We start from the raw sequence: 288,358 nt of genomic DNA, 5'->3' as shown, positions 1-288,358 counted from the left end.
ACATGTAAATAACTATTAATTTACCTTCTGTACAATGTAATGTAAGCATTCTGGAACTTGTAACAATGGTGATTTTGTCCGAAATTTTAGAGGAAACATCATTTCGTTCTTGCATCCTACATGTTGCACTTATCTCGTAATAGCATGGGCTCGTTACGAAACAATGCTGTTGACGGTAAAATAGTTCAATTTCTGGAGTGCAAGATTGTAAAAAGGCAATTCATACGTGGAAAAACACAATGTTTTATGCTACCCCTAAAAGTGATGTCAAATAACCTTAGCCTTCATTATGTCACCTATATATCACTCATATATACCTCTAAAAATAGGCGAAACTGGTAGCCCAGTGGTTTTATTACCTTTGACGTTCCTCGTCTTTAGAAATTATTCAAATTTTAGTATATTGTTAAAGAGACATCCTTCTTTGGATTTTGGGTGTTTTTACAATTTTTCAGGCGTTTTTACGTAGAAAAAGTAAACAATTATATTAATGTAAGGCATAAAATATGCAAATCGTTGTCGGGAAGTCCACGTTTTATGACCTGTGACGCCCATGTCAGTAAGATGTTGTTAAAATTTCAGTATAATATTGAAATAGTGTCATTTCCCTGGACGTTTTGGTGATGTTTGTCACTTTTCAAGAGCTTTACACGTATTGAGCAATTATTATACCCCTTTATAACAGTCAAAGCCATTGCACAATATGTTAACTAAGTTTCTGTTACGATACCCGATAATTGTTAATGTGTTTTTAAAGAAAACACGGAAGCCACTTCTTAGAAAAAAAGATTAAAACAAGGGCTGCAACCGAATGACAGCCATATCTCCCGCCGATGCCATTTGAAAAAAGGGACATAACTCCAGAACGGGTTGAGCAAATCCAAGATTTGTTTCTTCTTCCACAACTAAGCATTAATAGTAGTAATCCCTGAGGAGTTGCGGTCACAAAAAAGTCCACTATATATATATTGAAAAAAAGTAACAAAGGGCCATAACACCCGAACATGTGAAGCAAATCCATTTTTTTTCTTTCTGCACAACTAAGCATCAGTATCCTGAAAGTTCAAATCAATTCCGTCCAAAAAGAATGAGGACTTCCGGTCAAAAAAATGTTGCACGACGCACGCACGGACAGGTACCATTACCATATTCTCCTCCGATGCCTATCGGTGGGGGATAATTATATTGTAAGTGTACCTTAGATTGGTTGGGGTTTGGGTTAGGGGTTCGTTATTCTATAGAGATCACAATTCTATGTGAGGGACATTTTTCTACGTGTGGGGGAGTCATAATATTATAACCGGGGAGTCACTATTCTATACAATATAATGGCCGGGGGCCATTATTCTACATAGCTTCAAATAAGTAGTCCAGTCATTGAACTTCGAGGGGTGAGGGCATGGGAGGGTTTCCCCCACCCCCCCCCCGCCAAACACACCCATTCTCTTAAGAGGGGTTAGGGGTTATATTTGCATTAATTCACACCATTGACAAGTTTAATAACCGGTCTGCTACTTTGATTGATTAATGCTTTTTAACGATTGTTATCGCTGCTCGCTACCGGTACCACTAGCTGGAAAGAATCTGTTTTAATCACGTGACTAAAATAAACCAAATAACATAACAATAGTGCTTCAGCACCGTCGGTGTAGATCAATCTATAGTCGGTTTAACTCTTCTTAACATTTTGTTTTCTGCTAGATATGTTTATTGAAGTTTTATTTTTATAATAACGCCGAAGCAGGGCCCACCCTGTCATTCGCCACCAGAGCCAATTCGTCGGTCGCAGAAATGAATTTTCTACATAATGTTTCTTCTAGGTCGAAACCTTTCCAGAAGTTTTGACAATATAAGCAGCGCTAGCATTGTGCTTGAGTTCGATGACCTGTTTGTCTGCCAGTTAACATTTGATTAGAAAACTTGTGTTTTTTATTACATGCTGGTAAAACCGAAAGCACATGTATAAATAAAAGTCAGCTATTTTTACCCTCATTTCATTCAGTGACAAATATGAGGAAACACAACAATCTGTAAAATCACTATTATTTAAAAGTGAAACAAAGCTTCATTCAAAATACTAAAAGTATACCTCTATGACCCCCAAAATTTTGAAATGACACCCAGATGTGAAGATATGAAGAAGCCAAGGGAAAACACTGTATTTGCCTACCTCGCTGTATTTACATGTCCGCATACAGCTGACAGTACAGTTCAGGGCTCACTCTGTCAGTCGCCATTATCGCCATTTTTTTTTTCATTTTGGCGACAGAAACTGGCAATTTTTTAATTAATAGCTGTATAAATAAGTTTGCCAAGTGAAACAGTAACCGGCGGTCAGCTAGTGTAGAAAAATCTAAAAAGCGAACTGACAGGGATTCCATAACTTGAAAATTCCTGTTTAAAACAGAAGTTCATTAAAGCAATTGAAAGCTTAGCTGAAGTCAATGCTGATGGTCAAAATCTGGTCTTTTAAAAACTTCTGGAGAAAATGAACCGGACAAGTTATCAAGGTATCAAAATGGGTTAATTTTGTAGAGCTAAATTGACCAAATTGTTAGTGATGACATAAAATGTTAAAAAAAAACCTCAATACTGAGCATTGTTGTATCATAGAAAGGGCTATCTGATGGAGTATAAAGATGAAAAGACATAAAAATATGTCACCAAATGTTTAACTCACAAGAGGTTAAATCATCCTAGAGATGACAACGATAAGTGAGTGTTGGTTAGTAACAGAGGTAAACAAACCATCAATGCAATTCAAAAGATGCATATCCTGTCTGGAAATGTGACAGTTTCTGTGAGTTAACCGGGATATTATTGTGATTCATACAAAAGTCAGATTGTACAAAAGGATGACACTTATCATACGAGGAGTGTTCGATATGAATTGCTTATTGTCCTTTAGCTCGATATCAACGTGGGGCACGATTAAAACCAATACCTACCTGTATAGGGTTATTCAATATCTACACAACGGTGTATAAATGTACATGTTAGACTAAGTGTAAGACATACAATTTGCCATTTGAATACACGCAATCATTAACCACTGTAGTAAAAATGGTGGGTAGAAGCGTCGACAGGAAAGATGAAATACGGGCTTACATCAAAGCTCGCTCAAAACTTGGTTGTTCTTTGAAGCAGCTGATGACTGAACTTTCTACTGCTGATGGACCGTCTTGTGTGTCTTATGACACAGTTCGGCGGTAGAAAAAGAAATTTGAGTCTGGTGTAGAGTCCATCAAAAATGCACCGAAATCAGGTAGGCCAAAATCTGCATCTCGTAGAAAAATCGTTTCCAAAATAAAGGAAATCATTGAAGGAGATGCCATATTTACAGTTCGTGATATTGCACGAAAAGTAGGCATATCACTATCAACGGTTCACCTTATTTTGAAGAAGCATTTGAAAGTCAGAAAGATTTCTGCTAGATGGGTGCCACATCTTTTGACTGATGAGCAAAAGAGGCAACGGGTTAAAGTGGCCAAAAAGCTGCTTCAAATGTTTCCAAAATATGACAAAAAGCAGTTTGCCAATGTCGTCACAGGTGATGAAACCTGGGTCCATTATTTTGAGCCCTTCAGAAAGGTTAGCAATAAGATCTGGGCCACTAAACACAGCAAACGCCCAATAATTGCCAAACGTTCTTTGAGTGCAAAGAAGGTTTTGTATGCAATCTTCTTCTCTGGTGAAGAAGTCGCAATAAAAGTGCAGATGAAAAAGGGCAAAAGCATCACCGGAAAGTACTACAAAGACGTAGTACTGAAGAAGAAACTGAAAAAGTATTATCAGAAACGACGCCCTGCCACTGGTTTTAAACATGTCCGTCTTCTACATGACAATGCCCACGCTCATACCTCCGCAATAGTTACGTCGATTTTGAAGAAAGAAAAAGTAACTGTTTTGCCTCACCCCTCGTATTCCCCAGACCTTGCCCCATGTGATTTCTCTCTGTTTCCGAAATTGAAATCATTCCTTGCTGGGCGGAAATACCAGTCCCGACAGGCACTTGGATCTGCCATTCATCAGTACCTTATGACTGTGCCCAAATCAGCGTACCGTGACGCCTTCAAGAAGTGGATACATCCGCTGAAACTTTGCATTTCTAGCCACGGGAAGTACTTCGAGGGCATGGAATGAGCCCTTTTGGGCTAACTTGAAATCTGAAGTCTCCAGATAGAAATAAGCAATTCATTTCGAACATCCCTCGTAAACAAACGTTTAAATGCTTAAGATTATTTGTGTTAAAACTAAAGTGATGCGTATGCTGGAAAATGTTACAAAATCAGGATGTATTACGGATGTATTTTATTAAAGGCAAACAGTTCTGATAAGTTTAAAATGACCACTGATGGGGTGTATAATATGTGATTTGTGGGTCATATTATGTAGATCAAAATATAGGTGTAAAATTCTGGGTCTTGCAAGGTGTCACTAAAACAGTTCAAATCACAATAATTTCTTAAGAACAATCACTTCAGGGATGGCGAACTCTAATTTTGACTTTCTTGTCCGTATTTTTTTTCAAATGCTAGTTTGTACTTGTCTGTATAATAGTTATATAGTAAATTCTGGTCAAATTTAGTCCAAATAATAGGATGTTTCGGGTCAGTGTGATAACTTTTGATTGTCGCTTTCTCAGACACGTCCAAACTTATCCGCATATTTCGGTTAGGAAATCCCAAGCAAAAATCCGTTGGGAACGTTTTCTGGTATATGTACAAAGTATTTCTAATGATTACATCTCTTATAATAAATTTATTATATATCCTACCACACAGTGGTGTGAGGGACATATTGATTTACTCCAGTCTGTGTGTCTGTCACAAATCTTCACTAAACTTTAACAAAAATTGGTCTAGTGGAACCCTTGTCAAATGTGTCTTACCACATGTCCTCGGCCAAGTTCGATAACTAGCCAGATCAGCCCAGCAAATTAACAAAAATTGGCATTTTTACTCTTGTCCGCATTCTAAGTCGAACATTTCCCATCCAGGCTTCACCAAACTAAAACAAAATGTATTTGACTATAAGTCCTTGACCAAGTTCGATAACTCGCTAAATCGGTCAAGGCACTCCAGAATTATGGCTCTTGCATTACCGAAAATCGGCCTTTTACTCTTATCCGCGATCTAAGTTAAACAATTCTCATTCGATATTCACCAAACTTTATCAAAATGTGTTTGACCATAAGTCCTCGGCCAAGCTCGATAAGCTGCCAAATCGGCTTAGGCACTTCGGAATTATGGCCCTTGAATTACCCAAAATCAGCCTTTTTTAACTTTTCAAATGTATATATGTAGTAAATCAACAGTGTATAAAGACTGACTTACTATTTAGATGAATAGGCAGTTGTTGGAGACTTGCGCTTTTTTCAAAAGCAGCTCTTGTGTTGACATTAAAGCGTAAAGTTGCCCTGCTGACATTTTATGAATGTATATTTTGTGTTTTGTTCTCTAATTTAGTGTCATACAGTACCGGCAGTCTTCTGTTATTGAAACCAGTGTCAGGGTAGATAACTCCTCAAACCTGACACATCATATTTTCGATGATTTAAGTCTCTTATTTAAAATTATGGATTAAATTCTACCCATATTAAGTTTCCACGTGAATATTAAAAGCTGAATTTATTAAATCAAGTAACCAGTATATTATGATTTTTTTTGGATTTTTTAATGTCTGTTTTCCTAACAATAAAAGGCAGATACAGGTAAGGCTAAGAGAGATGTCATACGATGTCAACTATAAACTACCAGATCATAAAATGAGTCATCCCGATAAGCCAAATGAGTCAGACTAGGTCAAATTTTACTCGTGTGTACAAGCTTTGGGACAACTAAGACGATATGGACAATCGAGTTTGCCACACTGAATGACTAAGCTCACAAAACAAGAAGAAGGTATGTCCAAATTGTCCGAGGCGTTACGAGATAATATTTTATCAATTTAGCTTTTCCACTGTTTTTTCTTTGTTTCTCAAAATTTGAAAACTTTAAATAATAAACTTAAGTATTAAAAAACCTGATTTGTGCTCATTATGAATTTGTTGACTCTTGTGTAGATCAGGTGCGTGTATTAACAGTATTATCGACAGTCTAAAGTATTTGAATTTTAAGTAAAATAACGTCATGCAAACTCTATAATACCACAATGTACCAGAAATATATTTTATATGTTCATTTCGTTGTTATTGAAAGTTGTGAGTCATATTTTTGACTGACCAGATACAATTTCGTCGTTCCACTGTTTGCTGGTGTTTCTAAAAATAGAAGCGCTTACGTCACTTAAGAGCACCGGTGTCCTTAATTTTTGAGTCGTCAACCTCGTTTCTTATTTAAATTGAGTAAAGGAAAATGGTTAATCTTTAGCAATTAAATGTTGATACAAACCATTTTATCTGTGATTTTAGTACGGGGGCCAATGAGGTGTACCATGCACCCCCCTAGACTTGTTTTCATAGGTTCCAAATTGTTCGGCAAAACCAACTCTTTCGAAATAAAAAAATGTTCCCATGGAAAAACTCTTTTGAACTATATAAGATTTCACTGTTTCCATGGCAACCATTTATTTTTGTAAAGGACAACCATATAGATGATAATCAGTCATATCTTGGTCAGTTTTAGCGATAAAACATTAAAAATGGTGTAAAAATTGAGCTAAGACATTGGAATTTAAAAAATACCATTATTATGTTAATTAACTAATTTGCATATTCATGAGTATTAATGAGAATGTTAAAAAATAACAAAATTTTGTTGAAAACGAACATTTTCTAAGTTTCAAATCAATTTAAATGTAGCTTTGCTTTGGTCTTAGAGTCTCTCAGTGTTTTCCAATATATTATTTTGTTACTTTTATGGCACTTTTGTTTACTCAAAACTGGATGTGCTCAACTAATCTGCATAAAATGAACCAGTGTCATGAACAACGAAAACAATTCTGAAACCCCTAAAACTGAATAAAATGAAATAATCAATTGTTATCAATAAAAAACTAATTTTTATGTGGTCTAAAATGTTTGCAGACACAAAATTAATACTTTATTAAAGGAAGAATAAAAATGTAACATATATTACATATGTTACGTTATCATTTCAACAACCTTGTTGTATTCAGAAAATATTCCATAAACATGATTAATATGATTTTTTTTGTACTATAATAATACAATATACCTTTTTACTTGTCAGAGAGTGTGATATTTTTTCCGCAACATACAATAGAATACGTTACCACGTTACCATTGCTTTTTAAAAAGATATTTAAAAAGAAGTTGAAACCCAAATTGTCGCATACTGGTTTATTTAAACTGTTTGCTGTTAGTTTTAAGAAGGTTTTCTTCTGTTATTTCAGAAATAGCCTAAAATATATTGCACCATACATGTAACTCTGATTTTAGATGGAAGTTCAATAAAGCATGCAATAATATCCATCTGTGCATCCATAATATTATGATCTTACAGCTGATATTTTCAGTCTTCATGTGAGTAACAGTCAGCTTTTATAAAAAGTACTTTTTGAATTTTAGGAAAAGTAGAATTAAAAGAACATATACAAAACCAACGCTAGCTTTATAGGAGGAATCATAGGGTCCTGAGTCAGATATCTGTATGAGGTCTTTGCTCTCCATGACGATTAAATAAAGACATCGTGTCTAAAGGCAGCTAAGTAGAAGTAGACTTACACCTGTATAATGTGGAAAACTTAGCACTTGCCTGTAGAGAACTAAATAGTTCCGGTACAGAATCCATGGACACTTGTTCGGTTAACTGCTCAACATTACATGACTGAATTTCTTTTGCAAAGTGGTGATAAACCAAAACTAATAAACAAACGAAAATAATGCTGGTATTTAAAGCAAAAACTTTAGATTTAAAACTAAAACCAGCTGGACAAAATTGTTTAAGTGATACCAAATCAAGATATAAGAAATATATAAAACGTTATACATACGAAATAAAGTATGCTACTGTTGTCATTTTGAAACATTTACAAGAATGACAGGATGTACAAAATATTGTTTTGGTATTCTAAATTGTACAGACACGTACTAAATTATATTATGTGGTGGAATATTCCTTGATATACCGTAACAATAAAAGAAACACTAATAAGAGTAACTATGCATCAATCATAGCAAAAAAAGTTTGATTATCAATTAAGTTACATACCAAAGGTTATGACAAAGGCATTACCTCTCTTTGTAAAAAGTTCAGACTGTAGCAAGAAACTCGAGAGTACGATACAAATTGCTTTAAAATCAAAGTGTAATAAAATTTCATTTATAAAAATAAATTGATTTTGAGAGTCTATGATCTTCTTTTGTCGTTTGCTTTCTAATTTATGAATAGATAGATAGATTTATTTCTGCATAAAATGTATACAAAACATGGTAAAATAGATATCAAACATATATGTAAAAGAACATAAATGAATTGAATATAATGCCATATTGCCATGCCAACTACATTATACACAAAGGATAACACAAAAAAGGGACAAAGATGTCTCTTATTTCCATTGTGGTCCTTATAATAATAATTACAGTTTGACAAAGGAAGACATTGTTATCACAGTTAACTTTATCATGAAAGACTTGTGGAAAAACAATTACAATATCGTATGTCATAAAAAGTATCACAATTAGGTAAATACACTTAATAAAACTATTGCCGATAATTATTGAACTTAAATGTAGTCTAAAATGAAATCACAATTGGATAAAAATACTAACATGAAATAATTGCAATAATGTTAAAACGAATATATCATTGTGCAAAAAGGTGCTTTTTGATATTGACTTTAAACTTATTATAGGACTGAATATCCCTTATATGCTCTGGTAAATTATTCCATAAGGAACAACCTTTGTACGCGAAAGATCGTATGCCAAAACTTTTAACCTTTGGAATAGAGTATCTGCTACTATCAGCAAAATTGAAATTAGTGTTTAATTGTTTTTCCTGTAGTTGTAACTCGGAATCTAGTATTGTAATTGTGAACAGAACTGGCCAAAACAAAATTTTCTTCCATATAGTAAGGAGCTGCATGGGAAGAAATTTTAAAAACATGGCAAAGTGTCTTAAAGTCAACTCTTTTGGCAACCGATAGCCATCCTAAAGAGGAAAAATGTCCTTTGTCAATATGAGACCTACAGTCTAAATCTAAAACAAATCGTATGATTTTATTTTGTGATATTTGCAACTTGTTTCTGAGCTCTTGGGTAATTGAATAAAACCATACTGAAGAGGCATAATCAAAATGACACTGAATAAGAGAATTTACTAATAGCTTTTTAGTGTGCAAGTACAGATAATCTTTTTTTCTGTACACACATTTTAGTCTAGAATTAACTTTCTGTATAATTGACATGACCATAGACTCAAAAGTTAAACTTTGATCAATGATATGCTATAAAGCAACATATTACTCATAACCAACAAGAGAGCAAATATATGCTATATTAGGTAACATTGAAGTGAAAACATCGTAAGTAACATCTTAATCAAGACGTACAGAATTTCATTCTTGTAACACTACTGCCTCGTAATTTGTTCATTCCATATTTTTCGGACATTTCATCTGATTATAAGTTAAAATTTTAAGTAATCCATAAAATTTCACTATCACAGACCACTGTTTAAGCTAGTGCTAGGAGTATGAGGGCATTTTTGCATTTCACTACATCTAACGAACAGATATAATCAAATCAAGTCAGCTATTGTACTGCTCAATTGTGTTGTTATGCTTTAAAAGAATGAGCTTAAAAACAATTTGCTATCCCTTAAATACTCTTTAAGTGCCATATAATGGTTGTAAAAAGTCTCCTTGTACTAACTTTCAGTGTTGTTTGATTTTCTGGTCCTTTCAGACTATACTTACTAAAACAGAATTCCTCTTAATCCAGTGCTAGGGGACGTCAGGTGCTTTTTACACTTCATTACTTCTCATAAACAGACAAGATCCAACTGAGTTTGCTATTTATTTGCTTGGTTGCGATCTTTGCTTCAAAAAGATTTTCTTAAAGTCTATTGCAAAATGTTTTCAGCAATTCTTGAAAGTCGTTCATACAGCACTCAGTATCTGAAATGGTAACGTAACATATGTTAAGTATGTTACAAAAAGATTCCTCCTTCAAATAAGTATTGACATTATATTTTCATGTGCTTCAGCTCAAATAACACAAGCTTATCACAGTTTTGTTCATCATGTTGTTCAGTATGTCTGTTTCAACATAGATTAATTTGCTAAATTTGCTAAAATACATAATGTAGAAAAAAGTATTTACCTTCAGAGTAATAAATACTACTCTAGAAAACACTGAGAGACATTAAGACCAGACAAAAGCTGTCTGATCTACATGTTCTAAATAATTGATGTAACAAAACAAGGTTATTGGAATGGTAACGTAGCATGTTTAAAGTATGTTACATACTGATTCTTCTTCAAAAAAGTGTTCAAATTTCATTTCCAAACAATATAGCTCACATAATTATTATTTTATTGATAACAGTTAATTATATCATTTTATTAACTTTTAGTGGTATCTTGTTTCCTGAGATGTTGGTTGTGGTTATGGTTAATATTATGCAAGTTAGCTAAACATACCTATTTTGGAGTAAAAAAGTTACAATCAGTGTTACAAAATACTATTTAAGAAAACACTGAGAGACGAGACTTTCAGAACAGATCAAATCTGTTTGGTACGTTTAAATTGATTTAAAACTTAAAAAAATATTATTTTCTAATAAAATTTTATCCTTTTGTAATATTCTCATTAATATTCCTGAATATGCAAAATAGTTAATTAAAATAAAAATACTGCTTTGTAAAGGTCAATGCATGTTGACACCATTTTTATTGTTTTATCACTAAAACTGACCAAGATATGACTGATTTTCCTGTATATGGTAGTATTTTCGAAAAATGAATGGTTGCCTCGGAAACAGTGATATCTTATATATACTCAGCGTCACTGAAAAGTTACCACCCTAATGGTCCTTATATTTCAAAAATCGCATTTGACTGTGTTAAATGCATAACACGACTGCATTTTTGACGCAGCTGAGACGTCACTGGTGTAAAGATTTGTCAAATTCGATTAACTCCATTTGAGGCACGTGCTGCACGTGCAAAATGACTTTTTCCAGCAATGTAGACATGTACGAATTTTCTATCGCAAATCATTCATCGCACTTGAAAGTTAGCCGACAGAATAAAAGGAATACGTTAAAAACCCCAGAATATTCTTGCTAAGAATGCCACGTTTAAGGTACGATCAACGCCATCAGGCCATTGCCATGGTTGACGCCGAACTTTCATGTCAGAAATTGCACGTCGTATGTGCTGTTCTCACCTGACAGTCATGAAATGGGTTACGAGACATGATCAGACAGAGTAATAGAGCGCACACAGGCCATGAAAAAGTGACGTCGATATTGTATAAAATAGTAAAAAGGTATATATTAGGTGGTAACTTTTCAGTGACGCTGAGTATAGTTCAAACGAGTTTTTTCATAGGAACATTTTTTTATTTCGAAAGGGTTGGTCAGGCCGGACAATTTGGTACCTACGTAAAAAAGTCTAGGGGGTGCATGGTAGACCCTATTGGCTCCCTACCTATTAGATGTTAAATTGTTCTTTCTTAGAAATGAAGGCTGCAATTTAAATATTGCGCCATGGCTTGGCTGAAGAAAGGGCAGCGAAACTCTATGGCGTGTCCCGCACAACTTTACTGGTAAACTGATAAACCGGGGACTTGAAATCCACGGAGACAAAATGCTTTTCTGTTTTGCAGACTTAATGGTGAAAATCCATATAAATGTAACAGTCTCAGGAAAAATGTCCAGACTTTACTGGAACTCGAACCTCGGACCTTTGGCTTACCGTGCCAATGCTCTACGAATTCAGCTACCGAGGACTGCCGATACGAGAACTTTTACACACCTTCCCTCTTATTGCGAGATATTGGCATTCCTGGCAAATGTCAGCCGCAGACTGCTATCCGAATTCAGATGCACAATCCAGCCAAACTGTTTCATCCCGCATGGGTTCCAAGGCTGCACATCTCGGTAGAACCTCCAAATGTAACAGTCTTAGGAAAAATGTGTAGCCTCGACAGGGACTACGCGGACTACGAACATCGTTTTGTTTGTTTTGTCGTAAAATGGGTGGTATTTTTGATAATCAGAGAAGACGTACTTATCATTCATTTCACCCATTTCTTAATATGCATCTCGTTTTCACACTTTTACCAATAATGAACCTGTGTCGGTGTACAACAGGGTGCAGCTTTTACCATTCTTCCTTTTCGGTTTGTTGTAATACCAATCATTCATAAGTTGTTTTGATAGGTCAAAGACACAAAAGCCAACGTAAATTGGAAGTTTCCACTTTTTAGCTCACCAGTCACAAAGTGACAAGGTGAGCTTTTGTGATCGTGTGGCGACCGTCGTCCGTCGTCAGTCGGTGCGTCCGTGCGTAAATTTTGCTTGTGACCACTCTAGAGGTCACTTTTTCTTAGGATCTTCATGAAAGTTGTTCAGACTGTTTATCTTAATAATATCTAGGTCAAGTCGGAAACTAGGTCACGTGCGGTCAAAATCTAGGTGAGTAGGTCTAAAAATAAAAATAACTTGTGACCTCCCTAGAGGCCACATTTTTCAATGGATCTTCATGAAAATCGATCAGAATGTTTATCTTGATAATATCTAGGCCAGGTTTGAAACTGGGTTATGTTCGGTCAAAAACTAGGTCATTAGATTTAAAAATAGAAAAACATTGTGACCTCTCTAGAGGCCATATTTTCCATGGGATCTGTATGAAAGTTCGTCTGAATATTTATCTTGATGATATCTAGGTCAAGTTGGAAACTGGGTTATGTGCGGTCAAAAACTAGGTCAGTTGGTCTAAACATAGAAAAACCTTTTGACCTCCCTAGAGGCCATATTTGTCAATGGATCTAAATGAAAATTTGTGAGAATGTTAACATTGATGATACTAGGTCAAGTTCGAAACTGGGTCATGTGTGGTCAAAAACTAGGTTATAAGGTCTAAAAATAGATAACCTTGTGACGTCTCCAGAGGCCATATTTTTCAGAAGATCTGCATGAATATTGGTGAGAATGTTTACCTTGATATTATCTACCTCAAGTTTATAACTGAGTCACGTGCGGTCAAACCCTAGGTCAGCAGGTCTAAAAATAGAAAAACCTTGGGACCTCTCTAGAGGTCATATTTTTCATGAGATCTTTATGAAAATTGGTGAGAATGTTTACCTTGGTAAGATCTAGGTCAAGTTCAAAACTGGGTCACGTGCATTTAAAAACTAGGTCATTAGGTAAAATGATAATAAAGCGACATCATACTCAAAACTGGGTCATGTGGGGACAGGTGAGCGATTCAGGACCATCATGGTCCTCTTGTCTCTATTTTGTTTAGTGTTAGTTTTGTTTTGTTAACATGTACTGCAGATAGGTCAAAGGAGAATTTCAAACGTCTGTTAAATTTAGGTCTGGCTATGATTGTTCTTATTTTCTCGGTTTCGCTTACATCTGTTCTGACTTACTTTATATCCACTCTTTGTGAGGATTTCCGTTGTTTTACCAAACATCGAGTTGTTGATAAGTTTATAAAAGTCTTTTTTTTCAAATACAGATTTAGCCTTTTTACAGTAGTCAGTGTTAAGTCGGATGGAAAGTTTAATCCAATGTTTCTTATTGAATTCCAAGATTCAGTGTACGTTCCTTATTTTCATGCCACGAGTTATGTGCAAATGTGGATTATTATAATGCACTACGTACTTTTCTTTGTTCATGAAATCGGGGACAAGTTTTCTGTGTTGATCATGCTTTTATTTTCTAGCAATTCTGTTTGATATTCTGATAGTCATTATTTTTTCAATGCTTACATTTTTGTAGCCAGTGGATAATCATAATGAGGTTTGGGTAATTCTTTGTGATATTTTAAATCAACTTCAACCTTTTCTTTTTTTCCAATTTTTTCAGTCTTCTATTTGAATACAGAGTATGGGAGTCTTACTTTTAGCCAAACTGTAGAGTTTGTTTGGTTTGCATCATAGTACATTATGTAATTTTCTCTTTTTTCAGGATTGTTATCTGCAACATGCGGATTGTTTGTTTTGACATGTCTTTTGACACTATACATTTGTCCCTAGGTATACCCTTTTCTATGAATAGGTGAATATCAATGTATCTTAGGAGTTATAAATCTATCTTTGCATATTTGAGGGTAGAATCATATGAAAAGTCAGGTGCAGTGCAAAAGTGTAGTAAATCACTCTTGTATGTTTTCTGAAAGTTTGAAATATGTCAGCATAAAAACAGACGTTTGTTTCCAGGTATAAATCATAATAATCACCAATAATAATGTAGTTGAATTACTTCCATACTTTTAGAGCATGCTCATAATCTTTCTGCTTGATAATTTCATCTGTATGTCTGTTGTAACATTTATCCATTGGTTGTTATTTCGTTTGATCAAACCTTTCTTTGCTGTTAATATATTGATATGGGAAAAACGCTTACCTAGTATTATATCTTCCCTATCACCAAACTCGGTTTTTGTTCTTTTTAAATCAGCCATGTGAATTGTATCCACCAGTTTCTCTAATGCCATAAACTGGAAATCTAAAAACTTAAGTTGCCAAATGCTGGATGATATATTCTTTTCTCGATTATTTTGGATACACGTAATACAAACATTAGTTTTGTGTCTTTTCTGCATAAGAAGATGGATTTTCATATCCTTTGAGGTTGTGGAATATCACAGGTTCGGTTGTTTCGTTTGGTTTTAGTATGAGTTTTAGATTGCAATCCGTGTGTGTAGCACCTCTGTATTCACCTGTACATTGGAAGTAGTCTCTTACTTGGTCTTTTTTAAAACTCCCATCGCATATCCAACAATGTGTGATTCTGTTCTTTTTTAACTAACCCCGTTTATGTCTTACAAATTCTGAGAATATAACATGCTATAAGAGTTACGTCAGCAAATTAGAATTTTTAAATTCTAAAGCAATATATTGTAAATAACAGTGTAGAAATGATTGAACAACCAAAACGGAAATAGCGATGTGATTTCAATCATTTGTTGAAATATGATAAACGTTGTCAAACTTTTTCGATTGATATTTGGATAATTGTCAAATAAAGGTATGTTTATTCCTTGACGTGTTTCTTTCCCAGTCAATATAACTCCAGAATGACTCATATGAGCGGTAGGTAAGGTGAAATCAACTGATTGCACGGTGAATGTTTAGATGATGCATACCAACATTGAATGAGTTTTATCAAAAATAAAGCGAATTTTCTGAATGCATGTCACATTATAAGAATTTAGTGTATTTTCTTTTTCAACGATAACGATTGCAACCTTAATTCATCCGTTATTTCGTTTTAAACACACATTTGCGGTGCTTTGTATTGTATTGTATTGTACGCCTTATTGAAATGATAGTTAACGACTTATTTCGATTTTACATACGAAATTGTACTACTAATTGCAAATATTTTGATACGATTTTGTCCATAATGAACGGTAGATTAATATTACAAATTACGATTAAATTCTTATTTCTGTCTGTTTTAGGTACAATAAAGCAATATTAGTGTTATTATTGCAATGAAACGACATCAGACTTTGAAAACATAATTAAACACAACTTTATTCAGAACTGACGAAAACATACAAATTAAAGTCGAAACACACAACATTGAAAATAAGAAAGTTTTATTCACAAAAGATTTAAAAAAAAAAAAAAAAAAAAAAAAAAAAAAAAAAAAAAAACATTAAGGAGAAGAATTCTGTAAGATTGTGTGTTTCATTCTTATCCTTTCCTAATTATCTTGTTCAAACTACGATGTATGTATTTAATCTGTACATGTATTACTGGGAATGAAATATGTGAAAAATGAGAGGCTTAGGCAAGGTTGTTTTTTTGGATTTAACGTCGCACCGACACATGATAGGTCATATGGCGACTTTCCAGCTTTAATAGTGGAGGAAGACCCCAGGTGCCCCTCCGTGCATTATTTCATCACGAGCGGGCGACTGGATAGAATCACCGACCTTCCATAAGCCAGTTGGATGGCTTCCTCACATGAAGAATCCAACGTCTCGAGTGAGGCTCGAACCCACATCGATGAGGGGCAAGTAATTTGAAGTCAGCGACCTTAACCACTCTGCCACGGAGGCCCCGCATAGGCAAGATATGCATTCTAAATTAACAACACTCGAACAAAAGCTGCTTAGTCAGAATAACATGAGAAAAGGAAAAAAGGTGAGGAAGTGTTTTAAAATTTCTTAGATTTTTAAAATGCTAAGAATGCCAATTATTTATAGCCCTCAACCTAAAACATGTGTTAAAAAGATTAACCCGGGAAGAAAAAGAAAGCCACTAAGCCCTCACCCCAAAACAAATAGTCTGATGACAAACACACAAAATACTGTCTCATAACAAAAATTATGGAAGGCAATGGACTTAATGCAGAAAAATGTATCCGCAGTTCAAATATTTCAAAACTCAGAAGGTAGTCAGTCGCCTGTTGATAGAATTGTTATTACCGGTAAGAATGTAATGAACAACAAAATAAAGTGAATTAGACGGCCGAAAAATCTAATTGAGATTTTGTTCTTACATATTTAGTAAACAATAACTATATGTAAACTATACCCAACATAATAATGAATAATTGTCACTCAAACCAAACAGCTGCCAAGTTTCAAACACATATTGCACAAATTAGTTATTGTATGTACATTTGTATTTGCTAAAACTGCATGATAAGTGTTTTAAGTTCTTTCAGGTCCAACACCACTGGTACTGTCTACAAAATCTCGCCAGTTTCAACAGTTAAATCAACAAGAATTACTATAATTACTCTCAGTTAATCGCTATAAATTTCCAATAAAATCGAAACAAATCGTTCACATCATTGTGGGCAGTTTTAAATAAAACGTTCAATATGTCATGACACATTGACTACAGAAATTGGTATATTTCTAAGCAAATGATAAATACCTTGTAACGCATGAGTTTAAGAACAATTTATTGACAATGCAGGACTTCTTTAATATGAATCTTATACACGTCCATTATCAACTAGAAGGGAAAACTTTGTTTATTCGTGTGACACTTTCTGAAGTTTCAACAGAAATCGGTGATTACTTTTGATTACGGTAACATAACGGCGGTACTTAACACACTTACTGATGAAATCTAAGACTAAATATCTGTTCAATGTATAATCTATTGACTACTTACAGATAAAGACGCCTAAACTCCACTATAGTGTAAAAATAAATGAAAATAGCAGCGGCGTGTAAACCCAGATACTGTGTATGTCGTATAATCACATCACTATTTCCGTTTGGGTTGTTCACTGTTTCTACACTGTGAACTTTTGCGAGTCACATTTGCTTTATTCTCACTCAAGCGAAAATGCAAGTGATATTATAATGACTACTATGGGCTTGAAAATTAATGAAACTGTTTCATTTCAACAGAAAGAAAATATTTTTCTTTTTTCCAGATATACCACTTAGTTTTTAAAAAAATAGTGATAAAGAATTTATACATAATTGGAGAATAATAGAGCCCAGTTAAAGCTGTTTCTTTTTCATTTCTTTGTATTTTCTTTTCAACGATTGACCGGCGATGTTGCTTATCACTGGTAATATTTTTACCCATATTAGTAGTATAGAAAATACCGCTATGGGCGCAGTTTAACCCCAACTTGACCTTAACCTTTGACCCAAAGTGACCAATTCTGACACAGTATCAAGGGTACTATGAAAACCTCAGGTTTGACCAATTCAAAAACATTTGCTTTTTGAATTAAGTACTGAAAAGGTATATATTTAACTTTCAGAATATCTTAAAACTTAATACTCGGACTGAAAAACAATTTACAGGATAGTTTTTAACCCTTCTTATTAAAATAACTTATAATTGTTTGTTAACTTTTAGTATGTTATACAATAAATCATAAATGTCTATTCCATCTTGTAATATTTTAATAAAAAATAAACAATAGTAACCACATAATACAGTTGTTTTATCTTGATATTGTATGTTATTGTATTTTACATCCGGAATGCAATTGATTACTTCTTTTGGAGGAGAAAGTTCAAAAGGATCAAAGTACAAGTACTATGAAGAAAACCCTTGGTTTGATCGAAGTATATTTTATTTACATAACATACCCAGTGTGTCCCAGACCCAAAAGTGTCATATAAATTTATAGTTCCACATTCATTCTTTAACCTTGTTTTTGGTGGATTATTTCTACTAAATACACCTCTAAAGTTTTTTATTTTCAATTGTTTTACCCATTGTTCAATTTCAAAGTTAGATATTGGTTTGTTTATAGATTTTTTTTCTTCTTTACAATATGAATATGTATGTAAGGTCTTCTTTCAGAATCATTTTGTATACCTTTTCCACTAAGAAGGGATGTAAACAAAGGTACCCCTAGACTAGCAGCTAACATGCCTAAGAAGCCACTGTTTTGTTTCTGTTTTTGAGTTATCTTTATTACAACAGTTCCCCTTAATTGTTGTCTTTGATTAGGTGTAAGATATGGTGATATTTTATTTCTCTTATCATTAGCTACCGAAATCGTACCATTTCGAAGTATTTTACTAACACCAGTACTGGCAAGTCCTGACAAAGCTCAAACGCCTAACGGTCCCAACATTTTTGGAGCTATTTGTGCAGCTACCGGAAGTACTGTTCGACCTAACAAACCAGCAAAAGCTCCCAAGAACCCGCTATTTTGACCTTAACTAGACATTTGTTTAGTTTTTTTTTGAAATTGTAATTTCTAATCTCTTCTTATTCCTAATAGACTTTTCAATTTTATAAAAGTAAAGGAAAGTTTCCACGTATTTTTTCATGTTTTAATCTAAAAGTAAGTGGGATCTTATCATTGTAAGCTTGTGCTAAATTTTTCTTTTGCCCATCTGTCAAATTTACTTTATATTCAATATCATTTGATGTCATTAGATATGTTTTATATATTTTATTTAAGCAATAACAAGTTAATTTCCACTTATTTTAACTGTTTCTTCATACAATATAATTGCATAAACACTGATATTAGCTATTGGTCGAACATTTAATTTTGCTGTTAATGTAATATGCTTAGGATCTTCTGTAATTCCTTCCTTTTTAAATTCTATGTTAGAATGAACAAATCCAAATAATTCTTTAAAGTTAAATAAATTTAACATACTTCCAGTGGTTTTATTATTTTGTTTATGAGAATAATTAAGATCATCATCGTAAATTCCTGATATACTTGTATATTCCGTTTCAGGATAAAAGCACCATTACCAACTTCAAGACGGCAATATTCCAGCCTACAATCATTATCTGCTGCATTAGCTTTAAATGCATCTAATAAACGTGAATTACGTTCTTGTGAATTACTTTTATCACGTCATTGTAAATCAACAAATAAATGTTCGTTTTTTTTTTTACACCGGCTGTTATTCTAAAAGTTATATTATTTTGCTGTGTATCTGTTGATTGTGTTATCATTTCACGAAGATATTTCCAACTTGTTGCTTTCATATATCTTTCAGAAATTAAATTAAGTCCATGTATATTAAAAATTAAACTTGGAACCCACAAAATTAATCTAGTTACAATTACCCTACCTGCATCAGCTGCATTAGCTCTGTAAATTAATTCATCATCATTTGTTAATTGTAATGTTATTTGAATTTGACTTAGGGGTAATAAGTTATGTTCCAAACCCTAAAGTAATGAAAAATTATGTAACGGAATTTTAGCATCTACCTCATTACCACCCTGGATTAATCCCCTTCTAAAAGCAAAGCCTTTATTATATCCTGTTTGTTTCCTACTCCCTGCAACAGCAGTAGTATCTAAATAAATAAATTCATTTTTTCCATAATCCTTAGATAGTTCAACTATTCTTTTTACATTTATTACCTTATATAAATTATTACAACCATAGGCAGTTATTCCATTTTTGTTTAATTATTAACTAATCAATTATTGAAGCTGCATTATTAATTAAAGCAATTCGATCATCACCACCATAATTATTACCATTAGCAAGTTTATTAACTTTAAAACTTACTTCTAAGTAACCATTAAACCAATCAAAATATGAACTTCTATCATTAATTGTAAAGTGATAACCACTTTTTGTTGCTAAACATTATTTCCCAAGACAGATATTAAAGCTGTACCTAATTGAATAGGAGTTAGTTCATATTTTTCACAATACTGTTTTCTTCTAAACGTGTTTATTATATATCATTTTATTTTTATAAATTAATCTGTTAATACGTTTACGCTGAGCTGAAGTCCCAGATCCTGACAATAATCTATTTAATTTTATATTAGTACTTTCCTCATTATTATTATTATTTTACTATTACTTTTTATTGTAGTTTATTGCAATTAATTCACCAACAGCTGGTGTTTCAACGTCCACAGTGTTTTCTTTTAAACTTTTGGTATTTTCTTTCTGTAATTTTATCAGCAGCTAAATTTCAGACTTCCGTTCAAATTTTTTTTGTTCTACTTTCAAGCGCGGATTTTCCTGCAGTTTCCAGAACTTTTTTTCCAGCAGTTCTAATTAATTTTTTTATTTTTTTTGTTGGGTTTAACGTCGCACCGACACAATTTTAGGTCATATGGCGACTTTCCAGCTTTAATGGTGGAGGAAGACCCCAGGTGCCCCTCCGTGCACTATTTCATCACGAGCGGGCACCTGGGTAGAACCACCGACCTTCCGTAAGCCAGCTGGATGGCTTCCTCACGTGAAGAATTCTACGCCCAAAATGAGGTTTCGAACTCACATCGATGAGGGGCAAATGGTTTGAAGTCAACGACTCTAACCACTCGGCCACGGAGGCCCCAGTTCTAATTAAAGATGCAACATAAGATGAAAGCAATTTTGTTAAATTGTCAAAATTACCTGAACTTTGTATAGTTTCTTCTCCAGTTTGAGCATCAACATAAATAAATATTCCTTTATTTTATCATAAACATTTTTGTACATTATATATTTATATTTCTTTTAAAATTAGTGTAAAAATGTTCCAACTCTGTTAAAATTAATCATTCTACCAAATACATCTGTAATATATATTCTAATTGAAATTCTAATATTTTTATTAATTTCAGAATATTCGACACTGTTTGGCTCTTTTATAAACGGATAAGCTCTTGTTAAATCTGCAGTACTTAAAGCATAGATAATATCACTAAGATTACCGTCAATGAGTGAATTATCAATACGATCACAATGAATGTAAATTGTATCCACAGAGTTAGTTATTTTGGTGTTGTAGTTCCCCATTCGGTATTTCTCAAAGCTTTTATCTCAAATCCAAGCACGGTATGAAAATTTGACAATCTTAAATCCAATATAAAATTATTATGAATTGAAAGTAAGATTTTAAAACTGCTTAAATCAAATTCCAAACTTATTGGAGTAATGGTTTGGAACTGGGCCTTGAAATAAGGTTTTTCTGAAAGATTATTCTTTTGCCCGAAAGACGGTCAATCATTGATAAGGAAATATTGTTTTGAAAAAAAAAGACGGACCTGGAAGCAATGCACATGTCAAACTGTTCTTACCTACCTTTCTCATGGCTCATTGTCACAGGTGCAATTTGTTTTTCAAAATCGCTTTTTGTCATTTTTTTTCCTAAGAAAATATTATATTTGTAATAAATTTAAGTGCATATGGCTCATGGACCCATACTGTATCCGAGGTACGTTACTGCAACCTGTGAACAAGGTCTGTTTAATAACAAACTTTCTTTTATTTTATGAATACCAAACAAATTGTTACTAAAAATTGTTGAAGTAACAAATGATGGTTTTGCTATATATTTTAATAAAAGAATTTCATCATGTGTTAACTTAATATTGATTCTTTTGCGTAAATTCTCCATCGTCTTACCGAATACGATGTTGTTCGTGAGTTTAAAAAAGTCTTTTTTCAAAAGAATTCTTTGCTTTAGATCTTTTTTGAGTATTAAAATCAATATACATCTTTAACCGAGGACTTTCGACAAAAGTTAATATTCTGTGTATTTTTGTTCTTTTAATCCTAATTTTGTTTAAAGTTCAAGATTTTTAAAATGGACAACATAGTTTTCTTTTTTCATTTAAATTTTTTACATTACTTTTACCTATTTCAAATTTGTCTTTAATATTTTTACAATAATTTGAAAGCCATTGATCTTGAATGTGTATATTTTCAGGAGCTAAATGATAATCATTGTGAAGACCATGTAATTCTTCTGGATATTCAAGAACACATTCAATTATAAAGTTAGTTTTACCTTTCGCAATTAATTTCTTATATTAAATTTCTAGATGGTAAAGGTCGACACATAGCCCAACCGAAAAGATTATTGGCGTCAAGGAACATAATGTATTTATATTCTAATTCAGGATCGTAATCTTTCATATATTTATTGTTTGCTTTACTGTAACGATTAGCTATATAACTTATTCCTCCTCTCAGTCCTTTTTTTTAATAAAAAATACATATCAATATTAGTTATTAAATCTAGATTTATTCCAGTCATTTTTAACATTGCATCCCAAGCTAATTCAGGACTACTAAAGTAATGACAAGGGTCGAGTTTATAATATTCCAAACACAACCTTCTAAAATTTTCAAAAACATCAGCTAATAGTAATACGTCAGTTTTTAAATATAGATCATGATATTTTCCTATTGTTTTTATTTAAAATTTCTTCCAAACAGTTTTAGCATGTTCATATTCAACGTCAGATATAATTATGTGTTTCATTTAAAATAGAATACAAGTCTTTTTAAGAGGTAATCTTGTTTCTTTGAATTTTTCAAATGAATCCATGTAATCATATGGATAAATACATTTTGTTTTTAATAATTCAACTTTATGTGAGCTTGCAGCTCACAGGGACTCACGTCCATCACTATCAAATTCTTGAGATGTGTACTTTAATTCTGGAATATGTTTTACTAAGTTATCCAATGATTGAGACATAACTTGAAAACTATCTATAAAAATCAAATCACTTACCATAAATGCCATATATCTTTCCATTTTGTTAGGAATTACATCAATTTATATTTTGAATTTTCCTATTTGATACATACTATAATGACCGTCATAACCTCTTAAATTACGAAAAATAACAGGAATTTTGTGTTAATCTAAAACTAATATTACAGTCTGAGTGAACACTTCCTCTAAATTGTCTTGTTATATGACAGTAATGTCTTACTCTAGTTTCATTTTCCTTATATTCTTTTCCACAAATATGACAAGAGGTTTGTATTTTAAATAAAGCTTCATCATTTTTCAGACATTCTCAAATCTTTGTTAAAGTTTTCCTAAAATAGTTCCTTACAGTATTCCTCTTACTCAAGCATTTCTTCATCTGTGTGTAGTTAGCATAAAAGAAGAATAGCAGAATTGCAGAATAACTCAGCAGAATAGCAGAATAGCAGAACAGCAAAATAACTCCAACAGAATAGCAGAACAGAAAAATAACTTCAGCAGAATAGCGGAATAGAAGAATGGCAGAATAACTCCAGCAGAATAGCAGAATAAAAGAACAGCAGAATAACTCCAGCAGAATAGCAGAATAACTCAAGCAGAATAGCAGAATGGCAGAATAACTCCAGCAGAATGGCAGAGTAGCAGAAAAACTCCAGCAGAATAGCAGACTAGCAGAATGGCAGAATAACTCCAACAAAATAGCAGAATGGCAGAACAGCAGAATAACTCCAGCAGAATAACAGAATAGCAGAATGGCAGAATAACTCAAGCAGAATAGCAGAATGGCAGAATAACTCAAGCAGAATTGCAAAATAGCAGAATGGCAGAATAAATCCAACAGAATGGCATAATAGCAGAAAAGAAGAATAACTCCAGCGGAATAGCAGAATAGCAGAATGGCAGACTAACTCCAGCAGAATAGCAGAATAAATCAAGCAGAATAGCAGAATAACTCAAGCAGAATAGCAGAATGACTCAAGCAGAATAGCAGAATAGCAGAACAACATTAAATAGACAAAAAATCTAAACGATTTTTGTGCCCCCCACCCCCCACGAATGGAGGGGGCATATAGATTTGCTCTTGTCCGTCCGTTCGTCCGTCCTTCCGAGAATGTTGTGTCGCGCATAGCTCCAAAAGTATTTGACGTAGAGTCACAAAACTTTACAGGAATGTTGGTCAGAAGGTACAGCTGTGCACCTGGGGTTTCGCGTCCGGATTTATTTAGTCGTGTAGGAGTTATGGTCCCTGACTTAGTAAAAAATTGGTCATTTCAATGTTGTGTCCCGCGTAGCTCCAAAAGTATTTGATTTAGAGTCACCAAAGTATACAGGAATGTTGGTCAGCATGTGCAATTGTGCATCTGGGGTTTCGCGTCTGGATTCAATCAGTCTTGTAGGAGTTATGGCCCCTGACTTAGTTAAAAATTTGTCATTTTAATGTTGTGTCGCTAGTAGCTCCAAAGGAATTTGACCTAGATTCACCAAAGTTTACAGGAATGTTGGTCAGCGTGCGTGTGCAGTTGTGCACCTAGGGTTTCGCGTCCGGATTTATTCAGTATTGTAAGAGTTATGACCTCCTGACCTAGGAAAACATTGTCATTTTAATGTTGTGTCGCGCGTAGCTCCGAAAATACAGTCATTATTTCACTACACACAACCAGACTTCTTGTCCAGACTTACTCAAAAAAAATGTTTGTGAAAAATGTATGTTAAAATGTACTTGACCTAGAATCATAAAACATTAGAAGATTGTTTTATAGCCTATGAAGTGTTTTCTTTAGGATTTTACTCAGCTAGGCCAGAGTTATGGCCAACTAAGTGAAAAAAACACATATGGTTCGTAAACGTTTGTGTTGCAAACATCTTAAAAATTGTTTAACCTGAGCCATTTTACCATGGTACAATGGCAGGAGTGGGGGCCCCTGTGTCCTATGAACACACATCTAGTTTTTAACTCCAGCAGAATAGCATATTTTTTTTTTCGTTTTAGCTCGCATCTGTATGACAATTAAAAATAGCCCAAGACTATTTTTGCAGTAATCATGTTACTATTATATTTTGTCAGAAATACGTTTTTGTCAGTGGGCCGGTGGTCTAGCTGGACTGTCAATCCAGAGGTCCGGGGTTCGAATCCCGGTCCAGGCACTGGAAATTTCTGAGTTGCTCTTGAGTGTCTCCCACCTAATTAGAGTCCTGTACTGGTTCTTCCCAGTGAAGACGGCTTTGCGTGTATCAGTGCTATACACCGGGCACGTTAAAGAACCAGACTGTCTATTCGAAAAGAGCTAGGCTAAGTTAGCCGGACACGTCTGTATCTGAAAAGTTCTCTCTGTCTGTTCTGGGGGCTTTATCTCACTCTGTTCCTCTGGTCAGATCGCTCTGTGTCTGTACTAGTAGAGGATGATTTCGTGCCCTGTGCTGTGTGGCTGTAGTATATGTAAAGCGCCTTTGAACGTGTTTATCATGCAAAAGGCACTATATAAATCTGATATAATAATAATAATAATAATAAAACTTTTCAATATTATACGTCTTATAATTAAGTTTTTCTATATGTTTTTTTTTTATATTTTGAAACTCTTTGAGGATCTTTTTCAGCAGGAAATTTGTAAGCCAAATGGCACCATCTAAAACATTCATTATCATCATTCTTTATATTTATCAATCCTTTTCCATGATGTTGTAATGGTTTTGGTAATTCTAAATAACTAGAAGTAGCTAATGGATTATATTTATAAATATTTATATAACGAGCATCAACTGACTCTATTCTCCAGCCACTTCCTTCTGAAATCCAATTACCAATCATATTTATTATTTCATCAAAAGCTTGGCGTAAAGCGTTTTTATTAATTTGTTTATAAGAATATTTAAAGCCTTTGATTGAAAATAAGCTGATTCTTTATTTATTTGCATTTAAGGCCACCGGCCCATACACAATAGTATAATACAAGCATAAATAATAAAATATGTGTATGTTGTCATGACAAAATGTTCAGGTAAAGGTATATGGTAATACAAAACTAAATAATTAAACAAAACGTAAGTGATGACAATATGTTACATCTAAACAAAATTACATGACATTATAAATATACACTGTGCTAGGTCACATTGCATACCTAATAATTTAAAGTTACGATATTATTTCAGAGCGTAATTTCATGGCATAATATATAAACTGTGAAAGGTTACGCAGTAACAAGCAATTCTTGCTAGACATTAAACATTAAATTTGTGTATAGTTGGATGGCGCCAAAACTTATCAGGTATATATCTTATGCGAATTATCTCATAAAGTGGACATTCCAGCAGGAAATGAAACTCGTTCTCAATAACATGATCACAATGAATGCAAAAACGGGTTTCTTTTGATAAGCCCATATATCTACCTTTTTCAATCATTAATTGATGAGATGATGTTCTAAAAGACACAATACTACGTCGGAATTTAACAATATCTATGTGTTCAAGGTAATCTTCAAAAACAAATCTTTGCTTAAACCCTTTATATAATACCAGTTTCTTATTGTTAACCATTTCAACGTTCCAAATTTGTAAATATTGATCTTTTAATCTAGTTGTATATTGTTTTAAGAATACATTTGGATTATCTATTGCTTGTTTCTCCCATATATATCCAAAGCCATTACTATACAAATTATTTCTCAATGTAGTAACCCAGTTTTTATAACCAAGATGGTCCCAGTGTTTAAGCATATTGTAACATTTCTTAACATATCTATCTTCAGGCATATTAACAATACGAATCCAAAATTTTATACATCTCTTTGAAGCCCATATATACATAGGAAATCTGGCACAATCACCTAAAACAGCAGCATTGCAAGCATACAATGGTGCATTCATATACCTTTTACAAGCATATACATGAACACGTTCTATACAATCCCTGACTTCTAAGCCCCAAAGTTCTGAACCGTATAGTAAAACCGGAGATATCTTAGCATCAAAAATCTTAAAGAAAGTTTTATAAGACATTGGTAACAAATTATACATACTCTTTAAAAGGGATACGAGCACTTTTTTTGCTTTAAGTGCCATATGTTCAGACATTTTATACAATGACAATCTGCAGGTAAAATTTAAACCAACATAACTAAAAGCATTTACAGTTTCTATGGTCTGGCCATCATACATCCAGTTTTCATTTTTTGATAAAGTACCACCATTTTTGAATACAACAATTTTAGTTTTGTCAACATTAACCTTTAATTTCCACTCTAAACAGTACTGATGTAAGACATTAAGTTGCCTCTGTAATCCATTAACAGTATCAGATACTAGGGCCACATCATCAGCAAACAGCAACAAGAAATTTCAACATCATTTGGTAAAAGTTGTATGCCATGAATTCCACTACTTCTGATTACATTATCTAACTCATTTATAAATAGACAAAATAAAATTGGACTAAGTTTACAACCTTGTCTTAAACCAAGGGGGCAATCGAATGTTGCAGTTGATGATGCATTACTTCTTACACATGCTTTTACAGAATGATAAATACTTACAATTGATTTCAACAGATTACCCTTTATACCATTTTGAATCAATGCTGTATATAATTTTGATCTATGAACAGAGTCAAATGCCTTTTTAAAGTCAACAAAGGCCACATACAACTTTTTACGCCTCATACTTAGGTATTTACTAATTATAGAATATAAAACAAAACCATTATCAATAGTAGAGTATCCAGAGCGAAAACCAGCCTGTGCTTCGGTGATTATTTTAAATGCATTACAGTAAAAAGTTACTCGTGTAGTCAATATACTTATATACACTTTACTAAAAATATCAACAAGAGCAATTCCTCTATAATTATCAGGATTATCAATGTTACCTTTTTTATGCAAAGGAATTATTATAGACTTAGTCCAAGTTGATGGGAAGTGACCAGATCTATATATTTTATTAAAAAGTTTCCTTATATATGGTAATAAGATTTCTATTCCATAAATAAAATGTTCTGCTATAAGATTGCCTGCCGAAGCTTTATTTGGATTAAGAGATTTAACTGCTTCAATAATTTCGTCGTCAGTTATATCGTTATTAAACAGTATATCTTCTACTTCATCCATAGTTATATTTTCAACAAATATCTCTGCATTTACATCATTTTCTTCTGGATCACAGCTTAACACTTGTTTGAAATGTTCAAACCACTGACTAGAAGTAATATTCGGAGTATGACTCCCACTGCCTACATTACTCCTGAGCTTATTCCAAAACAATTTAGAATTTTTGACAGAAGCTTCAAGTTCATATAGACACTGATTTTTATACATTTTTTTCTTTTCTTTACATAATGCTTTATATTGTTTTTTACAGCCCATGTATAAATTAAGGTCATTAATGCTTCTACTAGTGCGGAATTTTCTTAGAAGCTTATTCATTTTGAGTTTCAATTCACTGCAATCTTTGTCATACCAAGTATTTTTGAAAGACATTCTATTCGAAGATTTACCCTTTCTCCTTTTAAAAGGATCGCTACAAGCTAGTATAGCTTTTTCAAAATTCAAAACAATGTCATCTGTATCAGCATCTTCATCAATTTGCAAGTCTATTGCGTCAAACATACCGCTGATTGCATTTTCACGAAGAACATTTTTAAAATGCTCACTATTTTCTGTGTTTATACTTATTCTTATATCTACATTTGAACTTTCATGGCTTGTATTCACATCTTGAAAATCTGGGTATACATATTCATTCACTCTTAAAAATAAACAAATAGGTAAATGATCACTTTCAGACCGAGATGCTATTGAAAAATTACAAACGTTGTCAAAAATATTCCTTGAACAAATATAATAATCTACTACACTGCATCCAAGATGACCAACATAGGTAAAATCGCCTCTTTTTGCATCCTCTCCTAATCTACCATTTATTATAAAAAGTGCATAGGATTTACAAAACGAAATTAAATCTCGTCCAAACTTATTTACAACATTATCAGAATTTTTTCTTGGTATTTCTATATCATCGTCAAGAATTTCAAGATACTCCTGCATTTCTGGGATCTGTTTATCAATTGTCACATTATCTAAAAGACCCCCTGTTCGTGCATTAAAATCCCCACAAATTAACATTTCGCTATTTGCGAATAGGTACTCATTTTCAACAATTACACTTTCAAAAGATTGTATGCCATACTCAACAGTGTCATCAAAAAAAGACGAGTTTTCTGGTGGCACATACAGACATGCAAAAATAACATCAGTTTCTAGACCAAAATAGCTTTTATCAAAACGGAGAAAAATACCTAATTCGTAATAAAGCTGATTTATATTGTATTTGTTTGACTCATTTTCGCAAAAGTGATTTTTAAAACAACATTTAAATTCTTACCTTTTAAAGTTTTAAGTTTAGATTTAAGAATATTAAATGAATCGTTTATAGTTAAATATAACTGATTCTTTGGATCTTGCCTATATGTAATTTCAATTTCAAATTTCTTAATATATTGATTTTAAGACCTCTCAATTTCTCTAACATACATCTATATAGACTAACCACTAGACTGATAATAATTACATTTATATTTCTATATTTTTCGCTTTTTTGACAAATTCAATTCCATAGAGATAAAAGCCAGTCTATTTTAGAGATTTTCACACAGGGCTGATGTTGAAATTATCAGTCTAGTACAATCTGAAATGCTCTCAGAGAGATGATTGGCACCTATGGCTATTAGATTACCCATGTATAATTTGGTACATCATGCTAGTGGTCAAGTGATGTGCTGCTGATCATAAATCTGTTTACCTAACTGATTTTTAATGGTGATAGTTGAAGAACCATTCTCATCTAGAATAAACCATTTTGCTACTTTTGAAATCTTGATGGTCATCTTGCAAATATATTTATTAACAATAATATGTTTATTTTATTTAAAGGATTATTCTAATCATTAAAATTCTGAAACTGAAGGATTGATTTTAAAAGTTTATTACAGCATGTCTTTATCAAAGGCAAATTAAAAAAAATATGTCGAGTTCTTGTTTATTCAAACGATAAAGAAACTGCTTTGTATAATATGTCAGAAAAGAATATTATGATTGCTACCATATAAACTTTTCAACGGTGTTAATAAAACCAAGACTTGTTGTCCCACTGGAATTTAGCCAGTAGATATAGACAAAATTATGAGAAAGCTGTACCAAAAATAAAAGAAACACAAGTGTCAGCATAAATTATTTCTATTCAGTGACCAAGCACCGTACTGCAGTCAATGCAGCACCAAACAAAAAAAAGACGTTTTTTTTCTTAACAAAGATTGATAAATAACAAAACTATTGAAGGTCGATGCATATATGGAAGGCTGATGCACCATTCTTATTCCCAGATAGCTAATGCTAATCGATAAATACAATATTCTTACTCTCATAATAAATGCGAAAATTTCAAATATCTAATGTTTATAATGCTGAAAGATAATGCTAATTGTCCATTAATTTTATGAAATAAAGATCTGCATCATCTTTTATGAGTCTGATTTGAAGCATCTTCTACCATGTCATGCCAGCATCGGACAATGCATGTTAGCATTCAGCTTTGTATGGAGGGCAGGTGCGTCATGCTAATTGCCGAATGTCAATTTTAATGCTAAATGCCGATAACTTTATGCTAAATACATATTATTTAATGCTAAAGCCATTTTTTATTAAATTATTTGTCATTTAGCATTTTGCAATTAACATGGCTCACCGTCCTTCCACAGTATTGTTTTGCCATCGCATTTGACAATTACGACTCAATGTTTAAGATTTAGCATTGGCATTAAATATTTTGCATTTGGCATGTAGTATTTTTCAAATGAAAGGGCAGAGTTATAATGTTAACTCCTAATGTTAAATATTTTATGCGAAATATCAAATGCTTACTTGTATTTTGAGTATTAAACATTTTTAACGTTAAAATGAAGTATTTGGTAAATTGAACAAGCCTTCCATTAATAAAACTACTATTATAAACTAAATAGCAAACATTGTGGTCTAATAAGATGTCATAACCAGCGCTTATAATTTCAAATAATATTACTTTATAGTATACATAAGATTTTCAATCACCCCAGTCCTCTGTTCACTGGCGATTAATTGAACAAATGCACGTACCTTATAAGAGATATGTAACTTAATGTTAATATGTGGAGTTACCTTTTCAACACCAAAACACTTTGAAACCACATGTCTCTATTTGAAATTATATTTTTCACAAATCAATTAATTTTTATTTTAAAACATATGGCACTGCTAATCTTTACTAAAGATTATACAAGTATGGGGTTTTCTTGATTTGTATAGTAGTAGAGTTAACTGGAGTTAACTAAAGAATAAAGTATGCAACATGCGAAATTTGCACAAATACGAAACATACAAGAATTATAAGCTTAAATGTATTTCTAACTAGGAGACTTTTTCTATCTTCTGCAGATATACCAATTTTGATGTAAAAAAGTGTGCTTTCATGTATTTACATATATAGATTTTTAAAGCTAAAATTCTTCAGAAAAGCCATAAACCTTCTAACTAACACAATACAGGATAACAAGAAATGAAAGCATTCTGTCCGAATATTCTCAGAGCAAGATTGCAGATTTATGTGCCTGTACTTGTGATTCACTATCCTTCAAATACAACACTTCAATATGCATTATTCAGCCCCTGAACCTGGATATTCATTAATGCACCAAGAGGTGATACCACTATATTGTATGTGCATTCCGTCAATAAACGTTCAAGATTTTAACACAAATATTGCAAAAACTAACTTTTTCCGCTACCAGTTCAGGAAAAAGAACACATCTGTTCTACTCCTTTATTGTTCAATTTCAGTTTAATTCCTTATGTCCATTTTATGACGAGCCATAGGAATGTGTATCTTTCAGATTTTCCAATCAAGTTGCAAAACTTAGTACCAATACAAATGAAAAATCATTTCTGATAAAATTTCAACTCAACTGACCCCTGCAGTTGTAAATCCCAGCAGCCAGATGGTCTCAATAAATTGCATAAACAAGTGGCAGTAAACCACTGATCTCTATCAGGTAGGCTGTGGTCAGTTCTTGACATTGATTGATAACAAACCTAAAAAGAGGTTTGTGAATTATCGGATTGTACTAGACTATGATATTGGACATAGGATATAGACTGGCTCAGTTCACTACATTCAATCATTAAAATGTAAAAAGATATAGCATAGTCTAGAAGCTAGTCTAGCATCTATATATTATATTTAAAAAAAAAATCGCTAATGTAAAAAAAAATAAAGTTTAAGAAGGGATAAAATATTTAAATTTATATCTTTTTCCATTTGTTTTTGACATTCCACTTTTTACGTTATTCTTCCCTTCACAAAACATTCTTTTTAAGCCAGAATTAATATCAAGGTCTTTAAATGCTGTGTAAGTGCTTCTTTATATTTTTTCTTCATTAGTATCACGATCGGTTGCAATAACTTTTTAGTGTTGTTTCGATGATTATTTTGTCTTGGGCAATCACGTTATCTTACATTATTTTCCTCTTCTAACATTAAATAACCACAATTCCTTTAAATAAATCTATATTACTCCTAAGGAGATAAGGATCTATAACATTGTGTAATTTATCAATCACATGTTTTATATATTCATCGCTAACTATTTGATCAAGTTTTGATTTAATAACGTTACTTCTTTTTAGTACATTTTTATATGAATTTCTATAGGAGCTGGACGCTCCCAGGGGCCCCTGTCCCTCTGAATTCATTATTTATCCTAAAGTGCTAGATAATTTTGGCATAATCATTCTATCTACCTTTCTATTAACCATCTATATAATATACTTATAGAAAAAAATCTTTAAAAACGCACTTAAAGAAAATTATATTGTTTTGAGAATTTCTTTTGTTAATTTCTGTATCGGAAACATGTGACATTAAAAGGCAGCTTACACGGAAGAATTGTCGATAATATCTCTGATTCGTGAGAAATATCCAGGCATTTTTATTAATACACCTTTCTTTCAGATGTTCTAATATATCCTAATATAGTATCATATGCCCCTTACCTTCCGATTTCCTCCGGTACCCATACTTTATTCCATTCGCCTATATTTTCCGAGAACACCTGGGAAGTTTGAATGCATTCGCAGTTTTTGGGATAACAGTATCCACGGACGGACATAATTTTGTCCAGAAAATACAAATTACTGAAGTAAATGACAGTACAATCACATGAACAGTTAACCCAGTACCCTCTTCAACATATACATGTAACGAACTGGCAAAATACAAAGCAGCCTAAAAGAGAATGTCGAAATCTACGAAATGGCGCTGAACACGTACATAGTCTTCAAAGGCGCTGTGCATGTACAGGTACATCTATTCTATTTTATATTATAGAAATACTAAAGTTGCCGCGAGTTTTCTTTATATACACTCACTATATGATTGTTTTTCGTTGTTAATAATATCTTGACGTATCAGCTTTAATACGTCACCATCGTTTCACGTATCGATGCAAAATAATATTTTTTTCGGCGACGCCGTCTAAATTCGTTTTCGTTACCTATGCCACGTGACTTCAGTTTGCAAATCAAACTACTTGATAACGCATTATAGATAATTTATCAAAATGCAATGTTTATGCAACACTCTGCCTGATTGGACGAGAGTGTCAATTTCTTTCACTCTGTTGATTGTGCTACGCTGAGTGAAATGTAGACAAAGCGTTTATCCTAAACGACGCTGTTCACAGTTTTAAAGCTAACTTTGGCTCAGTATATTTAGCAAGAATATTGATATATCTCAAAATGATAAGTAAGTTTAATAAATATGATAAAAACCTGTTCAAATACCAACATATATCAAATTAAAGAAAGAGCTGAATACGGTCTGCGTATCACATGAATAAGGGTGTGATAAGAGTCTTTTATGTAGAGAAGTGATTTTTAAAAGATTTTCCTTGTTACAAGTGTCGTCTGTATATGAAAAGGTTTCTTGCTTTTGTGACTTATTCAGATTGCATATTAAAATGAGTACTTGCTTGCTTTGATATATTTGTTATAAATGATTTAACTGATTTATTATATATGGATATTTTTCTTTATTATGGTATGCAAATATTGAACTCAGTTGAAATCTGTTTCATTATATATGCTATATAATGACTGAATCTCACTACACTGAAATGAATTAAGGTACGCTGCATACAGTTTATCTATGTGATATGACTACTCTTAAACTTTGCTTACGAAACAGAAATATTGAAATAATTACAATTGTATGTTTTGCTTGACCTTCACTTTTTCATAGGTGTGACGTCATTGTCCAAAGATTCATGAATAGCGAATATGCATTTGTTAAAGCGGGATCAGTTGGCCTTTTTTAGAAATAAATAAAAATAATGAATAAAAAATCCTTTAATTGTTTTTTCTCATGTATTCTAATCAAACTTGATTTGTAGCATCTTTATTAGGCCCGCAGCCAACTTTGTTCAGCTGGGACATTTGACCCCTTTTAGGGGCTGCTAGAGCTAAAACTAGAAATGCCTTTATATAGCGTGTCATGAACAGCTTGGTGGATCTTTGTCATACTTGGTCTGGAGCATCATTATAAGGTCCTCTTCCAAATTTATTTATATAGGAACTTGGGCCCTATTAGGTACCACTATGATAGCTAAAAGTAGATATGCCTTTCTTCGCATTAACCACTAAAATGTAATGGATATTTATCAAACTCGATGTGTAACAATATCGTAAGGTCTCCTGCTATTTTGTTACAAATGGGGATAGGGACCAATTTAGCTAAAAATATAAACACGTTTAATGACCTCTTCCCATGAACCTCTTCATGAATCTTCATCAAACTACTGCTGTAATTATTCGTCTAAGGATAAACGAAACAAGATTGCAACCCTACGAAACCTTCGCGAAAAATTAAAAGAGAACCATTTAATTTGTTAAAGTGCGGTGTTTAGTTTTGCAATCTGAAAAATGTTAGATGAAAGATGAATGTTAGATGAAAAATTCATAAACTTCTTTCCTTATTACAATTCGCCGACCATCATTTTTAAAGATATTTCTTGTATTTATTTATTTTTTCTTTGGAAATTACAAAGACTCAGGCTATGTCTGTGGGTAGACTATACTGAGCACAAAATACTATTGTTATTATTATACTTATTATTATACCAGATTTATATCACCTCAGCGCAAGAAGTGGATAACTGCATTGACTTAAAGAAGGACTTATTCACTTTTTGCGCTAAGGTGACGATATAGCGGATATTTCAGGATAAACATGTTCGAAGGCGCTTTACATAATTATAGCAAACGCAGCCACAAAGGACGCGAAATTCATCCTCTACTAGTACAGAAACAGAGCGATCTGACCAGAGGGACATAGTGAGATAAAGCCCCCAGAACAGATAGAGAGAAATCATTTTAGATAAAGGCATGTCCGGCTAACTTAGCCTAGCTCTTTGCAAATAGACACTCTGGTGCTTTAACGTGCCCGGTGTATAGCACCGACACACGCGAAGCCGTCTTTCCTGGGAAGAAGCAGTACGGCCTCTTAAAAGTACGATTGTATTGTCTAAACAAAACATAGAATATTGATCATCGACTAGGTCTTGAAGTTGTGAATAAGGAAACCGACATTTTGTTAGATTTATTTTCTTTTGCATGGGCGTTTCTTGCCCGAAATAGATGTGTTTTTATTGGCACATAATCTAGGAGTTCGGTGACATGCTTCGCCGGAATATTGTTTCGTACGCCCTGTACTACATTCTGGGCATATCTGAGCACCTTTACAGCAACACATTATTGTCAATGTATTTTATACAGTTATTTTGCTTTTTTCAGCATTAGAAATTTTGATTAAATGCCGGTACTGACCTATTTCACCCACAGCTTCCCGTAGAACGACTTAGAGACACTAAGAAATAATATTGCAAAATAGGCAAAACTGACCACAAATTTATTTGTCCTGGCCATTTCGACAACTCGGTTATATTTGAAAACACATCTTGGGCTACACTTTTGAGAAACAAGAGTTGCCCTACCACACTTAAAGATACTGCATTATGTACAAACTCGTTCCAATAATTATTTTGACTTTTAGCTATTCAACTTTCATCATGGGGTTCAATTTTCTGTAGTTATACCTATTTACTAATCATAAATAATAACCGCTGTTATATGTTATTTGCTTTTAACAATTTTCGGTAACTGTGTCTGATATAGAGGGAAAAGGTCTAGCTATTCCGTTTCTGTTACATCTATAAATTAGCAAAGAGCAGGCTTTGGGTAAAAAAAGTCATTTTCTGCATTTCCGTGGAGCGAATGCTTTGATAAAGTGGTTTACATCAATGCAAACATCCTTGTGAATGTGTATCAGAGCTAGTAAAAACATTTTATCACTCGTCGTTGCTGAACGAAGGTAGTTTTTGAATGCGTTTCATTGCACCGAATGAACGTTTGCAAAATGCAGATCAGAAGCACAGGCAGAATAGTGTTTTCATACGGATACAATACTTTGCAGTGAGGTAAAACAGCGGTCTGAAGTCTTTGGTTTCTGACAATATTCCATTTTACTTCCTACTTACTTCGGTACCTCATTTTTAAATATCTGAAATGTGTCTTAAAGGAGGGGGTGGGGGGGGGGGGGGAGGCGTGCGAGGTGTTGCAATTTTTATTACCTCTCGTGAATAGACTCAGTCAAACCGAGTCTGTTATTATTCGTCTTGGTTGCATCCTTTGCTTTTGCTTCAAAATAATCGTTTTACAGATTTTATTGCCATTTCTAGACAAAATGATCGACAAATACATTGTATACCGTAAACTGCCAGTAATCCAAGACAGATTCTGCACTGTTGTCTCTATGCGTTTACCTTGGTTTAGATGTTTTAGTGCAAAAGTCTCTGATCATACGCGTTTCCATTTGCTGCAGGGTCATTACGCTAATTCGAGAGAACGTGTATCTTTTTCTCTGTAACAGCATTTAGTAAGTCCATAATCTTCCTTCTGCAAAAGGCTTGTCAGCGCTACGATGATACTCAACACATTTTCAGATACAAGATAAATGTTAAAGTAGAATCTAAGAACTGCAGTAACATACTGGCCTGCCTTCTCATCTCCATCTTCACGCAGTTTTTCCAGAGCATGTATTACCACTGGAAACGTGCTCTTGTACGTGCGGAGGACATCAAATCGACTTGACCACCGAGTCTCACCGAGTTTCACAAGAGTGTACTTTTTAGAAATGGACGAATGCCATGGTTTTAGGTCAGGATGCAACCTTACAGTTATATTGTAAGATGTGAAGTGGTAAATGTATTCATAGGACATGATAGCAGTAATTTTATATAACAACGTTAACATAATATGAATAAAACATTACAAATACCATTTGATGATAAACAGTTACAAAGAAAGTAATGCACAAGTAGCAATATGCTTACAGCCGCCGGCTGATGTACTGTTTCACATTTGGAAATTTAACTTACATTCAATTCATTTTGGTATAAAATGCGTTTTAAATGTATGTGTTATTCAGCCTTTAAATAACAATCTGAAAGGCCCACGCATTTACTTTTTCTTCTCTATGCAAAAGAAGTAATGACCCGATTTAAGCGGTCTTTAGAAGTCCATCTTTCTGTTTTCAGAAATGCTCTAGATTAGACGCAAGTAAATATGTAATGAAAATATATGAAAATGAACATGTAATCTAAAATAGATTTCAAGCTTCTGCTAAGTCTTTCCGGAAGCTAGGTGGTCTGAAGACCTCGTTCTTCACTTCTCGTCTATTGCTCTGGTTTTCTCTTTGCTTGAGATATCCGATTCTGACTCATCCTTGGGTAGAATACTAGCGTCAAAAAGGGAATAATTCCTACCAGGTGTTTATAAACTTCTAAATCAAAAATGGCCGAGGTACCAAACAAACACTCGCACCATAATGCAACACACCCTGGTACACATGCATTAATATTGCCTGTGCAGTACCATCCTTGAAAAGGTTCATCTAGATATTGTGAGAACAGTGTACACAAAGAATCTTCCATACTGTTTGATTGCCGTATTTTGAACTTTAGAACTTGTACATGAAGAGTAAATAATCTCCCTCTTCCATGTACTCCCTTGTTCGATAATGTGTTTGCATTAATTGGTATATACCTAGTATTATGTCCCTATGTAATTGCTTCCAGGTATTCATCCTTTGAATCTTTCAGAGAATATATTACTCTTTTGGTAAGCGTTCCCATTTACCGAAGCCGTTCAAACAGACAGATTTATTCTAGACCGAAAAATTTACATTTTTGTGCAATATCTACAGATCCTGGATGGTCATGACTGAAAGGTCGTCTATATTTGTTAATTAACGCACTAGTAATTTGTAGATGATATGTGATGAATGGAATTGTGTTGTTATTAATTACCTTGTTCAGAAGTTTGAATTGCTTAATTCTGCCATTTGCACTTTCCACTACAAAGCTCATCTTAGTCATGAGCCAATTTTGAATTTGCTTCTTGACAACTGTGCTTTTATTCGACTCTTCTTTAAAAAAGCTTGACAAGCACACTTGAATGCCTCTCTACTGCGGAAATTCTGTACTCTTCCTAATCCCCCTGTCAACGATACATGTGTCATTTTCTTTGACCCAATCTGAGATTTTTCCCTAGCTGTACGTTTTATCCATTACAAGCACTGCCTTGTCATTTACATTTGTGAACAGCTCCTTTGCAATGGGTGTAGTATAGGATTGACAAACTGTATATGTATAATGTGCTAAAAAGCAATGTTATTTTGATCAAAGGCCTCCATTAAAAGAAGAAGTAATTCAGCAAAGACCAGATCAAAACGTGTTTATTAAGCTTGTTCTCAGATCAACCGAAATGATACAAATGTAAGTTCTTCTTGTACGTACTTCTGTATCACGAAGTTTGTCAACAGTTTTTACTATATCCTCAAATTGGCCTTTTGAAATTTTCTTCCACGTGTTGACGCATCATCTAACATGTTATATGTGCAATCAAAGTTCAAAAAATTTGACTGCAACATAAATTGCCCTTCATTTTGTAAAAGATCTAGATTATCCGTCTTAGCTGAAGATAAACTTTTAAAAAAATCTTTTTTTTTAAGTAACTTCCTTCATACAAACTATACAAGTCTGTGCGAGTAGGCTAACACCGGTGATTACAATAAAACATTTTTCGTACTGTTAAGAGAATTTTTCCACATGTATATTCTCTGTACATTGCATAATTGCCCTTAATTTATTCTGAAATAAACACTAATATAGGCGCCACAAATATACCTTTTGTCTACAACTGAGTCAAACATTTACTGGTGTATTTTTTTCAATTTATCGTCCAGATTTCGCTTCCTGTTATTATGTTTACACCTTTTTGTTCACAGGAAACAATTGATTGATTTTGACATATCTGAAGGAATGAAATATCTTTTCTTTAATCAGATATGACTAACAATTGTCAGTACACGTCAATACCTTGAAACCAGTTATCATCTGCAATGATGCCAAAATTGAATAACATGCGTTTCTTTGAAACTCTTACCTGACATCAGGTTACAGTTTCTTCCATAAGAAATAACCGTTGAGTTATGCTTCTGAAAAGTAGGCCTCTATAAATCAGAATGGAGTAGCATAGACAATTAAATGGCGAAAATGACGAAAAACCATAAACTGGAGTGTTAATGTCAAAAGAACTATAATGTGAGACTCATTATTCGTTCCACACTGCCTCAATGACGAAAATGTTTCACCCAATTTAAAACAAATTCCTCTGTGCAAGGCAGTACTAGAACACAACAAGACTTGGCATACACTTCAACACCTTAGTATGGTCTTTATGTATGTGATAAGGAACTTTGTCATAAGGCAATATTTCAGAGGAACCTACTTGTGCAAAAAAAGAGAAAATATTGTTCAGTACCTGTTAAAGACTGACATCCGAGTGTGACGAACTTTTCAACAAGGACCATGTCTTTCCATTGGATACTCATTCTAAATGTGGTCATATTTTTTTTAGGTCCGTAAGACAAAATGAATTAAATGCAATGATCCCGAAGGAACAGAAAATATAAAAACACTGAGATGAAGTCGGGACGACTTTTTTACGGCCGCCACACAACACTTAACACCCGCTGTTGTGAAGTAAATACAATCTGGAAATTAGATCCCTCGGAGGCACAGAGAATACCTCGGAAGCGCCAAGAACAAAGCAAACAGTGAAAATTGCAGACCTGATTTGATTGAGTGTGTTCATGAGCAGACCCGATTTGATTGAGTGTGTTCATGAGCAGTTATGAAAAATGCAACACTGCCCACGCCCTCTAGCACCGGCTTTAGCAGAAATCAATCTTCAAATCTAATGAGTTGAAATCAATGATCCCAAAGGACCAGAAAATATAAAAACACTAAAATGAAGTCGGGGCGAGTTTTTACGGCCTCCACACAGCACTTAACATCCGCTGTTGTGAAGTAAATAAAATCTGGAATGTAGAAATCTCGGAAGCACCGAGAACAAGGCAAACAGTGAAAATTGCAGACCCGGTTTGATTGTGTTCATGAGCTGTAATGAAATATGCAACACTGGCCACGACCCCTAGCACAGGCTTAAGCAGAATTCAATCAACAAATCTAAATAAGATGAAACCAATGATCCAAAAGGACTAGGAAATATAACAACACTGAGTTGAAGTCGGTCCGTCTTTTTACGGCCGCTACACAACATTTACACCCGTTGTTGTGAAGTAAATAAAATCTGGAAAGTAGATCCCTCGGAAGCACCGAGAACGAGGCAAACAGTGAAAATTGAAGACCCGGTTTGATTGAGTCTTAAGGGGATTTTTATATATTAATACAGGAGAATTTTTTGTTTTACAAGCCATACCTTTTTGTTTCTATTACGTGTGTTAGAGATTCATCTGGCGGGGATTACTTTTATTTACACTGTCCCGTATCTTTTGAACATGATGGGGGTTAGAGTGATGTTGGATGCGCACCATAAACCGGTTTAAGCTCCCCAGGTTTTTTTTGCCACTTACCTTTCCAAAGCGGTGTCCCGCTGTCCTTTATTTGTTTGTTTTGTCCGCGTGTGTTTTCTTTGTATTCATGTGTGTGTGTGTGTTTGTGTATGTATGTGTGCGTGTGCGTGTGCGTGTGCGTGTGTGTGTGTGTGTGTGTGGTGCACGTCTTCGTGCTGTTTGTTTCGTTTTGCTGAGGCTTTGTTTTTTGAAATGGCACTCCCTGTTTGATATATGTCCTTGTTCTTTTTTTACAAACGTGCTTGACCAGGCATTTTACATTAGTACATTTATTTATTTTGTATGTTTTAGATGGAAGGCTGCTATATGTGAAAAGTCTTTCCCCAACACTGATGATAGTGCAGTTCTAACAGAAAAGCGAAGTCACGGCATTAACCAGACTAGTGCTTTAAAAAAGGATTTAGTAAAAACAACTGCTGGACAGAAAGTACACACAGGTTGCAGAAAGAAGTATACTGACAAAAGACATACATTGACAGACTAAGTTGCACATACTAATGGAACTAGGTTACTGATATCTGTTAATGACTAACTTCAAGCACAAATGTCTTTTTATTTTTATTTTGGCGGAAAAGATGCAAAAACCTCATCTAGAAAACGTGTAAATGATGTATCTCCAGTGCAAAGCTCTGACATTCAGTCAAGTATAAAAGAAATTTGTGATCTTTGATTATTATGTTGCAGTACTGAACATTGATTATGATGTAGCAGTACTGTATTTTATTATGATGTTACATTACTACAACTTGATTATGGTGTTGGATTACTTTACTTTGTTTATGATGTTGCAAAATAATACTTTGTCTATGGTGTTTCAGTTCAACACTTTATGTTGTTGCAGTACTATACATTGATTGTGATGTTGCAGTACACTGTACATGAACTCTATTTTAATTATGGTGTTGCAGTACTATACTTTGATTATGGTGCTGCAGTTCTTTCTTTACTTTAATGGTGGTACTATACTTTGATGTTGATGTTTGATTTTTGTGTTGCAGTACTTTCCTTTGATTTTTATAAAGCAACTGAACTTAAGTGTTCTTATCGTCATTTTTGTCTCATTCAATAAGAATTTCCTAAAATCTAAAACATACTGAAAGTAAAGTTGTTATATAATCTTAAATAGTGGCTTATCGTTTGTATGAATATGAGTATCATTTAATCTTTTTAAAGATGTTGTATGCTTAATGGCAAGGAAAACAGTGTAGTTTAAGAAACAATGTAATTTTCAATACGCAGCACCACACGGTATGTAATTTGTCAAACAAGTAAGATAGAATTGCATTTAAACTATATTGTCTTAAAGTAATGATTCAGTTGTACTAGAACTGAATATAAATGCGTATGTTAAACATATTTACCCACATAAAGAAAGAAATTCTTGTTTTTATAAACACTTTCGAATTAACTTGTTTTCTTAAAAAGCGGGTGGGGTAAATTTACCCCATATTTTTCACATTGTTTCCTTCAAAACTTGAAATAAATGGTTTATTAAAGATATAATGCCTGCTAAGTCTATTTTCACTGTTTGCCTTGTTTTCGGTGCTTCCGGGGGATCTACTTTTCAGATTTTATTTACTTCACAACAGCGGGTGTTAAGTGCTGTGTGGCGGACGTAAAAAGTCGCCCCGACTTCATCTCAGTGTTGTTATATTTTCTGGTCCTTCGGGAGCATTGATTTCAACTCATTTAGATTTGAAGATTGAATACTGCTTAAGCCGGTGCTAGGGGGCGTGGGCAGTGTTGCATTTTCCATTACTGCTCATGAACAGACTCAATCAAACCGAGTCTGCAATTTTCACTGTTTGCCTTGTTTTCGGTGCTTCCGAGGGATCTACTTTTCAGATTTTATTATTTAGAAGATATTTCCGATGTTTATATTGGTGTATCTACCGTTATGTTACCAATAAAATGTCATTCCCTAATCGTATTATTCTAGCATTGTCCAATGAAAATGCCGCGACAGTCGTCTAATAATGTCATCTTATATGATCAAAACTTAATTGAAAACTGAACAGTTTCAGTTTTTATCCAAACAGATTGTACAACTTGGTTTATGTTTTGTCTGCAAAAGGTATATAGACACTTGTTTTATAAGCAGTACCGGGTTTACTTTTAAGTTTCAAAAGTAACAGTATCAGCAATAAGTAATAAATGAAATTAAATAAATCTAGAGCTCAGAGACTCATCTTTTTTAGCAAGATAAAAAGCATCGTCTCAAATAAGGACAATAATGGACCTGATACTCTAGCGCATTTTGCAAAGTGCATGCTCTAGTACTTTTGTATGATATTTGCACTAACGATTTGCTTTGGCAATTACTATCCGATTTTCTGATTAGACGGGGGGAGAAAAGAAGTAGTCAATGTCAATTACCCTTTCACTTTGCTCCAATGAGTGTATGCAGATCGCTGGGTGGTGAGTTCGATCCTTTTATCTCCTCCATAGCGACTTTGATAGATTGGGTCCGAAAAAAATTGTCATCCACCTCCTGAAGTCACTTCCTGAGAGCAGGTAAACTTGTACTAGTACACAATCTAGGAACGCTGGCTAGTGCAACTGCCTGCCGATTCATAACATAAAAAACTGTTAAAACGACACTTTACATAAAACAAACAAATAAATGACAACGCTCCCTGCAAAGCACACATACGATGTTCAGATTCAGACGGTTATACTTCATCTCCTCAGATCGTTCAGTGCGACCATTATTTTTGTTACTGTACTGTTTAATTTTTCAGCTTAAACATTTCAGCATCGTAGTTGTGATTCCAATACTCCCGCTTTAACAGTTTCTGGTATTGTTAAATCTCCACTAAAATATGATATCTGCTTTTTAATTTTGCCTTGTGACAATTTCTGAGATATACAGGCGCAATAACCTCAGATTCCCTCTCTAAATTCCAGTTTGTTTACCTGTGTCCATTTTTCTGTCGTACAGGGCAACACCATTATTTTAACTGAGGATCATACCTCGCTTTTCATGGAATTGCATTATGTCTATAATTTAAGGTTTAATGTTGACCGCCGAATGAATACATATGCGGGTGTCTCTTGTAACATGTGTAATTGTTTAGTTCTGCTCAACCAGGGGCTAGAGGGCGTGAACGGTAACTTGCATTTCCACTACTATCCATGAACAGACTCAATTAAACCAAACATGTAACATTTTTATTTATGTCGTGTTGGGCGACATGTAGTTTCCCTATTTCACCTTAACCGACAGTGTCTAATAGCGGAAGCAAACTATAGTCTTACGCCGCGTGCGTGCATTGAAGCTTGAATCTACACTTTAAACAAATTATTTTACACCATTTCTTGTGTAGTAGGTAGCTTACAAACTTAATTTTGAAAATATCACAATTTTCTTTGTGTGTAAATATCTGAAAAGCGCGTTTTAGTTATTTATTCTGTATCAATATGGAACAGTTACCCGATGTCGTGCTTTCATGTGAACAGAAATATTGGATACATAATTATATATGTACGGATTGCTCAAGTTCCTTAAGCGTTTGATGAAGATGAGGGTTAACCCATTTACAAGGAAACTGTTCATCGCCTTCTGTTCTTTTTATGTATTCGTAATACTGTTTGTGTGTTATTCGGTATCAGGTTTTACTCAGTGAGGTTATAGCAAGACACACTTTACGCTAATTAACTCAAGATATGAAGGCAAAATGTGAAGTTATAAAAATGTATCGGATAGGACTAAACATATTTCAACTGTTCATATACAGGAAGAAGCTGGAAAAGAACTGAAGTATCCTGTCAAAATGCAACCGAATTTAGTTCGGCTTATAAACTGGACAAATCCTAAATATCCTATGAACGCAAAATTTGTATTAGAGAATAAAGAACTCTGTTTGTCGGTGAAAAATTTAACTGTGCTTGTAGTGGTGAATTCTGCAACCGACCACTTTGATCGAAGGCAAGCTGTTAGGAAAACATGGGCTAATGATACTTATTATGCTGACTTGGGCACCGCCAGAGTTTTATTCCTTCTTGGTAGACGTGTAAACCCATCTGTCTAAATACGTGTAGAAAAAGAGTTTAAAGAATATGGAGATATTTTACAGGGTGATTTTATTGATAGCTATTTAAATTTGACACATAAGGGTGTTATGGGTTATAAATGGCTTACAGAACGTTGTCGAAACGCAAACATGATTTTGAAAAGTGACGATGACTTTTTATTGAATATGTTCGTTTATTTTCTGAAAGTGAATGAGCTGATGCCGTCAACGAACGTTTACTGTGAGTATCAACGAAGTGAAATTTCTAGAAATAAACGAAACAAGTGGTATGTCAGTAAAAAACATTTCAGGGGTGAACAATTCTATGATCGATATTGCACAGGGAAATTTGTTAGTATGACAAATGACATAATTCCGTCTTTATGTGTTTCAGCAATTAAAACTCCGTTTTTCCCCTACGATGATGTGTTATTATTTGGATATGTTATACGCAATGTACAGGGACTCCAGTATGAAACGATAGGAAAAAAAGACTGTTACTTTAATAACATTATGGCCATGAAATGTTTGAAAAAAAAAAACAAAAAAAAAAACAGAAAAACAACTGTAGCAAGTTTGTTATAAGTGCAGTTTGTGCAAAAGAGATGGAAGTCACGTGGTTTACGATTCTGAAATACATTTGTTGAATAAGTAAAGGACCCCAACACTTTTGCAAATACCTTTAGAAATACTTAACGCTTAGCTCTGAGAATAAAAGCAAACAACAACAAAATTTAAGAAAGAAAGTTTTTTATTTCACATCCAAATTCAGCAGTATATAAAACATGCATATCACTCTACAACACAAACGTCAGTTTACTGAATTATACATTGAAGTCTGGAAAAGGACTGTTTCAGGGGACATTTGATCAATGCTTTTAAAAACTCGCCATTTTCAAAGCACTGTTACATATTTTTGTTTCAATGCATTTTCAATAATTTCCCAGTGTTGAAATGCCACATAAATAGGTTGAACATAATTCTCAGCAATTGTTTACTTTTATCTATTTACAAATAGCATTCCTTTTTTAAAAGGACACTTTTGAAAAATATTTTAAATATCCGTGGTTGGTTAATATGGCAGAACTTGTAATGGTCAGGTACTTTGTTTATCACATATTCTATGTCCTAAACATTAAATAACGCAATTTAGATTGTACACTTATTGTAAGTAACATGATACAGTTCTAACAAATTAAAAGTATCAGAACAAAACATTGACTTTTAATGCAAAAGGCATATAGGCAAATGTAATTCGAACGTGTTAGAATGGAAATATATTCTAGTGTTGCGTGTTTTGTTGGCAAATAAAACTTTTTTATTGTTCAAAACCGTGATTAATTTTCCAACAAAGCACACACAACTAAAATCTATTTCCCAAATACACGTAATTATATATCCGTAGCATTTAAATCATTAAATAAAGTAGAGGCAGAGTTTCTTGTATAAAGTCCGGCTTTGCTTGTCCAAGGGATTATTTGGATTTTTTGCACATATAATTAACACCGTGAGTGTTCAGGTCATAAAGTTAACAAATGTTCGTGGTGTGAATTTCAGGCATTGATTACATTCTGTGGTTAGCTCAGGTCATCTCGGGACATTAATGCAGTCTAGATTTTACAACAATGTTGTGAGAAGGAAAGAATAAAGGATCCATATCTCAGCACTGTATTATTAACATAACATATTACAAAATGTTTAATGGTACAATTCCTATAAACATCAATTTCATTCAATTTCTTCATACATTTAGATATATGAACTTCGATCACATAAAAAATTGAAATACAATGCTAAAATATAAAGATTAATATATATCTTATATAACAAAACGTCAGCATTACTAAATTGTGGTGTTCATTCAGTTAGCTGCCTTAAAACAGTTTTAAATTTATTTCACAATAATATTCATAAAGTCTTTGGTAAGGACTAATACTATATGTTTATATGGTTAGTAGTCTGTTAGTTTATAGTACTGACTTGTCCGATTGGCTTATTTATTTTTGTAGAATTAGTCAGTTATTATTCAAATTTCAAATCACTTTCATCGCATTATTATTAAATCTACTACCTTACCAGAACAAGGAAACAAGAGATTGTAAGAGAGCGTAGAATGTTGTGTACTGAAAACGTGAAGTAATGCCTGAATGTATGTTTTCATTCACGCAAATATTGTATCAAAACCCTGATGGACAGCCATACAAGAATATGGGCCATAAATTGGAGTAGTTTGTCTGTTTATCTCTGTGTCTGTGTTTGGATTATGTGTGTCTGTCAATCTTTTTGTATGTCTGTCAACAATAATAGCAACAAATGGTCAAATCTGATAACGATATATATGTGCCTCACAGTAGGGAATTTTCACTGCTTGGAAAATGTCTTTTTTAGCTTATATGTCCTCAGTATTTCTGAAAAGCATTATATCGCCTAAATGCAATGAGTATACAAAAGTATTATTTTAATTGAGTTTTTATTCTAGTATTCCATAAAGATTTCGAAACATAACACTTTTACCTTGAATTTATTGTTGAAATTAAAGTGTTTATAAAGAAACACTAAGAAAACAAGTGAAAAAATATATATCAAACATTCAAAGGAATCTATTAGATTTATTTGAGACTAAGACATTTCACACCTTACTGGAGATAATCCTTGTGAGTAGTGGAGGATGGCACTCTAGTCCCCGTTTTCCCTGTTTTGTCTATATAAAGCTGCCATCTTCGATTGGGTGAAGTAAATTTTCGGGTAGGGACTCATTTGACCGAAATGACGTACGATTGACCTCCGTTTTAGATACTGGAAATAATGAGAAATAAACAGTACGGCACTGTTTATCTTTTTGTTTTGTGTAAATAACATTTCAAAATACGTTATTATATCTATATAATCTATATACATGTATAGTCAAGCCTGATCACGGTATCGGCATATTTAGAAGACTCTGTCACCGTTACGACTTGGTTTGATGGACAAATTATCATGTCCTTAATAGTTTAAAAATTGACTGACATTTGATTTTTAAAATCTGAGTGATACTTTTTATATTACAGTGAGTTTGCTTCCGCATCTCATCATGATTTTGTAATTGATATACATAACATCGTCAACTAGCCACAAAGATCTCATGTTAATTCCTTTTTAATTCGTCTGTAAGATCACCTATATAATCGTGTAAATACAAAAGAATCGGTATCCGTGTACAACGCGCGGGGTCCTAGCTTTTCTAAGTAAGAACATAATTTGAGCTGTTTTATAAGCAGCAATGACCACGTTGGTTTTTTCCAGTGGATTCTACAACTTTATCCCTGATTCCAAGCCTCCTCTCTCATTCTCCTCCGTACCTTCCTCCTCTCTCCTTATATCATAATCTCCTTCCCCACCCACCTCCCACCTCCTCAACCTCCCTCCTCCTTCCTCTATTTCCTTTCTCCTCCACCTCCCTCCTCCTCAAAATCCTTCTCCTTCTACTCCCTCAACTATATCTCTGCTACGCCTCTCTCCCCCTTTTCTATCTCCCTCTTCCCTCCCCCTCCCTTCTCCTCCTCCCCTCTACTCCATCTGCCCCCCCCCCCCGTCATCTTCCTCCCTCCTCCACCTATTTCCTACTCCACCTTTACATCCTCCCTCCTACTTCCTGATCCTCCTCATTCACCTCCCCCCTCCTGGGCAGTTACCGGCTTTCATTACAAATATCGGAGATTTCAAAAGAGATAGCGTTTCAATGTAGGAAACCTTACCCCCGGGGACATATTCTTTTGAAGACATGACGTCAAAAGTTATCACTTCGTCCTCATTGGTGAAACAATTCCACATCGTTTGGAAAAATTACATGTTTTAAAATGTCTAGAATTCTGATGTCAGAAAGATATTGTCTGATGAAAGCGTTCTTATAATATAATATTATACTTTACAGTGAGTATATTAGTAACGCCTGTCACTCCTATTGCTTTTGATAGGAAACTAAATATAATAATACTGGCGTTTTCCAGTTCGAACATGTTTATTTATACAGACACAAGTTAATTACATTTTTTTGAGAAACGCGCATGTCTCTCACTACTGACTTATTATCTGAATATTTGTATCGCACTTGGTCGAAGACTTATTGGCAAAACGTTTAATAGCAACAAAGCAGTAAACATTTATAGAATGCAACTGTCTCGTATACCGTACGAAATGGATGTTCCCAAGAATGCCTTAGTACTGGCTTTTAACGATATGTTTTCACTAATATATCTCAAGATGTATACAATTTTCATCAAATGTATTTGATTTTTCTTGGTATATAAATTAGGATTGCGTATATCGCAACCTTAGTAAGTACCAGTTGATTTCTTTGAAGCAGATAATACATAGCATAATGTGAGCTAATGCTTAGTCCCGTTCATACAAACTATACCGAGTAATGTTTCGTGTCTATGAGACAAAACCACGAGGATATAAAATGACAAAATGTTTCTATCTTTAAATGAGTGTGGTCAAATTTCTGAATCAATACAAGCTAAGAGATATAATAATAATAATAAATGTCCATTTGATTTGCATAACGATCAACTTTAAAGAGATATGAATTCATAGAATTGCGTTGTCATCAACTAACAATTAAATGAAAGATTACTATCATCATTATGGTGCAGATAATTGAGAACTGGCGTGTGCTCCTACAAAATGAAATATCGTGTTAAGGTTAATGAATTCATTTTCTATAATGATTTGACTTGTGCATGATTTCTTTTCTTGATTCGACATTGTTAGAAACAAAAATTATCGTTCATGATATTTTTAAGAAAGATAGTGCCTCTATACGTCCTTTTAGTGCGATCAATTCGTAACAGAAAATGCCAAAATACTTCAGAAAATGGGAAAAGCACCAAAATTGGCACAGCTATTTATTAAAGCATTAACAACATTTTTTTCATGGGACCCATTTGATATCTGTCAAGATGGCCGATATGGTGGCCATTTTCCAAAATGGCCGCCAAAACTCAATATTTACCTTAGAAGATTCTAATGAAAGGTCTTTGTATTTACATTCACCCCCAAAATGCACTAAATATAAATGTATATAATAAAATAAATCCTAAATTTGCATCAAATGCAAAAATAACAATTCAAATGATGTTAGTTTCTTTCTGTTTCCATGGTAACGGCAAAACTCTAACCTTTAAAACTTAGTTTAATATTATCATTGTGTAGTTTTCATATTTTAAAGAATATTTTATTTTAATATATGTAATTTATATTATTTTACTTGAATTCCCTCCACAGCAGCATATTGAAACATTGTTGTTATTCCCTTACCAGTATTTAGCCAGATTGGGCTTATGGGTTGACCCTGTATGCATGTCAATACGTCAGCCATGCAGAGTGGGATACTGCAATAACTTTGAAACTACAGCAGAATTGTTCATGATATGTGGTACATGGATAGATGGCAATGCAGAAAATGCCAATGTCATTTAAATTTGTTCCTATGGCAACAAATGTTGTTGCTATGGCAACAAATAGTGCACGAATATGACACAAAGTGTCATCCTGCATTTCTTCAAAACAAGGAGAGATTGTTTCTTGAGAAATTTTACATAGACAGAGGGACAAATTGAGAACATGCTTGTTATCTTATTTTCTCCTCTTGTACATCATTTTGTCCGTCTGTATGTCGGTCCATCATTTGCAAATGGCAGATTATTCAATAACTTCAAAATTGCAAATTCTAAAGACTTCTTTATGAAACCTTGTTTATAGATGGTAAGTAATATGGAGAATGTGAAGGTCAATTAACTTAGTTGCTATATAAAATTGTAGTTTCTTTGACACCAAGTACGACAACTACCCCTTTCAGTTTGGGACTTCGAAATGCAAGAATAGATTATAGCGACGGGCTAGTAGGATCAAATGAAACAATGTTCCTTATTATGCACCCGCAGTCACAATGTCTGCGTAATAAATTGTTAACTGTGTAACAAAGAAGAGTAAGGCTGAAAATATAAAAGTTGCTTTCATGGACAACACTTAGTAACTATTCTGTGAAATATATTACTCTGAACAGTGAGCTGAAATCTGAAATAAGGTACATGTCAGATACTCTTGTCAGTACACACAAGCACGAGATTGTCGACAACTTTAGTTAACTTGCATAAGGTAGTGCAGAGCATTTCAGCACGTTTGACAAATTACGTCTTCCTCGGCAGACTTTATCGAGGTTGCAAATGCACTTGAGGAGCTATTGGTACGAGACTCGGGTACTTGAGACAAAAGCTATTGGAAAGGTTCCAATATATCAAAGATCTTTCTGGTCAGCCTTATTTATCTTGACTTGGAATTTTAGGAAAGTGGTAGAACACCCGACACCCATATGTGCCCGACCTAATAGGCAACCTTTTTTAGTATGTTCAAGAGGTGTAGCAGACGATGCAGGAATGCACATCATAGCCCTAATCTATATGTGAACAGATGGTTGATCAAGCTACTTGACATGTTTTGCTGTAAAGAAGAGTATCGAAAGCCTCCATTTATACCCCAGAAATATAATACGAACAGTTTGTTTGTAGGAAGATGTAGAAAATGCATTTAAAAGCTTGATTCACCGGTAAGCGCGAGCTGTACTGGTTAGTTTTCTTTGACAAGACAGTGTTATTCTTACATTGGACTGCTTAACTGGAAGTACAAAAGGTAAATAGATAATATTTGTCGTCTTAAAACTATTAATTTAAATTGGTATCAAAATTGTGTTTCGAATGTACCTGTGCTCATTAGAAAAATCCTCAAGTACTCACATTTAATTTAATTTTAATTTCAGTAAAATGTCCAGAAATAGATAGAAGAGCACATTTTTCTTGTAGAAATTATAGATTCTGCTCTTAATTTATACCCCCGTTACACTCAGCCACGTTCCCACTACGTCGTAAAAACTAGCAGGACGCAGTAAGAACTTGAACAATGTAGAAGAAATACAGTAGATTCCGATAAGAACATGATAATTAATAATTATGGTCTTCATGAGTGTAGAGAACGCGGTCGAATTTTGGACATGTTCAAAACAAATGTAGTGAGAACGCGGTCTAATCAGGAAGCAGGAAGGACGTAGTAATGATGTAACTAAAACCTAGTAGGACATAGTACAAGCGTGGTGCGGACGGGAAAGGCTGCATGGCGTGCTCACTGCGCTGTCATTGGGTTATCATTGCGTTCTTGCTACGTCAATGAAGTTCTAACTACAACTTATCTACGCTTATGTGCTATTGTAGTATACCGCATAAGGTTATTAATACGTTCTTTCGGTTCTTAACACATCTCTGTCACGTTTGTAGCAGGTTCTTATCATGATTGGTTCAGATTCTGAAAATTAAGTATGAATACTGGATCCAATTCCCAATCACTTCGTTTTCAATCAGTAAAGGGTATCGAACATCATCAGGAATTGCCACAATATCATGGACTCAGCAGCACTGGCAGCTTGTAGTGGACGTTTGGACCTCCGTATATCCTTCACATTGCTTTTGCTTATTCCACCGCAGTCTCTCTATAAGACTTTTTTCTTCATTGGGGCGTTGGGGTGGGGGGGGGGGGGGGGGGGTCGTCGTTTATTGTAATTTATGGTTGTTGAGTGTAGATGCGGACACAATTATGTCAATATAACTTGCAGAAGGATTGAAAAAAATGAGGCACATGGCGTAGTATTTATAAGTAGCCGACGAATGCACTGAAAAGGTGATAAGCATATGGTTAAAGCATGGTAAGCGAGAGGTGCAATCTGACTGATCGTACTAAGAATGTAGTAAGAACACACTGGACGTGAAGAAGCGCGTGGTAAGAAAATTAGTGTGAACGTGTTAGACACCGTAAGAACCTGGCAAGGATGTTAAAAGCGCGCAGTATGAACTTTAGAACTGCACATTTTTCGAGTTTGATCCCCGTCCCCACCGCGTCAAAATTTTCAGGAAGCAGTATGATCTTCATGGTTTTTGCCTGAGAGTGATCAGGGCATTAGTGACTGTACATTATATGCTTATGACATTAAACTATAAAACCATTGTTATGGCACAATGTGCTACAATTTTGACAAAAACAGAATATTACAGGGACATGCAAATGTAAATTTGATTACGCTGATCAACCGGCAATGACTTTTTCCCAAAGAAGTCATGATGATCTGATACGCCAGGGATGTTCACATGGTCTATCACACTAACATAATTAATGAATTATATAGTTTTATTAAGTGTCATTACTTCTCTTAGTGTAAATAAATTGAAATGAATACAGCAACACTTACAAATTCTGAGTCACGAAAACTAATGACAAAGTGAAACACATGTCATTTATTCACTAATACACATTACAGACTAAAACTTCGTTTGCTCAAACTCTGATAATTCGAACACCATTCTTCAATTAATCTATCGTCAGGTTCCAAACAAATTCCTTTATAATATATTTTTCGATTACTCATACTACCGATAATTCGAATAAATTTAGTCGGACCTGATGAGTTCCAGTTACCGAAGTTCGAATGTATTTATAATTAATTAATTTACAGTTGTTGTAAAGTTCTGCACAGGACTGTTGCCATTTTAAACATTCTTGATATGCCAGTTACCATTATATACTTAATTTTGATTCATATAAATGTATTATGACTTTTCTTCTGCTTTATAGCACATTTTATCCAAGGGAGACAACTTGTTTCATTTTTGTTCGAAGAGCGGTATTTTTGTTAATATAATATGTTTGGATTTATTAAGGCAGGTGGTTTTAGCTTATTATACTGATGACTGTAAGTGTCAATAGAAATTATATATATAATATTATGTATTTTTGAAAATATATACATATATGGCGGCCATCTTGGATTTTTCGGCCATATTGGATTTTTCGGAGTGGGTCTCATGCTCATTTTTAGTATTTTGCCCTAAAGTAGTTATGTACCAAGTTTCATGCTTTTCCCATTTTTTGAAGCATTTTTACACCATTTTACTGTACTATTTATTTCTTGGCGGGCAAGAAGGTGAGCAAATTATAAAATTAAACGTTATTACTATGGGTTTTTTTGTTTGTTTTATGTCTTAACAAGGTGCACACTATCCGATATCTTCGTCTTTACAACAGATAATTATCCCTCTGTAATAAAAGCGAAAAGCGGGGGAAAATAATGTAGTTACAATTTATTGTACCTGTTTGATGCAATAAATGAACCCTCTTTACTTCTTTCACAATGCATTTGCAGTGAGAATATTCCCTTCTAAATGTTTATGTAAAAGTTATTTAAGACTTGCAAAACAGTGCAAAACAAGATCAAATTGAAGAATACAAATTAAGCATGAGTGTGACCATTTTGGATTGGAGTGCGATCGATTTATTAATTTAAAAGTAGCCCATGTTTGTCTAAAGTAATTTTATTTAAAAAGTACACTTTGAGAAAGTTCAGTTAATACATAAGTTGAAACGATGGCATTGAATATTTTGTTTATCCCGGATATACAAATTCTACAATCATATTTATACAGGTTACAGTGTAGTATAATAAATTGTCAAATATATGCGCAATGAGATATCATAGCATGTATATAAAGTCCCGTTTTTCTTCAGCATGTAGGTTATGTAACGTCGGACAGTTAGCCTAATCAGTGGTTGGTACAAAGCTGTTTTACGCAAGTGTAACTATGGTTTATTAATATATAACAACGGGAAGTAACGTGGAAATGTCAGGAAAATAATTGTATATATTATATGGCACACGCGCTAGTTTTATGCTCACGTACATAGAAAATTAACCATAGAATCAGACAGACAACCAATGTTGACAAATGTAATATGTTATGCATAATGGAGGTTAATTACAATTAACTGATATTCATAGTCCAATAGGTAGTCCGTAACGTGAAATAGGACTATGAAAATTGAATGGAACATGGGAACTATATACATTGTAGAAAGTCAAAGTGCGATGTCTTTGAACAAATACGGAATCTATATGTGGTTCACAAAGTATATACTATATGCATGGATAGAGAGTTGGGTGAGTGTTAGTTGTGTTGAAAAATAAGCTGATATTTTCGGGACGAAATACTATCGATACATTTAGCAGACGGTTATTTTCTTAAGAAAATTTCACTGTTACCGTCGTATGTCAAAATTCCCAAGGTTATGACCTTATCTCTTACCCCATTTTGTACACAAATACTATCGTTTCGACAGTGATACCTAATGGTGGAAAAGTCATGGCCTTGATAGTTCCAGATTGTAAAATCAAAATGATTGATTTCGTTTACTTTTTGCCAATGGCTCTTTCAAAACTGCCAGCCATGTTTGGACTTTCTAAATCACCTAAAGGTTACTTTCCCATCTCTTTATCCGTCAAGATAATCAAACTTCTGTACTAAATCATTTACCGGATATGAAATATTACAATCTCGATGGTATAAAAACCGATTCAAGAACAGATTTTATGAAGTAGTATGAAGCCAATAAACACCCATCGTTTGATTTTAAAGAGGAAATATCAAATAATTGTCGGTCAGATGTAAACCATGTTGTCTCAGATTTAGAGCTGACTTCCTCAAAGTTCCCAAGCTGATCAATTTAAGAATAACATTACCATTGCCGCCGCTTGTTAAACACTGTTTAGAAAAGACTTTCTCAAAGAAAACAGTATTTGTATAATTCCTACACATAGTTACAATCCCGAACAGGTTCAATCTATGAAAGTCTAACAATGGGTTCAATACTAGTCTCATGCTTTGGGTATTCGTATACTGCATGCTAGAAATGGAGGCAAACAGGTAATTGGACCTTACAGGGTATAAAATTATTATGAAATAGGAGATAAGAAATTCTTTTTAGAGTTTCATGGTGATTTCAGGCATGGTAATCCGAAATTATATTCAATTTCAACAGTAAATCCTGTCAATCAACTAACCACGTGGGAGTTGTATCAATACAGTTTGACAAAACAGGAGTATATAGAAGAACATTGTTACACTTAGAGTATCTATCTGGGAGTTTGAAAACGAAATAAAAGAACACACGGCAGTGAGGACTTTAATAGAAGAGCTTGATATTATAACTCCCTTAAAACCTAGAGATGCTTTTTTCGGGGGTCGAACACAGGCATTTACACATTTAAAGAAGCAACTGATGACGACACTATCGGCTATTAAGTTGTGACATCCCTTTTATTCGTTTATCAGTCAGACAGGAAAAAATGCATTGGGTCACACAAGTATAATTACAGAAAAAAATGCCGAAATTGGTAAATATGAATGGTATTTAAGTGTTATGCTATTTCACCGTGTGACTTGTTTATACCAGTCTTGCCTTGTAAAATAAACGATATATTGCTACCATCTATGTGCAAACTATGTTTTGAATCGTATCAACAAACTAAATGTTTGTACGAACAAAGAAGGAGCTTTTATAGGATCTTGGGCAAGAGGACGAAGTTAAAAACCTTTGATAAGGGATACAGGTTTGATGGCATTTATGAAACATAGTACTTTGAAAAAAATCACTCAATATGATCCTGTTGCTAAGAAAGGGGGTCCAGTTACTATATATGTAAACACATTTCTTAAAGTCAAGCAGGAAAATGGTGATTGGCCAAAATAATGTAAGACAGAAGAAAAAAAAAACAAATGTATATTGAACAGTGTTATGAAAAAGAGGAGGTTCAGTTCAACTAAATTATAAAAATATAGAGAAAAACACGGGAATGTGTGCTTTGGCTCAATTAATTTTGGGGAGCATTTAGCCTTGCTGGCAACATTTTGTAAGTGAAAGTAGAAGTTTTAAAAAATCTATATTTAGCCTGTGTTTTTTGTATTTACAATTGTTATGACGACCACATCGCCACTACGCCCTATGTGTTTTGAGAAAAAAATAAAGTTTACGGAACAGACTTGGTCGCGTCAGGTGTCAGACAGCCGGTTAGCTTAGCCGGTAGAGCACTCGCCCTGTAAGCGAGGGGTCCCGGGTTCGAGTACCGTAAAGACTTCACATTTTTCTCATCCTGTGGCATTCGACCCTATTTTGATGGTTCAGCAAAATGCTTGTTGAAACGAATCGTCTGATTGGTTGGTTCAAATAGAAATAGATTTGCGAAAAAAATAGCAATTTCGGAAATCCAGATATACAGAAAGATGAATGTGAATGGGTCTGCATCAGATCTTTGTTTAGAATATCAAGTACTTTAGTCAGATTGCTGGCTACTCGACCGAAATGTCATGCGTATCAATAACAAAATCCTGATGAGACTGGGAAACAAACTCACTGTAAAATAAAAGGTATCCTTTGAATTTTAATATCAAATGTAAATTAATTTTAGGACATGATTATTGGTCCGTCAAACCAAGTCCGTATGGATATTGTGATATTGTGTTTATATAAATATATATATATATATATATATATATATATATATATATATATATATATATATATATATATATATATATATATATATATATATCCAAAATGTATTGATTGACAATACATATATATATTAAAATGTAATTTACACAAAATGAACAGTATTGTTTGCTATCATTTCATAATTTCCAATATCTAAAATGGAGGTCAATTACGTCATTTCGTTCAAATGAGTCACATCCTGAAAATTGACTACACCCAATCCAAGATTACGACCCTATAGAGACTGGAATAAGTTGTCTAGAGTGCCATCCTCCACTACTCTTGTGGTCAGATTGTTGGGTCAGTGAACCATTAGTTAGCAATCAGTATCAATCATTCGAAGGTTCCCCTTGGCTACCAAAGTCGGCCTTTAACGTAGGTAGTCGACAAAGTCCCCACCTGGAATGGGTGAAACAATATATTTCCGGCATAGTCCACGGCGGGCGTCATATCTACCTCCTCAGAATTCTGTCTCTTGGCCGATAGTGCTGGAAACAGTACCAATTTAAGTATATCACCCAGCACTGAACAGCAGTTGGTATATAAGTTATGTATAAATGTATAAGGTGACAAGTCTAGTACCGTGCATTTAATATGTAATTGTAATTAGAATGTGTGTGCCATTCTATAGCATATCTATACAATGCCCATTTTGTTGCATGGTAGATATATCATTCATACCAACTATTTTGTTACGTATTTGCATTGTATTTTGTTAATTTGTGGTTAGTTTATACTAACTTGTTTTAGCTCGATTGGGATAAAAGCTTCAAGCTTATTTGAACCACTCTCGAATCCGCTTCCTGGAAAAACCACTACTGGTGTCATATGAGAAGTCATGGTCGTGACCCAAGTGGGGCTCGAACAAACGATCCCTGGTTTGAGCGGCCGGTGTAATGAAGTATTTCGACCCCCATAGAATAATGACCCCTGGTCATTATTCTATAGAAAAATGTGACTCCTTTCCTGTAAAATATTGACTCCCCTTATAAAAAACTGACTCCCTTTGAAAACTCTATAGAATAACGAACCCCCGGTCATTATTCAATAGAAAAACTGGCCCCTCCAAGTAAAATACTGACTCCCTAAAGATGACTCCCTTCGAATCTCATAGAATAACGACCCCGGTTATTATTCTATAGAAAAAGTGACTCCTTCCATGTAAAATACTCACTGCCGAAATTACTAAATTCGAACTCTCATACAATATCGATTCCCGGACATTATTCTATTTAAAAAAGTTACTCTTTCCGTGTAAAACACCGGCTCCTAAAAAGACTTTCGACGATAATATCTATTAAAAAGTGATCCCAACCAAATCTAACGGACAATTTTACTAAATCTACAACTCTAATACCCTCCATTGCCAATTGTTAACATTTTGATTGTACTACTACTACTGGTGCCGCTACTTCTATTGCTATTACTACATGTACTTCTTCTTCTTCTACTACTACTACTACTACTTCTACTACTACTACTACAACTGCTACTACTGATACTACTAATCCTGCTTCCACTAATACGTCTTGTACATCTACCTCTTCTTCTCCTGCTGCTGTTGTTGCTGTCTCTTATTCCTCTGCTGCTGCTGCTGCTGCTGCTGCTACTGCAACTTACCACTGCCACTACTACTGCTGCTGCTGCTGCTGCTGCTGCTACTGCTACTACTACTACTACTAATACTTTCTATTGTTGCCGCTACCGTACTTTACTGCCACTGCTAAGTATTGCAACTTCTATTAATACTAAGTTCTATGCTAGCAGTTTCTTGTGCAGTTTTCTTCTGAAGTATTACTTCATACCGAAGTTTGCAGGGATTATTGACACTGGTGTGTTTTGTGAACGTATTGTGAATTGTTATTTTCCTGAAAAAAATGTATACACCAAGTTACAGCGTCTAGAAATAGAATCCCTTTTCCCGTTGCGGAATGCTCTGATTTCTGTGTCAAGTGATAGTATCTGGGGCTAACGGTCAAACGGAAGGACGGACGGACGGACAAGGGCAAATTTATATGCCCCCCTCCCTATAAAATACAGCAATTAGGCCTTAAATACATGAGCTATCACTAAATTTGACCACATGACCGGTGGTCGTTTTTATATGGGAGTCAATATTCTTCGTGAGGTTCAGTTAACTTCACTTGGGGGAGTCATAGTACTATGATCTGGAGGTCATAATACTATGACCGGGGGTCACTTTTTCTATAGAATAATGACCGGGGGTTCATTATTCTATGGGGGTCGAAATACTTCATTACACCGACACCTTATCCACTAGACCATCGCTACCCTTAATTTATGGTTGTAAATAATAGCTTGCAGTTTATCATTTCCTTATCTATAAGTTTTCATCATAATCTTCTTGAAATCACATGACGTATGACCTAATTAGCACATATATTTTGTATAAGTAGCACGTAGTATTTATGGGAGCCTACGGAGGTATGATGTACCAAAAGGAGTAGTTTTATGCCCTTATTTTTATTTGCTATGATGCTTACCACATGCTTTACTTTTAACCTTCTTCCACCAGAATACATTTTACCTGGTGATTTAGGACACGGAAGTACTGTACCAGAGGTTATTTGTCTGCACTCGCCTGGATGTGATTTTCCCAGCGCAGAGACCTTTCTTCCCATGGTTGTGTCTTAACCACCAACACGCTGATTTTTGTTGTCAACTGAGAGAGCTCAGGGATACAAACACCCACGAACAATCAACATGGGGAACCAAAAAGGAGTCAACGTTTTCGCGATTGAGCGGAACATTATTTTATTAAAGTAACGTTTTTAGTGCTGCTTAAAGTTTTAAGAGAAAGTAACCATCTGTTTAATTAATAGGACTGAACATCCTCTAGAAAACAGATACTGAGCTCAGACTTTTTTCAGTTTTTTTTCGTTCTTTTCTTCTTCCATTTTTTTTTCTTCATTCATCATTCATTGCAAATAATCATTTTGTGTAAATAAACTTGTCAATATTGTAATAAGCGTAATGTTGTTCTGATAGTTGCTGTCCCCGGTTCGTCCATCCTGTCACATTGGTGTCAGAAGTGGGATGGTCGATCAGACACAGTACCTATTCGAACATTACTAACATTCATCAAATTGCAGCAATAGTGTGTAAAGATTCCTCTTGTTTTGTTCTATTGTTGTTACACTTATAATAGTTTTATCCATTTTTCAGAGTGACGATTTACCTCAGACATAGAGAATATTAGGTTACTGTTAGATTTTTTTCCAGTTTTTTTTTTCGTTCATTTCTTGTTACCATTTCTGTCTTCATTCATCATTCATTTCAAATAATCATTTTCTGTAAATAAACTTGTGAATATTGTAATAAGCGTTATGTTGTTCTGGTAGTTGCTGTCCCCGGTTCGTCCATCCTGTCACATTGGTGTCAGGAGTGGGATGGTCGACCAGACACAGTACCTATTCGAACATTACTAACATTCATCAAACTGCAGCAATGGTGTGTAAAGATTCCTCTTGTTTTGTTCTATTGTTGTTACACTTATAATAGTTTTATCCATTTTTCAGAGTGACGATTTACCTCAGACATAGAGAATATTAGGTTACTGTTAGATTTTTTTCCAGTTTTTTTCGTTCATTTCTTGTTACCATTTCTGTCTTCATTCATCATTCATTTCAAATAATCATTTTCTGTAAATAAACTTGTGAATATTGTAATAAGCGTTATGTTGTTCTGGTAGTTGCTGTCCCCGGTTCGTCCATCCTGTCACATTGGTGTCAGGAGTGGGATGGTCGACCAGACACAGTTCCTATTCGAACATTACTAACATTCATCAAACTGCAGCAATGGTGTGTAAAGATTCCTCTTGTTTTGTTCTATTGTTGTTACACTTATAATAGTTTTATCCATTTCTCAGAGTGACGATTTACCTCGGACATAGAGAATATTAGGTTACTGTCGGATAAATTTAAATTGATTAGGCGAGTTAAAGAAACTATATTAGGCGAGGCTCTGCCGAGCCTTATATTTTTTCGTAGACGAGCCTAATATTTTTTTAATTGAGACAGTAATCTAATATTCTATTCATCCTATGTTCAGAAAATTGTGAAAAAGTCGTTGGAAAGAGAAACAGCGTGCAGACTTGACGTCATATAATATAAAGTTTACTAGTGTAATTCAGTTTGTGGAAAATTGAAAAAATGCAATATCTTTCTTGTTTCCGGATAAAAACTTTTGATTTTACCACTTATTTTCTTAGTTAGAACATTTCCAATACAATGATAACAGTTTTAATGAAAAGTTCGAAAAAAAAGTTTTCAAAATTTCCGGTTGAAGTGCTGTAAAAGTGAAACATAACAATAACCTTTTTGTTTCAGGATAACAACCTTTGATTAGACCACTCATTTTCTAAGTTGAGACATTTCAAATACAATGGTGATGATTTAAATGCAAACTTTTGATAAAATAAGTGATTTCAAAGTTCTCGCAAAAGTGATATCTTGACACTGACTAGATAAAGCAAAGTTTATTAGGCAGGCCGTTATTATGCTATATCTTATATGAGGGTAGGACAAAATACAAGGTCCATAGCTTCAGTTAACCAGCTTGTGTGTCACTCTATGATGAGGTCACAAGAACTGTGCTGAGAGTGACCGCCCTTGACAAGAAGAGTTATCCTACGCACTCTTACTTTTGCGTCGCCCTACTTCTCCCAGAGATCCTTTTATGTATTAATGTACTGTATACACACTAGATACAAATATTTTAATTCGTGTGTGTTAGCAAGGTTGTTTACTTGTGTATACTTTTAACCTACTCTTACGTTTAAATGCTATTCAGTTGTGTTATACGTACACTTTGACATTAATAAAGAGCTCTTGTGTATTTTATTTTATTTATTATACTAAAGCGTAAACATTAGTTAAACTCAACGATTTCTTGGTAAGGTTATTATATTGTTGCAGCCTACTGTCATTCTACATTGTTTATTGTTGCCTATACAACCTCGATTGACCATGAGTACTGTTGTGCAACTTATGTGTTATTATTTTAGTGACAAAATTTGTATAGTATATAATTTGTCAGTTTAGAATTTTGCTTTGACTTAAGTTTGATTTGTAGCGCCCTTTTTTAGAGTAGTGTGTTCAAGTATTTCCTTACGATTGTTTAGTGTATCAGGTTGTTAATACTGTTGTTTTACTGTAGTGTCTAGTTGTATTGTATTGACATAGTGTTATTATATAAACATGACTATTGTAGGGGATGCAACGAAGGTAGAACCGGCTATGAAGTAGAAGTGTTGCGTAACTTTGTTATGAAAAGCATGTTAGGGAATGTGAGGAACAACGCAGTAGATTAGAAGCGGAGAAATTAAGATTAAAATCAGAGAAAGAAAGAGTGGAAGCAGATAGAGAAATAACAGAGATTGAAGCTATGTATCAGAAGCAAAATGATAGAATATGAACGTAAGTTAGCACATGATAAATTAGAAATGGAAAAGAAGAAGTCATTGTTAGATAGGGAGTGAGAAAAATAGAAAGAGGAAGTAGAATGTAGAAAGTAAGAAAATGCAATATCTTTCTTGTTTCCGGATAAAAACTTTTGATTTTACCACTTATTTTCTTAGTTAGAACATTTCCAATACAATGATAACAGTTTTAATGAAAAGTTCGAAAAAAAAGTTTTCAAAATTTCCGGTTGAAGTGCTGTAAAAGTGAAACATAACAATAACCTTTTTGTTTCAGGATAACAACCTTTGATTAGACCACTCATTTTCTAAGTTGAGACATTTCAAATACAATGGTGATGATTTAAATGCAAACTTTTGATAAAATAAGTGATTTCAAAGTTCTCGCAAAAGTGATATCTTGACACTGACTAGATAAAGCAAAGTTTATTAGGCAGGCCGTTATTATGCTATATCTTATATGAGGGTAGGACAAAATACAAGGTCCATAGCTTCAGTTAACCAACTTGTATGTCACTCTATGATGAGGTCACAAGAACTGTGCTGAGAGTGACCGCCCTTGACAAGAAGAGTTATCCTACGCACTCTTACTTTTGCGTCGCCCTACTTCTCCCAGAGATCCTTTTATGTATTAATGTACTGTATACACACTAGATACAAATATTTTAATTCGTGTGTGTTAGCAAGGTTGTTTACTTGTGTATACTTTTAACCTACTCTTACGTTTAAATGCTATTCAGTTGTGTTATACGTACACTTTGACATTAATAAAGAGCTCTTGTGTATTTTATTTTATTTATTATACTAAAGCGTAAACATTAGTTAAACTCAACGATTTCTTGGTAAGGTTATTATATTGTTGCAGCCTACTGTCATTCTACATTGTTTATTGTTGCCTATACAACCTTGATTGACCATGAGTACTGTTGTGCAACTTATGTGTTATTATTTTAGTGACAAAATTTGTATAGTATATAATTTGTCAGTTTAGAATTTTGCTTTGACTTAAGTTTGATTTGTAGCGCCCTTTTTTAGAGTAGTGTGTTCAAGTATTTCCTTACGATTGTTTAGTGTATCAGGTTGTTAATACTGTTGTTTTACTGTAGTGTCTAGTTGTATTGTATTGACATAGTGTTATTATATAAACATGACTATTGTAGGGGATGCAACGAAGGTAGAACCGGCTATGAAGTAGAAGTGTTGCGTAACTTTGTTATGAAAAGCAGGTTAGGGAATGTGAGGAACGACGCAGTAAATTAGATGCGGAGAAATTAAGATTAAAATCAGAGAAAGAAAGAGTGGAAGCAGATAGAGAAAAAAATAGAGATTGAAGCTATGTATCAGAAGCAAAATGATAGAATATGAACGTAAGTTAGCACATGATAAATTAGAAATGGAAAAGAAGAAGTCATTGTTAGATAGGGAGTGAGAAAAATAGAAAGAGGAAGTAGAATGTAGAAAGTAAGAGACATGACATAACTTCAAGAGATACTAGGAAACAATGAGTAAGAAAAAAAGGTAAAGTTTACCCCCTTCGATGAGAAATTTGATTCCATGTTATTATATAGGTGACAAAGTTTGTGAAGTATGTACTTTGTCAGTGTAGTATTTTTATTTGACTCTTATTTTACTTGTGTTCGAAACTTATACTGTTGCGCAGGAAAATTAGTCCCCCACGAATATTAATGATTTTACAGTATGCAGAGTTATCATTTCCTTATCTATAATTTTTCATCGTTATCTTCTGATATTATTTCCATACTTTAACTTTAGAACTTTGATGTAGTAATAGAGAAGGACCGAGGAGGTCCGACGTATGTTGTGAATCGAGCCACTAAGGACCTAGACAATAAACCATATGAAATCCCTAGTAATCGAAATGCAGGCACTGCTGATAGAGGTAGTGGTAATGGTGCGAATAGAGGTGTCACAAATTGATATACGGGCCTTATTGTATCTGCAGTGTAAATGCAGGTATTGCATCATCTTTTTGTAAATTTTTGAGTTATTGAGGTAAATGTCAGATTTCACGCAAAAAATACCTCTCATGTTTTTTTCTGTATTTCATAACTTAAATTTCCATGTAAATTTCATTAAATTCGGTTCAGTAATAAGAAAGTTGATATTAATTTTTCTTGCTAGAAATCATATAACGTTTGATTTGCATTGAATATTGTTAATTTGTAGTTGTAAATAATAGCTGCAGTTTATCATTTCCATTACTATAATGTTTCATCATATACTTTTCATATCATTTCAAACTTTAACTTTAGTCTTTTAAGTAAGTAATGTTTGTAATAATGGAATTCACTAGTGACGTAATTTAATAACGTGACGTATGAACTTAGTAGCACATATATTTTGTTTAAGTAGCACGTATTATTTATGGGAGGTATGGTGTACCCAAAGGAGCAGTTTTATGCCCTGACTTATTTGTTTTGCTATGGTGCTTACCATATGTTATATACTTTAGCTTCTTCCGCCAGACGATTTTCCTGGTGATGTCATAACCCGGAAGTACAATGCCCGAGGTTTACTTGTCTTCACTCGCCTGGATGTGATATTCCCAGCGCAGAGCTTTCGTCCCATGGTTGTGCCGTAAACCGCAAACACGCTGATTTTTGTTATCCTCTGAAGTCAGCTCAGGGATGCAATCACCTACCACCATAGGGAGCCAATACGGAATCAACGTATTCACGGTTTAAAGGGACTTTATTTCAAGATACGTTTTGATATTGTTTGTGCTACTTAAAGTTCGCAATTAAATTAAAGAACTGTACCACGTCACATTAGAATGGAACTATACGAACTTTGTATCTGGTGATACTGAACTTTTATTTTTTTTTCTTATAATCAGTTTTTTTTTCATATCATCTATTCATTGTAAATAATCATCTTATTTAAATAAATTTGTAAATATTGTAAAGGGTGTTGATTTGTTCTGATGGTTACTGTCGCCGGTACGGCCATTCCTGTCACAAGAGGTAGAGGTTATCGTCGTTGGTGTACTGAAATGTACTAATTGTGGTCGTATACGGCACAGCTCATATTACTGTAGAAGGTTTTAGTTTTGTAATATAACTGCAGAGGTAGAGCAGGAGCAGGTGAGTATAAAGTAAAATAGTGATAGTAAAGAAAACAGAGATAGATATAGATATATACAGAATAAGGAGAAGAAGTAGAAGAAGAAATAGACAAAGAGTTAAGAGTCAGTCTAACTGGTCGGGAGTGGGAATAGTATAATAGCACTCAGTGATATTGAGTAGTTAGGAATACTTTGTGTAAGTTAATGTCCGAAAAAAGTCGGTTTTTGAAACGATAGGGATATGATCGCAGTAAGAGATGTACATGTGTAATAGTGAAACGGGACTTAGTATATTAAACAGATCAGTTTTCTGCGAAAACCCGTACATGAAAAGACAGGAAGTGAGTGAACACAGGTTAGATGTAAATATTGACTGTTCATATTTTAAGGGTATAGTTTACTTTAGATAATACTACAAATGATGATATAAGTTGTAATGTAGAGGGTGTCGTAGATCCTCAGTGTAGTAGCATAGCGTCATCGGAATCTAGGGCACATGTCAAAGTTAAGAAGCGAGCTAAACTTAATGTTCCATCACAGATTCTACACATTTCCAGAGAGTAATATCTAGAAAAGCAACATAAAGGTAACACTACGATTTTTGTAGAAAGGAGGCTGAGGAAGGTACGATTTAGCAGTGAGGTGGTAAGTATTGAGTGAAGTTTTAGGTTAGAAATAAGATGTCGTATAGACAGTAAACCGCCCATAATGCAGAAAAAAAGGTGCCCGCTCGTGATGAAATAATGCACGGAGGGGCACCTGGGGTCTTCCTCCACCATCAAAGCTGGAAAGCCGCCATATGACCTAAATTGTGTCGATGCGACGTTAAACCCAACCACTCACTCACAACAGTTCAGTGAGTACTTAAAATATTTGCTTTACAAATGTGTAAAGCCCAGGTAAAATAAACCAATGCGAGAGCAGAAAATCAATAAAACACACTTCGCTGTCTGCTGTTCCAGACACGCTGGCATACTTTCCTATCCATCAGTGTGGTAACTAGCGTGCGGGTATTTAATACCTGTACACTTTTAGTTACCGCACCCTGCACTCAGTGTATACGATTTACCAGCACCAAATTTGTTAAGAAAAAACAACGAGCTATGATACAAGGATATTTTTTCAATCATGTAGTATTTGATAACGTACTATATCTAAAGGAAGAGTTAGAAAAGTTCCTTTAGCAAAGATGCCAATGATTGATACTATGTTTACGTGAGTTGCTGTCGACATTGTTTGCTCGATCAAACCTCTGATCAATAGGAAAACACTTTTTTGACTATGGTAGATTATGCTTTTAGATATCCGGAAGTAGAAGCACTACATAGTATTGAAACTGAAAGGGTAGCAGAGGTATTGGTAGATATGTAGAATAGATAATGAGTTCTAGAGCAAATGCTTACCGACTGTGGGTCACAGTTTGCTTGAGACCTTATGGAGGAAGTTTATAGATTATTGTCACTTAGGCAGTTAACTACAACACCATATCACCCTATGTGTATAGTGGACGTAACTTGACCCCGATGGTTGACCTTTGCATTATAATACATAATGAGACACAACCTATTATTGAAAAGGAGCGTACGTAAAACTCGAGCTGCGCGAGAAAAGGGAAATATAAATTTATGTAGATATAAATTAGTGTATTGGAAAGTTTTAACTGATCAAATGTAAGTATATATACTTTCATACTGCAATGTATACAAACTAATTCAATATAAATATACACGGCTACCCTAAGCACCCTTGATTACTATAATGAAATAATCGATATGAATAATCAGCCTAAGGTCAACCATCGCGGTCAAGTTGCGATTACTATAACGGTTTGAAAAGTATGTGTAGTAAGAGACCTAGAGGGATATTGGGATAGATATACGAATGTTATGTTGTTTGTATTTCGTTCCACAAGAGATATTTACTTTTTCTCCCTTTCTGCTTTGTTATCGAGTTTCACATAATAGAACTAAATCACACTCTGTACGTGTATTACCTTACCTCTACCTAATTTAAAACAAACACAAAATTTGTAAGTCACCATAAAAGATTTGGCGTTAATAAAATTAGAACGAGATGGGGTGTGGCGTGCATTTATAGAACGCAGATTGGTAAGAAATACGTAATTAGTTTTTATTTCAAACAATGGTACATATTCTGCCAAAATCTTTGACAGTATTCTGTGTTTCTCCACAGATTAGGGCAAAAATAGCTTACAAAAGAATCGAATGACCTTAGGTTGCTCACCTGGGGAACGTATGGATTAAGCTCTGAATGAATTGTTTTTTTTTTTTTGTTTTTTTTTGTTGTTGTTGTCTTATTATTACTAATTTAAAGGGAAATAACAGGGATGAATCATTCCGGCTGATGAATCCTTAATATTTTGCATATTGATCTTAAAAGCAATAATGTGTATCTAATCCATTTGGCAAATTACCCAACTAATTCTTACCTCGCGTTTCTACAACAAACAAAATATTTCTAAGCCGAAAGAAAAGACATAATTTTGTAAAAATGCTAAAAAAATTCATATATATATATATATATATATATATATATATATATACCTGTGCATTGTAGGTTAGTTTATCACAGTGAATAAGTGTGTGAAGTTTCAATCCATTCCCACAAGTGGTTACTGAGATACCAGCTTACGTACAAAACCTTAACCAAGAATTTCTAAGTCGAAAAAGGGGCATAATTCTTGGTAAAGGTTTTGTATGTAAGCTGGTATCTCAGTTCTCACTAATGGGAATGGATCGAATGGAAACTAAGCAGTTTTTGGTTTTAAGTTTGTGCATGCAAGCTGGTATTTCAGTATCCGCTAATGGTAATGGATTGAAACTTCACACACTCAGTCATGAGTATCAGTCATGAGCTGATAAGCACCGTGAAGGTTCCATAACCTTTTTTCCCATTTTAACAAAATTATGCCCCTTTTTCAACTTTTGCATTAATTCAGTTGACAAGGCTGTTGAATAGTCGAGCGTTGCTGTCATCCGACAGCACTTGTAATACTAGTAACAGGCACAGCAACATAATAAGTAGAGCTTATGAAACCCATCACAGATTAAGAGTTTTCTGCCTCATATGTTATCTGAAAGACATTTTAACACTCTCTTTCCATGAATGCAATTGTTACAATTACAAAGATTGTCCGAATGATGACTTTAGATAAAGACCCGATAAAGAATACCGAAAAGATATAGCCATATATTGGCGTTTGTTTTAGTGCAGGTCGGGGTACCCGGCAGTCAAGCTATACATATCTTTGGCTCCTTTAGGAATGACTTTTGGAGTTAGGCTGGCGTTTATCTTCAATCTACCAAGATCTACGAGACGTATAATACTGTCTTCGAAAATGCCCAAGATTTTCAACACCAAAAAACATACCACAGATTTTTAACAGCAGTAAAAATACCATTATGTACAAGTGAACATCTTAGAAAGCTTGTCTTGTTCAACAGTTCAAATCACAATCAACAGTGATGGATGGAAACATGTATTTAGTTTATCCAGATATAACTTACGTAATCCAGACTGCATCTGTACCATAGCAAGTAAAACGTCTTTGTTTTACAAATCCTTCTTTCCGTGTACCATTAGAGCCTGGAACTCATTACCTGATGAATTAAGAAATGCCCCGTCCTTGAATATATTTAAGAACCTTCTAAGTAATATATATTAGCCCTTCTTACTTCTTTCTCGGACCAAGAAAACTTCAAATTCTACATACCCGCATGAGTACCGACTGTAGCGCATTGAATGCGCATCTGTTTCCTAGGAATATTGTGGATTCACCGCAATGCCAATGCGGAAGTGAGGAATCGAAATTTCATTACCTTTTCTCTTGTCTATTTCACATCGACGAAAGAAATATTCTACTGGATATGTAAATTTAGTTGCTTTGGCTATTGATATTACTACTGATTTATTACTCTATGGCAAATCCTACCTAACAGAGGATATAAAACAGTCATATTTAAATTAGTCTATAGATTCATTAAGTCTTCTAAACGTTTTGAATAATACTTGAAATCAACCATTTACCCAGTTAAGTCAAGTATATGTGTGTCACACTTATTAATTTCACTTTTCTAGATTTATAATCAGCAATTTTACGTCATGCCATTTATGTAAAACTGACTCTATTAGTAATCTCATATAATACCCTGAATGTGTATGTGTTGCATATAGGAAACAATCTATATAAGCCCAAGGCTTTGGATCCTATTTTAAGCGTATTTTGAATTTGTTAGATTGTATACATTTTGTAAATTATGTATCTCGCTAACAAATATGTTTAAACGAAGAATACTTATAGCTTCTAAGCTTTGTATCGGGAAATATGCACGAGTTCTTCAACTGAAATATTGCACGATTTTAGGAGCGCAATATTCTTCCGCTGAAGAACGAGTGCATATTTCTCGATGCAAAGATAATAACCTTTTTATTACATACGCATCTACATGTATAAAAATTATGTAAATATCATAAATATGTTCAAAAGCCTGAATAGGATTGACAATACTGAACTAAATTTAAAAAAAAGTAGAGCAACAACACATACTGAATTACGTCACGCACCAGATATGAAATTCAGGCGTCAGTGTATGGTAAAATAATTACCTTTCCGGTACCAGTGTAAATTAACGGGGAATAGAAACGAGTATGTAATAAGACTTTACTTCACAGAAATACTTCCGCGCGCTGGAGGCCACATCTCCCGCTTCTTGCTGAACCTACCTTGACCTCACGTGACTGAGGTCACCGCCCAGATTTTCGGAAAATACAGTCTAAATTTGGAATCAGGTTTCCGGACAAAGACAAGAAATGGTGGATGACAGGGCCGCTTCAGATCAATTGATGAAATTTATTCCTGATCATAGAAAGATGAAAATAGTCTCATTCTTTACTTTTACGCCAAAGCATGCATCTTTGTTGTAACGGCGCGGCTATTTTCTTGTTTATAGTGGACTGTCATTCTTTAGCAAAAAATTACGTCCAACCCCGATGTTGTTAAATGTGACAAATAGCCATAAAACAAGAAAGTGTTTGCCTACAGAATTACACAAAGAACATGAATTTTATTTCAGAATTGAATGAGATATTTGCATTTCAAAATGGCTCATTTTTATATTTATTTTGAGGAATTCTGCCTTTTATTCAAAATAAAATATCTGCTAAACCAAATGTTTTAGAACATTTTTTTTTTGCATCCAATTAGTCTCGGTGACTGGTTTTCTGATTCTAAAGCAGATAATTTTTCCATTCATGCATGAGAATACTACGATGTCTTAAAGTTGCAACATTGCACATTGGCGCATAGTGTTATGTTGACCAATACGGTACGAGCATCAGTCTTCAGATTTTTGTAAATTATGAATAATTAACATCAAACCAAAAATGCTTTAGCTATCCAAGGAGACCAACAACATGAATTTCCATAGAGAATTGAATAAGACATTCACGTTTCAACATCGCTTATTTTCGCCAGCATTTCACATGAACTTGGACAATTTTTCATGGTAAATATTATACATAACCAAATGTACCAGAATAAAAACTTGCATGTACTGGTTACGCCAGGGAACTGGCTTATTGACCTAATAGAGATAGTTTTTCCATATATACGTTAACAAAATATAAAATCTTAAGGTTTGACAGAAATTGCGTCATTTTTGCACACATACCGTTACGTTAGGGAAGTAAACAAAGTGTTTATTTCCACTACAAACTTATCAGACTAAAACAAGTGGTATTCGCTTCCATAAAATACACTTACCTTTTCATTTTGATAATTTCAAATCCTATAAATAATTTGATTATGCTCCAAAGACCGAGATAACTTTTTACTTTCATTTTGTTCAAAGCACATTTGAGACTGCACTGTCTGTACGTTGGATGAAGTGAATTTGTTCTGAACGTCATAACTGTTTCGCAGACTGCTCTAAATACTGGCATTATGGTGTATAATGACTTGTACACACTAAATCAACGAGCATTGGGTAATTTTACAGAATTTTGAACATGTGCATTTATTGAATAAGGTGTTTTGCATCACAAATGTGCACAACGTTTTAAATCAGAATGCAACAGTGTTTAGCTGCGAAAGTGCATATTTCAGAGAATATTCTGTTTTCTCGACAGTCAAGTGTATGTTTACGCCTTGTACATACCTAATCTTAGATGATGTCTCATGTAGCTGATAAAGCTTTGAACATGTACTGTTGCTGAAGAAAAAGATGTTTCGTGATAAAATTGTGGGCAATGTTGACTGTTTATCTGTGCACCTCTATGGTTTGTTTGTAAATCAGAACAGAAGCAGTTCTTGTATTATATTTTGTGTTACAATGACAGATCCAACATTTTTTTGGTTTCAATTAAAAGTTCCAATCGTAATGGTACAAAGTACAAAGTGCGTCGAAACGGAAACCGCTGCCACTGTGTATTAAAGTCTTAGAAATTCTTATTTATATTTTCTGGACAGTGTTTCCAGATACAAACATTCCTTATGTGTTTGTTTATTACCCAATGCTGAAAGTTGAATGCAAATGGCATCAGTTTTTATGGAAGTCCGCCGTTTTGCGTCAACATTGAGCACAGTGTTGAATATCTATATAGCTATAGGATTTGTTTGTAAATGATAAAAGAAGCAGTTCTGCTATTACATTTTACCATACAAAGACCGGTCCATCATTTCTTTTTCTAAATTAAATGTTGCAATCGTAATTGGTCATTGAGACAAAGGAAAATTCATTGTAAATATAATACACAGGTGTGCGTCGAAACGGGCACCGCTCTAACTGTGTAAGAAAGTCTATGAATATATAACGCTTCTTCTGAATTTACTTTTTATGTTTTAGGAATAATGTTTCCAGAAAGAAACATCCGTTTTTTTGTGGTTATTGCTCAGTGCGAAATATAGTTAACAATCATTGAACAAGTGATTATTATGCATTGGTAATTCAGTTCGATAATAGAAATACATTCATTTTACGTTGAAAACATTGATCTATCTCTTTAATCATTGTACATTGAAGTGCACATTACTATTGGTGAAGGTTTCATTTGACAACAAGAACAAATAACAAAACGGAATTACCAGACCTACAATGTAACCAGGGGTCGGCACACTTTTCAGTAGATGTCAACAAAGGCGACGCCTCACTATGTTCTGTAGATAATAATTCCGTACAATTCCTTGTTTTCACATCAACTTTGCACTTAAATTCTATTGACGCCGTTTCCTTCCCTCTGATGTTACTGAGCTGATGTGATCAAACACAAGCAAATTGCCACTGGTGAAGGTTTCTTTCTGCAACAATCACAGCAGCAACATCAAATAAAAATACCAATCAGAGTCAACACTCATTGTCTTACTACATCATTTTCATTTTGTTTGTTTTGAAGTACAAGCAATACAATTCTAAACTGCCTCCCTTCTCCCATGTTCTTATTATTGTCATGGAAGTCATATCGCTGTCCATACCTTCTTCACTTGTCATAAGTGTGCATGAAATTGCGAACACCAATAAAAATATTCCCGATTTTATAGGCGGGGTGGGTCTTCTTCAGTCCATTTCTCTTCATTTCCTGCAGAAAAATATCTTTTCACATTTAATCTAAAACTCATTTTGGTTTGCTCAAACGTGAGCTTTCTTCCGTTTAGTCCCATGATTGATGAATATTTTTACGAGTTTATAAAACTTTTGTGGAAACACAACTGTAGCTATTAATAAATAGAGAGGAAATGTACCTCCCTGCGGAATCCTTTGAATGAACGAACAAAAGACAATGGAGAGATGACAGACCTTTTGCAATGGTATCTTTTGGGTCACAGTCAATGCAAAATGTCTTATAGTGCAAAACATATAGGAAGATAACAGGACTAGGCAATGACTAAAATTCTGTGGCGGTATCTCTTGAGATTAATAAGGAATTAACATATGTTTTTTATTATTTTTACACGTTGCGTTGGTCAATTGCTTTTAAAGAACAGACCAAACATACATGTACGTGCCGTTCGTCTCCATTTTTCAGCTTGAGAACTTCATATATATATATATATAAATAGTCTAAAGTCGTGTCCCGAAAAACGGGAAAATAGTTCGGGAAAACGGGACTGGAACACTGTAAGATAGAGTACGGCGCCCCGTTTTGAAAGTCAGACCAAACATGTATGTAGGCGACGTTCTTCTCTAAGTTTTGCTTGAAAAGTCCACGCGCAGTTTAATGTCTCAGCAAATTCCTTGAAATAAAGGAAATTGGCTGAATAATGGGATCTAAATTATGATGTTTACATAACAAAGAAACAAATGTATATGATTTCTTTGCTTTATTGACAATTGAACATTACAACTTGAAACAAATAACAGTAGAACGGTTACATCCAATATGATATTTCTGCATACTCAGAATGCTGTCTCTGTCGAGTCACTTCGAGATATCTTCATATTGTACAACCGTGCTGTTCTCTTTCGATGTTTCTAACTCAAAGTCCATGTTATCGTAAATATTGGAGTCTGTCTTCATAGGGCTTGAACGCGCATTTTCATTAGTTGACTCACTCATCGAGTGCTTTGATTGCCAGGAGTAATATCTGACGAATTTGTTGACGTACCTATCCTTCTTTTTTTTCTTTCTTCATCTGTTAAGGATATGAGCAAATTGGATTTGAGAATATCATCATATTTTTGATACAGGTGTGGAATCTCCCAACGCAAGTCGTTGACATCTGTGGTATCATCGTGTTCATACAATTTGTCATCTATCGGCATACATAAAGCTACGTGTAAAACTTCTGGTACTCATTCGTCGTCCAACCGAATGATGTGAAAACGCTCGAATAACAGTTTCACAATATACCATTGCATTGAGCGTCTTTTCGTTTTTGGATCTTAGAGACTTCCAACACACTCCAGTGAACGACTTTCCAAATGTATTTTTGTTCCCAGCTAATGATGATGCATTTCCACTCGTAAATTGCCTCAACTGGGCCAATGATATGTGTGCAGAATGATCAAACTCGTCAAAGAGCAGAACTTGCGCACTGGAATTCACATCGGAAAAGTTTTTCAAATCTCTGACTTGTCAAGCATTGAAATCCTCTGTCACTGTTGTTTTGAAGATACTCGTGCCATACCCTGGCCTAACAGAATAAATGTTATAGTGTTTCTTCTTTATATCGAGGACCTGTCTGATTCTATTTTCAATGTTGTGTTCCGTGTTGCATTTATACAGTACGTAAGGAATGTGCGAGTTTTTCCTCCATCTGTGTTATTTTCGTTGGTTTTTCCCCAGCCTTTAAAGACGCGATTTTAATCATTTTTCCCGTTTGATCGACATGAACTGTTATCGAATGACTGCGAAACAAATCAAGTTACGATCTCTGTGTGCTACTTTCCATGTCATTTAGCATTTCAAGCGCGGCTTTTGAGGTAACAAGTTGATTGGCAGGGATGTCTCCATTGCGGAAACACGCAAGTGCACCTTTATCTTTCAATTTAGTCACTGTGATTTTGTTTCATTCTGTCGTGAAGCGTTCTCTCGTTTGATATTTGAACATCTCTCTTGCCATCAGTCTATACAGCTGGACAACATGTGATTGTCAATCATAGATTCCGTCAGTGTTTAATTAAATGATGTAGGTAACGGACATTCGGTCAGCAATCGAACGGGTTGAGTAGACAGTTTTAGTTTCTTTTGAAGACTCTGCATTCCGTTGTGAAGCGTAAACGTTGTTCTCCCGGTAATCAAGAGTGTGTCCATTACCAAAACTCCGCTCTCAAATGGGAAGAATTCAAGCTGAGAAAGTTTTTCACTTTGCTCCTCACCAAGCTGAACGAGCAAGTGGCATTTATTCAAAGACATTGCCTGGTTTGCCATGATCGAATGTTGTGTAAAGGAAACATGCTGGCTGCTCTTATATACCCGTCTTGATTTGAAATTTAAAAAAAAAATATATAAAATGACATAAGTCATTCAAACCATTAAGGAACGTGTATACGTGACAATTACACATCTGCTAAATGCTACTATGTTATCGATATATCCAAACGGAACTCCATTCACAAATACCTCTCTTTTACTGTGTTCCCGCATCGTTTTCCCGTCCATTTTTTCCCATTTTTCGAGACACGATTATATATATAAAGTATAGTCTAGTATAAGAAAGAAACGGGAAAACGGGATGGGAACAACTACAGAAGAGGCGTATGTGTATAGCACCCCGTTTTTACAAATAGACTCACTCGCCTACGTTCAAACATGAGTATCTGTTGACTTAATATTATAAAGGTTTGGTTCGCATTATATGAACTTGTACGTTGACTATTTTACTTCAAGCATATACTGATCATTTAATTTCAGAACACAAAGATGGACACTTCTGAGTCGATTATGTTGTGCATGTATTGAAGGAATACTCTCTGACTTGCTCAGAAGATGAGGGAATAAAAGAATTGGAGATGAAATTCAACGACGTTGACAAAAACGGAGCTGACTTTCTGCTCGTGAAAGAAGGAAATTGTGATGAAGAAACGGTGAATAAGCTGTGTTCCATATTTATCCAACGTTATGGAAAGAAACTCACGAATATGAGCTTGCATGATCGCTGGAATGAAAAACGTTGCGTATTACGAAATTCCTAAGGCTACTGTCACGGATGGATTAAAAATCTTTGAAGATGAAACAACTGGTATACTGTTGCATCATGATTACAAAGTTATATTGCTGATGCCCAAAGTATTAGAAAAACTCTAAGCATACAATGTGCTGTCCTTCTTGAGACTTAAAGGAGAAAGCCGGATCCTAACTTGTAAATGTAAGCGTCAAATATGGAAAATGATACCAGTCATCAAAGACTTTCGTAAATGTTGCTTTCTACTTCCCAAAAAGTGAAACAACCTATTATAATTAAGGCTAACACCAAAGCGATGATGACTTTTATGAGTTTTTCTACATGCCGATCGATTATCAGAGACACGAGCTAAAGATAGATATGAAGAGAAGATTTAGGAAAGAAGTACATAAGATATTATTTGCCTGGATTATTGGATCCTTTGACATCTTCAGGGCTGGAGATAAATGCGATCACTTCAAGTACACAGTAATCTTATAATAACCTACAACAAAGTACAATGTGTTTATTCACCATGTACTCGACTGTATGTTTTCAAATCGTGTTCATATTACCAGCATGAAGTGACATTTCGTATTTCAAGAAAAAAATAAGCTAGAGAGATATCGGCTAGAAGTAAGAGCCGACGTATTCCTTCGACATTGTAATATCTGTTCGAAAACATCAACTGAAACATATGAGACAAGAGAGCTACAAGTCAGAAATGAACTGTACCAAATTTCTTCGACTCTACGTTTGTCCAGCATTGTCATTGGCATGTTTCCAGACCATTGTCATCTGAGAATCCAAAAGTGTTTTCGTAGAAACACTTATCTAGATCACAAGGCCTCGAAACATGGTCGCGTTAGAAGAAATTCGGGATAGTGTGCCAAATGATAGAAGAGACAGAGAGCAGAAGTTGAAGACAAAGTCACCTTCAAATTGAGTATATATCCACAAGACATTGTCATGCCAATCCCCGATACTGGCCGCAATGCTTGGGCGACAAGGCTGTTCGAAGTAGTAGAGAACATGTAAATTGAGAAACATTGTTTTTCCTAGGAACGTGGTTTTGTCATTAGAGGAAATTTGGGATAGTATGCTAAATGATAGAAGAGACAGAGAGTAGAAATAGAAGCCAAACTTACCTTGAATACATCTGCGGATGTCTCTTAACTGCCTTTTGTGCTTTAAGCATGTGTAAATGTTGAGTTTTGCTCACGGAGTGGACGGTAGCATGTATTTCCACTACCGTCCATGAACAGGCTCAATCAAACCGAGGCTTCAATATTTTCGCATTTGTCGTGTTGAGCGACCTGTGAAGTTGCCACTTTTTCTATTTTCAAATTGCGTATCTTCACAAGACATTGTCATGGCAATCCCCGATACTTGCCGCAATGCTTAGGAGACTAGGTTGTTCGAAGTAGTAGCGAACATCTAAATTGAGAAGCATTGTTCTTCCTAGGAACGTGGTTTTGTCATTCTTTATCTAGCCAGCATTGACAGTTTACCCGCGCCGACCTATAAAAGTACTCGGATGAAGCAACAAGCTTGTCGTAAGAAGGCACCATTTAGTATACAGAGCTGGTTTGATTATCCTCTTTAATAATCAATAACGGACATAAAAAGACCAGATCCTGTCACTAAATGGGGAGATTCCTACTTTTCCAAACATATAACGACTCGTGATGGCAAGAAGCGGTTCCTTATGCTACTGTGCATTACATCACTATAGCATGAAGCTGGTCGAACGACACCTCAACACTTCTAGCTGTCCTTTGTTCCTAAACTTCAGCCCGACAACAGCAATATCGGTTGCCATTCAGTCCATTAGCATCAGTGTTTTCTTTTTCAAGAGAGCAAGAAAAGAGAGAACACATTGCATCGTGTTGTGTACAGCTGTTACAGGTCAAATAAGCTGTATTCTAGATGCAACATTGAATTTTATACTTTGATCTTTCAATTACAGTAAGAACTTGGTTTTGCCAAAGTTCTGAAATTTTGATGTCACTTACACTATCATGTAGCAGTTAGAGCAAGCCAAGAGTCGTTGTCCTCTATAAAACTTAACAACTAAGCATACGAAAACGCCCCTTGCCGTACTCCACCACCAATAATAAATGTGTCCAAGTCCTGTGGAGAGAGAACATATACAATCAACAGCTAAATAAGTTGAGCACAACTTGTCTCAACAACTAACTAACTTAACTAGCATCTCTATGTATCGTAATACAGTGGTCTAAACTTATACAAACTAATGTTGCATAGGTCCAGTCGCGCTCATTTCGAACAACTCGTCATTGCTCCTAACATGCAAAAAAGATGACGAAAAAAATATGTTTCGTTAATTGGCTATCGTATTTTCTGGCGATCGGCAAAAGCATTGAACGGTCAACGGGTGACCATGTCTACCGTCATTCTTTCTACTAAAGCGGCCATGTTTCGAGACCTTGTGATCTAGTGTTTCTACGAAAACACTTTTGGATTCTCAGATGACAATGGGCTAGAAACATGGCAGTGACAATTCTGGACAAACGCAGATTCGATAAAACTTTGGTACAGTTCATTTCTGACTTGTAGCTCTCTTGTCTCATATGTTGCAGTTGATGTTTTCGAACAGATATTACAATGTCGAAGGAATACGTCGGCTCTTACTTCTAGCCGATATCTCCCTAGAATACTATTTTCTTGAAATACGAAATGTCACTTCATGCTGGTAATTTGAACACGATATTTTTAAATACCGAAGGGCATACATGCTAACATCAGGCCAAGTATTTCGTTAAAGACTCGATTTAGTTAAAGAAGCAAAAGCAATGATCACTTTCGAATGTTTTCATGTAAAATGTTTGTCTTCTATTCTTGACGAAACAGCGAATTTGTACAAACGAGTCATATGGTGTAAGCATATAAATATCCGGCATGAACTGATAATTGCAATTGGTTTTTAATACTGTATGTTTTTACTAGTGATTAAAGAATAAAATCATAGGGTTTGCTTGCTAAATGCTCATATACTGTTAATGAAAGTGGATGAACACATTGGTGGTTTGAGCCGATCAACTCTTGTGTCAAATTCATGAGTGACCAGGTTGAGTGCACAAAAGCATCACGTTGTACACTCAAAGCCATTCAGCTATATTCTGGTGTTTAAACCATGGTTGTTGTTTACGCTAGTTTAGAAGAAGGATACTGAAGTATTAATTTGCCTTATTGGTTTGCCTTTTAGAAATGTATTGTTCGGTCTTAGTTTGTATCATAATAAAAGTTGGGACTTGTGGCCGGACATAAGACCAATAAATAAAAGAAATCAGAGTATTGTGTTAGCATTGCATTGTCATCATAATATGTCAATAGAAATAACATCAGTCATTACTTCAGTCAGTAAGTCTCATTCTCACACTAGATCCTACTTTTGCCATGCGAAAGAAAGAAAAAGCTCTTTGCTTTTATCTTATCGACATTTCATTTCTGTTCGTTCTTTTTACAATTAGATGATGTGCTTGCTTGATTATGAGACACTACAAGTGATTTGAACCAACACAATTAAGACACTTCATGCATTTCCGTTCTAAGATGATGTGCTTGCATGATTGAGATATATGAGTATCTGAATGTAATTTGAACGAACGGCCGATCTTGTACAATTGAGAGACTTCATGCTAAGACGATATGCTTGCTTGACTGAGATAAATGAGACACTACATGTGGTTTGAATGAACGTTCGACCTATCTTGTTCAATTGAGACACTTCATGCCTGTTCGTTCTTTTTACAATTAGAGAAGAGTATGTGCTTATTTGATTAAGATATATGAGACACTACATGCGCTGTGAATGAAAGTCCGATCTATCTTGTTCAATGCTAACATGATGCGCTTGCTTCAATGAGGTATAATAGACATTACATGTGATTTGAGCGAACGTCCGATCTTGTTTAATTGAGACCTATTATGGCTATTCGTTTTTTTTTTATTACAAGTAGAGAAGATCACTGCCTACGCAAAGCTGTGGTTCCAAAAATGCGACCTGCTTGACTTGTCGTGTTCATCTATATGAGACACTAGACGTGATTTAAACGAACGTCCGACCTTGTTCAATACTATCATTGAGACACTTCATGCCTGTTCGTTCTTTGTACAGAAGAGAAAAGGATCGCCCTTTCTCATTCTTGTCACTAAGAAGGGCTCTTTACAATGAATGAAGATGATTTGCTTTCTAGACTTGTCCTTTAGAGATATATACCAGTTTAGATTTATAAGCCGGTTAGTTCTTAACCGTATAGAATTGATCATCATTACATCATCACATATCTTTAAGTAAAATAAGACCATCTTATCCCTTTAGACAAACTGATCCCGAACAATTTCTCCTAGGGCATACCCAAGGACCAGACACAAAAAGAGCCGATATCATTTTGGATGCCTACTAACATTGTTTATAAATTAGACAGTGGTGCAAGACCGTGTGTTGTCGATGGGGCGGAATATTTCGAACTTCAGAACTGTATCCATTGTTCTACATATATAGTAGTGTATCACATCAAATGTAGTGTTGGACGTCTTGTAGTCCGAAAGTAAGATGTGGACACATGATGAAAGTGCATTTCTGAAAGGTCGTATCAAAGCATGTCAGTCCTAGACACATGCACACACAATTATCTTAGTTTTAATTCTTTATTGATTGACTGATCAGCCAAATCAGAACATAGATTAGGCTGCAGTAGTCTTCCAGGTAGTCATTTAGAAGATCTGGTAGTAGTAGCTTGTCGATATCAGATGATTTATCAGAATACAAGAACGTGTTTATTCTTACTCTGATGATAGTTCGCTTAGAGTGTAACAGTTTGCTAAACAAGTGTAGATATCATAACCCTTGAAAGTCGAATACATGGTAAATAAATACATTGAACTTTGTTGTAGCTTATTATAAGGTTACTGTGTACTTGAAGTGATCGCATTTATCTCCAGCCCTGAAGATGACAAAGGATCCAATAGTCGAGACAGACAATATCTTATGCGCTTCTTTCCTCAATCTTCTCTTCATATCTATCTTTTGCTCGTGTCTCAGATAATCGATCGGCATATTGAAAAATTCATAAAAGTTACCATCGCTTTGGTGTTCCCCTTACCCTTAATTACAATAGGTTGTTTCACTTCCTCTGGAAGTAGAAAGCAACATTCACGAAAGTCTTTAATGACTGGTAACATTTTATATTTACAAGTTAGAATCCACCTTAAGTTCTTCTTCAAGTTTCAAGAAGGACAGAACATTATATGCTTAGAGTATTTTTAATACTTTGGGGATCAGCAATATAACTTTGTAATCATGATGTAACACTATACCAGTTGTGTCTTCTTCTAAGATTTTTAATCCATCTGAGATAGTGGCCATTGGACAATTGCTCTCTTATGAAACAAGTACCATATAAAATCCGGCTTTCAAAATACACTCAACAAAATTCCTAATTGGTCTGTTTATATTGTATTACTATTTTGTTAATAATGCATGTATTCAAACGATATTTCACATACCGACATTTGAATAGGCACTTCAGCTAATTATTGATTTAATTTTGTCGAATCACAGCCAAAGTAACCACATTAGGCCTTTTGACTAACATTACATATTTTGCACGTGCAGGGCATGTACACCAACATGCGCGTGTTCGTTTTCACTTTTGGCATTACTGACGAAAGTCCTACTAGAAAAATACATATCATGATGAAATTGACACAAAAACAACGCGATCGAGCTGTCGGAATGTTGCTAGCCGGGACACATTTACGACACGTGTGTAATTATTTTTGCAATTTCAAAGGAACTTTGATATAATTTGTTTGTAGCTGTTCCTTTGAAGGTTATTTCCATTTTTAACCTTATTTCCATTTACAAGAACCTTCAATCGTTGGCTATCTACCATCCGCGCTCTTTTGGCAAAATTTAACCCAAGGACAGTTCATTGAAGTGACCGATTTTAAGTTTATTTGTAAAATTCCGACAGCCCGGGCGCGTTGCTCTTGTGTCAATTTCACAATGATATGTGTTTTTCTAGTAGGACTTTTGTCAGTAGTGCCAAAAATGTTCACAAACAAGTGCATATTGGTGCGCATGCCCTGCACGTGCAAAATATGCAACACTGGTCAAAACGCCTAATGCGGTTACACCGGCCGTGAGTCGGCCAAAAATAAGTAAATAATTAGCTGCATTACCTATTCAAGATTAAAAACACAGATACTAGTAGTTCATTTTAGCAGATATTAAATCACTTCAGGCAATCGGACATAGTTTTTAATTAACATCGACCACAACATAGATTTTCTTTTTCCGCTACCTTCTCTGTTGAAAACAGCGTAAAACACAAACCCAATGAACGAAATTCTCAGGAAAAATACAGGGAACCAATCGAAAACGCTCTATTTTTATAAAACCGCTGTTTTTATTTATCACTCATTCTGTTGATCGATACGTTCATTGAGCATTTATATATCGAACTATACAGGCGGTATTTATGCCGTTGCTGTGTTGTTTTGATTTATGCTACCCTTGAAAAGGGCTTTTTTAAAAAAAAGCCGAAAGCGCTCGGGTTTATAATTAAACTTTTGACACTGTTTGAACATATATTCTCTCTCTCTCTCTCTCTCTCTCTCTCTCTCTCTCTCTCTCTCTATATATATATATATATATATATATATATATATATATATATATATATATATTACGAATCATAGGGATTTAATACGGATGACAGTACAAAACAAACAATGCTACGGATATAATTCTATATGTATGTTATCACTATTTTTATTTTTTAATAAAATCAAACACATCGATAAAGCATGATATTCAGTTTTCCTATACTATTTCGATACAATTATTTGATGACGTGTTCACCAAAACATGGGTCGATGTACCTCCGTTCATCATAATACAATTCTCTTATTTTCGCATTCATTTTTTTATGCACACAGTGTTGACCCATTCTCAAACTTTATGTCACGTTCAAGCTTCATTTCACGTATTTTGGATTTTTGTAATACGCAAAGCTTTTTATTCCAGAAATCATGCAAGCTCAGAGGCGCGAGTGTCTTTCCATAACGTTGGATAATTATGGAACACAGCTTATTCACCGTTGAGTCCGAAAAGAAACAGAAATAGTCGTGCGTTTCATAGCTCATCACTATGAAAAAAGCAGGAGCAGCCATATCACTGGTACAGCTATCCGAGAAGAAAATGTGACACCGTGCAAAACTTTGTCCAGTTTCTTCATCATAATTTTCTTCTTTCACGAGCAGAAAATCAGCTCCGTTTTCGTCAACGTCGTTTACTTTCATCTCCAATTCTTTGATTCCCTCTTTTGAGCAAGTCAGAGAGTATTCCTTCAATGAATGCACAATATAATCGACTTAGATGTGTCCATCTTTGTGTTCTGAAATCAAATGATCAGTATATGCTTGAAGTAAAATAGTCAAAGAACAAGTTCATATAATGCGAACCAATCATCTATAAGATCAATAGACAACAGATACTCATGTTTGAACTTTGAACGTAAGCGTGTGATTCTATTTGTAAAAACGGGATGCTATACACATACGCCTCTACTGTAGTCGTTCCCATCCTGTTTTCCTGTTCTTTTTATACTAGACTACTTTATATATATATATATATATATATATAAATAAATAAAATGACTTCACATGCCGTTCCAACAGTATTTAATTGTAAAAATACAAACTAGTTTCGCCTATCGGCTCATCAGTGTACATACAATGTAACGTGACGTTACTATGGTAATGACGCGACGTCAATATATATATTTAATCGTGTGTCGAAAAATTGGAAAAGGGGACGGGAAAACGAGTCGGGAACACAGTAAAAGAGAGGTATTTCGGCAAGGAGTCCCGTTTGGATATTTCGATAACATAGTAGCATTTAGCAGATGTGTAGTGGTCATCTATACACGTTCCTCAGTAGTATGTATGACTTATGTCATTTTATATTTTTATTACAAATTTCCAATCAATACCGGAATATAAGAGCAGCTGACACGTTTCTTTTACACAAAATTCGATCATGGCAAACCAGTAAAGGTCTTTGAAGAAACGCCACTTGCTAGTTCAGCTGAGCGAGGAGCAAAGGGAAAAATTTTCTCAGCTTGAATTCTTTCCATTTGAGATCGGAGTTTTGGTAATGGACAAACTCTTCATTACCAGGAGAACAACGTTTACGCTTCACAACGAAATGCAGAGTCTACGAAAGAAACTAAAACTGTCTACTCAACCCGTTCGATTGCTGACTGAATGTCCGTTACCTACATCATTTTACAAAAAAACTGACGGTATCTATGATTGACAATGACATGCTGTGAAGCTGTGTGGAATGATGACAACAGGGACGCTCAAATATCAAACGAGAGTACTCATCACGACAGAACGAAACAAAATCACAGTGACTAAATTGAAAGATAAGTGTGCACTTGCAAGTTTTCGCGATGGAGACATCCCTGCCAGTCAACTTGTTGCCTAAAAAGTCGCGCTTGAAATGCTAAATGACATGGAAATTAGCACAGAGAGATCGTAACTTGATTTGCCTCGCGGTCATTCCATAACATTTCATGTCGATCAAACGGGAAAAATGATTAAAATCGTGTCTTTCAATGCTGATAAAAAACCAACAAAAATGACACAGGTGGAGGACAAACTCGAACATCCTTTACGTCCTGTATAAAAGCAACACGGAACACAACATTGAAAATAGAATAAAGAAGGTCGTCGATATAAAGAAGAAACACTATAGCATTTATTCTGTTAGGCCAGGCGATGTCAAGAGTGTCTTCAAAACAACGGTGACAGAAGATTTCAATGCTTGACAAGTCACGGATTTGAAAAACTTTTCCAATGTGAATTCCAATGCACAATTTCTGCTCTTGAACGAGTTTGATCATTCTGCACACATATCATTTGCCCAGTTGAGTCAATTTACGAGTGGAAATGCATCAACATTAGCTGGGAACAAGAAGACATTTGGAAAGTCGTTCAGTGGAGTGCGTTGGAAGTCTCTAAGATCCAAAAACGAAATGACGCTCAATGCAATGGTATATCGCGAAACTGTTATTCGACCGTTTTCACATCATACCGTTGGACGATGAACTAGTACCAGAAGTTTTACACGTAGCTTTATGTATGTCGATAGATGACCAGTTGTATGAACACGATGAGACCGCGGATGTAAACGACTTGCGTTGGGAGATTCCACACCTGTATCAAACTTATGATGAGTTTCTCAAATCCAAGTTGCCCATAACCTTAACAGATGAAAAAAGAAAAAAAAATGAAGGATAGGTACTTCAACAGGTTCGTCAGATATTACTCCTGGCAATCAAAGCACGTTATGAGTGAGTCAACTAATGAAAATGCACGTTCAAGCACTATGAAGACAGACTCAAATATTTACGACAACATGGACTTTGAGTTAGAAATATCGAAAGAGAACAGCACGGTTGTGGAAAATGAACATAACTCGAAGTGACCCGACAGAGGCAGCATTCTGAGTTTGCAGATATGTCATTTTGGATATAACCGTTCTACTGTTGTTTTTTTTTTTTTTCATGTAATGTTCAATTGTCAATAAAGCAAAGAAATCATATACATTTGTTTCTTTGTTATGTAAGCATCAGAATTTAGATCCAATTAGTCATCAAATTTCCTTCATTTCAAAGAATTTGCTGAGACATTTAACTGCGAGTATACTTCTCAAGCAAAACGTAGAGAAGAACTTCACATAGAAAACGGGTCGCCGTACACTATCTTACTGTGTTCCTGTGCCGTTCTCCAGACCTATTTTCCCGTTTTTCGAGACACGACTATACTCTATATATATATATATATACAGTATATATATTGGGACGGAAAACGGGACGGGAAATATTAAAGAATTGGGGTATGACCCCGTTTCTAAAAATAGACCCAACATTGAAATAAAAATATATATTCAAATGCGTTGGTACTTGGTTTGTTCTTGAAAAGCAATTGACACACGCAACGTGAATGCATCAGTACAACTAATGAAAACATGTTAATTCCTTATTGTTATTCCAAGAGATACTGTCACATAATTTTATTCACTGCCTAATCCTGACAGCTTCATGTATGCTTTGCACTATTGGGCTTACAGATTTTGCATTGATTGTGACCCAGAAGATACTATTGGAAAAGGTCTGTCATCTCTCCATTGTCTTTTGTTCGTTCATTCGAAGTATTCTGCAGGGAGGTACATTTCCTCTCTAATTATTAATAGCTACAGTTGTGTTACTTCAAAAGTTTTATAAACTCGTCAAAAAATCCATAAATCATGGGACCAAACAGAAGAAAGCTCATGTTTGAGCAAAATAAAATGGGTATTAGATTAAATGTGAATTGAAATGTATTTCTGTTTATGACTAAGGGTTGTTGAAAATATTTTTTTTTTTGTGCAGGAAAAGATGAGAAATATACTGGAAAAAGACCCCTTCCCCATAAAATCGGGGGTATTTTTATGGGTGTTTGCAAGTTCATGCACACTTATGACACTTAAAGAAAAGATGGGCAACGATATGACTTCCATGACAATAATAAGAACATGGGTGAAGGGAGGCAGTTTAGAATAGAAATGCTCGTACTTCAAAACAAAACAAAAATAAAAATGATGCAGTAAGACAATGAGTGGTGACTCTGATTGGTATTTGTATTTTATCTTGCTGCTGTGGTTGTTGCAGAAAGAAACCTTCACCAGTGGCAATATGCTTGTGTTTGATCACATCAGCTCAGTAACAGCAGAGGAAAGGAAACGGCATCAATAGAATTGGAGTGCAGAGTTGATGTGAAAACAAGAAATTGTACTAAATTACTATCTACAGAACATAGTGAGGCGTCGCCGCCTTTGTTGACATCTACAATAAAAAGACACAGTCGTGTATTGTGACATCATTTCAAGGCGGTGTCCCTCTGTGTTCCATTATTTGTTCGTTCTCTTTAGAGCTAAAGTCGTGATCGGCGAGTGCCGACCGCTGGTTACATTGTAGGTCTGGTAATTCCGGTTGTTATTTGTACTTGTTGTTGAAAGAAAACTTCACCAGTAATAATATGCACTAACGTCCCGGTGTAGCTTGCATGTACAATGATTGAAGGGATAGATAAATGTTTTCAACATGAAATGAATGTATTTCTATTATCGTACTGAATTACAAATGCATAACAATCATTCGTTGAATGATTGTTAACTATGTTTCGCACTGAGCAATAACCACAAAAACGAATGTTTGTTTCTGATATCAGTTTCTCTAAAACATAAAAAGTAAATTAAGAAGATGCGTTATATGTGCATAGACTTTCTTACACAGAGCGGTGCCCGTTTCGACGCACACCTGTGCATTGTATTTACAATGAATTTTCTTTTGTCTCAATGACCAATTACGATTGCAACATTTAATTTAGAAAAAGAAATGTTGGATCCGTCTTTGTAACGTAAAATGTAATAGCAGAACTGCTTCTTTCGTCATTTACAAACATATCCTGTAGCAACATAGATATTCAACATTGTGCTCGATTTTGACGCTAAACGTCGGGCTTCCACAAAACCTGATATCATTTACATTGAACATTCAGCATTGGGTGTTAACCAAACACATAAGGAATGTTTGTATCTGGAAACACTATCCAGAAAACATAAATAAGAAGTTCTAAGACTTTAATACACAGTGGCAGCGCTGTCCGTTTCGACGCACTTTGTACTTTGTACCATTACGATTGGAACATTTGATGCAAACTAAGAAATGTTATATCTGTCTTTGTAACACAAAATGTAATACAAGAACTGCCTCTATTCTGATTTACAAACAATTCATAGAGGTGCACAGATCAACAGTCAACATTGCCCACAATTTTATCACGAAACTTCTTATTTCAGAAACAGTACTCGTTCAAAGCTGTATCAGCTACATCAGACATCATCTAAGATTAGGTATGTACAAGGTGTAAACAAACACTTGAATGTCGAGAAAACAGAATATTCTCTGAAACATGCACTTTCGCAGCCAAATACTGTTGCATTCTGATCTAAAGCGTTGTGCACAATTGTGATGCAAAACACCCTAATTCAATAAATGCGCATGTTCAAAATTCTGTGAAATTACACAATGCTTCGTTGATTTAGTGCGTACAAGTCATTGAACACCATAATTTCAGTATTTAGAGCAGTCTGCGAAACAGCTATGACGTTCAGAATCATTTCACCGCATCCAACGTACAGACAGTGCAGTCACAACTGTGCTTTTAACGAAATGAAAGTAGAAAGTTATGTCCGTCTTTTGAGCATAATCAAATTATTTATAGGATTTGGAATTATCAACATGAAAAGTTGTGTATTTTATTGTAGCGAATACCACTAGTTTTAGTTTGATTAGTTTGTAGTGGAAATAGACACTTTGTTTACTTTTTTTAACGCAAAGGCATGTGTGCAGAAATGACGCAATTTCTGTCAAACTTTGAGACGTTATATTTTGTTAACGCATGGATGGAAAAACAATCCCTTTTACGACAAAAAATCCAGTTCCCTAGCGTAACGAATGCATGCAAAATTTTATTCTGGTATATTTGGTTATGTATAATATTTACCATGAAAAATTGTCCAAGTTTATGTGAAATGCTCGCGAAATTAAGTGATTTTGAAACGTAAATGTCTTATTGAATTCTAAATGGAAATTCATGTTGTTGGTCTCGTTAGATAGCTAAAGCCTTTCTTGGTTTGATGTAATTATCCATAATTTACAAAAGTCTGAAGACTTATGATCTTTAGCTCAGAAGGGACGTACCGTATTAGTCAACATAACACTATGCGCCATTGTGCAATGTTACCAATTTAAGATATCGTAGTTTTCTAATGCATGAATGGAAAAATATATATGCTTTAGAATCAGAAAGCCGGTCACCGAGACTATATAACTGGATGCAAAAAAATTGTTCTGGAACATTTGGTTTAGCAGATTTTTTATTTGGAAAAGAAAGGCGCAAAATAAATACAAAAATGAGCCATTTTGAAATGCAAATATATCATTCAATTCTGAAATAAAATTTATGTTCTTGATGTTATTCTGTAGAAAAACCCTTTTTGTTATATGGCTATTTGTCACATTTAACAACATCGGGGAAGGACGTAATTTTTTCCTCAAAAATTACAGTCAACCATAATCAACAGAATGGCCGCGCCGTTACAACAAAGATGCATGCTTTGGTGATTATTTTGCAAAAAGTAAACAGTGAGTTTATTTTCATCCTTCTACGATCAGGAATAAATTTTATCAATTGATTTGAAGTGGCCCTGTCATCAACCATTTCTCGTCTTTTTCTGGACACCTGATTCCAAATTTAGACTGCATTTTTCGAAAATCTGGGCGGTTACCTCAGTCACCTGAGGTCAAGCTAGGTTCAGCAAGAAGCGGAAGACGTGGCTTCAAGCGCTCAAAAGTATTTCAGTGAAATAAAGTCTTATTACATACTCGTTTCTATTCACCGTTAAGTTACACTGTTATACCGAAAAGGTAAATATTTTTCCATACACTGACGCCTGAATTTCATATTCAGTGTGTGTTGTTGCACTATTTTTTTTCCCATTTAGTTTAGTATTGTCAATCCTATTCAGGCTATTGAACATATTTATGATATTTACATAATATTTGTACAGGTAGATGGGTATGTAAATAAAACGGTATTATCTTTGCATCGGGAAAAGTGCACTCGTTCTTCTAAAGTCGCGCAATATTTCAGCTGAAGATCTCGTGTATATTTCCTGATATAAAGCTAAAAACCTATAAGTATTCTTTGTTTAAACATATTTGTTAGCGAGATACATAATTTAAAAATTCTAACAAATTCAAAATACGCTTAGGATAGGATCGAAAGCCTTTGGCATATATAGATTTGTTCCTATATGAAACAAATGCACATTCAGGGTATTATATGAGATTACTAACAGAGTCAGTTTTACATAAATGGCATGACGTAGAATTGTTGATTACAAATATAGAAAAGTGAAAATAATAAGTGTGACACACATATACTTGACGAGAATTGGCAGATGGTTGATTTCAAGTATTATTCAAAACGTTTAGAAAACTTAATGAACCTATAGACTAATTGAAATATGGTTGTTTTTATATCTTCTGTTAGGTAGGATTCGCTATAGAATAATAAATCGGTAGTAATATCAATATCCGAAGCAACTGAATTTACGTATCCAGTAGAATTTTTCTTTCATCGTTGTAAAACGGACAAGAGAAAAGGTAACGACATTTCGATTCCTCACTTCCGCATTGGCATTGCGGTGAACCCACAATATTCTTAGGAAACTGATGCGCATTCAATGCGTGTCAGTCGGTACTCATGCGGGTATGTATAATTTGAAGTTTTCTTGGTCCTAGAAAGAAGTAAGACCATATATATATTACTAAAAAGGTTCTTAAATATATTCAAGGATGGGGCATTTCTTAATTCGTCATGTAATGAGTTCCAGTCTCTAATGGTAAACGGAAAGAAGGAGTTGTAAAACGAAGACGTTTTACTTTCTATGGTACGGATGCAGTCTTGATTACGTAAGTTATATCTGGATTCACTAATTCTCGTAGGGATCAGAGAGTTGAGGTAGCCAGGGACCAGAGAATGCTGAATTTTGTAAAACAATTTTAATTTATTAATATAACGTCTATTTTCAAGCGTTCGCAGATTGGAGAACAGGAAAATATTTATGAGAAATTATAACTCAGAATATCTGCCATTGAGAACTACCAAGGATGGAGTTGGATGGCAATTAAAGGAGCTGAAATCTAGATGCAAAGGTAGGTCGATTTCGTATTCACGCTGTAGCAAAATAAAAAATGGCGGCTAGATGAAATAATGACGTTTGAATTAGGTTTTGGAATGCCGCAAGATGGAAGTTCTAGATCTTATTTTCAATGATTTATTGCTTGAAAGTAAATTCACAAAAATATGACACTTCTAGATTGATGTTTTGCTTCTATTTATTTTCAGAGCACTGTGATGTGATTTGTACAGGCCAAGGTGTTCAAGTTTTACAAGCATACTGAAATGGTGTTAGACAGACTTTCCACAACAGTGTTATGGAGATAAAATGAAGTATTCATTTCTCCAATACTGAGCAGATATATTGAATTCAGCAAATACAATGCCATTTCAGCTTGATAAATTCTGTAAGGGTGTTGATGGATTTGATTTTGTTTGATGCAGAAAACGTTAAAATATGAACACTGCTTTAGTTTTTGGAAAGAATTGTTGTGAAGTGGTGATCTGCCAAGATGTTCTAGTTCTACTTACATACAGCAGTGTGACAGCATATGTCTTGGGGAAAAACATCAGGTATTAATTTCACTTATACTTTGCAGATATCTTGAATTTCAACTAAACATTGTCACATTGTATTTGTGTCATAAATACAAAGCCTATTCACTTTCATTTAGAAAATTTGGAATGCATTTCAATCTCATAGATATTCATGTTCTAATACAGGCTGTCAAAACAGAGACCGGATACTAAAGACTGTGTTCACAGCGCTGTGTGCTTTTTGACAGAACGGAGATAGACTTTTTACCATTAAAAATGAATAGACTCTGGTGTATTTTAAATTTGCATGTATTGTTTGTATGATGAACTGTGCCCATACCAGAGTCGATGCCCATAAAAGGCACAGTTTTGCTTGTTGAGTTTGTCTTTATTTATTAATGATGATAACAGTCACTAAAGAGAAGTACTCCGAGATGAAGGTTTAGTGTTGGTTTGTCTGTATCATAGGTCTTTATCATGTCCCGTCTGTCCGTATTTAATACTATGCCGACTGGTTTGCCAGGTATACTGTCCGTATTTGATACTAAGATATAAGGGTATTCACCGGTGTGAATGAACAAGTTCACTCATGCTTGTTGTGCCTTTGCTTAACTAGTGTACTTGGCAAACAAGTTTGGTTTAACATTTCGGTGTTTCATGATAAAATCAAGCAAGGGTCTTTGACAAATATAGCATGAGACGTTTAGAAAACTACTGTAGTCAAACTTAAAACATCATTTCAATCCATTTTACACTGAACATTGTGCAGGGCACATAGAATTTCAAAACGTCGAAAGAAGTTTATCCTTCTCCTTACATGACGTTGAGCATTTTTCTCCTCCCATTTTTTGCTTTTACTGATTGGCACGGGCAAAGCATTAATGCTGGTTGTCATGACCCGACTCTATATTTGTGGAAACAGCAAAGCCGGTATAGGGAATTACTTTGCCCGACGCTGCGAGATTCATGGACAAGGGTTTTATGCTTTGCTAAGCCAAAGGGAAGCACGACTTCCCTCTAGTGAGATGTGCAAACACACTCTTTTGTTACCTAGCTGTCCGGACGCCGCAGTTAGTGTATGGGCAAAAGCACCGAATGTCTACCTATGGTACCGATCTGCCATTGAAATCATGTTATACTACATCTGATGCATTTCCTCCTTTAATTATTACGCATCTGTAATGCAAAAGGTTATAATAAACAACTTGATGTTAACATGAAGTTGAAATCTTGTCCTTCTCCTACTATGGAACATATTACCTCCAGGCATCTGTTAAATTGCTCTCAATGCAAAAGGTCATAACTGAAATTTTGGATAGCTACTATGCTTTTTCTCCATATTCGTATCAGTTAAAAAAACAACGTGATGCTAACATGATGTTGAAATTTTCCCCTAATGCGTTGAACATTGTGTCTTACTGTTGAGCTGAGTTGCAGTAACGAATCCGTGTTTGGTCTGGTAGCAATGTGTCCAATTCGGGAGAAAATTCTCCAAATGCAACATGATAATAGTATGTTTAGCCAGTATAAGGAACGTCAAAGCATTGCTTTCCTTGTATGCCTGGACAAATTTGCAAACATTTCTGGAATTTTAAAACGTACTTTGCAATCTAATGTTTGGTCATATAGCATCAGTAACTGTATGATTTTTTGCAATATTACAACATGAAGAAAGCATTTAATTCGTGTATGACTTTTGCATTTGCAGTACAGGACAAATTTGACAAAACACTTCACTTGCATATTTTTTCATCATTAATAGCATTTCAAGTATTAAGAACATACTGTTGGACCTAAATATGCCAGATCGAGCCATTTCATTTTTTTACGCATTTTGCTAGAGCACTGCAAAAACACGTATGCTCTCTATGGCATCACAATTGTTCATGTGACTACTAACAACTTAAGGAAAAAAATGCTCGACGCTAATTGGTAAGCTACTTTTAGTGTAGACTCGTTCTCTGGGGCGAAACTACGTTGAAAGCTATCAGCCAATCAAAACGTTTTGTGACGTCACGGAGTTTGTTATTTTTGGCAGCCCTATAAAAGCAACTGCACAAGCTTAGTTATCTAGTCGGTTGCTTTCACCATGAGAATTTCAAGGTGTTTCCGCTTCGGTTTGTTTAAGATGTTTTTTGTGTGTATGGATTAAGTTCGTGTAAACAAGAGTACAAGACAGAAAAAGAATGTCTGGGGTGATTCACAACACGATGCAACATTTTCTCTCTTCTCTTGGTTTCTTAAAAACGAGAAAAGTAGGAATCTCCCTGTTTAGTGACAGGATCTTGTCTTTTTATGCCCGCTATTGATTACTAAACAGGGTATGCAAACCAGCTCTGTATACCAAAACGTGCCTACTTACGACCAGCATGTAGCTTCATCCGTGTAAAAAACAAAAACGCCCAACTCTGGTGTAACTGTCATTGAAATTGATGACTCTGGCAAACACATTTTGTTTTCATAAAAACCAAAAACATTAATGTACCGAACGGCAACCGATATTTCTTTTCAATTTGTCTTTCATAGATCGGCGCGGTTAAACTGTCAATTCTGGCTTACGCCCGACACTGCACTTGGTAGGCAAGGAAACCTGTGTGGGGAATTAATTCACCCGTCATCGCGATGATTGTCCACAAGATCTAACATGACAAAACCACGTTCATAGGAAAAACAAAGCTTCTCAATGTTTGCTACTACCTTCGAACAGCCTTGACGCCCAAGCATTGCGGCAGGTATCGAGTATTGGCATGAAAATCTGAAAGTGTCTCTTCTGTCATTTGGCACACTATCCTAAATTTCTCCAAATCGACCACGAGACCATGTGATGTAGAGTTTCTATGAAAACACATTTGTATTCTCAGATGCCAGTGGTCTCGAAAAATGCCAATGACGTGTATGGAGAATCGCAAAGTCGAAGAAACTCGGTACTGCTCATTTGTGACCTATAGCTCTCTTGTCTCATATGCTGCTTTTAATAGTACATCACGCTATCTGGATGATATTCTTAATATGGATAATCCGGGGTTGATTCAGGGAGCTTCAGTTAATTAGTTTAAACATAGACAAGAGTGATAATTTTAATTTCAGTATTGTAAATTTTCCCCATTTGGATGGGGATGCACCTCAGGCTACATTTTATGGGGTATATTTTTTCAATTAATTCGGTATGCTAAGGAGTGTAGTCATGTCAAAGATTGCAATGAACGCAATCAATATATTACAAATAAACTTCTACAGCAAGGCTACCGTTATTGCAAATTGCGTAAATATTTTGCTAAATTTTACTTTCATAATTCTGATTTGGTTTTACAATTCAGTAGTAATTTAAAGAAACTTCCTCGAGAAGGTATTTCTAAACTCGTTTTTTTATGGGGATGTGGTTTACAAACTTCGTAAGATCTTGGGTCATGATAATTTTGAAACGGTATTTGGTAAAATTATAAAAGGTTTTATAAAACGAGGTTACGACCCAACTCTTTTGAGACAACATGTTTAGTGTTTACAGTTGAACCTACGCTTAACTTTTTGATTATGTCTGACGGTAGAGGGGGAGGACTCTAGGATAAGCAGTTCTTAAATCCTACCAGGACTGAACTGTTTTGATATCTGTCCTCTGGCCTGCTTCGTCGGGCCCCTAAGGGTTTTTCTCTTGTTGTTCCTTGTTCTGAAAAGACATTGAGTACACACGCTTTTGCTTCTTAATGTTAGCTATATATATACGAGCATTGTTTGTGTTTTACATGCCATGCCTTTTTGTTTCCATTACCTGTGTTAGAGATTCACCTGGCGGGAATTACTTTTATTTACACTGTCCCGTATCTTTGGAACATGAATGGGATAAGAGTGAGGTTGGGTGCGCACCATAAACCGGTTAAAGCTCCCAAGTGGTGTTTTAGCCGCTGATCGTTCCAAGGCGGTGCCCATCTGTGTTCCTTTGTTTGTTCGTTTTGTCCTGTGTGAGAGTGTGTGTGTATGTGTGTGTGTGTGCGTGTGCGTATGCGTTAGCGTGTGTTTGTGAGTGATATGCGCGTCTGCGTGCTATAGTTTTCGTCTTGTGGAGGCTGCGTCATTTCCTGTTTGATATTTGTCTTTATGTTTTAGTTGTAAAGCAAAATCAATGATTATTTTTGAAAGTACCGATGTACAAGGCTCGTCTTCTATTCTTGACGAAACAGCGACTATGTACGAACGAGTTCTATGGTTTAAGCATACAAATATCTATCATGAACTGATAATTGCAATTGGGTTTTCATGCTGTTATTTTCATTAGCTATTGAAGAGTACAATCACAGTGTTTGTTTGCGAAATGCTCGTATACACTTAATGAAAGTGGATAAACACATTTGTGTTTTGAGCCGATGGTCAATTGACAACTCTTGTGTCGAATTCATGAGTCACCAGGTTGAGTTCACCAATGTATCACGTTGTAAACTCAAAGCCATTCAGCTATGTTCTGGTGTTCAAACCATGGTTGTTGTTTGTTTACGCTAGTTTAGAAGAAAGATACTGAAGTATTGATTTGCCTTATTGAATTGCCTATTAGCAATGTATTGCTCGGTCTTACTTTGTATCATATTAATAAATGTTGGGACTTGTGGCCGGTACATAATACCGATAAACAAAACAAAGCAGAGTATTGTGTTAGCATTGCATTGTCATTATAATATGTCAATAGAAATAACATCAGTCAGTACTGTAGTCTGTAAATAAAATCTGAAAAGTAGATCCCTCGGAAGCACCGAGAACAAAGCAAACAGTGAAAATTGCAGACTCGGTTTGATTGAGTCTGTTCATGAGCAGTAATGGAAAATGCAACACTGCCCACGCCCCCTAGAACCGGCTTAAGCAGTATTCAATCTTCAAATTTAAATGAGTTGAAATCAATGATCCCGAAGGACCAGAAAATATAACAACACTGAGATGAAGTCGGGGCGACTTTTTTCGGCCGCCACACAGCACTTAACACCCGCTGTTGTGAAGTAAATAAAATCTGAAAAGTAGATCCCTCGGAAGCACCGAGAACAAGGCAAACAGTGAAAATTGCAGACTCGGTTTGATTGAGTTTGTTCATGAGCAGTAATGGAAAATGCAACACTGCCTACGCCCCCTAGCACCGGCTTAAGCAGTATTCAGTCTTCTGTAAGTCTCATTCTCACACTACATCGCACCCTTTGCTTTAATCTTATTGACCCAGTCTTTACAAAAGGTATGTCCACAAGGCACAAGTCTGTGTTCTTTTTGAGCTGATTAACAGATTACAGACAACAGCAGTACTTTCCTTGCTCCCTTTTTAGATTTAAAAATTGTCTCTAATGAAAAACTAAAAGCTTATTTTCCCTTTTCTTTCAGTCTTTTTCGGGCAAAGTATGTCACGAAGTGCCATTGCTTGTAAAGGGGGTCTGTTTGCCTTGTCGTTTAAATCTGTATGAGACGCTACATGTGATTTGAATGAACGTCAAATCTTGCTCATTTGAGACACTTTATGCCAGTTCGTTCTAAGGTGATGTGATTGCTTGACTGACATATATTAGTCATTAAATGTGATTTGAAAGAAAGTCTGATCTTGTACAATTGAGAAACTTCCTGCTAAAATGAAGTGCTTGCTCGACTGAAATATATTAGAGAATTCATGAAGTTTGAACGAATGCCCGATCTTGTGCAATGGTGGCATTGAGACACTTCATGCCTGTTTGATCTTTTTATAATTAAAGATTAAATCCTTCCTTGAGTATGAGGTACTACACGTGATCTGAACGAACGTCCAATCTTGTTCAATTGAGACAATTCATGCCAGTTCGATCTTTTTGCAATCAGAGACTCAGTATATTGTAATTAAACTGTTCTGTCCAGATATATAAACGTGCAACATAACTGCATGAATTTCCTACACTGTCTACTCAATATCGACGATATAGACGATGTGGAGACAATTCTAGGTTAGGAAGATGGTAGAACAGTGTGTTTGACCTAGATTTAAGATGTGGAGAAGCAGGTCATTGATCAGATTATCAGTAAAGACGACATCATATGTAGATTGCATGAGAGAGATTTGCATGAATGAGATATATGAGTCACTAAATTTGATATGAACGACAGTGCGATCTTGTACAATTGAGACAATTCATGCCTGTTAATTCTAAGACGATGTGCTTGCTTGACTGAGCTATATGAGTCAATAAATATGATTTGAACGATCGCGCAATCTTGAACAATTGAGACCCTTCATGCTAACATGATGTGCTTGCTTGACTGAGATATATGAAACATTCAATGTGCTTTGAACAAACGTCCGATCTATCTTGTCCAATGGTGTCACTGAGACACTTCATGCCTGTTCGTTCTTCTCAAGATTAAAAATGATGTGCTTGCATTATATGAGACACTACATGTGATTTGAACAAAATCAATTGAGACACTTCATGCCTGTTCGTTCTAAGATGATGTGCTTGCTTGATTAAGAAATATCAGTCACTATGTGTGATTTGAACGAACGTCCGATCTTGTTTAATTGAGACACTTCGTGCTTGTTCATTTAAAGCTGATGTGCTTGCTTGACTGAGATATATGAGTCATTTAATGTTATTTGAAAGAACGTCCGATTTTGTAAAACTGAGATACTTTATGCTATGGTGTACTTGTTTGTCTGAAATATATATGATACTATATCTGCTTTGAATGAACGTCCGATCTATCTTGTAAAATGGTATCATTGAGACAATTCTTGCTAAGATAATGTTCTTGCTTGAGTGAGATTTATAAGACACTACATGTGCTTTGAAGAAACGTCCGATCTATCATGGTCAATCGAGACACTTCGTTTCTTTACAAATAGAGAAGATGATGCGCTTGCTTGACTGAGATATATGAGACACTACATGGTTTTTAATAAACGTCAAATCTTCTTGTCCAGTGGTGTCATTGAGACACTTCATGCTAAGGTGATGTGCTTGCTTGACTGAGATATATCAGACACTACATGTAATTTGAGCGAACGTCAGATCTTGTCTTTAAGAGATATATGCTAGTTTAGAGAGATAAGCCATTAGTGCTTAGCCGTATTAAATTATGACAGATCATCATCACATATCTTTAAGGAAAATACGACCGACCTATCCATTTAGACAAAATTGATCTCGAACAACTTTTCCTAGTGCATACCCAAGGACTAGACACACGAAGACCCAATATCATTTTGGATGCCTCCTATCATTGTTTATAAATTAGGCAGTACTACAAGACATTGTTTTGTCGATGGGGCGGTAAAGTTCGAACTTCATATCTGTATCCGTTGTTCTACATAGTTGTGTATCACATCAAATGAAGATGTGGACAATAACGAAAGTACCGAATATGTAGTGTATTAGTGAAAGTTCGTATCAAAGCATGTCGGTCCTAGACATGGCAAATAAACACATGCAAACAAATCTAGATTGGGCTGAAATAGTTCTCCAGGTAATCTTTTAGAAGATCTGGTAGTGGTAGTTTGTCGATGTCAGATGATTTATCAGGGTACAAGGACTTGTTTATTTTTACTCTGATGATAATCCACTTAAGGTGTAAAAGTTTGTTAAAAAAGTGCAGATATCATAACCATTGAACAGATAGAGTCAAAAACATGGTGAATAAAAAAAAAATGAACTTTGTTGTAGGTGATTTTAAGATTACTGTGTACTTGAAGTGATCGCTTTTAACTCCAACACTGAACATGACAAAGGATCCAAAAGTCGAGGCAGATATTATTTCATGTGCTTCTTTCCTCATGCTCCTCTTCAAGTCTATCTTTTGCTCTTGTCTCAGATAATCGATGGGCATATTGAAAGTCATCATCGATTTGGTGTTCGCCTTGTATTACAATAGGTTGTTTCGCTTCATCGGGAAGTAGAAAGCAACATTCACGACAATCTTTGATGAATGGTAACATTTTCAACATTTGACGCTGATATTTACCAGTTATGATCCAACTTTCTCATTTAAGTCTCAAGAACGGCAGCACATTGTATGTTTAGAGATTTTCCAATACTTTGAGTATCAGCAATATAACTTAGTTATCATGATGTATCACTATTCCAGCTGTATCATTTTCTATGATTTTTCATATATCCGTAACAGTGGCCTTACGACACTTGCTCTCTAACGAAACAAGTACCAGATTAAATCCGGCTTTGGAAAGATTCAGGTCGTGTCCTTCTGTGCATGTGTATGCAACATAACATTCAAATGAAAATCGGGCTGTGTATCGCTGCTAGAGTTACGAAAGACAGGAATTTTGTACGACAAATTTGACGTGTGTTCAAGACTGATCTCAGTGCAAAGTAAACAATGCTACGCATATAATTAAAATAAAATCAAACACATCGGAAACGCATAGTATTCACTTTTCCTATCCTATTCCGATACAACAATTTGATGACGTGTTCATCAAAACATGAGTCAATGTAGGTCCATTCACCATGATACAATGCTCATAATTTCGCATTCATTTCTCTGATTCAAACATGGGTTGACCCATTCTTGAACTCTGTCTCAGGTTCAAGCTTCATATCACGTATTTTAGATTTGCGTAATACGCAAAGCTTTTCATTCCAGAAATCATGCAAGCTCAAAGGCGTGAGTTTCTTCCCATAACGTTGGATCATTATGGAACACAGCCTATTCATCGCTGAGTCCGAAAAGAAAAAAAACAATAGTCATGCCTTTCATTGTTCGTCACTTTGAAACAAGCAGTAGCAGCCAAGCCACTGGTACATCTATGCGAGAAGTAAATGTGGCACCGTGTAAAACTTTGTCCAGTTTCTTCCTGAAAGTTTTCTTTTTTTCACGAGCAGAAAGTCAGCTCCGTTTTCGTCAACGTCGTTGAGTTTCATCCTCAGTTCTTTGATTCCCTTATCTTCTGAGCAAGTCATAAAGTATTCCTTAAATGCATGCACAACATATTCAATAGACAATGCATGGTCATCACTTGTGATAAGAACGAAGCGTTTAGACATGTCAGTATTCTCATTCATGAACTTTGCAATCAATTGATTATTGGCCTTCTCTTAGAGCAAATTGTCATATGACAAAAAACTAAATTTATCACTGCATTTGATATTATCCAGTTGGTCAGATGTGTCCATCTTTATGTTCTGAGATCAAATGATCAGTAACTGCGGGCAGTTAATCTAAGCAGTGTTCCTGGATTCTGTACAAGTACTAACATGTCCTCCGCAAGTAATTGCCAACTTCCCCACATGAATCAGAGGAGGAGGACTATTGATTTCAGACACAATATCGTTTATCAAATAGTCACGGAGAGCATACGTCCAGCCCGAGGATCGAACTCAAGACCCGCGATCCGTAGACCAACGCTCTAATTACAGAGCTAAGCCGGCGTCCTCGTATATGCTTGAAGTAAAATAGTTAACGTACAAGTTCATATAATGCGAACAAATCCACTATAAGATCAATAGACAACAGATACTCCTATTTGAACGTATGCATGTGAGCCTATTTGTTAAAACGGTGCTCTTTACAAATGCGTCTCTCCTTTAGTATTTCCCGTCCCGTGTTCCTGTTTTTTGTATACTAGACTATACCTATAAATATCCTATATATAGACTATTATCTTGTCTCGAAAAATGGGAAGACAGGACGGGAAAACGAGGCGGGGACACAGTAAGAGAGAAGAATGTGTTCATGGAGACCCGTTTTAATATTTCGATAACATAGTAGCGTTCAGCATATATCTAGTGGTCACGTTTACACGATCCTTATTGGTTTGTATGACTGATATTATTTTATAATTTCTTTACAAATCTTCAATCAAGACGGATATATAAGAGCAGTCCTCACGTTTCCATCACACAACCTTCCAACATGGCAAACCAGGAAAGATATTTGAAGAAACGGCAGAGACCCCGTTTCTAAAAATAGATCTTACATTAAAGAGACACCACAAAATAACTGTATTATTTTATATTTCCATAATGGAAATTATACATAATTTGCATAAGAAAAGGCGAGATATACAACAATTTACAGTGACATACATAAGGCCAAGACAATGTGTTTAATGTATTAACATTTTATTGAATTAATGTAGTAATATGTAGATAAATCTGTGTATTTTGTTGAATTTCAATCACATTTTGTTTCTACAGTGTAAGACAGGTATTCTTCTATATTCTTAAAACTATGCTAAATAAAGATTGAGTAAATAAAGTTGCAGATAAAGTTGTGAAAACACATTTATTCAGGTAGGGCCTAAATTGTCCACCTGAAAACTTGTAGTATAGCTGTATATTACCAGTATTATAAGAATGACTTTAATGAAGGTTTTGTGGGCGAGAAAAAAGTAGGTCACTAGGTCGTGATGGGTCTTTAAATAGTAGTATATCTCCATGTTCGCGTGTACTTCTCAAGCAAAACGTATAGACGTCGCATACAAGCGTGTTTGGTCTGTTCTTGAGAAGCAATAAACATATGCAACTTGAATGTATCAGTAAAACATAAAAAATACTTTAATTCCTTATAAGTCTCAAATACCCTGTCATAATTTAAAATCACTGCGTAGTCCTGACAGGTTCATATATGCTTTGCATGAGATATCTTTGATTTTGTATACATCTACAAGGCATAAACAATGTACTTGTAACACTTAGCGGTCGATAAAACAATTAATATTCTCTGAAACATGAAGTTTTGTAGCCAAATATAGTTGTATTATGATCTAAAGCGTTGTGCACATTTGTGATGCAAAACACCTCATTTCATCTCAGATGTTCAAAATTCTTTAAATTACACAAGGTTTTGTTGGATTAATAATAACAGTAAAACAGAGAAGTCTGCGAAACAAGTAGATCTTTGACAATCAGAATCATTTTACAGTGTACAGACAGTGCGTTACAGTCACAACTGCATTGGAGGAAACGAAAGTAAAACGTTTTGTCTGTTTTAGGACCTTTCTGGGATGATTTGAAGGATTTCGAAATAAAAAAAATGAAACAGTTAGTCTATTTTGTGGTAGAGAATACCACTAGTTTTAGTTTGATAGGTTTGTAGTGGAAATAGATACTTTATTTTTACATTTTCAGGCAACGGCATGTGTGTAGAATGACGCAATTTCTGTCAAACTTTGAGACGTTATATTTTGCTAACGCATGGATGGAAACAAATGTTTCTTTTAGGAAAGGAAAGCCAGTTCCTTACCGTATTGATTACATGCAAAAATTTATTCTGTAACATTTTGTTTAGCAAATTTTACACCATGAAAAATTGTCGAAATTCGTGTGACATGTTCGCGAAAATGAGTGATTTTAGAATGTGAATATCTTATTCAAGTCCCAATGAAAATTCATGTTGTTAGTCTTATTTGACAGCTATACCCTTTTTTGTTTTGATGTAAAGTTACCATTTCAAAAATGAAGACATGTATGATTTTTAGCTCAAAAGTGACAAACTGAATTGTCAGTATAACAGTATGCACCATTGTACAATGTTGCAACTTCCAGATATCGTTGTTTTCTATTGCGTGGATGCAAAAAAAAAATATCTCTTTTAGGACAAGAAAGCCGCAGGTGCCTGTCCAGTCTTGGTGCTCATATGGGTGCCGCCCCCTCAAAAAAGGTAAAGGAACACTATTTTAATCATGAAACGAAAAAAAAAAAAATATTGAAAAAGTTTTTTTCTATATACTCTTCACACCCTATTAACGACAGTGATCCCCCTCTTCCTCTTGCGAGAGATCAAAACAGTAAACTGACAGCTAAATGTTCAAAAACAGCATTTTAAAGTGACTGATTTGCTTTGAAGGTATGTATATCTATATTCTATTTGAAGCTGAAGATATGATATGTATATAATGTGTTAGTCTGCTTACAGGTAGAATTATGGCAAAAAAAGCAACTCGACTAATCACTGATTTTGTCCATAAATTGTACATTTTCGGCGTCAAAAGTATACACTTTCTTGCTTGAACAATGACCTACATATCAACTGTTTCATGGATAAAGAAACAATACTATGTTGGTAACATATAAAAAAATAATATGCTAAAATCTCCAATTTGTTTATAACCGTCAATGAAAGAAGATTCGTAGTGACTACCTGACTTTATGCATGCTTGCATTAGTACTGCAAAAGTGCTTGCAACTTTCAGAAAAAGACTGTATGCCTGTTTGCGACTGACTTACGTATAAAATATCGGCGTTTCCTAAGCTCATGTACTATTCCTTCATAATTATAACCCGCAAACAAAAGTTGAAAGAGGATAGTTTATACGTCTGTTCAGTCTGTTTGTATATGTGTCCTTATATTGTGTCGTGCAATTACTTTAATACTATTACACCTACCTATCTCAAAGTTGACAAACAAATATCGGCTTTATGTAGTTAATGTCCGTCTTATTCATTTCCTTTTCTTTTTAAAGTGACACTTAAAGGTGAAAAAGGGTGTGTCTTTCGTGTCCGTGCCATAACTTCTTTATGCATTAAGGGATTCTGAAATAACTTGACAATCTGGATAATCCGTTTTTTTTTATCAGTTTGTGGAAAATATTTATCCCAGGCAGCTGCAGTTAAATAAGAGTAACAACTCGGATAATACTGCTTCATTTCCAGATTTACATCTCTCTATTTACGACAATTTTATACATACCAAAATTGATGACAAGATGGATGATTTTAATTTCAGCATTGTACATTTTCTCCCATTGGATGGGGATGTACCCCAGGCTACATCTTATTAGGTATATACTTCTCAGATAATTCGGTTTGAAAGAGCCTGTAGTCATGTTGAGGATTTCAATGAACGTAACATATATATTACAAATAAGCTTCTTCAACAGAGCTACCGTAATTGCAAATTACGTAAATCCTTTTCCAAAATATACTATCGTCATTCAGATTTAATTTTGAAAAATAATAGCAATTTAAAGACACTTATGCGGGAAGGTATATCAACACAAACTTTTTATGGGGATTTAGTTTACAAACTTTGTAAGATTTTTGGTCATGGCAATTTTCCAATTGTATTTAGTAAAGTCATTAAACGTTTTATGAAAAGAGGTTATGAATCGACTGTTTTAAGACACACCGCGTGTTTGGTGTTCAGCCATTTTACAGTTGGACGTTACGCTAAAAACTTTCCCCAAAGATGACAAGATGTCCTCCGCCAGATTTTCATACACTAAACCATAAAGAACAGGAAACTGCAAACAAAAAACCGTGTATGTACCTCATTACAAGGTTCAGCTCAGGTTCTACTAGACTGTTTTTTGAAATTAGAGAAGATGATGTGCTTGCTGTTTTTACAGTTAGCGAAGATGATGTGCTTGCTTGACTGAGATATATATGAGACACTACATGTGATTTTAAAGAACGTACGATCTTGTTTAATTGAGACATATCATGCCTGTTCGTTCTTTTCACGATTAGAAAAGATGATCTGCTTGCTTGATTTGTCATTGATAGATACCCAAGGACCAGACTCACAAAGAGCCATTATCATTTTGGTTGCCTCCTAACACTGTTTATCAATTTAGGCAGTGGTACAAGACCGTCTGTTGACGCTAACTCGAACATCCTTTACGTCCTGTATGCAACACGGAACAAAACACTGACGATATAATGAGACAGGTCGTCGATATAAAGAAGAAACACAATTTCCTATATGCTGTTAAGCCAGGTTATGGCAAGAGTGTCTTCATGACATCGGTGACAGAGGATATCAATACTTGCAAAGTCACGTATTTGAAAAACTTTTCCGATTTGAATTCCGATGCGCAATTTCTGATCTTGAACGAGTTTGATCATTCTTCGAACATATCATTTGCCCAGTTGAAGCTATTCACGAGTGGAAATGCATCTCATCACTCTGTCTAATAGACACCTTTTTGAGTGAACGAGTACCAGAAGTTTTACACGGAGCCGTATGTATGTCGGTAGATGACCAATTTCATGAACACGATGACACCGCGGATTTTAACGACTTGCGTTGGGACACGCCAAACCTATATCAAAAATACGATGATATCTCGAATCCAAGTTGCACATAGCCTTAACAGATGACGAAAGAGAAAACTGAAAGATAGGTACTTAAATAATCTCGTCAGATATTATTCCTTGCAATCAAAACTCGTGATGAGTGCGTTCAAGCTCTATGAAGACATACTTTTATGCTTATGACAATATGGACTATGAGTTAAACACATCAAAAGAGGACATTTGTGCAACAAGAAGAAGAATATTTGAGTTTTGTGCATAGCAGAGGACCGTCATAAGCAGATGATAGTGATGAAGAGAACGAAATACAAGAATGGATTTTAAAACATAACTCGAAGTGACTAGACAGAGATGGAATGCTGAGTATGCAGAAACATCATTTTGTATGTAAGTTGTAATGTTCAATTGTCAATAAAGAAAACGAAATCATAAACATTTGCCTCTATCTTGTGTAAGAAATCAAATCAAAAAAATCAAATAAAAAAAAAAAATCATCTCCATACATATACCCCTCTCTCTTACTGTGTTCCCGTCCGGCTTTTCCGTTTTTGGAGACATGACTATATATATTATAAGGAAGAGTGTAGTATCGAAAAACGGGAAAATATCACGAAACAAAAAATGGGACGGGAATAAGTAAAGGAAAGGGGTGTGTGTCTGAGACCCCGTTTCTACAAATAGATCCTACATTGAAACAGTGGTATATCTTCAACTGTACGTGTACTTCGCAAACAAAACGTAGATACGAACGCCGCATACATGCATGCTTTGTCTGGCTTATAAAGCGGGCCTCCGTTCATATATTCCCCTCTCTCTTTCAGTGTTCCCGTCCCGTTTTTCCGTCCGTCCCGTTTTCCAGTTTATAGAACCACGACTATATTCTTTATATATATATAAAATGTAGAGTGTAGTATCGAAAAACGGGAAAATGGGATGGGAAAACAGGACAGAAAAGACTAGAGGGTATGTATCTTTGAGACCGTTTCTAAAAATAGATCCTACATTTAAACAGTAGTATATCTTCCACTGCGCCTGTACCTCTCAAGCAAATCGTAAAGGCGAACGTCGCATACATGCATGTTTGGTCTGTTCTTGAGAAGCAATGTACACACGAAACGTGAATGCATCAGTAAAAATAAAAACATACATTAATTCCTTATTAGTCTCAAGAGATACCCTCTCATAATTTAAAACCACTGCCTAGGTAGTGCAACATCTTGCAACATATGCAACACTTGGCATTTTGCCAGTATCCTTAGCATTCCCTGGGAATCATTTGTCATACGCTTAGACAATTATATTCTTATTGTCATACGAAAATTCAATAAAATAGTTTAAGCCATAGCTGCTAATTGCACGAACAAATTCTATTCAAGATGTCGGAAAAAACAAAAATATGTTATACAGTGCTTGTTCAGTAAAATCGTTCTGCAACACCTGTTAGTGTTTTGTCAAAGATTGTTTTTTATTTTGTTTTGAAAAGGTTGTAACATGTACTATAGATTCACCCATTTATTGCTACTTACAAACACTAACTAATACTGTTGTGCAATATTCCTAAAGTCATAATCTTATTTAGAAAGTATCTCTAATATTAGCAAAATAACAATATTAGCAAAATAACAGCAGTGAAATCCCGGACTTTTTAGACATCATACGTAAATGTTCATTTAATTAATGCATCATTAAAGAAGTGTCTTGGGATGAGTTACCCCCTTTCAAAATACTTTACATTACCGCGGCCTTGTCAAAATAACTGTTTTGTGTGACAATTCCAACAATATTATATATGCTTTGTACTATTGGGCTGTAAACACATTTTTCATCGATTGTGACGCCAAAGATACTATTCCAAATAGTCTGTCATCTCGCTATTTTCTTTTTCCTTTCATTCGAATGGTACTGCAGGGAGCTACAATTCCTCCCTTATTATTAATAGCTAAAGTTGTGTTACTTCAAAAGCTTGATAAACTCGTCAAAGTATTCATCAAACATGGGACCAAATAAGAAAAATTCGCATTAAAGCAAACTAAAATAGGTTTTAGAATAAATGTGAATTGAAATGCATGTTTATGTATACAGATATGTTGTTGAAAATATATTTTTGTGCGGGAAATGATGAGAAAAGGACTGAACAAAAAAAACGCCCTAAATAATGGGGGTATTTTTATGGCTGTTCGTTCAATTTCATGCACACTTGCGACTCTTGAAGAAGTTATGGACAGCGCTATGACTTCCATGACAATAATAAGAACATGGTGAAGGGAGGCAGTCTAGAATAGAAATGCTCGTACTTCAAAACAAACAAAATGAAAATGATGCTGTAAGACAGTGACTTCTGACTCTGATTTGTATTTGTACTTGACGTTGCTGCTGTGGTTGCTGCAGAAAAAAGACATTCACTAGTGGCAATATGCTCGTGTTTAATCACATCAGCTCAGTAACAGCAGAGGGAAGAAAACGGCATCAATAGAATTGGAGTGCAATGTTGATGTGAAGACAAAAAAATGCACTGAATTACTATCGAATGAATATTGTTGGGCATCGCCTTTGTTGACATCTACAATGACAAGACACAGTCGTGTATTGTGACTTGACATTTTAAGGCGGTGTCCCAGAGTTTTCCTTTAACTGCTCGTTCTCTTTCCAGCAGAAGTCTTGATCGGCGTGTGTCTACCGTTAGTAACATTGAAGGTCTGGCAATTTTAATTGTTATTTGTATTTGTTGACGAGAAAACCACCAGTGGTAATACGCACTAACATCCCGCTGTAACTTGAATGTACAGTGATTATAAGTATAAATATTTTTTTCTACGTGAAGTGATTGTATTTACTGAATGACCAATGCATAATAATCATTCGTTGAATGATTCTTAATTATGTTAAGCACTATGCAATGAACTCGAAAACGAATGTTTGCTGCTGGTAGAAGATCTGTTATATGTTCTTAGATTTCCATACACACAGTTAAAGCGGTGCCTGTTTTGACGCACAACTATATACTGTATCAACAATGAATTTTCCATTGTTTCAATCACAAATTGCGATTTGAACATTAAGTTAAGATATTGAAAATTTTTACTGTCTCTCTAACACAATTATAATTTGAAATCTGCTTCTGCTCTGATTCACAAACAAGATCCAGAGCTATAAATATATTCTACATTGTGCCAATTTATCGCGAAACAACCCATTTCAACAACTGTACAGGTTCAAAGCTTTATCAGTTACATGAGACAGCTTTGATTTTGTATTGCAAGCCATAAACAATGTACTTGTAACACTTGACTCTCGATAAAACAATTAATATTCTCTGAAACATGCATTTTTGCAGCCAAATACTGTTGCGTTATGATCTTAAACGTTTTGCACATTTGTGATGCAAAACGCCTTATTTCAATTATTACACATGTTCAAAATTCTGTAAATTACACAAGGTTTCGTTGGTTTAACTACATTGTAAAAAACGAAAGTAAAAAGGTCTCTCGGTTTTAGGAGCTTTATGCAATTATTCCAAGGATTTGGAAGTAACAAAATGAAAATTTTAGTGTTTTTTAGGGTAGCGAAAACCACTAGTTTTAGTTTGATAACTTTGTAGTGGAAAAATAAACACTTTATTTTGACTTTTTCACACAACGTCATGTGCGTAGAAATAACGCAACTTCTGACAAACTTTTAGACGTTATATTTTCCTAACGCATGGTTTAAAAATATATTTCTTCGAGGAAATGAAAGTCAGTTCCATAGCGTTTTGATTAAATGCAAAGATTTTATTCTGGAACATTTTGTTTAGCAAGTTTTTTACCATGAAATATTGTCGAAATTCGTATAAAATGCTCGTGAAAATGAGTGATTTTGAAAAGTTTCTGTCTTATTCAATTTTCAGTGGCAATTCATGTTGCTGGTCTCATTCGACAGCTAAACCCTTCCTTGCTGTGCTGTGAATTTACTTTAATTTACAAAAATGTAGAAATATATGATTTTAGGTCTAAAGTGACAATCTGTAGTGTCAGTAAAACAATGTGCGCCATTGTTCAATCTTGCAAATTTCAGACATCCTAGTTTTCTATTGCATGGATGGAAAAATATCTCATCTAGGACAATAAAGCCAGTTCCCTAGCGTATTGATTACATGCAAAGATTTTCTTCTGGAACATTTTGTTTAGCATAGTTTTTACCACGTAATATTGTCGAAATTCGTGTGAAATGCTCGCGAAAATAAGTTATTTTGAAAGGTAACTATCTTATTCAATTGTCAATAAAAATTCATGTTGTCATTCGACAGATATACCATTTCTTGTTTTGATATTAATTTGTCAAAAATAAACAAAATTCGGAAACGATGTTATTTTTAGCACAAAAAATGACAGACCACTGTAAACAACGCAATGGTCGTGCCGTTGAAACAAAGGCTCAAAATTTAAAATAAAATAACAATAAAATACCACAAGGATATAAGTATTGGCTTTTAAATGAGACCATTCATTTACACTTTTCTGCGATCAGAAATAGATTTAAAACATTGATTTGAAATGACCCTCTCATTCACCATCTCTCGTCTTTTTTCTGGAAACCCGATTCTAATTTTAGACTGCATTTTCGGAGAAAAAGGTCACGTGAGTTTAAGCTACTCATTAAGGCTGGAGACATGGCGTTTAACGGTCGAAGGTATTTCTAAGGAATAAAATCGTTTTGTTTTGCTTGCAGATGGAAGGAGACGAAAAAATCTTTATGAGAAAATACATCTCGGAATATCTGCTGTTCAAACCTACAAAGGATGGAGTCGGATGAAATCTGCATGCCAAAGTAGGTGCATTTTGTCTTCACGGTGTAGCAAAATTTTAAAGTGGTGGCCACAGGCCAACGAAAGTTAGATGAATTTATTGTGCCTGAAATACATTTAAGCATGCCGCAAGGTCGAATTTCTAGACCCTATTTTCAATGTTCTTATTTTTGACAGATTGACAACACTGACAGGGCGAAGTCTAAACACCGCGATTTTTTCTTACCGCAAACAAACACAGTTCACCAAGGGATGGTCAATAACAGAGTGATCTAATATTTATCTCTATTCTCTTTATCAGTAATTGCTTTGATTCTATACATATAGAAATTATGCACAAGAAAAATAAAGCTGTGAAAAACAGTGTATTGGTACAGCGGATATCTTTACAAATCGGTTTTTGATAATTGCTGTTGCCTTTTCATCATCATTTAGTTTCGTTGGGTTCGGCAAAATTATTAAAGGCGGCCTTTCAATACCACACTTCCCTTTAGGTAGCCATTTTCCCATAATCCGACAAACGCGGTGAGATAATGTTATTACTATTCATTTTCATTGTAATTGCTAAATCAAATTTAAACACGGAATTTGAATTAGTACGTCGTAAAGAGCTACAGTAACTTACCATGTGCTTCGATACGTGATTAAATATTTAATTTTTAATTAGTAAAACAGTGTTGAGATTATTTCTGAATTTCGCTCAAATGTTGAATTAGTACTAGTATTATACGCTATATACACTCCGGGAGAACTACGTTCCAACGTAAGTCAAGTCTCATCGATTTAATGTGACATATCTCAACGATGAAGTTACGGTGTCGCTCCGAATGACCTTGTTGATTCATTTATTTTGTGCAATAAACAATTGATTCTACGTTTTCATAACTTAAAAGATGAGTTTGATGTGTGGAACTTATATTAGCTACTTGCAGCATTTTGGAAGATACAACGAACTAGTTACAAATACACTTATGTAAGCTATATAAATGTTGCAAGGCCGCAACGATAATAGAGATTATGTGACAACGTCTCACATACAGTGTTGCAAAGTCTCAACATCACAATTACCATTTGAACTTGCAGAAAATTCTTTTGTTCATTTCATCTTTACGTCGAAAACATTTCTGTGACACTTTCATAAATGACTGAATGATGCGTACGTCTGAGAAAGGTACAACAGTTTTATCAGTATGACAAAATATGAGCCGTGCCATGGGAAAGCCAACATAGTGGGTTTGCGACCAGCATGGATCCAGACCAGCCTGCGCATCCGCGCAGTCTGGTCAGGATCCATGCTGTTTGCTTTCAAACCTATAGCAATTAGAGAAACCGTTAGCGAACAGCATGGATCTTGACCAAAATGCGCAGATGCGCAGGCTGGTCTGGATCCATGCTGGTCGCAAACCCACTATGTTGGTTTTCCCATGGCGCGGCTAAAATATATTTGTCGTCATCATTTTACACGTTATAGTCTTACGCAGGCTGAAGTAAAATTTTTTGAACTGGATGCATAAAATCATATACAATTTCAGCATGAAAATTTAAAGGTAAAATTTATGCTCTACAATAGAAACAAGTATCTTCAGGTGTTCGCTATCAAATTACTTCCATTATTATCAAATTCCATAGCAATGTTGTAAGTTATAGTAGTTTATAATAGTGCATAATGAAGTTTGACATTTTTCACTTATTTCTTGTGAAAACAATCTGTTTTGTTGCAATAGATTCCTTTAAGAGATCTTGTTTGAGGGTTAATTTATATTCAACAAGATTTATAATATGATTTGTATGAATTTTACATAAATCATTTAAAATGACATTGTATATTCCGTGCACCCATTTTAAGTTTAGACGTGAAAGACCTCCGAGGCCAATGGTCGCTGACTTCGAATCACTTGCCCTCTCAACTATGTGCTTGAACTTTAGCTTTGGGTGTGGGATTTTTATTAAGAAATCCATCCAGTACGCTTGCAGTAAGTCGTTTGCTCTACCAAGATGCCCGTCCGTATATGGAATAATGATCAGAGAAGCACCAAGGACTTTCCATCACCACGAACCTTATATTTTTAATTGTGTAGAGACATAGAACGCTTCATAGTTACTAAATGGCCTCAAAATAGCTTTAACATTCACACTTATTAAATAGTACGTGCATTCGTACGCCGGTAATCAATATTGTATTTATAATCAGGATCGTGAAGCATTACTTCCAGAACTTTGCAAGTAAATTGGCTATTTCGTAACAAATATTTTCGTCATCATGTGCAGATGTATTGCTCATTTTGTCCGCACATGGTAATCATTATTACCTGCGAATGTCATTAGGAGCCTGAGACGTCTTAACTCGTACTCAAGTGCCCTCAGGACCGATATATATATCCAGTTCTTTAACACATGACTTCATTTTTTCCTGCATACCGTATACAATTATGCGTTTCTAACAGATCTTTTTTGTTGCATATCGTATTTTACATATAATAATAGAAATTCAAAGCAAATAGAAATTCTTTATTTACAGTACTCTCTCTTTCTTATGGTAGAGTATGTACGCCCTGCGCAGGAAATTAACGTCCGTTAACTGAAGTTATAACGTTTCAGTAAAGCACAATAACAAAGTTTCGGTTTATCCTTTGTAGCGTAACGGTATGTTCTTTCCGTAAAATAACGTATTTTGGGCCGAGAAATATACTACATGTAAAAAGGACGGAGAGAAGGTCTCAAGGTACCTGATATTGTCTTAGTTCACATATACAATACCATATATAATCAATGCATGAAGCGCCAGTTGTCATTACCAGCAAGATGGGTTTTGCACGCATGGACAAAACCTACGGAAACGCCAGTCCGGTGTGCAAGAAATATTTTTTCTTTATTACATACCTAAAAATATTTCCCTTTTTGTTTCAGTGGACCGCGATCGTGCAATATTTTTCATTATTACATACCTAAAATTATTTTCCATTTGGTTTCCTATTTAAAGTCGCGCAATATTACATGTACCGCTTCAGAACAAGTGCATATATCCACATACAAAGTTAATAACCTATACATATTGACGTTTCATATCAGGTGTGTGTCGCCAATCGTGACGTCAGTTTCATGGATGTCATCACGTTTTTAAGTTCTTTAACTAGGACATTTTCAGTTCAACTCTAGCTAAAGAACAAAATTTATATCGTTGCTATAATGAATAGTACACGTGTAGTAATTATATAAAAAAAAAGATTTTAAGAATTGCATCGGGAACTATGCATTCATTCTTCATAAAGTCGCGCTATGTTGCTTAGTTTCTTCATGTGCTTCAAAAGAATCTTATTACAGACTTTATAACAATTAAAGTGTGCACATGTAATAGTATAACTCAACTCCGAGCCACCTCGTACATATTGCTTTTATTTGGACAAAGATATTTTGGGGGTAGTATTAAATGATAAAAAAAAACTACACACTTTGAACAAATTCTGATTTTCAGTCATAGACTTGCTGGTATGTTTTACTCGAATATAGGCCTTAGTAATGCGTTAAGTCACAAGACTTCGGTGAGTGTCAGTAACGCTTGCCTGTGTCGCGTTTAGAGTTAGTAACATCATCGGTTAAAGTGAGAAACATGATATTAAATAAATATTGAGTGTTTATGATAAAGCAGCTGCAGAAATATATTTCTAAGATTAAAACTGGCATTGACTTTAATCGATCAATGACTATGTCTGTAAATATTGCTTTTAAAAAATTATAGTATATTGTTTTATTCTGGGAAATAGCAAAATGCTTTTATTTTCTTAATAACAGACGCCTGTTTTAAAAATCTAAAAGTTTTAATCAATCTATGCAATTACTTTTGGAATCTGAATTCATGTTCATGTCAAGACACAAGTAAATATAATCAAAGTAATTAATATATATGAAAATTATATAAGCCGTGTCATATTGAGCGATACCGTAACCCGAAGTCGTTGAGATATGTCACATGATATCGTTTAGACATGACTTGCGTTGGAACGTAGTTCTCACGGAGTGATATACATCTCTACTCAGACGACAACAACACACTTTCTTGCGTGTTTGTTATTATTTGCATTCTAGAAAGAGTGAACTACATTTTCTCATTGACAACGAAGGTTTATAATTCGCGACCGAAGTAGTTTCCGCGAAATGAAAACACCGAAAATTCAAAACTTCAAAATAAAAACGCGAACATTTGGCACCGTGAATATATCACACTATACAGTAAGCACTTTCGTAGATTAACTCTTCAAAAATCACTGATAGAATGATGTTTTGCTTCATTTTTTTTCAGACCACAGTTATGTGATTGGTACGAGCCCAGATGTTCAAGTTTTGCTAACATACAGCAGTGGTGTTTGACAGACTTTCCACAGCAGTGTTATGGAGGCAAAATCAGGTATTCATATCATGAATTACCTTGATCAGATATCAAAAGTTATGCTACATATTTCAGAAGTTGTATGTTATACAGAAAAAGCAAGAGGAATGAAACATATGAACGCTGATTGACTGATGTTCTCTTTCTATGCATGTTTCATCTATCACTGTTTGTAGATATGTGATCTAACCAAGCTCTCTGAGATGCTCAGTTGTATATAATGGAAAACCTCTAGACCAGACTGTGTCTCATTTTATGTGTGTGGAAATGAATAAGCACACAAGCACTGATAGAATGATGTTTTGCTTCATTTCGTTTCAGATTACTGTGATGTGACCAGGCCAAGATGTTAAAATTTTACAAGCATACTGATGTGATGTGGGCCAGATTTTTCACAGCAGGTATTAATTTCACAAATTAGCTTGATCATAGTGTAAGACTGTTCAATATCTAGTATAACGCTTCATACTTCAGATTTTGCATGCTTTACAGAATAAGCAAGAGTGACGAAAAATTATGAACACTGATTGACTGATGTTCTGTTTCATTGCTGTTTTTCATTTGTCAATGTTGATTTTAATTTTGAACTGTTGAGCTAGCCAAGCTTTCTAAGATGTTCAGTTAGATATAATGAAAATATTTCTAGATCAGACTTTTTCTTTTGTGTCATTTTCTGTGTATGAAAATGAATAAGCACTTTGATAGAATGACTCTAGATAAAGATCTGATAGAATGATGTTTTGCTTCTTTTTACAAAGCAATATGTACATGCCAAGATGCTAAATTTTTACAAGGATATTGAAGGAGTTGTTTTTACAAGCATACTGCAGTGATGTGTGTTCCACAGCAGTAAATTGTCGAAAGAAAAGCAGTATTCACTTTACAAATAATTTGCATATATCTTGAATTTCAACAAACATAATGCATTTTCAGCTTAATCATAGTGTCAGGCTGTAGAAACTTTGCAATGAATTTCAGTATCAAAATGTTTTGCTTCATATTTCTGATTTTGTGTACATGTGTGTTACAGAATAATCAAGTGTAAGGCAGAAATCATAAAAACTTGAACACTAATAGACTTATGTGAACTATCCTTCATTCTTTCCAAAGCACAGTTGTAGTGTTGATGTGATTTGTACTAGTCATAATGTTTAAGTTTTACTAACATACAGCAGTGATTTGTGATAGATTTTCCACACCATACTTCTTGAGAGGAAAAATATCAGGTATTCATTTCACAAGTACTTTGCAGATATCTTTAATTTCAACAAGCATTATGTTATTTCAGCGCTTCACATGTTTGCATGGTATAAATGTGTCATAAATACTCTAGGTAAGGCCTATTCACTTTCATTTAGAAATTTTGAAATGCTTTTCAGACTTATGTTTTTTCATTACAGGCAGCTAGAGTAGATGCAAATGACTCAGTTCAAAGTGATGTGTGCACCTTAAATGAACAATGACAAAATTGTTTTCACCATTCAAAATTACAGACTCTTATTTAGTCCATATGTATATGTATTGTTTCTCATTATGATATCTGCCCACAGAAGAGGCATCTGCACGTAAAAGAGTCACTATTGCTTATTGTGTTTGTTGTCTTTTAATATGAAAAGTAGTAGCAATCTCCGAGATAACGTTTTGTGCTAATTTGTCTGTTTGATAAGTCTGCATCTTGTCCAGTATGTCCGCAATTTATGCTATGCCAGCGTGTATGCCAAGAACGCTGTCCTAATGAAATAATGAGACAATGCTATTCACCTATATTTACTCTTGCGGATTATGTCATTGTTTATTTAGTGCACTCGGCAGACAAGTTTGATCTATCATCTCGGAGATATATGATAAGATCAATCAAAGATCATTTTCATGTAATAACATGATGCTCTTTATACTGAGCATTCTCTCTCATTAAAGGTCATAAACAGTAAGATGTCAACATGATGCTAGAATGTTGTCCTTTCTTCTACTATGGAAAATATTTTCCCATTATGCATCTGTGAAATTTCTATCAATGCATAAGGTCATAATTGTAATTATTTCCTCCCACTCTCTGTCACCCCCAATTCCTATAAATTGTTAACATGATGTTGGAATTTTCTCCTTATGCGTTGAGCTAAGTTGTATGGTGTGATAGATGTGATAGAAACTTCTGTTACAACATGATGATAGCTTGCTTTGCAAATAGTAAAGCTGTAAGCAATGTCAAAGCATTGTATCCTTTGTATGCCAATTCAGTTCACTGTCATAGCTTTTCATTATTAATTAAGGAAAAAATGTTCGATTCTGAATGGTCGGTTACTTTCAGTGTAGACTCGTCCTCTTGGACGAAACCAAATTTAAAGCCATCAACGATTCAAAACGTTCCGTGACGTCACAGAGTTTTATTATTTTTTGGAAGGCCTATTAAAACAGCTGCACAAGCTCAGTTGTTCAGTCGGGTGGCTTTCACCATGAGAATCTCAAGACGTTTCTGCATCAGTGTTTTTTTTTAAGATTTAGTGTTTGAAAAATGTCATGTTGAAGTTTAGGGAAAAAGGACAGCTATGGAGGTGCCGTTAGACCAGCTTAAAGCTCTAGTTGGGTGATGCAGCCTTAGGAACAGCTTCTGTCCATCACGAAACGTTACAGTCTTGGTAAAGTATAAGATTCTCCGTCTGGTGACAGGATCTGGCCTTGTTATGTCCGCTAAGATTGCTAGATCGGGTATACATGCCAGCTCTGTATGCCTTAGGAGTGCCTTCTTACGACAAGCCTTCATCGTTATCCTAGTACATAAACGAAAACCCTCGACTCTTGTGTAAGATATGCACGACATTTTACTTTCTCTCTTCAAAAATGGACCGAATGGCAAGCGATATTGCTTGGGGTCTGGTTCAAGTTTAGGGAATAAGAATAGCTAGATGTATGGAAGTGTCATTAGACTAACTTGATGCCAAAGTAGGTTGATGCACAGTAGCATCACGAATCGTTACAGGCTTTGTAAAGTAGGAGATTCTCCGTCTAGTGACAGGATCTGGCCTTGTTATGTTCGCTAAAATTGCTAGATCGGGTATACATACCAGCTCTGCATGCCTTGAGGGTGCCTACTTACGACAAGCCTGCATCGTTATCCTAGTACAAAAAAAAAACAGCAACAAAAAAACAAACGCTCGACTCTTGTGTCAATATAATCTGGAAAGTCGAATCCTCTGAAGCACCGAGGACAATGCAAACAGTGAAATGCAGATTCGGTTTGATAATGTATTGTGTCCATGAGCAGTAATGGAAAATGGAACACTGCCCACTTCCCCTAGCACCGGCTTAAGCAGTATTCAATTTTCAAATCTAAATGAGTTGGAATCAATTCAATTAAATTTATTTGCGTTATATTGCCTCCGACCCAAATACAATATATTCAACATGAGATAAATATAATGCATGAGGTTATGAAATAAACAGCTAGACAGGATAGTCAATGTTAAACTATGATGACGTATTATAGTTAACAATACATATCAAAAGTCATATTTAACTGAACATTTCTAAATATTTCTCCCTCTCTTTAAAAGAGTAGTAAAGATACATGGCAACTTTTATATTAATGTCACATTTTCGTCTGACATTAATGCATAAAACTTTTCTAGGGTTGGATATTGACAATAATACATAGGTAGATATCTCGTACAAATATCAGCATATAAAGGGCATGATAACATGAAATGATATTCATCTTCCAGTACAGAATCACATTACAGACATACTCGATATTCTCTAGATATGTTATTCATGTCTACCTTTTTCTATCATTAAACAATGAGAAGAGCTACGGAATATTGCCATACAATTTCTAAATTTCTCAACATCTATTGCAATAATAAATTCTTCAACTCCAAATCAATATTTAAAGTTACAATAGTTAATATTGTCTCTACACCTTGACTGCAATTTTGTACGAACTGGTCTTTTAAAGTTTGAACTAACCTTGGGTTTGCAACATTTTATGTTTACCATACATATCCAAACCCATTGCTGGATAAGTTACGCTTAACATCAGTAACCCAGTTTTCATACCCTATATTGTCAAAATACATAAGCATTTCAAGCACTTCATAATACAATCTTGTATATCTATCTTTGGGAAGATTAAGTTATCTTAAGCAATATTTAATACATCGTTTTAAAGCATAAATGTACATAAGATATCTCCCTGTATCCCCAAGTACAGCATCATTACCTGCAGAGTCATATACATTAAAAAATCGTTTGCAAGCATACAACTGTACTGTTTCTATGCATTGTGGGTGTTTTAAACCCCAAAGTTCAGAACCATATAACATAATACATGCAATTTTCGAATCAAACACTTTAAAAGCGTTTTATATTGCAAACAAGAATCTGTGATTCCTAAGGACCAGAAAATATAATAACACTACGATGAAGTCGTGGCGACTTTTTAAGGTCACCACACAGCAAATAACACACGCTGTTTTGATGTAAATCTAATGTGGAAAGTATATACGTCGGAAGCACCGAGAACAATGCAAACAGTAAAAATTGCAGACTCGGTTTGATTGAGTCTGTTCACATCAAGATTTCAAAACTTGCGTTTAGTGTACAGCTAATTTGGATTTGAACAGCTGTACACGAACTTCTTTCTTTTTCTCTTCACAGATTGACCGAATGGCAACCGATGTTGCTGGGGTCGGGTTCAGGTTCAGGGAATTATGACAGAAAGAAGTAGCGATGTGTCGTTAGACCAGCTTAATGTTATAGTTGGGTGATGCACAGCAGAATTAGGAACCGCTTTTGGCAATAACGAAACTTTACATGTTTGGTAAAGTAGAAGATTCTACGTCTAGTGACAGGATCTGGCCTAGTTGTGTCCGCTAGGATTGCAAAATCTGGTATACATACAAGCTCTGTATAACTTAAGGGTACTTACTTACGACAAGCCTGCATCGATATTCTGGTACAAAAACAAACACTCTCGACTCTTGTGCAAGTCTCATCAAAATTTCAAAGCTCGCATTTTGTGTACAGCTAATTTGGATTTGAAGAGCTGTGCACAACACTTCACTTTCCCTCTCCAAAAATGGTTACAGAGACAGTAAAAAACTTCCCTATCTTTATTAAAAGTTCAAATCGTAATGTCATTGAGACAATGGAAAAATCATTGTTGATACAGTACACAGTTGTGCGTAGAAACGGGCTCCGCTTAAACTGTGTGTATGGATTTCTAAGAAGATATAACAGATCCTCTGACTTTATTTTTTATGTTTTATGGGTAGTGTTACCAGCAACAAACATTCATTTTCGTGTTCAATGCATAGTGCTAACCATAGGTAAGAATCATTCAACGAATGATTATCATGCATTGGTCATTAAGTACGATAATAGAAATACAATTATTTCACGTTGAAAACATTTATTTATCCTTATAATCACTGTACATTTAAGCTACAGCGAGACGTTAGTGCGTATTACAACCGGTGGTTTTCTTGTTAACAAATAGAAATAACAATCAACATTGCCAGATCTTCATAAATAAATGTCATTAACGGTCGACAAACGCCGATCACGACTTCTGCTGGAAAAAGAACGAACAATTAAAGGAACACGCTGGGATACCGCCTTAAAATGTCAAGTCGCAATGCACGACTGTCTCTTATCATTGTAGATGTCAACAAAGGCGGTTTCCAACAATGTTCTTTAGATAGTAATTCAGTGCATTTCCTTATTTTCAAATCAACATTGCGCTCCAATTCTATTGATGCCATTTCCTTCCATCTGTTTTTACTGAGCTGCTGTCATTAAACACGAGCATTTTGCAACTAGTGGACGTCTTATTTTTCTGCAACAACCACAGCAGCAACGACAAGTACAAATACCAATCAGAGTCACCAGTCGCTGTCTTACTGCATCATTTTCATTTTTTGTTTTGTTTTGAAGTACGAGCATTTCTATTCTAGTCTGTCTCCCTTCACCATGTTCTTATTATTGTCATGGAAGTCATAGCGCTGTCAATATCTTCTGCAAGTGTCGTAAGTGTGCATGAAATTGAACGAACATCCATAAAATAACCGCATTATTTAGGGCGTTTTTTGTCTAGTCAATTTCTGAGCTTTTCCAGCATAAAAATATCTTTTTTCAAAAAGCTATCCTTATACATAAACATACATTTCAATTCACATTTATTCTAAAACCTATTTCGGTTAGCTTAAATGTGAGCTTTTTTCTGTTTGGCCCCATGTTCGATGTATATTTTGACGAGTTTATAAAGCTTTTGAAGTAACACAACTTTAGCTCTTAATAATAAGGGAGGAAATATAGCTCCCTGCAGTATCATTCGAATCAAAGAAAAAAAGACAATAGCGAGATGACAGACTATTTGCAATAGTGTCTTTGGCGTCACAATCAATGAAAAATGTGTTTACATCCCAATAGGGAAAAGCATATATGAAACTGTTAGGACTAGGCAGTGGTTGTAATTATGAGAGGGTATCTCTTGAGACTAATAAGGAATTAATGTATGTTTTTATTTTTACTGATGCATTCACGTTGCGTGTGTACATTGCTTTTCAAGAACAGACCAAACATGCAAGTATGCGGCGTTTCGTCTCTACGTTTTGCTTGCGAAGTACACGTACAGTTGAAGATTTACCACTGTTTTAATGTTGGATCTATTTTTAGAAAGGGGGTCTCAGATACACATCCCTCTCCTGTACTTTTCCCGTCCCGTTTTTCCGTCACATTTCCCCGTTTTCCTATACTACAATCTACCTTATAATATATTTAGTCCTGTATCCAAAAACGTGAAAACGGGACGGGAAAACGGGACGAGAACAGAGTAAGAGAGAGGGGTATATGTATGGAGCCCCGTTTTGAAAGTCAGACCAAACATGCGTGTATGCGACGTTCGTCTCTACCATTTTGCTTGAGAAATACATGTGCAGTTGTATGTCTCAGCAAATTCTTTGAAATAATGCAAGTCGGCTGACAGAATTTTAACAGATGAAACATTTTTGATTTGATTTCTTACACATCACTATCATCTACGTATGACGGTCCTTTGCTATGCACAAAACTAAAATATTCTTCTTCGTGTTGCACAACTGCCTTCTTTCGATGTGTATAACTCATAGTCTATGTTGTCGTAAGCATTGAATTCTGTCTTCATAGGGCTTGAACGCACTCATCAAGTGCTTTGATTGCAAGGAATAATATCTGACGGGATTATTGAAGTACCTATCTTCAGTTTCCTTCTTTCGTCATCTGTTAAGGCTATGCGCAACTTGGATTCGAGATATCATCATTTTTTTTGATATAGGTTTGGCATGTCCAAACGCAAGTTGTTAAAATCTGCGGTGTCATCGTGTTTATAAATTGGTCATCTGCCGACATACATAAGGCTCCGTGTAAAACTTCTGGTACTCGTTCATCGTCCAACCGAATGATGTGAAAACGGTCGAATACCTGTTTCGCGTTATACCATGGCATTAAGAGTCTTCTTGTTTTTGGATCGTAGAAACTTCCTACGCACTCAAAAAGGTGTCTATTAGACAGAGTGATGAGATGCATTTCCACTCGTGAATAGCTTCAACTGTGCAAATGATATGTTCGCAGAATGATCAAACTCGCCCTTCAGCAGAAAATGCACATCGGAATTCAAATCGGAGAAGTTTTTTTCAAATCTGTGACTTGGCAAGTATTCATATCCTCTGTCACCGATGTCATGAACACTCTTTTGCCATAGCCTGGCCTAACAGAATATAGGTAATAGTGTTTCTTCCTTATATCAACCACGTGTCTCATTCTATCGTGAATGTTTTGTTCCGTGTTGCATACAGGACGTAAAGGATGTTCGAGTTCGAGTCAACAGACGGACTTGTACCGCTGTCTAAGTTTATAAATAATGTAAGGAGGCAACCAAAAAGACATCGGCTCTTTGATAGTCTGGTCCTTTGTTATGCCCTAGGAGAAGTTGTTCGAGATCAATATATATTATTTATATTTCTAAACCAATATATATATATATATATATATATATATATAGTAGAGAGAATTAATTAATACGAACTAAATCACCACCACAATATACCAGACCAATTACGGCAAAGCGCCTAGCAGTACAAACGAACACGCACATGCCACAGCAAGTCCACTAGATTAGTTCCAATACTGCTTTATATACGAGCCCGAATTGTACTGCACATTCGTACTGGTTCAACATTTGCATATATATACTCAAATCTCTGTTTTCATGTCTCACAAATCAGTAGTGACTTTCTAGTCTTTATAACTGATTGGGACCAGAGAAGATATATTTTCTCTCTCTGAAAGTTAACTGGATCTCAAGGATACATTGAATATATATAGATAATTTGCGTTAAGGGATATAATTATATTCAGAACAGTTGACTTTCCCATACGTGAGATCCGCTAGGATACAAGTTCGCATTATAAATTATTATATAGTAGAGAGAATTAATTAATACGAACTAAATCACCACCACAATATACCAGACCAATTATGGCAAAGCGCCTAGCAGTACAAACGAACACGCACATGCCACAGCAAGTCCACTAACCCAATAAGATTAATTTCGATACTGCTTTATATACGCGCCGGAATTGTACTACACATTCGTTCTGGTTCAACATTTGCATATATATACTCAAATCTCTGTTTTCATGTCTTACAAATCAGTAGTGACTTTCTAGTCTTTATAACTGATTGGGACCAGAGAAGATATATTTTCTCTCTCTGAAAGTTAACTGGATCTCGAGGATACATTGAATATATATAGATAATTTGCGTTAAGGGATATAATTATATTCAGAACAGTTGACTTTCCCATACGTGAGATCCGCTAGGATACAAGTTCGCATTATAAATTATTATATAGTAGGGAGAATTAATTAATACGAACTAAATCACCATCGCAATATACCAGACCAATCACGGCAAAGCGCCTAGCAGTACAAACGAACACGCACATGCCACAGCAAGTCCAATAACCCATATATATATATATGAAGGACAAGTCATGAAAGAACGAACAGGCATGAAGTGTATCAACTGAACAAAATCGGGCGTTCGTTAAAATCACATGTAGTGTCTCATATATCTCAGTCAAGCAAGCACATCATCTTCGCTAACTGTAAAAAATAGCAAGCACATCATCGTCTCTAATTGTAAAAATAGTCCAGTAGATCCTGAGCTGAACCTTGCAATGAGGTATATACAAGGTTGTTTTTTTTTTTTTTGCAGTTTCCTGTTCTTTATGGTTTAGTGTATGAAAATCTGGCGGAGGACATCTTGTCACCTTTGGGGAAAATTTGAAGCGTAATGTCCAACTGCAAAAGGACTGAACACCAAACATGCGGTGTGTCTTAAAACAGTCGAGTCATAACCTCTTTTCATAAAACGTTTAATGACTTTACTAAATACAATTGGAAAATTGCCATAACCCAAAATCTTAGGAAGGTGGTAAACTAAATCCACATAAAAAGCCGGTTTTGATATATCTTCGCGCAGAAGTGTCTTTAAATTCCTATTAAATTTCAAAATTAAATCTGAATTACGAAAGTAAAATTGGGAAGAGTATTTACGAAATTTATAATAACGGTAGCCCTGTTGAAGAAGCTTATTTGTAATATATAAGTTACGTTCATTGAAATCCTCAACATGACTACAGGCTCTTGAAAACCGAATTATCTGAGAAATATATACCCCATAAGATGTAGCCTAGGGTACATCCCCATCCAAATGGGAGACATTTACAATGCTGAAATTAAAATCATCCATCTTGTCATAAAGTTTGGTATGTATAAAATTGTCGTAAACAGAGAGATGTAAATCTGGAAATGAAGCAGTATTATCCGAGTTGTTAGTTTTATTTAACTGCAGCTGCCTGGGATAAATATTTTCCACAAACTGATCAAAAAACTGATTATCCATATTGTCATGTTATTTCTGATTCCCTTAATGCATAAAGAAGATATGGCACGGACACGAAAAACACACCCTGTTTCACCTTTAAGTGTCAATTTAAAAAGAAAAGGAAATGAATAAGACAGACATTAACTACATGTTGCCGATATTTGTGTGTTAATTTTCTGAGAGGTAGGTGTAATACTAGTAGTATTGAAGTAATTGCAAGACCAAATATGACGACACATATACAAACAGACCGAACAGACATATATACTACCCTCCTTCATCTTCTGTTTGCGGTTTATAATTATGAAGGAATAGTACAGGAGATTTGGAAACGCCGATATTTTATACATATGTCAGTCGCAACAGGCATACAGTCTTTTTCCGAAAGTCGCAAGCATTTGTACAGAACTAAAGCAAACATGCATACAGTCAGGTAATCATACCGAATCTTCTTTCATTGACGGTTATAAACAAATTGGAGATTTTTGCAATGATTTTATGTGATGTTACCGAACTAGTATTGTTTCTTTAACTATGAAACATTAGAATTGGTGTGTAGGTCATTCTTCAAGCAAAAAGGTATATACATTCGACGCCGACAATGTACAATTTATGGACAAAATCAGTGATCAATCGAGTTTGTTGCCTTAATTCTACCTGTAATCAGACTAACACATTATATACAGAAACAAATCATGTTCAGCTTCAAATATAATAATAGATATACATGTACATACCTTCAAAGCAAATCAGTCACTTTAAAATGCTGTTTTTCAACTTTTAGCTGTCAGTTTATTGTTTTGATCACTCGCAAGAGGAAAATGGGGATTACTGTCGTTTATATGGTGTGAAGAGTATATAGAAAAAAAATCAATATTTTTTTCTCGTTTTATAATTCAAACAGTGTTGTTTTTTTCTTTTTTACCTTTTCTGAGGGGGCAGCACCCATATGGGCACCAAGACTGGAAGGGCACCTGTGGCATTCTTGTCCTAAAAGAGATGCTTTGAGATCCATGCATTTGAAAACAAGGATGTCTGAAAGTTGCAACATTGTACAATGGCGCATACTGTTAAATTGACAATACAGTTTGTCACTTTTGAGCTGAAAATCATATAATTCTAAATTTTTGAAAATTATGGTTACTTTACATCAAGACAAGAATGGGTATAGCTAGCAAAAAAGATCAACAACATGAACTTTCATTGAGACTTGAATAAGATATTTACCTTTCAAAATCACTCATTTTCGCGAGCATGTAACACGAATTACGATCATTTTTCATGACAAAACTTTGCTAGACAAAATGATTCAGAATAAAATCTTTGCATGTTATCAATACGCTAAGGAACTGGCTTTCTTTCCCTAAAAGAAACATTTTTTTCCATCCATGCGTTAGCAAAATATAACGTCTCAATGTTTGACAGAAATTGCGTCATTCTGTACACATGCCGTTGCGTGAAAAAGGCAAAAAAAGTGTTTATTTCCCATACAAACCTACGAACCTAAAACTAGTTGTATTCGCTACCACGAAATATACTGACCTTTTCATTTTGTTACTTCGAAATCCTTCAAATCATTCCAGAAAGCTCCTAAACAAATAAAACGTTTACTTTCGTTTCCGTCAATGCAGTTGTGACTGTGACGCACTGTCTGTACACTGTAATATGGTTCTGATTATCAAAGATCTACTTGTTTCGCAGACTTCTCTGTTTTACTGTTATTATTAAACCAACCAAACCTTGTGTAATTTAAAGAATTTTGAATATGTGCATTTATTGAAATGAGGTGTTTTGCATCACAAATGTGCACAGCGCTCTAGATCATAATACAAAAGTATTTGGCTACACAAATTTTTTCAGAGAATATTAATTGTTTTATCGACCGCCAAGTGTTACAAGTACATTGTTTATGCCTTGAACATACAAAATAAACGCTGTCTCATGCAAAGCATATATGTACCTGTCAGGACTAGGCAGTGATTTTAAATTATGAGGGGTTATCTCTTGAGATTAATAAGGAATGAATTAATGTGTGTTTCTTTCATCTTTTACTGATGCATTCAAGTTGTGTATGCTTATTGCTTTTCAAGAACAGACCAAATAGGAATGTATGCGACGTTTATACGTTTTGCTTGAGAAGTACATGAGATATACTACTATTTATAGACCCATAACGACCTAGTGACCTACGTTTTTCGCACACAAAAACTTCATTAAAATCATGCTTATAAGGCTGGTAATATACAGCTGTACTAGTTTTCAGGTGGACAATTTACCTGAAAAAATGTGTGTTCACAACTTTATCTGCAAACTTATTTAGTCAATCTTTTTTAAAGCATAGTTTTAAGAATATAGAAGAATACCTGTCTCACACTGTAGAAACAAATTATGATTGAAATTCAACTGAATACAATGATTTATCTACATATTACTACATTAATTTAATAAAATGTTGATAAATTAAAGGGAATTCCTATAGTTTTTAGGCGCATCTTTCTGCGCAGCCGACACTATCTACAAACGATTGAAGTGAAGTCAACATGTGTTGAAACATGTGACAGACAATCTTTAATAGGAGGAATCTTGAATAAAATAACATTTTTTATAAGTTTTACCGGTAATAACATCTTCATACTGATTTATGTTGTATTGACATATATCATGCATGACATGTATATTGCCATTTTTGTGGCTATGTTTTGATAGCGCATTTTAGTACAAAGACAGTGTTGTTCATATAATGTTAGACTATTGTCTTTATATAGAGATAGTACCTAAGTTTTTCAAATCATAGGTTTGAAGTTAAAAAGCTTTGAAATGAAGACAAATGTCCATATATTTCTCAAAAACAGAAATATAGACAATATTTTAACCAGAAGTGCGGAGTTATGAGCATTTAATATTTTCATGATAACGAAAATTTTGTGATCAAGAACATGTAACTCTTCTTGAACATGGAGAGCATAAACATCAAAGGGACATAATACAGTCAATATTTTCTAATTGGGTGCATTTGATTTAACATTCAACTTTGATCTGGATTGCTAAATACTGATCCATGATACTGTGTGGTAAAAATTTAGAACATATGGAACAGTCTATTAACAGAAAAACTATGCTTTAGCAGAATCTAAATAGTTAAGCTCTAACTGGGACTTGAACCCTGGACCTCTCACACCTAAGGCAGACACTCTACCACTTCCCTATAACAGCAGTAGCTAATAGCTATGCAGTTTAATTGCTGGATTACATTGCGTGAACTGGAACAATAATCGGTGAACTCCGGATTATCGGCGTATTCGCTTTGTTTCCTAACGGCATTTTTTGTGTAAAGAAAAAATATAATCTAATGCTGCCAACGTCATAATTGGTCAAATCTGCCCAAATTTCTCTGACGTGTTGTTCAGAGTATGAAGTTACTAACTGGCACTACCAGTGAAATATTACTTACACTGAATATTTTATATTTGCCCTTTTTGCAGCTGCCGAACGGCAAAGACGATAAGATTTGTCCAAATATAAGTAATTATTTTACCAGTTTTGAGAGAATTTCAATTAATGGGAAATTACAGTTACAAACTAAATACCTTTCTGCAACACATGGAGTCATTAGCATTCACTGTCAATCAGTATTATGACTAAGATCGACTGTCATCCATTCATTTCAAAGTTTCATAGACAGAGTCCGTTGTTTACATTTTTATCGTAACCGGTGTACTTGTAATAATCACTTTAGTTTGAAAAATCAAAGTATGCGAAGAGCTATGGTACGGTCTCTACTTTATATTGATAAGATAATATCTCCTTTCAGATTATTCAGTATTCAATTATAGAATGAATTAAGAGTTTTTTTAAAAAAAATCTTAACTTCTAGCAGATATACATCCAAGGAGCGTGTTCAGTTTCGCGCCAATTTTCGTTCGAACAGGTGTTATATTCAAGCGGTCTTAACATAAAATTTAACCTGGTGACCATTACATTTTTAGCCATTTACATGTTCACAATACACTTATTTATACATAAGGAATACAGGGAAATAATATACGAGCACGCCCGCTCAGCTCTGTAGGTAGAGCATTTGTCTACGGAATGAGAGGTCTTGAGTTCGATCCTCGGGCTAGACGTATGCTCTCCGTAATAAACGATATTGTGTCTGAAATCAATAGTTTTCCACCTCTGATTAATGTGGGGAAGTTGGCAATTACTTGTGGAGGACAGGTTTCTACTTATACAGAATCCAGGAACACTTGTTAGGTTAATTGCCCGCAGTTACATGACTGAAATACTGTTGAAAAACGGCGTAAAACCAAAAACAAACAAACAACCAAATCAAGCATATACTGATCATTTGATCTCAGAACATAAAGATGGACACATCTGATCAACTGGATAATATCAAATGCAGTGACGAAGTTAGTGTTTTATCGTATGACAATTTGCTTTAAAAGAAGGTCAAAAATAAATTGATTGCAAAGTTCATCGATGAGAATACTGACATGTCTAAATGCTTCATTCTTATCACAAGTGATGATCGTGCCTTGTCTTTTGATTATGTTGTGCATGCGTTTAAGAGATACTTTCTGACTTGCTCAGAAGATAAGGAAATCAAAGAATTGAAGATGAAATTAAACGACGTTGACGAAAACGGAGCTGACTTTCTGCTCGTGAAAAAAGAAAAATGTGAGGAAGAAACTGGACACAGTTTTACACGGTGTCACATTTTCTTCTCGGATAGATGTACCAGTGGCTTGGCTGCTGCTGCTTGTTTCATAGTGATGAGCAATGAAAGGCATGTCTATTGTTTCTTTTCGGACTCAACGATGAATACGCTCTGTTCCATTATGATTCAACGTTATGGGAAGAATCTCACGCCTTTGAGCTTGCATGATTTCTGGAATGAAAAGATTTACGTATTACTATATTCTAAAATACGTGATATGAAGCTTGAACGTGACATAGAGTTCAAGGATAGGTCAACCCATGCGTGAATAAGAGAAAAGAATGCCAAAATAAGAAAATTGTATCATGATGAATTGACGTACATCGACTCATGTTTTGATGAACACGTCATCAAATTGTTGTATCGAAATAGGATAGGATAGAAAAACTGAATATTTTGCGTTGCCGATGCGTTTGGTTTTATTTTAAAAAATGAAAAAAAGTTATAACATACATATAGAATTATATACGTAGCATTGTTTATTTTGCACTGACATCCGTCTTGAACACACGTGAAATATGTGGTACAAAATTCTTGTCTTTCTTAACTCTAGCAGCGATACACTGGTACTTGTTTCATTAGAGAACAAGTGTCATAAGGCCACTGTTACGGATATACGAAAAATCTTAGGAAATGACACAGCTGGTAAAGTATTGCATCATGATAACAGAGTTATATTGCTGATGCTCAAAGTATTGGAAAAAAAACTCTAAGCTTACAATGTGCTGCCCTTCTTGAGACTTTAAGGAGAAAGGTGGATAATAACTGGTAAATATAAGCGTCAAGTGTTGAAAATGTTACAAGTCATCAAAGATTTCCGTTAATATTGCTTTCTACTTCCCGATGAAGTGAAACAACCTATTGTAATTCAAGACAAAACACCAAAGCGGTGATGACTTTTATAAGTTTTTCAATATGCCCATCGGTTATCTGAGACACGAGCAATAGATAGACTTGAAGAGAAGCTTGAGGAAAGAAGCACATGAAATACTATTTGCCTAGACTATCGAATCCTTTGTTATGTTCAGGGTTGGAGATAAAAGCGATCAATTCAAGTACACTGTAATCTTAAAATCACCTACAACAAAGTTCAATGTGTTCATTCCCCATGTTTTTGACCGTACGTTTTCAATGGTTATGATATCTGCACTTTTTTAACAAACTGTTACACCCTAAGCGGAGTATCATCAGAGTAACAATAAACAAGTCCTTGTATCCTGATAAATCATCTGATATCGACAAGCTAAAACTACCAGATCTTTTAAAGGATTACCTGGAGGACTATTTCAGCCCAGTCTAGGTTCTGATTTGTCTGATCAGTCAATCAATAAAGAATTAAACCAAAATCTTTTTGCATGCATGTGTTTATTTGACATGTCTAGGACCCACATACTTTGATACGAACTTTCACTAATACAATACATATTGGGCACTTTCGTTATGTGTCCACATGTTACATTTGGACTACAAGAGGTCCAACACTACATTTGATGTGATGCACAACTATATACGTAGGACAACGGATACATATATGAAGTTCGAACTCTACCGCCCCATTGACAACACACGGTCTTCAACCACAGTCTAATTTATAAACAATGTTAGGAGGCATCCAAAATGATATCGGCTCCTTGTGTGTCTTGTCCTTGTGTATGCTCCAGGAGAAGATGCTCGAGATCAATTTTGTCTAAATGGATAGGTCGGTCTTATTTTCCTTAAAGATAGGTGATGATGATCTGTCACAGTTTCATACGGCTAAGCACTAACTTGCTTATCTCTCTAAACCACTCAAGCAAGCAAACATCTTCTCTAATTGAATAGAGCTCTTCTTAGTGACAAGAATGAGAAAGGGCGATCCTCTTCTCTTATGTAAAAGGAACGAACAGGCATAAAGTGTCTCAATGATAGCATTGAACAAGGTCAGACGTTCGTTTAGACCACATCTAGTGTCTCATATAGATGAACACGACATGTCAAGCAGGTCGGCCTTTTCGAACCACAGCTTTGCGAAGGCGGTTATCTTCTCTAATTGTTAAAAGAACGAACAGGCAGGATGTGTCTCATTTGAACAAGATCTGACGTTCGTTCAAATCACATGTAGTGTCTGATATATCTCAGTCAAGCAAGCACATTACCTTTGCATGAAGTGTCTCAATGACACCATTGAACAAGAAAGGTCTGGCGTTTATTTAAAGCCGTGTAGTGTCTCATATGTCTCAATCAAGCAAGCACATCATCTTCTCTAATTGTAAAAAGAACGAAGTGTCTCAATTGAACAAGATACATCGGACGTTCCTTCAAAGCACATGTAATGTCTTATATATCTCAGTCAAGCAAGCACACCATCTTAGCAAGAAGTGTTTCAATGCCACCAATTCACAAGATACCTCGGACGTTCATTCAAAGCACATTTAGTATCCCATATATTTCAGTCAAGCAAGCCCACCAAAATAGCATGAAGTATCTCAATTTTACAAGAGCGGACGTTCTTTCAAATAACATTAAATGAATCATATTTCTCAGTCAAGCAAGCACCTCATCTTTAAATGAACAAGCACGAAGTGTCTCTATTGAACACGATCGGACGTTCATTCAAATCACACATAGGTCTGATATATCTTAAAAAGCAAGCACATCAGCTTAGAACGAACAGGCATGAAGTGTCTCAATTGATTTTGTTCAAATCCCTTATAGTGTTTCATAGTCAAGCAAGCACATCATCTTTAATTTTAAGAAGAACGAACAGGCATGAAGTGTCTCAGTGACACCATTGTACTAGATAGATCGGACGTTTGTTCAAAGCACATGTGATGTTTCATATATCTCAGTCAAGCAAGCACATAATCTTAGTATGAAAGGTCTTAATGACACAATTGAACAAGATAGATCGGACCTTCATTCAAAGCAGATGCAGTGTCTCGTATATTTCAATCAGGCAAGCACATCATCTCAGCATGAAGTGTCTCAATTGTACACAGATCGAACGACATTTCAAATCACATTTATTGTAGCATATATCTCAGTCAAACAAGCACATCATCTTAGAATGAACAGGCACGAAGTGTTTCAATTCAAGAAGATTGGACGTTCTTTTCAAAAAATACAATTGAACAAGATAGATCGGACATTCAATCAAAACACATGTAGTGTCTCATATATCTCAGTCAAGCAAGCTCATCATCTTAGCATGAAGTGTCTCAATTGTTAAAGATTGCACGGTCGTTCAAATCGCATTTTATTGACTCCTATAGCTTAGTCAAGCAAGCACAGCATTTTAGAATGAACAGGCACAAAGTGTCTCAATTGTACAAGATCGCACGGTCTTTCAAATCATAATTAGTGACTCATGTATCTCAGTCAGGCAAATTTCTCTCATACAATCTACATATGATGTCGTCTTCACTGATAAACTGACCAATGGCCTGCTATATGTCTTCTCCACATCTTAAACGTAGGTCAGACACACTTTTCTATAATCTTAATAGCCGAGAATTGTCTCCACATCGTCTATATAATCGATATTGAGTAGACAGAATAGGAAATTCATGCAGATGATGTTGCATGTTTATATATCTGAACAGAACAGTTTAATTACTATATACTGAGTTTCTAATTGTAAAAGGAACGAACTTGCATGAATTGTCTCTATTGTACAAGGTAGGACGTTCGTTCAAATCACGTGTATTATTTTATACTCGAGGAAGGCTTTAATCTTTTCTAATTATAAAACAGATCAAACAGGAATGAAGAGTCTCAGTAACACCATTGCACAAGATCGGGCTTTCGTTCAAACTTCATGAAGTGTCTAATATATCTCAGTCAAGCAAGCACTTCATTTTAGCAGGAAGGAGCTCAATTGTACAAATTCGGACTTTCGTTCAAACACATTTAATGACTCATATATCTCAGTCAAGCAATCACATCATCTTAGAAGGAACGGCATGAAGCGTCTCAATTGAGCAAGATCAGACGTTCGTTCAAATCACATGTAAAAAGAACGAACAGGCATGAAGTGTCTCCATTGAACAAGATTTGACATCCGTTCAAATCACAAGTAGCGTCTCATATAGATTTAAACGACAAGGCAAGCAAACACCCTTTACCAGCAATGGCACTTCGTGTCATACTTTACACGAAAAATACTGGAAGAATAGGGAAAATGAGCTTTTAGCTTTTTATTAGAAATTATTTTTAAATCTAAAAATTTAGCATGGAATGTAGAGCAGTTGCGTATAATATGTTAATCAGCTCAGAAAGAACACAGACTTGTGCATTGTGGAAACACCTTTTGTAAAGACTGTGTCGATAAGATTAAAGCAAAGGGCACGATGTAGTATGAGAATGAGACTTACTGGCTACAGTGCTAACTGATGTTATTTCTATTGACATATTATAATGACAATGCAATGCTAACACAGTGCTCTGTTTTGTTTTGTTTAACGGTGTTATTTTCGGCCACAAGTCCCAACACTTATTAATATGATACAAACTAAGACCGAACAATACATTGCTAATAGGCAATTCAATAAGGCAAATCAATACTTCAGTATCCTTCTTCTAAACTAGCGTAAACAAAACACAACCATGGTTTGAACACCAGAACATAGCTGAAAGGCTTTGAGTTTACATCGTGATACATTGGTGAACTCAACCTGGTGAATCATGAATTTGACACAAAAGTTGTCAATTGACCATCGGCTCAAAACACAAATGTGTTCATCCACTTTCATTAAGAGTAAACGAGCATTTAGCAAACAATCACTATGATTTTACTCTTCAATAAGTAGTGAAAATAACAGTATGAAAAACCAATTGCAATTATCAGTTCATGGTAGATATTTGTATGCTTAAACCGTAGACCTCGATGGTACATAGTCTCTGTTTCGACAAGAATAGAAGACGAGCCTTGTACATGAATGCTTTCAAAAGTGATCATTGCTTTTGCTTTACAACTAAAACACAAATATAAATATCAAACAGGAAATGCCACGTACCAAAAACGCAGCCTCCACAAAACGAAAACCACAGCACGCTGACGCGCACATCACTCACAAACACAAACACACTCGCACACAGGCCAAAACGAACAAACAAAGAAACACAGTGGGGCACCGCCTTGGAACGGTCAGTGGCAAAGACACCACTGGAGATCTTAAACCGCTTTATGGTGCACACCCAACCTCACTCTTAACCCCACTATGTTCCAAAGATACGGGACAGTGTGAATGAAAGTAATCCCCGCCAGGTGAATCTCATGAACGTAACGGAAACAAAGATGCATGGCATGTAAAACACAAAACTGATCGTGAATATATATACATATATATATATAGTAGAGAGAATTTATACGAACTAAATCACCACCAAAATATACCAGACCAATTACGGCTAAGCGCCTAGCAGTACAAACGAGCACGCACTTGCCACAGCAACTCCACTAACCCAATAAGATTAGTTTCGATGCTGATTTATGTACGAGCTCGAATTGCACTACACATTCGTACTGGTTCAACATTTGCATATATATACTCAAATCTCTGTTTTCATGTCTCACAAATCAGTAGTGACATTTTAGTTTTTTTTAACTGATTAGGACAAGAGAAGCTATATTTTCTCCCTCTGAAAGTAACTGGTTCACAAGGTTACATTTAATATATGGAGACAGTTTGCATTAAGGGATATAATTATATTCAGAGCAGTTGACTTCCCCATACGTGAGAACCGCTAGGATTCAAGTTCGCATTATAAATTATTCTAACACGACCAGCGAATAACCTACATACATGTAGAACAATATCTATCTCGGGTTATCCTGCAATATACCACTCGCGTGCTGTGCTGCGCGCGCATCGTGGTTTGGCTATTCCATTTATACATTGCGTGTAAAAAATTATGAATGAAAGTCACGTGATGTTTGTAAATACTACCGTGGGAATCGTAGTAAAACCGACGTACAACAACAACAATTTCGGCTTCTTTTTCTTAAACAACAAGAACAACTTCGTAAACATGTCGAATCTGTTGAGAGAAGGGGCAATATGCCAGATTCGTCGAGAATCTGGGGACTGTAGAGTAATAAATCAAAGATTTGATGGGCATGTTCATCAATATCTGATGCAGTCCCTCAACAATGGGGCCACAGTATGGAGATTTCTACATGAAATTACTGAAAAGAACAGCTCTACATATCAGGAGCTTAATGACATTCTGCAAACTGTTGCAAATGATTTTGATGAAGATATTTTTGAAGATAATTTCATAAACAATAATGATGGCAGCTCTTTTCTACAAGTTATTGACACTGAAACTGTTGAACATGTAAGCACAGAGCCTCCTCGTTTCAAGCAGGTCACCTAGTCATCTATGAACACTCTAAAGGCTAGCAACACCGAAGCCACAGCAAATAAACAGACAAAATGGGCTGTGAAAATACAAAAAAGGTAATTATAATATCTATCATGTTTTGACAAGGCATAAAAAATTGTTTGTTTCCGGTAACATGCTCATGTCATTCAGGGTAAAGAGGTCGGTATATTATTTTTTTGAGGGGGAGGTGGGAATAAGAAGGGAGTACTTTTTTATCAGATATAAGTGGGACTTAAGGCCATAAATACACGAATGGTCAGACAAAAATTTAGTGTTGGTTAGGATACCGGAAACAAACAATTTTTATGCCCCGAACATTTAACATACTTCCCTAGATTCAGATTTGCGAGGAATATTTTACACATAATGTCGGACATGTAGAAATGAAGAATGTCGTGTATTTTCACATGAAAAGATATTACAATAAAAACTCCATACTCGTACCTTTTATTTATTAAAATATTACACATCCCGATCTCGAGTGAAAGTCAGTAAATAATCTATCATTTCACAGAAATATTCAATTTAAAGCAGCGTGATCTTTGTTATTAATATCCCATCAGCAATATTTTTGAATTCTTTTCTATTTATCCTGATGAAGTTTACTTCAATAATGACTATTTAACCAGTCAATTCAATTGAAAAAAAAAACAATTTATTCCTGTGTTGTTCCTTGTCCAGTTTTATATATGGTTTTCCGTTTTTTAATATATGTTCAAAGGAATGTACTGAATTAGTCCTAATCATATTTGTTTCTTTCTAGTTCTTTCCTTTGTCGCAAAGATATTTGACTTGTTTCTTACACTTTGACAGTATGTTTCACAATACATACAAGTGAGTGACTAGATTTCGATTTTTTTAGTTTCTTTAAAGGACATATATGTACACTCTAAGCAATTATGTATTTCCCATTTTTAGATTACATGATGAAAGCTGGTTTTGGTCACTCAGAGTTTGAAATGATGCCGGTAGCAGAGCTAGATGCAGATTTATGCAGCTCTTCTCTCTAAAACGGGGAAGGAATATTCAAAGCCCACACTCATCCGTCCTGGTATTAATAGCCACACCACTGCTCTTCCATTCTCTACAAAGCTGTCACTTATGCGTGATCGTGATTTTGTAGAGTCCAACAAGGTCCTGTCTGGTAAAATTTAGACGCTGAAAAGAGAAGGAAAAGACATGAGTAAACACAAAGAACCGATCAGTGATAAAGACTTTGAAAAATTGTACATTAGTGGGGTATTTTCTCTTGAAACCCCAGTTTCATTACAGAAAAAGGTCATGTTTGAGATAATTGCACAGTTGGGGCGCAGGGGTAGGGAGGGTTTACAAAATCTGCGAAAAGATTATTGTGTTATTGCTGTAGATTCTGATGGTGATAGATATGTAAAGATGTCTTATAATGAGGCAGATAAGACACACCATGGGGTAAATACAAAAGACAATGTGAAAAAGCCCCGCATGTATGAACAAAAAGGTAATAAGTGTTGCCCGGTCTTGTCTTTTGAAAAGTACATAAGTAAACTTAACCTATATTGTGACTGCTTCTTTCAAAGACCTTTGAGCAAATACCAAAATAGTAGTGTCTGGTATGCAAATTTACCATTAGGAGTAAACACAATTAACAAGCTGATGCCAAACTTATCAAAGGAAGCTTGCCTCAGTGTTAGGTATACTATATTAGAGCTATGGTGTCTTCTAATTTACATAACGTTTGGTTTTCTAGCAGTTCAATTATGTCTGTGACTGGGCACAACAATGTGCAGTCTTTCAGTCATTACATAAAACCAAGTGATCAAGAATGGAAACAATTAAGTTCACATCTGGAAATTCAAATATAAATGAAACAGCAACAAGTTCTCACCTTGTAAATCCTACTCCATGCATTCAAACATGTCAGAATAATAAGAATAATATTTCTGACACCCAAGTTGCTGTGAGTTCCAACATGTCTAAATCAGTTGATATTAGTCATACCGGTAATATGACACAATTTCGGCTTTTCCCTGGTAACATTTCATCAAGTACGATAAATGTGTACTGCACTGCCAATCCCTTTGAAAAGTAAGAAACCTGTACTGTTCTCTTTGTACGCATAATCCATGTTTATGTTAAAATGTTCAAATACAAATTTAAATACACAACGTGTGTAAGCCAGGCATATGTGGCGTTTGTGCTTTTTTTAGTATCGGCAGTATTACACCGATTTTTCTGTAGAAAAGTATTATACGGACACTACTGTTTGCAATTTTGTTGAAGAAATAAATGAAAATAGAGACCTCATCGAATTGTGTCATTTATTTTTTCATTTATGCGCTACATATTTAATTTGATGCAAAACTGCAACTTTATCAGTTTTGTGGGAGGAAATTTCAACAGCCGAATCCTGGGGCGTAGCACGAAGTGTAGTTCACAGCGTAAAAGCTAGTTACCTTTTTCCCCAGCACTGTTGTTTAAATTATGCCTTGTTAGAATCGAAATAATACGTTCCCACGTGTGGTATATCGTAGAATAACCCGAGTTTTGAGTTCTGATGCGTAAGAATATACCACGAAGGCCGTAGGCCTGAGTGATATAGTATTTCATATAAGAACGAAAAACGAGGGTTATTCTACGATATACCACACTTGGGAACTTATTACTTCTTAATTATATAGTAGAGAGAATTTATACGAACTAAATCACCACCACAATATACCAGACCAATTACAGCAAAGCGCCTAGCAGTACAAACGAACACGCACATGCCACAGCAACTCCGCTTACCCAATAAGATCAGTTTCGATGCTGCTTTATATACGAGCCCGAATTGCACTTCACATTCGTACTGGTTCAACATTTGCATTGATATACCCAAATCTCTGTTTTCATGTTTCACAAATCAGTAGTGACATTTTAGTCTTTTTATCTGATTTGAGACCATATATATAAAGAAAACATTAACAAGAGAAAACGTATGTACTCATTGTATTTTCAGAACACAGAGAAACAAGAGAAACACCTTTAAGGGCCCGACAAAACAGGCCAGAGGACAGATATCAAAACAGATCAGTCCAGGTATGATTTAAGAACTGCTTTTCATAGAGTCCTCCCACTCTTCCGTCAGACACAATCAAAGTGTCCAAATGTAAACAGGTTAAACACTTAACATGCAGTTTGTCTCAAAACAGTAGGGTCGTAACACCTTTTTTATAAAACGTTTTACAATTTTACCAAATGCAGTTGGAAAATTACCATGACCCAAGGTCTTACAAAGTTTGTAAACCACATCCCCATGAAAAAAACGGGTTTAGAAATACCTTCTCGCAGAATTGTCTTTAAATTACTATTTGATTTTAAAACTAAATTAGAATTACGATAGTAAAATTTAGCAAAATATTTACGCAATTTGTAATTACGGTAGCCTTGCAAAAAAGTTTCTTTGTAATATTTTGATGGCATCAGTATTGTTGGTTTTAATTAACTGAATCTCCCTATGATAAATAGTACCCATCAATTGACAAATAAAGAACGGATTATCAGTATTAAGAATATCATCCTGATAGGGTGATGTATTATTAAAAGCAGTTAAAATATCTGCCTGCGTACTTAGAGAAAGGATCAACATAAAGTCTCTTTTATAACAATATAAAAACAAATCTGCGACAAGGGGTGCACAATTTGTTCCCATGGTAATACCAATTACTTGTCTGAAAACTGCATTCCCAAACCTGATGTTAATGTTATTCGATAAAAATGAAAGGGCTTTACAAACTTTAAATCGAATCTATAATGAAATAGTTGGCCTTAGGTCAGCATCTATGCCCTTCGGTGTGTAAAAATATCGTGTTAAAACTACCAGCATGAAGCGACATTTCGTATTTTAATAAAATAGTAAGCTAGGGAGACATCGGTTAGAAGTAAGAGCCGACGTATTTCTTGACTTTGTAATATCTTTTCGAAAACATTAACTGCAACATATGAGACAAGGGAGATACAAGTCACAAATGAGCAGTACCAAATTTCTTCGACTCTGCGTTTGTCCATACTTGTCACTGGCATGTTTAAAGACCACTGGCATTTGAAAATCCAAATGTGTTTTCATAGAAACTCTAGATCACAGGGCCTCGTGGTCACATTAGAAAAAATTTGGGATAGTGTGCCAAATGATAGAAGAGACAGAGAGTAGAGGTAAAAGCCAAACTCACATTCAATTGACATTGTCACTTTCAGATTTCCATACCAATACCCGATACCTGCCGTAATGTTTGGGCGGCAAGGCTGTTCGAAGAAAGTAGCAAACATCATTACAAGCATTGTTTTTCCTATGAACGTGATTCTGTCATGTTAGATCTATTGGACAATCAGCGCGATATCGGGTGAATTAATTCCCCACACCGGTTTCGTTGCCTACCAAGTGCAGAGCCAGCATTGACAGTTTAACCGCGCCGATCAATGAAAGACAAGTTGAAAAGAAATATCGGTTGCCGTTCCGTCCGTTAATGTATTTGTTTTTTTTTTAATGAAAAGAAAAACAATTGTATTTGCCAGAGTCTTCAATTACAATGTCGCTTACACCAGAGTCGGGCGTTTTTGTTTTTTTACTCGGATGAAGATATATGCTTGTCGTAAGTAAGCACCTTTTGGTATACAGACCTGGTTTGCATACCCTGTTTAGTAATCAATAGCGGACATAAAAAGACAACATCCTGTCACTAAACGGGAAGATTCCTACTATTCCATAACAACAACTCCATACTTCTAGCTGTCCTTTTTCCCTAAACTTCAGCCCTACAACAGCATTATCGGTTGCCATTCAGTCCATTAGCATTAGTATTTGTTTTTTGTTGTTTTTTAAGAGAGCAAGATAAGACAGAAAAGGTTGCATCGTGTTGTATACAGCTGTTAAATGTCAAAAAAACTGTATAATAGATGCAACATTGAATTTGAAACATTAATCTTTCAAGTACATGTAAGAGCTTGTGTCTGCCAAAGTTCTGAAATTTTGATGTCAGTTACCCTGTCATGTAGCAGCTAGAGCATGCCAAGAGTCGTTTTTTCTAAATAAAACTAAACAAGTAAGGATACGAAAACGTCCCTCGCTGTACTCGACCACCAATGATAAAAGTGACCAAGTCCTGTGGAGAGAGAAATACATTCAATAGCTAAATAGGTTGTACACAATTTGTCTTAACAACTAACAACTAAGACTTAACTAGCATTCTATGTATCTTACCACTGTGGTTCAATGATGCAAAAATGATGAAGAAAAAGTGTGGTTCGTTAATTGGCTATCCCATTTTATGGCGATCTGCAAAAGCATTGAACAATCAAAGGGTGACCATGTCTACCGTTAATATCGGAACGCAGAATCAACTTGATGGAAGACACAAACATTAGACACTCAGACGACCTCGAAAGTAAGTCTCATATCTCGAGTGTCATTTCAATCAAAGGAGAACTCCGGTCATTTTAGGCCGGAAAGATATTTTTCGGAATCACGCAAGGCATTCTTCTTCTGTCTTGTACTCTTGTTACCACGAACTTAATCCATACTCACAAGAAAATTGTTAAACAAACCGGCGCGGAAACACCCTGAAATTCTCATGGTGAAAGCAACCAACTGCACAACTGAGCTTGTGCAGCTGCTTTTGTAGGCCTGCCAAAAATAACAAGCTCCGTGACGTCACAAAACGTTTTGATTGGCTGATAGCTTTCAACGTAGTTTCGCCCCAGAGGACGAGTCTACGCTGAACGTAACTTACCAATCAGCGTCGATCATTTATTTACTCGACTTGTTAGTGGTCACATGACCAATTGTGCAGCCATAAAGAGCAGACGTGTTTTTGCAGTGCTCTAGCTAAATGCGTGAAAACATAAAATGGCTCGATCTGGCACATTTAGGTCCCACAGCATGTTCTTAATACTTGAAATGCCAATTGCCAAGTTTTCCATTAATACTATAAAACAATGAGTATGGACCACCTTAGCAGATTTTTCTCTCCCATAGTAGACAGAATCACATACAGTCACTGATGCTTTCTGACAAAAGCATGATTTCAAATACTAGAAATGCTATTAATAATAAAAAATTATGCAAGTGAAGTGTATTGTCAAATTTGCCCTGTACTGCAAATGCAATAGTCATACACAAATTAAATGCTTTCTTCATTTTGTAATAGGAGAAGTTTCTCCCACATTGCACAAAATCATACAGTTACTGATGCCATATGACCAAACATGCATTAGATTGCAAAGTATGTTTTAAATTCCAGAAATGTTTACAAATTTGTTCAGGCATACAAGGATAGCAATGCTTTGACGTTCCTTATACTGGCTAAACATACTATTGTCATGTTGCATTAGGAGAATTTTCTCCCGAATTGGACAAATTGCTACCAGACCAAACATGGATTCGTTACTGCAAGTTAGCTCAACAGTAAGACACAATGTTAAACGCATTAGGAGAAAATTTCAATATCATGTTAGCATCATGCTGTTTTTAACTGATACGAATAGGGAGAAAAAGCATAGTATTAAGACAAAATTTCAATTATGACCTTTTGCATTGAGAGCAATGTCACCAATGCCTAGAGGTAAAATGCTCTATAGTAGGAGACGGACAAGATTTCAACATAATGTTAACATCATGTTGTTTTTTATAACATTTTGCATTACAGACGCGTAATAATTAAAGGAGCAAACGCAACAGATGTAGTATAACATGATTTCAACGGCAGATTGATATCATAGATAGACATTCGGTGCTTCTGCCCATACACTAACTGCGGCGTCCGGACAGCTAGGCAACCAAAGAATGTGCTTGCATATTTCGCTAGAGGGAATGTCGTGCTTCCCTTTGGCGTAGCAAACATAAAATCCTAGTCCATGAATTCTCGCAGCGTCAGGCGAAGTTATTCCCAATACAGGCTTTGCTGTCACGCAAAATATAGTGTCGGGTCATGACAACTACCATTAATGCTTTGCCCGTGCCAATCAGTAAATGCAAAACAAGGGAGGAGAAAAATGCTCAACGTTATGTAAGGACAAGGGTAAAATTCTTTCGACGTTTTGAAAGTCTATGTGTCCTGTACAATGTTCAGTGTAAAATGGAGTGAAATGATGTTTTAAGTTTGACTACAGTAGTTTTCTAAACGTCTCATGCTTTATTTGTCAAAGACCTTTGCTTGATCTTATCATGTAACTCCGAGATGTTAAGCCAAACTGGTCTGCCAAGTACACTAGTTAAGCAAAGGCACAACAAGCATGAGTGAACTTGTTCATTCACACAGGTGAATACCCTTATATCTTAGTATTAAATACGGACAGTGTACCTGGCAAACCAGTCGGCATAGTATTATATACAGACAGACGGGACATGATAAAGATTAATGATACAGACAAACCAACACTAAACCTTCATCTCGTAGTACTTTTCTGTAGTGACTGTTATCATCATTGATAAAGGAAGACAAACTCAACAATCAAAACTGTGCCTTTTTATGGGCATCGACTCTTGTATTGGCACATTTCATCATACAAACAATACATGCAAATATAAAATACATCAGAGTGTATTCATTTCAGTAGTAAAAAATCTATCTCTGTTCTGTCAAAAATCACACAGCGCTGTGAACACAGTCTTTAGCATCCGGTCTCTGTTCTGGCAGCATGTATTCTAAAATGAATATCTATGAGATAGAAATGAATTTCAAATTTTCTAAATGAAAGTGAAATGGCTTTGTATTTATGACAGAAGTTCAATGTGAAAATGTTTGTTGAAATTCAAGATATCTGCAAAGTATTTGTTAATTAAATACCTGAATTTTTCCTCAAGAAATATGTTGTCACACTGCTGTATGTTAGTGGAACTAGAACATCCTACCAGATCACCTCTTCACAACAGTGCTCTTCAAAAATTAAATCAGTGTTCACATTTTAACGTTTTCTGCATCACACAAAATCAAATGCATCAACGTTTCTACAGCCTTACAGAATTTATCAAGCTGGAATGGCATTGTATTAGTTGAATTCAATATATCTGCTCAGTATTTGAGAAATGAATACTTGATTTTATCTCCATAACACTGTTGTGGAAAGTGTGTCTCACAACACTTCAGTATGCTTATAAAACTTGAACATCCTGGCCTGTACAAATCACATCACAGTGCTCTGTAAAAAAGAAGCAAAACACCAATCTATCTGTGTTTATTTAATAATTCATTCTGCCAAAGTGCTTATTAATTTTCACACCCATAAAATGAGACAAAATCTGCTCTAGAAATATTTCTATTATGTACAAGTGAACATCTCAGAAAGCTTGCATTGTTCAGCAATTCAAATGACAATCAACAGTGATGGATGAAAACATGCATTCTGTGATTCTAAAACATTAAGCAATTCACGTTCAATCGGCCAAATACTTATCTTTACTTTCAAACAATAAATCATTGAAAATAAGGTCCAGAACTTCAATTTTGCGGCATGCCAAAACCTAATTCAAACGCCATTATTTCATCTAGCTTTGGCTGGCCGTCATTTTTAATTTTGCTACAGCGTATAGACAAAATTGACCTACCTTTGCATACAGATTTTTGCTCCTTTAATTGCCATCTGACCCCATCCTTCGTAGTTTTCAATGGCAGATATTCTGAGTTGTAATTTCTCATAAATATTTTCCTGTTCTCCCATCTGCAAACGCTTGAAAATAGACGTCATATTCATAAATTAACATTGTTTTACAAAATTCAGCATTCTCTGGTCCCTGACTACCTAAACTCACTGATCCCTACGAGAATTAGTGAATTCAGACATAACTTACGTAATCCAGACTGCATCCGTACCAAGTAAAAGGTCTTTCTTTTACAACACCTTCTTTCCGTGCAACAATAGATTTTCGGAAAATGCAGTCTAAATTTGGAATCCGGTTTCCAGAAATAGACGAGAAATGTTGGATGACAGAACCATTTTAAATCAATTTATGAAATTTATTCCTGATCGTTGAAAGATGAAAATAGTCTCATTGTTTACTTTTTGCAAAATAATCGCCAAAGCATGCATCTTTGTTGTAACGTCGCGGCCATTTTATTTTTTAATGTGGACAGTCACTTTTGAGCAAAACAGTACGTCCTTTCCCGATTTTGTTAAATGTAACAAATAGCCATAAAAACAAGAAAGGGTTTGCCTACAGAATGACACCAAGAACATGAATTCTATTTCAGAATATAATGAGATATTTGCATTTCAAAATGGCTCATTTTTGTAATTATTTTGAGGAATTCCGCCTTTTGTTTTCAAAATAAAAAAAATCTGCTAAACCAAATGTTCCAGAACAAATTGTTTGCATCCAATTATTAGCCTCGGTGACTGGCTTTCTGATTCTAAAGCGGATATTATTTCCATTCACGCATTAGAAAACTACGATGTCTTCAATTTGTAACATTGCACAAAGGCGCATACTGTTATTTTGCCCAAAACGGTTGTTTCCTTCTGACTAAAAACATAAGTCGCAACTTTTGAAAATTAGTGTCTTTAACATGGGCCCAAAGAAAGGCTTTAGCTGTCAAATAAACCCAAACAACAAAAATTTTTCATTGAGAACTAAATAAGAATTCACGTTTTAACACACTATTTTCGCGACATTTCACATAAACTTGGACAATGTTTAAAATGGTAAATTTTAACATAACCAAATTACCAAAAAAAAACTTTGCATCTTCGGACTTCCCCATGCTTAACAAAATATAAGTCTAAAAATTTTACAGAAATTGCGTAATTTCTGTACACATGCCGTTACGTTAAAAAGAAAACAACGTGTTTTATTTCCACAACTTATCATACTAAACAAGGATTTTTCTATCATTTTTTGCGTCGAACGGGCCCCGCTCTAACTGGAAGAAAGTCTATGAACAATTACCATCTTCTAATTTTTTTTCAGCTTTAGGGATAGCGCCCCTTTGCCGGCGGGGGGGGGGGGATAGAAAATGCTGGCTGAATCTCCATGCAGGGGGATACACTCCCCCGAAAAGGGCCACCTTTTGCCGTGGGGGGGCCCGAAGCCGGAGGGAGGGCCTGGATGTTGAGGTGCCCCATGGCTCCCGGAAGATGATGCTACTGTTTGCATGGCGCATCTTTTCCCGGGGATGTTTTGGCCAATACACATCTTTACCCTCTAATTCGTGTAGACGTTCGGGCGATTGGCCCGATACGATCAATCGCTAGTCACCCAACCCCTAGGAAATCCACATTTACGTTTACATTTTCTATTGTTTTTTTCAAACTACATCTTCATCTGATCTTTTTTATATTTTCACAAACAAAATTTGGACCAAAAATACTTACACAAAACCTGTCTTTACTCTCTCTACTGTCACATTTTACTGCGCCCCAACAAATTTCATATTACTTCACAAATTCTTTTAAACAATATGTTTTCATATGTACTTAAATCTATATTTCCTAGAAGGCGGGGGCTTAGGGCCGCCCGGGTGGGAAGAGTAACAACCCCTTTAAAATCCCCTCATTCTTTTTTTCAATCAGCGGTGAATAACAAGTTGTAAAATACCGGGCCGGATATCACACAGTATCCTTAACAAAATACGGATTCCGCTTTTTTTTTCTGTTCCCTTGTTGGACTCCCGGGGGGTGGGGGCTGCGATGATGAATCCTTTTTCTTTAAAAATATGAAAAACAAAATAAAAACAAACACCGCAAACTGAAACTGACCTGATAGCACGGAAGGTGAAAATCCTTCCCGGGGTCACCAACATCAAACACACCCCTTTCATGATTTCTTTTTATTCAATCTACGAAAAAAATTTTTAAAAATGACAAGCATCCCCCCAATTGTGATAAAAAAGACACAAGAGGTATAGCTAGAGTGCCGAAATGGGTAAAGAAGTTACGCACAGGGGATCTGCTTGTTGAGGAGAAAAATCAGCACATGCTCAAAATTTTTTTAGGTTTTACATCATTCCAACCGCCGTTAAGGCTTTTGCGCACCACACTCTGGATTCCCCAAACGGGGTCATTCGTTGTCCCGACCTTGCGGGGGTCAGAGACGAAATTGTGCAAGGGCTTGCTGACCACAGTTACAGCTGCCGGGACCGTCAAAATAAAAGAGAGGAAAGGGAAGTCAAAACCAAACACTATAAAACTTACTTTTCGCGTCCCATTCCTTCCTAGTTCGAAAAAGAGGTTACTCCACACAAAGGTCACCCAATACTACAAAAACCCCTTCAGTGCTACAACTGTTTTCAAATTTGACACAACGATCAAACGCAAAGGAGAATTCAATGTCAAAAAAGTAAACAAAAACGGTTTCCTCACGAGCCTGACGGGTGCAAGGGTCCATTGTGTTGTGTGAATTGGGGCGAGACCATTGGGCCCAGGTCTGCGACTGCAAAACTGGGGGATCGAAAAGGAGTCCTCAAGGCAATTTCACACAGGGCATTGGGTTTTCCCTAAAGTTTAGCAAATTTGCCAAGCACTTATGCAAACACACAAAAACAACATTTCTTCCCCAAAAAAAAACAAAAAAACAAATCAACGACGTTTTTTGATGCGTCTACGCAAACCGATTCTGCCCCCTGCCCCAAACTACCCGGAAAAACCGAAAATAACAAAAAAAACCCTAACAGACACCAATTTTTAAACTCCCCCACTAAACCAACACAACCCCACCGTACAAAATGTTCCCAGTACAAATACCCGTCGTCAAAAAAAAAGTGTGTAAATTCTAATAAACGGGGGGTGAGTCAAACACCCAGACAAAAAATTGATTTAAAAACTGAGGGTTTTGAAAACGACAAAACCCTTTAAAAACCCATCCCGGGTTCCCTCGACTGAACCGGGTTGACGGGGAGGATTACGATCCCGCCTTTCTGCTCCGCCCGGGGGGGGGTTATCAACAAAAAGGGAGGGAAGAAAAAGGGTCCCACCCCGGTCAAGCAACACAATCTTTCTTTTAAAATTTTCCCACCGCAATTTTTTTTTACCGTTTAAATAAATATTAGAAGAAAGGAAAGTAAAATTATCCAGTGGAATGCCGGGGACTTAAAGCAAATTATAAGAAAACCCTTCCTTTTACAAAATTAACCTTCTTTTATGGCCTTATGAAACTTTTTTTAAAGGAAAGGGAAAAATAGCTTTTAAAAAATTATTCAGTGTATAATTTCTTTAATACTAACCGACAAGCTTCTGGGGTACATCATTATTTTTTAATAAGCTGCCGTACAGAAAAATTTTCAAATACAAAATTCGCAGTTGCAATAAACTTACTTTACACGCCCAATTACTATCTGTTCGTTATATACCCCCAAATTTTTAAAAAACTAAATCTTAAGAACTTGATGCTTAAAAACAAATACCCAACCATTTTTGCTTATGGGAGATTTTTAAAGGGCCCATGAAATTTTGGGGCGTTCTCAGCAACACTAAGGTCAAATTTGAAACTTTATTGAAAGAAATGCCCTCTGTTTATAAATTAAAAACCAAAACGTACTCATCCGCAACAGGAAAATTTTCATGCTTGATTTTTCAATAATTTTCAACTGAACATCTTTTTTTGATTTTGAAGGAAATACTGGGTGCTTGCATGGTAGTGACCCTTTTCCAATTATTATTTCATACTTCTAGTCTGCCTTCAGACCACCCCCCTTTTATTTCAAATTTAATAAAGCTGATGGAACAATTTGAAACGTTTTTGTAAAAATGATTTACTTGGAGAATTTTACAAATTTCTAAACCTTTGTCGGTTTTTCGTTTTTCTGTCCGATATTGTGACAATCCCTTCCCTAAACTCAAGAAATGTAAACATAAAAATAGCCTTGGGGAAATGATGATTGTAAGACTGCTGTTCGAAAAAGTAAGCGGCCATTAAAAAGTTCAATACCCGGGCCCACGAAAGAAAAAAAAACCTACATCATTAAGAATTCTAGAGCAAAAGCTCGCAGAAATAAAACAAGCAAAGAAAAATTCAGCACCATACGTTTCAAAACTTTTATTCAGGTCTCGGGTTTAAAAAATCTGGGAAAAAGATCGCAAAATAAATGAAAAGGGAAATATTTTAAAAAGCTCCATCTTTCAAAGTCAAAACCCTCTATTGCATCAGCAAAGGGGGACATGCCAATACACTTTGGGAAAAATTTTTTAAAAAAAATCTTTACAAACATTATGAAAAAGGTTTTAAAAAATAAAACGACAAAAGAAAGAAACTTTAAATTTTGATTCAAAAATTGGGAAAATTTTAAAACCTTTTTTACTTCACGGAAAAAAGCTTACGCTTTGGGAAAAAAGCCCCGATACCGCAGCTGGTCCGGACCAAATTCTTAAACTTTTAAAAAATTAAACCCCAAGGATCATTTGACCTCCTACTTGAAATTTTTAATATTACAGGAAAACGACATTTTTTTCCCGATTCCTGGAAAAACTAAATTTTTCCAATACCAAAACCCGGGAAAAGAGCAAAACCCCAGTAAAATAGACCGACTGCATTTCCAGTTTTTATGTAAAACGCAGAACGTAGATCAAAATTTTTGACAGTTTTGGGTTTTATCTCAAGGCCTAATAACAACTTTCAAAGCGGTTTTTTTGCGCCGCGCACACAAATGATATCTTGTTCGACGGAAAAATTTTATTCGGATGCATTTGTTTTAAAAAAAACATTTTGTGTCTTCTTTTTTTTGATTTAGAAAAAGCCTATGACACACATGGAATAGGATTATAATGATCTTAACGACTTAGGTTTTAAAAGGGCCTTTCCCAAAATTATATCGCAAAATTTTTTCAATCGCAATTTAAAGTACGTGTTGGGTTTTTACCCTTTCGATCTTTTTGAGCAAGACCCGGAGTTTCCACAATGTCATTTTTCGCAACTTTTAAGCATCAAAAAAATAATATTGTGAAATTTTGTCCCAGGGAAATTGTTTCATTATATTTGAGACTTTCTAATTGTTACGTTCAAAAAAAAGCTACGATTTGAACGCCATTACAGCAGTGTTTGAACAAAGTTCAAACTTGGGGCCCTGGAAAATGGTTTTTTTTTTTTCCCCAACAAAAACTCAGTGTGTCCCCCCTTTTTTTCAATTTCGGAACAACACTGTGACCCCCGAGCTTTTTTTTAAAGGTACAAAAACCCGTTTTTGACGAACAAAATTTTGGGGTTATTTTGATAAAAGCTTTTTTTTATACCCCACAAAAAATACCAAAGCCAATGTTTGAAATCGTTGAATCTTTTTTAAAGGGAATTTCAAATACTGATTGGGGGGGAACGCAAGGTTTTTTATAAGACTTTTAGGCTTTGATTAGTCCAACTAGATTAAAAGGTTTGTTTATATGGTTTGGCCGAAAACGTATTTTTCAAATGTTGGTAATCCATAATCAAGTCTTTCATTCTCTTTTCGCATTTAGAACATCGCCCGTTGAAACTTTTATGTTGAAGCAAACGAACCCCCCTTTTCACAGACGTGAAAAACGTCATTGCAAAAAGCTCTGAGGGGAGTCCACAAACCAACCCCGCTCATAAAATCATATTTAAACCCAAATACCCCATTCGTTGACCAAAACCCAAAAAAAATTTAAAAATTTTGGGTCTTGTAAAGATAATTCTAAAAAGGAAACAATTTGAATTTGATGAGAAAAGAAATTTTGTTCTGAAACACCACCCGGCTCTTTTTTCCCAACTGTTCTTTTTTTTATGAAAACAGCACGAAAAAGGCTGAAAAAAACCCGAAATATTAAGTCCAAAAAAACGAAATCTCGGGTTACAAAAATCATTTTCCTTTATATAGATGGGGCAAAAAAAGATTCAAAGGGTTTGGGGTCCGCCGTTAGCCATCTGCCAACAAAAATTACTTTCCAAATAACACTACAATTTTTTCAGCCCAGGCAAAAACAATGATTTGGCCTTTTTTTATTTCAGAAAAAAATGAAGAAAAGTTTTTCCTTTTCCACTCACTTTTTGTTTACAATCAATACACAACCGTAAGACAGAAAACCTCTCATTTAAAACATTCTTCTCAGGGTTCATGAACATCTTTTTAAAAAACCACTATTTTGTTTTATTCCATCATTTTGGTATTTAGGAAAAGAAAAGGATACTGCAGCAAAAAAAAAACACTTTCATTAATCAATCTAAATTGAAATTACCCTAACCGATTTAGGGCAAATATCAACAAAACTTTTTTAAATAAATGGGAGCCTCATGGAAAAAATGCTTCGTTTAATAAACTTTGTGAAAAAAAACCTACTTAGGTGAATGGGACCCAAAGGGAAAAAGATCTGGTTTTGCAGGAGGAATTGTTCTTTCCTTTTCGAATAGGTCATACCGGTTTACTCATTTGTATTTGCTGAACAATAAGGGCAACCGAATATACCAGTCAAACACCACTTACAAAACAATTTTAATCGACTGATAGACTTTGATCCACACGCAACTCATCTAAATTTAATCTAAAAGAGTGTACAAAACAAATTTCACGAAAAATTTTGCAGTTTTTGAAAGAAAAAGGTAAAATCATAAAACTGAACCTATTTGATTTTTAAAACCATTTTTAACTTTTTTTAAAGTTTTGCATTTGATTTTTTTAAAACTATTTTTTATTTACGCTTTTTCTTTAATAGTTTTTTTTTATCTTTGCATTAAAAGTAATCCTTTAAATTTTCTCGGGGTTATGCCTTTTTTGTGTCGATTCTCCGTAAAACCCAAATCATTTTATTCATTTTTTGGGAGTGTTACAAAAAAAAACATCCGTTTTTTGTTTTATTTCTCAGGCAAACAAAAATTAACAATTATTCAACGAGATTGTTATCATTGGGAATCAGTACGGTAATAGAAATAAAATTTATTTCACGTTTAAAAAATTATCTACCCCTAATCATTTACATTCAAGCTACAGCGGGACAAAGTGCAAAATTTCATAAAAGAAGGTTTTTTTTCCCCCAACAAGTACAATAACAACCGGGAAATTTCCGGAACCACAATTAATCAGCGCGGCACACTCCGATCACGACTTTTCCTCTTAAGAGAACGAGCAAATAACGGAACACAGAGGGACACCGCCTTGAAATGATCAGTCACAATACATGACTGTGACTTTTCATTGTAGATGTCAACAAAGGCGATGCCTCACTATGTTCTGTGGATAGTAATTCAGTACATTTTCTTATATTCACATCAACTTTGCACTCCGATTCTATTGATGCCGTTTTCTTCCCTCTGCTGTTATTGAGCTGATGTGATCAAACACAATCATATTGCCACTGGTTAAGATTTTTTTCTGCAACAACCACAGCAGCAACATCAAATAAGAATACCAATCAGAGGCACCACTCATTGCCTTACTGCATCATTTTCATTTTGTTTGTTTTGAAGTATGCGCATTTCCTATTCTAAACTGCCTCCCTTCACCCATGTTCTTATTATTGTCATGGAATTCATATCGCTGTCCATATCTTCTTCAAGTGTCAAAAGTGTGCATGAATTGCGAACACCCATAAAAATACGCCTGATTTTATGGCGGGGGGGGGGGGGGGGGGGGGGGGGGGGGGGTCGGCCTTTTTCCAGTCCATTTCTCTTCTTTGCCTGCACAAAAATATCTTTTCGACAACCCTTATTCATAAACAAAAGTACATTTCAATTCACATTTAATCTAAAACCCATTTTGATTTGTTTAAACGTGGGCTTTCTTCTGTTTGATCCCATGATTGATGAAAATTTTTACGAGTTTATAAAACTTTTGAAGTAAAACAACTGTAGCTATTAATAATTAGAGAGGAAATGTACCCCCCTGCAGAATCTTTTGAATGAACGAACAAATAGACAATGGAGAGATGACAAACCTTTTGCAATTGTATCTTTTGGGTCACAATCAATGCAAGACTTGTAAGCCCAAATAGTGCAAAGCAAACATGAGGCTGTATGGGATAATTTCTTACTACATCACCGTGGTATTGATAAATAGTACCCAGGAAGAATTACATCGATCAATTTCTCCGGAAATTTAATCCCAAGCGACAGAGCGACAATGCGACAATGCGAGGTTTTACTAATTCTCGCAACTATGTCTATTGGATTTCAATTTCACGACGCGAGAATTAAGAAAGACATGCGACAATTAAGACGATAATTATCGCCGTCTTAAGCTCGCGACGATTGTTAAATGTCGCATGTAAATATGTTTTTGGACAGGGCGACAAGGCGATAATTATCGCGTTGTCGCGTGTTGGCGAGGCGACAATTTAAGTGGCACGAACAGGAGTTCGTATGAACGCGAATTTTCATTAGTTGACTCACTCATCACGTGCTTTGATTTCCAAGAGTAATTTCTGACGAACTTGTTGAAGTACCTATCCTTCATATTTTTCTTTCTTCATCTGTTAAAGTTATGGGCAACTGGATTTGAGAATATCATCATATTTTTAATACAGACGTGGAATCTCCCAAACCAAGTCGTTTACATCTCCGGTCTCATCGTGTTCACACAATTGGTCATCTATCGACATACGTAAAGCTACGTGTAAAACTTCTGGTACTCGTTCATCGTCAAACCGAATGAGGTGAAAACGGTCGAATAACAACTGATGCATTTCCACTCGTAAATTGCCTAAACTGGGCAAATGATATGTGTGCAGAATGGTCAAACTCGTCCAAGAGCAGAAATTGCGCATTGGAATTCACATCAGAAAAGTTTTTCAAATCCGTGACTTGTCAAGCATCGAAATCCTCAGTCACCCGTGTTTTGAAGACACTCTTGCCATAGCCTGACCTAACAGAATAAATGTTATACTGTTTCTTCTTGATATCGATGGCCTGTCTAATTCTATTTTCAATGTTGTGTTCCGTGTTGCATATATACACGACGTAAAGAATGTTCCAGTTTGTCCTCCATCTGTGTTATTTTCGTTGGTTTTTCACCAGACTTGAAAGACAGGATTTTTAATCATTTTTTCCCATTTGATTGACATGACATGTTATGGAATGACTGCGAGGCAAATCAAGTTACGATCTCTTTGTGATACTTTCCATGCCATTTAGCATTTCAAGGGCGGCTTTTGAGGCAACAAGTTGACTGGCAGGGATTTCTCCATCGCGGAAACACGCAAGTGCACCCTTATCTTTCAATTTAGTCACTGTGATTTTGTTTCGTTCTGTCGTGAAGAGTTCTCTCCTTTGATATTTGAGCGTCTGTCTTGTCATCATTCCATACAGTTTTATAACATGTCATTATCAATCATAGATTCCTTCAGTGTTTTGTAAAATGATGTAGGTAACAGACATTCGGTCAGCAATCGAACGGGTTGAGTAGACAGTTTTAGTTTCTTTTGAAGACACAGCATTCCGTTCTGAAACGTAAACGTTGTTCTCCTGGTAATGAAGAGTTTGTCCTGTACCAAATGTCCGCTCTCAAATGGGAAGAATTCAAGCTGAGAAAGTGTTTTCCCTTTGCTCCTCGCTCTGCTGAACGAGCAAGTGGCGTTTCTTCAAAGACCTTTCCAGGTCTGCCATGTTCGAAGGTCTGCCATGTTCGAATGTTGTGTAAAGGAAACGTGAGGACTGCTCTTATATACCAGTCTTGATTAGAAATTTGTTAAAAAAATCTATAAAATGACAAACATTTTACAAACCTATGAGGAACGTGTATGCGTGACAACTACACATCTGCTAAATGCTACTATGTTATCGAAATATCCAAACAGGACTCATGCACAAATACTTCTCTGTTACTGTGTTCCCGCCTCGTTTTCCCGTCCCTTTTTCTCCCATTTTTCGAGACACGATTATATATATAAGGTATAACCTGGTAAAAAAAAACAAACGGAAAAACGGGATGGGAACGACTACAGCAGAGGCGTTTGTGTATAGCACCCCGTTTTTACAAATAGTCTCAAACTCCTACGTTCATACATTAGTTCCTGTTGTCTTTTGATCTTATAGAGGATTGGTTCGCATTATTTGAACTTGTACGTTGACTATTTTACTTCAAGCATATACTGATCATTTGATTTCAGAACACAAAAAAAAAGACACATCTGAGTCGATTATGTTTGCTTGCATTGAAGGAATACACTCTAATTTGCTCCGAAGACTAGGGAATGAAAGAATTGGAGATAAAATTAAACGAGGTTGACGAAAACGGATCTGACTTTCTGCTCGTGAAAGAAGAAAAGTGTGACGAAGAAAGTAGACAAAGTTTTACACGGTGTCACATTTTCTTCTCGGACAGATGTACCAGTGATATGGCTGCTACTGCTTGTTTCAGAGTGATTAGACATGAAACGCATGACTATTGTTTCTTTTCGGACTCAACGGTGAATAAGCTGTGTTCCATAATTATCCAACATTATGGAAAGGAACTCACCCCTCCGAGCTTGCATGATTTCTGGAATGAAAAGCTTTGCGTATTACGAAAATCTAAAATACGAGATATGAAGCTTGAACGTTCAAGAATGGGTCAACACATGTGTGCATTAGAAAATTGAATGCGAAAATAAGAAAATTGTACCATGATGAACGGAGGTACATCGACTCATGTTTTGATGAACACGTCATCAAATAGTATAGGAAAAATGAATATTATGCTTTGCCGATGTGCTTGATTTTATTAAAAAATGAAAATACTTATAAAATACATATAGAATTATATGTGTAGCATTGTTTTTTTTTTGTACTGACATCCGTGTTGAACACACGTGAAATATGTGGTATTAAATCCCTGTCATTTGTATCTCTAGCAGCGATACACTGGAACCAATAGCCCGATATTCACTCGAACGTTATGTTGCATATATATGCACAAAAAGACACGACCTGAATATTTTGAAAGCCAGATTTAATATGGTATGTGTTTCATAAGAGAACAAGTGTCCTAAGTCCACTCTCACGGATTAATTAAAAATTTTAGAAGATGAAACAACTGGTATAGTGTTGCATCCTGATTACAAAATTATATATCTGATGTCCGAAGTATTAGAAAAACCCTAAGCATATAATATGCTGACCTTCTTGAGATTTAAAGGAGAAAGGTGTAGCCTAACTTGTAAATATAAGCGTCGAATTTTGAAAATGTTACCAGTGATCAAAGACTTTCGGGAATGTTGCTTTCTACTTCCCGTTGAAGTGACACAACCTATTGTAATTAAGGCGAACACCAAAGCGATGATGACTTTTATGAGTTTTTCAATATGCCCATCGATGATCTGAGATACGAGCAAACCATAGATAAGAAGTGAAGATTGAAGAAAGAAGCGCATGAAATATTATCTACCTCGGCTATTGGATCCTTTGTCATCTTCAGGACTGGAGATGAATGGGATCACTTCAAGTACAAAGTAATCTTAAAATAACCTACAACAAAGTTCAATGTCTTCATTCACCAAGTATTCGACTGTATGTTTTCAAGGGTTATGATATCTACACTTTTTGAACGGACTGTTACATCCAGAGCGGACTATCATCAGAGTAAGAATAAACACGTTCTTGTATCCTGATAAATCATCTGATATCGACAAGCTACTACTACCAGATCTTCTAAAGGACTACCTGGAGGACTATTTCAGCCCAATCTAGGTTCTGATTTGTCTGTTCAGTCAATCAATTAAGAATTAAACCAAAATCATTTTGTGTGCATGTGTCTAAGCAGGTCGCAATTTTAGAACCACAACTTTGCTAAGGCAGTCATCTTCTCTAATTTTATCAAAAAGAACAGCTATGATGTGTCTCAATTAAACAAGATCAGACGTTCGTTCCAATCACATGTAGTGTCTAATATATCTCGGTCAAGCAAGCACATCATCTAAGCATTGAACAAGATAGATCGGACTTTCATTTATAGCGCATGTAGTGTCTCATCTATGTTAATCAAGCAAGCACACAATCTTCTCCAATTGTAAAAAGTAAAAAGAACATAACAGGCATGAAGTGTCTCAATTGAACTAGACAGATCGAACGTTCATTCAAAGCATATGTAGTGTCTTAATTATCTCAGTCAAGCAAGCACATCATCTTAGCATGAAGTCTCTCAATTGTACAAGATCGGACGTTTGTTCAAAGCACATTCAGAGACTGATATATCTCAATCAAGGAAGCACATCATCTTAGAACGAAAATTCATGAAGTGTCTCAATTGTGTTGGTTCAAATCACTTGTAGTGTCACAAAAACAAGCAAGCACATCATCTTTAATTGTAAAAAGAACGAACAGACATGAAATGTCTAAATGACACCATTCAACAAGATAGATCGGACGTTTGATCAAAGCACCTGTAGTGTCTAATATATCTAGGTCAAGCAAGCACATCATCTCAGCATGAAGTGTCTTAATGTTACCATTAGAAAATATTGATCAGTTGTTCATTCAAAGCATATGTAGTGTCTCATATCGAGCGAGCAAAATCATCTCAGGATGTTGTGTCTCAATTGTACAAGATCGGACGTTCGTTCAGATCACATTTAATGACTCATATATCTCAGTCAAGCGAGCAGTTCATCTTAGCAGGAAGTGTCTCAATTGTACAAGATCGGACCTTCGTTCAAAGCACATTTAATGATTCATTTATTTCAGTCAAGCAATCAAACCATCTTAGAACGAACATGCATGAAGTGTCTCAATATAGATTTAAACGACAAGTTAAGCAAACCGCCTTCACCAGCACTTGCACTTCGTGTCATACATTGCCCGAAAAAGACTGGGAGAAAAGGGAAAATGAGCTTTTAAATTTTCATGAGATAGAAGTTTAAAATCTAAGAAGAAATCAAGGAATGTACTGCTGTTGTGTATAATCTGTTAGTTAGATCAAACAGAACACACACTTGTGCCTTTTGTAAAGACTGTATCGATAAGATTAAAGCAAAGGGACTTTTTTTCTTTCGCATGGCAAAAGTAGGATCTCTAGTGTGAGAATGAGACTTACTGACTGAAGAACAAACTGATGTTAGTTCTATTGACATATTATGGTGACAATGCAATGCTAACACAATACTCTTTGTTTTGCTTATTGGTCTTATGTTCGGCCACAAGTTCCAACACAGATCAAAACTAAGACCGATTAATACATTTCTAATAGGCAAACCAATAATGCAAATCAATACTAGCGTAAACAACAACCATGGTTTATGCACCTGAACATAGCTGAATCGCTCTTACTATACAACGTGATACATTGGTGAACTCAACCTGGTGACTCCTGAATTAGACACAAGACTTGATCGGCTAAAAACACCAATGTGTCCATACAATTTCGTTAACAGTATATGAGCATTGAGCAAGCAAACCCTATGATTTTATTCTTTAATAACTAGCAAAAACATGCAGTATGAAAAACCAATTTCAATTATCAGTTCATGCTGGATATTTGTATGCTTACACCATATGAGTCGTTTGTACAAAGTCGCTGTTTCGTCAAGAATAGAAGACGAACCTTTTACATGAAAACTTTCGAAAGTGATCATTGCTTTTGCTTTACAACTAAATCGAGTCTATAACGAAATTGTTGGCCTGATGTTATGAACTATGCCTTTCGGTATATAAAAAGTCGTGTTCATATTACCAGCATGAAGTGAAATTTCGTACATCAATATAATAATAAGCTAGAGAGATATCGGCTAGAAGTAAGAGCCGACGTATTCCTTCGACATTGTAATATCTGTTCGAAAACTTCAACTGCAACATATGAGACAAGAGAGCTACAAGTCAAAAATTAACTCTACCAAATTTTTCCGACTCTGCGTTTTTCCAGAATTCCAGATGTCACAGGCATGTTTCCAGACCATTGTCATCTGAGAATCCAAATTTGTTTTCATAGAAACACTAGATCACAAGGCCTCGAAACACGGTCGCATAAGAAGAAATTTGGGATAGTGTGCCAAATGATAGAAGAGACAGAGAGTAGAAGTAGAAGCCAAAGACACCTTGAATACATCTGCGGATGTCTCTAAATTGCTTTTTGTACTTTAAGCATGTGTAAATTTTGAGTTGTGCTCAACCCGGGGCTAGAGGGCGTGAACGGTAGAAAGCATTTCCACTATCGTCCATGAACAGGTTCAATCAAACCGAGCCTGCAACATTATCATATTTGTCGTGTTGAGCGCCCTGTCAAGTTTCCACTTTTTCTATTTTCAAATTGAGTATTTCCGCAAGACATTGTCATGCCAATCCCCGATACTTGCCACAATGCTTGGGCGACAATGCTGTTCGAAGTAGTAGCAAACATCTAAATTGAGAAGCATTGTTCTTCCTAGGAACGTGGTTTTGTCATCATTTATCTGTTGGACAATCATTGCGATGACGTCCCCCCCCCCCCCCCCCCCCCCCCCCCCCCCCACCCCACACCACCACCACCGACACAAGTCGCCTACCAAGTGAAGAGTCGGTCGTAAGTCAGCATTGACAGTTTACCCGCCGATCTATGAAAGTCAAGTTAAAAAAACCTATCGGTTGCAGTTCGGTCCATTAATGTTTTCGTTTTTATGAAAAGAGAAAGGGATTGTATTTGCCAAAGTCTAGAAATTCCGATGTTACTTACACAAGAGTCGAGCGTTTTGTTTTTGTACTAGGATGAAGCAACAAGTTTGTCGTAAGTAGGCACCCTTTAGTATACAGAGCTGGTTTGCATACCCTCTTTAATAATCAAAACCGGACATAAAAAGACCAGATCCTGTCACTAAACGGGGAGATTCCTACTTTTCCTAGTATATAACGACTCGTGATGGCAAGAAGCGCTTCCTTATGCTACAGTGCATTACCTCACTATAGCATAAAGCTGGTCGAACGACACCTCCATACTTCTAGCTGTCCTTTTCTCCTAAACTTCAGCCCGACCACAGCAATATCGGTTGCCATTCAGTACATTAGCATTAGTATTTTTTCAAAGAGAGCAAGAGAAGAGAGAAAACATTGCATCGTGTTGTGTGGAGCTGTTACATGTCAAATAAGCTGTATACTAGATGCAACATTGAATTTTATACTTTGATCTTTCAATTACAAGTGAGAGTTTGGTTTTGCCAAAGTTCTGAAATTTTGATGTCACTTACACTATCATGTAGCAGTTAGTGCAAGCCAAGAGTCGTTTTCCTCAATAAAACTAAAAAAAGTAAGTATACGAAAACGCTACTTGCCGTACTCCACCACCAATAATGAAAGTGGCCAAGTCCTGTGGAGAGAGATATCTATGTATCTTAACACTATGTTCTAAACACCTTATACAAACTAATGTTGCAAAGGTCCCGTCGCGCTCATTTCAAACAACTCGTCATTGCTTCTAACATGCGAAAATGATGACGTAAAAAAGATGTGGTTCGTTAATTGTCTATCGTATTTTTTGGCGATCTGCAAAAGCATTGAACGATCAACGGGTGACCATGTCTATCGTCTTTATCGGAAAGCAGAATCAACTTGACGCTAGACGCAAAAGTAGACACTCAGACGACCTGGAGAGTATGTCTCACATCTCGAGGGTCATTTCAGTCAAAGGACAACTCAGGCTATTCATAGCAAAAAAAAAGAAAAAAATGGTCATCATTTTTACAAAAACAATGACATATTTCATAGAACAACTAATTCAAAATCTTAGATATATTGTTTGATTTATATCGCTACTTCATATGAAAATATGACGTTTGGCTCTCTACTATAAACTGACAGTGCAAAAGAGATACCGGCTCGAGACACGAACCAAGATAGCAGTTAAGCATTTGTTATAAGTAATCACAAACAGTACATTTAACAGTCATATTTCAACAAAATTTCTATGGCTCTGCATTTAACGGGCTTGCCACCTACATCTTTCTAAGTATCACCATCAGATAATTCAATGTTGTTGCTTTGAGATTAACCGATGCTTACACTGGACCATAGCTGCATTACAGAAATTTTGATAAATGCCCATACGATAGCAGAAAAGAAGTAGAGAAGTTCAAATGTAATAGGGAGTGTCTCAGTAGAGAAGTGTAGCTCTTCCAAAGAACATGGTACAATCATCTTATATCTGGGAGACAATCCTAGCAGTGATGGGACAAGTAATTTCCCGAACTAGCGTCATTGCCTATTGAGCACAGAGTCGGTCTTTAGCCATAATTAACGCTTGACAAAAGCTGATCGTTTCAATACCAAATAGTCGCCATTTTCGGTGAGAGTATGAAAAATGAAGAAGTATGAAGAAAGACAAGACAAATTAATGTATCTACACAAGACATTGCCACACCAATCCCCGATACTTGCCGCAATGCCTTGGCAACAAGGCTGTTTAAAGGTAGTAGCAAACATCTAAATTGAGAAGCATTGATTTCCTAGGAACGTGGATTTGGCATGTTTTATCTTGCGGACAATCATTGCAATGAAGTGCAATCTAATTCCCCGCACCGGTTTGATTGCCTACAAGATGCAGAGTCGGGCCGAAGCCAGGATTGAGGGTTTGACGCGCCGAACTATGAAAGTCAATTTGAATGAGAACATTCGGTTGCCGTTCGGACCATTAATGTTTTTATCTTTTTTTTTTTTTGTTCTTATGTTTTTGTTTAGTTTCTTTTTCTGTTCTTTTTTAAGAGAGAAAGAGCTTATGTTTGCCAATGTTTTGAAATTTTGATGTGATTTGAACAAGAGACGAGCGTTTTTGATTTTTTACCAGGGTAACGATGCATGCTTGTCGTAAGTAGGCACCCATACGGCATAGAGAGCAGGTATGTATACCAAGTCTAGAAATCTCAGCGGACATAACAAAGACAAAACCTGTCACTAGATAGATAATATCTTATTTTACCAAACCTGTAACTTTTCATGATGGCCAGAAGCGATCCTTAAATACTATTATGCATCACAGCACTATATCATTAAGCTGGTCCAACGACACCTCTATACTTCTTGCTGTCCTTATTCCCTAAACTTGAACCCGACCCCAGCAATATCGGTTACCATTCAATTCATCTTTAAAGAGAGAAAGAAAAGTGTTGTGCACAGCTGTTCAAATCCAAATTAACTGTACACTAAATGCAAGTTTTGAAATTTTGATGTCACTTACACAACAGTTGAGCGTTTTTGTTTTTTGTACTAGGAAAATGATGCAAGCTCGTCGTAAGAAGGCACCCTTAAGGCATACAGAGTTGGTATGTATACACGATCTAGCAATCATATCTCATACAAAACCTGTAACGTTTCAGACGTGAATGGCCAGAAGTGGTTCTTACGCTAGTGTGCATTACCTCACTATACCATAAAGCTGGTCTAACGACACCTCCATACTTCTAGCTGTCTTTATTCACTAAACTTCAACCCGACCTTTGAACATTTTTCAAACACTAAATCTAAAATAAACAGACGCGGAAACGCCTTGAAATTCTCATACTGAAAGCCACCAGACTAACAGCTGTTTTCTACTATCTGAAAACATGTTTGGCCAGAAAGCATCAGTGACTGTATGTGATTCTGTATAATGCGGGAGAGACAAATCTGCTAAGGTGGTCCATACTCATTGTTTTATAGTATTAATGAAAAACTTGGCAATTGGCATTTCAAGTTTTAAGAACATAACTGTGGGACCTAAATGTGCAAGATCGAGCAATTTCATGTTTTCGCACATTTAGAGAGAGCACTGCAAAACCGCGTCCGCTCTCTACGGCTGCACAATTGGTCATGTAACCACTTCCAACTTGAGGAAAAATGCTCGAGGCTGATTGGTCAGTTACTTTCTCTGTAGACTCATCCTCTGGGGCGAAAGCTATCAGCCATTCAAAAAATTTTGTGACGTCACGGAGTTTTTTTTATTTTTTGGCAGGCCTATAAAAGCAGCTGTACTGGCTCAGTTGTTCAGTTTGTCGTCTTCCACCATGAGAATTTCAAGGTGTTTCCGCGTCATTTTGTTTGATTTTTTTTCTTGTGTGTATGGATTAAATTCGTGGTAACAAGAGTACAAAACAGAAGAAGAATGCCTTTGGTGAGTACTCCGCAAAGTCGCGTCGCTCTTGAAATGTACATGTTAGGGTTCGGGTAAGAAAAAAAGACTGGCAACGTACATTAGCATCTCGATGCCAATTCTTGTTTCGGCTAGAACCTGATCCGGATTTTCGGTCAATCGAAAATGTCCGGTGATCGGCGTAGTTTGGTTAGGGCAAGAAGATTCGATATACTGAAACTGATAAGACGGTTGAGCTTCTGTCCGCGTCATCCCGACCCACATCTTTCCAGCCTAAAATAGCCGGAGTTTTCCTTTGATTGAAATGACACTCGAAATGAGAAATGGCTAAACAACATTTATAAAATTTTGTCATGCACATATTTAAACAACAAATATGAACAATTCTTAAAAATAATTTTATAAATACATATTATTGTCATTTTCTAACACTGGTTTTACTCATTTATACGCATCCAGGCAATCAAAACGCATCAAAATAAAGTTGTTTCTCATAAAAAATAGCGTATGTGTTTAGTATGAAGATGTAATAAAATGAATATTTTAGCTATTTTAGACAGAAACTATTGTGCTGAAAATGAGATCATATTGGGCTAATTTTCAGAAAACATGTACATGCACTTTATGAAAATTTGAATTTTGAAACAATTTTGTGGAGTTTCTAAAGTTTCACAAACTAGCTGTCGAAATAATTGAGTTATTATTAACACTTTATTGTATAGATCAAGAGACAGTCTCGAAGTTCAACACCAAAATAAATAGATGAATAACTAAATAAATAAATCAATAGATACCAACGAAAATGTTTTTACTTTTTTTATACACACATGAGCATTGTTATATCGCATACGTAAGAATCAAAGATCTGGTGTGCATGAGTTGAAGATAGTTTAATCTTACATGTAAAAGAAAATATTTTAGTTCTTTTCTTTTCAATGATATAATCCACAATTCTACCAGTTTTGTTCAGGCAGTGTTGTGTGCGTTCACGGTCACGACGCCAAGAGGTGGCAATGTTCACGCCGTATGAAAGTGTAAAATAATTCTATGAAATTTTGGTTTTGCATTTCGGTATGATACTAACACGTTATTTTTGTGCAGTAATTATGTACGTCTGGCTTTACTGAAGTGTATTTTTTATAACAGTACCCGATCATTTATAACTCAATTTTTTTCCGCACTCAAATGTTTATAACCGTACTTATAAAGAATTATACTCAACGCTCTTTATAGCTCCATAGCTATGTTTTTATATTTATCTCTGTTAAATTTTGACAGATTTAAATGAAATTCTGGCACAATGTTTAATGATAATTTTATTGAAATGAAATATAAGAATGAGAATAATGAGAATAAACACATTTAGCCGTAAAATTGTTTGATCCCGCAGATGGCATTATTTGCCGCATAGCGACGAGCGAAAAGGTATATACTTTTGGGTTGCATTATTTCAACTGTCATTTCTCAATGAATATTTGTTGGTATCTATTTATTTATTTATTCATTTTTTTTTTATGTTTCGATCATATAAAGAATCATCCGTAATTTTCAGGCTTCGAGAAATCACAAATTATAACTCGAACGACGCTCGCTTTTACAGCTTTTTTCAACGAATACATTTATTTTTTCTCAACATCCGGTTTTATTTATGTTTTAAAAATGTTACGCAACAAAAGAATTGATTGGTCCAACTTGTTAGAAAGAACTAAAAGATTTTATTTAAGACCAATGAAATGTGACGACTGAATGCGTCATGCGGAATTCAGAGCTATTACTGTAAAGACGCATATACGCGGCGTGCGGTTTCCAGATGTAGATAACAACACCGCCTATAAGCGGCAGGCGGTATTCAGATAACAATTGTTCGACGCATTAATGCGTCGCGCGGGCAGAATGAGTTAAGCTACATAGATGTGCTAGCAAAGTCTTAGTTTTTAGTTGTTAAGACAAGTTGTGCACAACAGTTACTTATTTAGCTATTGAATGTGTTTCTCTCTCCACAGGACTTGGTCATTTTTATTTTTGATGGTGGAGTACGGCAAGGAGCGTCTTCGTATGCTTACTTGTTTAGTTTTAATGAGGAAAACAACTCTAACTGCTACATGATAGTGTAAGTGACATCAAAATTTCAGAACTTTGGCAAATCCAGGCTCTTACTTGTAATTGAAAGATCAAAGTATAAAATTCAATGATTCATCTAGTATACAGAATATTTGACCTGTACCAGCTGTACAGAACACGATGCAATGTTTTCTCTCTTCTCTTGCTCTCTTCAAAAAAAATACTAATGCTAATGGACTGAATGACAACCGATATTGCTGTGGTCGGGCTGAAGTTTAGCAAAAAAGGACAGCTAGAAGTATGGAGGTGTCGTTCGACCAGCTTTATGCTATAGTGAGGTAATGCCCTGTAGCATCATGAAGCGCTTCTTGCCATCACGAGTCTTTATAAACTAGTCTTTATATCTCTCCGTTTAGTGACAGGATCTGGTCTTTTTATGTCCGGTTTTGATTATTAAATAGGGTATGCAAACCAGCTCTGTATACTAAAGGATGCCTACTTACGACAAGCTTGTTGCTTCATCCGAGTACAAAAACAAAAGCGAACGCTCGACTCTTGTGTAAGTGATATCGAAATTTGAAGAATTTGGCAAACACAAGCTCTTACATGTACTTGAAAGATCAAAGTTTAAAATTCAATGTTGCATCTAGAATACAGCTTATTTGACATGTAACAGCTGTACACAACACCATGCATCCTTTTCTCTCTTCTCTTGCTCTCTTCAAAAACCAAAATTAGTAATGCTAATGGACTGAATGGCAACCGATATTGTTGTGGTCGGGCTGAAGTTTAGGGGAAAAGGACAGCTAGAAGTATGGAGGTGTCGTTATGGAAAAGTAGGAATCATCCCGTTTAGTGACAGGATGTTGTCTTTTTATGTCCGCTATTGATTACTAAACTGGGTGTTGGCATGAAAATCTGAAAGTGAGAATGTCAATTAAATGTGAGTCTGGCTTCTACTTCTACTCTATGCCTTTTCTATCATTTGGCACACTATCCCAAATTTCTTCTTATGCGACCAAGAGGTCCTGTGATCTTGAGTTTCTATGAACACACATTTGAATTCTCAGATGCCAGTGATCTCGAAACGTGCCAGTGACAAGTATGGACAAACACAGAGTCGAAGAAATTTGTTACTGCTCATTTGTGATTTGTAGCTCTCTTGTCTCATATGTTGCAGTTAATGTTTTCGAACAGATATTACAAAGTCAGAGAAATACGTAGGCTCTTACCTCTAACCGATGTCTCTCTAGCTTACTATTTTATTGAAATACGAAATGTCACTTCATGCTGGTAATTTTAACATGATATTTTTACACACCAAATGGTATAGATGCTGACCTAAGGCCAACCATTTCATTATAGATTCGATTTAAAGTTTGTAAAGCCCTTTCGTTTTTATTGAATAACCTTTACATCAGGTTTGGGAATGCAGTTTTCAGACAAGTAATTGGTATTCCCATGGGAGCAAATTGTGCACCCCTTGTCGCAGATTTGTTTTTATATTGTTATGAAAGAGACTTTATGTTGAGCCTTTCTCCAGGTACGCAGGCAGATATTTTAACTGCTTTTAATAATGCATCACGCTATCTGGATGATATTCTTAATATTGATAATCCGGTTTTGTTTTGTGTTTTTTGGTCAATTTATCGGTACTATTTTTCCTAGGGAACTTCAGTTAACTAAAACTATCAAATAGGATACTGATGCTTCATTTTTAGATTTACATCTCTCTATTTATGACAATATTATACATACCAAAATGTATGACAAGAGGGATGATTTTAATTTCAGTATTGTCAATTTTCCTCATTGGGATTGGGACGTACCTCAGGCTACATCTAATTCTCAAATAATTCGGTTTGCTAGAGAGTGAAGTCATATCAAGGATTTCAATGAACGCAATCAATATATTACAAATAAACTTCTTCAGCAAGGCTACCGTTATTACAAATTGCGTAAATATTTTGCTAAATTTTACTATCGTAATTCTGATTTAGTTTTATAATTAAATAGTAATTTAAAGGCACTTCTCCGAGAAGGTATTTCTAAACCCGTTTTTTATGGGGATGTGGTTTACAAAGTTCGTAAGATCTTGGGTCATGGTAATTTTCCAACTGTATTTGGTAAAATTATAAAACGATTTATGAAAAGAGGTTACGACGCAAATGTTTTGAGACTACATGTTTAGTGTGCAACACGTTTACAGTTGGACACTACGCTTCCCTCTTTGATTGTGTTTGACGGAAGAGGGGGGAAGACTCAATGAAAAGCAGTTCTTAAAGCCTACCAGGAATGAACTGTTTTGATATCTGTACTCTGGCCTGTTTCGTCTGGCCTTTTTGTTTCGGTTTCTCTTGTCGCTTTTTGTTCTGAAAAGACATTGATATATATATATATATATATATATATATATATATATATATATATATATATATATATATATATATATATATATATATATATATATATATATATATAACATTTTTCTGTTTTACATGCCAGGCCTTTTGTTTCCATTAAGTGTGTTAGAGATTCACCTGGTGGGGATTACTTTTATTTAAACTGTTCCGTATCTTTGGAACATGGTGGGGGTAAGAGTGAGGTTTGGTGCGCACCATAACAGTAGAGCAGCAAACCCCCAGTTTTAGCATTCAACCTGGCCACCAAAAGTTACAGAATATGTTATGTACCAAAATGTTTGGGAGGGTCTGAAGTTTATTGGACTGCCGGCATAAATTGCAAATTTTTGGTGCGGACTGAGAAATCCAAGATGGCGTCCAAGATGGCCGCCATTTTTAGTCCTTATACGTAGATTTGAAAATAAGGCTAATAAATATTTATGAAGAAAACACAAGTGACTTAACCACATACAAGTTTCTAAACAAAGAAAGTATTAAATAACTGTTATATTCTCGGGGTCACTCAATGTCATTTCAAGGTCATACTTAAGGTCAAAAGGTCAAAAACGGTCTAAAATCACTGTTTCAGCTACAATCATTTTTATTGTCTCCAAACTGAATGACGTAATTTGTCTTTTCTCATATCAGAGTAGATATGTGTGCATTGCAGTTTCATTTGCACTATTTTAGAAGAGTACATTTGGTTACCATGGTTACCATAGTTGAACTAAATACGTTTCAATATAGCCGCTATTTCAGATCTATTTGGTGGATTCATATACGAGTTTTTAAACTGTATTTGAAAAGAACAAATGTTACAAACTTACTTCTATTGTGTGTAGTAAGAAAAAGTGCTATAATTTTGGAACTGGTCAATGTCATTTCAATGTCAAGGTCAAGGTCAAAATAGCGCAAAATTACTTTTTCACTTACAAATAGAGAGGATAGATCTGGTAACTGTAGTAATTCCTAAATGTTGTTTACTATGGCCGGAATTTAATCTATTAGGCAGATTTAGATATACTTATGAAGAAAACGCATGTAACAGAAAACCTTTTGTTTTTTCTGAAAGACAATTTTTAACAATCAGAATATTCTGGTTCATGGTCAATGTCGTTGCAGTGTTTTAAGATGGCGGCTATTTTTGTCCTTTTAGGTCGCGTCGAAAATAAAGCTATTAAATATCAATGAAGAAAACACATGTGACCTAATGGCATACAAGTATTCGAAGTTAAATTTTTTTTTAAATAAATGGTATATTTTTGAGGTCACTCAAGGTCATTTCATGGTCATACACAAGGTCAAATACGGTCTAAAATCACTGTTTCAGCTGCAACCTTTTTTCATTCTGAGACTCCAAAATGAATATCATTACTTTTTATTTTTCATATATCAGACTAGGCTTGTGTGTATGACAATTCATTTGCATTCATTCGGGTAGAAATTGTTGAATTTCTGGTAATAATTTGCCAAACCTATCTCCTTTGGTTACTAGCCCAGCGGATAAGTCCCGCTGCTCAAAAAGGGAGACCTAAGTAACTTAGCAGACTATTGGCTTATACCATAAACTTGTATGTTTTGGTGAAGTTTTTGCTCACCTTACGTAACACAACATGCTTCATGACCTCCAACATGGCTTTTGTGACAAAGGCCATGGATGTGAAGTTCCTGTAACATTTGGTCTTCCACCTCTATCAAGTAACAAGTCCGACGCATCGTTGATGATATTTTAATCAAACTTACACAATCTTCCTTAACAAGTTTAAATGGGGAAATGAGTGGGACATGGAGTCGAATCCTGCCAAATGCAACACAACAAAAACAACAAGAGCTGTCTTTTGACAGCACGTTAGACTAATCCAAGAATTTATGGAAGACTGGGGTCAAAATATTACAAGAGATTTTCAGACAAAAGAAGAAAAATATACAAGACAAACAATGTACCATTATTTGTGGATTTGGATAAGTCTTGCACTATTTGGCAATGTGTAACCATGATGGTAAGCAAGGGTTCAAAGTTTCAAAGCCATATATTAAACAGTTTAGACAAAATATGGAATGGTTTGCAAAAGTTAACTAATTTCTTTGTCAAAGAAGGGCCATAACTAAGCTACAGTACTTGTTCTAGTTATGTAGTCTTGCCTACATTTGTAAACTATGATGGTTAACAACTGGTAAAAGTGTCAAAGCCATATGACAAACATGTTTGACAAAATATGGACTGGTATGAAAAAATTAACTCATTTCAAAGTCCATAAAGGGCCATAATTCAGCCAAAATAGTTGAACTATTGCCTAAAGATGGAAATTATGATGAAAAGCAAGTGTTCAAAGTTTCAAAACCACATGTGAAATACAAGTAGTTTGAAAACTGAACAATATCCAAGTCCAAAAAGGGGAATAATTCAGCCAAAATATGTAATAGAGTTAATTACTCTTGCCTACAGATAGAGACTAATATAATAAACAAGTGTCCAAAGTTTAAAAGCCACATTTCAATACTTTTTACAAAACATGGACTTGTACGAAATCTAAACCAATTTTCAAGTCCAAAAAGAGCCATTATTCAGCCAAATTACTTGACAGAGTTATGTTCTCTTGCCTACAGGTAGAGACTAATATATATAAGCAAGTGTTCAAAGTTTTAAAGCCATATGTCAAATAGTTGTTAGAAAACATTGACTTACCATTAGAAATTCAAATGCATATTTAACTTTAGGCTTCATAAAACGAAGCATCACAACAACCAACGAAAATGTCAAAACTATACCGTATAAAACTCTTGTCCACACATACATGCCATAGCTGGAATATACACCTACCATCTGCATCCATACACTCAAGTTAAAACACACAAGATTGAAATGGCTCCACATCCCCGTTTGGAGATTTCCTGCTCTACTTTCTTACAGAAGACGCATGTTGTTTGAAAAATAGAAAAATGAAATTAAAAAAACAACACTGCATTGTAAGCAATTTTTTTTATCTTTTAATCGTACTTATTTCATAATTACACACATTACGTTAACAGTTGTTTTCATCTTATTGCGCATTCTCACTTTATCTGATGTTAGACCCATAAATAAAATGTGTCTGAAAGAGGCTTTGGTATTACCACAGAGATATTTAGCGTAGAAATATTTTTTAGAGTTACGTTACAAAACAGCCTTATTTCTTTATATCTCGTATAAACCCAGTCCTTGGTTAGCTTATTTTCTGTCTCGCTACAGGCAGTAGGTTTTCAAAATTCAGAAAAAGAAAAATGTTTACGTCAGTTTTATGCGTTTGAACTTAGATAAAGCTTCAAAATGAAACATGCAGTGACTGTAATTCAAGATGTTTATGCAAGTGCTGTTTAAGTATTTTATAACTACAAAGAAAAGATTATTTAAATACAGGGATTAATATTGATCTTGTAACTGAATTCATATTAGTTTAAGTTTATTTGTTAATGTAGGAAATAAATACGAGTATGTCTTTTTGGAAACGAAACAAGTTAATAGTTACAAAAATGATATAAATGTCATTTTGTATAGTTAAAAATGATATAATGGTTATTTTAAGACTTTAACTTTAATATATATGACCTAAAAATTATCTTGATAAACCTAAATAAAATTGTAAAACACTTAGGTCTATTCTGAAATGAAAATTTATAACCATTTGAAAAAGAATGAAAACGTATGTACGGTATATTAAAAAGTGTTTTTTTATGTGTACTTTTTTTTCTATTTTGACCATCTGACCTTGAATGACCCCAATCACTCCCAACAATATAACATTTAAAAGAATCTTTTATTACAAACAATTAAAGGGAGTTTGTGAAATGTGTTTTTTTACACACTTGTATGTGATTCCACCAACTATATCTTAATAACAGATATATCAGAACCAATTTTGTTTCACCATGGTAACCATGTTAGCCAAATGTTCTCCTCTAAAAGTATTGCAAATGAAATTGTCATGCACACAAACTTGTTCTAATATGAAAAATGACCAGTTATGTCATAGAATTTGGAGACAATGTTGCAACGATTGCAGATAAAATAGTAATTTTAGACATTTTTGACCTTTTGACTTTGCCTACGGCCTTGAAATGACCTTGAGTGACCTCAAAAATATAATATGTTTTTACACACTGTAAGTTTAAATACTTGTATACAGTTAAGTTACAGGGCTTTTCTTCATAAATTATTTACATCCTTATTTTTAAATTTACCTATTAAGTCTGAAAGTGGCGGCCATCTTGGACGCCTTCTTTGATTTCTCGGTCCGCACCAAAAATTTGCAATTTATGCTGGCAGTCCGATAAACTTCAGACCCTGCCAAACATTTTGGTATATGACATGTTTTGTAACTTTTTGTGTCTATGTTACTCATTAACTAAGCCATTTATTAGGTTTTGCTGCTCTACTATAAACCGGTTTAAGATCCCCAGTGGTGTTTCTGCCACTAACCGTTCCAACGCGGTGCCCCACTGTGTTCCTTTGTTAGTTCGTATTGTCCCGTGTGCGAGTGTGTGTGTGTTTGTGAGTGATGTGCGCGTCTGCGTGCTTTGGTTTTCGTTTTGTGGAGGCTGCGTTTTTGGTACGTGGCTATTCCTGTTTGATACTTGTCTTTATGTTTTAGTTGTAAAGCAAAAGCAATGGTCACTTTCGATAGTATTCATGTACAAGGCTCGTCTTCTATTCTTGACGAAACAGCGGCTATGAACCAACAAGGTCTATCGCTTAAGCATACAAGTATCTATCTTGAACTGATAATTGCAATAATTGCAAATGGTTTTTCATACAGTTATTTTCACTAAATATTGAAGGGTAAAATTATAGTGCTTGTTTGCTAAATGCTCGTACACTCTTAATGGAGGTGAATGTACACATTTGTGTTTTGAGCCGATGGTCAGTTGACAACCCTTGTGTCAAATTCATGAGTCACCAGGTTGAGTTCACCAATGTATCACGTTGTAAACTCAAAGCCATTCAGCTTTGTTCTAGTGTTCAAACCATGGTAGTTTTTTGTTTACGCTAGTTTAGAAGAAGGATACTGAAGTATTGATTTGCCTTATTGAATTGCCTATTAGCAATGTATTGTTCGGTCTTAGTTTGTATCATATTAATAAGTGCTGGGACTTGTGGCCGAACAAAAGACCAATAAACAAAACAAAGCAGAGTATTGCGTTAGCATTGCATTGTCGTCATAATATGTCAATAGAAATAACACCAGTCAGTACTGTAGTCAGTGAGTCTCATTCTCACGCTACATCGTGCCATTTGCTCTAATCTTATCGACGCAGTCTTTACAAAAGGTGTGTCCACAAGGCACAAGTCTGTGTTCTTTTTGAGCGGATTAACAGATTATACACAACAGCAGTACATTCCTTGCTCTCTGTTTGGTTTTAAAAATTATCTCTAATGAAATATTAAAAGCTCAATTTCCCTTTTCTGCCAGTATTTTTTGGGCAGAGCATGACACGAAGTACCATTGCTGGTTAAGGCGGTTTGCTTGCCTTGTCGTTTAAATCTATATGAGACGCTGCAAATGATTTGATCGTACGTGAAATCTTGTTCATTTGAAACATTTCATGCCTGTTCGTTCTTTCTGTAAGTGATTTGAACGAACGTCCGATCTTGCTCAATTGAGAAACTTCATGCATGTTCGTTCTAAGATGATGTGATTGCTTGACTGAATATATGAGTCATTAAATGTGCGTTGAACGAAAGTCCGATCTTGTACAATTGAGAAACTTCCTGCTAAAATGAAGTGCTTGCTTGACTGAGATACATTACATACTTCATGAAGTTTGAACGAAAGCCCGAACTTGTGCAATGGTGTCATTGAGACCCTTCATGCCTGTTTGATCTTTTTATAATTAGAGAAGATTAAAGCCTTCCTTGCGTATGAGATACTACACGTGATTTGAACAAACATCCTATCTTCTCCAATTGAGACAATTCATGCCAGTTCGTTCCTTTTACAATTAGAGACTGAGTATATAGTTATTAAACTGTTCTGTCCAGATATATAAACATACAATATCAACTGCATGAATTTCCCATCCTGTCTACCTAATATCGATTATATAGACGATTGTAGAACAGTGTGTCTGACCTAGGTTTAAGATGTGGAGAAGACATATAGCAGGCGATTGGTCAGTTTATCAGTGAAGACGATATGTAGATTGCATGAGAGAGATTTGTTTGACTGAGATATATGAGTCACTAAATGTGATTTGAACAACCGTGCGGTCTTGTACAATTGAGATACTTCATGCCTGTTCATTCTAAGATGATATGCTTCCTTGACTGAGATATATGAGTCAATAAATGTGATTTGAACGATCGTGCAATCTTGAAAAATTGAGACACTTCATGCTAAGATGATGTGCTTGCTTGACTGAGATACATGAGACACGGCATGTGCTTCGAATGAACGTCCGATCTATCTTGTTTAGTTTGAGTTTTTGAAAATAACGTCCGATCTTGTACAATTGAGACACTTCATGCCTGTTCAGTCTAAGATGATGTGCTTGCTTGACTGAGATATATGAGTCTATAAATGTGATTTGAATGATCGTGCGATCTTGTACAATTGAGACACTCCGTGCTAAGATGATGTGCTTGCTTGATTGAGATATATGAGACACTGCATGTGCTTTGAATGAACGTCCGATCTATCTTGTTCAATGGTGTGCGTAAGACACAACATACTAACATTATTTGCTTGCTTGACTGAAATATATGAAACATTACATTTGCTTTGAACAAACGTCTGATCTTTCTTGTTCAATGGTGTCACTGAGACACTTCATGCCTGTTCGTTCTTCTCAAAAAATAAAGATGATATGCTTGCATGACAATGAGACACTACAAGTGATTTGAACAAAATCAATTGAGACTCGTGTCTGTTCAGTCTAAAATGATATGCTTGCTTGATTAAGATATATCAGACACTATGTGTAATTTGAACGGACGTCCGATCTTTTTCAACTGAGTCACTTCGTGCTTGTGCATTTAAAGGTGATGTGCTTGTTTGACTGAGATAATTAAGCCACTTAATGTTATCTGAAAGAACGTCCGATCTTGTAAAATTGCTTCATGCTAAGGTGGTGTGACTGAAATAAATGGGATACTAAATGTGCTTTGAATGAACGTCCGATCTATTCTGTTAAATGGTTTCATTGAGACAATTCTTTCTAAGATGATGTGCTTGCTTGACTGAAATATATATGAGACACTACATGTGCTTTGAAGAAACGTCCGATTTATCTCGTTCAATTGAGACACTTCGTTCCTTTTACAATTAGAGAAGATGATGTGCTTTCTTGACTCAGATATATAAAACACTACACGGCTTTGACTAAACGTCAGGTCTTTCTTGTTCAATGGTGTCATTGAGACACTTCATGCTTAGGTTATGTGCTTGCTTGATTCAGACATATCAGACACTGCATGCGATTTGAACGAACGTCAGATTTTGTTCAATTTAGACACATTCTGCCTGTTCGTTCTTTCTACAATTAGAGAAGATGAACGCCTTCGCAAAGCTGTGGTTCGAAAAGGGTGACCTGCTTGACTTGTCGTGTTCGTCTAGATAAGACTAGACGTGATTTAAACAATGTCCGACCTTGTTCAATGCTATCATTGAGACACTTAATGCCTGTTCGTTCCTTTTACAAAGGAGAAGAGGATCGCCATTTCTCATTCTTATCACTAAGTTAGTGCATAGCCATATGAAATTGTGACAGATCATCATCACATTTCTTTAAGGAAAATAAGACCAGTCCATCCATTTAGACAAAATTGATCTCGAACAACTTCTCCTATTGCATACCCAAGGACCAGAGACCCAAAGAGCCGATATCATTTTGGATGCCTCCTAACACTGTTGATTAATTAGGCAGTGGTGCAAGACCGTGTGTTGTCGATGGGGAGGTAAAGTTCGAACTTCAAATCTGTATCCGTTGTTCTACATAATTGTGTATCACAACGAATGTAGTGTAGGACGTCTTGTAGTCCAAAAGTAAGATGTGGACACATAACGAACATGTCAATATGTAGTGTATTAGTGAAAGTTCGTATCAAAGCATGTCGGTCCTAGACATGTCAAATAAACACATGCACACACATTGATTTTGGTTGAATTCTTTATTGATTGACAGATCAGACAAATCAGAACCTAGACTGGACTGAAATAGTCCTTCAGGTTATCCTTTAGAAGATCTGGTAGTGGCAGCTTGTCGATATCAGATGATTTATCAGGATACAAGGACTTCTTTATTGTTTCTCTGATGATACTCCGCTTAGGGTTTAACAGTTTGTTAAAAAAGTGCAGATATCATAACCATTGAAAACGTACAGTCAAAAACATGGTGAATAAACACATTGAACTTTGTTGTAGATGATTTTAAGATTACAGTGTACTTGAACTGATCGCTTTTATCTCCAACTCTGAACATGAGAAAGTATCCAATAGTCGAGGCAGATATTATTTCATGTGGTTCTTTCATCAAGCTTCTCTTCAAGTCTATCTTATGCTCGTGTCTCAGATAATCGATGGGCATATTGCACAACTCATAAAAGTCATATTCGCTTTGGAGTTCGTCTTGAATTACAATAGGTTGTTTCACTTCATCGGGAAGTAGAAAGCAACATTCACGAAAATATTTGATGACTGGTAACATTTTCAACATTTGACACTTATTTTTACCAGTTATGATCCACCTTTCTCCTTTAAGTCTCAAGAAGGTCAGCACATTGTATGTTTAGAGTTTTTCTAATACTTCGAGCATCAGCAATATAACTTTGTTATCATGATGCAACACTGTACCAGCTGTGTCATTTTCTAAGATTTTTCGAATACACGTAACAGTGGCCTTACGACACTAGCTCAGTAATGAAACAAGTACCATATTAAATCCGGCTTTCAAAGTGCATGTGAATGTGTATGTAACATAACGTTCAAGTGAGTGAAGATCGGGCTGTTTTTTCAAGTGTATCGCTGCTAGAGTTACGAAAGACAGGAATTTTGTACCACATATTTCACGTGTGTTCAAGACGGATGTCAGTGCAAAATAAACAAAGATAGATATATAATTCTATATGTATCTTATAAATATTTTCATTTTTTAAAATAAAATCAAATACATCGGCACCGCTAAGTATTCAGTTTTCCTATCCTATTTCGATACAACAATTTAGTGACGTGTTTAACAAAACATGAGTCGATGTATGTCCATTCATCATGGTACAATTCTCTTATTTTCGCATTCATCTCTCTTGTTCACGAATAGGTTGACCCATTCATGATCTCTATGTCACGTTCAAGCTTCATATCATGTATTTTAGATTATAGTAATACGCAAAGCTTATCATTCCAGAAATCATGCAAGAAGTAACTGTGAAACTTTGTCCAGTTTCTTCCTAACATTTTTTTACGAGCAGAAAGTCAGCTCCGTTTTCGTCAACGTCGTTGAATTTCATCTTCAATTCTTTGATTCCCTTATCTTCTGAGCAAGTCAGAAAGTATTCCTTAAATGCAGGCACAACATAATCAATGGACAAGGCATGATTATCACTTGTGATAAGAACGAAGCATTTAGACATGTCAGTATTCTCATTGATGAACTTTGCAATCCATTGATTATTGGCCTTCTCTTAAAGCATATGGCATAGGATAAAACACTAAATTCAACACTGCATTTGATATAATCTCGTTGGTCAGATGTGTCCATCTTTATGTTCTGAAATCAAATGATCAGTATATGCTTGATTTGTTTGTTTGTTTGTTTCGGGTTTAATGCCGTTTTTCAGCAGTATTTCAGTCATATAACTGCGGGCAGTTAACCTAACAAGTGTTCCCGGATTCTGTACGGGTACAAACCTTTCCTTCGCAAGTAATTGCCAACTTCCTCACATAAATCAGAGGTGGAGAACTATTGATTTCAGACACAATATCGTTTATCAAATAGTCACGGAGAGCATACGTCCAGCCCGAGGATCGAACTCAAGACCCGCGATCCGTAGACCAACGCTCTAATTACAGAGCTAAGCCGGCGTGCTCGTATATGCTTGAAGTAAAACTGTTAACGTACAAGTTCATATAATGCGAATAAATCCACTATAAGATCAACAGACAACAGACACGCATGTTTGAACGTAGGCGTGTAAGTCTATTTGTAAAAACGGTGCTCTTTACACATAAGCCTCACCTTTAGTATTTCCCGTCCGGTTTTCCTGTTTTTTGATACTAGACTATATATATCCTATATATAGACTATTATCTTGTCTCGAAAAATGGGAATACGGCAAGGGAAACGAGGCGGGAACACTGTAAGAGAGAGGAATGTGTGTATGGAGCCCGTTTTGATATTTCGATAACATAGTAGCGTTCAGCATATATGTAGTGGTCACATTTACACGTTCCTTATTGGTTTGTATGACTGATATCATTTTATAACATTTTTCAGAAATTTTCAATCTACACGGATATATAAGAGCAGTCCTCACGTTTCCTTCACACAACCTTCCAACATAGCAAACCAGGAAAGATACTTGAAGAAACGCCAGAGACCCCTTTCAAAAAATGGATCCTACATTAAAGAGGCACCACAAAATAACTGTATTCATTTTTATTTCTATAAGGGTAATTATACATGATTTGCATGAAAAAGGTGAGATATACACAAATTTAGTTTCAACTTGACAGTGACATATATTTGGCCAAGACAATTTGTTTAATAGATTAAGATTTTATTGAATTAATGTAGTAATATGTAGATAAATCAGTGTGTTCAGTTGAATTTCAATCACATTTTGTTTCTACAGTGTAAGACATGTATTGCTCTATATTCTTAAAACTATGCTTAATCATGTTTGACTAAGTAAGTTTGCAGATAAAGTTGTGAAAACACATTAATTCAGGTAGGGCCTATATTGTCCACCTGAAAACTTGTAGTACAGCTGTATATTACCCGTATTATAAGAATGATTTTAAAGAAGTTTTTGTGGGCGAAAAAATGTAGGTCACTAGGTGGTGATGAGTCTTTAAATAGTATTATATCTCCAAGTTCGCGTGTACCTCTCAAGCAAAACGTATAGACGTCGCATACATGCATATTTGGTCTGTTCTTGAAATGCAATAAACATACGCAGCTTGAATGCACCATTAAAACATGAAAAAAAACATATTTTAATTCCTCATTAGTTTCGAGAGATACCCTCTCATAATTTAAAATCTAAAATCACTGCCTAGTGAGACATCTTTGATTTTGTATGTACAAGTCATAAACAATGTACTTGTAACACTTGGCGTTCGATAAAATAATTAATATTATCTGAAATATGCATTTTTGTAGCCAAATACTGTTGTATTATGATCTAAAGCGTTGTTCACATTTGTGATGCAAAACACCTCATTTCAATAAATGAACATATTCAAAATTCTTTAAATTACACAAGGTTTCGTTGGTCTAATAATAACAGTAAAACAGAGAAGTCTGCGGAACAAGGAGATCTTTGACAATCAGAATCATTTTACAGTGTACAGACAGTGCGTCACAGCCACAACTGCATTGAAAGAAATGAAAGTAAAACGTTCTGTTTGTTTTAGGAGCTTTCTGGAATGATTTCGAATTAACAAAATGAAAAGATTAGTGTATTTTGTGGTAGCAAATACCACAAGTTTTAGTTTGATAGGTTTGTAAGGGAAATTAACACTTTATTTTGACTTTTTCACGCAACGGCTTGTGAGCAGAATGACGCAATTTCTGTCAAACTTTGAGACGTTATAGTTTGCTTACGCATGGATGGAAAACATGTTTCTTTTAGGAAAAGAAAGCCAGTTCCTTAGCGTATTGATTACATGCAAGGATTTTATTCTGTAACATTTTGTTTATCAAGTTTTACCATGAAATATTGTCGAAATTCGTGTGACAATCTCGCGAAAATTAGTGATTTTGAAAGGTGAATATCTTATTCAAGTCTATGAAAATTCATGTTGTTGATCTTTTCAGACAGCTATACCCTTTCTTGTTTTGATGTAAAGTTACCATAATTTTAAAAATGTAGAAAATTGGACGGGAAAACAGGAGGAGAAAGACTAAAAATAGATCCTACATTTAAACAGTAGTATATCTTCAACTGCACCTGTACTTCTCAAGCAAAACGTAAAGGGGAACGTCGCATACATGCATGTTTGGTCTGTTCTTGAGAAGCAATGTACACATGCAACGTGAATGCATCAGTAAAACATGAAAACATACATTAATTCCTTATTAATCCCAAGAAATACCCTCTCATAATTTAAAACCACTGCCTAGTCCTGACAGTTTCATATATGCTTTGCACTGTTGGGCCTTAAACACATTTTTCATTGATTGTGACGCCAAAGACACTATTGCAAATAGTCTATCATCTCGCTATTGTCTTTTTCCTTTCATTCGAATGATACTGCAGGGAGCTACATTTCCTCCCTTATTATTAATAGCTAAAGTTGTGTTACTTCAAAAGCTTTATAAACTCGTCAAAATATACATCGAACATGGGACCAAACAGAAAAAACCCACATTTAAGCAAACCAAAATAGGTTTTAGAATAAATGTGAATTGAAATGCATGTTTGTGTATAAAAATAGGTTGTGAAAATATATTTTGTGCGGGAAAAAATGAGAAATTGACTGGACTAAAATAAGGGCCTGAAATAATGGGGGTATTTTTATGGATGTTCGTTCAATTTCATGTACACTTACGACACTTGAAGAAGATATCGACAGCGCTATGACTTCCATGACAATAATAGAAACATGGGGAGGGGAGGCAGTCTAGAATAGAAATGCTCGTACTTCGAAACAAACAAAATGAAAATGATGCAGTAAGACAGTGACTGGTGACTCTGATTGGTATTTTAACTTGACGTTGCTGCTGTGGTAGTTGCAGAAAAAGAGACATTCACTAGTTGCAAAATGCTCGTGTTTAATCACATCAGCTCAGTAACGGCAGAGGGAAGGAAACGTTATCAATAGAATTGGAGTGCAATCTTGATGTGAAAACAAGAAAATGCACTGAATTACTATCTAAAGGACATTGTTGAACACCGTCTTTGTTGACATCTACAATGACAAGACACAGTCGTGCATTGCGACTTGACATTTTAAGGCGTTGTCCCAGAGTGTTCCTTAAATTGTTCGTTCTCTTTCCAGCAGAAGTCGTGATCGGCGTGTGTCGACCGTTAGTGACATTGTAGGTCTGGCAATTTTGATTGTTATTTGTATTTCTTGACGAGAAAACCACCGGTGGTAATACGCACTAACGTCCCGCTGTAGCTTGAATGTACAGTGATTATAAGGATAAATAAATGTTTTCATCGTGAAATGATTGTATTTCTATTATCGTACTGAATGACCAATGCATAATAATCATTCATTGAATTATTCTTAACTATGTTTAGCACTATGCAATGAACACGAAAATGAATGTTTGTTGCTGGTAATACTACCCATAATAACATAGAAAGTAAAGTCAGAAGATCTGTTATATGTTCTTAGATTTCCATACACACATTTAAAGCGGTGCCCGTTTCGACGCACAACCTTGTTCTGAATCAACAATCAATGACAAATTACGATTTGAACAATTATTTACGATAGGGAACTTTTTTACTGTCTGTGTAACACAAGTTATAATTTCAAAATTGCTTCTGCTTTGATTCACAAACAAGTCCCAGAGCTATAAAAATATTCTACATTGTGCACATTTTTATCGCGAAACAACCCATTTCAACAAGTGTACAGGTTCAAAGCTTGATCAGTTACATGAGACATCTTTGATTTTGTATGTACAAGCCATGTACTTGTGACACTTGACTGTCAATAAAACAATTAATATTCTCCGAAAAATGCATTTTTGCAGCCAGACACTTTTGTGTTATGATCTAGAACGTTGTGCACATTTTTGATGCACAACACCTTATTTCAATTATAGCAAATGTTCAAAATTCTCTAAATTACACAAGGTTTCGTTGGTTTAATGTATGCAAAGCATTAAACACCACAATAACAGTAAAACAGAGAAGTCTGCGAAACAAATATAACCTTCAGAATCATTTTACAGTGTGCAAGATATAGATAGAGCATCATTGTAAGAAAAACGAAAGTAAAAAGTTCTCTCGGTTTTAGGAGCATTATGAAATTATTCGAAGGATTTGGAAGTAACAAAATGAAACGGTTAGTGTATTTTATGGTAGCAAATACCACTAGTTTTAGTTTGATAAGTCTGTAGTGGAAAAATAAACACTTTATTTTGACTTTTTTAAAGACAAAGACATGTGTGCAGAAATGACGCAACTTCTGACAAACTTTGAGATGTTATATTTTGCTAACGCATGGATGGAAATATATTACTCATGCAAGGTTTCATGAATCTATATTAAACAATTTTGGAGCTAGGCGTGTCGCAAGGAGAAAATGTGCATTTTTTACTATTTCAGGGGCCATAACTCTAAAACAAGAGCTGCCACTTATGGAGATAAATGCCCCCGCAGCACCTTGACCTTTGACCTTGTGACCCCAAAGTCTGTAGGGGTGGTGTACTCAATAAGTACTATAAGCATGTGAAGTTTGAAGGTCCTGAATGAAGTGGTTTGCATGTAAAGTGCCTTCATGCAAAAAGTTAACGTTGGCTCCTGTGACCTTTACCTTTGACCTGGTGACCCCAAAGTCAGTAGGTTTGGTGTACTCATAAAGTACTATCAGCATGTAAAATTTGAAGGTCCTGGGTGAAGTGGTTCGCAAGAAAAGTGCCTTCGTGCCATAAATTAACGTTGGCCCCTGTGACCTTGACCTTTGCCCTTGTGACCCTAAAGTTAGTAGGAGTGGTGCACTCAATAAGTACTATCATCATATGAAGTTTGAAGGTCCTTGGTGCAGTGGTTCGCGAGTAAAGTGCCTTCATGCAAAAAGTTAACGTTGGACCCTGTGAGCTTGACTTTTGACCTGGTGACCCCAAGGTCAGAAGAGGTGGTGTACTTAATAAGTCCTATCAGCATGTGAAGTTTGAAGGTCCTGGGTATAGTGGTTCGCGAGTAAAGTGCCTCCATGCAAAAAGGTATCATTGGCCCCTGTGACCTTGACCTTTGATCTGGTGACCCCAAAGTCAGTAGGAGTGGTGTACTTAATAAGTACTATTAGCATGTGAAGATTGAAGGTCCTGGGTTTAGTGGTTCGCGAGTAAAGTGCCTTCATGCAAAAAGTTAACGTTGGCCCCTGTGACCTTGACCTTTGACCTGGTGACCCCAAAGTCAAAGGGGTTGGTGTACTTAATAAGTGCTATCAGAATGTGAAGTTTGAAGGTCTTGGGTATACTGGTTCGCGAGTAAAGTGCCTTCATGCAAAAAGATAACGTTGGCCTCTGTGACCTTGACCTTTGACCTGGTGATCACAAAGTCAGCAGAAATGCTGGAATAAATAAGTACTATCAGCATGTTAAGTTTGAAGGTCCTGAATGTAGTGGTTTGTGAGTAAAGTGCCTTCATGCAAAAAGATAACGTTGGCCCCTTTGACTTTGACCTTTAACCTGGTGACCCCAAAGTCAGCAGAGGTAGTATACTCAATAAGTACTAACAGCATGTGAAGTTTGAAGGTCCTGGGTGCAGTGGTTCGCGAGTAAAGTGCCTTCATGCAAAAAGTTAACGTTGTGACTAACGAACGAACGAACTAACGGACTAATATGCCTCCCTTCGGGGTCATAACTAGGGGGCGGAGCCAGACGAAAAATAGGAGGTGCGCAATTTCATACCATGATAAAGAGTCATGCAAGGTTTCATCAATTTATAACAAATACGTTTTGAGCTACGTTTGTCACAAGGTGAAAATGTGCATTTTTGACTATTTCAGGGGCCATAACTCTAGAAATAGGGAGCGGACCCAGACTGAAAATAGGAGGTGCTCAAATTCATATCATGATTAAGACTCATGCAAGGTTTCATGAATCTATATCAAATACTTTATGAGCTAGGCGTGTCGCAAGGTGATAATGTGCATTTTTTGACTATTTCAGGGGCCATGACTCTAGAAATAGGGGGCGGACCCAGATCGAAAATAGGAGGTGCGCAAGTTCATATAATGGTTAAGACTCATGCAAGGTTTCATGGATCTATATCAAATACTTTTCGAGCTAGGCGAGTCACAATGTGAAAATGTGCATTTTTGACTATTTCAGGGGCCATAACTCTAAAATTAGGGGGCGGGGCCTGACGAATAATAGAAGGCGCGCAAGTTCATATCATGATAAAGACTCATGCAAGGTTTCATTAATTTATATCAAATACTTTTTGAGCTAGGCATGTCACGAACTTCAGACGGACGGACGGACGGACGGAAGGAAGGACGGACGGACGCATGGACAAGAGCAAATCTACATGTCTCCACCACTTATGGGGGTGCACAAAAATGGTAGCCACTGGCCAGCGAAAGTTAGATGAATTGATTGTGTCTGAAATAAGATTTGGCCTGCCGCAAGGTCGATTTTCTAGACCCTGTTTTCAATGTTTTTATTTTTAACATTAAATTAGCATTTTGACTGATTGAATAGGATTTATTTCAGCATTTTAGAGGCATTGAATGCATGTTTTCATTTATCTTTTTTGATTGTCATTGGAACTGTTGAACTAGCCAATCTTTCTGGGTTGCTCATTTGTACATAATGGACCTATTTCTAGACCATATTTCGTCTCATTTTATGTGTGTGAAATTGAATACTGTATAGCGGGTTATATTCGCGGAAGTTAAATTTTCGCTTTATTCACAGTCAACCTTGACAGCGCGAAAACTTAACACCGCGATTTTTTGTTACCGCAAACAAACACAGTTCACCAAGTGATGGGCAATAACAGAGTAATCTGGTATTAATCGTCTATACCCTTCATCAGTTATTGCTTTGATCCTATACATATAGAAATTATGCACAGGAGAAATAAAGGTGTGCTAAAACAGTGTATATAGTCTATAGCGGTTATAATTATAAATCGGATTTTGATAATTGCTGTTGCCTTTTCATCATCATTTAATTTCGTTGGATCCGGCAAAATTATTTAAGGCGGCCTTTTAATACCACACTTCAGTTTATGTAGCCATGTTCCCATAATATCCGACAAAATGCGGTGAAATAAGTTTATTACTATTCATTTTCATTGTAATTGCTAAATCAAATATAAACACGGGATTTGTATGAATTCGTTGTAAAGAGCTACAGTAACTTACCATGTGCTTCGATACGTGATTAAATATTTAATTTTAAATTAGTAAAAGAGGTAACACAGTGATTATTTCTGAATTTCCCTCAAGTGTTGAATTAGTACTAGTATTATACGCTTTATGCATCTCTACTTAACAACAGATTTCCTTGCGTGTTTGTTATCATTTCCATGTCTAGAAAGAGTGAACTGCCTTCTTTCCATTTACAACCAAGGTTTATAATTCGCGGCTGAAGTAGTTTCCGCGAAACGAAGACCCCGTGAATTCAAAACTCTTAAAAAACTCGAACATTTGGCACTGTTAATATATCACACTATACAGTTAGCACTTAGGTTGATTGACTCTACAAAAATCACTGATAGAATGATGTTTTGCTTCATATTTGTTCAGACCGCAGTTATGTGATAAGTACTAGCCCAGATGTTCAAGTTTTGCTAACATACAGCAGTGATGTGTGACAGACTTTCCACAGCAGTGTTATGGAGGCAAAATCAGGTATTCATATCATCAAATACCTTGATCAACTATCAAAAATTATGCTAAATATTTCAGATTTTGTGTTTTACAGTATAAACAAGAGGAATGAAACATATGAACGCTGATTCACTAATGTCCTTTTTATAATGCATGTTTCATCTATCAATGTTTGCAGATATGTGATCTAGCCGAGCTCTCTGAGATGCTCAGTTGTATATAATAGAAAACTTGTAGACCAGATTGTGTCTCATTTTATGTGTGAAAAGGAATAAGCACACAAGCTCTGATAGAATGATGTTTTGCTTCATTTCTTTTCAGATTACTGTGATGTGACCAGGCAAAGATGTTAAAATTTTGCAAGCATACTGATGTGATGTGAGCAAGATTTTTCACAGCAGGTATTAATTTCATAAATTAGCTTGCTCATAGTGTAAGGCTGTTCAATATCAAGTATTATGCTACATATTTTAGATTTTGTATGTTTTACAGAATAAGCAAGAGTGATGAAAAATTATGAACACTGATTGACTGATGTTCTGTTTCATTGCATATTTTCATTTGTCACTGTTGATTTCCATTTTGAACTGTTGAGCTAGCCAAGCTTTCTAAGATGTTCAGTTAGATATAATGAATATTTTTCTAGATCAGGCTTTGTCTTTTGTGTCATTTTCTGTGTATGAAAATGAATAAGCACTTTGACAGAATGACTCTTGAAAAAGCACTGATAGAATGATGTTTTGCTTCTTTTTACAGAGCAATATGTACATGCCAAGATGCTAATTTTTTACAAGCATATTGAAGGAGTTGTTATTACAAGCATACTGAAGTGATGTGTGCTCCACAGCAGTATATTATCGAAAGAAAATCAGTATATACTTTAAAAATACTTTGCGGATATCTTGAATTTCAACAAACATAATGCAATTTCAGCTTAATCATAGTGTAAGGCTGTAGAAACTTTGCAATGAATTTCAGTTTCAAAATGTGTTGCTGCATATTTCTGATTTTGTACGCTTGTGTTACAGAATAAGCAAGTGTCAGGCAGCAATCATAAAACTATGAACACTTATATACTTATGTGAACTATGCTTCATTTTTTCTCAAAGCACAGTTGTGAAGTGTTGATGTGATTTGTACCAGCCATAATGTTTAAGTTTTACTAACAAACAGCAGTGATGTGTGATAGATTTTCCACACCATATTTCTTGAGAGGAAAAATATCAGGTATTCATTTCACAACTACTTTGCAGATATCTTGAATTTCAATAAAAGCATTATTATATTTCGGCTTCACACGTTTGCATTGCATAAATACTCTAGATATGGTCTATATATGGCCTAAGTGTCATAAACACTCTAGATAAGGCCTATGCACTTTCATTTTGAAAATTTGAAATGCTTTTCAGTCTTATATATTTTCATTACAGGCAGCTAGAGTAGAGACAAGATGCAACTGACTCAGTTCAAAGTGATGTGTGCATCTTAAATGAACAGAGACAGAATTGTTTTCACCATTCAAAATAACAGACTCTTATTTAGTCCATATGCATATGTATTGTTTCTCATTATGATATCTGCGCCCACAGAAGAATAATCTGCCCGTAAAAGAGTAACTATTACTTATTGTGTTTGTTGTCTTATAATATGAAAAGTAGTAGCAGTCTCCGAAATAACGTTCTGTGCGAATTTGTCTGTATTTAAGTCTATATCATGTCCCGTACGTCCGCAATTTATGCTATGCCAGCTTGTATGGAAAATACGCTGTCCTAATGAAATAATGAGACAATGGTATTCACCTATATCAATAAACAATTTCACTCATGTGGATTATGTCTTTGTTTATTTAGTGCACTCGGCAGACAAGTTTGATCTATCATCTCGGAGATATATGATAAGATCAATCAATGACCGTTTTCATGTAATAACATGATGCTCTTTATACAGAGCATTCTCTCGCATTAAAGGTCATAAACAGTAAGATGTTAACATGATGCTAGAAGTGTGTCCTTTCTCCTAGTGTCCTTTCTCCTATTTCCTGCCACTATCTGTCATCCCCAGCTCCTATCAGCAGAAACAAACAACAGGATGTTAACATGTGGACGGATAGCTCAGTGGTTTGCACACTGGCCTTCCAATCCTGAGGTCGGGGGTTCGATCCCCGGCAACTTCTCTGGAATTTTCAGAAACGCTTTTCAGTGTTTCCCACCCAACTAGAGGTGTACTTGTCAGGAACCCAGGCAATTCTTGCGTGTATCAGTGCTACACACTGGGCACGTTAAAGAATCAGGCTGTCTATTCGCAACGAGCTAGGCTAAGTTAGCCGGACAGTCTGTATCTGATTTCTAATCTCTCTGTCGTGGGGGCTTTGTCTCACGCTGTCCCTCTGGTCAGATCGCTCTGTGTTTGTACTAGTAGAGGATGAATTATGCGCCCTGTGTGGCTGCATTTGAACTATATAAAGCGTATTTGAACGTGAAATTGATCATGAAAAGGGCGCTATATAAATCTGGTATAATAATAATAATAATAACATGATGTTGGAATTTTCTCCTTATGAGTTGAGTTAAGTTGTATGGTGTGATAGATGTGGTAGAAACTTGTATTACAACATGATAATAGCATGTTTTGCAAGTAGTAAGCAATGTCAAAGCATTATATCCTTTGCATGCCAATTCAGTTCACTGTCATAGTTTTTCATTATTAATAGCATTTCTAGTATTTGAAAACATACTTTACAATCCAACACCTGTGATACTGTCTAATGTGGGTAGGACAAGTCTGCTAAGGTGGTCCACATTCATAGTTGAATTAGAAGATGAAGATGAAGTACATAAAGATTAATAAATCAGTAGCATATTGTAATTTCTCTAAGATTTTGATTCAATATGAAATAAGTCATTGTTTTTGGATGAAATAAGCATACTTGCTTGTTTTTTTTTTTCTTTTTTTTTTTTTTTTGTTTTTCCTTTGATAATAACAGGTCTAATAATTATGTATGCTGTTCTCTAGTATGAACACACAATTACAGCTGATATTTCCTAATGTATGTTATCGCCAGTCATTAAAGAATGAAATTATAAGAAATCTTGTCTATACGATCAAAAATGTGTAATGAGAAAGGATGAACCTGTTTATGTTTTGGACGGATGTCAAATTCAATAGTCACCATGTTGAGTTCACAAATATAGCAATACCCGTGTGTTCAGACTATGGTTTTAGTTTAAGCTAGGTTAGAAGTAGAATATTGAAGTATTGATTTGCCTAGTATTAGAAATATATTGTTCGGTCTTAGTTTCTCTTATAATAAGTGTTGGGACTTGTGGCCGAACATAAGAATAATAAAAAAAAATAGCAGAGTTCTGTGTAAGCATTGCATTAGCATCATGATATGTCAGTAGAAATAACATCAGTCTGTAGTTCAGTCAGTAAGTCTCATTCTCTCTAATGCAAAAACTAAAAGCTCAACTTCCCTTTCCTCCTAGTCTATTCGGACAATGAATGACACGCAGTACCAGTGCTGATGAAGGCGGTTTGCTTGACCTGTCGCTTGAATCCATATAAATAGAAAAAGTGGAAACTCCACAGGTCGCTCAACACAATAAAAAAGAAAATGTTGCAGGCTCGGTTTGATTGAGCCTGTTCATGGACGGCAGTGGAAATGCATGCTACCGTCCACGCCCTCTAGCCCCGGGTTGAGCAGAGCTCAACATTTACACATGTTAAAAGTACAAAAAACAATTTAAAGACATCCGCAGATGTGTTCATACGCCGGTGCACATGGAACCTTCAATGCTACACTGGTGTGTAATTGAAAAGCGGCGTATGGTCCCCAGTTAAAATAATGGGTTTACCTTAAACGAGGAAACAATGAATAGAACTAAACAGATTGGAATTTAGAAAGGGGATCTTTCTGAACGTACGTCCAATCTTGTTCAATTGAGGCACATTATGACTGTTCGTTCTAAGATGATGTGCTAGCTTGACTAAGATATATGAGTCACTTCATGTGCTTTGAACAAAATTTCGGTCTTGTGCAATGGTACCATTGAGACACTTCATGCCCGTTCGTTCTTTTTACAATCAGAGATGATGATATGCTTGCTTGACTATGATACACTACATGTGATTTGATCGGACACCCGGTCTTGTTTAATAGAGACAATTCTTGCCTGTTCGTTATTTTACTCTTATAGACTCAGTATACATACACTTGAAAAAAAGTTAAGCAAACCCTTATATATTAGTCCGTTGTACACTAGAAATCAACGCGTCTGAAATTTCATTCTTTTTAGTTGGCACGAATAATAGTCCGTTGACAGAACGAAGGATTTGACACACAGTGGCGATAATTGTACACGTAGATGTAGGCGAGAATGTCGTGCACCCCATACTTTTCGCAAAAAGCAGTATTCTTATGCAACACATTCGCGAATATGAAATGAATATTTCCTAGCTATTTCGCATAATTCAGACATAGTAACGTAAATATGGCCAGAGGACGATTATCGGAAGCGGAAAGATGGCAAATTGTCGGGATGCATTCGACGGGAATGTCTTTCAAAGCAATAGGGCGTCAACTAGGTTGCCACTACACTGATGTCAGCAGGTTGATAAGAAACCATTGTCAGACGAATGATTTCAAGGATCTGCCAAATTCATGGAGACCTCGAGTAACCTAGCAACTAGAGGACCTAGCCCAGGTCTGGTTAGTGCGACGAAAACCCTTTTCTACGAGTACAAGTCTTAAGCCTCAATGGCTACCTTATCGACGCCTGTCTTTAAAAACGCTTCGAAATCGCCAAAGGGCGGCTTGACTAGCCTCCCGAAGAGTGATAAAGTGTCATCTGCTAACAGATTAGCATCAAAGTACGCGTTTGCGATGGTGTTTGGCGAGACTAGGCTGGGATTTGAGGATCTGGCGGCGATTCTACTAGTCGGTTGAAAGCAGGGTTTTGCTGCATGTTACAGATGACCGAATGAGCGTCTGGCGACACAAAAAATACGGCGTACACACAAAGACACATCAAGCCAACGGTTCCTTACGGCGGGGGTTCTGTAATGGTATGGGGATAAGAATCGCATGACGAAACGTTTGACTTATTGACCATACAGGGCAGATTGACAGGTGAACGTTAGATTAAAGACGTCCTCGAGTCGGTGCCTCATTTTGAGAACAATCCACTTGCCTCTATTCCTGTGTACATGGATGAAAACGCTAGACCCCACCGTTCAAGGGCAGTGACGGCCTGTCTCGAACGTAATGAGACTTTGCCCTGATCAGCTAGAAGCCCGGATTTGAATCCACTGGAGCAAATCTGGGATATTCTTGAGCGTCGGATACAGAAAATGGACCCTCTTGCATAGAATTTTGTCGAACTGTAAGCAGCTTTGAATCGCGGGTGACGACAGCTGACAATTCATCAAATTCGACATCCGACCGGAGGGATGAGACGAAGGGTCAATGCAGCCATCCGTGCACGTGGAGAGATCACCCCGTATTGAACAAGTAAGTTACAAACTTGATCTTAACACTTCATTTGACGTTTTCAACAAGAACTGTAACAAACAATGGACTGATGCGATCTGCAGCTCCATACTTAAACCGACGTCTGTTTTAGGGTGAAACGATACGTCTTGAATACTTAACATTTTTTGTATTAAATACTGTATTTTTTGGTCAGTTATTGCTTTGTTATGTTAGCCACAGTGTTGACATTACATAGTTTACCATTTCCAGTGATTTTAGTATCGAAGTTTTCATCAGAAAGTTTGAAACTGAAATCACTGTAATAAATGGGTTGCTTAACTTTTTCCAAGGTGTATAGTAATTAAACTGCTCTGTCCAGATATATAAACATGCAACATCAACTTCATGATTTTTTTATTTTGTCTACTCAGTATCGATTATAAAGACGGTGGAGAGCCAACTCTTGGTTAGAAAGGTTGTAGACATTTTGTCTGACCTAGGTTTGAGATGTGGACATGACATATAGCAGGCCATTGGTCAGTTTATTAGTTAAGATGACATCATATGTAGTATGTATATTATCCTAGTACAAAAACAAAAACGCTCGACTCATGTTTAAGCTAATTTGGATTTGAACAGCTGTGTACCACACTTTCCTTTCTCTCTTCAAAAATGGACCGAATGGCAAGATATATTGCTAGGGTCGGGTTGAAATTTAGAGAAAACGGACAGATTGAAGTATGAAGGTGTCGTTAGACCAGCTTAATGCTATAGTGGGGTGATGCACAGTAGCATTATGAACCGTTTCTAGACATCACGAAACGTTACAGGCTTGGTAAAGTAGGAGATTCTCCATCTAGTGACAGGATTTGGCCTTGTTATGTCCGCTAAGATTGCTAGATCAGGTATACATAACAGCTCTGTATGTCTAGTACAAAAACAAAAACGCTCGACTCTTAAGTAAATATAATCTGGAAAGTAGATTCCTTGGAAACACCGAGAACAATGCAATGCAATGCATGTTATCCTAGTACAAAAACAAAAACGCTCGACTCTTGTGTAAGTCACATCAAAATTTCAAAACTTGCATTTAGTGTACAGCTTATTTGGATTTGAACAGCTGCGCACGACACTTCTCTTTCTCTCTTCGGAAATGAACCAATGGACCGAACGACAAGCGGTATTGCTGGGTTCGGGTTGAAGTTTATGAAATAAGGACAGCCAGAGTATGGAGGTGTCGTTAGACCAGCTTTATGTTATATTCATTTGAAGGATACTTCAGGTTGGTACATTTCCTCTCTAATTAGTAATAGCTAAGGTTGTGTTACGTCAAAGGTTTTATAAACTCGTCAAAATATTCATTGATCATGAGACTAAACAGAAAAAGAGCTGGGTTTTAGATTAAATGTAAATTGAAATGTAATTTTGTTAATGAATGTGGGTTGTTGAAAAGATATTTGTGTGCGGGAAAAAGGAAATATGGACTGAAAAAAGCCCCCCCCCCCCACGCCCTATAAAAAGGGGCTACTTTTTATGGGTGTTTGCTCAATTTCATGCACACTTATGACACTTGAAGAATATATGGATAACGCTATGACCTCTATGTGGTTGTTGCAGAAAGAAACCTTTACCAGTGGCTATATGCTCGTATTGATCACACCAGCACTGTAACACCAGAGGTAAGGATACGGCATCAATAGAATTTGAGTGCAAAGCTGATATGGAAACAAGGAAATGTACTTAATTACTATCTACAGAACATGGTGGGGCGTCGCCTTTGTTAACATCTACAATGAAAAGACACAGTCGTGTATTGTGACTTATCATTTCAAGGTGGTGTCCTACTGTGTCCATTTATTTGTTCGTTCTCTTTTCAGCAAAAGTCATGATCAGCGTTTGCCGACTGTTGGTTACATTGTAGGTCTGGTAATTCCGATTGTCTTTTGTACTTGTTGTCGAGAGAAACCTTCACCAGTATTAATATGCACTAATGACCCGCTGTAGCTTGAAAGTACACTGAAGGAAGGATAAATGAATGTTTTCAGCGTGAAATGAATGTATTTCTATTATCGTACTGAATTACCAACGCATAACAATCATTCGTTGTATGATTGTTAACTATGTTTACACTGAGCTATAAACACGAAAACGAGTGTGTGTTTCAGGAAACACTATCCCTAAAACAGAAAATGTAAATTTAGAAGATACGTTATATGTTCTTAGACTTACATACACAGTTAGAACGGTGCTCGTTTCCACGCACGCATGTGCACTGTATTAACAATGAATTTTCCTTTGTCTCAATGACTAATTACGATTTGAACATTTAATTCAGACAAAGAAAAATGTAATAGCAGTAAAAACAATTCAGTCCATTTGTGAAGAGAAAACAAAAGAAGTGGCGTGCACAGCTGTTCAAATCCAAATTAGCTGTACACTAAAGGCAAGTTTTGAAATCTTGATTTGAACAGACTCAATCAAACCGAGTCTGCAATTTTTACTGTTTGCATTGTTCTCGGTTCTTCCGAGGCATATACTTCCCAGATTATATATACATCAAATCAATGGGTGTTATTTGCTGCGTTGCGGCCTTAAAATGTCACCCCGACTTCATCTTAGTGTTATTATATTTTCTGGTCCTTCGGAATCATTGATTTCAACTCATTTAGATTTGAAATTTGAATACTGTTTAAAGGCGTACGCTAGAATTCCCTGTATATGAGATGGGCGAAAATTTTCCCAATAACAGAATTTCTTTAAACTTCGGATATTGAAGGACAATCATCTAGGAAACAAAAAAGTGCAATAAAAATCACAGGTCTCCGGATTCGAAAAAGAGTTATCTTCCCTTGAAAACGTCACGTCAAAGACCTGTGATTTTTATTGCACTTTCCTTCAATATCCAAAGCTTGAAAAAATTCTGTTATTGGGAAACTTTTCGCACCAAATTCTAGCATACGTCCTTAAGCCGGTGCTAGTGGGAGAGGGCAGTGTTGCATTTTCCATTACTGCTCATGACCATACTTTATCAAACCAGATCTTCAATTTTCACTGTTTGCATTGTCCTCGGTGCTTCAGTGGAATCTACTTTCTAGATTATATTTACACAAGAGTCGGGCGTTTTTGTTTCTTTTTTGTACTAGGATAATGATGCAGGCTTGGCGTAAGTAGGCACCCTTAAGGCATACAGAGCTGGTATGTATACCCGATCTACCAATTTTAGCGGACATAACAAGGCCAGATCCTGTCACTAGACGGATAATCTACTATTTTACCAAGTCTGTAACGATTCGTTATGCTACTGTGCATCACCCCACAATGTCATTAAGCTAGTCTAACGACACTTCCATACTTCTAGCTATTCTTATTCCCTCAACTTGAACCAGACCCCAGCAATATCGCTTGCCATTTGGTCCATTTTTAAAGAGAAAAAGATACATGTCGTGCACAGCTGTTGAAATACAAATTAGCTGTACACTAAATGCAGGTTTTGAAATTTTTATGTAACTTACACAAGAGTCGAGGGTTTTCGTTTTTTTTACTAGGATAACGATGACGGCTTGTAGCAAGAAGGCACCCTAAAGGCATACAGAGCTAGCATGTATACCCGATCTAGCAATCTTAGCGGACATAACAAGGCCATATCCTGTCACCAGACGTAGAATCTTCTACTTTACCAAGCCTGTAACGTTTCGTGATAGCCAGAAGGTGTTCCTGACACTACATGACCGAACTAGAGCTTTAAGCTAACGACACCTCCATAGCTGTCTTTTTTCCTTAAACTTCAACACGACCCTTGAACATTTTTCAAACACTAAATCTAAAAAAAAGCACTGACGCAGAAACGTCTTGAAATTCCCATGGTGAAAGCCGCCCCACTGAACAACTGAGCTTGTGCAGCTGCTCTAATAGGCCTGCCAAACAAATAATAAAACTAAGTGACGCCACGAAACGTTTTGATTTGTTGATGGCTTTAAATTTTGTTTCGTCTAAGAGGACGAGTATACACTGAAATTAACCGACCATTCAGAATCGAACATTATTTCCTCAAGGTGTAAGTGGTCATATGACCAGTTGTGTAGCCGAAGACAGCAGACGTATATGAAGCAGGTGTATGAAGTTCTTTCAGCTAAATGTGTGAAAACATGAAATGGCTTGATCTGGCAAAGACGAACAGAGTCCCAAAGTATCTAAGCACTTTGAATGCAAATTGCATTTCCATTAATAGTGTAAAACTACGAATGTGGACCACCTTAGCAGACTTGTCCCACCCATATTAGACAGGATCACATGTGTTGGAATGTAAAGTATGTTTTCAAATACTAGAAATGCTATTAATAATGAAAAACTATGACAGTGAACTTAGTTGGCGTACAAAGAATACAATGCTTTGACATTGATTACAGTTTTACTACTGGCAAAACATGCTATCATCATGTTGTAATAGAAGTTCTACCACATCTATTACACCATACAACTTAGCTCAACGCATAAGTTGAAAATTTCAGCATCATGATAACATCATGTTGTTTGTTTCTGCTGATAGGAATCGGGGGTGACAGATAGTGGCAGGAAAAAATACAATTATGACCTTATGCGTTGATTGCAATTTCACAGAGGTGTAATGGGAGAAAATGTTCCATAGTAGGAGAAAGGACAAAAGTCTAGCATCATGTCAACAGCTTACTGTTTATGACCTTTAACTCATTCTTTACGCACGACGCATTTATGCGTCGGTCGTTTTTTATCTGTATACCGCGTGCCGCTTCTAGGCGGTGTTGTTATCTACATCTGGAAACCGCACACCGCATACATGCGTCTTTACAATAATAGCTCTGAATTCCGCGTGACGCTTTCAGTCGTCGCATTTCATTGGTCTTAAATAAAATCTTAATGTTCTTTCTAATAAATTGGACCAATCAAAATTTTAGTCACGTAACATTTCTAAGACATAAATAAAACCGGATGTTGTAAAAAAATAAATGCTTTCGTTGAAGAAAGCTGTAAACGCGAGCGTCGTTCGAGTTATAATTTGTGATTTCTCGAAAGCCTGAATATTATGGATGATTCTTTATATGATCGAAACAGAAAAAACGAAAGATAAGTAAATCAATAAATAAATAAATAAATCTCATTTTCAGCGCTGTAATTTTGTCTAAAATAGTTAAAATATTCATCTAATTTCATTTAATTACATCTTCATATTAGATACATACACTACTTTTTATGAGAAATAACTTTATTTTGATGCGTTTTAATTGTCTGGATGCGTATAACTGAGTACAATCAGTGTTAGAAAATGACAATCGTATTTATATTATATTATTTATTTATTTAAAAATGTTTTAAGAATTTTTCTTATTTGTTGTTTAAATCCGTGCATGATAAAATTTAGCATTTTATTAATTTTGTTAAGCCCAGACAAAATCTGATGTTTTGGGTCTATTCAACAGTCTGTTGAAATGAATGTATTACACAGCTGCATGAAATTATCTTTGTTGCGTAGCTACTTCAATTTACTTACAAAGTGCAAATTCCATACCTATTTACACATACTTGATGTCATATGTCACTAATTAACAACAATAGCCCAAGCAAAAAACTACAAAATCAATGTTATCTCTCAAAACATCTCTAGGTATTCAGGGTATATCGGCTTATCACCCTCCTAGGTGGCCGACAGATATATATCAGCAGAGTAGAAGTGGAGATAACGCTTTAGGGCAGAATGAGTTAATGCGAGAGAATGCTCAGTATAAAGGGCATTATGTTATTACATCGAAAAGATCCTTATTGATGTTATCATAATCTGCGAGAGGATAGATCAAACTTGTCTGCCGAGTGCACTAAATAAACAAAGACATAATCCGCATGAGTGAAATTGTTTATTCATATAGGTGAATACCATTGTCTCATTATTTCATAAGGACAGGGTACTTGGAATACAAGCTGGCATAGCATCAATTGCGGACGTACGGGACATGATATATCTTATCAAACAGACAGAGTAGCACAAAATGTTATCTCGCAGTCTGCTACTACTTTTCATATTAAGGTATTGGACCCCTAATAGTTATGTTTAAGAATGGCATTTGCTTGGTATATTCTAAAAGCTGACCATGTTTAGTACTGTGTTGCAAATTTTAAACAACTTTTACCGTGCCGTGTTTTGTAAATTTTGTATAAATTATGGTATTTCCTCAAGCTCAAGTAAAGACAAATTTCAATGTGATGGCCACTATCTAAAATGTTTGCAGATAATTCATCACAGCATTTCCACTTTTGTACAATATATCCATAGTAAGTCTTGAAAGAAGCAAAACCTACTAGGAAAAAGGAAAATATTGGAAAAAACAATTTGGTCCCAGTGGAACTTGAACCTATGCCCCCAATGAAACATGCAGTCAAAGTAGGTTTATGGTAGGAATGGAATACTCTTCAAAAAGGAGGTACTCTTTTACGGATCCAATACCTTAAAAGACAAGGCAGTCTGAACGACAGCTAAATCCCCCGCCACTGCTATGGATAGTGAAAGGGTAAAACCTTTGATTTTAGCTGTGACCTTGACCTTGAACTGACATGGCTGACTCATGAATTCTGCACAACGTCTTGATGAGGTGATCATTTGACCAAAGTTTCATGAAAATCCTTCAAGGGGTTTAGGAGATATAGAGTTGAAACCTTTGACTTTCAGTTGTGACCTTGACCTTGAATTGACATGGCTGACTCATGCGTTCTTGATGAGGTGATCATTTGACCCAAGTTTGATGAAAATCCTTCAAGGGATTAAGGAGATACAGAGTGGACACCAAATGGAAGGCTCAAACCTTCGACCCTTAGTTGTGACCTTGACCATGAGCTGGCATGGTTGACTCATAATTTCTGCACATCGTTCTGATGAGGTAATCATTTGACCCAAGTTTTATAAAATTCCTTCAAGGGGTTTAGGAGATATAGTGCGGACACGAAATGGAAGGCTCAAACGTTTGACCTTCAGTTGTGACCTTGACCATGAGCCGACATGGCTGACTTATAAGTTCTGCACATTGCCTTGATGAGGTGATCGTTTGACACAAGTTTGATGAAAATCCTTCAAGGGGTTTAGGAGATATAGAGCGGAAACAAAATGGAAGGTTCAAACTTTTGACCCCAAGTTGTGACCTTGACCTTGAGCCGGCATGACTGACTCATGGGTTCTGCACATCGTCTTGATGAGGTGATCATTTGACCCTAGTTTTATAAAATTCCTTAAAGGGGTTTAGGAGATATAGAGCGGACACGATTTTGTTACGGACGGACGGAATGACGGACGGACGGAAGGACGGACGCAGACCACTCCTATAATCCCTCCGCCACGGCGGGGGATTAACAAGAAACACAATAAGCAATAGTGACTCTTTTACGGGCATATGCCTCTTCTGTGGGTAGATATCATAATGACAAACAATACATATACATATGAACTAAATAAGAATCTGTGATTTTGAACGGTGAAAACAATTTTGTCTCTGTTCATTTAAGATGCACACATCACTTTGAACTCAGTCATTTGCGTCTTGTCTCGACTCTAGCTGCCTGTAATGAAAAACTATAAGACTGAAAAGCATTTCAAATTTTCTGAAGAGAAAATGCCTTATCTAGAGTATTTATGACACTAAGGTCATATCTAGGGTATTTATGCAATGCAAACATGTGAAGCTGAAATAACATAATGCTTGTTGAAATTCAAGATATCTGCAAAGTAGCTGTGAAATGAATACCTGATATTTCTCCTCTCAAGAAATATGGTGTGGAAAATCTATCACACATCACTGCTGTATGTCAGTAAAACTTGAACATTATGGCTAGTACAAATCACATCAACACTTCACAACTGTGATTTGAGAAAAAATGAAGCATAGTTCACATAAGTCTATTAGTGTTTATATGTTTATAATTTCTGCCTTACACTTACTTATTCTGTAACGCATACACACAAAATCAGAAATATGTAGCCAAAAAATTCATACTGAAATTCATTGCAAAGTTTCTACAGACTTACATTATAATTAAGGTGAAATTGCTTTATGTTTGTTGAAATTCAAGATATCTGCAAAGTATTTGTTAAATTTCCAAAATTTACTGCTGTTGAACTCACATCACTTCAGTTTGCTTGTAATAACAACTCCTTCAATATGCTTCGCATATACATAGTATCTTGGCATGTACACATTGCTCTGTAAAAAGAAGCAAAACATCATTCTATCAGTGCCTTTTCAAGAGTCATTCTGCCATAGTGCTTTTTTCATTTTCATACACAGAAAATGACACAAAAGACAAAGGCTGCTCTAGAAGTATTTTCATTATATCTAACTGAACATCTCAGAAAGCTTGGCTAGCTCTACAGTTCAAAATGGAAATCAACAGTGAAACTTACAAAATCTGAAATATGTAGCATAATACTTAATATTGAACAGCCATACACTTTGATCAACCTAATTTATGGAAGCAATACCTGCTGTTAAACATCTGGCCCACATCACATCAGTATGCTTGCAAAATTTTAACATCTTGGCCTGGTCACATCACACTAATCTGAAAAGAAATGAAGCAAAACATCATTATATTAGTGCTTGTGTGCTAATTCATTTTCACACAAATAAAATGAGACACAATCTGGTTTAGAAGTTTTCCATTATATACAACTGAGCACCTCAGAGAGCTTGGCTCGATCACATATCTACAAACAGTGATAGATGAAACATGCATAGAAACAGAACATCAGTTAATCAGTGTTCATATGTTTCTTTCCTCTTGCTTATTCTGTAAAACATACAAAATCTGAAATATGTAGCGTAACTTTTGATATTTGATCAAGGTAATTCATGATACGAATGCCTGATTTTGCCTCCATACCACTACTGTGGAAAGTCTGCCAAACATCACTGCTGTATGTTAGCAAAACTTGAACAGATGGGCTTGTACTAATCACATAACTGTGGTCTGAAGAAAACGAAGCAAAACATCATTCTATCAGTGATTTTTGAAGAGCAAATCTACCAAATTGCTTACTGTATAATGTGATATATTCATGTGCCAAATGTTCGCGTTTTTTTAAGTTTTGAATTTACGGTGTCTTCATTTCGCGGAAACTACCTCGGCCGCGAATTATAAACCTTGGCTGTAAATGAAAAAAATGTAGTTTACTCTTTCTAGACATGCAAATGACAAGAAACGCAAGAAAGTCTGCTGTTGAGTAGAGAGGCATAAAGCGTATAATGCTAGTACTTATTCAACACTTGAGCGAAATTTAGAAATAATCTCACCACTGTTTTACTAATCTAAAATTAAATATTTAATCACGTATCGAAGCACATGGTAAGTTGCCGTAGCTCTTTGCGACGAACTCATACAAATTCCGTGATTATTTTTGATTTAGCAGTTACATGTACAATGAAAATGAATAGTAATAAAATTATCTCACCGCGTTTGTCGGATATTATGGGAAAATGGCTACATAAAGGGAAGTGTGGTATGAAAAGGCCGCCTTACATAATTTTGTCGGATCCAGAGAAACTAAATGATGATGTAAAGGCAACAGCAATTATAAAAAAAAACGATTTTTAATGATAACTGCTATAGAACAATACAAAGCAATTACTGAGAAAGGGAATAGACGATAAATACTAGATCACTCTGTTATTGGCCATCCCTTGGTGAACTGTGTTTGTTTGCGGTAACAAAAAATCGCGGTGTTTAGATTTCGCGCTGTCAATGTTGACCGTGAATATAGCGAAAATTAAACTTCCGCGAATATAACCCGCTATACAGTATTCAATTTCACACACATAAAATGAGACGCAATATGGTCTAGAAATATTTCAATTATGTACAAAGGAGAAACCCAGAAAGATTGGCTAGTTCCACAGTTCAAATGACAATCAAAAGAGAAAAAATGAAAACATGCATTCAGTGCCTCTAAAATGCTGTGATAAATCCTATTCAATCAGTCCAAATGCTAATTCAATCTGTGAAAAATAGAAACATTGAAAATAGGGCCTAGAAATTCGACCTTGTGGCATGCCAAAACGTATTTCAGACTCAATCAATTCATCTAAATTTCGCTGGCCAGTGGCCACCATTTTTAAATGTTGCTTCACCGTGAAGACAAACTGCACATACCTTGGCATGCAGATTTAATCCGACTCCATCCTTGGTGGTTTTGAACAGCAGATAGTCCGAGATGTATCTTCACATAAAGATATTTTCGTCTCCTTCCATCTGCAAACATAAGAAAACGATTTTATTCCTCAAAAATACTTTCGACCGTTAAAAATCATTCACCTCCTTAATGACGTAGCTTAACCTCACGTTACCTGATTCTCAGAATATGCAGTCTAAAATTAGAATCGGGTTTCCAGAAAAAAAAAGAGAGATGGTGAATGAGAGGGTCATTTCAAATCGATGTTTTATATTTATTTCTGATCGCAGAAATGTGTAATTTTTCTCATTTAAAAGCCAATACTTTTATCCTCGTGGTATTTTATTGTCAGTTTCATATGTTTTTTTAATTTATGCGCCTTTGATGCAACGGCACGACCATTGCGTTGTTTACAGTGGTCTGTCGTCTTTGTACTAAAAATCATATTTTTCCCGAATTTTGTTTAGTTTTGACAAATTAACATCAAAACAAGAGAGGACATAGCTGTCGAATGAGAGCAACAACATCAATTTTTATTGAGAATGAAATAAGGATATTTGCTTTTCAAAATCACTTATTTTCGCGAGCATTCTCATGAATTTTGACAATATTTCATGGTAAAAATATGCTAAACCAAATGTTCCAGAAAAAAATCTATGCATGCCATTAATACGCTAGTGAACTGGCTTTCTTGTCGTAAAAGAAATATTTTCCATCCATGCAATAGAAAACAATGATGTCTGATAAATTGCAACATTGAACAATGGCGCACACTGTTATATAGACAATATAATTTGTCAACTTTGAGCTAAAAATCATATATTTCTACATTTTTGTAAATTAAAGTAATTTTATATCACAACCAGAAAGGGTTAAGCAGTCGAATAAGACCAGCAACATGAATTTCCACTGAGAATTGAATAAGACACAAACTTTTCAAAATCACTCATTTTCGCGAGCATTTCTATTCTAGACTGCCTCACTTCCCCATGTTCTTATTATTGTCATGGAAGTCATAGTGCTGTCGATATCTTCTTAAAGTGTCGTAAGTTTACATGAAATTGAACGAACATCCATAAAAATACCCCCATTATTTCAGGCGTTTCTTTTTTTTCTTTTTTTTTTATGTCCAGTCCATTTCTCATCTTTTCCCGCACAAAATATATTTTCAACAACCTATTTTTATACACAAACATAAATTTCAATTCACATTTATTCTAAAACCTATTTTGGTTTGCTTGAATGTGAGCTTTTTTATTTTTGGTCCCATGCTCGATGTATATTTTGACAAGTTTTTAAAGCTTTTGAAGTAACACAACTTTAGCTATTAATAATAAGGGAGGAAATGTAGCTCCCTGCAGTATCATTCGAATGAAAGAAAAAAGACAATAGCGAGATGACAGACTATTTGCAATAGTGTCTTTGGCATCACAATCAATGAAAAAATGTGTTTACAGCCCAACAGTGCAAAGCATATATGAAAATGTCAGGACTAGGCAAAATTATTAGAGGGTACATGTACAATGTCCGTTTTGTTGCATTGTAGTTGATATTACATTCATACCAGCAATTGGGTTACATTTGATTTGCAATGCATTTTGTTAATTTGTGACTGTAGATAATAGCTGCAGTTTATCATTTTCTTATCTATAATTTTTATATATTTTCATCTTTTAACTTTAGACTAATAAGTAATTAATTTAAGAAATAATGAAAGTAATAAATGACGTATTGTAATCACGTGACGTTTTTTTTTCTTTTCTTCTATTAAGATTTTTTTATTCATTGTAAATAATCATTTTACTGGAAATAAAATTGTAAATTTGGTAATTAGTGTTTAATTGTTCCGATAGTTTCTGTCCCCGGTTCGTCCATCCTGTCACACTATATTGCTCACCTGAGTTAATGTGCATTCTTGAACCAATTTATTTGCTAAAGCTTAAAAACTAGAAAGTAGGTCATTAAGTCATATTCATGGTCACTGAAAATCAGTTTAGAGACTGGTGTGCAAATATGTACATGTCATCCGAATTTCAAGGCTGTATCTTAAAAAAAACAACAAGAAAGTAGGTCAATAGGACAAGGTCACAGTCTTGTGGCCCCTTATCACTTGGGGTCATCCGGTAAATATAATTAAACAGTCTTTGAAATATAATCTGATAATTTTTGAAGTATTTTCCTATATAGCTCATACATCAAGTGACCCCTGGGGCGGGGCCTCTTTTCACCCCAGGGGCATTATTCGAACAATCTTGTTAGAGATCAGCTAGGCAATTATACATACAAAATATCAAATGCATACGCCTTGAACTTTCAGACAACAAGATTTTTATTTTTTTTCCCATATATGTCTAAACAAGACTCGCGACCACAGGGCAGGGCCTCTTGTACCCCATGTTCAAAATTTGAACAGTTTTGGTAGTAGACCACTAGGCATTGCAACATACCAAATATCAAAATCCTATGCCTTGCAATTTCAAACAAGAAGAGTTTCCCAAGGGGGACAAAAATTTGTTCAGAGTTTATCCTTACATAAGTCTATAGAAAAAATGTGACCTCCAGGGCGGTGCCATATTATACCCTAGGGGGATACTTTGAACAATCTTTGTAGAGGCCCACTAGATGATGCTACATACTAAGTACCAAAGCCCTAGGCCTTATGGTTTTGGACAAGATGATTTTAAAAGTTTTTTCCCTATATAAGACTATATAAATCACGTGACCCCCGTGGTGGGGACATATTTGACCTTAGGGGGATAATTAGAATAATCTTGGTAGAGGCCCACTAGATGATGCTACATACCAAATATCCAAGGATCATCCATAGGAAGTTTTATCAAAACTGGCTTTGGTTGTTCAGGAGAAGATTTTGTTTAAAGGAAAGTGTGGACGGACGGACGGAAGAAGGACGGACGGACGATGGACGGACGCCGGAACGTGAGCGATCACAATAGCTCACCATCAGCTTTTGGCTCAGGTGAGCTAATAAAAAGTTGTAATTACATGAAAATGTACAATTGGCATGAGAAACGTATGTTATCAGTAAAAACTTAAAATTTGCCGGAAAAAGTTCAACACGGTCGCACCTGTCGAACCACCCCTGGCTACGCCTTAGCCCAGTGATGTACATTTTGGAGGCAAGTGATTCTGTCGTTACGTGGTAAAATATCCCAATAACAAATCCTCAGTTCTAACCGATTCCAACTCTGAATATATACTTGTCAGTTACTCTAAATTTGTTAAGTTGTATAATGACTTATTTGAGCTGTGTACGACTATTAAGGTAGTTTTGCACGTTTGATAAACCGGAAGTGATGGCATAACGTCATTTATCCGGAAAACGTAGAATAAAGCCTGGATTCGACGTACGGAAATAAAAATTATTCTATGAATTAATTGAAACCTGTGAGTAAATCTATTAATATTGCTACATTTCTAAAGTCAAAATATGACATTAAAACATATGACACGTTAAAATAATCAAAATAATGTCTTAAAATAAGCGTGAAATGTCCGGTTCATTTAATCATGGTCAAATATCTCAAAAATAAGCACACGGACCTATACATTTTATTTCATCAAATTATAGGCCATGTGTTTATTTACAGCTGTGAGAAGTTTCATCAATATCTACATTGTAGAAATTTTTCTATTCGCAAAAATGTTATGAAAGTATTGATTTTCCCAGAGACTCCCATTATGAAATATTGCGTGATGTCCAAATTTTTCAAATCAGTATAGCAAAAAGAAAAAAAAAATCAAACCGACCCTATCTTTTTTATTTGCTCAATTTTCTAGGTGTATTCTGAAGTTTTGAAAAATCAGAGTTTAATGTAATTCTACATGGTAGAAAAGATTCTGATCCAAACGTGTAGAACTACCTTACCACGCCAAACAGCAAACTATTAACCAGGCATTTATAAGTTGGGAACACATCCATTACCATATATATACCGCATACTTTTCCAAAGTGGGAATATTATAAATAGTATTAATATTATTGCATTAGTCCCCCCCCACCCACAAACACAAAACAGCAAATGTCATTATAAATTATTCCCGCCGTGTCATTGTCTATAATTCTATAATTTTCCACAAAAATAAAACGTATTTTCCAAAATGCACACCTGGATAATGGATTACTTAACCACTCCAGAAATAAAAAATCTTTTTCGATAAAGGAGATTAATTTGAATTATTATTTAAAATTAACGATAATTACACACTCTAGCTTCTTTTCTAATATGTAAATCAAACAGTACAGTTTTTATTTAATTCCTTCTCTCGTTTGTTCTTCTTTATTTTTTCCTTTCTTTCTTTTTGTTGTCTTTCTTTTATATTTAATTACCAATTTTCTTTCTTTCTTTCTTTTATATTGAATTACAAAATAATTAACAATAATATTCTGTGGTATCAAACAGCTCTTTCTGTTTCATCGGCAGCTTAACTTCAGTAGAATTCGTATGTTTCCGCGTTCGTTAGTAAATCAGATAAAGATTTTTTTCACAAAAATCATCAACTTTTAAACGTCTAGGGAAACAAGAAGACATTAAAATGATTTCAAAAGAAAAACATATATAAAAATTTTGTAGTCCGTAGATCTTTCCAAAGCGGACATAGGCCGCATTCCTTTACAGAAGTGCAATTCCTGGCAGTATGCCAATTCTATCCTTTTCACAACGACACGGTGGTTTGAATCTGAAGTTATAGCTCAGCTTGTCCCCATCTTTGCTTTCATAAGTAAATGTAAAGATTCTCTTGCAAAGAGACATTAACATAAAAAACTCAGAGATCCTGGCGATGTTCATCATTAATGGAGCTATGTGCCCCTCACGCGACGCGCACGCGACAGTGAACACGCAGTTTTCAATATGTACAAGACACAAGACTGTTAGAATGAACAGCTTATTTGTTCCGTTTATATTAAAAAAAGCTATGATGGACACATTCTCGTGCTTTTGAAGGCTTTATCTGTCATTAATATTTTATCTCTTTCTTTTTAATTTTTAAGTACTACAGTTCCTACAAAAAACGCTTCATAAAACTGTCGTATAGCTTGAACACCTCGAATCATAAATTATAAATATTAATAGTATTAAAACCTGCAACACATCTTATCAATATCACTGGCAAAAAACAGAAGCAGTTACTACGCATATGATATTGTAGACAGTTTTCAAAAATGCCTCATTCATAAAAGAGTAAATTATTCTGGCAGTCTCTGGTAATCATATTTCACTTTCTAATTCTGGTGAAATGATTTGTTAAAAATACGAAATATGTCTCAAAATATTATTAATTGATACGATTTTTGCGCGGCTAGCAGAAATGCAAGTCGTTCGCTTTTGTTACATATTCATCAGATTCCCATCAATATTTATCTATGACGCATGATTTTGCATTCACATAATACAATGCAAGAAAGCGTGAAAAGGTAACTGTTATAATCATTATCGAATAGTTGTTCATCAAAACCCCATTTGGAATTTTAATTAAAAGTAAATTGATTATTTTTTAATTTCCGAATACTTATGTAACTTATCAAATAATTGTTATATAATGCCAGGCTTTAAAACCGATCACTCGTGTGTTAATCTGCAAATAAATTTTGACAAATGTAAACGAGGTCCAGGTTATTTTAAGCTAAACAACAGTATTCTTTTAGATGATGATTTTAAATCATTGATAAAAGACAATATTAAGGAATTAGTTAGACAAAACTCTGAAGCTGAACCTGATATTTTATGGGAAATTATCAAAGGTACTATTAGAAATACAGCAATTAAATATTCTGCATACAAAAAGAAAATTGAAACAGATCAGGAAAGTAAACTGATAAAAGAAATTGAAAGTTTAAATAAACAGTTACTTGTTGAAAATGAAGACATAATAATATTAAAGATACAATAACAGAAAAACAGAATGAGCTTGACTGTTTATATGAGAAAAAAGTCAATGGTATATTGATTAGATCAAAAGCTATACATATTGAAGGTAATGAAAAGAATTCTAAATATTTCTCAAATATAGAGAAAAGACGTGCAGAAAAAAGAACGTTACAAAACTAATAATTAATGGGCAAGAAATAACAAAAAAGTGATCAGATTTTAAAAGAAGAAGTAAATATAATAGAACTTAATACGAAAAACATGAACAAACCAAACAAATATAAATTTTTTGGATCAGAACATAAACAAATTATCAAATGATGAAATGGAAACATGCGAAGTTTATTGACAGAAAACGAGTGTAAACAAGCACTACTTGATATGAAAAACAACAAAAGTCCCGGTTCTGACGGGCTAACAACAGAATTTTATAAGCTCTTTTGGAACGAAATAAAACTCTACCTCATAAACTCCTTAAATTCTCGTATACAAAAGGTGAACTAACTGATTTACAAAAGCAAAGTATATTAAACACTATTACCAAAGACTGAAAAAGACCAATCATTACTTTCAAACTGGCGACCTATCAGTCTTTTAAATATAGATTACAAAATTGCAACCAAAACTATTGCCAATAGAATTAAAAAAGTTTTAGATAAAATTATTACTCATGAACAAACTGGTTTTATGAAAGGCCGCTATATTGGTGAAAATGTTCGCTTAATTTATGAAATCATTAAATATCTTGAAGCTAATAATCAACCTGGTCTACTCTTTTTTTCTGATAACCAAAAAGCATTTGACAGCTTAAATCACAGCTTTATGATGCAATGTCTCCATCATTTCAACTTCGGACCATCTTTAATTACATGGGTAAAACTATTTTACACCAAAATAAACAGTGTAATAATAAATAATGGTTATATGTCAGAAAGCTTTCCAATAAAGAAGGGTGTTAGACAAGGATGTCCTCTCTCCTCTTCTTTGTTCATAATATGCATTCAATTACTGACAAATTTTATAGCAAAAGATAATACAATAAAAGGTATTACAATAGTCAACACAGAAATTAAACAAACCTTGTTCGCAGATGATGCCACTTATGTAAATAATGGACAGAAAGAATCTTTTGAACAACTTATAAAAGTTATAAATGAATTTGGCAAAATATCTGGACTCACATTTAATACAACAAAATCTATAGTTCTAAAGGCTGGTTCACTTAAACAGAGGAACTTAAAATATGCTGAAAACATCAATTTCGTTTGGACTTCTAAACAAGCTAGAACACTTGGAATGACATTTTATACAGATTTAGAATCAAATAATAAGCTCAACCTCGAACCTAAATTGCAAGAATTCAAAAATTGTCTGAAACAGTGGCAACATCGAAAATAACCCTATTGGGTAAAGTAACTGTGATTAAAACATATGCTCTACCGAAACTTATTTATCCATTTACGGTGCTTGAAAACCCACCAGAAGATACTATCAAAGATATCACGTCAACTATTTTTAATTTTTTATGGGACGGAAAAAATGAAAAAATAAAGCGCAAAACATTAGTAAATAACTATGATCTGGGAGGACTTAAACTCACAGACATTAAGCTTTTCTGTACTCGATCAAAGCATGTTGGGTTAAAAGAATAATTTCAAATGAAAATAACGGTTTTGGAAAATACTGTATAAGAAATTCCTTAAAAACTTTGGGGCAGTTTAATTTTCGAATGTAATTTACACACACAAGATATTGCTAGAATTTGCAAAAATCACAAATTTTTGAAAGATATTTTAACTTCGTGGTTTAAAATCATGAATTCTTCAAACACAAATAATGAAGTGAAAAAACATATAATATGGAACAACTCCGACATTAAATTACAACAAAATACAATATATTGAGACAATTGGAACAGAAAGGGAATAAAATATATTGATCAATTATTTGATTTCCGAACAAACAGATTTTATAAGTTTGAAGAAGCAGAACGAATACTTAACTTGGAAAAAAGTGATTATCTCAAATACTACCAGTCGGTTACAAAGATACCGAAAATATTAATAGAAAGCATCTCTGAAAATTTTCTGTACGGAAATAAAACAAACATTCATATAGAAAAACTAAAAGTTTGTAAAACACCCAACCAGTATCTTTATAATTTACAAGCAACCAATGTACCATATGAAAAACCAACTGCTGCTGTGAAATGGGAATCTTTTTTTGAAAATGAAAACCTAAATTGGAAGAATATTTTTAGCGTACCATTCCTTTCTACCATTGATACAAATCTACGCAGTTTTCAATACAAATTTTAATGCGTCTGTTGCCCACAAATAAATATTTATTTATCTGTAAGCTGGCCCCCAGTAACCTCTTTGATTTCTGCTGCATGAATACAGAAACAATTGAACACATAATATGGGAATGCCCCAAAGTACAAGCATTTTGGAACAATATTCAAAATCTATTGACTACTAAAGGAATTGACGTGACACTGAATATCCAAAACATATGTTTCGGTGTAATACAAAACAATAAGAAAAATGATGTTCTAAACTTTATAATAATATTATGCAAATATTTTATATTTAAATCTAAGTACAGCAAAAACATTCCAATGTTTGAGTGCTTTGTACAATACTTGAAAGCTAGGATAAAAATTGAAAAAGAAATCGCATTAATGCAAAACAGTTTAGATAGACATGAAGAAAAATGGTCAAAGTTCGATGAAATATAATAGCTGACTACACTCAACTTTACAACCCCTAAAACTCTTGTACATATACTAGTATTGAGTACTTACTACTGAAACCAGGAAACGATCACCCTTTATTCCTCATTTTTTAATCTACTTTTTCATTAATCAAAGTTAGAACTCCCAAGTGACATAGCTCTTTTTTCTTCTCTACTTCCTTCTCCTTCCTTCCTGTTTTCTTACCTTCCAAAACTCTTTGCATAATATTCGTATTGAATCTGACGTGATTTTGATTAGAAACATGTTAAGATCATGTTTTGTTTTTGACTATATATGTCATTGACATTGTATATAAAAATTGTATGTCATATACATGTATGTTATGCAAAAAAAAATAAACGGGGTTACCCAGCTGGGGCTCAAAAAAAAAAAAAAAAAAAAGTAAATTGAATGCTTTCATGCTATTTATCGTCTGATTTACTGAGGTTCAGAGTTGAGTTGAGCAGGAATTGAACAGAAGTTATCCGGACTTGTTAAATATCCAGACATTTGAACTTCAATACGTGTTAAAGACCATGGAAAGGTCTTGTCGTTATTTGAGACACGATTTTACTGTACGTTACTCATGGAAACCGCGTTCTGTGACACTAAGATATTACGTTTGCTTTGTAAGCAACCCTGTTAGTTCACAAAATTGTTGTTTTGGAGATTTATTATATTTAGTTTTGTAGGCCAGTAGACTGTCGACAAATTATGTATTCTCCGTATGCGATTTTCCATTTTCCGCGTTCAGTTATATCTGCGTTCGAAGAATGTCGAATCACATAACGGGAATACGTAATCATACGGAAATTGCTGAGTGCCACTACCCTAAAACAATTTAAAGGAAGGAGAAAACAAACCGTACAATTCATTAAGCAAATAACAGTTTGAGTACGAAATACACAGTGTTGTTTAACCTTAAGTATGCTGGCAATGATTCTGCCTTTGCTACATGAAAGTTGACAAATATAAAGGAGAATGTTCACTTTTGCACTGAAATGGCTTAACCCGAAAGTCTCTAAATCTAGTAAAGAACGTGTTTTCTTTCATCAAGTAATATTGTTTTATCAAACTGCACAAAATATCTTACAATATATTCATTATAGAAGAAAATATCGGACATAACTGAAAATAATTTTAACATTATGGGTATGGGAAACCATCAGTTTTTAATTGAATTTTTAAACATATCTGAAATTTTCACAACTGAGCACAACTGTCGACCACAATCAAAAACTGACCATAAATTCTGTGAAATAAGCTGGACCAATGGTCAAAATATTTTTGTGGTCCTTGAGTGTGCTCACTACTAAAATCATTCCCTTATGACCTAAATATGGGAAAAATTGCCCGTTCTCCTAAAATTCTGCGATTTCAGCAATATCTAATGGCATGTTGTGAACAAATAATAAATGCATTTATAAAAACAGAATTCCTTTCAGTAGATAAACATTCTGGTAGTAAACAATGTATAGTTGTTTTCAAATTATAGCCAATTTGAAAACTTTCAAAATTGCATAGGCTATATAAGGCTTAAGTGAACTTTGTCCAAAGTTTCTAGAAATTTGAAACTTCTGGATTTCAAGTCTTTTAAATAATGTTTCTGCATTGTTCATGTTTATCAATATTTAATGTATTCAATTGAAAATACCAGTTCAGCGCAGTTTTATTATTTTATAATTCGAGTTTGTCCAAGTGTATCTCATTATTCTATCGACGAATATAAATATTTAATTTGCAGATACATCGTTTTGAAGCAATATTTTGCTAATCTGTGTGTAGCCGCATTTTCCTATATATGCAGAGTTCAATTACAGTATGTTCTTATTCACCGTGTAACACCGGCTTACGGTAATCAAGCCTAGTAGCGATAAATAGCTGTAAGATCCCTTATCATGCTGAACACGGTTGACAACTGTAGATCTTGATGAGTCTGCACATCCGTGCAGTCTGATCATGATCTGCACTGTTCGCCTTTCAGTCAGTATCTTTTTATGATGCACCCCTTTTAAGAGTCGATGGTACTATCCAAATTGAAAGATGGACAAGATTATTATAGAAATTTAGCAGGATAAAGGTTAATACCAGAATCAGCGTGGAATGAGAGTCGTGTAGGAAATCCCTACTGTATAGAACTGAAAAAAGAAACACCATATGTGCATACGTTGCAGACAATATATTACTATCACACTGTAAAATGTCTTTCTACAGGGGTAGGGCTGTTTCCGTAAACATTTGTTCGATCCGGCGTCTCTAATTTCAAAGTTCCGTTTATACTGATAACCCCAAAAAAGACATATTTATTATGTTGGGGCATTTTGTGACATATCTTGGTAGTTTACGGGACTCCAATAGAGCATGCAAAAATGTTGTCTAATTTGAAATATTGATAAGAATTTTTTTATTATTTGAAGACAAAAAAAGTGTTTTACATGTCTTTTTCTAGATGTATCACATCTAATTAACATAACACCATGGTATAGATATAGACTGTGACTCACTGCAGACCTTTTACTTTGCGACTGTATAAATAAGAGATTCCGGTATATAGTGAATTTAAGCAATTTTGATGAAAAGTATCGTTAATGTATATATTTTGTAACCATGGTAATACTAACACTAACCTTTGCTTAGTATATTATAGATATCATACAATAAATAACTCAGTGCGGACATGCAATTATTTGCGTATTTTTGCCATGTGCTCTTATTGATAATCACTTCCGGACATGCACATTAGACCGCCCCATATCTGCAATGAGCAACATCGATTTAATTGAAACGAATTCGAACCTTAAAACACGAAACAGTTCATTAAATATTCAAACGTTCTGGCACAATATTCTTAATCGAAACAAGGCTGTAAATGTTTGATTAATGTTTGGCCAACAATAAAAGTATGTTTGCTCGAACGTTGCGTAGTTGCCATGAAATATGCATCATTAATAATTTGGTCTGTAGAAAACAATTGGCTACTTGTGTGCGTTAAATGCCAGTATTTACTCATTCATTTGCATCAGTAGATGGTTATTTGGTTATTTGGGTTTAACGGCGCACCAACACAGTATAGGATATATGGCGCCAAGCAGGACTACAAATTTTGGTTCCACATCTCATTTACATCTAAATGAAAACATGAGGTATGGCATTGCATCAGTAGAAAACTTGTTTAATATTTTAACTTTCAGGTAAACATGTTTATTGACTTTGCTGTTTGCATAAACAAATATTTGGCATATTTTGAATCGGAACAATGTTCATCGTATAGTCAATGATCATCCTAATAATAGTATATTAAATAAATGATCACTCTTTATACATTTTGTTTAGAACGTCATCACTGTTTTTCGATTATTTTTGCATAAAAACTACTTATTTTCAATTGATCCGCCCATGTATTAAGGGGCGAACAATCGTGTATCAACAAGACGATCCACGTACTGTTAATACATGATTTTTTTGTATTTTTTTGCTAGGGATGAATATTTTTTCCTGCGATGATTGACATCTAGCATATGCGTCCAGTTTCTGCCATAACAACCTCTTTCTATAGCATGAAAAATGCATTCTAATCCATAATATGTTTGCATTTATCAGTTATTAACCCTAAAGGCACTCCCCGGACCCCTACAGACCCGACACTGTGCTCACTTTTCTGTTTACTCACTTTTGAATTTGGCGTCGGTTCATTTATTTTTTCGATGCTTTATCACATGTGGTGTGACATGTGAAACAATTGAGATTGAATATCAATTTCTGTAAGTGTGTCCATATTATTCAAAATACCTGCCTATTAGACTTTTGTTTTCAGTGGCCTAATTTGTCTGCTTTAAATTTTGTCCTAGCGAATGTCTCAGTAGTATAATTATCAAGCATTTGCTATAAAGAGGCGTGCTGCAATTGTGTAAGTGTATTGTAATTCATACCTGTTACCTGTATGTATATTCATGCTATGCGCATATTCTTTGTATTTCCTTAATACGGTCATAAATTACCGACGATGAACAAAGTATATGTTTTGCCAAATAAACTATTGAAATTGAATCTATAGGATCATTAAGCCTTTCAATGCTCTATATAAGATATGTTTTCAATGCTCTCTATAAGATAATTTTAATCTATATGCTTTTAGGCTGAAAATGCCTTTCAATGAACTCTATAAGATAGTTTGGGGCATCCATTGGCGAGTGGTTGCTAACTTTTTAGTCACTTGCCATTCACCGATGTGGGCTCGAGCCTCACTTCGGATGTAGAATTTCGTTACATGATATATAATTGTGGTAGTGTTACGTTACATAATAAAAATAAAAAAAAGCTATGAGATAACTTTAACTTAATTGCTTTAAATGCGCATATTTCCATAGTAGAAAATGTGCTTGCTCTTATTGCAAAAGTTTATCATGCAATTTTAGAAGTAGTGCTTGTCTAACCATATAATTATGCAGAAAATCTTTTCAGACCGCTGTTATATCTATTATTAATATATTAACATAAAAGTTAAGATTTAAAGGAACTTTAACCTCTGATAAATTATTTTCAATAATAATAATACTGATACTAATAATGAAAATAATGGTAATAAAAAATTATCATAAAATATTAATCAAAAACAGGTTATACAGAGTGTATATGGCATTAAAATAAAATACAAACTATCTCCAGTAACACCTTCAGTTCACAAGAACAAGAACAAGGACAACAATATGCATGGATACGAACATTTACAATTACACGAACAAGATCAAGAACCACAATATGCATGAATACGAACATTTACAATTACACGGAATAACATACACAAAAAACTAGTATATCATTATATTAAACTACTTATTCATTCGACAGACACTCATGTAAAAAGAGAGAAAAGAACAACAAAAATCATTATATGTATATAAACATTAACATTTAGAAATTGTAAGAAATACGATAATATGTAAGGGTAGACTTCTTGGAAGCTCAGAGCACCTGAAACACAGACTCAGAGCCACGCATTTGCAAAGTAGGCCCAAAACAAAAAGAAACTGCAACGGAAAAATATTAGAGACGGGTTGCTTCAAAAGTCCAACAAGTACATTTCAATTTCGTGCAATTTCGTGTTTGTGTGTGTGTGTGGGGGGGGGGGGGGGGGGGGAGGGGGGGTACTGGGTAGATAGTGGGGGAGGAGGGGTAGAAGTGGAAAGCAGAAGAACAAGTATGAATATGCAAATGGAATGACAAAAGACAAACACACAGAAACAAACACACAATTAACTAACAAAGATAAACAGAAAAGTAAGAAATAACACACTCTAGGGCACCGTCCAGATGTACAATTTCACAAACGCACACATATTAGCAGGTAAAGACAACAATTCGGCACCACCTTAGGATTCGGGCAGCCAAAATTAAGGTGGTCATGATAACTTACTCATAGTAAAGGAGAGGGGATGCCAATGCAAGGGAGCGCAACTGCAAGGTGAAAGTATGTGGACGATAATGGGAGTGAAAGAACAATTGTTGTTTGAAATCTTTGAATGATTTTGATATTATTGTCCAGAATGCCTTAATTTCAACAGGTATTTATTCCAAATATTTACGCTAAAGTACGAGAACGTATCTTTACGTAAATTTATAAGAGGTCTTGTACGCAAATAAAATGTTCGTGTATCGAGTGTAGATTTTACTAGCTTTTTGTTGAGGAACTCCATATTTCTGGCATATAACGTAATTCACAACTTTATTTTCTAGGGTAAGTTCTATATATTCGAATTACACTACACTATGTCGCTGTCTAGTTCAGTGCTTAAAATCACAAGTCCATCTAAAATTCCAGTTGCTTAATAAAGGTGTCGAATAACCTGTAGTTAGTTAGTTTAAGTTCTGCTTGCCGATTCCTCCAATTTCGAATCGTAAGTTAAATGATTTGGTAAACTGAAATGAAAAAAAAATATATATATTACGCTCAAAATTATTCCAGCAATTAGGTTTTTATATAAAAATAGAAATGTAAACATTGATCTTTCACAATTTAACTCTATACAAAGCTGAGTTGATATTAATTACTTTATACTTAATGAGGCACAATTGCAATGTTATTTTGAAATTGTATTTTTTTTTCGGCGAAGAACAGTTTCCGTTATGAGTACATGCGCATGACTTAACAATTGCCCTAATAGTTGAACACTTCAGATATTTATTATAGAGAGGCCACTGTCCGTACGTACCCTCAGTGCTTTGAATATTCTAGAAAAGGCCATGATGGAGTTGTAGTTAAATATTTTTCATCTAAAGAAATTGGAACTCGGGTGTTAGTACCTCTTTCATACCATCAATAATATGATGTTAAAGAACTTTTTTTGATAGATTGCTAAAAAAATGCCAGCATTTCCAATGAAAATCTAGAGTTTACGAACCGGTAAGTACTTTTTGAGAAGATTGCTAAACACCATCAAAATAAGACGTTATAGGCTCGGTTTTTACATTTTGGGTATCTGACATTTTTATAAAGCCTATAGGGTGCACTTTAGCATAACCTAGGTGCCAACCTGAAATGAAGTCATTAAATTTCAAAGTCATCGTACAGGCTCGGGACCAGTACCGTTAGAAAGATCTTTTCAAGTAGACTCGGAAAATATGTACTATTATGGGTCTATCTCTATCCGTTTTCCAGATACTGAGGTAAAATCCGGAATCCTTCATCCGGAAACACCCGGCTTCACGCCTTTATTATTAAAGATAACCTAGGCATGTTGGGTATCTAATCGAAGGTCTTGACGAGTACTATAAATTGGTGCATTCAAACCGAACGTGAAGACAATCATGCGTAAAATTCACATTTTATGCGCGTTTCTAGACTCCAAACTGGTCAAGTGTTGGAAAGCCCTCGTCAAGGAGATTCGGAAAATGTATACTTTGATAATCGTCTTTCCAAGAAGGACCGACTAATGAGCCAAAATCACCCAAGCGTTAAAATCCGGCTAACTGATTCATTTTTGAAATAAAGCTAGTCATGTAGGGTATCAACCGAAAGGTCTCGATAAGTATTATAAGGCAATAAACTTAAACCGAAGTCAAAGCACTCATGCGAAAAATACGTCAAATTAAGCTTACCTGATCATTACACTTTGATATCCAAAATGACATTGAATGAATCCACAGGACGAAGTATTATAAATGGAGTCCAAGCAACATTCTGATTGGCCAATATAAGAAATAGCAGTGTTCTGATTGGTAAGTGATACCACGTATTCTCACTGGTCACTTAGGGATCACACACATATAAGTCAAAAGTCAGTTTGACTATGACAGAAGGCGTTACCAGCTAATGCATGAAAAACATCAACTACCTCCAACGTCACAACCACCACCACTACCTGCACCACCACCTGAGGCAGCACCACAACCACCTTCACCACCACCGCCGCCACCACTGCCGCCGCCGCCGCTGCCATTACACCGCCACCGCCGCCGCCACCACCGCCGACGGCGCCACAGCCACCGCCGCAGTCACTACCGTCTCCGATGTATTTTTGTCAAAAACGTAAGAAGGTTTAACAAAACATGTAAGAAGGTAAACAGTGTCTTATTGTTAAAGAAAAACATGTTGTCCCTGTTTTAAAAATGAAGCAGTGCCCTGTTTGTCAAGAGTGGTTCTCTAGATGTGACGTCATGCTGAGACATCAACGTAGTAAGCATAGGAGCGCCGACGACGCTGGCAATTATTCACAATCATTACAAATAACGGACACTGCAAGAGAGATGACGTTTCAACATCCATTTTCCATGGTTGTTTCAGGACCAAGTGGTAGTGGAAAAACTGAATGGACAAGAAAACTACTCTTATCAAATCACGTTAAACCTCAGCCTCAGCGTATCATGTGGTGTTTTCGACAATAGCAACAATTGTATGATGATTGTACTCGTTATTCCAGACTACTTGAACAATTCCCAATACATAAATGTTAATCAAAGGGACCTGCTGGTCTTTGACGACTTGATGACTGAAGTTAAATACGATCAAAGAATTGCTGATCTCTTTACCAAGGGCAGTCACCACAGAAACATATCTATCGTATATCTCACCCAAAACGTGTTCCCTCAAGGTAAAGCATGCAGAGATATCGTCTTGAATACACACTTTCTAGTGTTGTTTAACAATCCTATAGATAGACAGCAAGTAGCAACCTTGGCTAGAAGAATCTATCCTTCCTCCCATACCATCTTTATGAAACGATTTGAAAACGCGACATCTAGACCGCACGGTTATTTGGTGGTAGACTTGAAATCGGGCACCCCAGAACAAGACGGTTTATGTGAAAATGTATTTGAGAAGAAAGTCCAGCAATTAAGAAGGGAAAACAGATGGATGAAGACACGTATGCAAACGTTGGACAGAATCAATTGTGTGGCGATGGAGATTTGTCTGACAGTGATGACGATAATGATGACGAAGAGGAGAAGGAGGTGGAAGGGGTTATTATTGACAGGAAACCAGTGAAACTGAATGTACCATCTGGACTACCAAAAACAGAAATGACAAGACTGAAAGACCATGTAATGTGACAAGCTAATCACGCGGCTACAGAGATGTGTATGTTGAGAGAATTATCCATTTATAAAATGAAATGTGTATATGAACCTGAGATTAAATACGATGCCCTCTCACGATATTCTAAATGTCATCATAGTCTCGGGGAACGTAAAATGATCAATTATATACTACCGGATATACGTAAATCGGTCAGAGACTACCTAGATAAAATATTAACGTCAATTGATGTAAGGGACTCGGGATTCTTACTCATGCACAAGCGAGATATGCGGCTTCTTCTATCATTTATTTTCTGACAATTATGTGCATCTCCATAAATGCCGTAAATGCCGTAAATGCCGATTCTCTACAATAAATTTAAAAACAGATATTCAAACAAACGTACAAGAAATTTATACAAAACAGCATTCATACAAACATTCAAAAATTACATTTAATAAAAATAATAAATCAATTCTTTACTGCAAAAATGGACGTTTTAAATAATAACAATATTTACTTAATGATACCAATTAATTCTGAATAAAAAATACAAAACCTTACCAACTTTAGTATCTCAAATAAATTTACTTTAACAAAGTAAATTTCATCCAAGCTCCTTAACTCACGTTTAAACTATAACAAAACTAACGGGCGGAAACGACGTCAGACGTATTCTGGACGTCACGTACAAATTGACGCCAAACGTCACATTTAGCGCCATGAATAAAACAATAGATACAATTTAATATTCAGAACGTCAGGTTCTTACAGTCCCTGCCATGAAATTACGTAAATTTCATCAAATACATGTACTTTTGTTAGCAACTCTTACAAATAAAACATGTCTATATACTGATTCATAAAAAAACCCAAAAAACATATCCTTATTGCCAATTAAAATTCAATTAGCGTAACATGTGTCTTTATACATTTGGAAACAGCTTACAGTAGAAGCCTAAAGTTTAATAGATATAAACAAAAAATGTCATTGTTTTACAAGTCACAATTATCTGAGTACCTACTTAATAGTATATACGTAAAGCGTAATCCGAGTTATTGACTGTAAACATTACTGTGAACTCTCTAACAGACATAGTCTAGTGATAGGTTTAACTGATTTTGAATTGCGAGTCCTTACCACACAGCTACGTACATGCCCATCCCGACCAATATATAGTTTGGTAACTCTGCCTAGCGGCCACTGCCCTCTTTTCAAATGATACGGATTTTAAACAGTCGTCCACATAGAAATTTCTGTTAACTGTTGATGTAACTTTCGGTTCATAACTGTTAGTGTTATCTGCGGCTGTTCGTTTAAGAGCATACGCTGTACAGCTTGAGGAGGATGTAGCACCGAACAAGTGGACTTGCATACAATATATCTTCGGAGGTTTAGTTATGTCCCCTCCAGGCCACCATAGGAAGTGAAGAGCGTCGCAGTCATTATTACACATTGCCTTGATATCAATAATTAGAGCAATTTTCTCCTGTCTGAAACGAGTTAGTACTTCAACCAGATTGTTCATTAAATCAGGACCTAGAAGTAGTTGGCTATTCAATGAAGTACCCTTGAACTTCACAGCGCAGTCAAACACTTCTCGGGCATTCCCAGGTTTGTTCTCGATTGTAACAGGATGATGAGGTAAATACCAAGTTCGATTTGTATCTTCTGTAGATGTTACTTCTTTAGCGTAACCCTTTTCTATATAATCAGTTACTGTCAGTGCGTATTTTTCGTGAAGTTCTGCGTCACGGGAAAACTTCTTTTTTAATTGGTTAAGACGCGCATGTGCAAGTGCCAGGTTATTTGGTCAGTATGCATCTTTATTTCGCCAGGGTAGTCCCATCTTGTAGTGGCCATTTTCGTATGTCAGAGTTGATTCCATAATAGATAGAGCCTTCTTATCTTCCAGCGACAAAGAATCTTTCTCATTGTGAAGCACGTCATTAAAATCCGACGTCCACATGCGCTCAAGCTGTTGTTGCAGCATGACGTCACTAGATTGACTATAGTGAATGCTCACTGTCCCCTTTCCGTTATTTTCAATATTTCCTGGAACAGGACCACGAACTGTCCAACCAAGCCGCGTCCTAACTGCGTCCGGCGCGAACTTCAAGGGGAACGTTTGTGTCTGGTGAATCCGTGCCTATTAACAACATGACGTCAGTGACGTCGACACGTGGAATTTTCAAGTCAGATAGGTAGGGTATTTTGCGAGTATCTTCCGCAGTAGCAGCAAACCTAGTAGTAATTGGTAGCCTTTTCACCGACCATACATTGTTAAGTTTTACTTCATCACCACCGGAAACAGGTTTAACGTGCAGGTCAACTTCCTGTCCTACGGTACTACTGGCAACGGAACTTATGGCAGATATTTGAAAGGTAACAGGTTTCCCAGGATAGTTTAGCTTTTGCAATAACCGTTCATCACACAGAGTCTTATCCGCGCCGTCGTCAAGCAACGCATACGTCTGGCAAGAGTTACCGTTCCTAGCTATTACAGTAACAGGTATAATCCCTAGACATGTTTTTAAAAATGACCCATTCGTAGCAGCACAATTTACAGACGGCTGTGTAACTGTGTGGTCAGCCTCGGGCTTTACCCAAATGTGTAACAATGTATGATGCTTAGAGGTACAATCAGGTACAACACATTGTTTTGGTTTTCTACAAATATTTGAAAAATGTTTGCCCTTAAGACAGTTAAAACACAATTTCAACTTGCTAACAAGTTTTCTTCTCTCACCTAAATTCATAGACTCAAATACTTTACATGATGACAAATCTGAACATGTCTCTGAACAACAATAACATTTACGTTCGAACCTTGGTTTTTCATTACCTGTTCGAGTGGTTAACGTTGTCACTCTACCTTTTACATGAGTATCTGATTTACAATTGGTCAGTTTGTCAACCTTTGACTGGGACTCGTTTTTTACGAGATCAAGCCCATACACTGAACATGCGACACGGGATTTTTCATCTACAAACTTTGTTAAATCAGCAAAGCAGGGTTCTCTGCCAGACTCAATAATAGCGTGCTCAGCTTCTACCCATTTTGTATGTAAATGCATAGGTAAGCGTTTAACAATTCGCCTGAGATTGTCTGAGTTATTTACATCAGAAATAAAGCCTAACTGGGACAGCGTTATTTCACATTTTTGCATCTCTAAAGCTAACTGAGAAAGTTTATCAACATCGGAGGCTTTTACCTGAGGGCCGTATACTAAACTATCAATATAACTTCTAGCAATTACATGAGGCTTACCATAGCGAGTTTGCAAAATTTTCCTTGCACGCCTGTAACCATCATCTGGATCAAGTAAAACACAGTCCTCAATACAACTTTTAGCCTCGCCTACACAATACTGTATAAGATAACTTAATCTTAACCTACTGTCACTGATTTTTTCCTCAACATTTGTTTCGAAGTTCTTTATGAATTTACAATAATCTGTCACTCTTCCGTTAAATGTCAACAGTTCCGATTTAGGCAGATTAAATCCTTCCTGCAAAGCGGATGCCAACCTGTGGAAAGCCGAATCTATATTTGTGGATGTCAAATCTTCCAACTTACCATTGGTTTTGTCACGAGATATTACCGTTTCTGCTGAATCCTGCCCGCTAACGGATATGTCACGTGATACTTCCGGAAAGTTCCGACCAGCATTATTATCAGGACATTCGATATCTTCCTGCCAGAAGGATTCCTCGATCCTTGCTTCTTCTAATTCGCTCTCTTGTTCAAGTAATTGCCGCTTATTTTCTAATTCCCTTTGCTCTTGTTCTATTTTTTTGTTATACTCTTAGTGTTCTTAGTTTATGTTCTGCAATCAGTCTTTTAGCTTTTGCATTTTGTAACTGCGCACGAGATGACCGTGCTGTACTCGTTCTGCTAATCGTAGATATATTATCATCTTGACCCGACTGTAGTGACTGTTTTTGCCACTCGGAATAATGCTCGTTGAATTCCGTTAGATTTTTCTGCTGACTAGAATAATTCGTCTCCAACAGTTTTATGATAGAGGGATCATCACAGAATTCCAGACAGTGAAAATGAGCGTTTTTAAACTGTTCATATCTGTCACATAGATTTTTGTATAAGTGATTTACCTTTTCGGCGTTTTCTGTAGACACCATCTGTCCCTCAAGTTGATTGTAAATTTTGGTCAGCTGTGCAAGGTGCGCAGAACGTGACCTCTTTGCCGAGGTAAACTCCGCAGTTTCCATCATTCGATCTCTCAGGAACCAATTTCTTTATCCAGAATCTTTCAGGATACCAGTTGAGAATTGTAAGGGACTCGGGATTCTTACTCATACACAAGCGAGATATGCGGCTTCTTCTATCATTTGGGGGCCTCCGTGGCCGAGTGGTTAGAGTCGTTGACTTCAAACCACTTGCCCCTCATCGATGTGGGTTCGAAACCTCATTTGAGGCGTAGAATTCTTCACGTGAGGAAGCCATCCAGCTGGCTTACGGAAGGTCGGTGGTTCCACCCGGGTGCCCGCTCGTGATGAAATTATGTACGGAGGGGCACCTGGGGTCTTCCTCCACCATAAAAGCTGGAAAGTCGCCATATGACCGAAAATTGTGTCGGTGCGACGTTAAACCCAACAAAATAAATAAATAAATCTTCTATCATTTATTTTCTGACAGTTATGTGCATCTCCATAAATGCCGTAAATGCCGATTCTCTACAATAAATTTAAAAACAGATATTCAAACAAACGTACAAGAAATTTATACAAAACAGCATTCATACAAACATTCAAAAATTACATTTAATAAAAATAATAAATCAATTCTTTACTGCAAAAATGGACGTTTTAAATAATAACAATATTTACTTAATGATACCAATTAATTCTGATTAAAAATACAAAACCTTACCAACTTTAGTATCTCAAATAAATTTATTTTAACAAAGTAAATTTCATCCAAGCTTCTTAACTCACGTTTAAACTATAACAAAACTAACGGGCGGAAACGACGTCAGACGTATACAGGACGTCACGTACAAATTGACGCCAAACGTCACATTTAGCGCCATGAATAAAACAATAGATACAATTTAATATTCAGAGCGTCGAGTTCTTACAATTTATTATTTGGATAGATGTCATTAGTATAGAACAATAATGAACACGGTCGAACGACTGCATCTTAATTTGCATTTACCCGTCCCTTTAGCCATAACTGAGGCAATTCGCATGTACAAACCTGATTTGAAGTGCTGATTCACAAAAACTGCGAAGAAAAGGATGATGATGATGATAATAATAATGATGATAATAAGATGATGGTGAGGATTATAATGGATAGTTTAGAGCAAGCGTAAGAAAGCAAAAAATTTGTATCCCCCGTAGCTACGGCATATGAAATAGATAAATCTCAATGGGAAAAGGACATCAAAAATGCGAAAATGTTCTTTGGAGGGTGGAAACGACAGAACCCATTACACAGACTACAAGATTGGATGTATGTTAGCGATAGACGAAGCATTGACCCATCTGCAGCTAAACACGTATGGACTGAAAATGAAAAACAGAAATTAAGAAATAAGGATAGACGTCCAAGTATAAAACGAGGGACCCCATACGAACAGTCCCTTCGAACTTAGAACAGAACAGAACATATTTATTAACAGCGTTATTGGATGAACTTCAGTCTAATACATGATACAGATTCAAACATATGCGGGCCCTACTGCGTATATTACAGTATATTACATTATGAACCGATGTTCAGGACGAAAAATGAAGGACATTTTAAAACCGTTTGATATGCATTGCAAGAAGTTGAATGATACTTTATTTTGTCTTATTTTAGTTGATACATGTGGTCAGTTTGAGTGATACAAGCTTTGGCAATAAAAGATTGAAAGAACAATATGTCTTTGTTATTTATAACCCATACAATTGAATTTGAGTTGACAGAAATGTAAGGTGAAGCAAGGGTAGGTGTGGTGGTGTACATAAATAAAACAACATATTTGTATATTGTATTTTATTTCTTCAGCATCGTTTTAACAAAGCTTCTCAATAAGCGTCTCTCACAGTTTTAAATAAAGAATTGCATCAATGATATCTACAGATTTCGTAAGTAAAATAAAATTATGTTTATTATCATTCTCTTAGACTGGAAACCAATCGTATTGAAATTCTTGGCCACCACCTCGTATCACATCGTTGAAATAAAGCGTTATTTCCTCATTATCAGGAATGTAAGTCATCCTGTCACTTTCACTGATCGCCTTAATATTCAAATTCATCTTAAGAAAACGAATCATGTCGATCAAAGTGTCCTTAGAAGATATAAAGTGCTCTTTTGCCTTAACCACTGTTTTATGCTTCCGTGGGAAAATGTTTGTGCTGTTATTTTGCGAAGAGCCATTTGATACGGCTCATAGTCCAGAATGTAATATAACGGTATGTACGGTCTTTCTACACAGTCGGAAAATAGTTTTCTACAGAGATCCGATGGTAACACATCCATTATTTATTCTTTATAAAATGTCTCTTTAGTCTGTCTTTCATACAAATTTCGTGTAATTGATCAACACAATTCAAACAAGTTCAAGTCAGACACGCTTTTAAATGCTTATCTACCAATTTCTGTTTGCAGGATGATCACAAAGCATAGTAAGTACATATATATAGATATTTTCGGGTCCTTCAGGTTCTGTAATGATGTTACAAGAGCAATAGGAAATTGGTTGCAAGCTATGTTCGCACCATTTGAGTTCTATTTTCGGATGATATTTACTCATATATTGCCGGAGCTTATATACCCATGTAAAGTAATTCATATCGAACTCTATTCTTGTTTTTGTTTTGTCATTGTACTTAACATAGAGACACCCTTTAGCTTCCAGAAAGTCACGTAAAGCACACTTTATATCTACCAAATAATGACCTTCATCCAAACTGTCCCACATGTCCCTTTATGGATAACCAGTGTGGATGATGGAAAAGTCTACATTTAAATCCGTCCTGTTTATTATGTAGGCTGTAAATGATTCTACAAAAGTGTATGTGGAGATCCCAATATGCATTTATTGAAATGAGCTTTATTAATCGATACTTTGTGATGTACTGAACACGCTTCGTTGAGTTCCACACTGAAGGAATCCACCATTGTGTCGTATATTGTTGGGCTACTTTCCATGATTTGAGTTCTTAGGTCAGACTGATTTTTTTCTAGTGAACGCGCTGTTATTTTGTATTTGAGGTATTTTTAGTAACAATGGCCATTTCCATTATTTCTGATTGGTGGTTAAAAATTCCAGTTTTGAACAGCTCTGAACGAAACAACCGCACACATGACTGACAAGTTTTAAGGAATTACTTGATTTTCGATGTACAGAGATGTACAAAGATTAATGGTTTAAACGGTTTAAAGGTGTTAGGTAGCTATCATCCAATTAATGACTAGCTTTCATAAATGACGAATAAAAAAGATAAAAACGGTCAAAAATGTACTAAAGACGAGGCGTCTCCGGGCTACGTCAATGATCAACCGGAAAAGCGTACTGCTTTTTCCGTGCACGTTCCCACCTTGCCGTCAGCATCAGATCCTACAATGACCTCGCCTGGTTCAATCAATTATCAACAAAATGCGCATATTACAGGAACACCATATATTGGCCAATTTTATCCACCGCACTTACATGTCTTGAATGGCACGCTGATGTAATCAGTGTGTACGCCGAACACACCTACAACCCTACCTGCTCCACACATTATAAGTGATCAAACATGGTTCCAATCTATGATGTTAAAATTAACTGCCATTGAGTCAAGTAAAAGATCTATGGAAGCAAAACTTTGTAAACTAGATACAATTGAATCTGATATGAGTATTATTTCGCAAAAATTGCCGTCAGTGGAAGCACGTATATTATCGCATGAAGCTAAACTTGATGATACGAGCAGAAGAGTAACGAAAATTGAAGTTAACAGGAATTTCGATAGTCAGATTGCGGATGATTTGAACAGTAAACATAAAGATCTGGAAAAATTACAGAAAGCCGAAAAAGATGAAAATGCTGCATTAGCCAAATCTGTTGAAAAATTGATGACTGATGAGAGATAATTTATTTTTCTTTAATGTTGAAGAGGATAGGTCACGTGATGCACGTAAAATTGAAAACTGCACAAAAGAGACTATTGACTTCTGTGTAAAAGAGATGCTGGTACAAGATATAAAATCGATCGTGCGATCGGATTGGAAAAATCGATCAGGACAAGACACGGCCTACTGTGGTAAAATTCAAATATTATGGTGATAAAGTTGAGGTAAAACAGAGAGCGCGCGTAAATCTTGAGGGTAAACTAAAAGCTATTCAAGAACGCCGAAAAATACTTATTCCCTATCTCATGCAAGCGGTCAGCGTAATAAATATCAAAATCCTCGTGTACCTCCTGTGCCGCAACGCAACCTAAATAATCCTATCACAACCGATCAAACAGATCTTCAGCCTGAAGACCAGGCAATAAGTCATGAATAGGAAGCAGACGAGAAGCAGCTTTCTTTGAAATGTTCAGTAGATTTCCAATAAAATCAATGATAGTGATTTCATAAGTTTGTTAATAAATATGACCTAATTATTACTACAGAAACCAGGAATTCTAAAACTTCAAATATTAATATTGAACAATTTGAGAGTTTTTCCTGCCCTCGTCAAAAGTATATCAAAAGCGCAAAGCGCAACAGTGGTGGTCTAATTATTTTTCTATAAAGAGAAATTCTCAGGACATATAGAGTTGACTAGTCTAAGCGATAAAGGTGTAATTTGGTTAAAACTTTAAAAAAAAACAACGTTTTTTGGTACTTGAAATGACATACATCTTTGTAGCTGCTACATTCCGCCTGAAGACTCTAGTGTTTACAAGAACAGAGATTCTCCGTTGTTTACCTTTTATAATATGACACAAAATACTATGGCCGCGAGCGTGGTCGATTAAGTTATTATAGATACTGATATATTTCCTTTGATTGGTTATATGAATGTACATGAATTATCCGAATTTTCGGATCATTGTCCTATCTCGCTTAATTTTAATGTTGTAAATATGAAAAAATCGTAGTAAAGGATGTCAGTCATATGACAAAATAGTATGGGAACATCGTGATATAAATCAATTGAATACAGTATTAAATGATAAAATGTCATTGTTTGATTAAATTACAAATAAATTACTTTCGGATGAAACAGACATAAATACATGTATTAATGATTTTTTTCAATCTAGTATTTGATATCTCTTACAAACTGCAAGGCAAAACAAGTTCATTGAAGCGTAAGAACAGACCATCAGCGATCACCATTGTTTGATGATTTGTGTAAATCAAGTAAAACTGAGTTTTATAGGTGTAAAAGATTACTGAATGAAAACCCTACAGATGAAAACAATATATTTTTTTTTAAATACACGCAAAGAGTTTTGTAATGTGAAGAGAAATTCTAAAAGAAAGTATATGATGAAAGAGAAACAAACATTGTCTAATCTCAGTAAAACTAATTCTTCAAAATTTTGAAAATACATCAGAAAGTTTAATTGTAAATTGAATAGGACCAGTAGTGATGTTGATTTAAATGATTTTTTAGATTATTTTTGCGATCTAATTTATAGCATGAGAACACATTCAACCAAAATGATTTTGTTAATAGGGACGAATCACTAATTCTTGATAGCCTTGATCGTCCTTTCTCTGTAAAGGAAATACCAAAGACAATTTCAAATTTAAATGGACATAAGAGCTGTGATGTTGACAAAAATGTGGCGGATTTCTTTATTGACTCGACTGAATTTGTATCACCTTATCTTGTTCAGATATTCAATATTATTTATGATAAAGGGTAATATCCGGAAGCATGGAGTAAGGGAGCAATAGTTCCTATTTATGAAAAACGTCACCATAAAGATCCTTCTAATTATAGAGGCATAACTCTTGTGAATGATTTTGCTAAGATTTTTTCTCTTGCTCTACGTAATCGTATCAATAACTTTTGTGAAAATGAGAATATGTTAAATTATGTACAATACGGGTTTAGGGATAAACGTAGTACCACATATTGTATCTTTCTTCTACATGCAATTATTCAAAAGTTGTTGTTAAACAATGCCAAACTCTACTGTTGACTACGAAAAAAGCTTTTGATACAATAATACATGAAGCTCTATGGATAAAACTAGTGCAGTTTGCAAAATGATTAAAGCCATTTATCAAAATGTTAAATCCTGTATAAAAGACTTGCATAAATGCCATATTGACATTATTTTGATATATAACTCGGATTGAAACAGGGAGAGCTACTCTCTCCTCTGCTCTTTATCCTCTTTGTGAATGTTATGAATAGTATCGTTGATTTCTCATAACTCACAAATGACGACATAATCTTGTTATCTATGTATATGCTACTATTTGCTGATGAGTTTGCATTTTTTACTACCAGTCCTGACTCCAGCTCAATAATCTTTTTGAATATTCACGCAAATGGGTCTTGGAAAAAAATGTTAATAAAGCTAAAATTTGTATATTTGAAAAGAGAAAATCTAGAAATAATTATACATGGTTTATAAATGGAGAACATGTCGAAATAGTAGATTCTTTTTGCTATGTTGGAGTGAAATTTAATTACACAGGTACTATGTTAAATGCTGTGAAAACTCTAAATGACCAGGCTCTGAAAGCATATAATAACCTGTTGTCTGTATTAAATAGAATTAAGATGGACATTAAAACAAAATTGTCGTTGTTCGATTCTCTTGTAACTCCAATAATTCTGTATGGTTCAGAAGTATGGGGAATATATAACAAGAAGGAAATCGACAAAATTCATCTCAGGTTCTGTACAATTATTCTAGGGGTTCGTCCTCAAACTTCCAATGGGGCTGTTCTTGGTGAGCTTGGTCGTTTCCCTCTTTCTGTTATATGTAAGTAGCGATCTCTAAGGTATTGGTTAAATATAATAAAAACTCCCCAGTCACTTGTACACATTTTTTATAGAACAGTGTGATTTGTTAAGTAACAATATTGAATCTACTTGGGCTTCAGCTGTTAAAAGACAACTGGATATCTTAGGATATAGTTATTTGTGGAATAATCAGAACTATGATATTAATTATATGCCAATGTTAAAACAAAGATTACGTGATCAGTATGTACAAGACTGGAATGATGTGTAGAGTAACCAGTCCAAGTTGTTTTATTATAGGAAGTTTAAAACGGTGTACAAAAAAGACAACATATATTAAAAATATTTAGATGTAGTAGGTAATGATTTACATAGAAAAGAAATGTCTCATTTTAGGCTTTGTTCTCATTATCTTGAAATTGAAATTGGAAAATGTTCTGGAGTTGAAAGAAACTTACGTGTTTGTAAACTTTGTACACAACATGTAGAATCAGAATATCATTTTCTGTTATGCTGTCCACTTTATAGAAATTTTCGTCAAAAGTATAGTAACGATCAGTCATTTGCATGTATAAATAAATTTACAAGGGCATTATCTTCAAGTAATAATAAAATTATTAAAAATACAGCCAAATATGTATATTATGTTATGCAATTAAGAAAGGAAAAACTTACAAATATTGCTGCTTTTTAATGATTAATATATATATAGTAGTATTTACTGTATATTTTATGACATCTTGGCCATCCTGTTTATTTCTGTAAATGGACAAAAGTATATTGTATATGCCGATATGCCAATAAATCTGAAACTGAAAATTTAACATGTAAGCCAGCCTTTCTTTTGAACCGATCAGAATGCGTCATATCACTAATCAATCAGAGCAATGCTATTAGCTATGCTGACTAATCAGCACGTTGCTTTGGCTCTATTTATTATACTTCGCCCTGTAAATTCATTCAATGTCATTTTGGATATCAAAGTGTAAGGACCAGGTAAGCTTACTTTAACATATTTTTCAGATGAGTGATTTGACTTCCGGTTTAAGTTTATTGCCTTATATTACTTATCGAGACTTTTCGTTTGATACCCTACATGCCTATCCTTAGTTCAGATATAAAGGAGTTAGCCGGGTTTTAACGCTTGAGTGATTTCGGCTCATTATACATAAAATTCAGAAAATGTGAATTTTAGGCATGTTTGATTTCACTTCCGGTTTGAATGTACAAACTTATAGTACTCGTCAAGACCTTTGGTTAGATACCTAGCATGCCTTGGTTATTTTCAATAATAAAGGCGTGAAGCCGGGTGTTTCCGTATGAATGACTCCGGTTTTTACCTCAATATCTGGGAAATGGATAGAGATAGACCAATAATAGAACATATTTTCCGAACCTACTTGAAAAGATCTTTCTAACGGTACCGGTCTTGAGCCTGAAAAATAGTGACTTCATTTCCGGTTGGCACCTAGGTTACGGTAAGTGCAACTTATAGGCATCAAAATGTCAGATACCCAAAATGTAAAAATGGAGCCTATAACATCTTACTTTTGATGATTGTTTAGCAACCTTCTCAAAAAGTACCTTACCGGTTCTAAAACTCTAAATGGTCATTGAAAATGTTGGCAAATATTTCAGGAAACTATCAAAATGTTCTTTAACATCATTAACACCCGAGTTTCAAGTCGGTGAAAGATATCTAGTTTTCCATACTTGCTCCGATAGGCATCGGGTACTATGTCACGCCTGAGTTTTCCACATGGATTCAGAGAGGCAGAAAGTGCACTATTACGCTTCAGCGCTATTCCGAAAAAAGATAACGAGTTTTCCACATGGACTCAGAGAGGCAGAAAGTGCACTATCACGCCTGAGTGCCAAATGGAGAAATTAATATCTTTTACATCCGGTACAAATTTACGCATGAATACCAAAGCTCAATCATCAAAGACTTGTTTGATTAATGACCATCGCTATGAGTATACAGTACCTAATAATAGATATTGGCGAATTATGTCTACGTGGACTGTGAACACCTAAGACGATCAATTGTTTAAGGGGACCGTCTCAACATTTTTTAATTTATGTTTGGTAGGAAAACATTCCTATAATGATGGCAAGATCTGGCTTATTATGTCACCGCACAGGATAAGATTTGGATTTGTCTGTCCGTTCGTCTGTTCGCAAGGGAAATGTTTTGTTATACATATCGCAAAAAGTATTTGATCTAGCGTCATAACATATTCCTGAAATGTTCTTCAATATTATAAGTTGCGCGTTTGCGACAAAGTTAAAAAGATGAGCTAGTCTGACCGCAATGTATCCGTATTCCATCGTCGTCGTCGTCAGACATGAAAAAATCTAAACTGGGTCAGCTGGGATCAAAATGTAGGTCAGCAGGTAAAACATTGTGAAAACTGTAGAAAACGTAATATCTTGCGTCTTCATTCCTTTGTTTTTATGATACACCCGAAGGGACGTATTTTTTGATACCACAGGTGTTCGTCTGGCCGTTTGTCTGTCTGTGTGTCCGTCTGTACGTTAGCAATTTCGTGCCGACTCCGCTCTGTAACTCGTGAACCCCTCGAAGGATTTTAAACAAACTTGATACAAATGTTCCCCACATCAAGACGACGTGCAGAGCGCCTGTATCAGAAGGATCGCTTTCAGGTCAAGGTCACACTTAGGGGTCAAGGTCATATGACTTTGTTTTGTGTCCGCTCTGTAACTTTTGATCTGTTTGAAGGATTTTAAAGAAACATTGCACAAATGTCCACCACATCGAGACGACGTGCAGAACGCATGCTTTGGATGACTAGCTACAAGGTCAATGTCACACTTAGAGGTCAAATGTCATTTAACTTAGTTTCGAGTACGATGTGTAACTCTTGAACTGCTTGAAGGAATTAAAAGAAACTTGGCTCAGATTTTCACCACATTGAGACGACGTGCAGAGCGCATGACCCGCTTTAACGTCAAGGTCACACTTAAGGGTCAACGGCCACATGACTTCGTTTTGTGCTTATGTTGCTTTGCATTGCGGTGCTCTTGTTTTTATTTGGCAGATACCTTTTTTGTTCACTTATTTTTTTTTTAATAAATTACTTCCCTTTTATTTTACTATAAATATGTTATTTTGTAACTTTTTTATTATTGGCCGTAGGGAAAAACAGAGACCATGGATGGTACCTGCAAAGTTTAGGTGTATTTTGACATATCTGTACCTGATAATGATATTTAGTGGACTTACGAGTTTTTCGGGGAATTTCTTCCATTTGTTGTCTTTTTCCTTTGGTCTTCAACAGTAAAGTTCTTTAAATTTTGCTCCCATCCTCTGATATTACCCTTCGGGCGTATATTGCCCCGCTTGGCTGAACACTTATTATTTCTCTATTAGCCGCGTTAAAGATTTTGTATTCGTATAACTTTATTGTTTCAATTTGTCGGTAGTGGATTGACGAAGAGATGGACAGCTTTTTTGCTTGATAAAGGAAAAAAATAAAACAAAATAAAAAATCTTCCCCTTTATACTGTATTATGGCATCAACATGAATGAAATAAAATTCATTTCTTGTTGATAGTTTTCAGTTTATACAATCAATCCGATATGATTTCTTCTACACACAAGGGATGCACAGACATTTACGGTTCTTGTCGTGAATGCCTCTCCGTGAATGCTTACGCTCCTGTAATACTTCAATTCTGCGATTGAATGTTCTATAGTTATTCTTTAATGAGATATATCTGTTCAGTTTTGTACATTTCCTTTTGTCTCGTCCCATTTTTCTCCGAATCTGCGCAGAAAAGAAAGGTGTCGTTATGGGGTGTATATGAGGATATATTTTATCACCTAGCAAAAAACAATCGTCAGGGAATGGCAAGTCAATGCCTATTTGTCCCATCATTTGAAACTGCTGTGCGTAATTTTGATGTCCAAGGAAACCACTTTCAATGTATCTTATAACACCTGCATTGTCAACAATTATTTGAGTCTGCGTTGCATGATAATGCTGGTGTCCAGAATAATGTTGTTCTTGTGGCTCCGACATTGGCCTGTAAATTTTATGTGAAATTCCATCAATTGCACCAGTTGCTGCAGGTATCTTACTCCAAATATGACGTAGGTTCCGCCGTACCTCAATCGTCGGCCAAATTATGAATTTGCTAAGTAATATGTTATCATGTACTTTATCTCTTTTGTAACTGTTGACAGACTCACACTAAACATTGCAGATAAGAAACTATAGCATGAGTATGATCTTAACCAAATTCTAATTGAAAAGGGACATTACTATGTCAAAATTCAAATCAGAGTAATGGTGACTGCTTTTTAGCGTGTAGACTTTGAAAATAAATAATTATCTTAAGTTTCAAGTCAATAGCTTTGATAGTAACAGCGATACTTAACTTTATCAAAAACTTTAAACAAAAATTCTAATTAAAAAGGGGCAAAATTCTGAAAAAATCAAACCAGAGTTATGGGGATTGTTTCTCCGCGTGTAGACTTTGATAGTTAATAAGTATTTTAAGTTTAAAGTCAATAGCTTTGATAGTAACAGAGATATTTGACTTTATCAAAAACTTTAACCAAACATTCCAAATTAAAAAGGGGCATAATTCTGTAAAAATTCAAATCAGAGTTATGGAACTGTTGTTCCTGGTGCAGACTTCGATAGTTAATAAGTATTTTAAGTCTCAAGTCAATAACTTTGAAGTAACAGAGATATTGACTTTTTCAAAACATTTAACCAAAAATTCTCAATCAAAAGGGGCATAATTCTGTAAAAATTCAATTTGATAGTAACAGAGATATTAGACTTTATCAAAATCTATAACCAACGGCGACGCCGACGCCGGAGCGAGTGCAATAGCTCTACTTTTTCTTCGAAAAGTCGAGCTAAAATCAGACACATCCAAATTTATATCATCTACCGCATAGTGATATAATAACCCAAACCTTATTGCCGTTATAAATTCTTTTTCCTTCCGCTCATAATATAATCAAATTATGTTGAGACGGTCCCCTTGAAAAAATCTATCGTCTTATATGTCCACAGTCCACGTAGACTTAACTCGCAAATGACTAATATTTGCACCGACGTTGGAAGTTTATTCTAAAATTAGAGTAGTCTTCAGTAAATCTTGCCTTTTTAAGCATGTATTTATTTTAAACAATGATTAATGTTTTAGTTTTAATGTGATAATATTTCTTTTTAGATTAGTAATGTTCTTTGCTTTTTAATTTAATCTGTTTTGATCGAAAAAAATGTGTTTGTTCATTTATGTCTGAGATGAATTTATATGGTTAAATATAATTAACAGTTTATTTGATTTTCTTGTAATATTTTGTTTTCATGTTATCTCCCCGTCTAGGGCTGAGCACCTGATCCTCAATGTGCGCCACCATGCCCTAGATACGTATACGAGTCAGCTCCGTATACTTCTTGGAGACATTTTCTATTCATAGAATATACAGTCCTTTTTAGTAAGACAGTCTTAAAATAGATTTATAACGATCGTTTCTATCTATAACATTGTGAAGTCATTCTTAAAATAGAAAAATGATGTCATTCTGAAAATAGAATTCAAAATGGCCGCTGCGCATGTGTCTGAATTTCTTATATGCAAATGAGTTACTATAAATAGTACCTAGGTCATCTAAGATGGCGCCCGTTTGTTTACACACAAAGAGACGCGTATACTACTTCTTGACAACAGGCAGTCCCTAATTATTTAATATCTTGCTTTACAAACATGATACAATGTTATACATATATTGCTATGAATTAAAATAGTTAAAGTTGGTCCTATCGATGCAAATATTGTCGTAAGAAAAAAAACATATCAATCGTTCAGTTTTAATCCCGACTTTTATCTGAGAAATTGGACATATCCAGATATAAGTCTAACTCCTAACTTCGTCTAGTTATTATTTTCATTTCATTGTATTTTGATATAACATGCAATTATATTGATTTACAGCCAGCATAAACTGTAAAGGACGAGAATTGCAAACTTAAACCTCATTTTTTGTGCGAGGAAATCGTAGGTTTTCCTTTATAGGTATACATACAAAAAACAGAGAAATAAATTCAATGTTCATAGGTCCACATTAAATAGCATTTTTAGTTATGAGCAATTGTTTATATTTAAAGGGAATTCCTATAGTATTTTATGCGCATCTTCCTGCGCAGGCGACACTTTCTATGGAAACTGAAGTGAAGTCAACATTTGTTGAAATTTGTGACATACAATCTTAAATATGAGAAATCTTGAATGAAATAACATTTTTGATAAGTTTTATCAGTAATCAAATGTTATTGTACTATTTAATTGACCTGTCAAAACATGTTCCCGGCTTTCATGTTAATCTAACATAGGCTCCAACAGAATATAATGAAAGCCGGGTCCATGTATTGACAGGTCAAATAAATTGTACAATAATACTGGTTTATGTTGTAGTGACAAGTACCCTGCCTCAAGGTATCTTGCCATTTTTGTGGTTGTGTTTTCACATCGCATTTAGTGTCGTTCATATAATGTAAGACAATTGACTTAGTACTGATAAGACAATATCACCTTTCAGATTATTTAGCATTCAATTTAGAGTAAATTAAGAATTTTTAAAACATTTTTTAACTTCTAGCAGATATACATGTAATCAATTTGGACAGGTTCGCGCCAGTTTTTTTGTCCGAACAGGTGTTGTATTCAAGCGGTCTTAACATAAAATTTAGCCTGGTGACCTATACATTTTTAGCCTCTTTATGCTCACAATACAATTATTCATACACAAGAAAAATAAGAAAAAAATCTATGAAACAGTTATTTATTTGTTCATTGTTTTCAGCACAAATTTTCCTATCGTATATGTGAATTTGAAAAAAAAATCCATGAAAGGAAAAAAAACTATAGGAATTCTCTTTAAGGTTTTGATGAATCCACCAATGATGCAAGGTCTATCCATGACCTATCATAAAACAGCAGTCAATATACATGTACCTGTTTGGCCATTAGTTTTTGATACATTTTTTCTCCTTTTTGAAGTCTGTTACCCACAATCCGGCATGAAAATGCTATATCAGTAAAACGCATATTTCTAACCAAAATGCTTAAATCTATTTGGTATTGGCATATCATTATGGAAAAAAACTGAAATTAAATGTATGAAAAATAACACCGCATGTATTGCACCTTTATGGGAACCCATTAACATGGCAAATTAAATTTCTTGTTATTCCTTTACAAAACCTATGCTCGAAGCCAACCTTCTATAGGACAGGGGCTTGAATTTAAATTTCAGATTAAGGGAAATGGAATGCAATAAATTTCTTTTTTTTTTCTTGGTTTTAAAAGTCGCACCGACACTGTGGAAATATGGCGATTTTCCCAAGCTTTAATGGAAGACCCCGGGTGCCCCCGTGCATTTTTTATCACGAGGGGCACCGGGTAGAACCATCCCCTTCCCGTAACCCGGGATGGTTTCCCTCATTTAAAATTTAAAAAATTTTGAAGATAACGTTTTTTATGAATCTGCATCCCTTCCCAAGCTTCAAAGAAATGGGTCATGTATAACTTATTTCCATTATTGGAACTTTTCTGTTAGGTAAGAAATTAGGCCATCAACCTCTTGTTTGAATGATGGGGTTAACATGTTCGTCATGAAAAAAGCCCCATGCATGAGTAAAAAATTTAGATTTTCTTAAAATATGTTTATCTTAACATTTAGTCATAACACTGTAAGCTTTACAAATTTTATTGGTGACTGAATTAAAGTATCCTCTTTGATTGCGACTCTGAAACGGAATGAAAGGAAATGAAGGAATTAAAAAATTTAAAAATTTGTTGGAATATTTGTAAATATTAAATTTTAACAGAATGAAAACAAAGGGACTAATTACGCATTCACCTCCTCGCATGACCACCAATGCAAGGGAAATTATTAAATTGGGCAGGTAAGTCGTGTCCTAGATTGCTCCCCTCCAGGGGGGTTTGTCTGTCTCAGTAAAAGACCTCGTCAATTCTTGGTTAGTTTGCCTTAGTTTTTTGTTCCAGTTTCCCTTTGTATCTTTTGGACAGGCAGTTTTTTCCCCCTTTGGGCATCTTTTGTTTAAAACTGAAATTAAAAGTAAAATGCCTGTCAGCAAGTAGAGACTTCTCTTCTACAAATACGCTCAATTGCTTTCTATCATCTAGAAGCTAATCTCTATGTCTTCAAATATACAACGAAAAACCTGACATCTTTTTAAATTTTCACATTTCATCGCAATAAACATTTAATTGTTTTCTTTCCCCTTTCCCATTTCTCCCCTTTTTTACATTTATCAAAGGCCCTACTCATTTTTTAAAATATCCCTTGTTTTTTGCATTTTCATAATGTTTTAAATCAAAATTATAACTTTTAAAAAGTAGCTTTGCCGTAGTAGAAAAAGCTATAGTGGATGTCCTAAAAATAGTTGTAAATGTTTTTGCGCTGCCACTTTTTGTTTATTGCTGATTTATCATTTTTGTTGAAGACTGGGGAAATTATTTTTTTAAAAGGTAAACACCTGGTGGTGCAGTGTACCAGGTGTTTATGTTCTTGCTGTATTTTAACTATTATGATGATATTCTAAATTTAAGGTTAAGCGGTATATAAAAAAAACGAGATTGTTTAGAAAATTTAAAACAGAATTTTGAACCAATTTATCTGTCAAATTTCATGTTTACTGTTTTTCCCCCCAAAATTTGGATACTTAAAATATTCTGAATGAGTTGTCTTTAAATAAGAATGCAATTTGTAAGAAAAATTTGTAAAAAAATTTGTAAAATAAACGATGTTAAACCCTGTTATGTAAGTTTTAACATGTAGTGTTGCAAATACATAAAAAACAAAGAACTAGCAGCTTTTTAAAATTGTGAGTTTTTTATGGGCCCGCTAAACTGCCCAGGTGGGCGCCTTCATGCATCCCCTTTTCCCGGGGAATTCAGATATTAATATGAAAAAGGAAAAGCCTTGAGCGACGTAGCTTAAACGACAATTATGGGAAAATAAATAAAACCCATATTCTTTGCCAAGCTTGAATTTGAAAAATTTCCCGGGCCTATAGTTTAAGTTCAATTTTTTTTTTTCCCCCTACGGAACGGGGCCCCTACGTAAAGTAGAATTTACGTACATTTTAAATAGGGAAAACAATGTCAAAAATTTACTTTTTAAGAATAAAAATGTAATGAATGTTTAATTTTTAGTTTTTTTTAAAAATATTACTGTCACACTGTGCTTAAGTAAAAACATAATACAAAAGAAGTTTAAAAAAAAAACTAAAAACAATGTTGCAAAAATAAACAAAATAATGTTCAAAAAAGGGGAAACAAAAAATTTTAAATAAAAGAAATTTTAATCATGTAATTTTTTATTTACCTTTCCTGTCATTTTTCCTTCTAGCGGCCAAGAATATGAATAATAGACAGTCGTCGCTTAAAAGGGTTTTTTTTTGGGAAGTAATTTATGCAGTTTAATTTTTTTTAAAAAATACATTTGTTTTTTAGGACCATTTTAAATATGTTCAAAATAATGAGATTATTAGTTAATCATACAGAGTAAGTCTAAATTGCATATATATATTTTTATATATTTATTTTAATATATATATATATATATATATATATTTAAAATTATATCACACCCAAATGAACTAATTGGGTTTATGTTGATTCAGGAAAAAAGTTGAACTTGCGAAGAAATAAGATTAAATTTGAATAGATTTTGGTAGTGGCATTCAGTAACAAAAAAGAAAAACAAGTTAAAATATAGAAAGAAAGTCTCAACATGACATTTTAAAATACTGGAGCGACTTCACATCACCCCCAATGAAATATTAGTATAATATACAAAGTAAGTTGAAAATTGATATAAAAAAGTCTAAAACTTGACATAAAAAAGTCTAATTTGCTTAAATTACGTCTGAACTTAATAAGATTTTGGGCGACTGTCACGTCACCCACCAAAAAAATATAAAGTATATAATTTTTAAAAGAAAGTCTCAGCTTAACACAAATGTTGGTAGGGACATTACAGCCCCCCTACCAATGAATATTGTGTAATCATACAAAGTAAGTCTGAACTTGACAAAAAAATAAGTCTAAATTGACTAAATTAGTTTAAAACTTGATATAGATTTTGGGTAGCGCTTACATCACCCCCCTTTTGAATATACAATATGTAATTATAGAAAGTAAGTCTCAGGTGACACTTAATATTGGAAAGCGATTTTTCACGTCCCCCACCAAAAATTATACAAGTATATAATTAAGAAAGTAAGTTGAAATTGATAAAATAGAGGTAGCAACTTTCACGTCACCCCCCAAATGAATTACAAGTATATAATTATAGAAAAAAAGTTTAACATGACATTATAATTTGGGTAGCGACTTTCACGTCACCAACAGTGAATGTAAAAGTTTAAAATTTAACGAAAGAGGCTGAACTTATTGGCAAAGGTAGCGACTTTACGCCCCCCCAATGAATATCAAGTATGTAATTATAGAAAGAAAATCTAGCCTAAATTTTAAAATATTGGAAGCGACTTTCACGTCCCCCCAATTAAAATTATAAAAATATATATTATAAAAAAGTAAGTCTGAACTTGAAATAGATGAAGGTTTAGCGACTTTCCGTCACCACCATAAAACTATACAAGAAATTTAATTAAGAAAAAAAGTCTGAACATGAATTTAATATTGGAAAGGACTTTCCGTCCCCACCAATGAATTATCAGTAAAAATTTAAAAAGAAGTTTTTGAAACTTGATATAGTAGAGGTGCGACTTTTCGTCACCCCCAAGAACTATAAAGTATATAATTACAGAAAGTAAATCTAAATTGATAAGCATTAAGGTGCGACTTTCCGTCACCCCAATGAACATACAAGTACATATAATTATAGAAAGTTATTTGAACTAGACAATTCTAAGGACTAGAGCACATTTTTGTTAAAAAACTAGAAATTGTGCGTTGGGTTTCAACTATAGTACAAGTGTTAAGAATAAGTCACTCAAATTTGAAGCCCATATCAAAAGGGGTATTTGGAAAAGTGAAATTTAAGTAAAAATACCACCTTTCTCAGTCTTCATTTGGATGGACACCATCATAAAATCACGAAAAATAAACTTTTCAGTACGGATTTTTCTTTTTGATTGTTTGACCCCCCCCTTTTTATAGTTTTTTTGGTTACATCTTGTCCCAAGAAACTGTTTAAGGTTTGATATTGTTTAATTTCCCAAAATAAACGTTGGCTAATTGACATCATTTTCAAGGGTAATTTGGTGAAGGCCAATTAATGAGGTCTTGTAATGATGCGTTAGACGGTTTTTGAGAATTGAAATTCTTTGTATTTGCTTTGAAACAGGGGGATGGTCAAAAATTTACATGGAAAGCCGAAAAACCAAAAAGGGAAAAACTTTTAATTTAGACAATCCTTGTTTTAAAAGTAACTCTGTTCATTGTTCTATACCAGTTCTGTGCCATTTGCAGTTGTCAATTTTTAGTGACATCAAAAATCCCAATTGCTATGCACACAAAAACAGTAGTAGAAAATTAGTCTGAACAAAAAGTATTGAGGAGGATCTTTTACTGGCAGCAGAAAATTTTTCTGTGCAGCTCCGGAAAGGCCTTAAATAAATATTGGGCAATTTTAAATCAGTTTCAGCTCTTAACCAGTTTTAAAACCCAGTTTCCCCTGGGTCGGTTTTTAAAAGCCCTTTTTTTTCCCTGTAAAAGAAAGACAAACAACCCCTGTTGATAATAGTACTGGTTTGTTTTAGGAAAAAATTTTTTTTACTGAAGTTTTAAAATAAAACTATTAAACGAATTTTTGGGATAAAGACACCTTGCCCCACAGCCCCCGATTCAACGGGTATGAAACATTAATTATTGAGTGTTTTCTGCAAAAAGTTATCAAACAGAAAAAATGGGATGAATAAAAGGGAAGCGTTCTTCAGGCCCCCCTGATATAAAGTTTTAAACTAAAATGGAGTTTTTAATGCACTATGAAATTTTTTATGGAAAAAGTTTGCGACGTTGAAAATTAAGTAGTAACAATAGTTTTGCAACAAGCCTTCCAAGTCTAGTTATCAGAAAAAAACTGTTTGGGTGCAATTACCGCACTGCCCACCCCCGTATGTAAATATGTATGTGAAATGAAGCCAAAAATTTAATTCAAATAATACTGTCTGAAAAACTGGTTCTAACGTGTGATACCCCAAAAACAGAAGGTCACTCTGACTGAAAATAAAGTTTGTGAAAGGTAGCGAATACCACCCGCCCCCCTGTGAGCAAGTTAAAGGCATTACGGATGATTACTGCACTTGGTTTAATTTTGGTGCAAAACTTTTTTGATTTAGTTAAATTTAAAAAAATGACAATAATTTTGCCCAAGACCTTTAAGGGGTAGTGACTGAAAAAAGGAAAAAAATGTGTAGGGGAGCGATTAACCCCGCCCCCCCCCTTAAAAAAAACGTTGTGATTTTTTAAGCAGGTTAGCGATTTTTCACATCAACCCCCATGCCGTTGGTAATTAAACATTTTTTTATTCTTCGTGGGACAGTCAATCAAAATTTAAAAGAAAGAAACAAAATTTTTTACCCAAGACCTTGAAGTGAGTCAATGAAAAAAAAAGGAAAAAAGTGTAGGGTTGCGATTACCCCCCCGCCCCCCGGAAAGAAATGTTGTATTTGAAGTCAGGTTAGCATTGTCCTCACACACCTGACTGTTTGGTACTTAAAAATTTTTTATTTTTGTGGGCAGTCAGTCAAGTTAATAAAAAGAAACAATAATTTTGTACCAAGACCTTGAGTGTAGAAAATGGAAAAAACGGAAATTTTGGGTAGCGATTACCCCATCGCCCACCTGTAAAAAAATGTTGTGATTTGTAGTTAGATTAGAATTTTCTATCCCCAATGACTGCTGGTAATTGAACATTATTATTCTTCTGTGGGAAGCCAGTAAAGTTAGGTGATCAAGGATGGAGTTGAAAGCATCTGGGGTATTTTGATACATATTTTGTTTCTGTATCTGAATAAAGCGGTAATCTTTTTTTAAATTGCAGAGTTCTGGCCCTTTTAAAACCCTTTTGTCCGGCCACATGGGGATTTCTGTTTCATTTACAAGCATGAAAGGATGCCACGCGAAGTTGGCACGTTGTTTCATTTCCCGCAGACTTTGCTCTTGAAAAAGCACAAAAAGGCTCCAGGTTTTGACAAACTGCCTTAGTCCCGGATTAATAAAATTGACGTTTTTTTTCGCCATCACCAACTGTCTGCCCTGGCATTTGTGAATGTGGTTGCCCATCCAGTCGCAGTGGTATCGTTTGCGTTTGCACGTACTGCAACCAGTCAATTATTTTTTCACTGGCTAATAGGAATGACTTTGGATGACCCGTAATTTAATTCAGGATAAGTAGTTTTTGAAAAAAACCATTTTTGCAGTTTGTAAGGTCTGTTTTATGGTTTTTTTTCTTCAGGGTACAAATGTCAAAACTGTACCAATTTTACATTAACGTCCTTTTAAACAAAATTACTGTCGAAACTGTGCCATTTAACAGGTATATTTCGGGAAAAGACTCTGCTTTATCCCGGCAGATGTTTTTGGGATTTTGTTAATGGCCCTTACTTTTGCGTTGGTTCTTCGTTTATTCCAAGAATGTTTTGTTTATTATGAGACCAAACTTCTGCATGTGTTGGGAAACAGAAAGAATTTTCTGAAAAAATTTTGGGATTAAATTTATTTCCATATTTATGACTTAGATTTCTCCACTGAAAATTTTTAGGCCCTTTTTGGGCCGGGTTGTTGAAGTTTTTTACTCTCTTATGAAGATAAAACATCCCTCAGTGTTCTTCATCTTTCCGTCTAACAATGGTTTTAAACAAACAGCAGATGTAAATTTTTGCCCTACCGAACACCATGTAGTGCAGATGTCAGTTTGCTGTTCAGTCCTAAATGGAGAATCTAACACTGGAGGGAGTTGGGACATTCTCCAAAAAAGATACAATGGGATCCTCCCAAAAACTGTTGACGTTGGAACCATTGTTTGCACCATGCGCAGTTGTGTTCCTTACCCGTGTTGTGCTCCAATCAATGACCCTTTCAAAAAGTAAAGCGCGGAAAAAATGTTTCAGTTTTTTAAAAGTTTTCACCGTGAACCTTGAGGTGGGGACAGTTCTTTTGACTTATTAAATGTTGGGGGCTTCAAAAGGGAAAAGTGTAGTGGAACACCCTCTATTATGTGAGCACTGTTTCCCTTGGGAAACAACTTGAACCCTGATTATCATTGAATATTAGCCAGTGGCTTTTCTTGCATTGATTAAAAAAGATTTCCGGCCAGCTGTAACCAGTAAAATATCTTTTTCGTGGCTGAAAATTAGTTTTCATTGGAGAATTCAAGTAACTTTTTTAGAATATGTTTTTTAAAAGCAAACTTCTGATCTGTATTCATTTTAAATTTTAAACAACATCTGGAATTTTTAGTGAATCTTCATTAGAATGTTAGATGTTTAATAGTCTTTTTAACCAGGTTTGCCCTTGTCTGAAAGGGTATTGTATGGATTCGCACTCCCGTTGTAACTGTCCCCCTCATCAAATTCAAAATCGAAATTGGAATTCAAAAATCAGCTTTTTGGGATGACTTGTCCATCCCGTCAGGTTGCTGAGATAAAAAAATATATCACCGGTCTCATCAATTTTACTTAAAAGGTTTTTTTTTTTACCCGTTTTATGTAGCTTTAACGAAAATTTGGACCTCATTTGGGTGCAAGAAAGGGGGTCATTTTTTTAACCATGTTTTATTTTTATTTTTGTTCCGATAAAGCCGCCAGTGGGGCCAGTTTAAAATAAGCATTGGACGGCAATGAATTTTTGTAAAGGTCAGTTGGCGGGGGCAACATGCTGTGAAAAAATGGGACTTACCCCCCTTTTCCCAAAGTTGTACAAAAATGAGCAGTCATCAGTTTACGTTTAAATATGGTCAATTTCGTTATTTTTTGTATGCGGACCATCTCTTTCCCGTTGTCTTATCCAATAAAATCACAATTTAAAACTGGGGACTGTGTACAGCGGTAGTTGGATAACTCAAATGAGGTTTCCACACAGAAATGCCCGTTTGCGTACTTATTAATACTTTATTCACATTGATTTTGAGTGGCACCCCCTACTTTCATCGCACAATTAACTAAATCATTGAAAAAATCAGTCTGCACCTGAGGTGATTGCCTTTACAGGGATAACCCGTTTATACCCTAATATGGAGTTATATATTACGAGGATTTCTGGGGAACCTTTGGAAGAATCAAAGATATGTTTCCTTGGCTCTCCCCCGCGTTTGGTATTTGGGTGCTCGATAGAAGGGATGGTCTCTTGCCATTTTAAGACGAAAGAGCCATTATTGTCTTTTATAAGCGGAGAAATTTTTTATTACTTTTCCAGGGCTCTCCGGTGTCCGAATTCCCTACGACAGTTTTTTTTTCCCTTTGCCCTTGATTTTTAAAAAATAAATTTAACAACGTGAAAAATTAAAACGGTTTGTTAGTAAAAGATGGTCTTCAGGAATGAGTCCTGTGTTGAACGCGTCCCTTAGGAGTAAAAAAGTGGTTTTTTTTTTCTGGGGGTTTGGGGCAAACCCTCTGGGGGTGGCCAAAGTTGGGTTTTGGATTACCAAGATGATCTTTGCCGCGGTGTTGGCTTGAGACCAATTGTATTGCAGCCCCCTTGAAAGTCTTTTGCACAAAGGCTTCAGAAAGACCACAGATTGCGGTGTAACAAAACATGTGGCCGAGACCGCCAAATAGCCAGCCAATGAAAACCCTACCACGCGATTTTTCGAAAAATTTGTCTATACAGAAGAATCAAACCAAACCGGACCCATTCCCGACTAAAGTAGATGTTGAGAAAATGGGTTTTTCGCAGAGTTCTAAAAAAAGCTAGCGGTCTCAAGGTTAATATCTTCACCTGTAGTTTTTTTGACGTAATAGAGTGCCTTTTTTGGGGTTTAAAGTGAAAATCCGCACAACTACTGTAGCAAAAATAGAAGGAAGCCAAAACCTTCGAAATTTTTAATGAGTAAAAGCCTGTAATCTTTTTCCGGTGCCATATGGCTGTTCCCCGGAGTGTTTCACTAAGGTAAACAATTTTTTTACTAATGTATCTCCCATTTTTAATACTATTTTTAGATTAGAGACAGTGATTGCTGATCTCCCAAATTGCTGAAAAACAAAAAATTTCCCCTTTTTTATTGCACTTTTACGATAATCATGTTATGAACTACAAATTTAAAATATTGGTGGCTACAAATTACCATCTAGTACCCTAAAAGATGTTTGCCCCCGTCAGCTTTGAAGAAATGTAAGCGGTTGTTTTTAGAAAGTCACCGATCCTATGGAAATAAAAAGGAAAAAACAAAGTGAAAAAGAATTGTGTCGTAATTCGAAAAAAAGGGAGCATTTCCCCTTTGGGAAAACCAAGGTATAGTAACTGTCCTTTGCGATTGACTGAAAAATCACAGTTTTCACCAAGCACATCTGAAAATACTCTTTAACAGCCTATGTAGATTGAGTGGTCTGTTGTTTAAAAAACCCAGAAAAATGTTTCACCATTGTTTTACCTGGATCAAGTGGTCAGGAGAGGACCCAAGCATTTAGTGCTTTACTTTTTTGCTATTTTAGAGTTTGTACATCTAGAAATTTTACCCTCACTGGGGTTAAAGCTTAAACGCTTTTGAATGTGTTCGCAAAGGCGGGGTTGTTCTCTTTAAGCCCAAAAAAGTGCTGTTTGAACTTTGAATCTACGAACACGAAAAATTTTTTATGGTTCATTTTTACCTTGTTTTTTTTTCTGCAATTAAAATTTTTAAATTTGTCAGGCATCTTGGAAAAAAAATTTTTGTGGTTCATCACTTCGTGGAAAATCCCCCATGTTTTAACATTGAATATTTTTTTCAGGGTTTTCAATTCTACAAAATGTTGTTTTTCAACAATAGACAATCTTTTAATTCGTTGGAAGGGGTTGTGGGTCCATGGATTTTCAGAAACTTTTTTCTGAATCTTTGTCTGATTACAGCGTTTACAAACATAACTTCTTAAAAAATATAGACACCTATATATGAATATAGACATTGTAACTAAAGTGTGAAATTTAAAAATAAAACAATTTGTCCCGACTTTAACGGAAGTAGAACAAAATGGCGGCCTCAAAATGGCGGCGCCCAGGCAGGAGGAAAATTTTTCAGCTACATCACTTTGCCACATTCGGCACACATTTGCTATATTCGCCTACACATTGCCGTAAGGCGAGCTACGCGCTCACAATTGCGCTTCGCGCAATTGCTCGCGAGATACGCTCGCTATGAATAAATTGGCAATGGTTTTGTAGAATAATATAGATTACATTTTCATGTTAAACAAAGCTTTCTGTCTATGATTTGATAACGTTCGAACTTTTTTCTCTGAAACATGGACCTATATCCTTACAACTTTATAACGATATTTTCCTAATTCGCCTTTGCGAGACGGTAACTAATAATTGTGCTACAAAAGTACCAGAACTCTGAACATTTCTATAAACAGGAAGTCCGTGGCTTTAACAGATTTGTAAAAAATACGGCACACATCAGAAGTTTGACAGATGCGTTTGACTGTTTTCACCATTTCGTACTAACTTATTTTTCAGAGCTCACTTACAGCCTAAAGTATACATTTTTTGCGAAAGATTTTTTTAACAACCAGATCGTAACAGTTTATCTAATAGCCTTGAATTGGCTGAAAATTCCATATATTACACACTAGTGTACATACATTCAATTATTGATCAGTTTGTTGAATCACGCACGTATTTTCAAAGAGTGCGAGTGCAGGCAAAGATCAATCTTCAATAAAATTTTCCTAGTAATCCCGATCAAAGAAATCTTATTTGACGAGAAATGTAGAACGAAAGGTTACATTTTAAATATTACCATCACGACTCCGTATTTTGAGCTTGTAAACGCTCTAAAGACATTAAAGATTATACCAAACTTGTCAATATTTGGACATACTATGTACGACTATATGATCTCAGTCTACACCAATTAGACTGTGACTCAATGTATGAATTACAGACTGACTTCGGTATATACCGGATTCAAGCAATTCCAATTATATATCTGGACAAAATGATTGCGTCACCATTTCCCTAAGGTATGACCATCTTGCTTTTGTAAATCTTTCAGCAATTAGATTAAGTCCAAATTCATTAAAAACCAAACGTGGAACCCATAGAATTAATTTTGTTACAATTACTCTACCTGGGTCTCCGCCAGCTCTAAAAATTAATTCATCATCATCCGTTAGCTGCAGTGTTATTTGAATTTGACTTGGAGGTAAAATATTAGTTTCTAAACCCTGAAAAAATGAATAATTATTTAATGGAATTTTAGCATTTACCTCACTACCACCTTGGATTAATAACTTCCTAGTAGCAAAACCTTTATTATATCCAGCTTGGTCATTCCTACTTTCAGCAGTAGCAGTAGTATCTAAAGAGATAAATTCATTTGTTCCAGTTGATTCTGCATAATCATTAGATAGTTCAACTAAATTTTTTACATTTATTACTTTGTATAAATTATTACAATCATAAACAATTTTTCCATTTTGTTTAACCACTAATTGATCAATTAATGAAGCTGCATTATTAATTAGAGCAACTTGATCATTACCATCATAATTATTACCATCAGCAAGCTTATTTACTTTAAAACTTACTTCAAAATAACCATTAAACCAATCAAAATATGAGCTTCTATCATTAATTGTAAAGTGATAACCGTTTTGTTGCTTAACATTATTTCCCAAGACAGATATTAAAGCTGTATCTAATTGAATAGGAGTTAATTCATATCTTTCACATTATTGTTTTGTTCTAAACATGTATATATTATATATTATTTTATTTTTTTATTTTAGTTTTTATTAAAGTTAAAACTTTAGTTTTTATAAATTAATCTGTTAATACGTTTATGTGTTCCAGATCCTGACAATATTCTATTTATTCTCATATGAATATCCTCCTCCTCCTTATTATTTTTATTATTATTTTTACTGTTATTCTTTTCTTGTAATTCCTTAGCAATTAAATTACCAACTGCCGGAGCAGGTTTCTTTTTAAATTTTTCAACAATTTTATTAGTATCTCCAGTGAAGCTTCCAATAAGCTTCGCTGCAGCTAAATTTCCAACTTCTGTTCCAACCTTTTTTGTTCCACTTTCTAACGCAGCTTTTCCTGCTGTTTCTAATGCTTTTTTTCCAGCTGTGCTAATTGAAGATGCAACTCCGCTTGAAAACAATTTCGTTAAAGTGTCAAAGATACCTGTACCATGTATGATTTCTTCTTCGGTCTGAGCATCAACATAAATAAATATTCCTTTATTTTTGTCATAAACTTTCTTGTACATTATAAAAAACTAAAATTTATAATTTCATAATAAAAGTTTTAAAACTTTTGTTTTAATCAATTTCTTTTAAAATTAGTGTAAAACTTGTTTCAACCCCATTAAAATTAATTATTCTACCAAATACATCTGTAATATATATTCTAATTGAATTTATAATATATTTATTAATTTCAGAATATCCAACTCTTTGTGGTTCTTTTGTAAATGGATAAGCTCTTGTTAAATCTGCAGTACTTAAAGCATAGATAATATCACTGAAATTACCATCAACAAGTGAATTATCAATAAGATCACAATGAATGTAAATTGTATCCACAGAGTTAGTCATATTTGGTGTTGTAGTTCCCCATTCAGTATTTTCCAACTTTTTTTCTTAAATCCAAGCAATGTATGAAAATTTGACATTCTTAAATCCAACATAAAATTATCTGTAATTGAAATCAAAATCTTAAAACTACTTAAATCAAATTCCAAACTTATTGGAGCAATGTCTGATTTATCAAATTCATAATCACCATTACTTATTAATGTTTCCCTGATATAATTATTAATATCTGTGTAACTGTAAGAATCATTTGTAAATATAATATCTTTCCAATCCTTACCATTATTATAACGAATTTTTTTTATTATCATATTCATCACTAATATTATGCCAAGAATAGGTCATAGTGTTAATACTATCCAAACCAACAACATAAATTTTATTTTTATCTAAAATTAAAGAACGACTAAATCTGATTGTAAAATCACTCGGAGTATTTTTATTATCTTTAACTGTTTCAGAACTTAATACTATTTTTTGTTCCATTTATATATAACTAAAATTTAAATTCAAGAAAAATATTTTTTATATAACATTTCATGTTCTTTTGGTAAGAGTGAATTCATTTTTAATAGTTCATCAATTATTCTAATACCTTCATTTTTTAACTCTTCATTATTATTTCCTGCATCAATCGAACCACAAATTAACTCCAACTCATTAACCAATCTTCTGGATTACATGGACAAACGTCGTAACCTTGTCCTCTAATTACTTTTTTAAATTTCATAGATATTTTATTGATAGGTAATCCTGACTTTTCTGTTAATTCTTTGAATATTTTTCTAGAATGACTTGAATGTTTTTATTATTGTTATATCTTTTATTAATCAATCAATCAAATCATTATCTACTTCAGTATTAATTACTTCTTTTCCAGTTCTTGATCCTTAGCAATTAATTTGTTTTGACCATAAAGTTTATTTAGGTTAATAATTAAATTACCATATTGTCCATTTGGTGAAACTTTATATGAATTATGATATCTTATTCCTTGTCCATATGTAGAAGCCATACCAAGAATATGATTTAACCGGTCTTTGTACTTTAATAATTCGTCTTGTTCATATTTTAATTCTTTTGCTTCTTTTTGCTTATTTGGATCTTTCGATCTTGATTTGCCAGTTATTGGACCATTTAATTTTTGAATATCTTCAGTAACACCATTTATTATACCTTCAAGATCTTTTTATCTATTTTATTAGGATCAAGTATATTTGCATTTAAAAGGTCAAACGTTTCAGACGGTTTGTAATATTGATATTTTTCTATAACATTAACATCCAGAAAAGCATCTAAATCTACTGTAGGTATTTTCTTTTCTTTTGGTCTTGCTCCCAATTCTTCTTCTAATTCTTCTGATTCTTCTGATTCTTCAGTTATTCCCATCTTTTCTCTTCCATAATCTTCTAATCTTTTAAGTTCATCTTGAGGAACCCATCCGACAGATTCATCTTGTTGTTTTTTAGATTCATCTTGTATTCCTTTAGTTAATTCAGCAATACCTTGTGTCAGATCTTCTGATATACTTTTTGGAAGTAGCGCTAATTGTTGTTTTATTCCAGGTAATGCTTTTAACTGACTTGACAATTCTTCTTTTTGACTTTCTATTTTTTCAGTAATTGGCTTATAAATTTCAGTATACATGTCCCGATTTGTAGCTTTTTTAATTTTTTCTCTCATTATTTCTTCTCTAAGATCTCCAGCCGACACTTAAATATCTAGCGATTTTCACGTAAACCCCCAAATAAATTTTATACAAGTTTTAAAAATTAAGAAATAAGTTGAACTTGATATAGGCAAAGGTAGGATTTTCACCACCCACCAATAAAACTTACAAGTATTAATATAGAAATAAGTCTCAGCCTGACACTTATAATATTGGTAGCGACTTTTCACGTCACCCTACAATGAATTATACAAGTATATAATTATAGAAGTAAAGTCTGAACTTGATATAGGCAAAGGTAGCGACTTTCACGTCACCCACCATGAACTATACAAGTATGTAATTATAGAAAGTAAGTTTCAGCCTGACACTTATAATATTGGTAGCGACTTTCACGTCACCCACCATTGAATTATACAAGTATATAATTATAGAAAGTAAGTCTGAACTTGATATAGATAGAGGTAGCGACTTTCACGTCACCCACCAATGAACTATACAAGTATGTAATTATAGAAAGTAAGTCTGAACTTGACACTTATAATATTGGTAGCGACTTTCACGTCACCCACCAAAGAATAATACAAGTATATAATTATAGAAAGTAAGTCTGAACTTGATATAGATAGAGGTAGCGACTTTCACGTCACCCACCAATGAACTATACAAGTATATAATTGCAGAAAGTAAATCTAAACTTGATACAGACATTAAGGTAGAGACTTTCACGTCACCCATTAATGAACTATACAAGTACATATAATTATAGAAAGTTAAGTCTGAACTAGACAATTCTGAGGACATAGAGCACATGTTTGTCTGAAAACTAGAAATTGTGCGTTGGAGTTTCCATACTATAGCTACAAGTAGTTAAGAATACAGTCACTCAAATTTGAAGCCCATATCAACAAGGTCTTTGGCAACTGATGTAATTAAGTGAAAATATCACCTGTTTCTCAGTTCTTCATTTGAATGGATACCATCATAAAAATCACGATAAATAAACTTTTCAGTACGGACTTTCTTTTGATTGTTATGACCCCTCCTTTTTTTAGTTATTTTGGTTACATCTCTGTCCCAAGAAACTGTTCTAAGGTTTGACTGATTGTTTAATTCCAAAATAAACAAATTGGCATAATTAACATCATTTTCAAGCGTTATTTGGTGAAGGCCAATTAAAAAGGTACTTGTAACTGGCTGCGTTAGACGGTTTCTTAAGACATTTAACTCATTGTATTTTGCAATTGAAACAGGTGGAATAGTCACAAATTTACACGGCAAGCCGCAACCTGAAAGGAAACTTTTAATTCTAGACAATCCTTGTTTTAAGAAATCAACATCTGTATCATTGTCATATACCAGTTCTGTGCCATGTGCAGTTGTCAACTTTTTAGTGACATCACAAATGCCAATTGCTATGCACACAAAACAGTAGATAGACAAATTAGTCTGATACAAAAAGTTTTCAGTTTTTCTAGTGCCAGCTCCAGGAAAGGCCATAATATCAATATCTGGGCACTTTAAATCAGTTTCAGCTCTTAACCAGTCCTTAAACCAGTTTCCCCTGGAGTCGGTAATTACAAGAACCTTTTTCATTCTGAAAGAAAGACAAACAATCCATGTGGACTAAATAGTACTGGTTTGTTTAAGGAACAATTTTTACTGAAGCTTTAAAATGAAACTATTAAAACAGAACTTGTAGGGATAATGACACCTGTGCCACACAGCCCCCCTGATTCAACTGCTATGAAACATTAATTATTGAGTGATTACTGCAAACGTTACTCAAACAGAAAACATGCATGAATAAAGGGTAAGCGATTACTTCAGCGCCCACCCTGATATAAAAGTTTTAAGCATAAAATGGAGTTATTAATGCACTATGACAATTTGATGGAAATTAGTTTTGTGACTGCTTGTAAAATAATAAGTAGTAACAGTAGTTCTGCAACAAGCCTTCCAAGTCTAGTTATCAGACAATAAAACTATGTAGAGTAGCAATTACCGCACTGCCCACCCTGATATGTAAATACTGTATGTGAAATGAAGCCAAAATCTCAATTACCAAAAATTCTGTTTAAAAAGCTAGAGTTCTAACGTGTGACACAAATAACACTGACAGGTCACTCTGACTGAAAAATAAAGTCTGTGAAAGGTAGCGATTACCACACCGCCCACCCTGTGAGACAAGTTGAAAAGCATTACGGAGTGATTACTGCACTATGAGTAATTGGTGCAAAACTTTTGTGATTTCAAGTTATTAAATAAATGACAATAATTTTGCACCAAGACATTGAAGTGTAGTGACTGAAAAATTGAACTACATGTGTAGGGTAGCGATTACCACACCACCCACCCTGTAAAAAATGTTGTGATTTGTAAGTCAGGTTAGCGATTGTCACATCACACACCATGACTGTTGGTACTTAAAACATTATTTATTCTTCAGTGGGACAGTCAATCAAGTTAATAGAAAGAAACAATAATTTTGTACCAAGACCTTGAAGTGTAGTCAATGAAAAACGGAAATGTGTAGAGTAGCGATTACCACTCCGCCCACCCTGTAAGAAATGTTGTGATTTGTAAGTCAGGTTAGCGATTGTCACATCACATTCCATGACTGTTGGTGCTTAAAACATTATTTATTCTTCAGTGGGACAGTCAGTCAACTTAATAAAAAGAAACAATAATTTTGTACCAAGACCTTGAAGTGTAGTCAATGAAAAACGGAAATGTGTTGGGTAGCGATTACCACATCGCCCACCCTGTAAGAAATGTTGTGATTTGTAGTTCAGATTAGCAATTGTCATATCACACATGACTGCTGGTAATTGAAACATTATTTATTCTTCTGTGGGACAGCCAATAAAGTTTAGGTGACCAAGGATGGAGTTGAAAGCATCTGGGGTCATATATGACACATATTCTTTTTCTGTATCTTGACATAAAGTGGTAATTCTTTTAATTTCAGATGTTCTGGCTTGAACTCTCTTTGTCCGGACCACATGGCATATTCTGTCTTCATTTACAAGCACTGAAGGATGCCACGCAAAGTCTGGCACAGTTGTTTCCTTTTTCCTGCAGACTTTGCTCTTGAAAGAGCTACAAAAAGTACTCCAGGATTTCTAGACTCAAACTGCCTAATAATAATGTGACGATGATTTTCGCCATCACCAACTGTCATGCCCTGGCATTTGTGAATAGTGGTTGCCCATCCAAGCCGCGGTGGTATCTGTTTGCGTTTGCAGGTACTGCAAACACAGTCCTGCAAACACAGTCAATTCTTCTTTCCACAGGCATAATAAAAATGACTTTTGGATGACCAGTAATTAATACAGGGCCAGAGTAATTATTGAACAGAACCATTACTGCAGTTGGTAATGTGTCTGATGATGGTTTTTTGTTTTCAGGATACAAAATGTCAACAACTGTACCAATTTCACCATTAAGCAGTCCATATTTAACACACAAATTAACTGTCAGCATAACTGCTGCAGATTTACACAGGTAAATTACAGGGGAAAGACTTCCTGCTTTATCACCGGCAGATGTTTTGGCATGTTGAACTTTGTTAATGGCCGTTACTTTGGCGATTGGATACTCTACGTTTATTTCAAAATTTTTTTGTTTATTATGAGACCAAACTTCTGCATGTGTTGGGAATACAGTCAAAGAATTTTCTGAAAATCTGTGCATAATATCATTACCATATTTATGACTTAGATTTCTCCACTGAAAATTTTGTAGCCATTTTGCCTGATGTGTTGAAGTTTTGTACTCTCTTATTGAAGATAAAACATCCCTCAGTGCTTGTTCATCTTCATTCTGTCTAACAATGGTTTTAAGACAAACAGCAGATGTAAATTTTTGCCATACCAGAACACCATGTAGTGCAGATGTCAGTTTGCTGTTACAGTCCTAAACTGGAGAACCTAACACTGGAGGGAGTTGGACATCAATTCCAAAAAAAGACTACAACTGGGAGTCCTCCCCAAGACTGTTGACAGTTGGAACCATTGTTTGCACCGTAGCGACAGTTGTATTCCATCCATCCCAGTGTTGATGCTCCAATCAATGACCGTTCATCAACAAGTAATGCGCGTAAACTGTTACAGTTTGACTGAAGTTCTTCACCAGCTAGACCTTGAGGTGGTGACAGTTCTTTAGACTTATTAAATGTTGGAACTTTAAAGAAACTGTGTAGTGTGACACCATCTATTATGTGAGCACTGTTTCCTGTTGGGCAAACAACTTGAACACATGAGTTATCATTGAATATTGGCCTAGTGGCTTTTACTATGCACTTGATTAAGAAATACTTTCCAGAGCCAGCTGTACCAGTAACTATCATTCTCAGTGGCTGAAAATTAGTTTTGTCATTGGAGAATTCAAGTAACTTTGTTAGAATAATGTTAAAAGCAAACTTCTGATCTGTATTCATTTTAATTAAATCAACATCTGGAATTTTAAGCGAATCTTCATTAGAATGTTATGATGTTTCAATAGTCTTTAACCAGGCTTTGTCCTTGTCTAAAGGATATTGTAGGGATTCAGCACTCAAGTTGTAACTGTCACCACCATCATCAAATTCAAAGTCAGAATCTGGACATTCAAAATCAGCATTTGGTTTGACTATGTCCATCCAGTCAGGTTGCTGGGATGAAAAAATATCATCATCCTGATCCTCATCAATTTCAATTAAACTGTTTCTTTGTTTTACCCAATCTATGTCAGCTTTAACGAAATTTGGACAGTCATTGGAGGCAAGAAAGTGGGTCATTTTTTCACACCATGTTGTATTTTCATTTTTGATGTCCGATAAATGCCGCCAGTTGGGCCAGTGTAAAATAAGCATTGAACGGCAATAGTCTTCTTGTAAAAGCCAGTCTGGCTGGGTACAACATGCTGTGAAAACTGGGACTCTACCCCCTTTGCACACAAAGTTGTACAAAGATGAGCAGTCATCAGATTTACGTTTTAAATACTGATCAATTGCGTTATTTCGTCTTACTCCAGATAAACTCAAAGTTTTAAACTGGTGACTCGACCTGTACAGCGGTAGTCTGGATAACTCAAATGAGGCAGAAATATCACGTTTGACTGTACTTATTAGTACTTTATTACACATTGATTTAGCAGTGGCACCACTACTTTCATCTGCACAATTAACTAAATCATTGGAAAGATCAGATATTGCACCAGCAGGCTGATTGCCTTTACAGACATAACCCGTAATATACCGTAATGTGGCAGTTATATCATCTACAGATGGATTATCTGGGGAACCTTAGGAAAGAAACAAAAAATATGTCTCCATTGGCTCTCCAGCCCTGCGTATGGTATTGAGAGTGCTGGACTAGCAAGGGATGGTCTCTTGCCATTTCAAGACGCAAAGTGCCATTCTTTTCATTTTCTTCTGGTGGTTCAGGGGCAGATCCCTCTGGTGGTGGCCACAAGTCTGTTCTTGGATTACCAAGATGATCTTTGCCTGCTGGATGATTGGCTGTGAGACCAACTTGTATTGCAGCCCACTCTGAAAGTCTTTCTGCACAAGTGCTTTCAGAAAGACCATCACTGATTGCCTGGTGTAACAAAACATGTCGCTCTCGATCTGACCGCCAACAGAGACCATGCCAATGAACCATACCACGCGACTTTGCGAATTCTTGTCTATACCAGAAAGAATCGACACCAAACACAGGACCCATTACCTGACTAAAGTAAGATGTTGTACGTAAATCAAAGTATTGTGCTACTATATGAGCGTTTTGCTGCAGAGTTCTAAATAAGACTGAGCGGTCATCAAGGTTAATATCTTCACCTGTAGTTTTTTTGACGTACATACTGAGTAGCCTTTTAAGGGGTTTAAAGTGAAACTCCGCACAACTACCTGTAGCAAAAAAAGAAGGCAAGCCAAGACCCTTCGAAATTTTATAATGAGTAAGAGCCTGTAACTCTTTTGCACGCTGTGCCTAGTACTGACTGGTTCCACGGAGTGTTGCACTAAGGTAGACAATTTTTTTACTAAGTGTATCCATCACCATTTTTAATACTATCTTTTAGATTAGAGACAGTGATATGCTGATATCCAAGTTGCTGACGAACAATGAAATTTCCCTTTTCTATTGCACTTTTACGTATAATCATGTTATGAACTACAAATTTAAAGTATTGGTGGCTAGCAAATCTACCATCTAGATACCATAACAGATGTTCTGCCCAGTCTGCAAGTGAAGAACATGTACACGGTCTGTTTATATGAAAGTCACCAGATCCATATGGAAATAAACAAGGAAAAGTCAAAGTGAAAAAGAATTGTGTCGTAAATTCAGACAAGGCAGCATTTCCTCTGGAAGGCCAAGGTATAGTAACTGTACCTTTGCGATTGACTGATACATCACAGTTTTCACCAAGCACATCTGAAACTACCTCTTGAACAGCCTGATGTAGATTGAGTGGTCTGTCTGGTAATAATACACCAGAAACTGTTTCACCATCTGTTTCACCTGGATCCAGCTGGTCAGGAGCCGGACCCAAGTCATTTAAGCGCTTCACATTACTTGAATATTCAAGAGTGTGTACATCTAGAATTTCACCATCATTGGGTAAAGACATTAAACGCTCTTTAGAAATGATGATATCAGCAAAGGCGGGGTTGTTTTCTTTAAGCCAGAAAAGTGCTGCTTGAACTTTGAATCTACGAACACGAAATTCTTTACTGGTATCTTTTTTACCTTGTTTTTTTTTACTGCAATAATATTAATTTCGTCAGGCAATCTTGGAAAAATTTGTGCTGGTTCATCTACTTCTTGTGGAAATGTCACACAATGTCTACTTGAAGCGATACCACCATGTTTTAACATGTGAATATTTATACAGGGTGAACTTCTACAAATAAGTTGTTGTTCAACAAAAGACATATCTTTTAATTCGTTAAGGAGGGGTTGTGGGTCCATGAGATTTTCAGATGAAAACATTTTTACTGAATCTTTGTCTGATTTACTGCGTTTACAAATATAAATATCAGTGGCCGTCTCTTTTGATATTCTACATTCTTTGCAAATGTTACAACAATTGAACTGATATGACATTTGCTCATGTTCAAAGGCGCGAATACAATCCATCGCCTTATTGTAATGAGCATTATTAGATAGAGGCAGGGGTTCTGGAATGTCCTCAATATTGAAACCAATTTTTCCAATTTTTTGTTTGATATGATACTTTATTCTTGAAACTGTATTCTTATCTGTTTGTGATTTCTGTTTAATCAAATGAGCAAAAGATGACATGCCTAGCTTTCTACAGATTGACAATAAATTGTCTAGTACACTGTCATCTATATATGTAGTAGAAGTACGCTTTCTACTTTTGCATTGATGTTTTAGAGAACCGCTACAAATGTCATCTCCTTTGCGTTTATTACAATTTGAAGTTGAAACGCCCTTAACAGATGAGCTAGTGTTATCAGACAGAACAGAGTAAGTGCGATCGCTAACAGAGTATGTGTGGTCAGTAACTGCACCATGTAAATGCTCATCGATATTATGAGTAGAAGCTTGGTGCACTTTATCTGACTGAACTGAATCAGACATAAAAGAGTAAGTGTGATGACTAACAGAATAAGTGTGGTCAGTAATTTCACCATGTAAATGCTCATCGATATTATGACTAGAAGCTTGGTGCACTTTATCTGACTGAATTGAGTATGTGTGGTCGGTGGACTGGATACCAGCATTTTTTTTGTTGTTCGTTATCAGACAGAACGGAATAAGTGTGATCAGAAATTGCATTTACTTCATGACGTTGATCATTTACTTGGTGCACTGAATGATTCTTTGAACTAAGTGAATACGCGTGGTCAGTCTGATTTACAAATTGAAGTTTTGATGCTGTTTGACTCAAGTTACTTGTATCGTAATGGCTGCTGCACTTATTAAGCAGTAAAAAGTGATTGTTTTCCAATAACAATTCAATACTTCTTGCGCATGGATGGTTTGGTTTGTACGATTCTAGTGTGTATGTAGATTTGTGGTCTTTTGTACCTTTTAAGTAAACATTTATTTGGTGGTCAAGAAGTGTTGCTGCTGATTCTATTTCAGAAGCACCTGCCCACCAGTTACCATTTAACATACCAATTTTGTACATTCATTTGACATATATGGACCATTGCACGTTTGAACTCTAGTTTCCCATGTATTCCATTGATTGAGAATATTTTGGCAAGTCAAATTTCTAAACATTTGTGCATTCTCAAAATTACCATGAACAGCTAAACTAAGACAGTGAAAGAAACAATTACCATCAGCAGGGACATTATGAACAAGATATAAAACATTGTTTACTCTTTCAAACCGCATGACAGACATGATAACACTTTTAATTTTGTTTACATGGGAAAATTATTTTCAAAATATCCACAGGCTTACAGTAGACGACAGATAGCTGGGCAATTTTTCACAAATATGATTTACTGAAGACCGTGTGAATTATTATAACAAAGAAACGCCGGCGATGTTTACAGCAGATGTTTACAAACAAATACATGTGCTTACCCAAATGTCAGTAGTAAGCGAGAATTTCATTGGCTGTTGTTAGGAAGCTCCGCCCATTTTGTTTAATAAATGCAATTTTTATAGGAGAAAAGGCAAATATAATGTTATTTATTAAACGTTTTGTTAATTACATCGGAATCTTGTATTTATTTTAAGTTTTGAAATAAAAACAGCAACACAAAAAAAAAAAAATAAAATAAATAAACAACCGCCGTATCCCTCAGTGTCACGCGCAGAAACGGGTGCACTTTTCGTAAAATAAAAGCAAAATTGAAGTTATTTCCGTAACATAACTTCTTAAAAAATATAGACACCTATATGAATATACACATTGTAACTAAAGTGTGAAATTAAAAAAAAAAAAGAATAAAAAATAACAATTTTTCCCGACTTTGACGGAAGTAGAACAAAATGTCGGCCGTCAAATGGCGGCGCCCAGGCGGGAGGAAAATTTTTCAGCTACATCACTTTGCCACATTCGGCACACATTTGCTATATTCGCCTACACATTGCCGTAAGGCGAGCTACGCACTCGCAATTGCGCTTCGCGTAATTGCTCGCGAGCTACGCTCGCTATGAATAAATTGGCAATGGTTTTGTAGAATAATATAGATTAGATTTTCATGTTAAACAAAGCTTTCTGTCTATGATTTGATAACGTTCGAACTTTTTTTCTCTGAAACATGGACCTATATCCTTACAACTTCATAACGATATTTTCCTAATTCGCCTTTGCGAGACGGTAACTAATAATTGTGCTACAAAAGTATTAGAACTCTGAACATTTCTATAAACAGGAAGTCCGTGGCTTTAACAGATTTGTTAAAAATACGGCACATATCAGAAGTTTGACAGATGCGTTTGACTATTTTCACCATTTCGTACTAACATATTTTTCAGAGCTCACTTACAGCCTAACGTATACATTTGTTGCCAAAGATTTTTTTATCAACCAGATCGTAACTGTTTATCCAATAGCCTTGAATTGGCTGAAAATTCCATATATTACACACTAGTAATCAATTATTGATCAGTTTGTTGAATCACGCACGTATTTTCAAAGAGTGCGAGTGCAGGCAAAGATCAATCTTCAATAAAGTTTTCCTAGTAATCCAAATCAAAGAAATCTTATTTGACGAGAAATGTAGAACTAAACGTGACATTTTAAATATTACCATCACGACTCCGTATTTTGAGCTTGTAAACTCTCTAAAGACATTAAAGATTATACCAAACTTGTCAATATTTGGACATACTATGTACGACTATATGATCTCAGTCTACACCAATTAGACTGTGACTAAATGTATGAATTACAGACTGACTTCGGTATATACCGGATTCAAGCAATTCCAATGGAAATATAGTTTGTAATCACGGTCAAAAATAGCCCTAATCTTTTGTAGTATACATATTATACATTTAATGCGTGCAGACATGCAATGCTTTGCTTATTTATGCCGTGCGCTCCAATTGACAATCATTCTCGGACATGAACAAACTACCGTTCCAGCATTGCAATAAACAACATCATATCAGTTATGGGCAAAATCTGATTAGAACCATCAGAGATGTTGTTACCTTCGATTTAGCAAAATACTATATTGGTTTCTTTTATGAAGTTGTCATCGAAGTAATATACGGTAAACATATGTCCGTTTAGTTTATATTAGGGATGGCAACGAATATTCGAATATTCGTTCATGACACGAATATTCGAATAGTGTTTCACTATTCGAATATTCGGAAAAAAATATAAAAAATCATAAGAAATAAATAAAAACCAGTTGCAAGAACCACCAGTATGTTCGTTTATCTAATTTACCAGAATTCACTTTCATAGTAAATACGCGCGAAAATGGCTTCCGTCGCTGTCAGACGTGTCACTTTGTATATTAGCGTGCCGATATTGTACATCGCTTTAGTGATAAATTTATTTTAGATTGATTGCGATAAGAGCTTAAACCTTATTTGAATCACTCTTGAACCCGCAGCCTAGAAAAACCAGTACTGTTGTCGTATGAGAGATCATGGTCGCAAACCTCCCCCACCCCCACACCCCCACATACACACACCCCATGTGTACATAACGGCTGATTCTGTCTATAGCAATACTTGATTGTCAAAGTTTCATTTGAAAAGTACGGTAACAATGCTCATAAATACAGTGTATCTAATGCAAATTTGAGTCCGTGTGTTTTCAATCTTTATAGCAGAACTGTTCATTCGGGCAAATTGATAACGAATAAAACGCTTAAACTTAACCGATCATTATTCTCACATTTAAATTAAATTATACCATGATGTTGCAAACAGACTTGGTTCGTGTTATTTTGCCTCATGAATAGTTTCGCTGTTTTAACAAAAGTGCATCAAAACTGTAAGTTTCATTTGTCTGAATAAATTAATAATAGTGTCAATGATTTCAGAATAGATTTGAACTTAGATAAAGCACATAATCTTGGTTTAGAATTAAACACAATTCATTTTTTTTGGTATATATTATACAAGAAACTGAATAACCTATCATAAGGGTGTTTATAAATAAAGTCATGTATTATCGTTTCAGGACCAAAGCAACATGTATAATGTTTGATTTACTTAATCTTTCTTAGCATTTAGGTATCTTATTATGTGTAAAATCCAATCACGTTAAAACATTCAAAACCGTATTTTTATAGTCCATTGCAGTCCATTGAAACTAATATATTTGATATGTATAAAACACTCAGTTTATATTATACAGACGTATTTCTTTTTTTACCCGTGCTTATCAAAATAACATTTGAAATTATGCTTATTTGCAACTGATCTACATGCATTGCCAAAAAGGCTTATTTTCAATGGAAAATTTCCGGTGGTAAAATAACAAACAAAGCTGTTGGAGAACAAAAACGCTCGACTATTCAATTGCATGGTCAATTGAATGAATATAAGATCGAAAAAGGGACATAATTTGGTAAAAATGCGAAAACAGGGTTATGGATACTGTACAACACATAATTATCAGCCCATGACAGTAGACATGTGCGTTGAATTTCAATCCATTCCTATTTGTTTCTACTAAAATTCCAGCTTGCATGTAAAATCTTAATCAAAAACTACTCAGCCAGTAAATGGGGCATGGTTCTTGTTGATAAGCAAAATAGAGTTATTAAAACTATGCAATGTAAGTGAGTTTATCAAAGTGAATAAGTGTGGGAAGTTTCAATCCATTCCCACAAGATTACATTAAAAAACATAACCAAGTTGAGATGCCGACGCACAGATGAGTCTTATAGCTCTACCTAATCGAGTTTTATCATATTCTACTACATTTACCCTCTTAGTATAAAACAATAATTATATAGACATTTATTTTGTTGGGTTCAACGTCGCGCCGACACAATTGTTGGTCATATGGTGACTTTCCAGCTTTGATGTTGGAGGAAGACCCCTGGTGCCCATCCGTGCAATATTTCGTCACGAGCGGGCACATTGGTAGAACAACGGACCTTCCGTTAGCCAGCTTGATAGCTTCCTCACATGAAGAATTCAACTCCCCGAGTGAGGCTTGGGCCAACATCGATGAGAGGCAGGTGATTTGAAGTCAGCGATATTACTCACCCGGCCACGGAGGCCCCCAACATATTTAATAGTTAAATTAATCTACATGTATCCACTAATTACAAAACAATAAAATAAGTAAAACGCCAAAAAATTATGACATGTCTAATAATCAAAATTGTGATAAGTTCTGCTTAAGGACTGATTAATATTCCTTTATTGAAATCATCAGTATTATATCATTATGTGCTCTTAAATGTTTGATATCTTCTCCGCCTAACTAATGCATTGATAAGTTATACGCTTCTTGCCATGTATCTTGTCTTGTTATTACTCATGGACCACTTTGTCTTATAGAATTTTGAAAAATAAACTTATCATTAAAGTTTACGTACAGACGATTCTATTCGATATATACAAAACGAGACTCTTACAACTTTCGAAAACACGAAGGCGTCTTACGTAAAACTGCGTACCCTCAAACACCGGTGTTTCGTCTTTGACAAAGTAACTGTTACCAGCACAACGCTTTGCCTGCGGATGGTGAAAAACTTAAACACACGAGGAAGCTTCCGTACACAGCGAGGCGCATTGTATTTTATTATCCACGCGATCTTCGTTAGCAATCGTTTGAGAAATCGGGCACGTTAAACCATCAAACTCCTTGTATCTGGCCAGACATATTGACTGCGCGGTGGACAAAATCTACCAAAATAACCACAAAAACAAACGCCGGAGCTAGTGTTGTTGCTTTCATTACATCATAATTATATTAATCATAATGTAGGAAACTTTGACAAAAAATAAAACTAAAAAGGAAGAGCCGAAATTTGGAGACGCAATAACTAGTTTGAAATCGTCAATGGATACAAAATGACCAAAAAATGGATGAGTTGCCTTGGGGGCGACTTGTCTGTAAATCGTTTACGAGAGATAACTACGTATTGGAACTATTCCGCAGGTTCACTACTGAGGGGATTCAGATTTATGACGTAAGGTTTTTTTCACATGAGTCCTGCAACGGATTATACTGTCTAACAATACACCTTAGAGCACCTGCACATCCTTTAAGAAAATAGTATCTATTCCATTCGAACCCCCCCCCCCCCCCCCTGAGAATGTTCTTCCACCAATCAATATGTACAGTTTCAACCAGCTTTAAATCACCTTCGCCAAAGATATTACGGGAAGTAAAGGTGAATAAAATACCGGCCTGAGGCCGTAAAAATCTGAAAACTATTTACTACATTTTATTTCACTTATTTAGTTTTGGCATATATTTGTCCTGGCTGGATTCAGATATATAAATTGATTAATTATTTAAGTATAATTGTAAATTTTAATTCAGACTGAATTTTCTTTTCTCGGCAACGGCAGCAATTGTTTATGCTAGCTTCTCAGCCCCTTCAAATGTGACAGATTGTTGTATCTGTCAAAGTCTGTTTATTCACTGTCTTTCGCGTTTTGTCTAGCATTGCCCAGCCACCACGAAAGGTAATAACCTGGAAATATAAAATTTAAGCAAAAGAAAAACGGACAGAGTGGTGGGTTTTTCTAAATAAAATTCATATCAAGGTTTAAAGTATAAGTCATTGTCTACCTCTTTCGCAGAAATTAATATCAAAAAGAGCGAGCAATCCAGAAGCGACCCTTTATATAGAAAAAAATACTTGATCACGTGATCATGTGGTAAAATGTAAAGGTCATTTTTCCCGGAAAAAGTGTTTAACCTTCAGCCGGTTAAACTGAATATTGAATTAATTACGTTTTATTCTGGTTAGAAAAAGAATCACAAAAGAATCTACAGGTACAGATATACAAAATAAAAAAATCGTTAGCTTTGTAGTTGAAACGAAAATGTACAAAAAAATATCAATAGCTGACTCATTGGCGCTTGGGGTTGTTAGACAGAAAATGTGATCATCTGTTTGGGGATTCGAATCATGTATCCGTCGACGTTATCTTTTTACGTTACATTTTTTGTTTGTAAGTTTGTTTTCTTTGATCTGGATTATTCTGTAATTCATTATTTGTAATAAGTTTAGTATAAGGTTGACAGTATCTATTAAACATATGCATTACCAATGCAAGTATGTGATTGCCGTAAAGTTTATTAAACTTATATAAAATACATAATGCACAAATATAGGCGAAAAATATCTATTTTCTTATAAAAATGACATATTTAATTTTTATAAAAATAAATGTAAACTAACGGACTTTATCGACCTTTGTAGCTGTCGAAATATTAGTAAAGAGAAGATAGTGATTAAGTTATCTTTAAAAAAAACTCTAACCCATTTTTACCAAAGAGTAATTTACATTCATTGCCGAGTATCTATAAACATTGATGAAATCATTATAGCATGGAACCATTATGTATAAACCTTGACAATAACAGTTGTATGTTGTGCACGTGTCAAGGAGAAAAATGCAAAATAAGATACTAATAAACACACATTAAACTTTTTTCAATAGTAGATAATTTACCAGAACAATTAAGACGTGCGTCTATTTCACACCCGAATATAAGTTCAATCTACCATTTCAAAACTACCTTCCCGTCAGGCAGTGTATTTAAGCCAACATACAACTTTTGTGTGGTGTATATATAAAAAGAAAAGCATGCAATTGTTACTCTAGCAGCAATCGAATCTTCCGTCCTCTGGCTGGTTGCCTTAGTGATATATATCGTACTTTATTTTTTTTTCCTCTGGCTGTCTGTACCAGTTTTAGCAGGTGTTTTAAAATCAAGAGCAGACGACAAGTATGTCTAATGTCATACGTTCTCCGACACCAATTTCTTTGGGAATGTTTAGAGTTCATTGTAGAGAACGCTAGAATGAATGCTGGTAGAAAACTGGAGTTCTGATTTGGTTAGTTGACCATCTTAACATGACTTGAAAATATTACAAATACAATGTTAACTCTTGATAAAGGATCACAGAAAATAAACAAGTTAATGTATAGAATTACCAAAGGTAGAAACGCCATCACCAGTCACAATAACACCGCTGCCCTTGGCAACAAAAAAAAACTGACGACAAGGGTAATGTTTCTTGCAAGGAATATACTTTTTTATGACCCAAATTAGCTTCTGTTCCAAGAATTTCTGGCTTAAACAAAGCCTCATCAGAATGCCAGCTATTTTAAAACTGAATATGAAATAGCTTCATAATCTAAGTTTGCAGCCTCATCACAGAAATATTATCTGTCAATCATACAGTTATGTGAAGTAATGTTTTAGTCTCTTTTTGAGTTATGACCTTTTTTGTACATGGAGCCTCTGTGTCTGAATGGTTAAAGTCACCTGTCCCCCGACTCCAAGGGCATGAGCCCTCCTCTTGTTTTCATTTGAGGAAGCCATTCTACTGACTTGCAGAAGGTCAGTAGTTCTACCATGCCGTCCTAAAATAATGCTCTAATTTTAAGACACACCTAAATGAATTATCAGAATAGAAGTACCTTGGTTATTTGCCCGCAGATCAACCAAAGCTGTCCTATTGTAACTCTCCGGTCTGGCATTTTCAAATAACAGATTACCATATTCTAATACAACAGAAGAAAAAACAACAAAACCATTTTCTTACAATGATAATCCAAATGACACTGACATTTGGACTAGCCTTTTAAAAGTGTCCCCGGTGAACGTTACTAATGCATGACATATCCTTCTTGATTTGAATATGAAATTATATATTGTGCAAAATTCAACAGCTGACAAAATGATCAACAAAGATGGAATGCTAGGTATGCAATATGTATTCAGTAATTTACACAATGGTTTTAATAAATGAACATGAAATTATAGATCAAACCGCTTTGTTTATTTTCAAAACATATGCTTATTCACAGTCGGCTAATTACTTTGACTGTTGACCTTGTAAAGATATGAATTATAGATTTGAATACAACTGTGTTCAAATTACAGAGGTCTCAAGACACATGACGGATATCAAATGAGTCTATCATCATTATCAATTGAATATAAGATAGTTTTGACAATGTAATGTTACATGTTCAATTCCATGTTTTTCAGGTATTATTAAATTATTTGTAATATTTATCTGGTTATTCACTGTGAAAATATTTTTTTCTGTTGCACTCGGTAAAAAATCGTAAAAAAAACTATTATAGTCTGTTCGACCTAATTTTGGACCTCAACTTTGGACTGATATGAAGAAATGGAACGGGATCAAAGAACACAAAACATATTTTTGTGAATTAAAAAAATGCTAACCTCGGGAATTTCAAGGATTTTCGCAACAATCATCTGGTTTTCCCGTGCGACTGAATGTCATTTTTGTATAGAAAATCACTGTTGTTTATTTCTGGTCGCCATTGCAAAATATTCTCTATTTTGGAGATTTTCGGGAAATTTCACGTGTTATTCCTCGGGGACGTTTCACACTTATTTTTACACTTAAAAACTATTGTTTCCTCCCATAAAAAAATGGGTTAAAATAGAATTTACATGTTAGTATAGATACGAAATTTTGAAAAATGTAAAAATGAAGATAAGAAAAAGAAATTTCTTTGTATGAAAGAATCCTGTCATTAAGTATTCACTAGATCTATCCTTTAATCATAATTCCATAAATCCTTAAATCCTCCCAATCGATGACCAGTTCACTGCACAATTTTCAAATTCAGAAGTTTTACACAGAAAATCTATCATCCGAAAATTGATCTAGTCAATCTGCGGCAGTGTTTCGAAGAATTTAGGCAAGTAACTGAACTGCATTTGAAACAATATCTTTAAGGTTCAGCAGTATATCACAAAACAACAGATTTTGTTAACGAATGAACAGCATCTTGACACACAACTTATCTGTCCAATACATGTTTTACTGTTCTGTCCCACAGAGTTGGATACTTTAAATATTCTTAAGGAGTTGTCCCCCTTTAAATGAGAATGCCATTTGTAAAGAAGAAATGTAAACAATTGTCAAAACGATGTTTTACCTAGTTATGTAAAGTTTAAACACTCGCACGATGTTGCAAATGCATCGAAAACGAAGACGTGAAACAGCTTTTAAAAATGGTGAGTTTTTAAAGGCGCTGAACTGTCCAGAAGTGTGGCCCCTTCATGCAGTCCCTTACCGGAATTCAATACATATATCAGTAAATTGACAATGGTTTTGTAGGATAATATAAATGTTTTATACGCTGTTAAAATTTCAAGTAAAACAATGCTTTCTGTCTATCATTTGATGACGTTCGAACTTTTTTCTCTGAAACATGGACCTATACCTTAATCACAGTAGTTTTCAAATGCATAATCCAGGAAGAACCTGTACGATACAAAGTCGTCAACTGTAGCCTTCTTAGAATATAGCTATTTACTCATTTAACAAGCTCGCCATTACACAATAACTTTTCAAACTCTAAAGTGTAATTATGTCATACAATATAAGACGTCACTAAATATTTCGAGCGATCAAGTGCATAGGCGGCACATATGTGGGCTCTGTTGTGCATAGCTATCCCAACGACAGTTAATTATGTAAATATTTAAGCTAACTGAGTCCCGAATTTAATGAGGGTAAACTAAATTAGCTGTCGACCATGCCAGTCTGACTACGTGGATAAAATTTGAGTCAAGGCGGGAATGCTTCAGATTGCTTTAAGTTTGAGCCCAGACCTACATCTGAGAAAAACCGTAAGAAGTTTCCTTTATAACATATCGATACAGCTATGAGAACAGAATTTAATTTAATTTAACAGAAAACGTGTAAAAGGGATTTTTCTATCACCCACAAACACAAACAACCTTCACGTTACCGGTTACGGAAGGTGTGTTTTATTTATAAATTTGAATTTTTGAACTCTTTTCTGTAAAATGCAGTTGATTGTTAGTTAGAATACACGAAATTATTCAGGACTGTCGAAGATCATCAAAGGATATACGTTGGCTCACATTCAGTTCATGTTTACACCGACTCACGTAGATCTAGTACAACCGGACAAATAAATGTTACACCGAAAATTCAAGAAAGATAGGCCTACAAAATATTCTGTATAAATAGCAATATCTTACAAAATATTTGAAAATAAAAACATTTATCACATGTACAGATAAATTCAAACTTGAGTTTGAAGATTATTGTAATGTCATCATACATTTTAAATGGCACGTGTAGCCGCATTAAGGATGTCTTATACGTAAAGAGACAGTGAGATTTATTTGCCTTTAAATTAGAATTCAACAGTTTTGAAGTATATTTCAATTGGCCGCCGTTTAGGTGGCTTCTCGGTCATGTGGTTGAGGCTGCTTACTTCGAATCGCTTGCCCCTTAACGCCAGTGGCTCGAAACATCCTTTAGTGTGTAGAATCCTTTCATGTTAGGAAGCCATCCAGCTGGCTTTTTGAAGGTCTGTAGATCCACTTAGGTTCTCGTTCGTGATGAAATAATATCCGGTCTTATTCCGCCATCAAAATTATCACGGCATATACGTGACCGCAGTGATATTCTGTGTATATTGCTGCATTAGTAACAAGTCGTGGCAATTGATACCCGTAACCGTCATTTTGCCAGAGTATATTTTTGTAAATAAATAGGTGTATTTAATAAGCTAGTTATACACAGGACGGTAAAAGTTCCTGCAACTACGAAATTTTCGACTGAATATCTATATAAAGTTTGAATTGCTACAAATCCTTTTTAACGATAACACTGTTGTTGTTTGTTTTCTTCTTGCGTTCATTTAACTTTGATCAAAAGCAGTAAAGTTACCGATATAGCTCTGATGGCCTTCTCTTTCCTTTTTTGAAATGTTCCGTAATGGAAGTCATTCCAATAACGACCTGTTTGCTGTTTCTGTTTTCTCTTCTTTATCCACTGCTTTCCGTAAGCTATTTACATTTAATGTCTCCTCAATGCATTTTTTATAAAAAAAATAATATATATATATATATTATATTAAAAACACATTACTGAAGCACATTATAATAATAATACTGTAAAAGATAAACTCAAGACAGTTGTATGATAAAATTGCTTTCACTATTTACAAAGCTCTATAGCAATTAATATCTAATTTTGTTTTGCGTAATGTCTGGCAAAAAAAAATGTCGCGGCTTCATAAAAATGTCAGTAAACAAATGCATACGATATAAGGTATATGGTTAAAATCCAGAGGTCGAGACCCTGGGAACAGAGGCTGAATACAGTATACTTGAAATAAACAAACTTATTATTACACATTGTTAACACACACTGGTGGAGGCTGACCTAAACGTCACATGTCTGTCTGCTTAATGCAATATTATACACAAAATATTAAGATGACCAATTATCATGTATATCGGTTTTAATGCGTGTTTCAAAACAACAAGTTCATACGTACTTACTCCTTTTTTTTTTTTTTTTTGCTTTAATATGATTCATGTTAGACGCGAAGTAAGAATAAACAAATGGTCCCCTTAATACAGAAACAATATGCATGGTCAGCTTAGTAATGGAATTCAGATTTCTTATTATCAAGGCGATTATACTATTGACATTGTAACGATGACAACTTCTTAGTTGCAGTGATCGAAAAATATGTCCGTTAAAACAAAGTGTGAGAAACAAGTGTGACAAAATGCATTTGTCTTAGATCAATCAACACACCAAGTCATGTTATGAGCGAGTGTGACTACTAGTTGTATGTCCATCCGTCCATACGTTTTTCAAACGTCATTTCAACAGCAATCTTTAGGTGTTGTTTGGCGGCTGTAGAAAATCTCTTCGAATTTTGATTAAGTGTTATTATACTTTTTGGTCATTTGGGTTTATGCAGTCCATTCAACATATGTGCAATAGAAGTCCGCTTAGGCTGGTGCTAGAGGGGGTAAGAGGTGTTCAACAGTTCTAACCTCTCATGAACAGACTTTATCAAACCGAGTATGTTACTGTTCTTCTTGGTTGCACTCGTTGCTTCCAAAATTGTTTTTACAGACTTTTCTTTTAGAAATGAAATAGATACTTCTCATGAACAACTGGATGGATCAGCAAAAGATTCATTCTGTGGCATCCTTGAAAGGTCTTCTATTAGATTTATCTAAATGGCACCGCTTGTCTCTTCTACTGGTCTGTAATTTGAATCAATAAAACCTTTGAATAACCTTTCCTCTTGAAGGATCATGAATAAACTTGTTCTCTAAATCCGCTTGCTGAATCGTTTAAATCCATATGAACCGTATTGTACTTTTAAGTTTCTTTCTCAGGTTTGTTACAATGTTTCACAATATGATCATTTCAGAACTTATGTTAGAAATTAATATTGTTTGAGTGTTAAGATATTTTATTATCTGTACATATCAAATGTTCGGCTCCGTTTGTGCAGAATTAATTTGTCATGTAACGTTGTCTAAAGAGATTCCACAGTTCTATCATTTCCTTTTTTGACGAAACTCCTACTGCGAAAACTTCACATTTGTCTTTTTTTAGAATTAAACATTCCATAGCTTTATTAACTTCAGGTATAAAATGAGTGCCCCACACAAGTTGACTAAATGTCAATCCTTTAATCCTATTGATTACTAGACCGTACATATACACGTCCTCTATGAAGAAATATGGTGTTTGTAAAGCAACACTGTACAAAGAAGGTAAGACGTCAAAGGTCATCATAACAAGTTTACCTTCACAGTAAGCAGGGTATTCATTTTTCCCTATAAATAAATCACTCCGAATATACCATTTAGAGTTAATATCCCGGACAATAGGACGTCTTGCGTAATAGCAGAAAACTTGTTTCGGTTTATGTACTAAGCTTAAAACCGTACTGTTGAGAAATCGAAACATATCAATAACAATATCATCGTCAGCTTTCATCACAGCTTTAACATTTTCACATCTGTGTATTAACCATTTAAATCCCATCATAGTATTGAATGATAAATTGTAATAATGGTCTATGAATCGTCCTTGTAAAATATCGCCATACAGGTTATTTTCAGATAAAATAGCTTTTTGTAATATATCGTTATTAACTGTCCCAAACAGGAAAACCCTTTGAATAAGTCCAAACATTGAAAAGTCAGAAATGTTGGTCCATGTTTGCCGTATCGTGTCACGTTGTTCGAAGTGATACGGCGAAGAATGGATTAAAGCTATCAAGAATGCTTTTGAGCAATCTGACTTTGGTTCTAAGACAAACGAAAGTGAATCAAGGAATGGAAACTCTGGAATTGAAAATATTTTATCCTGCATTTCCTTTGCACTGACTGGTACAAACAAGGGCTTTTTAAGGGTCAGTTTCATATTTTTCTCAACTTCTTTAAGTCTCATGTTTAAGGTCGGATTACCCTTTAGAGTGTGAATTTTCTGTGGCGAATATAACATTTTAAAAGTTATATGTAAATTTCCTGTTAAAACAATGATCATTAAAAGTTTCCAGATGAATTTCAAGAGGTGCATGGTTCTTTTAGCACACATTTCGTCTAGGTGGAAAAAGTCGTATTGTTTTGTAAATTCCTCTGACTGAAATAGAAATGGTTAATATAATCAAAAATTTTAATATAAAAATGCAGTTGGGATATGATAGGAATGACAAAACAGGATTTTTTATAGTCCTGAAAAACGGCGTTTAACCCAAAACAAACAAACAAATCATTATCCATTGTGGATTATGTATGTAACTTGGCACAAGTTATCATTGTGAGGCGGAGCCTAATGCGCAAGAAGCAGGTTTAAAGTTTTAAAGTCAAGGACAAAATTAGAGGTCAAATGTCAAATGCATTAATGACGTTGTCATTTTTTCTTCATGTATGTAATGAGTTTGATGTAACTTGGCAAAAGTTTTATCAAACAAGTTTCTGTCCGATCTACAAGGTAAAATGTTAATGTATATGAATTTGTTTTCACTAGAAAATTACGTTTAGCATGTTTTGAAGGCCGAAAGATTAATGATGAATCAGTTGTAAGGAGCAGAATCGAATTTATCCCCTAAAAAGAAAGGAATGTCTTTTTAGATCAATTTGTAGGAATACTTGGTAAATTTCCAAGGTCCTATATTCAACAATACGATAAATCTTATATATCAAAAGTTGAGACAAATTCTCTTCAGAATTTCATACATAGTGACACCATTATAATAAAGGAGGCTGATAAAGGAGCATTATAACAAATGGGTATAAAAATACTATATAATCAGGCTTATAATTATAACTTAAAAAACAATGAAAAAAATAAACAAGAAAAAACTCTTTTTCGACAAAATATCCACTACGATGCTAAAATTCGAAACTTTGATAATGAAAATGGAGTATGTAATGACGAAAACCGAAGAAAGAGAAACGCTACTACGATGTTGAGAACGGGAACCTGAAACGCGCTATAACCTTTAAAAGGATATTTGTCTTTACATCCAGATGAGTTTGATCTCTGGCTTTAAATACCAAAGATTAAAAAACAATTACCAGAAGCTGCCTTGCTTTGCACTCAGTATAAATTTGGGAACTTGCTTGTCTTCTCTCATAACCTTGCAGCAATTTTTTCCACCAGGTATTAGTTGTCATTAGTGGTAGATATAAATTGTAGAACTAACTTCACAATCGACATAAAATAAATTAGCTTGTCACATGTTGACGTCCAGGGAGCGTAAAATTCCATTTCAAATAAACATGATGACACACTAGTATAAGAAAGCATTGACGTCCACGTCGACGTCCATTATATTGTAGAAAAATCTGGTCAAATTGACTTATAAATCTAGCAAAACAAAACACATATTTTTTGTGTTTCGACAGGAAAAACTACCATATAAAAAACACATTCGTTGTCTCCACATTTAATTCATTAAACTCGTTGAACGAAGGTCTTGTTTTTTTTTTCTACTCTTTTAATAAATCCAATGTGAAAAGACACTCATGCAATATTCTCTACATAAAATTAACTCAAAGGCATAAAGCTAAGATTTATGAAAACAAACAAACAAAAACAATAAAAAACAACACTATTGTTTAAAGGTCCCCAATAAGAAGATTGAGTTCGTATAGTATTCTAATTTTATATGAGAAATATAAGACCAGGGTCATCTTGTCCTCATATTATTTTCGTAATTTTAGATTCTCATCGTCGATCGCTATTTCGAGATTTCGCAATTCAGATTAATCTTTGATCTTTGTAATGTTGATGTCCGCTGAGATCCAAAAATAAAAATGGATTGTATAAACAGAATATCGTAGGTAAAACATATTAAATACTTCCAGTATTTTATTAAAGTGCCACGCCAAACGTATGTTAACGTCAAACCTATCAAATGCAAATTGTATAAGGAATTTTACATGACTTATTGCAATACATCATCTGAACAAACTATATTTTTTTCTTCAAAGTGCCAATTTGCTAAGATTTTTGTTTAGAAATAGATACGTTTATAACTTCTAACCAATAATTCTGGTTAATCATATTGTTGATGTTATTATAGCTTAATGCATCAATTTGCAACATATCTAAAGCATAAAGAAAAAAAACATATTGTTGACGAAAGGATCTTCCGAACATTAGATTGTTTTAATATATCAAGATAAATTAAAATGTGAAAATTATACCGTCTTTTCCAATATCCCATATCAATGTACACTACTTTAAATGCAGTTGTGATAAATCTAACAAGCAAGAAAATGTAAGCTGTCATATAAATGGTAATGTCAAGAAGCATTCCGTTTACTTCCTCATAAATAACATAACAGTTATCTTTGAACATATTGCAAGCAAGCTGCTTACTATGCTACAGTATAAATATTTATCAATTGTTTACAGGCACACTACTATTTCCGGTCATTCGAAGTGTAAACAATGAAAAACTGCTCTAAACGTTTCTGAGAAATACTGGAATGGTCTAAAGTGTGAGTGAAAATTTTCTGTAATATTGGATTGAAAAAAAAAACAACTAATGAATATGAAATGTAAACGTGAGTTTGACTCAAAAACTGTATTTACTGTAAAAATTGAAGTGTTTCCTATTGCATTTTATCTTAAATGTGTGGAAAGAGTGTCAGTCGGTGAGCGGATTTCATACATGGAAAAAGTCTTTTGCGTATAGTATTTGACAGGTTAAGAAATCACGTATGATTACCGCAACGAGGGGTTCTAAATATTATAAGCATAATAAGCTAGTTATACATAGATAATAAGCTGAGTACAAACACGACCCCGTTCATCAACCAACAGTGATTTAGACATAAGAGCATCAGACAGTTACCAAGTTTATCCTGTTTTTAAGCAGATAAAGAAATCTAGAACACGAAAACAACACAAAATTGATTATTAAACCGTTGAGAAAATAAATCCTCAACAGACGCTGGTATAGACGGTACAGATGAAAAAAAAATGTGTCTTCATCTATGACGGGTTCAAAAACTATTAAGAAAGAGCATCATGCTGACGAAAATGGTATAAATAATCAATCTAAGTCTCACTCAGATCAAATTGTTGAGAAACTGCTCTCAGAAATTAGTAAGGATCATTCAAATTTTCTGTCCATGGATGAATGAGTGAGTGAGTGAGTTCGGTTTTACGGCGGATCGTCACAAAATGGTAATATATCGCCGAGAAGCCATATGTAAATCATAAACATTTATGTAAAAATGTAAAACGTACCTAAAAACATCTAAGTAAAACTGTAACACACTGCATAATGTAAAGCATATATAAAGTCAAACAATAAAAATGTAAAGCATATCTGAAAAGTTCTGTAAAATGTATATACTTAGTGTTTAAAAATTTACATGTAATAGTAGTATAGTAATTGTTTGTGCGGAAACAGTTTAACCTAATTTAACCTTTAGTCTTTGGTCCGGACTGACCAATGCCGGATAATTTAAAACCCACAGGTTTTAAACCAAGTAAAAAGTTTTAAAAACATATGATATAGATGAGTTTACAGAATAAAATATATTGTTTGAAAGAAAGACAATTTACTGATAATATAAATCCTCATTATGTTACAACAAAAAACGGGAGAAAAATGATAATGGCTACCTGTTCATCTTGTGGAAAAATGAAATCAAAGTTTGTTAAAAGTACAGGGGGTAATTTAGATATTCATAAAGTAATGTTACCTATATTACCTAAGAAAGGTTTAACACTTCCAGGATATAATTATTGTGGACCAGGAAATCCTTTAGATAACGGACCCCCTGTTAACGAACTAGACGCAGTATGTATGGACCATGACTTTTGTTATGACAGTGGTGTAAAAAAGGAGTACATGTGATAAGCAAATGCTTTCCAATTTAGATGACACTAAATCAAAAACATTTGGAGAAAAGATTGCAAAACATTTAGTTGTAAAACCTGCAATTAAAACGAAATACAAACTTGGGTTGGGACAAAAGTCAAAAAACGGGAAAAGGGGGTAGAGTATATCCCCTGAATCACATGGAGCGGTGAATTAGCAGAAGAATTACACAAACCAATTAAAAGAAAATTTAGGAAACGAAGAGTGATTGTTAATGATATTGATGATACTTGGTCAGCTGATTTAGTTGACATGCAAGCTTTTTCAAATATAATAAAGGAGTAAAGTACTTGTTAACCGTTATTGATATATTTAGTAAATATGCTTGGGTTATTCCATTAAAGAATAAAACTGAAGAATCTGTTACTAAAGCATTTGAAAAAATAATTTCTGAAGATATAATTCAGGAGCGAAAGTTCCCGAAGACTGCAAGGATTCCAACAAATTTGTGGGTAGATGAAGGAAAAGAATTTTATAATAAAAGTTTGAATCATTTTTAAATAAAAATAAAATTAACCTGTACCATACATTTAATGAAGGAAAGGCTGTAGTAATAGAAAGATTTAATAGAAGTTTAAAGAGAATAATGTGGAAATATTTTACAGCAAATAATACTTATACTTATTTAGATAATTTGCAGGATATGGTTGATAAATATAACAAAACAAAACATTCTTGTATAAAAATGACACCAACCGAAGCCTGTAAAAACTTAAATAAAGGTACTGTTTACTTTAATTTATATGGCAATTTAAAGATACCAAAAAGTAAAGCAAAATTTAAAATTGGTGATCGTGTTCGCTTAAGCAAATTTAAAAGACAATTTGAAAAAGGATATACACCAAACTGGACAGAGGAGATATTTATAATTTATAAAATTAATAATACATATCCCAGAACATACACTATAAAAGATTTAAATGATGAAATAATTCAGGGTTCATTTTATGAACAAGAACTTTTACCTACTAGACAAGAGGTTTTTAGAATATAAAAAGTTATCAGACGAGACTATAAGAAAAAAAAAGCTTTAGTAAAATGGAAAGGTTACAATGAAAAATTTAATAGTTGGGTACCATTTAGTGAATTGGAAGAAATTTAATATTAATTATATAAATGAGTCATAAAACTCTAATTTCTAATAATGGAATAGAAACAATTGATCAGTTAATCATTCACTTAACTAAACTAGCTGCTGCTTACAGAAAAAGTTATAAATTTTGTGGGAGAGTAAGTACCGGATTATATATTACAGCAGGTATCTTTGGTTGTTCAGCTGCGTTAGCACTTGTTCCAGCTATTCCTATATTTGTAGCAGTTGCTGGCGCTGTTCCATCAGTAATTACCATATTTACTAATAGACTTAAACTTGACGACAAGAAATTTATTATCAAAGCACATCATCACAAAATAAAACAACTAATAACAAAAGCACGGATTGGAAAAGTAAATAAAGAAGATCCAAATAAAGTTATTCCATATATTTTTACAATACTATTAGACATGCAGAAAGAAAAATATTATTCAACACCTCTTGAAATGCACATGAAGGAATTTAAACTTAACGGATATAAAAATAAAAAAGAAGAATAGTTGTATCAAAGATTATTAAAGATTATTAAAGATTTTTTCTGTAAGTATGTTATATATAAATAAGAAAAATTATATCAGTTGAAGGTAATATTGCATCAGGAAAAAGTACGTTTTTAGATATTATTAAAGAATATAATCCTATTTTTAGTATAATTCCAGAACCAATTCACGAATGGCAAAATGTTATGGACCCAAGTTATAATTGATATAACCTTTTTGAACTTGCTGCTCAAGAACCTTCCAAATATTTATTTCCTTTTCAACTAACAACTTTAAATAGTCATATAAAAATGTTATCCTTTGCTAGACAGTTTGATGGTGTTTCTGTCCTTGAACGGTGTTATTTTACTTACAGTAACGTTTTTACAAAACAACATCACGACAACGGTGTTATAAATGATCCCGAGTGGGCAGTATACAATCTTTTCTTAACTGATCATATTATAAAACCATACGGAAAAAAACCAATTGATGGATTTGTTTATGTTAAAACCGACCCAGAAATATGTTTTAAAAGACTCCAAAAACGAAACAGAACGGAAGAAAACAGAGTTGGTTTAGATTATTTAGAAAAACTACACAAATTACATGAAGAATGGTTAAACAGAATGTCTCAAGATGGTATTAAAATTTTAACAGTTGATAACAATTTAGAAAAAAATGACTTTAAAATCTTATTCAAAAGATATAGATAATATAAACAAATTTCTCAAATCAATATAATTTCTTTAGGTGCGTTTTTAAAGATTTTTTTCTATAAGTATATTATATATAGATGGTTAATAGAAAGGTAGATAGAATGATTATGCCAAAATTATCTAGCACTTTAGGAGAAATAATGAATCCAGACAAAAATTCATATAAAAATGTTATTAAATCAAAACTTGATCAAATAGTTAGCGATGAATATAAAAATCACGTCATTGATAAATTACAAAATGTTATAGATCCTTATCGTTTAAAATATAATTTATTTGAATGGGACTGTGGTTGTCTATCAACTGAAGAAGAAAATGCTGAAAGATTATGTGATTGTCCCAGACCAAATAATATTCGAAACAATCCTAAAAATGTTATTGCAACTGCTTGTGATACTAATGAAGTAAAAGCATATAAAAGCACTTATGCAACATCCAAAATCCTTAATATTAATTCAGGGTTAATAACAATGTGCTGCAAAGGAAAAAAAAAAAAACAAGTTAAAAGTGGAATATCAAAAACCAGCGGAAAAAGATATAAATTTAAATATTTTAATTCTTCTTAAACATTATTTATTTTATTATTTTTTTAATCCATTTTTCCTTAGTGATTTGTTTTTCTAAATATAATATATAGATGGAAATTGAGAGATCTACAAAACAATATTATAAGAAATTTGAAATTAAAATTACATATAGACAAGATCCAAAGAATCAATTATATTTAACTATAAACGACTCTTATGAAATACTTTAATCTGAACTTAAAACTTTAAAAGGTATAATAATAAACGTTGTTTTAAAATTAACTTTTGTAAAAATGAGTGCAACTGATACAATATATAAATCAGCTTATTTTCAATCAAAGGCTTTAGAAATTATTAACACAAACGAAATAAAAAACTGTTTACGTCAAACTTTTGATGAAATAATAAATAGAATTGGTAATTGGATTTCCTAAGGAAGCGGCTGGAGAATAGAGTCAGTTGATGCTCATTATATAAATATATATAAGTATAGTCCACTGGCTGCTTCAAGTTATTTAGAATTACCAAAACCATTACAAAATTCAATGAAAGGATTAATAAATATAAAGAATGATGATAACGAATGTTTTAGATGGTGTCATTTAGCTTACAAATTTTCTGTTAAAGAAAACCCTCATAGAGTTTCAAAATATAAAAAAAACATATAAACGATCTTGATTATACTGGAATTAAATTTCCTGTTACATTCAATCAAATACCTAAAATAGAAGTTTTAAATGAAATATCATTTAATATATTTGGTTATGAAGAACCTACAGGTATTTATCCATTGTACATATCATAATATCAATACGAAGAACACTGTGACATGTTGCTAATTACTAATGATAAAATAACTGATGATGACTGTAAGAGGGCTAAAGCCACTGTAGTCCAACATTATGTTTGGATAAAAGACTTTAATAGATTAATGAATAACAAAACAAAAAATACAAACAAGAAACATTTTTGTAGATCTTGCCTGCAACACTTTACCCAAGAAAGCATATTAAAAGAACATATTGAAAATTGTTTAGCTATTAATGGTTCCCAAGGTGTAAAAATGCCAAAAGAGGGAAGTAAAGTACAATTTAAAAATTATCATAAAGGTTTAGCAGTACCTTTTATAATTTATGCTGATTTTGAATCAATAACTAAAACAGTTTTAACTGCTTTACCATCAACTGCATCTTCATTTACTGAACCATATCAAAATCATATAGATTGTGGTTACGGTTATAAAGTTGTTTGTTGTTATGACGATAAATATACTAAACCAACCCAGATTTATAGAGGCCCTAATGCAGTTTATAAGTTTATTGAAAAAATGCTTGAGGAAGAGGAATATTGTAAAGAAATATTTAAAGAGCATTTTAACAAAGAACTAAGAATGTCTAAAAAAGATGAAAGTGAAATTAAAAAACAAAAGTTTTGTCATATCTGTGAAAAAGAATATAAGAAAAATGAAAATCCTGTCCGAGACCATTGTCATATAGCAGGAAAATTCAGAGGAAGTGCTCACTCAGAATGTAATATTAATTTTAGACTTACACACAAAATTCCTGTTATTTTTCATAATTTAAGAGGTTATGACGGTCCTTTTATTATGCAATAAATAGGGAAATTCAAAAAAGAAATTAATGTTATTCCTAACAATGTGGAAAGATATATGGCATTGATGATAAGTGATTTAATTTTTATTGATTCATTCCAATTTATGTCTCAATCATTGGATAACTTAGTAAAAAATATTCCAGAATTTAAATACTTATCTCAAGAATTTAATTGTAAAAGCATTAATTTATTAAAAACAAAATGTGTTTATCCATATGATTACATGGATTCATTTAAAAAATTCAAAGAAACAAAATTACCTCCTAAAGAAGACTTTTATTCAATTTTAAATGAAACACACATATCTGAAAACGAATATGAACATTCTAAAAATGTTTGGAATATAGTTAAAATTAAAACAATGGGAGAATATCATGATCTATATTTAAAAACTGATGTATTACTTTTAGCTGATGTATTCGAAAATTTTAGAAAAATATGTTTAGAGAACTACAAATTAGACCCTTGTCATTATTTTAGTAGTCCTGGTTTAGCTTGGGATGCAATGTTAAAAATGACTGGAATTAAGTTAGATTTAATAACTGATATTGATATGTATCTTTTTATTGAAAAGGAACTGAGAGGAGAAATAAGTTATATTTCAAACAGATACAGCAAACTAACAATAAATATATGAAAGATTATAATCCTAAACTTGACAGCAAATACATTATGTACCTCGACGCCAACAACCTTTACGGTTGGGCCATGTGCAAACCTTTACCCTCTGGAAACTTTAAATTTATATCCGAAAAAAAATCAAGAAATTAATTGCAAAAGGTAAAACTAACTTTATAGTTGAATGTGATCTTGAATATCCAAAAGAATTACATACTATACATAATGATTATCCTTTAGCTCATGAAAAAATTAAAATACCAGATCAATGGCTTTCTGACTATAGTAAAACTATTAAAGAAGAATTTGAAATAGGAAAAAGTAATGTAAACAAATTAGTTCCAACTTTAATGAAAAAAAAAAACAAAATTATGTAGTTCATTATAAAAATCTTGAACTATATACACAATTAGGGTTAAAAGTAACAAAAATACACAAAATATTAACTTTTGACGAAAGTCCTTGGTTAAAAAAATATATTGATTTTAATACTCAAAAAAGATCTAAAGCAAAAAATTCATTTGAAAAAGACTTTTTTAAGTTAATGAACAACTCTGTATTCGGTAAGACGATGGAAAATTTACGCAAGAGAGTTAATATTAAATTAACTCATGATGAAAACCTTTTATTAAAATATATAGCCAAACCTTCAATTGTTAGTTCAACGATGTTTAACAAGAACTTGTTTGGTATTCATAGAATAAAAGAAAGCTTGTTATTAAACAGACCTTGTTATGTTGTAATGTGCATTCTAGATATATCAAAATATTTAATGTATGATTTTCATTATAATTACATCAAGGAAAAGTACGAGGGTAATTGTAAATTACTATTCACTGACACTGATTCATTATGTTATGAAGTTAAAACCAAAGATGTATATGAGGATTTTTATAAGGACAAAGATTATTTGATAATAGTGATTACGATAACAACTCAAAATTTTATTTCGACAATAATAAAAAAGTAATTGGAAAATTTAAAGATGAAGCTGCCGGCATTCCTATTGTTGAATTTGTTGGATTACGTAGTAAAATGTATTCATATTTATTAGAAAATGAAGTTAATGTTAAAAAAAGTAAAGGAATTAAAAAACTTGTTGTTAAGAAAACAATAGTTCATAAAAATTACAAAGATACTTTGTTTAATTTAACCCGAAGTAATCACACCTTTAAAGTTATTCGTTCTGATAAGCATAATCTTTCCAGCTATGTTATAAATAAAACATCTTTATAATGCTCTGACGATAAAAGATATATTCTTGATAATGGTATTAATACATTAGCTTATTCTTAAATTATAGAACCATAAATTGTTAACTGAATATTTCTAACGTTTAAAGAATTAATATAAATAACATCATTTATTTTAAATTCATTAGCATAATTAATAGAAATAGATTCATTTTTTCTATTATTTTTTACATTATAACTTTGAAGAATTACATTTTCTTTATTTTTTAGTTGTAATTTAGCTTCTCCTTTATCTAATTTAATTGCATCAACAAGAATAATTTAAATGCAATTTTGTTTAATTTTTAACTAAACCAGGACTAGCATTTACAGTCTTCCATTGAAATAATCCACTATCGGTATCTTCGGTATAACATGTTAAGAACAATGGAGGTTTTCTTATTACTTGTCTTTCTATTTGTCTTTCTATTTTATTTACTTTTTCATTTATATTATTGAATATTCCCATTATATTAATTATTCCAGTTAAATAAAAATTAAAGTTTTAACTTTAATAAAAACTAAAGATTAACTCAAAAGTCTGTTTCCATCATAAGATACATATTCATCCGATATGTAGAATCTGACGTTACTATCCGTCAAAAGCGTAAAATTTATTTCTGTAGATGATGAACTGTCATAAGGATGAATGTCAAACATTGTCCCTTGTTTTAGATAAACTTTAATTTTTTTCTTATACATAGATATTGTTTTGTCCGATCCAATGTCAAAGTCCTCGGCTACTATATTTTCATTATCAATAAATATACTAAGAAATGGATCAGCATTATCATTCCACCACCTAAATATAAAATGTGATATTGGGCTTTTATAGTTTTTACTTGGTTCCGCTTTAAACCCAGCCTCCGCTAATAAAATCTTAATATCTATTATATAAATTCCGGTTTTTCGACCACAAACACACCTTTTAAAAGTACATCTGGTACAGCTAGTTTATATTCTTTGTTTGTGTTTATAAAATATTTATAATCTACGATAATTCCAGATCCTAATTCAAATGCATTTAATTAGTTCAAACCAGCCATATTTTCATATGTTGAATATATCCAGGCACCCCGACGGTCAAAATACTTTTTCATTTTTACGTATTCATAAAACCCGTATTTAAACCTTGGATCTGTTTCATAAAAATTGTTATATTTAAAAAGAAACACTTCACGTTTTACTTTTTCTATTTCTTTTTCCAATTCTTCTTTTATTCTTTTGTCTTTCTTTTTAAGTTTAAGAATTACTTCAGCTAAATCATCAACTCGTTTTGTTGTAGAAACTTCAGAAGCAGACAAATTATCAACCGTATTCTTTGTTCTGGCTAATTGTGTTTCATGTTTTAATAAAACAATTTTTACTTTTGTAATTTCTTCAGCATTAGTAGAAATTGCTAGGGTATTAGTGGTTATTGTTTTAGTATTAGCAGTAATTACTTGGGTATTAGCAGTGATTGATTCTCCTTGTTCAGCTGATATTTCAACTACAGAGTCCAGATCATTTATTATTTTTTATTTTATTTTATCATTAAATAGATTAATATCTTTTTGTAATAAACCTGTAAGTTTACTTAAGTCTTCGTACTTTATATTGTGACGTGCATCAACATTATTAATCATATCTACAAGTTGTTTCTTCAAATTTTCTAGCTGATCATTAATTATGTTAATTGCTTCAGCCTTAGCAGTAATTAACTCTCCTTGTTTAACTGATTTTTCAACTACAAAGTCCATTTATTTTTATGTTCTTCAACTTTAGCATTAAGCTGCGTCATATCTTCTTGTAATTTTTTTTTTGTAATATTACTTAAGTCTGCATACTTTAAATTGTGACGTGTATCAACAGTACTAATCCAAATTCGAATTTGTTTTTTAAAGTCATCTATTTTAGAATTGAGCTCTTTTTGAAGGTTATCTAATGCTCTGTCATGGTCATCACCTCTTTGTGAAGCTGCCTTTTCCAGTTCAGATTTATATTCTGCAAGTTTATTTGAAATTAATTCTAATAAATCTTTATGCTTATTTTCAGTTTCAGTATTTAGTTTATTTATTTCTGTTCTGATTTCTAACTGATACTTATTTTGTAACTTTTTCTCAGCTTCAATAATCTTGTCTTTTAGTTCTTCATGTTTAATCATACTATCTTTTAATTCTTGAACTTGATTGTATAACTTTTCAAAATTGGTTCTTAATACTTTTTTTATGTTGTCATCTATCAAATCAGATTTCTCTTCAAGTTCTTTAATAGAATCAACCATAGCTTTCATTTCTTTTTCAATTTTATCTTGTAATTCAACTATTAATAATGAATTCTTTTTAAAATCTTTTGTTAATTCTTCAATATTCTTTACTTCTGTTTCTAGTGTCTGCTTTATACTTTTAATATCTTCAAGATTATAGTCATCTATTACATTTTGAACTTTTTTAAACACAAATCGTCTTGAAACTGCATCGTTGGGTTTATCTGGATCTCCTAGGTTGATTATTTCATTACCTCCCATATCTAATGATCTGTTCATTGTGTTATCAAGTTCCTTATTTCTATGAAGATATGATTCCATGTCCTTTTTAAGCTTTCTGTATTGTTTTTTAGTAGCATTATCACTTAAATCAATATCAAATTTAACTTTACTTATTCTATCAGGTTCACTTATTTGTTCTATATTATTAAAAGCTCCCATTATATAATTATTATATATTACCAGTAAAGTTTTTTCTCAAAAACTTCCTTGGTTTGTCAATATATAAGAAATCATATTTTTGATTTGTTGCATTAGCAAAAGAGTTAGGGTTAATATTTTGTTCATTACAAATCATATCATTTTCTCGTTTACCTGGACTTTCAAATAAAATATAATGTGAACAGTTAATACGGACATCTTTTGGTGTTCTATAGTAAGACTGACTTAAATAAATAACACAACAGTTTTTATGACGTCCTTGAATAAAGTATTTTGTTATTTCATTTTGAACCTTTTTATCTTCACATACAAAATCATCAAATATTACTACTTTTTGTTTTTCTGATTCAAGATCATTAACATCAATTATTTCATTATTAGAACATTCAAGTAATTCATTTGGATCTACTTCAATTTTTTTTGCAATTTGACTTAAGTGGTTTATCAAATCTTGATATTTAGATTGTTCTAGGTTTTTAGCATATAAGTATAATTTATCATAATATATAAGAGGTTTTCGAAGTATATGCATTAATGTATTTGTTTTTCCAGATCCAGAAGATCCACATATTAACATTCTAAAACATGAATCTGGCATAAAGGGATAATGTTGTTTAAAGTTATTAGATTTATCACTTTTTGTATCATAATTTGGAATTTCCATTCATATATAATAATACATTATTTTACATTATCTTACATTATTTTACATTATTTTACATTATCTTACATTATTATATAAATGCAATCAAAACTTAATGAAATAAGAAAAAGAAAAAAGTAAGTCGGGCAAAAGATGAATACTCTTAGAGAAGAAATAATGAGAGAGAAAATTAAGAAAGCTACAAATCGGGATATGTACACTGAAATTTATAAACCAATTACTGAAGGAATAGAAAGTCAAAAAGAAAAATTATCAAGTCAGTTAAAAGCATTACCTGGAATTAAGGAGCAATTAGCGCTACTTCCAAAAAGTATATCAGAAGATCTGACACAAGGTATTGCTGAATTAACTAAAGGAATACAAGAAGAATCTAAAAAGCAACAAGCTTTAAAACCAACTTCCTATACATCAATAGATTGGGGAGATGAACCTGCTGGATGGGTTCCTCAAGATGAATTTCAGAAATTAGAAGATTACGGAAGAAAAAAGATGGGAATAACTGCGGAAACGTTACCGTCAGAGATTAAAATAACAAAAGAAGATCTTATAAAATTATCAAAAGAAGATCTTATAAAATTATCAAAAGAAGAAATTGATGAATTAAAAAAACTATACTCTAATGGATGAAATGGCAGACGGATCTGTTAAATTCTTATCTAAAGAATCTATAACAGATTTATTAGATCCATTAAACTATTATGATGATGAAATTGAAGAATATATTGAAGAATTGAGAGCAAGACAAAAAGAATTTACAGTTAATTTTAATAAAGACATTGATTTAAAACTTTTAGATACAGAAAAATATAATACACCGCAAGAAGTGTTTGAATATTTTCACAGCAAATCTAAAGATCCTGATGAAAGAATGACTAGGGAAGAAGTAGAGGGTATCATAGAACATGCATCGGATGAAATAAAAAAAAATTGTAATGAATCTGGTGCAATAACCAGAATGAAAAATCCCACAGACCTTGATCTAAAGCAAAAGAAAGCAATTATAGCTAAGTCGGATAATTTAAGAAAATATAGAGAAACTATTAGAAATATTCTAAAATCTGGAAAATATATGGGAAATGGAATAAATCATCATAATCCATATAAAGTTTCACCAAATGGACAATATGGTAATTTAATTATTAACTTAAATAAACTTTATGGTCAAAACAAATTAATTGCTAAAGATAGAATAACTGGAAAGGAAGAAAATAACACTGAAGTAAATAATGATTTGATTGATCTAATTAATGAAAAATATAACAATAATAAAAAAACATTCAATTTATTCAAGAAAAATATTTAAAGAATTAACAGAAAAATCAGGATTACCCATCAATAAAAGATCTATGAAATTTGAAAAAGTAATTAGAGGACAGGGTTATAACGTTTGTCCATGTAATCCAGAAGAATTGATTAATGACTTGGAGTTAATTTGTTGTTCGATTGATGCTGGAAATAATAATGAAGAACTAAAAAATGAAGGTATTAGGGTAGTAGACCAATTATTAAAAATGAATTCACTCTTACCAGAATAACATGAAATGTTATATAAAAAATATTTTTCTTGAATATATAAATGGAACAAAAATTGTGTTAAGTTCTGAAAAAGTTAAAAACGAAAATAAAAATACTCCGAGTGATTTTACAATCAGATTTAGTCGTTCTTTAATTTTAGATAAAAATAAAACTTATGTTGTTGGTTTGGATAGTATTAACACTATGACTTACTCTTGGAATAATATTAGTGATGAATATGATAATAAAAGAATTCGTTATAATAATGGTAAAGAATGGAAAGATATTATATTAACAAATGGTTCCTACAGTTACACAGATATTAATAATTATATCAGAGAAACATTAATAAGTAATGGTGATTATGAATTTGATAAATCAGACATTGCTCCAATAAGTTTGGAATTTGATTTAAGTAGTTTTAAGGTTTTGGATTTCAATTCATGATAATTTTATGTTGGATTTAAGAAAGTCAAATTTTCGTACATTGCTTGGATTTGAGGATCAAGCATTGAGAAATACTGAATGGGGAACTACAACACCAAATATAACTTACTCTGTGGTTACAATTTATATTCATTGTGATCTTATTGATATTTCACTTGTTGACGGTAATTTCAGTGATATTATCTATGCTTGAAGTACTGCAGATTTAACAAGAGCTTATCCTTTTACAAAAGAACCAAACAGAGTCGGATATTCTGAAATTAATAAAATTATTATAAAATCAATAAAAATATATATTACAGATATATTTGGTAGAAGAATTAATTTTAATGGGGTTGAAACAAGTTTTACAATAACTTTAAAAGAAATATAAATTTTAGTTTGATATAATGTACAAAAAAGTTTATGATAAAAATAAAGGAATATTTATTTATGTTGATGCTCACACAGGAGAAGAAATTATACACGACACAGGTATCTTTTGACGCTTTAACGAAATTGCTTTCAAGTGGAGTTGCATCTTCAATTAGCACAGCTGGAAAAAAAGCTCTGGAAACAGCAGGAAAAGCAGCACTTGAAAGTGGAACAAAAAAGGTTGGAACAGAAGTTGGAAATTTAGCTGCTAATAAAATTGTTGCAAAATTTATAAAGAAACCTTCTCCGGCAGTTGGTAATTTAACTGCTAAAGAATTACAAGAAAAGAATAACAGTAAAAATAATGAGGAGGAGGATATTAATAAGAGAATAAATATAATATTGTCAGGATCTGGGACTTCAGCTCAGTGTAAACGTATTAACAGATTAATTTATAAAAACTAAAACAATATATAATATATACATGTTTAGAACAAAACAATATTGTGAAAGATACGAACTAACTCCTATTCAATTAGATACAGCCTTAATATCTGTCTTGGGAAATAATGTTAAGCAACAAAAAAACGCATATCACTTTACAATTAACGATAGAAGCTCATAT

General features: G+C 34.7%; 1 protein-coding gene and 4 long non-coding RNA genes across 9 annotated transcripts; 2 read left to right on the top strand and 3 right to left on the bottom strand.

Annotated features, from left to right (window-relative positions):
- Positions 1-83,481: 83,481 nt before the first annotated feature.
- LOC123566188 (uncharacterized) lies at positions 83,482-145,666 on the bottom strand. The gene is made up of 6 exons (XR_006689356.2): positions 144,790-145,666; positions 144,032-144,383; positions 138,097-138,287; positions 136,677-137,390; positions 128,734-130,037; positions 83,482-84,136 (listed from the first exon to the last, which is right to left on the bottom strand). It is a non-coding gene; the product is annotated as an uncharacterized LOC123566188 (long non-coding RNA).
- Positions 91,161-92,508, top strand: LOC123565651 (uncharacterized). The gene is made up of 3 exons (XR_006689162.2): positions 91,161-91,573; positions 91,767-92,111; positions 92,262-92,508. It is a non-coding gene; the product is annotated as an uncharacterized LOC123565651 (long non-coding RNA).
- LOC123566189 (uncharacterized) lies at positions 110,341-187,147 on the top strand. 3 transcript variants are annotated; one of them, XR_008372133.1, is made up of 5 exons: positions 110,341-110,860; positions 115,135-115,239; positions 115,543-115,622; positions 186,048-186,518; positions 186,722-187,144. It is a non-coding gene; the product is annotated as an uncharacterized LOC123566189 (long non-coding RNA). The 3 variants fall into 3 exon arrangements; XR_006689357.2 differs by having other exon boundaries at positions 110,349-110,860; positions 186,048-187,147; XR_008372134.1 differs by lacking the exons at positions 186,048-186,518; positions 186,722-187,144 and adding an exon at positions 116,622-116,804 and having other exon boundaries at positions 110,350-110,860.
- A 9,208-nt stretch (positions 187,148-196,355) lies between these two features.
- On the bottom strand, positions 196,356-201,241 carry LOC128559187 (uncharacterized). Of its 2 annotated transcripts, XR_008372262.1 has the most exons (4): positions 200,923-201,241; positions 199,256-199,743; positions 198,803-198,977; positions 196,356-198,336 (listed from the first exon to the last, which is right to left on the bottom strand). It is a non-coding gene; the product is annotated as an uncharacterized LOC128559187 (long non-coding RNA). The 2 variants fall into 2 exon arrangements; XR_008372261.1 differs by having other exon boundaries at positions 196,356-198,977.
- A 63,404-nt stretch (positions 201,242-264,645) lies between these two features.
- On the bottom strand, positions 264,646-274,244 carry LOC123565652 (beta-1,3-galactosyltransferase 1-like). Of its 2 annotated transcripts, none has more exons than XM_045359494.2 (2): positions 274,095-274,244; positions 264,646-272,022 (listed from the first exon to the last, which is right to left on the bottom strand). In XM_045359494.2, the coding sequence occupies exon 2, from the start codon at positions 271,975-271,977 to the stop codon at positions 270,886-270,888; it is 1,092 nt and encodes a 363-aa protein (XP_045215429.2). In that variant the 5' UTR covers positions 271,978-272,022; positions 274,095-274,244; the 3' UTR covers positions 264,646-270,885. The 2 variants fall into 2 exon arrangements, with proteins under 2 accessions (XP_045215429.2, XP_045215428.2); XM_045359493.2 differs by lacking the exon at positions 274,095-274,244 and adding an exon at positions 272,961-273,680.
- Positions 274,245-288,358: the final 14,114 nt, after the last annotated feature.

The sequence above is a fragment of the Mercenaria mercenaria genome, chromosome 8 (genome assembly GCF_021730395.1).
Source record: "Mercenaria mercenaria strain notata chromosome 8, MADL_Memer_1, whole genome shotgun sequence".
Taxonomy (NCBI): Eukaryota; Metazoa; Mollusca; class Bivalvia; order Venerida; family Veneridae; genus Mercenaria; species Mercenaria mercenaria.
The sequence above is the reverse complement of the archived record's forward strand: the minus strand, read 5'-3'. Positions and strand labels throughout refer to the sequence as shown.

What these genes read in the sequence shown, in the direction of transcription:
- LOC123565652 (XM_045359493.2), bottom strand. Translation starts at nt 273,059, where the DNA reads ATGACAACTAATACCTGGTGGAAAAAATTGCTGCAAGGTTATGAGAGA. An exon ending in GCAAAGCAAGGCAGCTTCTG is followed by an intron (nt 272,023 to 272,960) that starts GTAATTGTTTTT and finishes TTTCTATTTCAG; the next exon opens with TCAGAGGAATTTACAAAACA.